This window comes from Diadema setosum, chromosome 17 (genome assembly GCF_964275005.1).
Source record: "Diadema setosum chromosome 17, eeDiaSeto1, whole genome shotgun sequence".
NCBI classification, from domain to species: Eukaryota; Metazoa; Echinodermata; class Echinoidea; order Diadematoida; family Diadematidae; genus Diadema; species Diadema setosum.
In genome coordinates, this window is record NC_092701.1 from 36341088 (window position 1) to 36629445 (window position 288358).

The following is a 288358-nucleotide window of genomic DNA, read 5'->3' on the forward strand; positions in this document are numbered from 1 at the left end:
CAAGATTCCGATGAGATGCCGGCTCATGTGAGCACTTGTTACCATGGATCCAGAGATCTTCATCCAGAGGTATTATGTTGGTATGAGCATCTTTAGCAGGTCTTATCTGAAATCAAGGGAACGGCATTACAGTGGATATAATGGGAATATTACAATGGGTTTGTTACAGATGATGTTGACTGCATTGTTGCCATCATTTTTCACATCAAAGAAGATATAGAGATATGGACTCACTAAATACATTGTATACATGAACAATAAAGCAGGATAAATCTGTTCCAAAAATTGTTTCAGATAGCCACAGCAAAGTTTGTCATGTAATTTGCAATGAGCTTGTTTTATTGGATGAAAAAAAAAATGTTGGAATAGCCATTCATATGATCCCCCTCCCTCGAAATAACATAACAGTGAGCAATGTCTTGATTTCAGTGACAAATGTTCCCACAACACTGCATGTTCAGATACTCACTAGAGTTGTTCTAAAAAGGCATAGGGTTATACTTCTTTTTGTTCACATCTTTTTGACTTCACTACAGTACATACTGTATGATCTTCAAGTGACAGTGATTAAACTGCCTTGTATTATCTTTATCAATAACTTTGATATGAATTGAACAGTGCAACTAGTAAAAGTATTCAATTTTAAGCTGATCCATAGGGTTGATTTGTTGAGTAAGTAAACACTAAATTGAATACTAAAATTCATATGTTGTGACAGGCATAGTTCAAGGACATACATGTACAATTGCCTGTCAAGAGGGGTAGTTACAGGCATACATTGTACCCTGTAATATACTCTCTATCTACACATTTTGTAAGACAGAATTCTCTTTTAGACCTTGTTTAAGCACTTTTCTAGCAACAATGAAATGATAAGTATTGTCCAATTATGGGTGCAGCTATTGATAAAGAGTTTGTCATTCACTAGATGGATGAAGAATACTCCAGTCATTCCTAGTAGAGGTGTGGTGTATGAACATATCTAGAGAAAGATGGACTATTTCATGCTGTTCAAACCACTGTATGTGGACTTTGAGCGTGAGATAAACAGCGCCCCCTCTTGTCCATTCACTGTACAATCCAAACTTTCTCTATTTGGGGCTTGGTCTCTATTCGAGAGTGTGTGCGGAGGCCTGTAAACCCACATGCATACCAACATCTTCTGAGGAAGTTCACAGGAGATAGGTACTTGCCTGTGAAACATTTCAGTGACTAGGACACTTTAGCCAAACTAACCGGCAGAAATTTTCTGCGGGGCTGCAGAAGGATTTGGATCCACTCCTCACTGGCAGCCACCAACTGTGGAGACCAGGTGAGTGTCAGTCTTTTTGCAAGGAAAATATCATCTGGTCTCCCAAGCACCAAGCACTCTGCTATGGGCTGGTAGGAGTAGAAGGGACTGGCAAGGGAAGATATGTTTCTCTTTCCTCGCGGCACACACTGTGGTTTATAGTAGCACAGCGTGTCGGATGGCTTAGCCTTGTTTACAGTCTTAGAGCGATTTTTGTTTTTCCTCCATTGTGAGTACTGTAAGAGTGGAAATTTTCGCGGTGTTGAAATTTTCGTGCATTTCGCGCAACCAGAAACTACTGCAAAAATAAAAGCACGGGAATATTTTTGCGTGCCATATGTTCCTGTGCGTGATGTCTTGATTCCGCAGAATTAAAAACACGCGAAACTCTTCTTACTTGGCCAAGCGCGAAAAATTAGTCGCGCGAAAATATCCACTTTTACAGTACTTGTCAAACACATACATACATGTAGATGACTAGGATAAATGATTTAGGTTTCAGAGGATTAAATTTCTCGAATATTTGTCATCATCTTGTATTTCTTGGTTAAGATTATGCTTATTATTGTCACAATTTCAATTATTGTCAAATACCGTATTTCAGTTGTTATTGTAATAATCATTGGTAAATGTAGCAATAAAGTTGTCATTGATTTGATTGAGTGTATATATGTCATTTGTAATATCAATGATAATAGCACAAAATTTGATACACAAAAGATTGATATAACACTGTTCTCAGTGTCATGGGTGTGTGTGAGCTTTTTGACAACAACACAATGTAGGCCTATACAGTGTACGCTGCTTGTTAATGCCCTGTAGCTTTTTTTCTTTATCATTAGCTTGTATCAGCAAAAGGTCACTTTCCATATTTCATTGTTATTCTGTGTGGATCGCTTCCTCATTAACATTATGGATCCAATACAGGAGAGGTCACGTTTGCACTGTTTAAGTCTATCATGGCCATTGGCAGCCAGGCTGTGCACAATGTTAAATAGCATTTTGAGGTAAAGATACTGCGAGGGGTAAAGCGTCGTGGTATCAGGTGCATGGGTCAAGAATAAAGTAAAAAGTGTATTGTTCTCTCTGTAAGCATGTATCTAATATGTACATACTAGCAAAGAAACTACTCTGTGTGTTATTTTCTATCCCTGTCATTTTCTTGCATTTGTTTCCTGGTATTACTTTTAGCCAACACTGCAGTAACCCGACATGCTTACACTATTGTCGTGCAGTCATATAGACCACTGTATTACAGCCATAAACTTTGCAGGATTTTAATTGTGAATCTCAGGAGTTGGGTGCCATTTGCAGATTTAACAACACAGGAAAATGTCAACTCTGATCAAGACATGAATGCGTTGTGCAGGAGTTCATTTCTCCATTAATTACTGTACGCTGCAATCACAAAATTGTAGGAAAATTCTGATTCACAAAACATAAAGACTCACTATAAAATGTATGGCATATACAGTATCTCATTCCTGAAACTGCTGAATCAATTTGATAAAGCTTTTTATCTGTGTTCTCAATGAATGTTGTACTACAAGTCCTGCTTTTAACACTAAGACAAGATTTTAATATCAATTTCTAAAATGCAATGCAAAAAAAAAATCATTTTTGGGTGTGGACATAAAAGAGAATTTAACTGTACCCTATAGCAATATGCATCACGATGAGTCTTTATTTGGAAAAAAAAATGGTGGGGGAAAAAAAAACAACTCTTTATGCCCATAACACCTCAGTGAAAGTTCTTGGGATATTCATATCTTGTTTATTTTGCTGTTTGTACACTGTAGTTTATCTTCTTAATATTCACAAAAAATGATGTCTGTGGCACTTAAAACAGCACTACCACTATCACCACTCCCCCCCCCCCTCCCCCGGAAAAAAAAAGAAAAAGAAAGGCTGATTAGTAGTTCAGGTCTGAGTGACATTCTATTTTGAGCAATATATCTTCAAAGTGCCCTCGTGGTAGTTAATGCCATAGCCAACCCCTTGCTCTCCATCCACCTTCGAAATTAGGATTTTAATGAAAATTCATCTGACAAGGATTCTGATTTAGTTACGAGTTCTGGGTAAAGGGATACACCAGGCACAGGGCTCCATCTGCCTTCACTCTCTGTACACACTATGGTCCTTCATTTTTTTCCTCCTTCACTCTGTGTGTTCACACCACAGTCCCTTGTCTCCTCCTCATTCAATGTGTGTTCACACCACAGTCCCTTTTCTCCTCTCATTCAGTGTGTGTTCACACCACAGTCCCTTGTCTCCTCTTCATTCAATGTGTGTTCACACCACAGTCCCTTGTGTCCTCCTCATTCAATGTGTGTTCACACCACTGTCCCTTTTCTCCTGTCATTCAATGTGTGTTCACACCACAGTCCCTTTTCTCCTCTCATTCAGTGTGTGTTCACACCACAGTCCCTTGTCTCCTCCTCATTCAATGTGTGTTCACACCACAGTCCCTTTTCTCCTCTCATTCAGTGTGTGTTCACACCACAGTCCCTTGTCTCCTCTTCATTCAATGTGTGTTCACACCACAGTCCCTTGTGTCCTCATTCAATGTGTGTTCACACCACTGTCCCTTTTCTCCTGTCATTCAATGTGTGTTCACACCACAGTCCCTTGTCTCCTCTTCAATGTGTGTTCACACCATTGTCCCTTTTCTCCTCTCATTTAATGTGTGTTCACACCACTCTCCCTTTTCTCCTCTCATTCAATGTAACGTGTTCACACCACAGTCCCTCTCCTCTTCCTCCTTCACTCTGTGTTCACACTTCTATCCTTGGTCTCTTCTTCCTCCTCTGCAGACATCTCCCTCATCTTGTCAATCTCATCTCTTAAGATATCTTTTTTTTTTTTTTTTTGGAAGATTGCATGTCGTTGTTCAGCAGATGACTGCATGTGGAAATTTTAAACTCTTGCTATTTCTCACTACTGCCTTTTTGAGAAAGCGCAGAGGAGAAATTTGTAATTCCTTGCATGCATGATTCATTCTACACCTAGGAAATTGAGAGTTAGGGTCTTGATGATGGAGCAGGAGTTCTGCGAAGGAACTCAGCCAAGTCAGAAAGCTGAAGCACGTGAGACTGTTTGTTGAGTAGTTTTGTCTATAAAGTGTGTACCGACGAGCAAAATCATGCCAAAAGACTGCTCTACACACTGTAGGCTTTTGCCAAGCACTGACTAAATTTGTCCCTACTCTCCCCCACCCCCCCCCCTCCAAAAAAATAATGAAAGCTGTGAATGGTGCACATTCGTTTTACATCAACACTTTAATGCTTAGAGGAAGTTCTAGAGATATTGGTCCTACATAATGTACAAACAAAAATTTTCATGGGTGGTGGTTTGAGGGTCACAGCAGGGTTCGAAATTGGCGATGGTCCGCTGGCCATTGGCCACCCAAAATCACGTCGGACTAGCTAAAAATCATAAAATTCTGTAGTAACTAGTCCGTTTGGCTAGCCAAAATATTGCTTCAGTGTCAAAATTGATTCTATCTAAGTAGTTCGCCTGGCTAGTTTAAAAAAAAGTTAAGTGCGACCCCTGCTTTTACAGAGTAACTCTCCATCACCTAGTGGTCTCAGTGAAGAATTCCCACTCCCTTCAACCCCCCCCCCCCCATCCCTTTCCATCAACTCAGCTCAGATGCTTTTGTAATTAGCCATGGCAATGACGGTCCATTGCAGAAGGTCAGAGGTGAGAAGGAAAAATGAGAAGGGAACCAAGATATGATCAGCTGGGCACCGTGCCTAAAGACATCTAACATCCTAGTGTTGATCAGTTTTTTTTTTCATATGAATCACTGTTGGGCAACAGCATGTGTTGCATGAAGGAGCCTCATGAGTCGTCTAAAATTAAAATGTCAAGGTTATGAAAAAAATCAGAGTCGCATTGCTCATGTTTCAGTAATGTCATCTTTTACTGCTTTTGGGGGAAAAAAGTTACTTGATGCTGGTGCTGGACTGAGGGAGAATGTTGCCTTGTGTTCTCTATGTGGCTTGTATTGAATTGAACATTGAGTGACAGAATATGCAAAAAAGGAAGGAAAAATTAAGATGGGTTTATGCAAGAGTTTGGATACTGTGATGACTGCAAATTAAAGAGTAAAAGAAAGAAAGAAAGAAAGAAAATTGATTTCGTTGATCGGAGCCCTCCCGAGTGCCCTGGTCTCGCTCTCCAGTCAAAACTTGAGATGGATGTTTTTGACAGGCATCATCGTAACTCAAGGTAGTGATGGCATACCGACTCTTCTGGGAGCTATAGTCTGTAGCATTTTATTAGCAGACTCAAGGGGGAGACCGCATTGCCCATGCTCTTGTTTACCTCCCCCCCCCCCCCCTCAAAATGATGTCTGATTTCATTGTGATGTATTCATGCACCCTGAGGAAGACATAGAGGGAGATGAGGGAGATGCATTTAAAAAGGTCCAGAAATAAGAACTCTTTGATTGGTCCAAAAACTCATAGGATAGGCTCACCTTTTTTCTCTTTTCTTGGTTCAGTTAGAAGGAGGTATTTTCCACCCAGTTGTTCAATCATAAAACAGCCTCAAAACGGTAATCTTATAAATTCTACTGGACTGACAGATTATGGCATTCTAGTCATACTTGTTATCAGTTATGTATTCTTCTCCTGTTTGACATTATGTTTTGGCATTTCCATTTGTGCACATTAATTCTTTGGCAGTAATCTTTGTCAAATGCTTGGAATTGATATGACTGCCTTGGGACAAGACTTGCATCAAGTCTACAGAAGCAAGAGTCAAGCAAGGGCCTCCCCCCCCCCCCCCCAACGCATGCAGATGGTTTCTGCATCATAAACTGAAATTCATAAAAGTGCCGTCACGTTTCCCGAGCAGAAGTGTGTGATGAAATTCAGCAAAGCAGTTTCACATAGTCCATGCAGTACACAGTTGTGCAGTCTGTGACAAACTCATATACAGAACATGTTTTCCTGTATTTCAGGTACAAATAGCTTTGACACCCTTATACCTTATAGTGGTAAAATGTTACTATAGGGCAGGAAGCTTTCAAAGGTACTGCTTACCATTGAGAACAGTCATTTTAAAAATGTTTGAGTTATCACATTTGATGCATATACGTAGGTCAGTTGTATCACCAAACATCCTACCATATGAAAGTTTTGCAATAAAGCCTGAGATGAAACGAGATGTAAGTCACTATTTTTCTCACTAAACCATAACTGTAGAAGGTTTAGTCTAGAGACAATTTTATCATAGCTATTGTACACATTCTGTATATTAAAAAATACTCAACATTGATTATACTGATTATTTTTTTTTTTTACACTGGTTGTTTCTATGGCCATAACCTATGTGTTAGAACTATTTTAAATCACTAAAGCTGGGTTTTTGTTTCATCTGCTAATGGTAAATAATGCTTTTAACATGTTTTTCCTGACTTGGAATGTGGAAATGAACTTAAAGGAGAAACTCTGGACAAGACAAAGATAGTCTAAAAAGAAAGATTAAATCATACGAGCACAATGGTGACAGTTTGAGCAGAATCAGATGAAAATTAAAGAAATCTTTGACATTTCATAACTTTACACTTTGAATCCAATTTTAATCAAATTTGCACTGTTGTGCTTGTCATATTTTAATCTTTCTTTTCAGACTCACTTTCAACTGGTCTGAAATACAATCAACAGGCAAGTAGCCATGTGGATTGTCACTTGCCTGACAGTGAGTTTTACTTGCCCTAGGCAACTAGTGGTAATGACAGAAGGAAAAACAATGACAAAACAAGTCTAGGAAAACTTACCACAGTCCATTTACTTAGCAAAAACCTCTTAACTACAATGAATGAATTTACATTTAGTTCTGAGGAAATGACTGGAGTCAGTCAAAGGGGAAGTCCTCCATCAGTTTTTAATTTTGCCTCATCATATTACCCGCAATAAACTTTGCCCTAATTCTATACATGAAAACGTATTGCTTTAGATGTTACCCAGAAATGCAGATTTTCACGTGAAACATTTTTGAACACTCAGTGAAGATCAAGTTCATGAAACTTTCCACACTTGTGGATATGCCACATTTACAATACATGAAAAATAGCTCTCACTGCAGCTGCAGACAATGAAATGTCATTTTGCTATAATTGTAGAAGAAGCACAATGTGTTAATTTATTATTATTATTTTTTTTTTTTTTGGGGGGGGGTTGAATTGTCAAAGTGGCCAATTTGATAGAGGCAGACCCGACGAGAAGTGATTCATTACAGCTCAGTGTCGTCATCGTGCATAACTTAACTCCATATCTTGCTGACTCACAAAACGACGAAGTTTAGTTGGGAGACGGTGCCACCTGCAAAAAATGATGTGTCAAAACTGAGGTGGATAATGCTGGGACTATCTGCCTAAAATACCATCACAACACTCGGCTGACAGAGGTTACAATACGCAGGTTATATGTTCAGTTGACAACCCACATGGATGCATGCACAATGCTGTACCTGTCATTCCAAGGACGGAAGTAACTCTCACTTCCTGAACTGGTCAAACTGATTGAACGAACTATGACACTTTTTATATATACACACACATCACATACACACGCACACACACATACACACATACACAGACAGACAGACACACTGACAGACACACACACATACAGTATGTATATACACCATACCTGAAACCTTTTTGCAAAAAAAAAAAAAAAAAAAAGGGGGCATAAAAAATGTGTCAATTGAAGCCAAGACCCATGGGTAAAAGAATAACTTCAGGAGCAACAGACATGTGTTACCCACTGAATATCTAGTTTTTATAATGTATGCCTATCATCAGAATAAAGAAAAATGAAGTAGGCCTGAAACAAAGCTAAACAGGTTCAAAAAATGTATCAAAACAAATGTTACTCACATGCATATTTAAACTGTTTGTATTATCTGAATATTAAACTGTAGACTGTTTTTCTTCAAAGATTATCGCTTGAAGATATCTTTATACAAAGGCAGTCCTCAAATTCACAGCACTCCCAAAATTATTAGGGGACTGATGGTAAAGAGCGTGTGAATAAAGCAATCATAAACTTAGATGAAGATTTCTCTTCTGGGAAGAAGTGAATGTAACGAGTCTAAGCAGAACTGAAACGAAAACGACGAGTCTGTTACCACTGCGTCTGGTTTCAAAGTTAAAGTGTAGATCAATGACAAAATAAATTATTCACCTGTTCAGTGATTCAAAAAAAGAAAGGAAAGAAATCATAACATCAGTACAGCAATCAGCCATAAATTTGGACAGAGATTTCTCTTCTAGGAAGTAGTGAATGTATGGAAGATAGGCAAATTTAAGATTAAAATGACTAGTCTATCACCACCAAGCACAATTTCGAAGTACAGTTGAACCTCTCGTATCCGGACAAGTCGGGACCGGGGCTCATTGGGATAAGGGATTTGGCCGGATACAGGAGACTCAATGCTTTATACATGTACATATACATACACATGTACTGATGTAGCCCATTGTAGTACCACATGTAGTAATGTGTATACTGCAACCTTTTCATTGTTACATTTGGGGATGTTTGGGGATGTTGAAATGTCTGGAGGTAAGCAATTTGGAAGGAAATTTGATGTAATGTATGTTAATCATGTTGGAAGTAATATGTAATTCATGTGTGTTTGGGTAGGAGTTGTTAAGGAGTTGGGAATCCCCCTTTCCTCCCGTAATAAGTTATTAAAAAAAAAAATCACGGCGAGATTGCGTCCGTATAATAGAGAGATCCGGATAAAGGGAGGCCGGATAAGAGAGGTTCAACTGTAACTCAAGTATGGATAATAGCAATGTTCTATCCACTGTTCAAGCAATTTTCCTGTGGGAGAAAAGGAGAGAGAGAGAGTCTGAGTACTGTCGTGCTAGTGAGTGAAGTATTTCCTGATAAATGGGAATGAGATCAGGAAATCGGAAGTGTGATCTTTTTTTGTTTCGACACCAATCAGGAAACGAGAAAGAACCAAAAGCAGTTTAGGGAGGTAAGGAGAAAAGTGAAAGTTATGTCCAATGCAATGGAAGTTGTGAATTAAAGCTCCTAGTGCTCTGTGAACTTTAAAAGTTCTTACTGTCATATTGCACGTAGGGAGGGGAGATTTTGAAGAAAACAAAGAATTTATGAGACATGGACTCATTGAAGGTAAACTGATGAATTCTCTCTTATTTATACAAACACATCACCGCTCTTCATGAATATGTTTGTAGGCATCTAGGCAATGCTGGATGTATTTGAAGGAAATCGCAAGGTTGATAAAGAAAGGATTTTAATTTGATATGAAGAGCACTTTCAGCTGCAATGTCATGTCATTATATATAGTGCATGAGGCTGAATGCACTATAACAATATAAGCACCGACAAATTCTGAATTTGCCCCGAAGGCCAGTTATATTCAATGAGGCCGCAGGCCGAATTGAATATAATTGCCTGAGGGCAAATTCAGAATTTGGAGGTGCTTGGTACTTGTTATAGTGCAATAAGATGTCATGCACTATGTGTTATATAAAATAGCATACATACCCAGGCAAGATAAATTGAAAAAATACGAAAGCCAAGCTAGATCATTTAAGACTCTACACGTGTCTAGACAAGCAATAATACCAGTTTCTTTGAACCTGTGTAGACAAAATCCTGAAGATCCAAATTCAACTATAGAGTCTAGGGTCTACGTGGTTATATCTAACGATTTCTAGGCCCTACGACAGAATTAGGTCTAGGGGCCCTGGCCTAACGTTATACTACTAGACCTACGTCACTTACGAGCGACAGAGCTAACGTTAGTTAACACTTGACCCTACAATACAGTAGGTCTACCATGGATCTAGCACTAGCAGTAACACGTTAGACGCCCTAAGTTTACTTACTGCACTGTGGGTCCAGGACCAGGACTAGATGATGTTTTGTAGGATTAGGGATCTACTGGATTTAAACACAAGGCTCGTGCCAGGCATCATTGAAGTCACCATTGCTGCACAAGTGGATTCCGAGAGTGTGTTGTGAATGTCGTAGTAAAAGTTCATAGCGTAGCGTGATCAAAGGGCGCTTAGCGTATAGTCTACCGTACACACGCTGCCCATTTCCACGGCGCACTTCCGCGTAGAATGTACGGAGAAAGCGGCACAAATCTTGGGTTGACTTGCTCAATATCCGTCGGATTGATTCCTTTTTCAGAACAGTAGGAGTCCAAAATTCGTAGGGCGTATTTGATGGCATCCTTTATGTCCTTATTGTCTGAGATACTGTTTATATAGATCAGTCTTTGTAAAAATAGCGAACCTGTTCATTTCAGCTTCCATGTTTAAATCTACCGCTGAAAGTCCAGTCCCACACAGATAAGTTGCTGGCATAGCCAGCGAGAATCGAGAATAACGATAATATCGAGCATATCGCGGTTGTGGCGCAATCACGTCAATGAGGTGCGGGATTCAGTACTCGATGATTAAAATGAGGGAACAAAAACCGATATCAAATCGATAGTGGGTTATCGTCTGCAATCGTTATATTTTGCGTGCACTATAACTTTTGTCATGCACTGCCGGCCTGTATCATAAGTATGTATGCTATTTTATATACTTGGATAGGTATCTTTGGGAAATGCATGTTATAACAAATCAGCTCGTCTTCAACAGGTTAAAGGCAATGGTTGTAGATCACAGAAACTGTGAAAGTCTATTCAAGATGTAATTTGGCATTATGGATTCAGCTCGTCTTCAACAGGTTAAAGGCAATGGTTGTAGATCACAGAAACTGTGAAAGTCCATTCAAGATGTAATTTGGCATTATGGATTCAGCTCGTCTTCAACAGGTTAAAGGCAATGGTTGTAGATCACAGAAACTGTGAAAGTCCATTCAAGATGTAATTTGGCATTAAGGATAAGTGAACAAACTGGGAAATAATCTATTTTCTTTGTTTAGTTGGCAAGATCAATGAACTTCATCAGAGCATATGTGAAGAGTTCATATGATAGTGATTGTTGGAGAAGGCAGAAATTCCAGTCAACAGTGCATTGCAATTGATTGCATCACTGTTATTTTTGTTGCTATTTTTTTTTTTACACAGTATTAGAGTACTTTCAAGAGAGAACGAGTACCCTCAAATTGGCAGAAAGCAAAACTTGGGAGAAATATGTGGATACGAGGAAGTACCAGTAAAGAGTTGATTTGTGGGAGTGTTGACGTCAACTGGCCATGATATACCTAGAAACAATAATTCAAAGAGGGATGGTTCTTAGTAGAGATGGCTGTACGTGTAACTTAGCATGATTATTTAACCCTTGATGTGGGTTGAATGCCAGGTTGCACTCTCCTAAGACACATGTGATTATGAGATTTTGAGAAAATGATGTGACTTAATTATTAGATTGTGGCCATGACGCCCATGTCTTGGAACCACGCTGGTTTCCAAGATGCGCTGAGTGTCTTTCTTGTGGAATCACTGAAGAATGATATCAGGGGATATATGGAGCTTTGTTGGATTCATGCATGCTGGACTGTTTTCTTTGCCCATTAAAGGTACAATTTACCTTTGGGAGCAGTGATTTAAAAAATTTTCAAGATATGACATTTAATGCATATGTGTAGGTCTGTTGTACCACAAAACATCCTATCATATACAATATTCGCGAAAAAGCCTAATATATAAGGAGATATCTGTATTTTTCTCAATAAACCGTAACTGTAGACGGTTTAGTCTGGAAACATTTTCATTATAACTATTGTTCACGTTTTGTATATTAAACAATACTTCACATAGATTTTACCGATTCAAATTTTTACAGTGGTTGTTTCTGTCCCTAACTTACATTTTAGAAACATTTTAAAGCACTAATGCTGGGTTTTTGTTTCATCTGCAAATGGTAAATTATGCCTTTAACACAGATGTCTGAAAACTAATTGGCAATAAATAGATATTATCTAATCTCCCTAATCCATATAGAGCCACCATGGCATTCTACTTCTACGGTGCTTCTCAGCAAAGCCTGTTCAGCAACAGGATGAGGGTTTGTGGTGTGGTGTTTCTGATTGTTTCTAGTTCGACAAAAAGGCATGTTGTGACACTGAGTGCACTTGCAAACTTAACAATTAGGTCAAGTTTGCATGGATTACGGAATGCTAATGAAAACAAATATAGTTTGATATAAACTCAAGTAGAATCCTTGGCATATCTAAAGGGTTATCCTGGTATGATGACTTTAGACTGTGTTCTCACCTACCAGTCATTCATCTTCTCTCTCTTCACTACTGGGAACTCATTCCACTTTCCTCTTCTCAGATTGTTCAACTCCAGGACAACAAGTTTCAGGGATAAGTAATCTACTTCAGACTTACATGGTAGCTCCATACTAAAGGCCTTGTTCACACACACCCTAAAATAATGGTTTTCAACATGTATTTTTGAAGTGTGATGCAAAAAGTTATAATTCTTGTGTGAGGACACCAAAAAGTCATTGACCATCATGATCTGCGTGATGATGCATGGCAATACAGATTGGTCTATTTTACATTATTATTTTTTTTTTTTATTAACTCTCACACCAATGTGCCTTGTGCAGTATGTTTGTGTAAACAGCATACGGAAATAGGAGTGATTCTTTTCATCCAATGGTGCAACTTACTCCACAAAGCTGTGAGAGAGTGACTGAGGTCAATCACACGTCAATGCTGTGGTCAATGTGAAGTATTCACACGTAGCAGATTTTAAAGGAATCGTATAGTTTGGGTTGAGACCTAATTTCAGGTTTCTAACATTTTTGATGGGATAATGAGAAACCTCTTATGAAATATGAAAGAGCATGTAATTCCATGAGGAATTCAATGTTTATTTGATGAAAATTGGTTTTGAAATGGCTGAAATAGCCAAAACAGAGCGATTCTAACAAAGCGTGGGATCCACCTTTTATTACGATCGCTTTGTTTTACTTTGTTTTTGGATGTTTCAGTCATTCCAAACCCAATTTTCATCAAATAAATTTTGAATTCCTCTTAAAATGGTATGCTCTGTACTATTTCATAAGTGTTTTCTTGGTATCTCGCAAAAAGTTAAAGCCCAATTCTCATCTCCACCAATACTGCACCATCCCTTTACTGTAGGTGCTTCCCTTGTAGCCGAATGACTTTTCTGCCAGTGTACTAATGATTATGAATAAAGTAAATATCTGCAGAGCAATAAAAAAAAAAGAAACCATGTAATTCTTTATGTGTAAATTGGCCTGAAGTCTGTGAAGTGAATGGAAAGGAGATGTGAAGTTAGTATAGTTGTCTGAATAAAATTTTTACTTGGACAGGATCTACCAGGTATAAGAGTCTTATGTAAAGCCCTATATCTACTCAACTTTAAGAGGTTTTTTTTTTATTTTATTCATTTCATTTGTTCGTCCTCCACTCATGAAAAGGATTGCCCTTTCAGCCATAACTCGGGCTGATTTTCAGAGAGGTCTTTATATCAGTGTTTGCAGGCTGACAAAATTGTCCCCTCCAAACATGCTCCTTTCGTAGACGCTGTGCAAGAGGGACCACCTCTAACTCTCTTTTTCTTGCTGCTGAGGAGTTCCCCCAGTCTGCAGGAAGTTTCCCATATCTCGTTCGTCTGCGGTAAGCTTATTCTTCCCCTCCTTCAGCGGCGCTGAAAAAACGGGGTCATTTCGCTTTACCGTCGCTAGTACTACACCTCCCCAACTTTACGTTGTTTTATTTCTGGCTCCACGGGTTCCTGGTGATCGCTGTGCGTCACAGCGGCGAGAAAGTGTTGCTGTGTCTATACAGGATGTGCCGAGTGCTGTATAGACTACTATAAAGTCCTGCTGGACAGTGCATAAGTGTGTAATTGGATAATACTTTGGAAAGAAGTGACAAACTTGCCCTGGTTATTGATATATCTGAAATCTGTATAGAGACAACACTTTTGCACGTACTAGTAACATGTTGGAATCAACATTCACTTGACTGCTACGGAATATACTTTGCCTTTGGGCACTGGAAAATCAGGTATGTGATTATGAGATGTGTGTAAACTTTAGGGCAATCATTTGCCACATGAAAGGCACATAATGATGTATTTTTGCTGTGCTTCATAACCAACCTTTTAGGAAGAGTGTATGTTTTATATTTCCATGCACAATCATATTTGCCTCTTTTTCTTGTTTTTGCTTGTATGGTATGTTTGTGTGGGAAATGAAGGAGCATTTCCTGTCCGCAATCTTGTGAGTTTGTTGTTTGTTTAACGAAGTCCTGGCACATGACAGGAGGCGACTGCTTCTTGCTGACAGGTATGATGTGTAGCCTACCTATTGATGTCTTCATTCTGCCATGCTGATGTGGTATGATAGAACTTACATCCCTCGTGGTGACAACATATTTCAGGTTCCCAGGACTTACGTGGTCAGATCTTGTAATTCCAGCAAGGAAAAATAAAATGCAACGTTTACAGGCTAAGTTTTTGTTAGCAAGACGTGTCCTCAAGCAAAATGCTCCATGAATAAACAGTAAAAGAAGTTTGTTTGTGTTGGAATCTGTGTGATTTTTTTTTTTGTTAATTATCAGAGAAAAATTATGCAGATAATTGCATTTATGTCACCAATGAACAGCTACACTTATCATGGCATATGTAATCTATATATTGAGTCATTGACAGACAAAAAGAGGACTTTGTTGATGTAACATAGCCTTTGTCAGTGATGTACAGATGAACATAACATTAACCCGTTGAGGACGAGTCCCGAGTATACTCGAGCAAGTGTCTATGGAAAATGTGTGTTGTAGCAAAATCAGCCCGTCCTTAATGGGGTAAGATGTGATTTACTGTAAGATTCAGGGTTACTTATAATATCAGGCATTCAGAATATCCTTACTCAATTTTATGTTGTGCCACACTCCGTTATGGATTACCATGGACAGCTAGTCCCCAGTGTCAAACAGACAGAAAGAAAATTTGCAATGAATCATCAGTTTCATCATTTTCGTTTCTGGTTAGCCAATTAGGAGGCCTGCCAAATGAACATGATGCTCTAATTCTATTGTCAGCTGTCATGTACATGTATGGATGAATTATGAACTAAACTATGTTAAAGGAAGAATCACAGAATGAGGCTGGTGTCTGTTTGGGGAGGAAGGAGGTGGGAGGCTACCAGCTGAAGAGTGTTGTCCGACTGGATTCAAGGTTGCCTCCCATTGTCAGAACTATTCCTGACCATTGTTAGCATGCAGTATAGGAGTGTTTGCACTCTAGCGAACAGTTATTTTGCATTGGCCTCATGCAATGCCATAGCAAATGGCTTCACGATCCATTGAAAGCATGAACGCAGAGTTCAAGGGTAGGATTTGTTTCGTGGTGGAAGAGGTCATGTTTGACGGCAGAATTTAGGGAAGCTGGCAAGATTGATGAAAACTTGGGTGTCAAAGTTCAGTTGACTGTTTCTGAACCAAGACTCCCGTGATGTTATTCATTGGGTGGCATTGGCAGTGGAATAGCTAATACAGGAGAAAAGTGTTCCATGGGTGAAAGGTGATGGAAATTGCCTTTATACTTATTGACTTTAAGGATAGTTAAAGGTGTTGTCTTGTTAATGTGGTAAGAGAGTATGTAGAATTCAGGCCACAAAAGAGCCAATTTATTTGTAATTATATATAATCGTCTGAAGCTAAAGTAGTAAAAAATTGAACAAAGATAGTCATGTACAATGAACATGACAATCATCTGGTTTCCACAGGATTGATGAACATAGTCTGTAAGTTTTGAGCATGTCTAATCACCAGCTTCAATTGCAAGATATGGCCATGTTTATATAGCTATTCAGAAAGCAAATAAAACTTTACTGCAGCAATTTTATTGCAGCATGTGGGTAACTACTATGGCTTTTTGAAGAACTCGTAAAATACATTGCTGCAGTTGTCGATACTTGGCGATGAAAACAACTGAATGATGCGAAAAAATAGAAATAAAACAGAACTGAAAGTTTTAAAACCATCTATGATGGTCAGGTTTTGTTTAGCTCAAGTTTCATCAATTTGGTTGTTGTATAATTGAACAAATGTATAATCAGACCTATACCTTTAGGCACATCCCCTTCCCCCTCCCCCCACCCCCAAGGAAAAAAAAAAATCTGAGTGTTACATTATTAAAAAAAGTCTCGTCACATGTATAGTTCAGTATTAAGCAGGAAACAATACTTCTTTAAATTAACCTGTTCCATACAGGAACCTGGTGGCCTGTGTATTAAGTCTATGGGGATTTCAGAATTTAGAATGGAACGGGTTAAGGTGAGCTTGTGGTGGAAGTTTATGTTTTCATTCAGCCATACTTGGGCTATTGGTGCAATAAAGAGTGTATCTGTGTGGGGTATAAATATCCTTGACTGTAGTTTACCATAATATCTGTGCCATAATTCCATAGCTGTACTTTGCCCCTGAATTGGTGTTGACACATAATGAGCATACATCATTGTCGACTTTGTCAACCACCATGGTCCACGGAGCTGCATGAACGTAATATATTGGTATGGCGCATGATATTTGACGCATCTCACATCTGCAGAATAGCTTTTGAAGTGCAGTGCATTTATAAATGAGCTTATGTTGGTGTTACCATTTCTTTTATAGCAGTTGTACCGTCTCATTTAAGAGACTGCCATACACAGATTAAAGGAATTATATCGCAGGGAGAGAACTACAATTTTGTACACTGAGTGAAAGATATGTAGCAATGTATAATATTCATTATATTCATAATTTAGTATAAGTTGTATGAAGTTCAGAAAGTTGAATGGGAACTGCAATCGACCATGAACCCTTCTTGGTTATAAAGTGTGGCTGTTTGACTTACTTTGTCTTGTAATATGTAAAGTAAATATGTAAACAAAAATAAAATAAACTTGAAAGTAAATCTGCAACAGATTTATGGAACATGGTTATTCAACACAGAAGAAGTAAAGTTCTTTATAGTTCTTTAAACAGGATGTAAAAAAATATATATTTTTGGTGTCATTTCATAGTGCAACATGAGTTAAGTAGATAAGCACAAATGCAGTGGGATATCAGAATGAAAGATTTCAGACATCCAAACCGTGATGATTTCATATTTCATTCTTCAGGAGAAAAACAAACATTCATGTGTGTATACAATATGAACAAAGAGGACAACATTAAAGAGCTGTATTTAGTTACATTGTGTATAAGCAACCAATACAGAAAGAGTGTGCATTATAATTGAGAGGGATGAAATGTTGGTAGCTTTCTTATACATTTGTCCCATTCCGCTGCTGACTAGCTTTGATGTTCTCTTTCTCAGTATTGATTCAAAATAAATTTGTTTCAGAAGGAAGCTATTAATATTGCAGTCTGTCAACAGTGAATAACAATGACAACCTGAAGTGTTCTTGAGCAGTGTGTTTTGATTCTTGTGTTGAGAAGTTGTTGACATGCTTGAATCAGCTCAAGCATGTCTTTCACATCATGTTCATTGCAGGTCTATTCTTACATTGATCTTTAGGCAAAAATAGATAATGCGTCAATTGTCGATGCAATGTCATTCATTTTGTCATTCATCAGTTACCATCACTTCACTGCCGCTCCATTTACATTCCATGGATATGAATGATTTTGTCACCCTTTCAGTGGTAGTCTAAGTGTTTCATACTTTGTAAACAATCCTACCCAGTTGTAATGGCTCTGTCGTGCTACAAAAGACTTCAGCTGGTGAGAGAGTACTTGATAAAAGCATGTGTCGAAGGCAAGGGGAGTGACCGGGATGATATGAATAGAATCATTGATTCCTCTGAACGTTTGTCTATGCACAAGGCTACAATGTACCTTGCCCTCAATAGTAGGTCTAGGGTTGCTCTTGATAAACAGTGTGCTTGCCTATCCAGTGCATGTTTTGTCAGTAAAAGAGGATGTTGGCATGCGTAGATTGTGTTGTGGTAGGAAAGGAGTGCGTGCGCCCACTCCGTCTGCCCCCGTTCACCGTTCACCGGTCCAAGCCGCCTGGTCCATCCACTCCGTGCCGGTGTGGATCGTCACTCTCGGCATTCCAGTAGGAAGTTCTGAACGAGAGTAGAGCATCGAGTCTCTCTCTCTCTCACTCACTGCCTGTCAGTTGTTCAGTCCATTATTGGAGACGCAGTGTGGATGCACCCAATGTACGCAGGCATGCGTGTATTTTGTGGGATACAGCTGATGACGTCTGTTTGTGTGAATGCCGGTTTGTGGATTTGTATGACAGGAGATTAAAGGGACATATCACTCGACAAGCAGGGATCAGTCTGGTGGGTACACAGTATAGTAACATTGCAGCTTTAGGTCTAAATGGATGAGAGCAGTGTAATCTATTTTGATGGGCCTGACTGATACACGCTGTTCTGTAAATGTGTCCATACCATTTCATACTGTATGATAGCATTATTTAGAAATTGTGCAGAGAATCACAAGACATGTATGTGCTCTTTTGTGTCATTGTTATTGTCATTATTATTATTTTGAGATTTAGCTGTCGAACAGTCTTCAAGGAAAGATGTAGGCCTATCATTAGTTCAGGTGTTGTGAGTAGGTTGATTTCCTGCAAATGTAGAGGTTTCTTTTTCTACAGCAGCATATGTCCTAATTCTGTTCCGTGTGGATAATTAAAAAAAGGTTGTAACTCTTGCAACAAAGTTCAATACAGGTTGAAAACCTTCTTGCTCACTGTAGCAAATCAGATTTGCGCTTTTGTTTTTGATCTCTGGAGGTGCCATTATTCTGCCTCTCTATAAACTGGATCTGTGGTTAGTAAGGAATACCGTGGGTGTCTAGATGTGGTGCTATTTTGTGCAGGAGATGAAAATGATATTACACTGAGTCAGTCTCTATCTGGAGTTCTGTAAACATGGCATGCGTGACAGATCGGTAGTTTGATTAGATGGCAGTTAATTTGCATTGCTGACATGGTATCGGAAGTGTAGCAGGGATTTTGTAGTTTGTTGATACCAAAGCTCAGTGAGGACTACTTTGTGGAGAAACTGTGAATTGTTAAAGGACAAGTTCCCCTTCATAAACATAAGGATTGAGAGAATGCAGCTATATTAGTAGAACACATCAGTGAAAATTTGAGGAAAATTGGACAATCGATGCAAAAGTTATGAATTTTTAAAATTTTTGTGTTGGAACCGCTGGATGAGGAGACTACTAAGGCTTGTGATGTCATATGAGTACAACAGTATAAAGAAAATATAGAGAAAATTCAACATATTTTCACTTTTTTCGCATAATAAAAGAGCACTTAACTTGCCTCTTTCTAAAGGCAATGGGAATAATATTACCCATAACATACTGTATGTCAGTAACGAGTCGAGGGAATGTGTACTTTTTTCAAAAGATGAAATTTTGTGAAATTCTCTTTATATTTTCCTTATGTTGTTGTACGCATGTGACATCATACACTGCACTAGTCTTCTCATCCAGTGGTGACTGCACAAAAACTTCAAAAATTCATAACTTTTGAACAGATTGTCCGATTTTCCTCAAACTTTCAATGATGTGTTCTACTATTATTGAATATTGCTACATTCTCTCAATCCTTATGTTAATGAAGGTGAACTTGTCCTTTAAGTGAAAAATCTATGGAAATTATTTCTCTTCACAGAAACAGTAATTTCATAGAGATAGTATCAGTGTGACATAAGGTGCATTACTAATACAAATGTATTTATTTTTAGGATGCCAAATAACACATTGCATCAGTTATAGAAAGTTCAAATTAAAACAACAACAGTGTACTGGTACCGTACATGGAAGTTCTTGAAGAGGATAGCCACAAAGTCGTTTAAAGATGTTTTGTTGTGCTCTGTTGTAATTATAAAGATGAGAAGTGTGCAGGATCACACCATCGAGAGGGAAGGGTTGAAACTACAATGTACCTCCCTGATCACATTCAGCACTATTCCAGTGTCCTGTCCAGTATAGTATTGCCAGCACTTAGGTGGCCTCCCAACAGTGATGAATTAGCCAAAAATCTGACAGTCAGCTTGTGAGAGTTGGTCTATTCACTACTGTGGTGGCCATTGTGGAAACAGGTTTCCTGTCATTCAAACCAAATCAAATCATACGAAGTAACTGGTGTCAACAACTAGGGACAGTTGCTGAGCCTGCCAATGCTTTTGTTTTTCTTTGTTTATTTATTTTTAAACAGTAGAACACTAGTACTTGTAATCTGAAGTTTGACACAAGTTTTCATGCCATCTGATTCACAAGCTTTTATCTCTCGTCCTATTGAAACAATGAATCTATACACTGCCACAAAATGATCCTCATTGTTATGTTTATGTCTATACCATGTGTATTACATGTTGTACAGGAAGTTTCCTTGTCTTTAATAGCACTGTTTGTTGTGAAAAGGGAAGCCTTGCAATATTTTTTGTGTCTGTTTGTTTGTTTTTTGCCAACACGCACGTCAAAGGGAAATCGCAGTCCTATCTTCGTTCCTAATCAGGCCTCTCTCTTCCTCTCTTCCTCTCTGCTCACACAGACAAGTACAAATTCAACACCCTTCCGTTGCCGCGGAAACACCGAAATAAGCACCGGAACAGTGGGTCGTCTGAGGCGCCCACCACCGAGCGTGTGACCCGTAAGAAGAGCTTCGTGGACATGGCCAAACGGAAGATCAGCCGAGGGAACAAGGAATCGCCTCCTGTGAACACAGAAACACCCAAGAAGGCTGGGGTGGATAAGGTATAGTAAACATATACCCAACTCTGATACTGTGCTTACTTCCTCTTTCACTTGAGTTTGTCTACTGTTTGTGAGAGCCAAGGATCGTGAAAGAAATTAAAAGCCATCTTGATATTCTCTTGTTTAAAGTTTGACACTGAGGGATTTTTATTGTAACATTAGCCAAGGTTTCTGTTTATCTCCTGATTACTTAGTCTTCAAAGAGATTTTGCTGACATTTGTCAGCAGAACTACCATGTTTTCCCTCAAGAGAGTGTAAGAACATATTTCTTTTTTTTAATGTAAATAGGGAAACATTAAGATTCTTGAAGCAATAGATGCAATTATAATGCCTGCAAATGAACTCATTTTATTACTTATTTTTGGATTTCTGCTGTGGGCATGATTATTTCATAATACGTAAATATCATGTCACTATTGGGCATCATCGTCTTTTTCTCTTGGAATACCATGCATGATATCCATGAATGAATTACAATCCTGTAGTCATAAAAGTGTGACAAAACTATCAAGTAACCTTTAAAGGAAGAGGGTCTGCAGGTAGATTTCCCAGATTAATAGTTAGTAGTCCCCCAAATGAAACTTAATGATATTGTAATTGCCATTTTGATCAGATATTGGGCTGAACTTAAATGGCAGCTTGTCTTGTACAATTCACAGTAAACACACTTTGCACCTTCAGGGTATGTACAAATAGTGTACGTAGATTAAATGCTTTCCTACTTCAAGAGGGATTAATCTTTATTTTTGGCTGTTATATGCAACTTAAATCATGATTAATCAACTGTAAAGAATAATTCACATTTCAGTGGTCAGGTACTCATGCCAATGCTGCGCAACCCCTTTAAATTCCTCACAGTGCTCATTTAGTTCAGGTCATATGAACAACAATGCTCTTGAAGGCAAGTGCTCTACATTCCTCTTGGCATACATGTGACACCTTGTGTACATCTTTGAATATCAGCACACATAACAACTTTTCCTTTTGTAAATCATTCACTCCAATAATCCATTGTGCTCGATCAGTGGATAATATTGTTTTGTTGTTGTTGTTTTTTGGTGAAAAAAACAACCACAAACAAACAAACAAATAAAGTGCAAATACGCTAGGAGTGATTAGGCAGAGAGTTATATCCACCAAGTGTCAAGATATATGCAGATTATTTTCGGTGTGGTTCTGTAATTGTATCTGGACGGATCACATTACCCACAGTGTGAGGGAGAAGATAGTGGAGGATTGACTTGCAAGTGTTCCAATGGTACGCAAGTGACCCATAAAGAATCTTGTGCTTGGGTAGTGATACGTGGTTACATTTCACGCACACTGATCGGCTAATGCTTGCTGCAGACATGTATTGCGTTCATGATCAGGGCCGTACATGATTTTAATGTGGATGGACCCATAGCTGTTACTTTGATGCGTGAGTAATGCTGATTAGGTAGGCATAGGATATGACAGTAAAGGGCTTGAAAACTTGAACTGCAGAAAACTATCATGGCTTTCACATTAATTATGATGTCAGCACAGTCATAATTATAATTACTTCCATCAGTATTATTTCATTATAACCATCATAAATATTAATCACTTCATTAGTAAGTAAAGGAGACAATATAAGTCTTAAGTAGATGCTGCGATGAAAATTAAGTGTTTTATTACTTCAGTCTCCTACGTCTTTTTGTGTGTTTGCTTCCTGCAAATACATGTACAGTATGTCACTGGACGCAAAGGAAATGTAACCTAGTCAGTTAAGGATGTGCGACATAATGTGTAGGCACTGTATAGTCAGCTAGTTTTTACTGGTTTCCTGGAAGACATGTTGCTCGTTGTTGATCATGTATGGACTTTGGGTCTGTGGGTAATGATCGCCATGGCTGTGTTGGATACCTCAAATTCCTATCAGTGAGTAATTTTCAGACATGGTGGATACCTGCTTGGTGATAGGCTTTTTGATATGTGTTTCTATGTTCTTTAAAGGGGAATGATAACCAAATATGTATGTTGGTTGAGTGAATGCAGCAATATTAGTAGAACACATCAGTGAAGTTTGAGGAAAATCAACGATCCATTCCAAAGTTATGAATTTTTAAAGCTTTGGTGCTGCCATCACTGGATGAGAAGACTGAAACAGTTTTTGACATCACTGCAGGACAAAAATGAAAATGTAACTTTTCATTCAACATATTTACATTTTTCTGACATACTGAAAGAGCACTTAACTTAACCTCTAATACCCCTTTCAGGTAATCGCGGTTCAATTATCCGCATCCAAATAATGCGGATGAAGTATTCAAAATCGCGTTCATATATCCCATGAAGTGCGCACTACTTTTACGAGCGCCCGTTCATATAACGGTGCGAAAGACAGGAGTATTTGTCATGGTTACTGTGCACGCCTCTATAATGACGTAATGTTTCCGGTGCTATATACTCACGTGTATGCACTGCTCTCGCTCAAGCTCAGCAATCAGCGGTTGTGCGGGAAATCGTGTGACCTTTGATTGAACTGTGGAATGTTAGTGCGCATAAGTCGTAAAACGCGTTCATGTATTCTCGATCTACTCCTCATGCTGCAATAATGCGGATAATAGCAGCATCAAAATAATGCGCACTTTTCTACTCCTCTCCCGTTCATGTAATCAAAATTTTACGACTTATTGCTCCTATTATCCGCATCCACGATTACCTGAAAGGGGTATTAGAAAGCAGGGGGAATGATATTACCCTCAACATATGTCAGTATAAAGAGTTGAGGGAATGTCATACTTCACTGACATGAGCTTTATCAAACTGTTAAATTTAGACATGTTTCTTGAACTATTATTTTCTGTTTCAATCAAAGTATTATCCAACAACGTGTACAAAGATCTTGTTTAGTAAAGTATTTGGCTCCAGTGTAAAGTGTGAATCCTTTTTATAAGGATAGATTTTGAAGTGCCTAATTTCAATTTAATTCAATTCAAATCAAATTTCATTTCCCGTATCCCAATTTTTTTTTTTTTTACAGACAATTATTCCCACCAATTAATATAATACAAAATATCTAAACATGTATTTGAAAGCAGAAAAAGAAAATGAGCAAGATGTGCTATTCATAATCTATGTGAAACGATTTGTTCAAAATCTTTGTGTAATTGGAAAAGAGAAACCCATGTAAAAGACGAGGTCGTAGAGATGTGGGCCACTCGATAAAGTGGACTTATAAAAGAAAAACAAGTGAAAGAATGTAAGCACATACATACAAACACACACACACACACACACAGGGGCATACAAATGATTGGGAAAGAAAGACATTGTAAGGACAAACAGCAAGAGACATTGGGAAGGGACTCTTGGATAAAATAAGGAAGGAGATACTGTATGATCGATTTTTTAATACCGGTAATCCCCATTGAAAGAATATATGTAAACTATATGTCTTTGCCCATGCCACCAGCTCTACATTTCCTCATAGCTTATTGTGATCTATATGAGCTCCGGTGTAAAGGAAGAAAAACTACATCTGAAATCACACAAAGACCACTATTGGCACTGTGCATATAGGCCTAGAGAGTTGTGGCACTTAAAAACTCTAGTGACTGATGTATGCAATTTGTACATTGTATAGGAATGGTGTTGTAATATGAACTTGAAGCAAGCCTAATTGCAGTGTGTGCCTTCTATCCCATGCAAAGATATGGCATAGTGTATTCAGTGTGCAAACTGTGCCATAATAACAATACTTTTAGAATTAAGTTATTTTCTGGCCAGTGTGTCATTCATTGCAAAGTTTTACACATAATATAATACTGCCAAACAATTTTATAGATTCACTTTTTTGTTCACAGGCAGCCAAAAGAGATATGATACTGCACACACACAAAAGAAAGTTTCTAGTGTGATTTTCAGTGTTATTGTTATGGTTTCAATAACAATACTTCCTTGATGCCTGTGTGTATATTGGGGGGGGGGGGGAGTAAAGTAGCAGTTTAATGTATACAAGGTCTATGCTGCCAATCAGGAAAAGTCCATACATTTATCGAGTGAGCTTCTCCATTGATATCACACACAATATTGTTTTTACTGACCTAGGACCCACAATGCACTGGCTGATAGTAGTGTCTTTGTATGTCACCATTTTCTGAGCTATTAACGGAACTATAAAGACTATTCCCCAATATACTCAAGCAGGTGTCTATGGCAAATGTGTATTATAGCAAAATGAGCTCGTTTTCAATGATTGATCTACATTTGTCAGGCAATGTCTATGCTAGGATCATATCAATAGGAAAAGTTTGATGTCAATGATGATTATTAGCTTTCTCAATGTGATGTCATAAGGACTTTGGCCTGGAAGTGGATAACTTAAAGGGATGGTACAGTATTGGTGGATATGAGAATTGGGCTTTTAACTTTTTGCGAGATACCAAGAAAACACTTATTATATAGTACAGAACATACCATTTTAAGAGGAATTCAAAGTTTATTTGATGAAAATCAGGTTTGAAATGACTGAAACATTCAAAATAAAGTAAAACAAAGCGATCGTAATAAAGTGTGGGTCCCACACGTCCCACACTTTGTTAGAATTGCTCTTTTTGGATATCTCAGCCATTTCAAAACCAATTTTAATCAAATAAACGTTGAATTCCTCATAGAATTACATGCTTTTTCATATTTCATAAGAGGTTTCTCATTATCTCACCAAAAAAATGTTAGAAACCTGAAATTAGGTCTCAACCAAAACTATACCATCCCTTTAAAGGCATTGTTTACCATTTGCAGATGAAACAAAAACCCAGCATTAGTGCTTCAAAATAGTTCTAAAATGTGAGTTAGGGATAGAAACAACCACTGTAAAAAATTGAATCCGTATAATCGATGTTAAGTGTTGTTAAATACACAAAATGTGAACAATAGTTATAATAAGAATGCGTCCAGATTAAACCGTCTACAGTTACGGTTTATTGAGAAAATTCGTATCTCCATATATTTTAGGCTTTATTGCAAAAATTTTATATGGTAGGATGTTTTGTGATACAACAGACCTGCACATATGCATCAAATGTGATAACATTTTTAAAATCACTGCTCCCAAAGGTAAACTGGACCTTTAAGCTGTACATAGCATATATGATCATGAAATATGATTTATATGTAATACAGTAATATGTAATCTATAGCATGCTTATAAAGTACATATCCCTGCTCATAGGCACATCAACAGTCATATGCTTGACAAAAAGACTGCAACAATTTCTAGTCAGGCAGTGATATAAGAACATTTATATAAAATGAACTCAACAGTTTTCCACTTTTCTACTATATAATGAAAGAGCATTTTACTCATCTCTTTCATATGTTGGGGGAATAATATTACTCTCAATATATCGTCTGTTGAGAATAAGAAGGGCGGTAAGTTGTCCCGAACACTATGGGTTAAGAGGCAACTTAACGTCCTTATCATTCTCAACCGACGATATGTCAGTTAACAAATAGGAGGAATATAGTGTTTAAGAAAATGACATTTTTGTAGAATATTTCTTTATATTGTTGCCCTTCTGTTACATGATGAATTGTTGATACTTTTCTCATCAAGGGCAGACAGCACATATGGATATGATCAAAATTTTCATTACTTTTCCATTACATGTCTGATTTTTGTCAAACTTTTCTCAAGCATACTACTAATATTTTTGAAATTTAACTGAATCCACATATTAATATTTTGGGCAGATTCCCCTTTGATGGTAGGTGAGTAGCCTCATTTTAATGTTTGAACACCCAGTAACAAGCATTTCATCATGGGGGCAGGGGGGAAGTGACAAGACCTTGTATCTAAAAAATCATTACTTTTCAGGAGAGTGAAAAAAATATGTTTGACTTTCACAACCTTTTTTTTTTGGGGGGGGGGGCAAAATAATATCAGTGTTGATGTCAAATGATGTAGAAACATTCTTTTTGATTGCATTAATAATTGCGATGTTTAAAAACTCAAATCAATATTTCTGATGTTGAATATTAAGGTAGGAAGGTTTTTGAGTATATGCCAACGAAGATGCAAGGTCTTGGCACCCCAGGGAAGATTTTGAAGAATGCACTTCAGAGAACATGATTACAATCAAGTTCACTTCAATCTCTGAAACCACTTGAAAAAAAAAAAATCTCTTTCCATCCATCATTATAGGTCTCCGTCTGTAACCTTGAACCCCTTGTACCTGCAAAAGAAACAAAAATCTGACAATAAGTGGGTTGGAAAATTCTTGCTGTCTAGACCTGGAGTGGCTGCTACCAGTAGCAAAATAGTGACCTCATAGAATTACATGTATGTACGGATGGTCATTCTGATCAAGACATACAGTGTACATTGTATAGTACACTACATACAAATATATCGGTAGCCAAAAGTGTTATATTTAGGTGAACTCTATGAAACCCAGTGAAGGATCTGAACTAACTTCCCAGGGTCTCATTGGGACCACACCCTTCCTTCCGAATAAAGCCAAATATAAACCCCTCAGTCCTAAAAAGCACTGAATGTAACCCCCATCTCTTGAGGAATGGGTACCTAGACCCATTGGGAGCTTGGGCTGAGCCCTGTCTGTGGGTGTGTGTAGCTGTAGTCTAAGGCCTAAATGCAGGGGGGCTTCCATTCCACCTCAGTCTGTCATACCAAACACACTGATTCCATGGCTCCCGAAGTCATCCCACAGTATTAAAAACCGGTAGGTGAGCTTGCAAAGTTAGATACTAATTGGTATTTCTTAGGGTGTATACCAGAGATAAGGAGGGATGTTAAAGCAGATCATTAAAGATGTTAAGATTTGTAGGTACACATGTTCGTAGGTTGATAAAGGGATAGCTGAATAGCAAGGAGAGAGAAAGGGGGTGGGGGTAAAAAGGGAAAGAAAGACGGAGTGAAAGATGCAAATGTAGGATGACAAACACAAAGAGCTCTGCAAAGTGTTTTTTTTTTTTTTCATCTTTCCCTCCATTTTCATCTTTCCTTGACATGTTGATATTTTTTGACATAATTTATATTTAGAATGTGATTTTTTTAAGCATGGTATGTTGTGTACATCTATATTTTTGTTTGAAATGAAAGTGAAAATTAATTGATGAAATGAAATAAATGAATGAAATGAAACTTGGCATGATTAGGATATTTCTGCAGAGTTAACATTTGACCGAAGTCCAGAAAGTCTCCTGCTATTACCCCCTCAATCCATCCAGGGCACCGTTTTCTTCAGGATTTCCTCACGGATAATCTCTCCTCAGCCAACCTGGGGGATGATTAGGGTATAATATCAGGGCATGCAGGCGATACGTGGGCATACCCATGCACTAACTAACAGACACATCTACATACAAGTTTCTGCACTAGCTTTATTGAACTTTCTCTCTGTGCTACTTTTCCCAGGAACTGATAATTGATCTTATCCTATATGAAACTCCACTTACAGAACTCTTTGTAAAACAAACATACATACTTGGTTGAGAGCCAAAAAGGGTCTTTGTACTTTAAATCTATCTTCAGCATGAATAACAATTTATTTCTAATGAGAAGTGTGAATGCAGACAATTTTACACATACTTGTAACTACATCGCTTATTCTCCTATAATCATCATAGTTTGATCGATTTTTATTCAACTTAGCTCCTACAGATCCGCTTTGGTTCCATAGTTGTTACTCCATGGTCACTCTAGTTCCCTGAAGTGACTGGCATTCAGTGCGTTGTGTAAACAAAACTTTTGTGTGCATTTTACTTTCATAAATCTTGGCTCCTCGCAAAATTTGCCAAAGTTTCATGCACGCTAAAATTTCTTGTTTTTCAGTATTCAACATAGAACAAAAAAGTAATGGGATGTTAAATTTTTTGTTCATTAACCACTTTTGCAAAAGTCATGCATGAATGTCAATTGGTATGTACATGATACATGTCTATGCACTGTAAAATAAGATTTCAACTGTCAAAAAAGAATAATAATAATGGGAGGATGTTATTTTCTCATTTCATTTATTTCAAGAGGAAACCTAGGCAGTAGTTGTGTGGGTTTGGGGGCATTTCACACTATGCCTACAATCACCTGCTGTGAATTAACTGCCCTTTCCTGGTTCACACTCTCCATGGTGCCAGCATATGGCACAATGTTTCAAGAAAGACAATCGTGGGAACTTATCCAACTCAATCATTTCGCAGACCTCCACTTCTTTACCCGTTGAGGACGAGTCCAGAGTATACTCGGGCAGGTGTCTGTGGGAAATGTAGCAAAATCAAACCGTCCTCAATGGGTTAATAATCTATACCCATGAACTAGGGATCTATTTCTTGCCCCAGTTGTTCGATCAACCCCTCTGCACACACACTCACACACCTCACAAAGTTAAAATTGTGGGCTATAGAATTAAAATTAATAACCCCTGCTGGGATTTCAGGATGCTCTACTGGGATGGTAGACTTCCTGAGATTGTTTCATCTCTGTTTGACATGAAAAAAGAAGAACTGTCATTTTTTCCATTGGTTTTGGAACACATTCATTAAATGAGGCCTAGGAAAGTATGATAAATAATTTATTTGAGAAGACAAATAGCAGTGGATGTTGGAGAAAAACTTTTGGTTACCATGGCAACCATGGCTCTTTCCCTGTGCCAGGTGTTTTAGCCTATGCTGTTGTTTTTATTTTTGTTATTTATGAATTCATGCTAGATTAATTTTAGGGCCTCAAATGCAAGGTCCTGTTTTTCTTGACTTACTGGGACAAGAGAAAATCAGAAAGTCAGACAAACAAACAATTAATATTTTGGTATTTTTTAGGCTCATAAGTAAAGTGAATTCTTACACTTTGATTATATGAAAGTGTATCAAAACATTTACTGAAGTTTACATCAGTCAGGGATTGCGGATTGCTATTTTGACATACTAAGATGCTGCAGTAGATGTTTCTTTCCCCTGCTCTATATCTTAACATCAATTTTTAACAGTATGCAAACTTTAAAGCATTCATATCAAAATCTAGTCTACATCTGACAAGATTGTCACAGAAAGCTGTCTCAGCATGCAGTCATTGCAGAAGAAAAAGTTAAAAGCTAATACTTGACTAAAATGGAAGACTGTGGGCTAGTTTTTGAATCATCATTCCAATACAGTATAGGGGAGAGTTGTTTATATTATGTGTTACAGATTATTCATCTACTTTTAATCACTTCCCATGTGCGGTAAGGGATGCGTAGGCACAACAATTTAGTGGGGGATCAACTAGGATATCCAGATTGGGAAATACATCAGACGAAGGCGAAACGCCTAATGGTTTCCCCATTCACCGTCTGACGTGGCCGTGTCGGTCTGCCTGATCTGTCCTTCAACCGCAAATGCAGAGAATATAGCTCGAATTCACACGCAGGAGTTATCGCGTTTTGCATCGCGATGTGAAAATGGCTTTTTATTTGCCTTTGATGGTTTCTTTACGTGCTCTTCACACACGCTCAGCTGGGCAATCTATTGCGTAAGTTTAAAAAAAAGGTAGACCAATTTTTGCATTGCAATGCATATCTGAAAGATCAAACATTTTTTATGTTTGCGTGTGTTCACACACAAAAACTGATTTTTTGTACATTGCAAGGCAAAAGATATTTGTAGAAAATTGTTAATTTTGAGTGAGTGTGAACAGTACTTATGATAGGATGTTCTTCCTTCACCCTCCCCCACACTGTTCTCACCGACAATTAGAAAATAGGAGAGACGACAGACGAAATAATTACTGCTAAGACAGGAGGAAGGGAGCCAAGGAGAAAGCACTTCTCCTCTTGATGCTGATTACTCTACCCAGAGGTTTGGGGTGACTAACTCCTCTGACTCACCCTACACAGGAGTCAATGAGGAGCCCTTCCCAAATTGTTTTCTTTTGCCCGTGGCCAGGAGATCCAAGATGGCACTCGGCATAAAGCTGCACTAAAGCTTACATGACATTGACAGAAAACATTCACAAGCTGTTTTGACATTTTTGCTTTAATGCAAATACTTTATGCCTAGATATATAAAAGGTTCAAAGTGTATGTAAGTATAAGATTTTAACAGTTATGTATTTAGTTATCACATAACTTCAGCAGTGTTATAGTGATCATCTTTTAGTTAAATATATGTACAATTAGAAAAGCACTCGGAGATTCCAGACCTCCTCCAAGCAGCTCATTTCCACCCATATACGCATGCTGAAAATCGCCCAATTTCCCAATAAAGAAGCCATCTGCGTACGTCGTCAGCTTCCAGCTGCGCAGTGCCTTGCCCGAGCAGAGCACAGGCTCTAGTGTGCACATGCAAACCTCAAATACACATAGCTTAAACTCAAAAGTTCATTGATCCTATCTGCCAAAAGGTGGAAAATCCTTCAAAAATTCATCAAAACTCCCCGATCATTACCAGAATTTTAATATGGGGTAATCATCTGTTTCTTGTGTCACTATCAACTGTTCCTGCAAGTTTCATCCAAATCTATTCAGAACCTTTTGATGGTGGTATGATATATATGTTATGATGGTATTCAAATATTCAAAGAAAAACTGCAGAAAACAAATTTTGAGGATCATTGTACTGTCCCTGTGGAGAGATATATGAATGTATATCTTTATGCTGATTAAAAAAAAAAATGCCTACTAAATCATAATTATACTGTCTGCAGGAAATAATGAGTAGAGTAAATTACGCCTCTCACAGACTTTCACTTTCTCTAACCAATGAGCATTTCTTTCAACCGTTAGTTTTTCTCAGGTTCATATCTACATGATGTCAGAGCATGTAGGACCATGATGCAGCTCAAATTTTTCAACTTGAAAACAGCAATCCATTCTTTAATCCTGCAGAAGACCATCACTTCAAAACAGTATGGATGTCGTTCTTGAACAGGTTGCTGGTGGTAGTAATGGGGTTAATTGATTGCTGCACTCAGTTCAATAAAATTGTGAATAACTTTTGTAGTGCATCTCATTAATGTTTTCTTCCTGTTTTGTTTCTTCAACCCCTAGGATGTTGACAAGTTGAAGGGATCAGAGAAGGCAGTTCTGACAGCACTGAAATGGTTTCTTGGTAAGTTGGATGATTTGAAATTCTTCCGTCGAGATGTTTTCATTGCAACTGATTGACAAATTGCCCTACATCGACGTAAATAAGCACTGAATTGATCAGTGTTTTAGTAGTAGCCGTGATTATTTACGTCGATGTAGGGCAATTTGTCAATCAGTTACAAAGTTGGATGATTGTTGAATATTATGATATAATCATCTTAACAAGATGAAACAGGACATTTTCTACGTAGAATTTGTAATAGGGGTTTTTCTGAAGCAGAAATTGCTGAGGGTATACATGTGTCTAAAATGCAATATATACAATGTTTTGATAGAGAGCCCATTATTTTTGACAAGCAACATTGCACACTTAGTTCTAAAAAGGTATTGCACATTTGTCTATTGTGACATAACAAACACATGTAGGTTTGTTATTGATGGTCTTTTAATGTGGCCAGATCATTACTTGGAAGCCTGACATGTTTACCTTGTTTTGTGTGTCATGAATGAAAGTGAACCTGGTTTCATCAATTCATGGATGATATGTCACACAGATACAGTACATATCAGTATGCAAACTTTTGAATGTATCGATGCGTCAGGTTCTATATAAACTTGCAGCTCCTTGTTTGGGAGTCTTAGGTTGTTTCCTGGTGTCCTTTCATATTGCCTGAGCACTTGGAGTAATCCTTGTCAACATAAACATTTAAAGCCACTGCATGTCCATGCCATTTGAGGCAAGCTTGATGATTTACCTGTTTTTTAGTTTCAGAAAAACTTTGTGCTAGAATGTGACTTCTATGCGATACGTCTTCTGTTTCGATTTTATTTTTGTAATGCACTGAATGCCAGTGGCAATTTGCGCAAGTTTCATGCCACAAAAAAGGCTCCACTTAATGAGAGTTTCATGGCGAGAGTGTTTCTGGTTGTACAGTATATGCCATGCTGGCCACCTCTTTACCAATACCAAGTGAGGAAGTATCACCTTTATAACAAGTTCATATTTGGAAGAAACCCGGTGATTAGCTAGCAAAATGAAAGTGACTCTGTAGGCTATGAAGTGCATATATAGAGATGTATGTGATTATGTGATCATGTTTATCAATCTCCCCCTCCCCTCCCCCCTCATTAATGAATGTTTGACAGAAGGTATACTCTTCTATTTTTCACTGTCAAGATAGGGAAATGGTCACACACGTTCTCTTTGTGGTTAACCAGGAAATGATTACTCATTCACCAGGATAATTTATTAGAGAGTCCCTGAAAACGTCAGCTACCCACTGCCATCCGATGCCAGACCAAACGCAACCAGATATCAGTGATTAATGTCATTATAATCAGTAGAAGAGGTTACATCATAGCTTGGCTTTCACACTTTGTTTTCAACTCATTCTCTTGAAATAACGAAGCTTGCTGTATGACACTGTGACAGATGATCTACATCAGGCTTATAGAAAGACTGTCCAGTGCAAATGAGATTTGAGGCAGAAATAATGGAAGAAAATTAAACCAGGTGTAGATTTTTGAAGTACAACCCCTTCCCAAAAGTATACAAAACAAATATTTTGTGTATATGTCTAGTAGAAAGAGGAAATTGTTGTCACTAGATGAAGGCAGCCCCTCTAAAAACATCCTGTTTGATGATGTTAGAAATAGCTCTCAATCAATGACACCTAGATGAATCAGTCTGTTGGTATCCTTGTGGTGATTAAGGTTTTATCCCACGACATCTGTTATGGTGTAAACGCAAACTCCCAATCAAATGCTATGAGAGTGATATTTGAAACACTTTGAATTGCAAGAACCCTGAAAAACTGATAAAATATCAGGAAAATTTCTACACTAACAACACTGTGACAGTGTCTTTGTGACAGTGGGAGGAGGGGGTTGACTTTAAACATGCATTTCTCATGAATTGACCCAAAGTAACATGATCGTTTTTTCACTGTAGTCATTATCACCTTTCTCGTTATCATCATCATCATGGTTGTCAATGTCAGTGCTCTCACAACACGACATTGAATGATGAAAAGAAAATAATGAGGTATCCTCTACTCTGGCTGCCCTCTTCAATGGGGTGTGGCATCCCTCTTCCACTGGGCCCTGCTACTATTATTACCCCTCTTCACTGGGGTGTAGCACTGCTCTCCCACGGGCCCTGCCGCTGTTGTTGAATTGAATTGAATTGAATTGATAAGGTTTATTATTCCTGAAATTGGCAGCCCAAAGGCTGAAATACATTCAGTTTACAGAGTACATGTACAGTGTGTATATAGATAAAAATCACAGTGCTTCACAAATAACATTTGAAGGTGTTTACAATAAACATATTGAGAAATTATACATAAAAATCACACAACTGTTAATCTAAAACAATAAAAACTTACATACATGTATACAGTACAACAACGGAGAAAAAAAATACTCAATACAATCACTTTCTTTTAAAACTCTGGATTATGAATATTTATAAAAAAAAAACCCTTAATCTAAGCAACAACAACAAAAATACATATGCAGGGGTGTACAAAAATGAGGAGACGTTATTACACAGCAATTACAAAACTTTTCACCAACCCTCGAGCTAAAATCACCAAAATATTGAGAAAAAAAAAATCAATGACATTATTAACCACCAAAAGCACCTAATATAATATAATTCATCAAATGTTGCATTTATATTTTACTATATTATATCATAATCACTTGCCAGGCATCCATTTTCACACCTTGATCAAGGGGGAGGGCTATTGTAGGTGATATTTCATCTAAGGATGCTCACATTAGGATTGATTCAAACCCAGAAGATCCCATTTGAGAACCTTACCCTAATTGTTCATCATCATCATCTTCATTTAATAGCTGTGGTCACACTGGCAAAAGATCGCAAAGTCATTGCGATCTTTGGTCGTCTCCACACTTACAGCCAAGCTCCTCAGTGTTTCAATTCGTGAAGTTTGGGCCACTGGTGTGTGTGCGGAAGAAATAAGAAACAGCACGCCATCTTACAGCAGGTGATTGTGATGTAACAATGCACACCTGTACATCACAATGGCCACACACTTTGGAGGCAGCACCCACAATCAGATAGTGGACTCGTCACATGACAAACTTTGCGAAGTTTCAGTTGCTAGCATTCACGCTACTTTGACGGATCAAGAAGATTGGCAGGGGTCCAGGAAATATCCATAGTTTGATTGGGAATTTTTGCGGAAAGCTTCGCGAGAAGTATGTGGGCACACTGGCAAAACATTAAGATCTTTATAAAGATCGCGATCGTAAACTTCGCAATCTTTTTCCAGTGTGACCAGGGCCACTGCAAGTGTATCTCATTTTCGTGTAATGCTCTGAATGATATTGATATCATTCTACTACACGTTTTCATGCTTCCAGTGAAGTAGGATGTTTGTCCTGTAAAATTGCAGTTAGTTTTACTACCCTATATAACAAGTGTTTTGCCACAGTTACGTGCATGTTTTCATTTTTCTGCTGTAACAGGGTTGAGGAAAAATAGCATGGCAGGGTGTCATGTTGGCTGGTAGTGTGAGATAGTGGTGTAAGATCTATTAGCGAACATGTTCGCCTCCACAATCTATTTCCTTTTCCTTGTCGTATATGAGTAGCAGTAACAGCAAGCAGTGGTTTAGACCACACTCACATACAGCTTGATGTCCACCCCCACCCCACCCCACTGCTCGCCAAAGTACAATATTTTGGATATTTTTGCAGCATGAACTAGGCTTACTCCTAGCTGTGGATACCTGCTGTTTGTTGCGCTGAGATCCATAGAGGCGTAAGGTCTGCTGAAAGTGATCACGTATGATCTTTTCTGTGTGTTTGTGTGTGGGATTGAATATACTGGCTGCCAAATAGACATCCTGATCTCCCCACCCCCTCGATTTTGCCATCTTCAAAAATCTTTTTCTTTTTTTTTTAATGCAAATGATGAAAAGGCTAATGTTTTATGGACCTAGTAAAACTGAAACTGAGCAGTGTAAAATTGGGCAAAGTCTGACTGTAAAAAAGGAAGTTATAAGAATTTATATTTTGATAAGGTGCTTAATTTGACATTTACAGCGTACTGGGTGCTTCAAGAGATTTATTCCTGTCACCTGACTGTTACTATGTTGCCTATGTTTTTGGTTTATTGACTGTCATGAAATAAACCCATTATATGGGTAATCGGCTTTAATATAACATCGTAGTAGTAGTAGTAATAGTAGTAGTAGTAGTAGTAGTAATAGTAATAGTAGTAGTAGTGGTAGTAATAGTAGTAGTAGTAGTAGTAGTAGTAGTAGTAGTAGTAGTAGTAGTAGTAGTAGTAGTAGTAGTAGTAGTAGTAGTAGTAGTAGTAGTAGTAGTAGTAGTAGTAGTAGTAGTAGGAGGAGGAGGAGGAGGAGGAATAGTAGTAGAAGTAGTAACAGGATGCATGCTAAAATACAAGTGCATCAGTGCAGTTCAGGAAACAAAAGTGAGCGTACAACAGTTCGAAATTTGTATTGCTATATTTATAAACCCCTCCTACTTCTGCACCCTCCCCCCCCCCCCCAAAAAGGAGAACTTTATACCCATGATACCTTACCCCATTCATTAACATCACTGTTGGCTATTTACTGCGGGTGTCATCTTAGCTAAAGCCTTCTCCATTTTCTGATGATTATGATATTGCTGTTTGATGTTTCGGAGAATGATAGAAAATCTAGGCTAATATTGATAAATCCCTCTTAAAATAATTGAACATGAAACATTTTTGGGAGGGGGAGGTGTACTTATAGTGCATTTAAAGGCAAACCATGGTTGAGTTAATCTACCATAAAGATTGCTGACCATCATGTCTGATCTGTGGTAATGCCAATGGATGTCAGTAATCGGAGTCTTTGTTAATTGTTGTGTTGATAGTTTTTTGATCTGCGTGGTGAATAGTTTGCTTGAGCAGTTGTGTGATCATTGTCTATGATATTGTGTTGTCATTCATGACACAAATCTGATTTAATAGATGTGGTCAAAGCCCACAATAGTTTGTAATTCATCTGGCAATGCTAGAAGGGGCGGGGGGGGGGGGGGGGGGAAGCGCTGCAATATGATGTACATCTTGTGTCGTGATTGCAGCAAAGGCAAATTTCATGGAGATTTATTGTGAATCAGTTCCCAGTAATCAACATCATGCATATCTCTGGATTTGAAAGTTCCTGTTTACCTTTGGGAGCAGTGATTTTAAAGTGTTCACGATATCACATTTGATGCATATGTGTATGTAGGTCACTTGTATCACAAACATCCTGTCATATAAAATTTTTGCAATAAAGCCTAAAATATGAGGAGATATCACAATATATCTCATTAAACCATAACCGTAGACAGTTTAGTCCGGAAACATTTTTATTTTGACTATTGTTCACATTTTGTATAATTAATACTAAACATAGATTATACTTTTTCAAATTTTTACATTGGTTGTTTCTATCCCTAACTCAAATTTTAGAACTATTTTGAAGCTCTAATGCAGGGTTTTTTTCATCTGCAAATGGTAAATTATGCCTTTAAGAAGAACATTGCAGGCTGTAATCTTTAGGGGTTGGCATGGAAAAGTTGTCATGACACTGAACAGGATGCAGGACTCAATTTATTTTTTCCCCCTGAGGTGCACATTTTCTCTTGATTGTGGCTGACGGTTTGCAGTAGCATGCCTGCCTGGAAAGGAGATAATTAGAAAATTGGCTTCTCTCAATTGATTGTTTAAAAGGAGTTTTTAAAAGAAAATCTTCTCGAGACATTCATCAGCTCATTCTGTCCATCGTATCATCAGTGACATAATTTATTAGGAAGCTGCAGGGGAAAGTATCATATTGCTTTATTATGACTCACTTCAGGTATCCTTGCGCATCTTTCCTACGCCAGAAATGGCCGAAGTTAGCACAATTAATTTTCTTGTCATGTGACTTGCGAAGAAGACATGACAAGTGAATCACATACTTACAGACATCAAAGTTCCCAGGCTTACTTTAAATTGACGGAAAGGTGACACCCATAGTGTGTCTGTGCATGTCATGTCAGTGTGTGTGTGTCCATGTGTGGGTCTGTTGATCTGTTCATGTGCATACAAATTTGTAAGTACTTTCAAGAACAACTCCTGTCAAAATAAACCACTTGAAAAGACAATAAGGAGAATGTACTCAGAGAAGAAATGTATGTTTCAGTGAGAACAGTGCAGGATTAAAGGAAAAGATCAGAGAAATTTAGACTGAAACCTGCAGTGAATCTACACCTGTGACTACAGTAGTTAAATGTTCATGATGATGAAGTTGTAGTGGACATTGCTTGCAGGATGAAGCTTATAATTGCCAGCATGCTTTCGATGCACTGTGTAGACACAAATTTTGGCATGCATGTTACAGTACTTTAGCACATCTTGCCTTCCGGCTTCCTGGGAAATTTGTGAAAGTTTCATGCACACAGACATTTCTGGTTTTACAGTTTAATGTTCTCTTTAAACGAAGAAGGAACTTGAAATATCTCAGGGTCACCAGCTGACTACTTCCCCTTTCATTTTACATCCAAATCATGATGTCCAGCTGCTTTGATTTCTCAGAATTCATTCTAAACAAGGAAAAGTTACTAACATTTTCCTGATGTAGGTATTTACGTAAGTCTTTGCTTGTCGTGTGTTGAAAGCTGAGCGATACATCCCACTTGCAGTATGTAAGATATCCTCTCTATGTGTTGCATTAATTTTTTTTTGTAGACTACTTGTAGCATTATCAGAATGTCTAGATCCAGACAAATTATTATTTGCTTAATGCATACCTTCACTTTTGTACACCTTAGTTATGATTATTCCAACAATTAACATCATTATGATTGTCATCATCATATCATCATCACCACCGTCGTCATCATCATCATCACCACCGTCATCATCATCTTCATCATCATCATCATCATCATCATCATCATCATCATCATCATCATCATCGTCGTCATCGACAGCAATGTTGTCATTACCACATCACATCACCATCATTATCATCGTCAATATCACAACCATGAAACACCCTCATAGGTCCATCATGTGAATTGAGGAATCTGTGAACACATATGTGCTCATTGTACATTTCCTGGATGCTCTGCACAGCACAATCTACAACAGACATCAGTTTTCCCACTTGTATCTGCATTGCATTGTAATCTGAAACGTTCGTGTGATGAGGGGCTTCAAGTGGATAGTGATGGTCTGTTTATAGTGCGGGAGAGAAAAAACATGTTGGTAATGAGATGAAAGAAAGCTTAACAAAGTGGAAAAAGAATTGTAATAGAGAAGTCATCATAATGATAATGCTGAGAAGAAAAAAAAACACAAAGAGAAGAAATGAAAATGAGAGTTTTGATACGAGTACATCAAATAGATCAAACATGAGATCTAGAGAGAGCTAGAATTTAGAAGAGAAAGAAATAGATAACAAGGGAGAATGGAAATAGTATTAAAGAGGATGTGAAAGTTGGACTAAAAGAAAAAATATGAAGAAAAATAAGCCTCTTGGAAAAGTGGCTACAGGGCTCAAGAGTCAAGGTATACAGGCGTGTAGTTAGGTTTAATGCTCTCAACAGTTTAAGTTGAATTTAGCTTGACCATGATGAAAGTATCACAAGCTCCCAGTAAGCTAAGATTGAAGTTTGTAACTGTTAAGAAACTCTATTACTTGTAGCTTGCTAACTCCAGGTCTCTATTGGCCCTCCTAACTGCAAGAGTTTTTTTTGGTGAGATCCTGGATAGCTGGATAAAAAGAGAATTGAAAGAGAACTGATATTGGGTGATTTTTTGTGAAAGCTCACCAGTTCTTTACACTAATCTCATGTTCCTCCTCTTGTCTCTCCTCTATTCAACTTTACATTCCAGATGTTGTCCAGAAGGAAACCCTGATTATGCTCCCAGGGAGCACAACCAAGGTGCTGCAGGAGATCATGGAGCTGAACACCACCCTGAGCTCCTGCCTCAAACAGGAGGAGAGGTGAGCCACACCCAGGCTTCCTAGGCCCCTTTCACACTGAATCAAAGAACTCGTTCTGTTGAGCACATTTCAGTGGAGACATGACTTACAGAAGTATGACTCATAGAAACACGATTGGAAACATTCAGTGGAAATATGACGCTTTTGAGCATCTGAAAGCACACTAGGTCCATGTTTCACAATTCATGTTTGGTCAGACGTGGTATGGAAGTATCTTCCAGCTGAGTGTTGCGTAGCTCTGGTGCATAATGTCTGAACAGTTTGACTCACAAAATATGCTAAGGTCCGGTAAGAAGGTAAAGTTTTTTTGATAGCTAGGCCTTCATGCGCTTCCTGATATAAACATTGCACTCTTCAGACTTGCCTACATGTGTATTGAGACCTGCAAATTTGATTGGCAGATCAAGACTAATAGTGACACATGTATTGTGTTGAATTATGTGGTTTACAGCCAGCAAGCAGCTTGTAGACATTGGCGCCTCTGAGGATAATGAAATACATGCATGATAAAAAAAACCAAAACATATATATATGTTTGTGTGTGTGTGTGTATCACAAATATAAATGAGTTCTTATCTGTGACTTGAAAGGACACTTAGCCTTCATGTTATCTAATAAAGAGGATCTGCATTTTATTATCACAGCAGCACTGCCAGGTACCCATTTATATGTAGACTGTCATAAGAAAACAAAGTTGGTGAAAAATTATGCCTGAAAACTGAAAACATGACATCTGGAGCCTTGTCATCTGCGCCTTACTTCTCCCTCAGATTTAATTTTTCTATTTTTTTGAAATTAATTCTTACATAATTCAAGACATTGTTTACTGATAAGTGTATTTATAAAGCTGGACATCCTATTATTTTTATAACAAAAAAAGCCTTTTATTCAACTGTGAAAAGAAAATATGTCCTTGAGAGTAAGTTTACTTTCGATATCACCCATGGTATAAAAAGCTGCAGTTTTCCTGTTATTCCCTGACTATGTATATCCATCAAACTGTAAGAATCTTGACCAATATACATCAAGAGCAAAAGTCAAATCCTGAGTGTAATGTGAAAGCTGTTTGATTCTATTTTACAAACATGGCTCATCATACTATAACAATTAACCATCATATGCTTTACATCTTAATGTCAAATCAGCAAATATGCATTTCTCTTTTGATATTTACTTGCCGTGTTGGTGCAGCCATAATTTTCAAGTTTGTCAAAAGTCAAAGATAAAGTTAAGCCCTGCAAGAATCTGTCCAGTTTGTTATCAGTGTGCTCCAGCATTTGAAACAAAGGTTCAACAGCTATTAGTATATCATAACAAGCATTTATGGTGAAAGTAGATCAGTGTTTTTTATGGTTCTAGTTGACGAGCGCAGTGCATCAAAACATTATCTTTATCAAAGGCTGAAATGATACATATGTTATGTTTTCTCTTCATCTCTGCTTTCCAGCTCCGCCCTAAGCTCCAGACACAACCAGGTTTACCAGAGTCTGGCTAATCTGATTCACTGGGCTGACAAGATTGTTCTCTATGGTCAGTCAGCTATGGACAAGAGTCAAGGGAGTGAGGTCAGTTCCCCCCCCCCCCCACATTTCCCCCCCCCCTCCATCTTTCTCCACCACCTCTCTTTATGACTCCCTTCCTAATTTGATTTTGTACGCATTTATTTATGATGTACTCTATCATGTTTCTGACGTTTTTATCTCAACACCATCATTCATGTATTTAAAAATCTCTCACTGAATTTCCTGCGATATTTTTTATTGGATGATTCACCTCACCAATTCCGTCCTCCCCCAATTTAGCTGCTTCTTCTTCCTTCAGGAAACATTGTTTCAGTCTGCTCTGTATTGTCGTGTCAGAATCAACCTACATCAATTTAAGATTCTCATGATGAAACTAAATGGACTACAATCATAGCATCAGCAACAAACTGAGACAAAAACAAATGCACCCTGACTTTTACTATCATATTCTGACTGTCTGCTTAGGAAATAAAGTGTATAGGGAAGAATTAATCAGACACACCTCATTCTTTCCCCCTCTTCTTTTCTTTGAAATACAGTGCTCTATTTCAGCCAGTAGGAAGTGACTCTTCCATATATATGTTCTACAACTTGGACTATGAAAGTTAATGATTCAAATGCAGATCACTCTGTGATGATATATTATACTGTAAGAGGAACAATGGTGATTTATTGCAAGCATTTGTGAGTATGCCCATATGTGATTAATGACAGTGATGCATACAAGTCACGTTTATAGAAGTACGTGTAGACATGCATGTTGTGTATTTACAAGTGTAAATGTAGTCTTTATGAGTGGCGTAACTGAAATTCAAAGAAACTACCGGTATTTTTTTGATAGTATTTGATGGCCGCATATACTCACTGTATGTAAGTCTTCCTCAACTTTCTTTCCCTTTTGGTATTTTATGGCATTCAAAGGTCACCAATGCAGTGCAGAATGGGATTCGTGAGTTAGTCAAGCTATCTATTGAAAAGCTGCAGCTACAGGACAGGAACCGGAACGAGCTGGGCGGGGGAGGCATTGGAGCTGGTGGCCGTCAGTCACCGGCGCCCTCGCTGGACTCATCTCAGAAAGGCCAGGGGTCATTATCGTCGTCCTCCTCATCACCGGTCAGCCCACACGGGTCACCAAAGGCGCTCAATAACTGCAACGCCAACCGGCGGCCGTCAGACTCTTCTGAGTTAGTATTGTGTGCATTCTGGTTGGTGAGGTAGTCATAATTAATAGTCCCTTCTTGTGACATCTCTGTATAGTCAGTCATACAGTCCTGATTGTATAGCAAGCACAAGGTGTGTTACTGCCTGAGCACAGAGCTAGTCATTGAGTTTTAGTATACATTTCAAAGTTATTACCATTCATTCATATTTTTTAAGTCCATATTCAATGTAGGATGTCTTCCAGTTGTTTTTGGCTCATTGTGAAAAAGATAAGATTCTTCCTTTGCATTAAACCTGTTTCTTGTGGAATGAATACAAGTAGCCTCTCTTGTCTGTATTCTTGCATTTTTATGTTTGCAACAGTGTTTCTAATACAACATTTTCCTCTTGTATATCTTTCTGTCAAAGGTCTACAATATCTGAACAGCGCCCTCTCAGCCCACATGAGCAGGAGGTTCTGCAGAAGTCCCCTATAACTCCATTCAGCAATGTGGATTTTGGGCAGCACATAGCGGACCCATCCAGTGCACCCCCTAAACCGCCCCTCCCTCCACAGAGAACTTATTTGACAAGGTGAGTGACCGTATGTCAGAAGTCATCTTTGACAAGCAATCAAAGTACAGCATGATCCTTTGAAAAGGGTTTAAAGTCTTCTGAGGGAGGTCTTATACTGTGTATGCCATGTATATATCGTCGGGGTTGTTTTATTTTTGTGAATTTTACAAGTCAAGGGTTATTTGCGAATTCAACAACACGTGAAAGTATTAACTCTGATCCCAACATAGATGCAACATGCACTCAAACATTCTTCTGTTCATCACTGTACTCCACGATAACAAATCTAACCACTTAGAAATTGTCAGGAAGTCCTGATTTGTGAAAAATAATAGAAAAAAATATAGAAAAGTATATGGGGCATACATTATTTAGGATGACAAGTGTCATCATCTGTTCTGATTTACATGGGTCAGTCAAAGTGCTGTGAGAATGATTTCCCGTCATCTTGACTTTTCAACAGTAGCTGTTCTTGCTGCATCACTGCCAGAGCCAACAGCATACTTTTTTCGTCTTGTTCCCATCTTTGACACCTTGATCAATGCAGTGTATTCCCAGTTTCATCACAATACTGGTTTCCTGATTGCGTTCCTGTTTGCACATTATCATTCTGCTTTTTAGCATTCAGTAGAATACTGTCATTTTTGCTATCGATTGCACCGAAAATGTTATTGTTCAGTCATTTGTTATCTGTTGCCATCGGTTAACATGTAAATGCTTTCCAGTGATATATTATTGAATATTTTACGCTAAGACAACATTATAAGTGATCATCAGAAAACATTACCAATGATTATTGTTGTGATCATGCTTCAATCCCAGACTGATGATTTATCAACTTATATAACAGGGAAAATGTGTGTATTTACAGAGTGACTAATTTAGCAATATTGGCCATCTAAAAAACAGTGACCAAATTTTCATCAGTTTTGAAAGTCATGGCAATTTTAGAATATACATACTATAAATAAGTTACGGATTTGAATATCTAGATAACAACACAAAATGATTTCCTCTGGTAATATTTGTTGGTTGGCCAGGAGTGGTGGTGTCACTCTGGCTCTGGTGTTTGGTTGATGATGTCAGTTTTTGTTTACTTCAAAAAACAGTGATTCTGCATTTTATAGGAAATTCCATTATGATATTATTTTGCTGTGTACGAAAACATAACAAATCTGAGAATCAGTTTCTCTTTAATTGCATATTGCCTTTATCTCTTAAATGTCCTAAAGCTCAAGCATGTCATCTAGATATTTTATTTTCTAATTCTTAATAGCTAGCCATTCAAAAGCCTGAGATTAAACAATTGGTTAACATATCCAGAATACACCCTATTTTTCATGACTACCAGTTCCCTCTTAAAGTAGTGTTTCAAGCCAAAACTACTGGATACTCTGGTCTCAAGACCCAGTTGCATAAGCCAAATAATGCACAGGTTTGAGTCTGTGATGTTAGCAGAGATGCAGCTCACTCTCAGGTTTCTCAAAGTTGTACAACATGCACTTATGACCGACTGCACCTCATGCATGTTGCATCAGAGTAAATACCCGCCCTCGAGTGCGCTGCATCTCAACCAATGCACTCTCACCTGTGCATCATTTGCCATGTGACAAGTATATCAATGTCTTCCATATGCAAAATTTGTTGCAGACAAAAAACAACAACAAAAAAGGAAAATAGATATATACAGTGTAATTTCCTGTGAATTTGGGTAGCTTCCAGTCAGCCAAACTAGAGAGTTTCTGGTGTTCAGTCAAAAAGGATAACAAAGTGGTTTCCCTTTCCTCTTTGAGGGGATTACGGCGGGTTTGCTTTCTGATCTTGACTCAATGAAAAGACCGCAGTGCCATTTGTGGCTGAGTCGCCCTTGAGATCTGTCGGTGTGCGGAACATGCCGTGTGTGTGTGGGTGGTGGAAGATTATGCATCAGTGATAACTACAAATTGAGCGGCTGTGCATGACGCGTGGAGACAGCTGGAGAATAGTTCACAGCAGCTGTGCCAAAAAATGATGAATCTTTTCAAACTTTGTGTGCTCTTGAGCTGTTCAAGTAGGTGTGGAGTTATATATATTGTGAGTGTTTTTGTTCAGGATTCTTAATTTGTCATAATCTGAACAAGAAATAGACAAAATGATGGACAGCTGCCAAAGTTAAATTAAGCTCCATGCTAAGTGATTTTTTTTCTTAACAGCTTTAAGAGATCGTGTTACTGTGACAATGTTGCTAAGTTGCCTTATTTGGATATATTGTACAGATGAATAACTTTATTTTAATGATATCAGCTGTGACTAGTGTAAAATATTTGGTATAGGAGGCCAATAGGGTCCATAATACTGATTAGGTGGAACAGACTATGTACATTAACATCTTAACAGCAGTGTTTAGCAATATGGACATTTTTAGGTAGAGATATCACTACCATAAAAAAGTGTTTATGGTTATTATTCAGAATAAGATAGATATGCATGAAAAACTTGTTTGTCATTCTTTCTTTCTGTATGGTTAAGTTGGTTACCTTACTGTGTGGTAATTGTAATCACAGTGTGTACACCTGGCTTCGGGCAGTGCATGGATGTGAATATCAGCTTAACACAATATATGTACTGTATATACAAATTGTAAAATACCATACTGTTGGTGGTTGTTTTTTTTTCACAGTGATTTGTCAGTACCACCACTGCCACGCAAGGAAAGGGAAAAACCCAAACGTAGCTCTCTGTATGACAATGCATCGGATGATGGGTCGTACCCCGTGACCATTGTTAACAACAACACCCACCTAAGTCGGTCATTCTCGGGCAGTTCGATGTCAGTCACGAGTGGTCACTCCGACCTCAGCAACACCAGCTCTCAGAGCCGGCCGGATTCCATGCACAGCACCCAGCTGTCCAGCGCGACAGCGGACGACTGGAGCTCGACGACCACGGGGGAGAGCTTCGACATGTCACGCCTCTCCATCATATCGGGAATCTCGGGCCACTCCGACGGTGTGCTGATCAGCCCCGCCCATCATGGTCAGCGGGGATACTCGTACATGGCCACCGAGATTTACCACACGCATACACAAGAGACACGGCTGGTCAATGGCAGCCTTGCGGCCGGTAGAAGAGCGAGCAGCGGTAGTGAGGGTATGCCCCCTCCGCCCCTTCCCATGAAACAAAAGCCCAGGACTGTTCGCCAGCTCTCGGCCTACGAGAATCTGGCACCAGAAGATGCCGACGCCCTCTCGCGGAAGCTTCAGGAAGAGGTGTTTGTCTCGGATGCGCCTCCACCAGATGTGGTGGCATGTGCCACCTCTAAGGGAATTGCCAAATTTACATCAAGCGGGGACATTGACCTAAGGCAGGACAGTGACGGTCCACCTCCACTGCCCCCTAAAACCAACAAACACAGTAAGTGATCATAAGGAAAGCGAGTACCTATTCAAATATGAAGGGTGTAGTACTTACAGGAATCTCTCAAATGAATACGACCACAGTACTTTATTAGTTATTATGTACATGTTTGTATATGGAAATTAAATGTTTATTCCTAGTAGTACAATAGATAAGGAATATAAAGTTACATGTAAGGAATATTATATTCAGTGTTGAAGGAAGTAAAAAAAGAAATATAACAACTTTATATGTGCATAATTTTTTAGGATTCCTTGAATTCGAGGATTCCCTTTTTTGAGGATTCCCTTGAAGAATGTAAATAAAACCTACCTAATGCAATTCATTAACCACCACTTTGTTTTTTTTTCTCTTCACCCTCACAACTCTTCTCTACTTTAATCTCCCGCAACTTTCTTAAAACCAACCAACCAACAAACAACCAACCAACCACCTAAACAGTAAACACCTACCTGGACCTGGTGGGTGGCTACAACACAGATGGGATGGAGCTCTCTTTCCAGCAATCATCCATCTCTACCAACATGCTGAGTTACGCCGGCTGCACCTCCCAGCAGGAGTACCTCCGCACCAGGGAGGAATTCTTCCAGGCCTCCTACCGCCTGGAGGCACCGTGCGCACGGGAGCCCACCTCACCCTGCCACGCCTGCAGCATGGCCCAGGGTTACGTGCATCAGGAGCGCATCGAGGTCCGCTCGGGAGGCGTCGGCGTCAGCAGCGGGGGGATGGTGGGAGCGACCGGCCATGGACAGGCCATCGACAAGGGCTACGAGACGGCGTCACTCGGCTACGAAACCATGTCACAGGGTAGTCATGACAGTGATGAGTTGCCTCCGGCGATCCCACCAAAGAGGAAAGATTCTGCTCAACAAGTAAGTTTGTGTCTTGAGGGCTTGCACATTTTGACTACACAATGTGTTTCCTTGAATGTGACACTCCTATGAATGCTCTACAGGTGACAAAGTTTATTGTGTCTCTGAAGAAAAACAACCTAACAGCTGTAATGTAAGTTACTGTGAAGATGAAGTAAATGTTGATGTACCTCCATTTTATTCAAACTTATATGAAACTGAGATAATCGAGAAAAACATAAGTAGACTCGACTGAGATATTGATATTTTAAGCCCTACAAATTTCCCATTTCACCTAGTATATGGTATAAAGTTTGTTTGTCTTAATGTTATACCCTTCAGCTTTATTTCTGTGATGGTAATTTTAGAAAGTATGATACTTTAAAATTGGTTTTCCATAGATGGTGTTATATGTCTGGTTCACTGCTCTCTTTTTTTTTCTTTCATCACAGTGGGGTGAACTAGTAAACAATCTTTACAGTTATTAAACAGCAATGGTGAAGCATATTCAAACAATTCAGAATTTCATGTGGACTAATGTCTTACAAATATCTTATTTTCTCTTATTTCTCTTATTTTGTATATTTTCACATGGATAATGATGATTGACACATGTTTATACCTTGAATTGTATTTTTATATTGTTTTCTGATTGAAATGAAAACATAGCCTCCTTCCTTGGCAGAGGTAATGAACTGAACAGAACAAAAATGAGCTACTGTCAAAGAATTAAGTTCGCATGCAATATCATACAGTTCATGTAAGATTATATGTGCACATATTATTCACCCCATGTTCTTGTTTCTGTGTATCTTGTTACCACAGAGTTCAGACGTTCACAGATCACGGCACTACACCAACCCTGAGAGGCCGCTCTCTCCCATGTATGACCTGAAGAAGAAGTCTGAGAGTATGATCGAGAACAGCAACCAGGAGCGAACACACAAGTAAGTCCTTTACCCTGCTGCCAGCAGAGGTCTCGAAGAATTTCATTACGTGCTTCATTTGGCAGTTGTAAAGCAGAAAGATGTATACATATGATTAATGTCATACTGAGTCTCAACTGATCTTATGCTGCCATGAAGCAGTGTGATGTATTATGATTGTAGTGTACTTTAGAAAAGCTTGTAATGTAGACCTTGAATATGCCACTCTGGAGCATGAATATTGGAATGCTTTTGTGTTATCCTGATGAATATTTGTTGATTTCATACAATTATTGGCCATATTTCTAAGGCAATAAAAGAAAATATGTGTTGGAAATTTGTGCCATAGAAGTCATGTACATGTACTTATTAGTAATCATAATTTGAGCAAAGGAAACTCAAACGAATGAATAAAGAAAAAAAAAAAGAGAGCAAATCAAATGGACATGAATTTGTCGTATTTGGTTGAGCAATTACTAATGGACTTGGGCACAATGAAAATCTTAATGAAACTTAGCTGTACCATGAAACTTTCTGAAGGAGAGTGATAAGCCGATGTATACTCGCTGTGTGTCTGTACTACATTCCTTCTCTCCGTTGCTTCACCCAATACAGCATCTCACAGCTCCCAGCGTTGGCACGGAAACCGTCGGAGGCGGAATCAGAGGTGGAAGAGAGCTTCAGTGAGAGTGGTATCCTGGACATGCTGGATGTGACAGAGCTGCTCTCGTACAGCACAGAGGTACTGAGAAACGGTCTCCTTGGCTTATTAACCCTTTTGGTACACACACAGACAGTGGGGCTTTTTCAATGTGTGCCATGTCCAAATTGAGCTAGTTGTCAAATAAATTTTATGTGTACTAAGCATTTAAAGGGTTAAGAGAGCAGCCAACTTTCTCCCCTCTCTCTCAGGAGACTCCCTGAATATTCTCTGATCTCCTAAACTCAAGTTAGAATCTTTTGGGTGATGATCTTTTCCCTCTTAGTCTTGTCAATTTGACGGTTAAGTCTTAGGTATTATGATAAAAATGATGGTGGTGGTGGTGGTGATGATGGTGGTAATGGTGTGATGATTGTGGTGGTGGTGGTGATGATGGTGATAATGATGGTTGTGATGGTGATGATGATGGTGATGATGATGGTGGTGATGATGATGGTGATGGTGATGGTTGTGATGGTGGTGATGGTGTTGATGGCGATGGTGGTGATGGTGGTGATGATGATGATGATGGTGGTGGTGATGGTGGTGGTGATGGTGATGGTGATGGTGATGGTGATGATGATGATGGTGGTAGGGCTGGTGATGGTGGTGATTATGATGATAATGGTGCAGATAGTAATAATCATGGTAAAGAGTTAGATGGTGGCACTGCTGCTGATGACAGTGACATTGACAATGATAATGATTATCTCCCACACAGGAGGAAGGGAACCCCATCAAAGGAGGACCAGTTGATGCACTCTTGGTCTACGCAGCTGATGCAGACAGAAAAGGTATGCCAAGAGAGGAGTCCTGTATACAGTAAAAGGTTTAGCTGATTGGGAAGAATCCATCTGAGAAATTAATGACAACATAGACTGTAGCTCCCTGTGATAGAGGCTACAGGCGGAATAATGAATGTTGATGTAGAAAGGTGTGAACAGAGAGAGATATCAAAGATGAATATATTGAATGGGCAAGAAAGATGGAGAAATGAATGGATTGGTGAATGAATAGATGTCCAGACAAAATAGATCAAGTAGATAGATAGAAAGATAACCAGATAGATAAGTAGATAGAAAAGTAAATAGATGAATGGATAAAGAGATAGAAGAAAGGGGAAGTACACTGTACAATAGCACAGGTCGAACTGAAATCTTATGTAGGAACAAATGTGTGACTTATTATCAAAACAGTATACTGATCAGTACTGTGTGTTTTTCTTTCACAGATTTGGTGTACTATGAGGCTTTCTTAACAACATACAGGATGTTCATTAGCTCCAGGGATCTCCTCAACAAACTGCTCTACCGATATCCTTTTACAACTGACTGTAACATTATCTGCTACATTGTTTTTAATGTATGATTATTTCTGCTGCTTATCCATAGCATAATCTCTCTGTCCACCATGTCTTTGACCTTAACTGAGGCTTACGTATAAGAAATTCAGGCACAAGACGGACATGAAGTCACGGCGAGCCAATAGAAACGCATTCTTCTTACTTCTCAGAGTAGCAGGGGATCTGATGTAAGTATGCACAGCTCTGACATTAAAGCATACCTTGTGCTCTCAATGTAAATACTAAAAAAATGCAGGTCCTCCAAGGACATAATTCAGGAGTAGTGAAAACCATACCCACTAGCTTGTCAGATAACCATTGACACAAACCATGGGTAGAACTGTAAGAGACAAGGTATGTGAACAAAAATGAAAATATCATCATCTTCAAACAGTTTGTCGTAGAGGGGTCATAGATTATAATGTTGGCAATTTTTCTTTTTACATACTACTATCTAGTTGTACTCACTCCAAATGTCAAATGTACCAAAGGTAGTGATCTGACATAGTTGTAATCTTTATGGCAGAATGATTAAAGAAGGTCATCTTGTCCTTTTCCTCACTCTCCTCTTCATCATCATCTTCTTCATTTTCCTCATCATCCTAATCCACTTCTTCATATTTTCTTCATCCCTATCCTCATCCTTGGTATCTTCCTCTTAACTCTCCCCTCCTCTCTCTTCTCTCTAATATCTCCTCTTTCTGTCTTCCCCTCTATCCTCCTACTTCTCTTCCTCCTCTTACTCATCTGCCTCCTCCTCTCTTCTTTCTATCCCCTCTAATGCCTCCTCATCGTCATCTTCTTCCCAGTGGCCAGACAGAGGATGACATCCTCAAGATGCTCATGGACCTGGTCTTCCAGCTGCTGTGTGATGGTGAGCTCATGCTGGCTAAAATCTTGCGGGACAAGGTTCTGACCAAGATTGAGAACAATAAGAAGGCGCAGCGGTCCAATGGCAAACTGCTCTGGGATGTCGGCATCTCCATTGTGTGAGTCTAGATCCTCTTTCTGTGTTTGAGGTTAACGATGTTAATTTCTCTCATTGGCTCGTCCATTATATCTCTTCGTTCATTGTTATTGCAATTTAGTTTTCATTTGGTGTTCAGCCAAAAAGAAAAGTGCCTTTGGAGGGACTCTTCAACAAAATACAGTGTCCAATTCAATCCTTCAAGTGAATGAATTCACACAAAGCAGAGATGATGACAGTTTGGAGATTTGAATGTGGTGCTGCCTACCCTTCCCTAACATCGCAAACCCTTCTTGAAATTAATGAGAGTTTAGTTTACTTATCTGACAGAAATATCCCTGCATGTTATCCTCTTTAGATACTGAACTTCCTCTCTAATCATTGTATCTGTGAGAAATAACATATGAGATTATTGTCCATTATCCCGTAGGCGGCCATCAATCAATGACATCACAAGCCAAGAGATTGCTGAGCAGATGACCATCCAGGACTCGGATCTCTTCCAGAAAATAGAGGTTGGTGTGGCCCACTGAACTTAAAGTGTGTGATGGGAAGAATGAGAATTCAAAGCTATATTGCCATGACCTGCTTATGTTTGAGTTGTTTGGGTTTCTCCCTTCAAATTGTTGGGTTGTTTTTCATAATCTAACTTGGTTTCTGTTTCCTTCTTGTTTTGCTTTGTCTGTTCCTGGGGCTGGTTAATGCACTGGAGTACTAAACAAGATAGAGATATCATTGGGTATGCTTTGAACAGGGAAAGTGAGAAAGAATAACCCATATGAAATGACCAAGTACATAATGTGCTTTGATGAATCTGTCGTGTTTAGAATCCTTTGTCTTTTGATGTGTAATGTATCTGAGGTTTCCAATTCTCTGCTCTCCCCATGTGACCCAGATCCCAGAGGTTTTAATGTGGGCCAAGGAGCAGTCGGAGGAGCTGAGTCCAAACCTGACCATCTTCACAGAGCACTTCAACAAGATGTCCTACTGGTGAGTCTCGTCTTTCAAATGCTAATCTGATGATAAAGTAATTATCGTAATGGTGATGTGATGCTGATATTGTTTACGATCACTTACCTGCCAATTATTCCCATTCATTTGGAACATTCCATTTTTCATGAACACTCAGTAATAATAATGTATGGGAGATGGGTAAAAATACTTGTATATATGTGTTCTTTGGTGATATTTTCTTCTATTACTGAAATTATTTGTATTTGTTGAATGTTCTTGTTGAATTTATTCCTATTTGTTGAATTTTAGGGTTAGCTGGTATGCAACTGTAATGTTGTATCGGGCTATGATAGTGATGTAGTAATGATGATATTCATGTGATGTTGATGATAGCGATAATGATGATGGCATTGATGATGATGATGGTGATGATGATGATGGTAATGATGATGATGTGATCAACAATGAAACTCATAGCGATGCGGTGATGGTGATTCTAGTGATGATGATGATTATTAAAGATAGTGGTCATAATGATGATGATGATGATGTGATCACCATGGTAGTAAAGTTAATAGATAAGAAATATTAAGGATAATTTCCTGTTACTATTCCTTGTGATCAGGGTGCGGTCTCTCATCCTTCAAGAGCCCAAAGCCCAGGACAGGGAGAAGCTCCTCATCAAGTTCATCAAAGTCATGAAGGTAAATATGTTATACCACTCCACATCAGAATAGTTAATCCTCCCAGGGAAATCCTCCCATGTCTATCATAATGTTATCATGGTATCATGAACTGTATCAGTAAATCTAGTCAACTAACTTACTTGTATTTTTGAGTAGCGACAATTCACGTCCTCTGCGGGACGCTTCATCAGGCCGACTGATCTTTGACGGTAATTGGTTGAAGCCTATAACCCAGCAGTTTGGAAAATTTCTTGGCGCTTTCCAAAATTCCCTGACCCTGTCATGGGCTGCAACCAATTGCTGCCAAAGATCAGTCGGCCTGACGAAGCGTCTTGGAGAGGACGTGAAACGTCGCTACTCGAAATTACAAGTAAGTCCAGTTGACTAGATTTACTGATATAGTTCATGATCTGTTTTACCTGGATGACTGAGAACATTCACAGACAGGGTATCGTGTGATAAATTTCAACTCAAACTGATCTTGCATTTAGCAGAAATGAATGGATGTATGCTATACACTAGTTTTCATCTTTGACTTGAAAGTACTATCCATCAATAATTCAAAAATAGTCCCTAATTACTCAAATCAATGTAATTTTTTTTTTTATATATATATATGGTGTATATATAGAAACCCAACTAATGACATATGCAGAAGTTAGTATTTTGAAGTTTTCCTTTCATTGTTTTCAAACAGCATTTACGAAAGCTGAACAACTTCAACTCATACCTTGCCGTCCTGTCAGCCCTGGACTCAGCCCCTGTCAGAAGACTGGAGTGGCAGCGACAAACTGTGGAGGTGGGTGTGGTCTGTTGGGTGTGGTCTGTTGGGTGTGGTCCGTTGGGTGATTCAGATCCTAGCCATACTTGCCTCTCTCTCTTATCATTGTAGAAACGAACCTCGATTATTCAGCAATCTCTGATCTGGACATGTTCATGCAATGAAGATGAAAAAAAAAAGGGATTTCAAACTCAATTTAAACTCTTACAAAACTCACACAATTTACCTTTAGTATTCCCAACAGAAATATGTTAGGAATTTTACATCATAGTGATTCAATTACTGTAAAAAAAAAAAAAAAAAAAAAAGTTATAATTTTAAGTAGGCTAGAGCCTAGATTATGCCACTGTTGCATTTTTCACTACCAACTTAGCAACCACTGGGTCGGCATCTACAAGTACATGTGCATAAACATTGTTTCTCCCATATTCGGCCAAATTGCATATATCTGAATGTGCTCTGGTCTCAACATGGCCAGAAACAGAGGTACTGCAATGTTGAAGACAGTTGTGTGTTGTTTATCATTTTAACATGTTTTTCCTTCTGATTCAATAACTTTCTAATTTTCCTCCACCTGTACCTCTGGTCATCTCTCTCAGGGCCTGAAGGAATATTGTACCCTCATAGACAGCTCCTCATCATTCCGATGCTACAGGGCAGCTCTGGCGGAGGCGGAGCCTCCTTGCATCCCTTACCTGTAAGTAGAGTGGATGTTTACCATATCACGTTTGCTACCTATAGTATCGCTTATTACCACCCCTAAAATTGCTGAATCAAAATGACTGAATTATCTGTGCAATTTTGTCCATGCATCTCCCGATTGGACTGTCTTGGTTGAGTGTTATGTGACATACAACTTGTAGAAACAAGCCCCAAATCTCTTCACAGTGGCTCCAGATGGAATGAAATCACTCCATCCACAGCCAAGTGTAGGATGTTATCCTTAACATTCCAAGAGTTTGTGTCAACTAGCAGGACTTCAACTTCTTTGAGTGGTACTCACAAAATTGATTGCTCTTGAGATGAGCTGATGTTGGCAGCATAGCTGTGTTTACATAGTCATGTAATCAGTTTTATAGAGGCAACTGAATGTTGACTGAAGTATTTGCCATGTCTTAGATGTCCAGGAAAGAGCTAGGCACATGGCAGTAGAAAGATTTCACAGAATTTCTTCTCAGATAATTCATTGACATGTAGCTTCACATCTGTGAAATGTTCTTTCCACAAACTGTGAATATCTGTTTAATGTTCTTTTGGAAAATTCCGTAGCTATCACATCTAACCTCAAAGCCTTTACCTGGGACTTCCTGCCATATAACTGTAGCTGATTAAATATTCATGCACAAGCACACAAGGAAATGAACATTCATATTGCTATGAAGGTAGCTGCAGCTTCTTGTGCTTAAGATACTTTCATACCATGGTCTCTCGCATGCTCTTATGATTTTCATGTTGCAAACTTGTTTCTCTGCAGGGGCCTGATACTCCAAGACATCACCTTTGTTCACATCGGCAACCCTGAGGAACTGCCGGACAACGGAGGCGTGAACTTTGTCAAGTGTTGGCAGTACTTCAGCATCCTGGACAGCATGCGCAGATTCAAACAACAGTGAGTTTGACTCTCTATTAAAAGCAGTCATTCTTTCTTGAATCTTCATGAAATGAAAAAAAGGGGAAAAAAATGAGGGAAATGGCATGAAGTGTACCCTGTATATCATCAGAATTTTTTAGAATCAAAACATAAGAATTGAGTTTGACCCCATCAATAAACCTCAGGTTGACTGAAATGACAACAGAAGTCTGGATTTTTATGGTAAAACTTCATTGTGACCTACGGTAGTGACATAATATGAGTGGATGTACAGCTACATTGTAGTAGAAAAGTTACTGTTTTAAGTTGTTAGAAGTGGCTGAGGAAAGGAAGTCTTATTTTCCTGTCAATGTCAAAATATGTAGGATCTGTCTCATCGTACAGAAGCGTTAATTGTCTGAGCACAATATGGACGGAATCTTTTTGAGTTTACATGTGCAAGAATTACCATTCAAAATCTCCATTGCTATTGTTGGTGAATCCACATCAAGTTTCTTGAAATTCAAAACGTGCTGTTGTTTGTTTTTCCATTGTCATTGTCCAGTCACTACGACACCCTGAAGAAGGACGAGAGAGTTCTGGCTGTCTTCAACGACTTCTCGGAGTACCTGGACGAGGAAGCCATGTGGCAGCTATCCAAGGTCATCAAACCCTGAGTGAGGGCGCTGTATCGTCTCCATGGGACGTCCATTTTGATTCAGACTCTATGAGGCTGGCTACACCAAACCCCCCTCCTCACCCCTTCTCCAAATCTCTCTCTGTTAGTTAAAGGTCATCACACGATATCCCTTCCTGAAAATTCTTGCAGAAAACAATGATGGGATGTGACGAGAGAAGGGAGAGGGTTTGGTTAAACATGCTAATTTACTCGGCGGATTTGTACTTATCAGTATTATCAGCATCCACTTATATTGTGGAGAGCAAGTCAGCAACTTTGTTGTTGTTGTTAACAGAGGAGCACCCCAGACATTATGTTGCAATACAATTTTGGCTCGAGACAGACTGAGACAAGCGCAAGGAATGCCTCGGGGAAGTGTGTGTCTCCAGAGGGGCAGCCATAGGAAAGACATCGTGGCTTCTGCATCCAGATCTCTATGGGTTACCACTCTGTTGCAAGCTCATGCAGTATCCAAGCATACAAACACTTGCACAATATCTTTCAGAGGGTACCACTGTCTAATCTACCGGCTATGGGAAAGGGAGTCGTCAGCCTGAATGTTTGCTTTCACAAGATGTTGGTGACAAGTGGCTGACAACGGTCTCAGTCTTTATGAAGCTGTGTACTTCCTACGGGAATACTGAGGGCTTTTTATCAATATAGGTTCTTCTTTCTTCGAATTTGACTGAATTTTATCGAAATATGACACAAGTTTGTAAATGTCAGTGATATTTTCCAATGGATACACTGTTTGTGTCATGTATTTTACCCCTATTTATTACACTTTCATTGATATCATTATTGTTGATTATGGTGTCGTCTTCAAACACAATTATTTAATCTCAGATTTATATCAATGATACACCACATGATATGTGAGAGGGTGTATTCTGTAAACTAAAACAAATCTTCATTTCTAATGTTATGGACAAGCACACAAGCTCACAACTTGCTGATATCCAATGAAGTCATTTCATTGAAATAACAAACTTGCTTGCATATGTTCAACTTGCTTTGCAAGCCATAATTCTGCAAATAGACCATATACCGCATCTTGTTAGGTTTTTGTTTCATTCAAGCATATCATATGATGATCAGCATGGCATAACTATCCGGGGAAAATGTATGCTTTGTAGTGGACACCTCTAAATGACTTGAATATGTTCATTATCGAGGAAACTCTTTTTTCAACTCTTCCTGATAAACCTGAATCTTTGAATATTTGATCTCACTTTGTAGACATCATTCAAATTTAGACTGGAATTGCATTCATTGTTCTCAGTGAGAATATTGCAGTAGTATCTGAATGACTGGTAGGTTTTCTGTTAGTGCTCGAGATATTGACCATAACATTGAGCAGATAGTTTCTTCCCTACCAAGCTCGGACCGCCATAGGAACAAGCGTTCCATCACGTCCACCAAGGCTAGATTAAAGTCATGATCAGTTGGAAACAACGCTTATCATGGCACACAATGCATTACTTTTACAGAGGCAAATTCCATGATTTTGTCAGTAAGATTCTTTCTTTTCCTTGTAGTGTCCACATTCATGACTTTGGGCGGATCTTACACATTTGTTGTTGTTGTGTTTTTTTTTTTTGTTTCTTTACAAATGGTCACATCTTGACTGCAGTCAGGCGATGGTACTTACGTTACAGAATTTACTGATTTGGTTATCAATTAAGCCAACACTTTTGTATCATAGCAGGAATGGAAAATAATGTAATACTCATGGTAACAGAGCTGCCAAATCTTTCTGAGAAAGCAACATCTTGTGTTTTGTGTCGACAAGCAAGTAATAAAAGCCTCCCTGGTTTTGGATTTTGGAATTATTTACACCTACTTAGATGAATGTTGTGTGCATTTCACCCTGATTGTTCTTTGAAGTCCTCCCTAATTTTAAGTGTAAATGTTGGTGGCTCCATCAGTCGGAAATTTGGGCTTTTACACCATCTAGATTCTCCTTGGTGAGAGAGTCACCTAGAGTTAACCATTTGCACTTTTGGTTACATCCAGTCTGGACATCAAGGAGGGGTAAAATTGTCTTGTCATTAGCTGCTTGTAATTCCTGATTGATAATATATGATTTATCATAATGCAACTCTGTATTGAACACACAAAGTGTGGTTATGTACTTACCCATTGGTCAAAATCTTGCTTTCAGAAACTGTAAAGAATACTGAGACAAAAGAAAAAGAGAAGCAAGCTTTTTTTTTTTTTTCTTTCTTTTTTACAAAGCTCTGCAGAGACTTTGCTGCCCTTTCTGCTAGTTTCAATGCACGTGTGTGCTGAAAATTTCAGTGAATGTACTATTTAGGGATCTCCATGCAAATCAATGTTTTAAACTCCTTATGACATTTCACTTTTATCTGAAGAGCTTCTGGTATTCTTCCTCTACAATAGATCGGTTGCAAGAGTGTATTACTGCTACTTGTATTTCTGTGAGTGCTCCAGAATCTGAAGGAGACCTCTTTAAATGGCTGTTACTTACGAAGCTGATGCCATGTGTGTGTGAAAGTGTGTGTGTTTGTGTCAAACAGATGTTGAAACACATGTAAAGTTGAAGGGGGCATGTTCATATAAAGCTTTTACATACCTTGCATGAAACCAAGAGGATGAATTTTCGGAAAGAAAGAAAACTGAGATGTTCCCTTTAGCCACCTTGCCACATTGCATGTAACAGTCCTGGCTGCTTTGCGCAGAGGGATCTAGGGGAGAGCGGTGGTGAGACTTTGAATGTCGACATACCGATGGTTTAATCTCGATGTGTCATGGAGAGTGATACTGATGAATGAGACCAGCAGCTCCAGTGTAGCCACTGCAGGGTAACATTGCGGAGGTGACTTCATTGTCCTGTTTAGATATTCGTGAGGATTCGGTTCTTGCCAAAAAAACAGGTTGTCGGTCATCACCTTTGCCCGTATCTTCGCGCAAGAATTACAACTCCGTTTTTGTTGGGAAGAATGACGACTGACTCGGTGTGTGTTTGTCTCCCCCAGTTTGTGAATTCCTTCCATGAAATCATTGACTTTGTCCTCCTCTTCCTCATTCTTCTTCATCATGAGCCTCTTCTCTGTCATATTTGTCTTCTTCATCATCACCTCCTTCATTGTTTCTTCCATCTCTCAATCTTCTCTCACCATCTCTCTTCTCTTCCTTCTACTTCTGTAGCATAATTTTAAAAAAATTGTATATTCATACATTAATTGTGGTCAAAGTTGTGGGACAGTGGTGTCACATACATGAATGCCATTTTTAATGATGTCAATTATTGATGATGCATTTGATCAGAAAAACTTGTACAGACTATCATAAAGAGAATGTGTGTCTGCATGTTCTTGTCAATAATATTTATTTTTTATATGCAAAACAAGTATTATGTAAGCATGGAAATGAAATATATATGTGGTAGAAATTATGTTTGTTTTGATTATTTTTTTTTAAAGATTACCTGGCCATAACTCCCATACCCTGTGAAAAGAGTCAGAAGAGGAACCATGGGAGTATTTCTATGCTCAAAATTTGGCTGACTTATTTGAATGTATCAATGTTTCTTGCAAAGGTTCATCTTTGATTTCTGTTTCCCCCAACAGTATGATTCCTCAAGAGCAATCTAGACCCAGAACTGTCCTTTTTCATTTAAGAGTGCAATTTAGACAAGACAGGGGGAAAAAAGTACTTAAGAATTGAATCATGCAACATTGTAAAGCTACATTTTGACTTCACAGAGTTGACATCATGGTTTGCATATGAATTTGAAGACATTGGTTTTATAAATATGTAAAACAATATGGTACTCCAGCATTGGTATTACTTTGCAGTTATATGATTGCCAGTCACTATATATTTCCCCGAGTTTCCTGATTTCTGAAAAAGGAAGAATTTTTACTTTTTTTAAAAATCATATTTTCAGCTCTCTGTCAATGAGATGCAACTGATAAGTGAGTAAATCAGAGATAAAGGACATTGCAGGGTTTTGGAACTTATGTAGTATTCCAACCAGTCTGATTAGCACATCAACCTGCACCCCTTTGGCTATGTTTATAATACATCTCATTTCCTAGGGTAGACGTATGTGTAGGTCTTTTACTCAGTGTCGTAAGATGGAAAACAATAGCACCCCTGCTCAGTCTTCTTTATTGATATATAGGTCAAAGATTTCTTGTGTAACACCAATGTCTTCTTCTTCTTTCTCTCCATCTCATGTTATGAGAGTTTTGATATTTTCTGAGCTTCATTTCCGTTGTGCTTTCAAAGCGTTTCCTTTCAAACGAATATCAATGACAATCGCATTGCAGGTGGTAAGGTGAAGTTTTTGTTTTTTTTTTTCTACAAGAGCAACAGTATACATAGGAACCTTTTTCCGTAGAAAGAATCTGTAGTGCTATTTTGTGTCCACTGAGTCTCATGGAATCTTAGAATAATGGCTGATTCAGTAATCTCTATCTGAATTGACCCTTCTTGTTTGAAATGACAGAAGTTTTACTGGTGATCTATATACATGTATCCTGTACATTGATCGCTTAATCTGTAGAAAGTGATAGGAATTGTATATTACAAGGCATATATTTATTACTTCACTAAATTTTGAAATGTTATGAATATTTATGTGACTCCTTTTATGTCATACAAATGACAGCAGCCAAGTAAACAGGATGAGATTTTCTTTTTTGGAAACAAAAAAAAAGTTTTCTTGTCTGCAAATTTTTTCTTTCACTGAAATGCATTGTGAAAAACCTTCGCTTTATCCAGTCTTATGGTAACAGGAAGAGTTTATGTCTGTTTTATGACTGGGCTTGGTCAATATATCAATTCAATAATCTCTGCGGAAGAGATACTCTACAAGGGTATATCTGCTGGATTGAACATATGCAAGCAACAGATCTGTGTATCTATAGAAGACTGTATATTATAAGCCATTGATGTTATTGTAAAAGCTGTATTGGTCAATATGCAGCGGTGCGCTGTGTTGCTCATTTGCTGGCGACTTTAACTTGAACAAATTAAAAGAAAAAAAAAAGATCTATCTGCTTTCAGTCTATCAAACTCCACAGACTCAAGCTTAGTATCCTTTCTCTGTGTTCTTTGTTCTCATATGCAGCAGTATGAAAATACACACACACACACACACGCACACAAAGACATGTAAATGAATGATATGCATACAACTGTATACACATTACACATGTCATACATAATTATATGTGTGTGTGTATATATATATAGTACAATATACAGTAGGATGTACTATATGAGCTCCTATATAGTTGAGCACTGTCAGCCATATTGCAGTACACACTCTACTTACAGTGTACGTATATATATATATATATATATATATATATATATATATATATATATATATATATATATATAAAACACTGTAAATACACATGAAGAGTTTCATCACAAAACAGATCAACTCTATTCTTGTCAATTTGGGATATTTGCTCACAAAGAAAATAATAAAATGTGGAATAATTTCAATAACTTCAAGAATATTCCTTATTATGCAACAACTGAGGTATCACTGGAAAGGTTTAATTTTGCTCTTTCTGATGATGGACTTATTTTAAAATGTTTTAGAAATTGTACATTTTCTGATCAAACCATTCACGCATGTTTCTTTGTCATGCACATTTATGCACAGCCTTTCAGTATGCACAGCCTTTCACACATACATACACACACCTACACTTTTGTAGCACGAGTGCCACGAGGTAGGGGGAGCACATCTCTCCTTGAGTTATATACTTCAGTGACAAGTATTGTGTGTGAATATGCGAGTGGTTATGTCCTTGTGCATTAAAACTGGCTGAAAGGTCTGACCATTTTACTGGTCCTGCATTAGAAAATCTCTAACAGGCTGGCTTTGATAGAATTGGGGAAAACATTTCAACATGAATAATTCTTCAATACCAACACTTCAAAAATTTGCAGCACTAATTTTATTCATCAAGTTTATACAACAATCACACTGCACTTGCGATCACGTAACAGTGCATACAAGTTATGGTTGTCTCGTCATTGTTCATGTTTACTAATAATGTCCTTATTTTGTCTAGAAGGGAACTCACAACTTCATGAAATTGGACACTGCACATATAATTCCACTTGCCTAAGCTTTACCTGCAAGGCTCCTTAATTTCTGACAAATTGTCATGACTTAAATATGCACAAGAGATATGCATTTGTAGTCTTTGTTACAACTGACTTTACACATCCACTCCCCTTCCATTTTTGTGGCAACAAAATTGAAATTACCCTTTGAGGGCAATGTAGCATGGCATATAGTAATCAAAACACAGATAAATCAAACGACAACAGTGTTGTTATTTCTAATTTCCCCATGTGTCTGTGTTCGGTGCACGTCCACGTATGTACTACTGTAGTCCAGATACTGGACGATTTTTATCATCCGCAGTCCCCACACACTCGGCACCCACCCAATGCGCCCAACCGCTGATTGCGACACTCCACCAATTGGTACTCCCGAAAAAAATCGTCCAGACTACCCTGCCAGAGCGAGCACGATAATGTAGTATGACATCATCTATTTGATATGCAGACGTAGCCATTCTTAATGAATATGCATTACGAGTGACGGCCACTCGTACGTAATCGTATTTTACGAGACACAGCTGATCGCATCAGGGAGGTCACCTCCCTGGGCCATCGTTTGCAATGTTCTCTGTGCAAAAGACACCCACCACGTGCAACGCGCGGGGGGAAGGTTTTCTCATCAGGGCCAGTATGTTATTCACTTACAAAGCAGTCAAATTTTCACAACCCTTCCATGTCTGTGCAACTTCGGTACCGGTATTGCCAGTGTGAAAACTTGCCGGCAAATTATTTGTGTGGATCTACTCAGTTCAATTCAATTCAATTCAAACTTTAATTCATTTTCGAAAAAAAAAGAAGAACATAAACATTTCACTTTCTTTGGTAACAGAGAATAAGGTTACATATACATGTAATCAAAACAGAGTAAATTCAGAAAACATAATTGTAGAACCTCGGGGTAACAAATAATGTTGTAATGAAAATTGACTGAAGTGATATAGACAATATAACATTTCACAAAATATCGAAAATGGAGGGACCCACTAAAAAGGCAATGCTTGTAGAATTTGGACCCCTCAGGTACAGAATGTCAATAAAAAACGAACTAATGCAAAAAAGAAAAAATGGGAATAAAGACAGATAGAAAAAAAAAGTCTGGAAGCCCAATAAGAAGACAGAGTAACACACAGACACACATGCACAACGAGACTGAGACGAAGACAGAACGAGACAAGTCTGTCAGAATAGGAAAACAATGCAACGGACAGAAAGGCAAAACAGATCCAGCGATCCTCGACAGAACTACTGTATATCGAAAAAATAATGGGATGCGTGGAAAGGATACGGAAATATGAAAAAATAGAGAGAAATAGAGTCGGAAGTAATACAAGTGGGATGGAATCTACGCTGTAAGTGTCTCAGGACAACAGGGACGAGAAATATGTGACAGTATATCATTGGTAATCCAAATTCTTCGAAAAGAAATTAAAATGAGCCAACAGGCTGGTTCAATTCTGTAGGAACATAACATTGCAATAAGAAAGACTTTAATCTCCTCTTAAATGAAAATATAGAGGGTGCAATTTTTATGTCATTATGCAGAAAATTCCAATAAGTTGGGCCAGTATAGGTAAGAGTGTGCTTAGCAAGAATTGTTCGTAAAAGAGGTCAGTGAAATTCATTGGAACGTCGAGTGGGATAGTCATGGAATGATTGATTTCTTTGAAACATAGAATCGAAAATGGAGGGGAGTGAGTTGTTGCTGTTAGTATACATATTGCCCCAAATTAGATAAATACCAATCTTTAATTTTTAGCAGCTTATTAGCGGCAAATAACATATTTGAGTGGGAGGGTATGAAAGGATAACTGATGACACGGAGAGCTTTCTTTTGAAGAAGGAACACTCTATCCAGTAGGTTCTGGTGAGTGTTGCCCCAAACTAAAACACCATAATTTAGATAAGGCAATATCAATGACGAATATAGCATAAGTAATGATTTTTGTAGAATATACAATTTCATTCTATTTATGACACTTATATTACTCGAAACAATGTAGCTCTGCAATTTTTCAAACCACCTGGTATATACATGCATTTGCTTTTGTCTTTTTACTGAGCTTCATCAGAGGAATTATTATTTTTTTTTAATGTTCACTGTACATCACAGTCAAGACAGACTGTTCCTACTCACGTTCCTATTCACAAGACCACCGACAGCTGTACCTTTCATAGATCTCTCTGTGACTTGGCCGGAGACTGAGACCAAGACCACAACAAATAAATGAATGAAAATAGATAAATGAATAAATAAATACATACATAAATAAATCAATAAATAAATAGATAAATAAATGAATGAATAAAAGGATGAATGAATGAATAAATAAATATATAAAATAAAATAATCTAATCCGCACTTGACTATGTAAAACCAAGGAGCTCAATTACACACGCTCCTTGGTAAAACTGTAAACAGAATGCGTACAGCTCTATACTTTTGGTAACGTACATATTTTTGTCATGTGTGTGATACATTGCCATGAAGATCGATGGATACCTTGAAATTAAACTTCAATGTAGTTCTTTCAACACCTATACATGTAATAAATATGTGGAGATGTATATGGTGAGAATTTTGAACGATGTACAATTGCCAGTTTTCGCACCTTCGGACATTCGTTCCCTTAGAACACGCCAAGATGATCTAAGAAACCAGATTATTTCATGTCTCAAAGCCTGGTAAATTTCCTTGCAGGAAATGTATGGATTGGTTGACTTTTGACAAGGAAAAATACGGTAAAAACGCTATTTTCATAATAATTTTTGTTTGTCAAACTAATAATGTGTCTTTTTTATGGTACGTGGCATCTAATAATCTGACCATGTTCTGGATCTAACATATCATGGGTATGTACCACAAAATTATAAGAACTTTATGAGTATAAAATTACAGAGAACAACTGAAATATCACAGCCCTATCAAACGGGGAACGTCCGTGATGCTTTTATCTCTATCGCTGCTGCAAATTATACTTTGTTGTCCCAACTGTATAATGTATACAAAAATTTGGTATTCCAGCTCATGAACATATCCTGCAAAAACTGTACGTCTGCTAGCTGGATGGGACGTAACATTTTTGTTTTAAATATTCAAAATTTTACTCAGTTTACGTCACGGACGTGCTTCCGCTATATTCACTAATAAAGATCGTAGCCCATTAAACGTTATTGACGATATTGTTCTGATTCCAAATCGACTAAGATCTAGCCGCACGATAATGTTTGTTTTGAGCTTCTGTCCATCCCTTGTCAAATGGGAACCGAAATTACATTTTTAGACGAGAGAGAGAAAAAAAAAGAACGTCCGTAATTATTGAAACGTTATCGAGTAGGACACCATCTTGCTTTGATGGCGAAGGTATACATGTTACTTTTGGCTTTAGCCTTTAGCCGAGGAGCTGCACGTCAAGTTTGGAGCGGATTGAGGCTTGTTCGCAGTTTTTGGACCATGCAATTAGATTAAAAAAAAAAAAAACCAAACAAGCAAATAATTAATATTTTCTCTGAAAATTCACCTCCTAATTCCCCTCTGAGCAATTCATATGTTGTAAGGATGTCAAATTTCTTATAATTTGCAATGACAATCTTTTTCAAATTTTTGATAGAGGTAGGAAGGCTATAATAGGTACTCTCTGCCGATTAGTTACCCGTCCTTCATGGAACATGACCCAAGTAGTAGAACGATGTCCGTGACGTATGCAATCCGACCGATAGGGATAACTTTTCCCGAGTGTCCTGTATTCTGTATTTTGAGTATGGTATAGCTGCCATCTCAAACAGAATGCATCCTTTTTTCTTTTTTATTTTTTTGGTCTCCATCACGAACGTTCGATGCATAACCATGATATTTAATACCTTGGTACATTCTCTCTCTCTCTCTCTCTCTCTCTCTCTCTCTCTCTTCACGACGATTTTTCTCTCAACGAATCTGCTGCGAGCAAACAGAAAAACAAAACAAAACAAAACAAATCCAAAAAGTGCTCCGCAGTAACAATATTGAAACAAAAGGGATGAATTAATGACGGAAGAAGTCCGTAATGAGCATGTGTTGAAGAAGAATCGGAAAAGTTTCTGAAGGACGTGGAAGCAGTTGAATGAAAATGAAAAGAAACAGAGAAGGGATCGAGCTCCAAAACACAGAGAAAAAGAATTGCCAGTGCACTCCCGTTATACCGAATGCCTCTGGGGAAGTTTTTTTTTTAAATATTTTTATTCCTCGAAATGTCGTCACAAGCGAACGAAACTAATGCAGTATAATACAATATTATTGTCTGATGAAAAAACGCAAATCCTCCGCTTTTCATGACATGTTTTTATTTTTATACCCATCCATGAAAACCAATGTTAATTTGTAATTCTCTCCCAGATGTTTTTTTTTTTTTTTCATTTTACATTTAAGAGACAGAGAGATCGTCAAATTGTTTGTGCTTTTGTGCTTATTTGAAAACAAATATAAAAGTAATGATTTAGATTAAGGTTGCGCTTTGATACGTTCGCTCTTCCAAAGATTCGTTACTCCGAAAGTCCGAAGGTTTATAATTCCGAAAATGGAAAAAAAAAGAATGTTCGTAGTTAATTCAGGAGGTTTCTTATTAAAAGTGTTCTTATTCCGAAAGTTTGTTAATCCGAAAATTAGATATTAATGTACACTCTTTTTTAAGATCCGTTCTCTCTCTCTAAAAAAAAAAATAAAAATAAAAAAAAATCGAGTGAAAATATTCACTCTAAAAAGAGTGAATACAAAAGAAGAGTGAATTTCGAGTGAAATTGGAGTAAATTTTGGAGTGACGTCAGGGATCACTCAAAGATTTTGGAGTGATCCCTGAGGTCACTCTCAAACGAGTGAAAATGAGGATTTTCACTCAAAATTCACTCCAATTTCATTCGAAACTCACTCTTTTTTGTATTCACTCTTTTAAGAGTAAATATTTTCACTCGATTTTTTTTCAGAGAGTTCTTCAAAAAGTGGAATGGGCCTGATATATAGGTGAAATCGATTATCATGAGGTTTTGAAAAATCTGGAGGATTTGGTTATTTAATTATTTGTTTCTCCACATTAAGATAAACGAACCTGATTTTTCATGTTCCAATTAATAAACCTTTCAATTGAACTTCGGAGATTCCTCATTTATCGAATAAAAAGCTTCATGATTATATGAACTCTATCAAATTTAAGATTGACAAACTGTATGAATAATGAGCCTCGGAAATGACCCGCTATACAAAATGTTTGTTAAAGAAACCATATTGTATAATATCGAAGTCACAACATCCATCCAAGTTATATGGACTTATTGTGTCTTGTTATGACGAAACTGACTAATATAATCACACAAACTCTCCTCGATATACAGTGTGTACCACAAGGAGCAAACGCAGAGGAATTTCTTCCTATAAAGTATTCGTTTGCCCTTACCCAGCTAAACTTCTTATTTCTATAACGGAGCATATTTCTTTTGTGTTTCTATGTCAATTCTTTGTCATATTTAGCTGTGGCCTTGTTCGTCATAAGCAAATTTTGCATTGTAGACTTTAGATAACAAATGTAGGAACCGAATCTTTACTTCGTGATAACGAAGTTTTGATAAATATATTCGTTCTCAAGGATGGACAACGTCACTGAGATTACACGTACGTTTGTACGTTCATTTACGAGAGATGGGAAAAAAAAAAATGTTTTCTCTGATTCCTCGGCATAACAAGATAAACAAACTTTTAAATTGAGAAATGGTAATATCTATTCATGATTTTGCAGAGGAGTTTGTTCTCGACATGAAATCGCTGTTTGTTGTGAATAGAATGCGTTTACAACTCAAGAGAGCTGAATTGTTCAATATATTTTTTGTTCCGAACGTCCGTGAGCTATACGCGAACCTCCGTAATGAAAAATATGTTATGTTTGTTAGATTATAGAGACTGCTTAGATCAGATATATCTTAAAAAGATATGTTATTATTTTGGAGTAAGGATTGAAGTATGGGATAGTGAAATAAGAGGTCAAAATATTGAGTTTCTGTAAAATGGGCGTATAGTGGAGAAAAATGTTCAGCGGAAGAGCAATATTTCAACAGAAATGCATGACGAATTTGGTTAAATCATCAGTTGTCTACAATTACGTACAGGTTAAGAGTACAAGCTTAATATTCTGCCAACACATACACATGTTTAATATATTTAAGATTTTGAGCTGAATCAGCATGTGCAGTACTATTCCTCACGGACGTTCGCTGCTCTGGACATGGCAAATTTCCGCGGTTGATAAAAACTTGTTCCTCTGGGAAAATCATAGCATGTAATTGGGTTCATATTATTAAAGCTTGAGTATACACTTTCAGGTAAGATAAATAATTGGGAGAATATCCTACTTTTTAAATTTTGGCTCAATTGTACATCTTACGGACATCTCTACATTCTGACCCATATACATTTATAAAGGAAAAACAACTTGTCGATTGTGCTCCTTCCTCTGTCGTTGTTAATGAGAAAAAATATTTTACTGTGAATGAGTGTTAGTCATGTGCAATAATGTATGTTCTTTGCCTAGTTAGGTATATAGGCCTGTAGTACGGTAAAAGAGAGAATAGGCACAATGGCCTCCAAATGTAGTGAAGTCCTTGCAAGCATTCTTCATTCGTTATACGATCAAAATGTTATTGTAATAGAGGAAAAAACAGAGTGGATAATGTTGTAAGCGGAATTTCGATATAATGTTGAAAACTGTGGTTCACTTTAACGGGAGTGAACGGTAAAACTAGTGGTTATAGTATAATTATTTGAGTGGATGCTTGGATGCTTTGAATTGAGAGAGAGTGTTCTGAATGATTGATGGCAGAATGGAACTATAATCAGACAGCATTTCTAGTAGACGAAATCAGAAGGTTAGACAAAAGCAAACCAAATTAACATATTTTGATTTATAAGAACAAGAAAAGACATAATCGAAGAAAGAGAGGAAGAGGGAGAGATGTCCACCAATTAGAAGCAGTAGACTATTCTAATGACAGACACAAGTATACAGCTAGACGCTCACATCTGACCATGTCGAGTATATCGTGCCGAGAAAAAAAAAAGGAATGACATCCCTTTGATTTCATCTGGCTGCTGAACCATCTCGAAATCATAACATTACACCTTAGTTCTCTTTTACATGATATAATTTTCGTTGGCACCTGAGATGAAAAAGAAGACTTTTAGGAGAATTTCACAAGAATATCTGTACCTATGATTCCCGTAACATCGGCAATTGTGTTATTAGCCACGAATTTGATGATCTTTCATGTCGTTCTTGGAGAAATTAGCAAGATTGCATCCAAGTTTTAGCCTCTACCTATCAAATAAAAGAAAAATCAGGTAAGGGACCAAGAGCATTTCAAAACGACCCTGCAATCTCGCTCTCATGACCTACGGGGCCGCGGGGTCACACTCGAAGTCACGCGTGCGAGGACAGATTCTGCACCTTTTGTTTTTTTCCGGGCTTGCCGACTGTGCGCGCTGACCGATAGAGCCCACACAGAAATAAATAGATTAGTCTGACTTCAATGTCATGTTATATTTGTTTCGTTTTTAATGTCGACAATGTCGTAAGCAATTTCATTCTAAACAAGAATATTTCATAATAATAATACATTTCTATGCATTTTACGGTATTTTTATTCGACAAAATTGAATTTCTGACAACCTAACTTATGTAGGAAAACCTTGTTACTGATCCTATTGTCTAGAATAACAGACTACGACTTCGTTTTGCATACAGCCTGATTGGCATGTCGATAAGCTAATCAGCGGAGGAGTTGGCAAATTAGGTGGAGCCTGGAGTTTACGAGTTCCCCCTGAAATGAGGGGAAAGTGGCAGGTTTGACTGGACTGTATTCAGGAGGGGTGAATTGTGTAATACAGTGTACATACAGACACCATCAACGTACGTCCGTACACACGCGGGCACACTACGAATACAGTCCAGGAAGTGGACTAGTACTACTGTAGCATACAGACTGATGTTCAGGCATTTCAGTTGCTGTGACCACAGAAATCGTAGGAATTATTTTTCACATAGCTACTGTATTTTTAAAAATCCTGCTTAATAGGGATACAGTGCCGCTGGAATCAGGACAGATGTCTCAACATTTCTTATGCTACGATATTTATGCATTCATTAACCCGTTGAGGACGGTTTGATTTTCTATCATCATGGAGATTTCTTGCACCTTGGCTTATCAAGACATTGACATACGATACAGTACAGCTCTAGTTCCTCAGACTCAAACTCTGAAACACTCCATTTCTAGGATCAAAGTGTCTGCACGGTTCATTAACTGCTCAGTACGCATGAAATGACAAACCACTAAAAACTTATCCCATTTTCTTTTTCCCCACAAACCCTACTAGTGGCCTTCATCATGATACCATGGGCAATAGCTAGAGAAAGAGTCTTACTGTACGATGATCATCAGAACATGCTTAGTTCTTAAATCTATAAACTGCACTCATTTCACAAACATTTAGGACTTACAGTTGTACTTCAGTTGACACAAAGTTGCTGTTTTATTTAACTCCATGCAAATGGAAACCTAAAAAACATGATTCTAAGAAGACATAATTTTTTAGTAAAACGACAAGTCAGGTGAAATCTAGTTGCATTACAATGTGACAAAATATCTGGCAGGACAAAGAAAACTTCTCAGTCAAAGGGCCGCTATGCGCTAAATTTCCACCATGTCAATACCTCAGCTTCATATCCTCTATAATTTATTAAAGCTCAAATATGTGGAACAATGTTAGGGTCTCATAGAGAAAGAATCTCATTGTAGCTTGACAGGACGGCTTACCTGGATTACTTCTCATAAAGCACTTCGTACACATGTCACATTTATGCTAGAAAAGGTGCAAGAAATCTCCACATTAATGATAATAGGAAATACAGACAATAGGTGAAAAGAAAGGCAGAGCGACAGCAACATTACCTGATATTCACAGAAAATCTTCATTCAGAATCTTAGGATAAGAATGTTTTTCTCAGCTATTTTAGGTAGCACCCATCTGACTACATATTGAACATTTGAGGACATGCATTGCACATCTACAATCTTTGTCAAGTTTATTCTCTAGAAGCATATATTTTTTTTGTGTGTGACATATTTTGCATCCTTTCAATGGGGAGGTTAGCATGTGGGGCTACTATGGTACGTTGGAGCCCAGCTATGATGATCTAAACAAGTCTGAGCGATCGATCACCAGAACAGGGCAAAACACCTTCAGCTTGTGACACAGAGTCTAAACAGATTATCAGGTACTACAGTACTGTGCAATCTGTTTCAGCTTTCCTGGGAGGATGAAATCCAAAAGCACTTTTCACCACAGAACACTGTCATCACAGGTTGGCATCACCTTCAACGTTTTCTCGTCATATCTCCATTCAGCTCTGCTCTAGCAAATCTATAGTGAGGATGGCGATTTAGTCAATCTCCTCCTAGGTTGCTTGTGCCATGGCTGGATGGTACAGTACATGTAGTTCCAAAAGTCAATGTCCACAAACATGGCACAGCGATATCCGCAGTAAATGGTGTTCATTGTGTCTCTCCTCTCATGGGTTCTTGTCGATGAGAGTTCCTTTGGCCCGTGCCCTCTTTGCCATCTCTTCCTGTAATATCTGCAACAAGAAAGAACACACACAAAAAGGGACATAGATATACACTAAGCTGGCATCTAATCTCCTTTGAATAAATTGACATGTAAATTATATGCTTACAATCATTTTACTGCAGCAAATAAATCTTATTCTTTGTTCAACACAGGTGATGTGTAAAGATAGATAATTCAATACGTGGCAATTATAGACCATCTTCATGTGACAAAAAACAAAAACTTTGAAAAGGAAGGTATCCTAAGCTTTAAAAAAAAACGCAAAGGAAAGCAAAAATCAAGGAATGATTATCCCTTCAAACAAACAGAAGTGTAGTGGTTGCGACGGGGGCAAGCAGGGCAAACGATATATAGCTCCACGTTACATCAATTTCTTTAAGTGATGTATCATTAACCCTAACTAGGCTGGGGGGGGGGGGCCTCCGAGGCCCCCCCCCTCGATGTTTCGCGCGATGTATCGCTATCGCAAGAAGCTATCGCCGCGACGTTTCATGACTTTTTTCTTTTGAGTCTCCCGCATCTTTTGACACCAAATTTGCGATGCCCGGGCGCGCGGTTCCGATGTTGCGCATAAATATGCACGTGCATGTCAGACCAAAAATTGCTCAAAAACGTGAATTTGTGTACAATTTCTATGCAAACTGTGTTTACAGGCAAATTTCATAAAAGCATGATTATTTTGGGGTTTTATTGATTAAAATCAATTAATAACATATTTTCTTGTTCGGAACTGTGTCGCGGACAAATTTCATCGAAAAAACAATGAAAAACATAAAGTCGAAAAAACAAAGAAATACATAAGAAATTCAAAAAACAATAAAATATTTACGAAATTTTTTCTGATTGCGCAATTTTTTTCTCTTACATTTGCTAAGGACACTAAAAAGAATAATTACATAAAAAATGTGCCTGTTTTGAGCTTTATTTAGTGATTTATGCCAAATTGTCTGATTTCATGCATCATTATGCATAAATTAGCATAATTTAGTGTAAATGATAATTTTTTACAAAATTAACTTCATGGTACTTTAGATTACATCATTGGCAATGTGTGTGCCAATTTTCGTCGCGATCGCGCGGTCGACGGCCAAGATCTGGAGGGGGGGGGGGGCCTGGGAGGCCGCCCCCCCCCCCCCCCCCCCCCCCCCCCCCTAAATAGCCCAGCCTAGTTAGGGTTAAAGAGCACCAGCTTGGCAAAAGATGCACAAATGTTGTCATTTTGAAGAGTTGGTAGAAATGTTTTTGGATAAAAATAGTTGTGATATTTATATTCATGGGTGGTGTATCAGTCACACAGATCAAAGTCCTTGTTCTGCAGTACCCTTTAGATACAATGCTTGCTTTCCTACACAGATAAAATGTAATGGCTATGAGGCTTGCTAAGATGGCTACAACCTTCACAAAGTTCCCGAGGCGGACTGAGCAAGGCTTATCCTCCTTACCTCTTCTGGTTTCCTCTTTGCCATGCCCTTCTTGAGGAATTCCTTCTCGATGACGCGAGCGTTGCTGGCGTAGGAGTCTGCGATCTCTCTCTGAGGGAGAGAACACAGTGACACAGTGACGTGAGAATGCTGGTCATTTGTATACACTAGACAGCAGCAAGAAGATCTTTATTACTAGGGTCCCGGGGAAACTAAGAATAGTGCATGGTTGTACAGTTTTTTGTCTCAAAATATACATAATTCAAATGGGCTGGCCACTGTTTTAATTAATTGCACTCGACTGTGATGTGGATCTAGATTAAGAACAACAACAATAAAGAAAAGTACACTAAAAATCATGCACAACTGCTAACAATTGTTGGCTTGCAGGCTTATAGGAAGGATAAGGGAGTTCTGACTACAGGGTGCTCCATGTTAGAAATCACTGTGTATGCTAAGGTCAATGAAATTGTTGGCAGGGCCCTCTGGTAGAGTACTGAAAACACTGAAGTGGTTACTGTGATAAAAAAAAGGCCATATTATTATCATCATTATCATTAACGACCGGTACACTCTCAAAGGGTGTTATGTTGAATGCGAGTAAAAGACAAACTTACCGCCTCAATCTCATCCTCTTCCTCGTCGATGGTGGAAACGGTTACCGTGGAATACTTGCCCATCGACTTGGTGTTCTTGCTGAGTATCACCTGAATGTCAAACATGAATTTTGTGTTGTTATAAGGGTGAAATTGATGACATTTTCACTTTTTTAAATCCTTATTTATCATTTGACAGATGATCACTGAAATGTGTACAGTACATACATATACAATGGTGTACACATGCTCATACATTGTATATTCAGAGTATGCGTCAGTAGGGCAATAGCAATGATTTTGTAAAGTTGGAGATTACTGGGAATGCATATTGGTGGTAAGCCAAAGGAAAGAATGCCACAAGAAGGGAATACATACTCTTCTATACTTTAGATCTAACAATTCATATGACATTACCTCTGAGCATTAAAAAAAATGGTACATGACACAAATATACATACACTGCACTCCAATATATTCACAGTACAATAAAGTTGATGAAGTAATACATCAAGATTTCCAGTACACCATCACAAATTGGTGTAGGGCTTGTACCGGTAACAAAGAATCCCATGAGGATTCATACTCTTTTTCATGAATTAAATTCCACGACTTTCCATGACCTTTCCATGACATGTACACATTCTCTTTTTTTTTTTTTTTTTTTTTTTTTTTTTTACAAGATAGACTAAAAATTTGATCTCACATCAAAGTGAAGCAAAGGATGTTATTTACACATCTCACAAAAGCAACAGATAAACTTCTATAATTTTTGAAATTCCATGACTTTCCAGGTTTTCCATGACCTGTAGGAATCCTGAAGAAAAAAATAGAAAGTGAGAGATACTCTTATTATTCTTTAAATCTGTATCAAATGATGTCATGGAGCGACAACTACATGTAAAAGCTTTTCTTCGTTTTTTTTTTTTGTGTCAATACCTTCTTGCTGGCAACATTCTGTATAACGAGCGGTTCCTTGAGAGGCCCCTTGTCAGGCTCAAACACTGCATTGTCCACAATGAATGTCACCGTTGTGTCTTTCTCCTTGTGCCGATAGAACAGGAACAGCCCACATCTTTTCACACAAACAAGAGAAGAATGCATTGAAAGCACAGGTCATACACACCAACAAACTAACAAATCATAGGACACTATCTGCAGGTATGATACTGGCGACGCTTGACTATATTTGCCTGCTGTCAGTGTCAGCGTTCCAATCTCTTGATTCAGAATGATGCTCAAAAACATGCTTTATATGACCAAAGACAATTATTACAAGTTTCCTGGGTAAACAAAATTGCATGCACTCTGGCCCGACTGATATAGCAGTTTAAGAAACTGGATATACCAAAAACACTAGTATGACAGTATATGAATGAATGCATACATACATGAATTCAATGAATAAATGCATGAATGATACTCCCAATTAAAAAAAAAAAAATCCTTTGGGCATGAGTTACTAAAATATGTAGAATCTAAAAGTACACATTGATGTTGTCACACTGATGTTGAAGTTTGTGGTGATAAACTCTGATTGAAATTTGTGGCTTACTCACTGCCAACCCATGGTTCAAGAATGAACTATCAAACTGTCTTGCACTGCATACCAATTATGATGCAGTTGCACTGTATTCTGCAAAAGCTATAAATTATGAGTAATGCATCATGTACCGGTACATGTGACTCATCAATTAACCTACAAACATCAAGAGAAGGTGCAGAGCTTTTAAATTCTCATTTCCCTTTCTTATAATTGTTAACTAATCTTTCACCGAAGAGCTCATGTTTATTATAATATAAGAGACTCATCAGTAAACTTATTGTACATTATTTCTATAATGAGATAAACAAGTACAAGTTTGTTTCTTAGATTATGTGAAACACATGGAAAATATTTCCACTTTAGGTTATCACTAATATCAGAATGCTCTGGTATATCAAAAATGTGCAGAGTTCCATTTTTTTTTTTTGGACAAACAAACATAATCAAACACAACCACAATGCTCATCAAATGAAAATTCAATACACACTCACTTTTTGCATTTCTGCCTGAACTGCTTTTCAATTCCTTCAGGTCTGTGAGAGAAAGACAGATGAACACCAAATATTCACTGTTAAAATCCTGCTGCTAATGGGCATGAATTTTATGTCCCTACAGTACAACACTGTGACACATTGATACACAATGCAATTGTGACTTCAGCAATGTAGACAGAAACAGTTGAAGTATGCTTGCATGGTTACACATACTGCATATTAGAGATTATACAACGTCCAAGTAGATCCTTGTAATTTGATTGGAGGATTGTTGGTGACATGATATTCAATAAGTACTCCATTCAACGTGCCGTGCAATTTTGGTTCTATTTTTGCATGCAATTTGGTTCGATTTTTTCGTTCTATTCCACGGTTCGAGAAATTGTACGGTACTGCATGCACTGTGTGTTGCATATTGAGGATCGCATGCAGCTAGCGCAGGTACGTGTGCGGTACATGCATGCGTGTGCGTATGTAGGCCTACATGTACGTAGTGCTAGTGTACGTGTATGAGCGCTAGCTGTGACCTGGATCTACAGTGTACACTGATTGCACAAGCCAGAAAGAGAATCGCAGTGGATCCACATGTAAGTATGGCTATATTTTTCATACATATATAGACTTCTAGGCCTACTTAGACCTACATTGCTGTACCCAACAATCCTCCAACCAAGTAACAAAGATCTACTTGGACGTTGTATAAAACAAATTGTGTATGGTCTTTACTCGTGCAATGGAACGAGATTTCGCACTCGGTGAAAGATGAGGCGCACTATTCAACTCGGCTTCGCCTCGTTGAATAGAGCGCCTCTATCTTTCACCTCATGCGAAATCTCGTACCATTGCACTCGTGACCATTATGCATTCACTATTTGTATATGTGCATTTGCACTACAAACCAGTACATGTGAATTTACAGATTATTTGCACAGTTTAGGCTAGAGAATCTACTGTAATTCTTTTACTGCTTTTCTATGAGGAGGTTCCCACAGTTTTGTTACTTTTTAATAACAAACTGTAATACTGACAGTAAAGCCCTTTTGAGCAATCAGAATTGCACACTATCGCTTCTTTATTCTTTGAAAGCTTGGCCACAGCTACAACGTACAATGTACGTGTGTGACTGAGTCACTTGCTCCTGTTTTCACAAACCTTTTCAGATACACAGTCTCTCCTTGCTGGCATGTCAGCTTGTGAACATGCTTGTTGGCATCAATGACACGTGCCTTGTCACGTCTCCTCAAAGGCAGCTTATCCAGGGCGCAATCTACCACAAGGAGAAACAGAGAGGGATGGAAAAAGGGGGAGAAAAGATTTACCCAATGATGATGACACTGGATTTAAACAATCAGGCACAGGCTTCATGTACCTGGTATAGATCTATGTCTAGCGTTCGTCATTCAGCACTAGATGGCGCTCTCGCGCATGTACATCGTTTTCTACGCACACAGTGTGCTCAGTTTCTGAGCCCATTCGCGACGATCGCTAGCTGTAGCAGTTATGACAGAGGTGCATTGATATTGATCATTCTTTTCAAAAGTAATACGGCCGTACTGCAAACAACATGTTCGAATCACAAACCTGAACTACTTTTGCCATCCTGTATGTGGGTTTGCGTCTGCTACATACCGCTAGTAGCCCGAGGAGGACGATCTGTTCGGCATGCTAAGTCGAAATTTTTGCACTTATTTGTAGTGACCTTGGGTGTATTTTTGTACTTAATCCACATTGCGCAAAATATGGCAGTATCGAAACTTCACTTTTTTCAAAATTGAAGTGTTTTCTGATTTTTTTAACGGAAAATTTATCGACCTCACTTAGGCTCAGTATGTTACAACGGTACACGAAATGGACCTTGCAATGCCTGTTTCAGTGAAATTGGCTGGCCTGATCGGAGCCCGTGAAGAGCTTTGCGGTTGCTGCCGCGGGAGTCGCTATTGGTGTTGTGTGATTTACTACTGCCTGCGGACGCTGCGTGTTGGCTCAGCTCTCTACTTACAATGATTGGCAAATCAAAGCCGCTAGGGCCGCTAGCGGCCGCTCGGGCGCTCACTACTATAATGGGAAAATTATAAACGTGAAAAGTTATTAAAATGCAAGATTTTTACAAGAAAACAAAAAAATCGGCTGATAATTGATATCATTTCATGGCTTGGTGTACATCCGATTTTTATATGAAAACCGCTACTAACGTTATGTCTTCAGTTTTTCTCAGCTTTTTTTTTTCTTTTTTTTTCACCCATTTCTTTAAATTCTTGTTCTTCTGGATCCAGAACTCGATCTCTAGGCCTAGATCTACAATGTAACTCTACATTGTAGCACTAGCATTGCCACTTCACTTCCACCCCTTTTATTTATCTTCTAATCAGATTTGTTTTATTCACTGTTTCTGAGTAGGCCCTAGCGCCTAGGGCCTAACTGTTACATGTATCTAACGCATAACGTAGTGACTGCCGAGCCCGAGCCATGTCACTCACCTCGCACATCCATATGTTACGATATCATTCCTCTCCACTAACTCCAGGATACCGAGTTCCTTAATGTAAGATTGAAGTAAAACTGAGGTACTAATACTCTCGAGTACTAGACTCTCTAGTGGTACTGACATAAGCTACGTCAAGATAGATGTCACTGCTTTCTACATTGTCCGGGTCGGATTTTGTCTCTACTAACATAACATAAACCTCAAGGAACGGGACTAGCCTGCATATCACGCAAAAGCGACTGGGTGACATCGACCGTGTAAAATACGTAGTTGGAATATTACTCTCACCGATAATCAACACCATTTGCCCACAAAGACAGAAGTATGTCATCAAGGGTTTGTCACGATCATATTCCTCTTTTTCCCTGTTGTCCGAGACAACAATACTCCGTGAAACAACTTTCGGCATTTTGACTCTAGCTCGGCCGTCTCTTCGTACACAAACGTACGCGCTACTAGATTTGCTGCCCTCTACGGTTGATGTCAGTGGCATGCAGCTTCCGCGAAATCGGCTGCTGCTGAAACACATGCATTAATACGTGTGATAGAAGTCTTAGGGGGTGTTGCAAGCCCAATATCTATTGCAAAGTGAGCAATACATTGTATATTTACTCGACTTTCTTGCAACAACCGTAAGACTAGTACATTACATTACTCATTCATTTTACTGATTTGACATCATCAGCAGGGTACCGTTTCATGAAAGTTGTCAGCGCTGACAAGTTGTCAGTCTCTGACAATCACCATGGTAACAGTCAGTGACCAGAGCATCTCAGCCAATCAAAACCAAGGATTTTGCTGAAATTGTCAGAGACTGACAACTTGTCAGCGCTGACTAAATTGATGAAACACCCCCCAGATCTATTGTACTATTTTGAACAAGTTCAACATCCATCTATCAAGACGGGCAGATACAAAGTGCATGCACAATGTTGCATCTTATATTAAGATTATGGGTATTATCCTCATGGTATGCCTACATAAACGTTTCTCATATAAGACAGAGTCATGCAAACACATGGATTAGGAAATACTTCTTACTTTCCTCCTCACTTATCAATGCTTCAACTCATCTCCTCTTCTTCAAAAACATTTATTAGCAAAAGACAGAACAAGAGCATTTGACCTTGACCTTTTGACCTTTGACATTGAGCATGTGCACCTAAAAGTTGATAGGCACAACTTCGCCCACTCATACATATACATGCCAAGTTTCATTAGGATACCTCAAATGTTTTTTTAGTTATGCTGTCCACAAAATTGATTACGGACGGAAGGACGGACGGACGGACGGACAACCCGAAAACATAATGCCTTCGGCACCACTTTGTGGCGGAGGCATAAAAATACACTCATCAAATATGTGGTGTATACAGTATATCCCAAAAAGACACCCTTATTAATACTGATAGCATTCTGGATACAACACCAAATAAGGCAGACGCAACTCCACAAGTCCGTTGAGATGCATATAGACCATATATTTATTTTGATAGATATATATATTATTGTACCCACCAAATACAAGCACATTTCAAGCAATATAACATACTTCATTTACACTTCTTCTTGCTACACCAATGGAACACTCCATGCCACAGCATATTCTTTGACTACTGTATATTTATGTGGCCAACTAAGTAAGGAATAGAGTAATTTGTATATTGTTTAATTTGGTATGCACACAACACACGTTGGCAGAGGAAGAATATCATATATATGAGTATATATAGATTTTTTCTTTTTTATTTGCACATTGCTACTTATTGTCGACCATGACTGATCATTGCCAGGAAGAACTGTAAAAAGTAATCTTGAAAGCAGTGTTTAGACCAAGTGACTCTGATCATATAGCAGTTACAGTTTCCACTGTAACCTTTTCTCAACTGCTTTCGTCTCACACAATTTTTAATATTGTCATGTAATCATAACTTCTATAGATTTTGTTCCGTCTCTTCAGAGAGATCTAGAGCACAGGTACACAGGTAGTTAATTACTTTATCTTGTTATACAATATTCCTTTTTAAAATCAGACTATAGCTTGAATGGTACATTAAGGTGTTGAGTGAGAATACTGTGCAGATGTACATTATGACGTTTTGGCAAAGACTTTGATGAACACAATGACCTTGACTACTAAGTGCTAGATGTTTTGTGCATGGTGCAAATCACAATGCCGTCCCATTTCTCTCTTCCACACTTGTCTCTGATTTGAGAAAACAGTCCGGAAAGGATCTCGGCTTGGCTGGCAGAACTGCCACACATGTCCTTCTCTTCCAAAAGTGATTATGGGAGAGAATTCACACATGACTAGTTTACAGGTGACCACCATAGGAAGGTCAGTTCACACTTGAACACATTATAGAAGTCATTCTTGCACTCAATTATCATGATAAACTCTCACAAGATTACCCTGATAAAGTCATGAACATTTCAGCTTTAGAAAGCTATGAAAACAAAATCTGCTTTCAGTTCAGCAATGAAAAGTTTGATTATTCTGGCTACCTTCTGTCTGAATTTCACAGTTTGAGAAAGTTTTAGAGTTCACAAGGTTTGATTTTGGTTTTCCCAAAGCTTGTCAGTATGGTGTTTTGATCTGACAGAGTACTCTTATCTTGGAGAGAACAGAGATTGAGGAGAAAAAGTTTTCATCACAGACTTTTCTCCTAGACTCAGAGACAAGTGTGAATACAGGATTAAAGAACAGAGGAAACATTCTGACAGGTTGCAACGGGGTCAGTTTCACATGAATACTAGGAATTGTTTGAAAAGATAAGAACACAAGATGCTTGTAATCTAGATGAATCAGATGCACGAAACAATAAACCATCAAATCTAAGATAACTGAATACAGAGATATTCATTCAAAGAGGAATGCAAAAGTAGAAGATAAAAAAAAAGAAAAAAAAAAGGAATACAAGCTGCGACAATCAAGTAGGGAATTTGCAACCTTTGACTCCTTCCCCATCTCAATCCAAAGTAGGATCTTATAGATTTGAGAAGCAGCAAAACATCAGTGGCATACAGATTAGCCTGATTAGAAGCCACTGTTAATTCAAGTTTTGAATTCATCAATACATTCCATCTGATGTCGGGTAAAATATCAACAGAGAAAGCAAACAATTCATAAAATCTGTGCACATTTCTACAGCATGGGAGGGAAGCATTTTTATCTGATATGATAGACAAGCAAATATTCTGAGCTACCAATGCTGGTTTCAACTATTATGAAGCCTTAGAATTGACAATATCTTTTTTTAAAAAAACATTTTAGTATCGTCATAGCTATCACCAAGTCAAACTATACATCTAGTTAGCTGTCATGGCAAACTTTTTTTGTATGACTTGGATATGATTGGGGGGGGGGGGGGGGGGATACTACAGCCAAGGTAAAGGATGAGGGAAACTGACAAACACATAAACATGTACCAATTTTTTAAGACCAGAATATAAATACATATACAAAAGTAAATAATGACACAATATTTTGACATCTATTCACAATGCGTCACAGCCTCTAACTTTCTTTTTCCAATCCACATGAAATACAGCTATGGAGAAGAGTATGAATACATTGTGTATATGGTATACTTCCATCAAGCATTATGACATAAACTGAGACTTAGCAGACCATAAGTATCTCAGACTAATTCAACTTTGACTCTTGATCTAATATTTGTCAAGTCCCAAATCCACGTACATATTACCATTGGCTCAGAGACAATACTAAATCCTGGCTTTCCAAAAATCAACAATAACTAGAAACACAAGGACAATTTCTCTTCAATCTTCACCAACTTTAGAATCACTATGATTTCAACATCTGGTAATGTCTGCATATGATATAAAATCCTTGTACAACAAATAGCTGAGGACAATACATACATTCTGGCAAGGGAGCAATACACTGTTGTATAACATTGCATAAAACCTACTAGTAAACAATTCATATCAATATTTTCTGAGACAAATGTTACTGTGCATACGTTCCATATTACTGTAATATCAATTACTGAATGCTATTTAATCTTCAAGAAAATGTCCACTTGACTCTTATTTTTTATTCATCTATTTTTTTTTTTATTTTGCATGAGTGGGTATTGGGTTGTCTTACTTTTCTTCAGATAGTATTTCAGAACTGTAGGTCATCTTGGCACAATTCTTTTCTAGACAGGCCCCATGACTTGGTTCCATATCACATGTTGCGCACTTCCTACATCCATGATTGAATTCCTCATGGAAACGAGGGCGAAGGTTTGACCTCTAAGAGCAACATCTCCAGATATCCAAGGAGAATTTTGGTTTGATAATTTCAACACAAAATAACACTGGCAAAAGTCATCACCATTGTACGTGTGTTACAAAGAAGATGCACATTGTGCTCATCCTATCCTTTGATATTGTGTGGTGATTTATCTCAGTGAATATCTAATGAGCCAAATTATTTTTTTTTCCTTACATATGATTCTGTGAAAGCAAAGTCAATGAAAAATATTCTTAAAAATTGTACCAAACAAGCACCAGCCAAACATAATTATATGCGTATTTCATAAACACATTCATGTCAGCTATGTATGTGTTTGAGTTTGTCACATACAACTACAAATTGCACATGTTAGTTTCCTTGAAGCAAACCCTTTAGTTCCAGCCACACTGATCACAACTTCTTCAGTTAGTTCCAACTCCCCTTAACTCCCCTTAACATACAAGTATGTACAAGTATGACAATATTGAAACCTATGTCGTTGTAAACAGAACACAAAATACTATTACCTAAAACCATCTGCTATTCATAAATCTATTTGTAAGATTATCATTAAACCCTGTACGTTATAATGCTGAAAAATAGCCAATTTCATTTCTGCGATGAAATCATATTATTTCTACAACCCCATAATGTTTAACAGCATGGAAAGCATCTGGCTGACAGATGCAGAATCCCTATAAAAGTTGAATTATTCCATTCAACTATAATTATGCGAAGGTTTATATCAAAGGTGCAAGAGAGCAGTATGGGAAGGGATTTTCTTCACTTGCATGTTTTTTAATAGACATACAAATATCAAATCAAATACCAAGCGTAGACTCTGAGGGAAAGCATAGAGTTGGCTATGAAACTCTACTCTGTGCAGCATTAGGGAGAAATTATCGTGAGACCAGAAATGCCATAACACAATTTTTCCTCCATTACACCAACAAAACGAGTAAACATAATTTTCAAAACGTGAGTTTGGTTCTGCACATGAAACTGTAGCTGTGGAGTGCATCAATGGTTAAACCTGCTGCTCAATACATGTCCAACAACTCTACAGCAAAATGTGTGAAAGGTAGCTTTAACTACCTTACTTGTTTCTTGATTTACAAAGAAAATTACGAATAAACTGTCACAGCTTCCTTGAGTATGAATTTCGTGCCTCGAGAACACTATTTTTTTCTCTCTCTCTTTCTTTTTCTTTCCTTTGTCAACTTAGCGTGCGTAAAATTTAAGGGGCATTGTTGTGCTTGATGTGTTCAGGAAATGATTTCAAAAATAATGCTTTTGCAAACAGCTACTAAAATACAAAGACCTATATATTGTATCATAACAAGCAAACCAATTCAAACCAGTTAATAATTGGGGGTGGGGAAACTAACGACACAGTCTTACTTTCACTTTTGGTTACAGACCCATATGACAGCTACACTTCACTTACAACAAAGATAGATTACAACAATGACAATGCCTTTAATACACTGCCGCAATTCTTAAATCATAATGGAGATATAATGCTTGGCACTCAAAACGTAGAGTTGTGATGCTATGCCTGGCACTCAAAACGTGGAGTTGTGATGCTGAGCCATGATACATGTGAGTTGGGGTCCAGCGGGGGCAGTAACTCTCTCAGAGACATAATGTGCACCATCTTCTACTCTTCTTTGCCCTCCAGGATGGCTTGGAAGGCAAAAGGCATGAAGGGGTGACCCTCGCCATGGTAGAACTTGCTCTGAAACTCAATCCTGTATGAAGGAGGGATGATAATAAAAACTTTCATTACAGCATGAACAAAAGACATCAGGACCATTCATTCCTGTGTCTTCACATCTATGACTTTGCATTTCAAAACTTTAAAGGACAAGTTCACCTTCATAAACATAAGGATTGAGAGAATGTAGCAATATTAGTAGAACACATCATTGAAAGTTTGAGGAAAATCGGACAATCCGTTCAAAAATTATGAATTTTTGAAGTTTTTGTGCAGTCACCGCTGGATGAGAAGACTACTGCAGTTGATGATGTCACATGTGTACAACAATATAAGGAAAATATAAAGAGATTTTCACAAAATTTCAGCTTTTGAAAAAAGTACACATTCCCTTGACTCGTTACCGACATATGTTATGGGTAATATTATTACCCCTGCCTTTAGAAAGAGGCAAGTCATGTGCTCTTTTATTATGCGAAAAATGTGAAAATATGTTGAATTTTCTTTACATTTTCTTTATACTGTTGTACTCATATGACATCACAAGCTGTAGTAGTCTCCTCATTCAGCGGTTCAAACACAAAAATTTTTAAAATTCATAACTTTTTCATCGATTGTCCAATTTTTCTAAAACTTTCACTGATGTGTTCTACTAATATTGCTCTGCATTCTCTCAATCCTTATGTTTATAAAGGTGAACTTGTCCTTCAACCAACAAGAAGTTTCCCAATCAGATTTTTGAGCTAAGGGTTGATTAAAAAAAAAAAAAAAAGGGTTCTGAGCATAAAAGTGATATCCAACTCATCGAAATTGGATGTTCTGACCGAATAAACCTTGTGAAATTATTCTGATACTGAAATGGCCAATATTTGTATGTCACAAGTCTCGGTGGCAGAGTGTTATGTGTGAGAGTATTGTAGTAGAGTGGTTATGGCTGAGGACTTTCAACAATGGAGGTCCTGAGTCCATATATTGCTTGAAGCTTAGCCCTTTATGTGCCCATGGTTTCAGCTTCAACTTGTCAACCTGTTTCACCAGCATCCAGCCATCCATCCCAACTTGAAAATGTGTAGATTAGCAAAGCTCATTCAAGTGTAGCAATGGGCCTCAGTCCATTAGGATGGTCATGGTGACACAATAGGGCTTAAGGGGATTAGGTAATCTCTTTCAATTTCCAGACATCTGTGCCAATCAATAAATACCCCTCAACCATGTGTGTAAATTACCACACAGAGCACATGCTGGTGTTAAAACTCTTTGTGTGCCAAGTTTGCATTCCTACTCAGTTGATGGCTTGCCAACTTCACATATGCACCCAAATTGATTGATGAATGGCCAGATGTCACAGAACCATGAAAGCATCACTCGCCATTTCATTTCTCACTCAGATAGCTTCATCCTGGTATGGTGATTGAATAGCGATGTTCTGTAGGAGTTTTTCGAGTCAATCTTGTGAATGAGTGTGTAATGATGACCAAGAATACAAATTTGCAGTCTGTTTGGGGGTTATGTTTTGACTACTGGTCATTTGGGGGGGGGGGGGTACTTAATAATCAGACCCATAATCATACAATTTACATCACAGCAAAGCTTGGAATGTTCTCTACATCTTTGTTGTACTACATTTCTGGCATAAACATTAATTCTATGATAAGTTACGTGACTTTGAAAAAAAGAATGTCTTCCAAAGGCCCCCATGTGTTGAGGTCTCAGAATAATGTGGCACACAGGGGGTTTACATTATGGCACACAAAGAGTTTATGGATATTGTAAAAGTGGAAGTTTTCACAGTGTGGAAATTTTTGCGCATTTCACGCAACCAGAAGCTAGTGTAAAAATAAAAGCATGCAAATAATTTTGCATGCCATATGTTCCAGTAATGGAATTAAAAAACACACAAAATTCATCTTACCCAGCCAAGCCCCTAAAAATTACTCGTGTGAAAATATCCACTTTTACAGTACTTGGCAATGTTGGGTGATAGTAATGACAGGGCCCTCTGGATGAGCAGTGAGGAGGCAACCAAAGAGGGGATAAAACCATCCCAATCATCATCACATCTATACCAGGTCTTACCAGTGAAGTCTGAGAGTGTGGAGGAAAGCTGAGAGACTCTCCATGAAGAGAAGGATGCCCATGGTGAGGATGGCCCACGCCCCCCAGGTGACAAAGATGCCTACCACACCCAAGTAGCCGTCCAGCCTCGTGCCAATGGCCAGTACCATGCTCCACAGCACTTCAGACAATTCTAGGATGGACACACAGTGAGATGAGGGAATGAAGGCATTCTGTTTGGACTGGGGGGGGGGGGGGTCATGCCCTCCCTTCCCATCCCCTCCGCCCCAGTTAGCGAGTTCAATCTCACAAGTCAGCTCTAATAGCATAAAGATAACGACACATCGGGTAAAATAGATATTGGTTGCTATGATTTGAATATGTGGGCATACTCAATGGATCATTCGTCGCAGTAGTGACTAGACGTTGTATCTCTTTTTTTCCCTTTTTTTTTTGGTGAAAACCATCTTTTTTTTTCTTTTAACTGATTGTCAGATAATTAGTTAAGCAATGTCCTGTCCAAATCCTAGCTGTCTTAGCCCAGAAATGAAGCCACCACAGCATGTCAAAGAAAAGAAGATCCACTTTGTTATAGTGCTTTGGCCGCCATGTTTTTTGGCTCTCCTGAACATTTGACATTTCTGAGATACAAGGCTTTGTCGCCCAAACTACAAAATGCCATATCATCTATAAATGGCTCCACCTTACTTATCATAGACACAGACAATCCTGACCTTTGGCACAGTGGCTGTGATGTCAGAACGAACTAAACACAACCTTAGCTGCCTCATGTAGAAGAAGTAGTTGATTACAACACAATTTTATGTCCTTTCACATCATTATTCATAAACAGAAAATGATATACACATGTTGAGTAGATGAGAAGAAGAAGAAGATAAAAATAAACAATAAACGAGAATGATACAAGTAACTATCAAGAATAGATATCAAGGGCTTTTCCTGAACCATATAAACAAAACTGGGGCATACAGTTATGTCGCAAATGGCCCCAAAGACATAGTTTTACAACCACTACTCCTACTACTTGGTGGAAATGTCCAAGACAGAGTAGACCATGCAATAGCGTGTATCTATGGCAAATATCATTAGTTCATGTGTGTCTGTTATATCATGCCTAATATCCTTGCAATACAGACAATGAAGCTCAGTGGAAAACAAGATTAAATGTAGACATACTATCTACTTTTATCTCAAATCATAATACTTTCTCCAATATATTGATCTAAAAATCTTACCAGCATGAGCCAAGCTGAGAGCCCAGAGTCGTAGGTAGGAAGCAGTGTGGGAGATGCAGCCCAGACAGTACTCTATGGTGTGGATAGCCTGGTAGACACACAGTTCTCCTATATCCAGCTGGTTTAAAAGGAGGGAGAAAAAGTTGTGATGGACAAAATATACTGGTGAATATAAATGTAGCTTGCAAATGTTTCCTCTCCTTTAACAGACAAAATAACAATATAATGCATGAACTATAAATGTCTGAAAAATATTTTTTACTCTCTCTCTCTCTTCAAGATATATTCATATATATTTTTATATTAATGCAAGCATCCTCAAAACTTTTATTCAGTTTAGTTGTTTGTTTTTTCTAAAACTGGTATGGCTTGTGTGTTGTGAACTTTTGAGCAATTTGTTATCTGAGTTTAAGACAAGTTCAGTGAAGTTCATATGTTTTATAAGTTTGTTGAAAGCTTTTCTGTACATATTTTAACCCATTCCATACTGAATTTTGATATGCCTATAGACTTAATACACAGGCCACCAGGTTCCCGTACAGAACAGGTTAATATGTTAAAGAAATATTCACCCGTTGCTTCTACTATACCTATTAACCTACAAAATGTCCATATCATGAAATACTGCATGTTCATAGCTCTTTGTGACTTTTGTCTACTAATCTGGAGAAAAAAACAAACAAATACACACCATCTTGCCGTAGGCTGAAACAAAATATGTATTTACTATTGTGGGCTATTTTGGTTAAACTCTTGTTGAAACCACTTCACGCACATATCATTTTACAATGGGAAAACAACTATTCTTTCCATAACACTCATGGATTTTTCTGCACAACAAATTTGACTGCAAAGGCAGCACAGTCATATGTGATGGGGTTGGATGGATTATGCCAATACAACAATTTTATTTGGGAGGGGAAGAGGAGAGGGCCTTAGGCTGAGACTGACCTCCTCTTCTGCGACGGCCATCTCCTCCTGTTTGGGTAGTTCTGGTTCCTCGGGGTCACTATTATTTATCGCTAGCTCATCCTGGTTGATGACCGCTGTCGTGTCAGAGGTCATTAGTCCACTGCTGTCCACAGCGCCTGGGTCATGGCGCATCTGTATTACAGGGTGGATATAAAAGAGCACAGAAATAGTCTGCAAAATTTCTAACAAACAAATGAACCCTTTCTGTGCCAGGAGCTCTTGACAATGTGTAGAACCCTGTGGGATTTCCTGAGTCAATCAGCACCTCCAAGGTTTAATAATCTCTTTCTCTCACTGACATAAAGACGGTGAGCATAGAAGGAAAGGAGCCTCGTACAAGCTCACCAGGGAGTCTTCATAGTATTGGATACTCTACTAAACTGATCTTAAATCTCACATAAACAGCTCATATATAGTGGACTTGTTTAATGCACATTCAATGAGTCCAATTTAGTTTAAATGGATGCATGGCGAGAATTTTTTTTCACTAGTGTGTATTCCGTTCTCACAGGTGATAGAAATATTCAAATTCACAAAATTCTTCCGTCGATAGTGCAACTGAATGACAAATTGCCGTACATCGACGTAAATAAGCACTGAATTGATCATTGTTTTAGTAGTAGCCATGATAAAAGAAATCATGGGCGGACATACTCGAACAGGATTCGAACCTATGAACTCCTGATCACCGGCGTCATCTCCACTAGACCATTGAGTTACCGGCGTCATCTCCACTAGACCATTGAGTTTCCGCCTAAAAGCATGTGTTATGAATTTGAATAATGATGCAGTACCAGCTGCGCGCTTTAGATTAGAACCTACACTTGCTGTCGGGCAAAAGCTTGGTGGTCTAGTTGAGATGATGCCTGTCCAGAGATCAGGAGGTCATAGGTTCGAATCCTGCTTGAGTATGACCACCCATGATTTCTTTTATCATGGCTACTACTAAAACAATGATCAATTCAGTGTTTATTTACGTCGATGTACGGCAATTTGTAAATCAGTTACAACGATAGAAATATTGTTATCAGGGAAATCTTAGTAGCACCACCATGAAAAATGGAACAATAAAACTTAATAGACGTAGAAATCACAAGAATAAGAAAAGGAATTATAGTGTTTGGTCTGCAGTAATAGGAAAGTAACATCCTGGAACAGATACAAAGCCTTCAATCATGTTTACCATTTTTTTTTTCTGTTTTTTCCCCCTTGGTATCTTTCTACACATAGCGAGCGAAACCCCAAATGTGACGAGCACTCGAGTGATACAATTAAAGGACATTCACACAATAAGCTATAATAGATTACACTATAGACAGTTCATTGAAATCTATTGCAAAGAGCGTCAGTATCAGAGTATCAGTTTTCACTCTGTGCTAGACAGCTGTGGAAAAAAATACAAAGAAGTTTGCACTTCTCAACTTTTTGGGTGCCAAGTTCCCATGCCTGACTAAGTTGACAGTTTGCCAAAACTGCATATTTTGCTTGAACTCTTAACCTGACTGAAAGCGACCAGTGTTTTGAATAACGATTATTTGCAAGAAAAAAAAAAAGCTGTAGCTTGGTCATAATAAACTGAATAATAGAAATGAAAACTGCTCAGGGCTGGGCTTGCAATGTACTCCACATTTTGCTCTACTACATTCCTAGCAGAAATATGCTTACAAACAGCTCTCCTGCATTGTGCTCTCAAAATAACATGGCATATGGTGGGGGGGGGGGGGGGGTGGTGGAGTTGCACTATTTCACAAAAAGCGTTAAAGGGGATGGCTAGTAACTGATCAGTGGGAATCAGTGAGATCGTTTAAACGGCCTGTTAAGATCGCCCTGTCACTGTACAGGCAAGCTTACCTAATACATTGAACTGCACATTACTTGAATATGAGACCATTCTGAAGCAAATAATTTTCACACAACAATAGATATATAATGTACTCTTAAATGAATCCCACAAGGATTGGAACAAGCATCCCCCAGCATTCCCACTGATTCCCACTTATCAGTTACTAGCCATCCCCTTTAATGCAGACCTACAAATGTACATCAAGGAGAAAGCTAAGGACTTCTCATTAACAGGGATTAAATGTCCTTCCCACACTACACATACAGCAAACAGAAAACCTTTGAAGGTCCTGTTTACCTTTGGGCACAGTGATTTAAAACATGTTCCAGATATCACATTTGATGCATATGTGTAAGTCTGTTGTATCACAAAACATCCTACCATATAACATTTTTGCAATAAAGCCTAAAATGAAAGGAGATATCAGTATTTTCCTCATTAACCCTATTGTAACTGGGCTATTTGAGACCAAGTTTTTACTGGGGGGGTCAATTTGACCCCCCCTTCAGATCTCGGCCACCGATCGCGCGATCGCCGTAAAATTTTGCTTAAACATAAAGCCGGATGTCAACTACAAGATTACATGGTCATACAAAAGAAAAATTTTGATTTTCTATTTTTAGTAAATTAATTATGCAAATTTAGGCATGAAATAATATTTTCACCTATAACTCCATTAAAACGACTGAATGATTGCTAAATTTTTGTGCAAGAGTTCCTCAAGACACATTGAACAATTTTCTTGTAAAAAATAGCACAATCAAAATCAGTTTCTTTTGTTTTTTATTGTTTTGTTAATTTCTTATGTATGTCATTGTTTTTTTGACCTTTTGTTTTCAATTTTTTTTTTGCCAAAATTTGTTGCAGGCACTTTTTCAAGCTCATCTACATTAAAATTGATTAATTTCAATGTTTAAAGTTGAAATAATCTAATTTATATCAATCTAACCAAAAAACACAATTTGCATTGGATTTGCACACAATATCATGAATTTGAGCTATTTTCGGGTTGACATGCATATGCAAAACATTATGTAACTTCAGAACGGTGTACCCGGACATCGCAAATTTGGTCTCAAAATATGCGGGAGACTTCAATGAAAAAAGTCATGAAACGACGCGGCAAAATCTTTGCGCGTTGCGGAATCGCGACGCAAAATGTCGAGGGGGGGTCAAATTGAACCCCCCCCCCTATTTTCATTATAACTATTGTTCACATTTTGTGTATTTAACAGTACTTAACATCGATAATACGGATTCAAATCTTTACAGTGGTTGTTTCTATCCCTATCTCACATTTTAGAACTATTTTAAAGCACTAATGATGGGATTTTGCTTCTTCTGCAAATGTTGAATTATGCCTTTAAGTGAATGGCAGACCATTATTAGTAACTATTGTTTCTAGCATTTTGTCCGTTCAAGACACTTACCACCATGTATTTGTTTTTGCGCTGGAAGTAAATGATGGCAGGTTTGATGGCCAGCATCCATGGTATACAGGATATTGCTACCAACACCAGGAAGATCTGTAGCTGGGCCTGTGGGTATGAGAACATTGTCAGGAGCCAAGGTACAGATACATTGAACATCAGTTAAATAGCACATATCACTGCCATTGCATCTCAACGTGCTTTAAGGAGGAAAAACAGAAGGACAGAGAAATGCTATCAAATGCAAACCTAACTCATTCAAAATGCTTTCCGAATAGATACCTACACAGACAATTTTTAACTTGGGTATTGTGGGGAAGTCCTCCATATAAGATGGGATGGTATTCCAAAGTGAAAAGGCTGCATGAGTAAAAGACCACTCTCCATAAAACTGGGGGTTAATTGCAGTGATGGGGTAAAGTACTGATCCTTCTAAGAAACAAATTCAAACACTCCTTCAAACTAGTTGAGGGGTTTCCATATTTATTCAGTTTGTAAAAATGATAAAATAAGCGTACAAAACGTTCTACAAGTAAAATGACCGTTCTTCGGATACATGTCTGTTCACAGTACTATAATGATCACTGACAGGCAGTCAAATATTGAAAAATTCACTGATGTGTCTTCAATCAACTCTTCTTCTTCTTCTTTTCAAACTAAAAGGAAGGTTCTTAATTTTTTGTGATAGTAATTATTTGGTATGACAAGTAAGACATCCCACTGCTGCATAACAATTCCACAGTTTCTCTCAAATGTCATGAAGATATGACAATGGTTCAGGAGCTTAAATATTTTGTTTTGTTTTGTTTTGTTTTGTTTTTTTTTTTTTTTGCTACTGAGAGATAGTTTCATAAAGGAAGCCAGGAGACAAGCTGAGTAGTACCAGCTAGAACAAGTTCAATACCACATTGTGAAAAAAGAAAAGAAAAAAAAGACACCTCCCCCTGGAAAAAACCCCTCCACACCAAACATAACAACAATACCCCCAAGAGACACCTTTGATTTTAACCCGCTGAAGCTGAGTCCAGAGAATACTCAGGCAAGTGTCTATGGGAAATGCATGTTATAGCAAAAGCTGTCCGTCCTCAACGGATTAAAATATTGGCCTCATGGGGGCGGTGTTACACCCACCTGTCCAGCAAACATGGCCGGAGCTGGAGCGACAAAGAGACCCATGTTAATGAGGGTGAGGATGAGACTTGGGGCGTCGCCAGAGTTGGAGGCGTTGTACACCAGCCACTTGACAAAGATGAGGATAACCAGGTAGCCGAAGATAGAGACCATGAATATCATCTGGGGCACAAACTCGCACCACACATTCAGCGGCTTCTTGAAATACCTGTACAAAGACAAACATACTAATCATTAATTCATTCATTTGAGACCATGAATATCATCTGGGGTAAAAACTTACACCACATGTTCAGTGGCTTCTTGAAGTACCTGCACAAGGACAAACATACTACCATTAATTCATTCATTTACAGATTAATTTCTCATATCAGGTAAAGAGGCACTGAGGAAATCATTACCACGAATTACTTTCTAAACAGGTTACAAGCAATTAACATCGTATCATTGAGACATTTTAGGGGGCATAAACAGTTGATATTTGAAATGAATTGATTTGCTTTTTATGTGACTGCCATGAAGGCAAGGGATGTTGTAAACAATGCAAACCATATGCAAATGTAAAGCTACATCTGTAGGCAATGTTTTCAATGATCTGGTGGGTACAGCATTAACTTTTTCTACATGTGACAATCCATGTCTTCTTCTTCTTCTGCTCATAAAGCCTCACACGCCTGGTTGATGCCATATGCTGTCGACTGCTAGTAGTCGCCTCAGGCAAACCATGAGGGACCGGCATCTCTCATCCGTTTCTTGTGTGTATGTGCAAAAGACCATTTCACTGTGTTAGCCTCCACCTCTCTGCTGAGAGTGAAGTGGGAGAGAATTGTCAGCCTCTTTCTTAAGAGCATGGCATGATAACATCTTTCAATCAGACTCACTAGCCATCTGATCGCAAGACACATGCTACCAACTAAGCCACCTCACAGACTTTTAATTCCTGTACGAGGCATATGGAATGAGAAGTAACATGCAATGACAAGGGTCAAGCTTGAGCTGACCTGTGGTTGAAGAGGCTGAGGACAACGCCAAAGGTCATCTGACTGATGCCCAGGATAACCGACAGCTTCATCTTGTAGGAGTTGAGAAAGTTGATCTGGTTGGCTGCCAGCTGCCAGATCTGTGTGGGAATGACCAATGAGTATGGGGATATGGCAAGAAAGAAATTCAGATTCAGATTCAGATTCAGATTCATTTATTGTCCATATAGGAAATTCTTCTTGTTGGCATATGGGTGTACACGTAGAAATATCTTCACACATACATACTACGTACATTCATGTACATGTACACATAATACAATTTTCAATATATACACAATTGTACAAGCATAATTTATACTCACAATACAGTAAACACATACATCATTACACATTTATATTTCATCACAATTAATTATAATTACCGATCATCGACAAAGCAAGAGTTTAGAAAACATAAAGCCCGTCCTTTCCAAGGGAGTGCATAATTTACGTAACCTTTGCACACCCACACATACACACACTTGCACGTTCTCCGATGGATAACACTTCGCGTCACGCCCTGTATGACACATGTACATCACTGAATACATACAGGCGAAGGCAGACAAACGCATGCGCGCACTCACAAATACAATACACACACACACGTTCGCACACACACACGCACACACACACATACTCCGTTGGCTCAGTCATATCATACACATAAGAATGTCAGGAGAATTTACGTGTTCTACATCATGCTCGTTATCTGAAGGACCATTGAGCATATACGCACCCAAACGCAGGCACACCATTGCACATGCGCTAGTCAAAGCACCCGCGAATGTATACAGACATGTACATTCAGCGGTGCGCACACTTTGACTCTAAACACACACAGACACATACACACACACACACAGACATACACACACACACACACACACACACACACACACACAAGCACACAAACACACACACACACAAACACACACACACGCACATATACACACAGTCGCTCCATCTATTATACTTGCATAGAAACTCAGGGGACAGTGCATCCAATCATGACCTATAATAGCATACATAGGCCTACATAAACGTACACATATCCCTTCAAACATTCACAATTATATACCCTAGAGCAGATACAAAAAAGGAACCCAGAAGAGTGAAAGTTACAGTTCACATGAACGTAAAACAATTGGGGAAATATGATAAATCAGAAACTTTGGATTTACAGAGTTAGCCCCGGGCCTGCAGAAGCATCCCCAGGAATGGCTTATCATGGCTCATGTGAAAGCAAAGCAACTCATTAGGCACTCACTGGTACTGTTGAGTGCTCTCTATTACAGATTGAAGCTAAATTCATATGACTTCAGATACCCATCTCATTAAGAGCTTTGCAGTTAATATAAGTTGTAATAATTGTTACTGCAGACTCAACTAAAACTCATCTTCTCTTTAATTCTTTCCTGGCTGCTGCCCCTCACATGTTCATCTTTTCTAGTAGAGGACACACATTGAGCACACAAGATTCATTTGACAATGCACAATCTACCCAGTCACTTGGTAGCTTTATTTCAAGCTAGCAATGAAAACTGCCATAAAGCTGGTGCACCTTTGCCTTTATATGTAGAAGAGAAGAGAAAAGTTTTACCACCCAAATCCTTCAGAGGAACTTTTTTCCTGCCAGATGTGACTATTACATCAGCACAGTACAAAATATGATGATGATGATCCATAATATTTGTATTGTGCCAGATATCTGTTATAGAAACATTCAAAGGCGCAAACTCCTCCAAGAGAGTTAGCAATTGAATGCCTGGTGAAAAGTGTGAGTTTTGAGTGAGTCTTTGAAGTGATCCAGTTTGTCAATTTCACATACTTTTGTATTTTGGAAAGAAAAGAATGTTGACTCACAGGATCGATTCCGAATGGATATACACCAGTTTGAGTGTAGACAGGGTTGATCTGGAGCGAGGTGTCTTGATTCAACAGGCTAGAGCTGAGGAGAGGAAGACAGTATTGTTTTTTCAGATATTTTAGTCAAAGAAAAGTCAAAGAGAAGTGTACTTATATTTGTTTTCTTCAAAACCACCAGAAGCACAAAATCAAACATGGGAAGTATTTCACATTATGCTTTACACTACTGTATTTCATGAATTAAATCTCTTCAAAGAATACTTTATAAGATACATTGTTTTGTTGCAAACGGTTAGCCCACAACATAACAATGCATGACTTTTTATAAGTAGGGTAATTAAAAGCATGAAATTGATAAACGTTGTGATAAAAATGATTTTTTTTCTTAAATCTACAAACATAATATAAGTAGGTATTTTCATTCCTAGTTAAGTGTCACTATTCCTTTTAGTCTACAACAATAATCATATTATGATAATGTGCGTTTACAGAGCACGATACCCATCATGTACAATACTCTGCTGTAAGAGTGCCTGCGGAAGGCGCAGCATGTATATCTGTACTTATATAGAAAATATACAGTCAAAAATTCACATCAATATATCATTTCTATTATTAAGTACATATACGAATGCAAACTTTCTATTCAAATAATGACACTTTTACTAAGCCTGTGCATAGAAACTTTTGCCCACTTGAACTGAAAGAGAGAAATCTTGTTTTCCCTTTAAGAACAGCCAATCAAAGTCTTTCCAGTTGAACCTGTTAGAAATGAAAGTATATATTTTTTTCATAAAAGTCTTTACTCAAGTAGTTCTCTTAATTCCATGACCATGTACATATAATCTTTGTGAACTGAAGAACACAATGACCAAACTGCTTATGCATACATTTGCAAATTATACATATGCTAAAACATACTACGAAAGTTTGCAGAACTCTTTCTTCAAATTTTCCCACATACAAAGAGTGAAAGCTATTGATGTACCATTGCTTTGTTTAAACTTTCCATGGCCCAAATTCACAAAGGTGGTACAATTGAAACCATGGACAAAGACCATAGTTTTTTATGGGGTGCCAAGTATCGCATGGCCTATTTTGTTACGAAATGGCCATGCTACACTTGGCGCCCCCACACAATACTACGGTCTTTGTCCATGGTTTAAACCATGGTTTCAATTGTACCACCTTCATGAATTCGGGCCTCTATGTTTATCATACCTGTAATTCATGTTGGACACATTCCAAGTGGAACTAAAGATCTTGATAGACTTGGAGAGACAGTCGTTGTAGATGAGTCCCGTGTAGACAGAGAAGATCCCCATCATCATGATCACATATCGTCCGCTGTACAGCATCCCAAACATCTGGTAGTCATGGTCAGGAAGGATTGGGTCAAAGGTCAAGTTAACCAGCAGACAGAGACTTCTAGAGACAAGTCTGTGTTTTTGGGGGGCGGATCCAGGAATTCTTTAAGGGGGGGGGGGGGGGGGGCACCTTTACAAAAACTAAAGGGGGGGGGGGCGCGCATGCACCCCCAATTGTTTTCTCTTTATTTCTTTTGTTTTAACAAAATGGGGGGGGGGGGGGCATGCCTAGTGCACCCCCGCCTGGATCCGCCACTATTTTTAAGCAGTATCTTTAAAACTAGCCCCAAGTAAAGTGCATGCATATTGATGTCTGCTTGATTGGCATGGAACTAAATGTGACAGAATCTGTTAATTTTTCCATATGAAAAGGCGACATTAAAGTGCCAGTTCTCCTTTGGTATGATTTCGTTTTAGGGCTTAAGATAGTTCCAGGGTGTGTGTTGAGGATTAAAATCACCAATATGAAAGTCTTAATCAGTATAATTAACGTTAAGTAATTTAAAACACGCAAAATGTAGCCATACCATTTACCGAGTTCAGGAGTTTTTTTAGACCGATCCATGACCGATCTAACGGTCAATCCACACATTTTGAAATACTGAAGAGCGCCATCGTATGGCAGCTACTGCTACACTCACTCTGCCATCCGCACAATCCACCGCGGAAGAACGTAACCTAACGGCGCACACCGAACCAGCTTTTCACCCTCCCATCCTCCCCACACCCTGGCTAGTACGTGTACAGTACAGTCAGTGTACGGCCACACGAAGCACAGAAACACACACGTGCGCGCAAGCCTACCATCCATGTACACGAGTACACGGACCATCGCGAAGCCAATAACAATGCACGATGATGCGATGAATGCATGCGCAGCGGTAAAGAGCGCTGTTCAGGTTCTGTTGTTACTGTGATATCACAACCACGGCCACCACCATCAATCGCAGCAGTAGCTGCAACTGGGAGTGATGTAGGAATAGGATGGGTCTCTCTTCTTACTTCCTTGGTTCTTTTTATCAGCAGTGAAACTAATCTAACCACGATCACGATGCATACACTGCCTGCGTAGAATGGGCATGTTTACAGGCTAGTTGGAGCACGCGAGTAGTTCCTGGCCGGCTGGTTGCTTGCGTTTCGTCTATCCATCGTGACATTGCACGCAGGCAGTATACTGCGCTGCACAGCCGACAGTACAGACAGAGAGTGCGTGACAGATTGTACTGTATGTGTTTACATGGGTGTGTTTGTTTTCTAAGTACATGTACTGTAATGTGCTGGCATGTTCCGGCATCAAACAATGTTGATGTGCTGTTCATGTCATTCATTCATTCTATCTTTCTTTCTTCTTCTTCTTCCTTTGCTTCCATTTTTTGGGCTAAAACTATACCAATTTTTTAATAGATTATCGGTTTCTTACCCAGCACTGATCATCGTGAATAATAATAAATACTGAAGTCCCGTGCGTGCAATTATACGTGTACCAACGTCAGAGCGATGCCAGTGGGATCTGACCTGTGATATGACCGTTTGTAAATGACCTACTGTTTCAAAATGGGATCGGGAACTAAGGGCTGTGTAAATAACTTTCCCATCCCTGATGTAAAAAAAAAAAAAAGAAAAAAAGAAAAAAAGAAGTAATTATATTATAATAATAAAAAAAAAATAATAAAAACATCTTCAGGGCCTCCTACATCTTGGAAAGCTGTTGACGAGAGTGAGTGAACGACATTGACTGCGAAGGCCCTACAGTAAATCTGTTGTACAGTATACAGAGTGTACTATGTACAGTCTAGGTATCCGAAACTGGTGATACACTATGTAAAATGTTCAAGTATTCATGTCCTTTTTTTTTTTCACGTACATGCAGTCATTTTTTTAAAATACGTCTCCTTTCGAACTTTTTCACTGTTGCCCAAAGACTGGTAGGGTGAAATCACAATGTATGCGTTATTGTGCGTGTGTTTGTGAGTTCAATAAATGGCTGGATTTTTTTCGTGTAAATTATTATCATACTATACATTACATGAGTACTGTATATGCACGGTATCATCTTCACAAAAAGATGGATGGTTCGTCGCAATGTCTCGCAGATGGCCACATCACAGGTTGAAAGTATGTGTTATGATAAGTTACTCTGTAAAAGTGGAAATTTCCGCGGTGTTGAAATTTTCGCGCATTTCGCGCAACCAGAAACTAGCGCAAAAAAAAAAAAAAAAAAAAAAAAACGCAAATATTTTTGCTTGTCATATGTTTTTGTGTGTCATGTCTCGATTCCGCGGAATTAAAAACTCCACGCAAAACTCTTCTTACCTGGCCAAGCGCGAAAAATTAATCGCGCGAAATATCCACTTTTACAGCTGTAAAACTGGAAATTTTCACGGTGCATTTTTTCGCGAATTTCGCGCAACCAGGACCTAGCGCGAATATAAAAGACACGCGAATATTTTTGCTTGCCATTTATACGTTCCTGTGCGTGATGTCTTGATTCCGCGCGGATAAAAACACGCGGAACTTTTCTGACCCGGCAAAAGTTAGTCGCGCGAAAATATCCAGTTTTACAGGAAGTAGTTGATTTTGATTTGCGATATTGCTATAAGATATGTACATTCTAGGCCTATAATGCTGCATCTTGTTATGCGAAGTACTTGTGACTGTACACAGAATGTGAGGATAGAAATGGAGGGTCCCGCTAAAAAGCAATTCAAGCTTGTACGATATGGGACCCTCATACGATACATTCATGTACTTCGGAATAATGAACTACAGATGTCATCTGGCATGAGATCAAATTTGGAAGAAAATGAAATATTTTAGCATATCCGGAGCTGAGTGGTATTGATGTTTACTTTCAAACGTATAGAACAAAAGCAACACCCGGCATTTATCAATTTTTATTGAAGTTGAATATTCATTTCGAACCTATCATCGAACGCATCTAAATGCTACAGCTATTATTCATTTCGAAATTTAAAAGTAAACTTTCGACAGTTATTTTAGCATCATATGGAGCAGAATATTACTGCTATTCACGTCCAAACTTATAAAAGCAATTGTCTGACATTTATTTCAGCATCTTCCAGAGCCGAATGTTATTGCTATTTACAATCGAAAGTAAAAGTAAGCATCCGACATAATCATCGTACGGAGTTGCTGTTATTCATCTCCGAACGTCAAAGCGATCATTCGACTTTTACTTTAGCATCTTCCGGAGCTAAATGTTACTTTTATGTACTTTCGAACGTAGAAGCAAACACCCGGCATTTATTTTGTCGTCAATTATACGGATGAATATCATTATCATTATTCATTTCCAAAGTATGAGCGAAGATCCGACATTCATTTTAGTATCACGGAGTCGAATGATATATAGTCATTCATTTCCAAAATTTCAAGCAAATTGACATTTATTTTAGCATCGATTGTTACCGCTGTTCATTTCCAAAAGTAAAGGCAAACATCCGATTTTTTTATTTTATTTTTTTTTTTTATCTTTTTCAATTTTTTTTTTTTTTTTGTGGCCCTGCGGGCGTTTTGGATGTCCCCGGGTCATCGTTAGTGTCGAACCCTTGCGATACAATAAAAGGAACATTTAAAGATCTAAGGACTTCTATTCGACATATCATTTTATCTAAAAAATGATTTAGGCCTATGATGAAACGAATATAATTCGGTTGTAAGATCTCAATAGGAATAATTTTCATTTATTCTTAGAAGAATTCAAAGTCTCAGCTGTTACCATTGTTTGGGATCGAGTTTCAATATTTTTGGCCTTGTAAATGATGGTGTTCCGAGTCAGCAAAGTTCTCAAATGATAGCAAATGGAATGATTTCTTCGAAACATTGTTTCAAATAAATTTAAAAGATTATTTTTCATCATGCTTACACATAAATATCGTAAATTACAAACATACAAATCTAGGAATGATAGATCCTTGAATTCTGGAAAGAGGGGGAGGGGGATGGATGCATTGAGAAAGGGCCGCTCCCGTTTCTTTCTTTTATTTTCTCTGATCTCAACAACAACAAAAACAACAATAACAACAATAAAAGAAGGGTACCTCCCCCCCCCCCCCCACTTTCCCACACACACACACATCCGGCAGTGTGATCAAGAGGGTTCGAAAAATGGAGTCACAACAGTCTTATTCGCTTTGAAACCATGCTCGAAGCCGCCACTCAAAAATACTTGAAGTATTTAGTCCATGGGCCAGGCCAGATATTGGTACCACGTGAGGTGGCAAAACCTTGTTGGTGTCATTTTGTTTGTCGGGCATAGATATGCTTATCAAGCTATGATAATATTTCCAAATGAGTAGCTTAGTCATAATAAATGAATTTTTAACCAATTTGGTCTCGTTGTTATATCCCTATACTTCTGAATCGAGACCAACCGCTATACAAAGAAGAGCACTGTCTTCTGTATGTTCACAGGTGTTCTGTTGTAAACGTGATGCGCTTAGTCTTTATTCAAGGCAGCGAAGGTAATATCCAAAGGTTATGATGTCCACAGCGCTTTGTCTTTATTCAAGACGGCGAAGGGAATATCCAAAGCTTATAATACAGTGTATATCCCTTTATCTAAAAACAGCAACAACAATAAATCTATTCCTCGTGAATTTTACCGTATATTTAAATCATTTATCATTTTCCAGTGAAAACGCTACGGTGAAAACACTAATACCACTCCAATGTCGCTTTATTTCCATGCATCCAACAATGAAAGATAGTGCAACAACAATGTACCGGTACACTACAATACATTTTAATAAATAATATTGTAAATGAACAGAGTGATTTTCTTTTTTTAACTGATGTATTTGTTGAGAAGGTAGTATATATAAAAACGGTGTAGATAATCCCTTTTATTAGAAACTTTAGATATGATAACGGTACATTGTTCTAGATAAAGAATGTGGACATCATAAGCCTTTGGATATTCTCTTCGCTGCCTCGAATAAAGACTAAAGACCGCGTTTACAACAAAACACATTATGTGAACATACAGAAGACAGTGCTCTTCTTTGTATAGTGGTTAGTTTCGATTCAGGAGTAGGGATATAAAATCGAGACCAAATTGGTTAAAAATTCATTTAATATGACTAAGTTGTACTCATTTGGAAATGCCATCATTTATAGCTTGATAAGCATATATATCCGACAAACAAAATAACACCAAAAAGTTTTTGCCACCTCAGGTGGTACCAATAACCCATTTTTCAGGTCCTGGCCCATGGACTATATTGTGTCAAACTGGATCTGCCGCTCAGATGCGAAGAAAATTGACTCGTGTCTCATTGCATAATCACCAGCCACACTTTCAAAGGAAGATTATGTCTTTGTGATGGTAATTACTTTTCGCTGTCCCTACTAGGTTACAAACGATGGGCGGTAGACAATATTATGGTAAAGGCACGGGGGTGCGTGAATAGAAATTGCTCAAATATTGCTGAAATAGATAATCTATGGTATATCAAAATTACTCGAATGTCCGTGATTGTACGCTAATCTGACATATTAATGTATGAAGAACTATACTTGAAGATGGTATCATATTCTGTAGTTTCATTTTGTGGAAATATGGAGAAAAGTGATAAAACCGGCTTTCCATGAGGGTAAAATTTTAAACACTTTCACAAAATACAGCTCAGATTTACACTTTTGCACATAAAATTATTTTCGAACGGAATTAACTTTTGTTTTATATACTTTATCATTAGGTGAAATTTCATTGCATTTGATGTATAAACGAGCAGCATTATACCCGATATTATGTTAGCGTTAAAAATGAATCTTCAGATTGATCAGAAAGGTAGCGGCTTCGAGCATCGAACATCAAAGGCACAAATGCACCTGTGGAATTCTTTTGAGCATCCATAGAAAACTGACAGCAGATTGAATAATTATAGCCAGTTGTAACTCAGTCCATCTCTCGGCCCTCCTTATGATACGAAGTACTTAGAAATGGACATGTCGGCATGTAGAACTAGAGTTCTGTGGTCGGCATCCGGTAAAAGAAGACGAACTGGTAAAGTGGGAGATTTCAAGAGCGCTGCGGTCATTAGACGAACTGGTCGTCGACGACACAACTAAACTGTAATAATTATGATAATACATGATAAAGGTCGGAATCTATAGACGAAGCGATACGCACTTGCATGCAGATAGGACTCATAATAGCATACCCAACAATGTAATTCAATACAGTAACTGTACCTTTCAATATTCGAGCATGTATGCACGTTCAAGCTATATATATACCCGATATAATCATGTCATGTTGCAAGGCATGCACGAAGGTTATACCCCCCTCCAACAGTAGGCCTATACTGTGGATTTTGTTTGTTTGTTTGTTTGTTTTTGCTGTTTGTTTGTTTGTTTGTTTGTTTTATCATTTTTACAACTGAAATGCACTGACGCACTCTGGGGAAATATCTGCTAGTGTTGTCAATAAAAATTAATCACAACGGCATAATCAGAGACAACGTGAATGACTACAACAAATGGCATTTTCACATCTCGATCCGTGTACGCATGATGGAAATGGACCGAATGGAGTGGATGTCCAGCGGGTTTGCATATCAAAAGAGCTTCGGCATTTACTGAGTTGAAATCAAGCGATTTAGTGTAGTGCACAATTTTGTGGGATATGCAAATTTACCAGTCCTAAAAATAAGAAAAATGCATTTATACTTCTTCAAAATAATCAGACTGGTAAATGGTGCTCATGATATTTGGCATTTGATCAGCCTTTGCTCTATCTCTCTCTCTATGCGTCCTTTCAATAAAAGGGACTGTAACTTTATGGAGGTTGACCTATGGGGAGGGGACTGGGGGAACATCCCTCCCATGCGAAGAATTATTTATACGTCTTGAGAATCGAAATTACTTATGTGGAAAATGTGGAATTTTCATGTGGAAAAATAAATGTTTTCATGCAAAAAAAAACAAAAAAAACATCAAGGTATATGTCAGAGCTTGATCGCACATGCAGTGATGGAAATAAGAAGAAGACTACATCCTCGTACGCGAGGAAGCTTCTGTTTTTCAGAATATACCCAGGAAGGTGGGATCGAAGCCCACCTCCCTGATATCAACTCAGCAATGCGCGGGCTTTTGAAAACTGAGGATTATAATAATTATGAGCGCAATCCATAATGTTCATAAAAATAGTCTTTTTAACTTTTAATCTGGTGTTTGCTATTTGTTATTTTTCTCATCTTTTAGACGTTGTATCAAAGAGGAATAGGAACGTTACAGTGTCATCATATTTTTAATCACATTTTTGAGCGCCAAGAGCGCAGAAATCCGGAACTGTGCGCTGTAAAACAAATAGCCACAGGATGTTATTACATTTTCGTTATTCATATCTAAAATTTTGATGTTAGCTGATATGAAATACTTATAAAGATGCAAGGGAAAATGAGAAAACAAGAACATTAACTAGACTGTAAAAAATCATGGAATGGGTGAGCGGACCCCACCCCCTCCCCGACCATAGGAGATATGGGGGGGGGGGGGGGGGCTCAAGATGAGGTCAATGGACAAGTGGTGGACTAAGTGCATTTTCATCGAATATATTTGGAATCGTGCATAATAAATTATGCGTGATTGTACGATCTTTTTTCAAAGGTGCATGGACATTTCAGTTTTGGAAAAAAAATTGTTAATCGGAATAGAAGTTTTCAAGGTTGTGATCATCTCGGTTTTTTTTTTTGTGTGTGTGTGTTTATCTTTTTTTTCGTCTGCGTCTTCACAGCCATTACGCTCTATAGGTCCAAGATGCAATAGAGATGTACACAAGGGGGTCAGTGCAGTGACGGCTCTCGTACAAAGTGCAAAAGGAGCTTTTGCATTTAGTAGGCCCCCTACCAAAATTCAAGATTATGGCGCACATGCTCTTGGAGAATGTTGTCATGAACATTGTCATTCAGAAAGTAAAATAAAGAATACATTTTTCGCGACATAGCTAGAGGATCAGTATGGATGGTATCAGTGTGTCATCTAGTTTTTGCGTATCCCCTGTGGAAATGACCAAGCATGCCATTGCCATAATAATTATTAACATTGTTTTGTGGGTACTTTCCTCTTTTTTTTTTTTTTTTAATGACGGATGATCATCTGGGCTATCTTTGCATAATTCAAAAGAGAAAAAGAAAGGGAAGACCCTACCGGGCTTTGAAGAAATTTTCTCACCCATTTGAGCGAATTACAGGTACACACACACACACACACACACACATATCAAGATCTTGATAACTCTAGTCATAGAAATACAGCCTAGTCAAGTACATTTGTACATGAAACAAGCCCAATTTCAGCGGTTGGCAGAGAATAGCCTACATCTATACCCGTCTCCCGTCTCCCTACTCCATGTGAACTCTGTCCTTTCTTTCTTCATTCATAATTGCACATGACCTAGAAGCAAATGTCTGTTTAGTATACGTGTAAAGCTGTTCTTCCTTGCTCATGTGCTGATAATGCCAAGGAGGTAAATTTTTTGTAGAGTACAATGTACTAGTCAGGGAGGTGAGACCCCTGGTAGTATCATGGACCTAATTTCTGTGTTAGTATACAGTCGGCGAACCCGCATGGGCGGGCCGCCTGGTTTGGACATGACACTCATTTTGTCAAAACTATCCATCCATCTTGCGTGCTATGCACTACAAAATATATACCAGGGAGGTGGCATGGACCTTGCTCCCCGGCGCTACAGGAGACGGGGTGACCGCACACACACACACACATACACACACGATACGAGAAGGCACAGACAGCCCAACCACCGAAATCGTTTTGTGCGCCTCGCTACACGCCGATGATGGACTTTCACGACCACCTCGCTATTAGAACACACGTACGTACTAAGTATACACACACACACACAAGCCACAAACACGAGCGCAACGAGAGTGAATGGAGGCGTTATCGCAAAGACAGAAGTTCATTGACCTGCCACGTTCCTGCAGCGCAGGTACTAATACGCGTACGTACGTGCTGCATGCAGTATTTTCAAGATCTTTTTAGGAGAGACCCTGGTATCTGCACTGACTGCTGAACAGGCCTCGATCCCTCGAGAATTGTGGTGTCAAGGAGGAGGAAAGCTATAAATATGCACATAAATTCCAGTTTCACAAGCCACGGTAACAAAAGAAACTACTTTCCTGGTTACTAGAATGAATATTCGTTTATTTCCACCGACACGCACAAAAAGTCAACCTTTTTTAGGGCCTATGCATATACATAATACAAGCAACATTATTACGGGCATAAATCAGTTTACAAATTGCACCATTGCCCCATTTCATAAAGAGTTTGTTTGATGACAACTCTTTGCTGGAATTACTATTGTCATGGTAACGATAAGAATACAGCGTCGCTGATTGGCTGTATTTGCTATTGAAAGTTGTCATTCCAGCAAGAGTTGTCATCCTAACATCTTTCATGAAATCGGGCCCAGGTTTTGTGCATACGAAGTTATGGAGAGAGCTAAGAAAAATCAAACCTTGCTGAATCCAGAACCCGAATTGGGGGAGGGGAGAAAAGGGGTTAGGAGATGACCGATTGATTGGTCGAGAGTAGTCGATTAGCACGGGCAAGCGATACTGGAGATGGCCGACCCTGAACATGACCTGTGAATGTTGTACAGCGTACAAGCTAACACGTCATTCCTCGTTTTTTTTTTTTCTTCTTCTTTTTTCTTTTTTTTTTTTAAAGCATTTCCCAGCAAGGGAATTAGTAGGCTGAGTCCCTATACAACACATCCGCCCAAAAAATAAATAAAATGCATGCTCATCTGTCGTACCATTCAATGGCAATCATATTGCCTGCAGAAATAAATGCATTATAATTTTTCAAGTATTAGTAAAGGACCCGAAGATATTTTCATACGTCATGACCAACATACACCAATACATGTACAAGTTATTTTTATTTGTGTGTGTGTGTGTGTGTGTGTGTGTGTGTGTGTATGATTACTATTTTCATTGCTAAAGCTTGGGCGTTAGACCTACAGTTCAGCCAGCGATGTATGCTGAGGTCCATATCTTGTAGGTATGTAATACACATACTTTGCTGTTGCTGCGCATATTGCAGCTGCAGTCAAATTTCCTCAAAACAATACCCCCAAATTATATACAGTATTTTATATCTTACACTGTGGAATTTTATGGCCATGACTCAACACATATCGCAAAGGACATTTGTAATGATTTCTTAGAATTTTACTTTATTTGAAAAATATTTTCAGGATGTACACGGCTGCACAGTGTCAACTACTCTCAAGTTTTGAGCGATGATGACAAAGGAAATAAATGACAGTGGGCAACAAGAAAATTTCACAAATATCGAGCTGAATTTGAAGCAATCAGTGCAGGAAAAGTTCCCCTTATACAATACATGGAATGAGAGGGGCATAGAATATACGATGAGAAGGAACAAAAAAAAAATGCATGTATAAATCAACATTCATGTATAATTGCAATATTTGAATATGTAGACCTCTTATGGATCTAAACATGCATCAGGGTGGTCCACAACTTGACATTCTAGCATGTTGCAGAGAAAAAAGAAAAAAGAAAAAAGGTGATCTTGCGCGTGAAAGTATGTGTGCGCGAAGTCCCTGGCGGCCGGGGTCCAGCTCTAGGGTTCGAGATGCTCTCTGGTGCTATCTAAGCCTTATTTTGAACACTTTGATCACCATGATCACTCTGCAATGCCAGGATAAAAATCATTAATGTATTTGAAAAAAATATATTATGTTTGATGATGGCATATGATTTTAAATTGTTCTTGAAATGTTAATATAAATCGTCCTTACTCCTAAGGCTTTTGAATATTATTATTTTTAATATGATAATAAAACTCCTCAAGGAGATGCTAGGAGAAATGACAAGGGCATCTTGAACTTGCAATATTTCTTAGGACAGTACACTGACTGTTTCAGGGCTGCAAACTCTCACTCATTGAAAGTGAGACTCACTCATTTTGGTCCTTTCTCACTCTAAAATTTTATTTCATTTGCATGTACATTATTTCTATTGATCCGTCACTCATTTTGACTCCTAATTTACAGAATTGGCCGATGGGAGTCTCATTCTCAACTAGTTTCCGATGTTGGCAGCCCTGCTGTTTTTTAAACCTCATTCTGCTGTCCAGAATAAGCCATATTTTAACATCCAATGCCACCCGTCTCCCTGTTTTCTTTTTTTTTTAAATCATAGTCGGAATAACGGGGGTGTCCGGAGAAATTTATGACTGAGAGTGACCACCACGGCCCTGTTTCATAAAGTTGTTCGTAAAGTTACAACAACTTACGAGCGACTGGTGATCAGTTCTGTTACAACTTTTTACTAGTACAGTATATTTATCAGAATTTCAATAATTCAGCACAAGAACTGATCACCAGTCGCTCGTAAGTTGTTGTAACTTTACGAACAACTTTATGAAACAGGGCCGTGGTGGTCACTCTCAGTCATAAATTTCTCCGGACACCCCCGTTATTCCGACTATGATTTAAAAAAAAAAACACTTTTCGAACAGCTTTATGAAACAGGGCCCTGGTTGTGTTCAGCGAGTATTATGATGGGGTGAATGGTGTGGTGAATGGTGAATGGTGTGGTAAAAAAAAAAAGAAAATAAGAAAAAGAAAATAAGAAAAGGAAAATGAGGAAAAAAAAAAAAGGAGTGCTAATGTGTCTCGTGTTCATGAGGGTGATTGAGAGGAATGTCGCACGTTTTGAAGGATGCCGTGCAAAAACTTAGCATTTCGCAGCGACATGGAAAAAACCCTAGTGTGGAACACCCTGGATTGCATACAAATACTGTAAATAATGCGTGACATTGACCTTCAAGTCTTGTCTTTACGGGATGCGTGCGTCAACTGAAACTGCTTTCCACAACGAAACACTAATTGGATTAGGAGCGCATCACCAAAAAAACAATAGGGCCTTCTTCAGTAAACTAATCCAGGACGTGTGTGGAAAAGCAAAGGTTCAAAAGATTCTGTGCACGCCAACAGCTAAGACCATTTTCTCCTGACGAAGATTTTTGAAGGACGGAAAGCTTGAAATTCCTTTAGTGCTTCGTAGATTCTAATTGTTTTTTTTTTTCTACAATCATCATCACATAATGTTTCAACATCCGTCATTTATGGACAGCTCCAGTGACGACGAAATACCCGTGCTGCCGTATTACCTTCGTGATGAAGGAGATGAACATCAATCGGTAGGTAACAATCCGCTTTGTACATACGATACTATCTAGGATGCGTGATTACTCGATCAATTTGTGAGCACAATGCTTATTGCACTTTTGCCTCCGCCAAGGGAGGAGGTTATTTTCGCTACCGTTGGTTTGTTTGTCAGTTTGTCCGTATGCAAAATAACTCAAAAAGTAGTTAACGGATTGGAATGAAACTTGCAGGAAAGCAAACAAGTACAGTGTAACAAATTATTAACTTTTGGTAGTGATCCAAGAATGGGGGGGGGGGGGATTCATGAAGGATTTTTGATATTTTGACTGGTTAGTGGTAGTCTAGCCTATAACGTTAGGCCAATGAACTTGGGAGTTCAGGCTGAGCGTATTTGGGTTGAGGTTTGCACGCGCGCACTATAAGTGGTGTTCTCTAGCCCTAGTAGTAGTACCTGTACCTCTGAGCGTTTATGACGCAAAAAAAAAAAAGAAAAAAAAAAGCTTCTATATTAGGAAATCGGGCAATTTTTCAGCATGTAGACTTATCGATGGAAATCACTGATCTCTATGGAAGAGCCCAAAGAGCTTTTCCCCAGTGGTGGTAGAGAGGAGAAAAATCTCTTTGGGAAGAGCAAGATCATGGGTGGAAAGTAACTGCTTGGGCTTGGCAGAGGTTTGCACTCTCCAGTGCATTCTCAGCTTTTCTAGTTGGCTACCATTTGATCTTGAAGAGTATATGTTGACTCGACATAAGGATACTAGTACCTAACGTTTAAGATCTAATCACGATTGCATCTATTAGTATTATTGTCAAATAATGCTTCCGACAAATATCTTATTATTTGATGAACAACATCAGAAAAAAAAGCACTAAGCAAAGTGAAAAAAATTCAAAAAAAATATTAATGAATAATTATATCAACTCGCATCTACACTACGTCTTTTGACAAAGGCGTACAGTAATTGTATGACTTTTTACTGAAAGACAACTTCGATAGTTCGAAAATTCTTTGATCAGCCAAAAAACAACAAACAATGTGGGTAAACCTGCAGCAATAAAAAGTGATACGATGTACCTGCTGTTACTTCAAGCGTAACGCAACAAATTGAATGTTGTGCCCCTTTCCCATCATTATGTTTAGCCTCAAGACATTCCGTCGACGAGTACGTGTACAGGGGATGCGGCCTCGAAGCCGGGCTCAAAGAGGGGCTCAAAGAAGGGCTCAAAGCCAGATTCAAAGTCAGGCTCGAAACGAGGCTCGAAGACAGGCTCGAAACAAGGCTCGAAGAAAGGCTCGAAGAAAGGCTCGAAACAAGGCTCGAAACAAGGCTCGAAGAAAGGCTCGAAACAAGGCTCGAAGAAAGGCTCGAAACAAGGCTCGAAGAAAGGCTCTAAGCGAGGCTCTAAGCAAGACTCGAAGCGAGGCTCGAAGCGAGCAGCAACGGAGGAAGCTGGAGGCGGTCCACGTAAAAGGACGCGACCAACTGCCCGGGAGGGAGGCATCTTAGGGCGGCAACTGCAAACACACGTCGCAGAACGCCGTGAAGAGCGACTGGAGGAGCTTCGGGTGAGAGCGCTACACACTGTAGATGTTTTTCTCAGAGTTTGCAATCTGGATTTATTGTTATCCTGACACACATACTAATTTGAAGCAAGCTTACATCACTAAACTTCTCGTTTTGTTCTCAAATATGTTTCCTTTTTCCTGTTTTTTTTTTTTCTGTTTACACATGAAATGCAGTATTCATCTCCATGTAAAATAGGTATAATAAACAGATGAAGAGAAGTGAAATAATTTTGAAATCATTCTTTGTACTATACAAGGTGTAGATTTCTAAAGCCAGGAAATGTACTCTACGGCCTCAAACTGCTACAAAATTCTACTTGTTTGTAGTTATCAATATCTATCTGTTCTTATACCTTCTCATATCCACCAACTGTACAGTCTTCAAATTGTGTACATGCTACAAGTTGTAAGCAGTTGTGCAAACGTGTTATGGGAAATAATTGCATGACTGAATTTTTATGAATCTTATCTTGTAAGAAACAGTCTAGAAGTAATTAGCATACTTATGCAGCCTTCTACATGGAAAACAAATACATGTACAGTGTGTGTGTATGGTACATGTAGGTGTATTTGAGCTAGCATTGCTTCCTTTACTTCTGCAGGAGCTCATTCTCGGTATGGATCTTCAGGAAGTCCAGCAGCTACTTCTGAGTGTAGCTGAGAGGCACAGTGGTATGCTGCTGGACCTCTTGAAAGCTCCTCCTCAGCCTGACCCAGAGCCAGACAACCAGTCGCCTGCATGGTGCATATGCCATCACTGTCGACCCATGCCCAGGGACATTGAAATGGTGTGTTGTGGGCTACCACCTAACAAGTGTATTTCCAGAAGTGAGGTGAGTCATAAATTAATACAAGTATCTGGGATTTCTACACAAGAAGTTATCTCCCAACAGCACAAGATTACAATACAATTGATTGTTTTGATGAAAAATCACATATATGTACACTTTTTATTCCAATGAACTTTTGATACTCTTTTTAATTCATAATATCAACCATCGACAAAGTAAAGCAATGACATGCACTGCTAATCAAAAAATAACTTCACCTTGTGCACCAATGTTTTCTGGCCATTAGCACATAATGTTTGATGCAAAATCAGGTCGAAATGTACTAAATTTTCTGATGAAAAATGCTTCATTGTAACTGAATGAAAATCTATGGGATTCACTTGTTTTTTCATATTCAAAGAAGTAATACAACGAGTGTACATCAACTAAGTACATGAACTGTTTGGAAAAATAAAGAACATTTTTGTATGCTTTAATACTGCGCAGTTCCTTCATCGATCAGCATGGGACTTTGTGTTGTACTATTTCTTTTTAAAGCACTTCATAAAACAGAATACGTAGTAGTTTATGGTTTTGCAGAAAGCAGAGAAATGTAAACATGCAATAGTAAACTACCATGTAGACGATTCACCTTTTCTCTGATGACACACTACACAAGGTGTGACTTTAGAAGAACCACTGTATTTCTTGGTGTACAAAATACCGAAGACATTACTGCCCAGTATTATATAATATTTGAAAAGTCATACCATCAACAGACATTTCATCCAGTAAAATTGCAACATAAAACTGAGCTAGTAGAAATGTACATTCTGCAACTTTCCACTCACATATGACAAACTAAAGCAAGGAAATAACAAAGAAAGATTAACACTACACAAACACTTGTTGCATTATCTATGAATTCTCAATCAATCAGACAAATATTGACAACATTGCAATCGCAGCAATGTTTCTAATCTTATCATGATCATCTCATCTTGTTGTTTTTCAGCACTTCCGAGCCATTTTAGATCCGTTTCTGCTCCACCTCATGCGCCGCCTCTGGAGGGACGTGCGCAACAGGGAGGATGACAATCAGGCTCCAGGGGCGGAACACAACCGCATGAGGTGGACAGCATACAGAGCCTATGTTTTATGGCAGCATGGCCACCTTGGCGCCAAAAACAGGGTAGTGATTCCCAGTTGCGTAGTGACGAAAACACGACAACGATACCCCGACCCAAACAGCCACTACATTGGATTTCTTGAGGCATTCTTGTGTAAGCATATGACCTTCCTTACTTGCATGAAATAATACAAATGGTACTCCAATATATTGACAATTTTAACATGATCTGGTGACTGTTTATATTTCATGGTTGTTGTAAAATTCCAATACTTTTGGTACCTGGTATTCTACGCAAAATATTCATGCATAGTGCATAAATAGTACATACATACTGTTGTAACTCTGGGCATCATTAGAGGTGCTGAGCTTCAGAAAAATATTTCTTACATTTTTACAATTTGCAACAGATCAATTAAAATCAATTGATTTTCTTCATGAATTATGGTACTAGATTAGATACACAATGCTCTAGCAAGAAAAAAAAAAAACAGTTGCCATTGGTGCAACATTACTTCCACTTACAAAACAATATATTTAAATGAAATTCCAGACTCTATTCACGTGTGTACCACAGCATAATAATACCTTCAGTACTCTACCATGTAGGAACCATGGAAGTACAATTGTAGTTTCTTACGTCCATTCAAATCACTGAAAGCAGGGTGCTACACAAGCTCTTGCCTATGGCCCTGGGGCAATGGTTTTGGAGAAAATGAGAAGTCAATGTTGGGCGTTTTGTCAACCTGTTGCAACAAAAACAGTTTGAGGCAAAATATTCATGAATTTGAATAATATGCTGCATGCTACGAGGATCAGAATCAACTCTGACTGCTAGGAGGCAGCTCATCGATCAATGGTCTACTGGATAAGATGGCTGTTTAGAGATATCGTAGCTTCGAATTCTATGTCGTTCTATTCTGTCCGTGATGGCTACAACTACAATACTTATCAATTTAGTGCTTATTTATTTTGATGTAGGGCAATGTTTCAGTCAGGTGCAATAACAAGTAAAATTAATGATCAAGCAAGTTTTGAGCAACAATTTGACAATCTAGATGCCTGACTAGGTAAACGGTGACAAGAAATGTCATTGTGTCAACTGGTATTACCCCAGTGCAGTGCATCGTTTCTCTCAATAGGTCTAGAGTATATGTCTTGGCAATGTGAAACAGCAGTTTCACAACACTGGCAACAAATTATGACAATGTACACTCCTGACTAGGCGAGTGGTAGCTAGAAATGCAACTACAGCTGTCTGTCAGCGGGTATGCCTCCACAATAAAACATGGTTTATCCCAGTAGGTTTGGAGTATGACTTGACAATGTGACACAACACCTAACTGGCAAAAACAACACAAATAAAAAAAGATAACATGTTTGCCACAAATAAGTTGAAGGCTTACTTTCCTTCAACTAGGTGTGAATAGGATGGATGGCTACATTGGTAAAGAGAGAAGTCATTGAGGTATCTGACCATTTTCACTTGATCATTGACCCTTGCCCTCTGATTGCATGACCTGCATTTCTTCAAATCACCTTCAACTAGGAACATCAATAGTCATTGCAATATTTTGAGGTTTCTTTGTCAATATGGGAAAATTGTGCCATTTCAACATTTTTCCTTTATCTTTGACCCCATGACCACAATCTTTCCTTACAGAATCAATGTGTTGGAATGCATATATATCTAAATTCATTACCGTCAGCAGATAAAACAGATCAATTTAAAAACAAACAACCCATGTGAAATGAAACAAAACAGAACAAAAAAAAAGTTTGAAACCTCTTTGTTCCAAAGTAAGACCTTATTTCTACTGCGCAGCTAGTTGATGACATGGAAAGTTTGAAGTCACTGTTGTTTGTTCGTTTTGCTCTTTTCCCTTTAATTGTTTTGTTCAGGTAATATTTTTGCTTCTCTGTATTGTCTTGAAATAGTTGAAATGCTTTGAACCTGTATCATGCTATTCATATATTGGTATTATAAGTTATAATTACTGTTTATCACTCAATTCATGCATTGAGTAATACCTGCTGTGGAGAAAAAAGGTTCATTATCAGCAATGAGTTGTAGAATTGTAGACCTTTGACTCCATGACCCCAACATTTCTAAGAGCATTACTATCAGACAGAATATGCCCCAGAACTTCCCATGGGAATCTTTATTTAGTAAAGGTTCAAGAAAATATACACACACTGCATAGATGTGGGAAATAGTGACCTTTTGAGGATTGGACCCTGATCCCGAGTATGAGCAACCAAAATTTGACAGGCACAACTCTGTCCATTCATACATACTGTACATTGTACAAATGCTAATTTTCACGTAGATACCTCAGATGGTTCTAAAGTTACTCTGTTCATAAAATCGATTATGAACGGAGAGATAGACAGACATATGGACAGAAGGACAAATTGGACGGACAACACAAAGTGTAATGCCTGTTGAAACTCTGTTATTGAGCATCCTGCTGACAGACAAGATTCTTCACGTAAACCGACTTTTTCTTTTCTGCAGGAGTTCTTCCATAGATGGTTGTGGATGCCTGGCAAGACTCTCCCTGATTTTCCGCGGATCTGTTGGGAGAGGATCTGCAGCACGGTGAACTGGCTTGCTGTCACTTAGTCTTCTCTGCAGAATTCGGGTCATGAGACCTGGAAGGTAGTTGTAATTCTTCGGAGCCCGAACTTTGAAGAGCACCCAGTCTCCAGCATGTTTTGACCATTTGGCCCTCACCCTTTTTGTTTTAATAAAAAACATAAACAAGTAGTAAGTTGACAAATGGTAGAGTTGTAGATGTAAATCCAAGCAGATTGGCATAGTATTTGACAATTACTTTTCTGTATGGTGTTGTTTTTTTCTTTATACTTCAGTTTTGAATGCAAAATGTTTTCTTCAACACCATTTTCCATTGCCAGTGCACAAAACAGAAAGTAAATCCAGACACCAACCATGTAAAATGTTCCATGAGTTTACCATGCTGATATCAAAGCTTGCTATTGAAAACATTTTTGAACTGCATTTCAGGTACATAACATAACCATTTAAACAAGCATACTGGCTATGTTTACAAAACTATAAGCAAACTTGTCTCCTTGAGGTATGATTTGTGACCACCCAGCATAAAAATCAACAGAAAATTGTAGATTAGGATTTTGTGTATTGGACCAAATTAGTCATTTTGGCAGACAGACTCAGATTGTCAATGTTTGTCCCATCTGTGACAGTAAATCTGCAGACAGAAATTAGGTGGCTTATAAAAATGATCAACACTGACAAATGAGCAGTGTTTTCTAGGTATTTTCTTTTGACAAATTCTTCTTTGGCTGTAATTCTGATTGCCAATTCTACACACAACATGTGAGTGACCATATACTTTTTTTCACGCTTATGAAACTGCTCATATAACTCTCTTTTATTTTAATCAATATTTGAATGGGTTCTAGAAAGTTTCTGGTTATTAACGAAAGCTATATATCATTTTAAAACATATGTTAAAATTCATTTTGGTTAACTTTTGTGAGTTGTGAGCCTATTTTCCAGAGAAAAGTGAAACAATAAAAGATGTCGCTGTCAGACTTGTTTTAAAAAGGACAGAACTGACTATAGAATGTGTTTACATTTTGTTTATTTATGATATAATCAAATTTTTTTGAGTTTCCTGTTTATGTGATGTCAGACCTGTGGATAACATAACCAAGTAGGTGTAAACCTGAGACACTGCAGAGCAAACCTTGTGGGATATTTAAATTGATGTCTCCATTTTTACACAGTGTCCATTTGATACAATCTGCAATGGATATTCCAACATATCATATTATCTTCGATACTTATACAGATACCAAATATCAAGATCTTTGATTTTAACACAATACGGCATGTGCACAGTGAGAGAGAGGATACTGTAATGATGGTGGGTTGATTTTCGGCTTCAACTGGGCTTTACCACAATACGACCAATTATAACATTTCAATAAGTGATAACTTTGCTTCACAGTTTCTATATACACTCTATGAGAATTCATGCATATGACGCTGGACTTATATCTTTATGTTTATGTACACCCTAAAGGCCAAATAATGAAATATCAATGATATTTTGTTTGTTTATCAAAAGAATAGCCTGATATTTACCAGAACATAAAATCATAGTCCCAGAATTTGATTAATCAATCTGCTTAAAATCATATTTAGGCTTGCAGTAGACGTATGCTATTCTTAATTGCCAACATTTGTAGCATACTCAAGTCTACCTATAACTATCACTGAAGGTGATTAATGCGACTGTACAGTACTGGTTGAGCTGACGATTCAGGTTCATCACTGTTTTTTTTTTTTTGGGGGGGGGACGATATAATGAGAAATATCTTACAAACTGTAAAAGAGCATGTCATTTCAAGAAGCATTCAACATTTGGTTGATAAAAATCGGCCTTTAAATGGCTGATATATATATAAAAAAGACAATTCCTAATAAAATTGCCATGCCACATCATTTTTTAGACATCTCAATTATATCAAAACTGATTTTCATCAAATGATGTTTTGAATCCCTTTGAATTGTATGCTCTTTAACAGTTCAAAGATGTTTCTGAATATCTCACAAAACATAAGCTGAATCCTAACCTCAGCCAGTACTGTACAGTCCCTTTAATACCCTCACTCCAGATGGTCGGCTTCTATGAAAAAATATTTAATCAGTGCCTGTGTGTATGTGAGTATGTGTATGCATGCATGCATGTAATTGTTTAATTTGTTTAATTTTTCAAATGTTCAATTGTTGAAGTAGTTCATTCCACAATAAATATGCAGGTACCATGGTAAGGCCTTGTCGGGTACGAACAGGGAGGGTGTCTTGCATAACTGAACAATAGTTGAGTATACATACCTAATTTGAAATAAATTGCTTAAATACTGAAGAAGCACTTCTCTCCACGATGTTTTGGGAAAATTGCAGATACTATAGCAAGGCTTCATGCTATAAACACACACACACACACACACACACACACACACACAAAAATGTCTTAAACATCTACATGTACACTTCAATGTCATCATGTACCCCCAAGTTACCCTTAAATTGCTTCAAAACTGTAGGAGGTTGTGATGCAAGATTTGCAACAGACCACCCATTCTACCACATGCCGATTCCTAAATACTATACCCCTTATACATTTCATGTTTTATGCAGGAGTGCAGTGTTCAATCTTATTTAGGGACTATCATTACCTTTTCAAATGAATATAAGAGTTTCAGTTGAATAACAAATTTTCTATTTACATTTCATACTTGACCTTTATACTTATGTTAACAGTAAACACATATAAATCTGATGATTGTTACACATGTTCTCATGTAGCAATACATCTTGGAAACAATATCAAAAATGTAAAAAAAGCAACATCATGGAATACACTGTAATACCCTTTAATTGTGGAAATACGAAGTAGCTTACTTTGGCGCTCCCTCCTTGTCAAGAGCCATAGGTCTGTCCTTGTGTTCTTGATAATCAATCATGGCCAACAGATTACGGGCTCTGTAAGCAGCGTACCTGCACATCAATGAAATGTTTAACATCTAAATGTTTTACACAAGTGTACTTACTCCTGGATATTTAGTGAGTGCTATTTTTTTTTTCCGCACAGCTGCCATCCACCTTCATGCAAACAAGCACAAAGAAGTGCATGAGCAGAAAATGATTAGGAGGTCATGACCCCTTGGGCAAATGTGCATGCCTCATGTTGATGTAGTGATATCTTGATATCAATTTTGATTCATATTAATATACCGGTAGTCAAATCAATATTCATAAACCCTAATCCCACAAGGTTTTTCTTGGGACTTGAAACCATCGGGGGCTTTTTGGCCCCCCTTCTTCGGATCTCTGTCGTGGATCGCGTGAGGTAGAGGTCAATGTCATCTAACAGATTATATAGTTATATTTTTCAAATTCTAATCCATGTATTTTATATTACTTGATTCATGCTAATTTATACAAGAATAATTGTTCGCCTAGAAGTCTAACACTACAGCTCCAAGACTTCTAATTTTTGGTAAACATATTTTTTTTTTTTCAATTTCCTCAACAATAATATTGAACAAAAATTTCGGCTTCATACTTTTTTAATGTATTGTAATGTGTATTGAATTTCTTATGTATTTCGCTTTGTTTTTTAGCGTCAAAATTTGCCGCAGAAACTTTATAGAACATTATCAAGCTAAAATAAATCATCAGCCATTGAAAGTAAATGTATCTATTTTTACATGAATTGATTGAAAAAACAAAATTTACATTGGATTTGTCCACAAAATCATGTTTTTGAGCAATTTTGGGGGTCAACAAATTTTTTTCAAAGGGGCGTGGCTTCAAAACGGTATGGCCGGGAGCAACAAATTTGGTCTCAAAGGTTCCGTGATACTTGAAAGAATAAAGTCCTAAAATGTGGTGGCAAGACCATTGCTCGTTGCGAAATAATCATGCGAAATGTCGGGGTTGGGGGCAAATTGCCCCCCCCCCCCCCCCTCCCCCCAAGTGGAAATAGGGTTAATTACATTGCTCCATAGTCTAATTTCATGAATAAATATACATCAAAACTTTACATAATGGCTATCATCAATAAATTGAGGATAATTCAACATATTTCCTCACACAGATTGTGGCCTGCAATTGAGAAAACTTTCATTTTGAATATTTCTCAGCATTGATTATGTGTCTAATTCTTCATAATCATTAACATGAAAATAATGACATACAACTGTAAAGCTAATTGAGCCAAATTTTGCTTTATTACGGAGAAATCAGTTTTAAGAGCTATAGAGTAGAGTTTTGTTACAAAGCATTTTTTTCATCTATCCAAAGATAAAACAACAACAAAACCAAAATAAAACATACAAACAAACATAAAACTCGTTTGTAAATGCTGGCAAATTATCCTTACCCAAAGGAGTACCTCTTCGCACAGTACATCAATATGTGGTTATGCAGTGATTCCAGTTCACCAGTGTGCCTGAAATGCACGAGAGGTAAAAAAACAAACAAACCAAAAGTCAAAAAATGCCAGATAAATTGACATTTCCTTGGCACTAAACAGCATTATGCTAATACTAGGTTATGCAGGAGGTACTTATCATTTTTATTTTTTACTCAGTACGACCATCTGAATCTCTTCTACAATTGCTGTTTTGTGCCAGATGCTGTCGTTGAGTGTGCCTTACAACTGAGACACATCATTTCATAAAGGTGAATAGAAAGAAAGCACACAACAACCTCTCTGTTTATTTACATATCTATGTACATGCACTTACTAACAATGGAACATAAATACAAGACGTGAAGGCATGCACAAATGTCTACATGAAAATGACAAAATACATGCAGGATAACTAAATATCTCAATGACTCTTCCCAGACCACCATCAAAAGAAGGGAAGCCATTGGAACTATGCATCATATTCGGTAGACTAAACGAAGGATGGCTATATTATGAAGAGGGAACATTTACCTGAAGTTCACAAACTTCACGAGGGTGTTGATGAACTTTTTGTCTAACACAATGCGAACAAGTGCATCGTGGGGTGGCGTCCCAGGTGACAGCCATTCCTGCCTCTCCGGCAAATCCCCGTGTTCACACCGTGGCTGGCCCCCGTATCCCCCTGTCAGCAACCATTCATGCGTGTTGCACACATGATGCACAATTCCTCTCCACTTGTTCTGGAAATCACATTATAAGACACACAAAAGAAGCTCTTACTTTATAAATGTAACCAAGAAAGTGCCAAGGACTTGTCGTATGTCCCAAAGCTACATTTTGTGTCTTCACATTACTGTGAACATGTAACGAGGTAAAAACATACATGTATGCAATTTAATTCAGACAAATTTCAATTAATCGAACTGATGCAGGGAGGAAAAAAATAGTTTCACAGTTACAAATAATTTCTAAATATGTTTTTTTTTTTTTTTTTTGGCAAAAAGTACCACTGGAAGATCATTATGTGGGGTTGCACCAGGGAGGTGCTAAAGAAGGAGAGACAACTACTGCAAATAATCGGGACTATAGCGCTCTTACATCAAGAAATACTTGCCCCTACTGGAATTCGCTCTCTTTAAATGTGATGTCTACAATGAATTTGTGTACCATCAATTAGAGCAGCAAATCAAAATGCAGTGTAAAACTGATAATTCTAACAGCAACAAGTTTAAAAGCAGGCTGGAACATGCTTTAGCGAAGTACTTTATTTGAAAGATCAAAATATACCGAATTAAATGGAAGAAACCTAACATGCAGAAATAAGTGCATTATAGACTAGAAATGTCGCTATGGCGACTGGTATGCCTCCGCCATAATGCATGATTCTTGTAATAGGTCTAGATAATACATGTGGACAATGTGTGATTACATTTTCACAAAATTGGCAACATATTAAAATGACAAGTTTGTCACAAATGTGTTGAATGTTCACCTTCCTTGACCTAGGTTTAATTGGATGAATAGGAGAGCATGTATTCAGGATTTAAGGACTTCATCTTGACTTTGACCCATTCATACGTTTATGCACTGAGTAATTTTTAAGGTATAGAGAAAAAGCGCAATTTCTGTATTGAAAAGTACATTGTTACCATCTGAAATTCATAAGATAATTACTATCAGTAAGAACATGCATAAATATGAAGTACGTTTCAAGATAACTTGAGAAATTTCCAAGATATGGAGGAAAAAGTTAGTTCAGCACTTTCGATCTTTGACGTTTTGACCTTCGAGGCAAAAACAAAAGACACAGAAAAAAACTTTCCAGTGAATCTCTATTAGGTTATACATGCATACATAAAGTGAAAAAAATAATAATCCTGCTGGCATTGCATAAACATGAGGGAAATAGTAAAAGTATGAAGTGTTGCCCTTGACATTTGACCCCTGACCTTTGACCCCATGAACCCTAAATTCTCTAGATAATCACTAACAGTCAGTACATGTATCATATATATACTATGCTCCATGAAGATACCTTGAACGATTTCAAAGGTACACAGAAAAAAGGTGAAGTTTTAATATCTTTACTTGACCTTCAGACCTTTTGACCTCATGACCCAAACTTTCACCAGAGAATCTTAATCGGGTAATACATGTATACACTAAGTTTCAAGCAATTATCCTCAGGCACTGCACAGATATGATGGAAATAGTGAAATTTTATGTATTTGACCTTGACCTTTGACCTTGAGCATGTGCATGCCCACCAAAAAGTTGGTAGGCACAACTTCAATCCCTAATACACATACATGCCAAGTTTCATCAGGATACCTCAAAATGTGCTGATAGTTACCTCGTCCACAAAACTCATTACGGACGGACAGAAGGGCGGACGGCCGACAACCCGAAAACATAATGCCTCCGGCACCACTTCGTGGCGGAGGCATAAAAAAATATTTGGTTTTAAAGAGGGCCTATCATTTCATTTCAATTTGCGCATTCCAAAGATACTAGAAATACATATTAATTATATTGAACTCTTTCTTGAAGTAGTCTACATCAATTCGCATATTTCATTTAAAATTTTAGGTTGAAATAAAGCTTGTAATTCAACAAAAGGTGAAATGCACTCTTCATCTCCAAACTTTGCCTTGCAACTAGAGCAGTGCAGCGCATGACTTCAAAGTGTAGTGGAATGAATGCTAGACATCCCATTGTAACGCCTTGAACCCATACATATGTTTGCATGAACTACGAAGAGTTGCCACCCCATCTCTGTAACATCTCCTTGCTTGCACATAAATATGATACATTGATGACATGATTCACAGCAAAGCTAATATATCAGCAGCGAACAAAGATTTATACACACAAAATTTAATGTCATGGTTACCTAAGATATCACTTGACCTAACTGAAAAAAAAAAGGAATAAAAGTTTAATTTCACCTTTTCCCTCTAAAAATTAACATTTTCAAGATCAAAATGGTGTTTGGCATTCAGTAGTGTAGTGAAAGATGAAATTAATCAAAAGGTAAGTATCACTGACTTTTGCAGACTATCGTCTTTAAAATGTACTGTAAATACATAATGTGAAGTCAAATACATGAATAGATAATAATACATGAAATAATGATAATTAATAAACTAATGATTAATAAATTCATAGATAAATATTCCATACATACAAAAAAGAGGTCAATGTCGCCGCCACATGTCTCTGCACAAAACCAGAAATGATTGGTGATGTGCTTCACCCAGTACTTCAAAGCTTGATTTCTCACAGTGCTAGATGCCTGATGAAAATAAAAGAAAGAAAAAAAAAAGGAACAAAAAATCACAAATATTTCAAATCTACAACTATAATGCAGAAACATGAATTTATACTTCAAAACTGATATCATAATAAGCATCACTGGTAGAAATTTGTGAACATAACTGGAAGACATACATTTGGATGGATCAAGACTACAATAAAAAAAGACTGTGTGCTAAGGAAAGATTTGGAAACACAAACAAACCATGTTATTCATCTTTCTTCTTTCAATTTTCAACTTTTCATGCAGCAATATACAGATAAATATACAGATTTTGAGGCCCGGCAATGCAGACTTCAATACCAAAATCTGTAACAGTGATTATACTAAACTGCCAAAAAAAATGTTGATCAGATACCTTGGCCACTTTCTTCCCGATGTTTTTGGCCCCGTGCCAAACATCCCAGCTGTGAAGGATCTCTGGGTATTCCCTCTCTGTCAAGAAAAAAAGGTGAGATGAAAACAACAATTGAAATCTGTGAAGTCTTGTGATAGAATTGTCCTGCTGATCAACTGTGTCTTTTTTCTACGGACACAAATGTGCAGAACATTATTACATTACAAGGCAAACACTGGGACACAAAGTCGGATGCATGCAACATCCAGGCAGAATCCACTTTTCAACCTGTAAATTAATTTTCTTCCTTCAATTACATGTAAAGTAATAACTTTTGCTCCAAAATTGATTTCTAATGTAAAATGCAGTCAAAGGCATCACATACATCATGTTTGTCTTTTCCCCTCATTCTACATTACTTGGGGGGGGGGGGGGGGGTCAATGAATTCTGCAACCATTCCGGCGCAAAATGTTTTTGACCGCGCCGTTCACTGACTTTTTACTTTCAAGTTTCGCGCAACTTTTGAGACCAAATTTGTTGCGCCCAGGCATACCGTTCCGAAGCCACACCCCTTTAAAAAATTTTCGTCAACCCCAAACTTGCTCGAAAACGTGATTTTGTATACAAAGTCAATACAAATTGTTTTTTCAATTAATTCATATAAAGATTCATGTTTTAATTCTAATGGCTGAAATCAATTTATTTTAGAATAATTATGCTTCAAAAAATGTGTGTGACATTTTCTGCTGAAAAAATAACACAAATAAAAGTTTTTAAAAACAAAGAAATACATTAAAAACTTGACAAAACAATAAAAAACGTAAGAAATTAATTATGATACTGAAATTCTTTTTCTCACAAAGTTTGGAATGTCACTAAAAATATTTACCCCAAAAATCAGCATTCCATAAGCTTTTATAAGCCAATTACAGACGAAATTAGTTTTTTTGCATATATTTGCATAAATTAATTGATTTAAAATAAAAAATGCACATTTTTTTGAAAATTTAACTAAGCAGTCTTGTAGATTACATCTGGCTTTATGTTCATGCAAAATTTTGCGGCGATCACGGATTCAACGGCCGAGATCTGAAGGCCCCCCCCCCCCCCCCAGGAATTCAAGCTCGCTAAATAGCCCAGGTAAGTTAAAGACTTTCATAACCAAAACACACAAACATAAAATAATTGGCTATGTACATCATCTTTTCAAGTCCCATTCTCATGTATTGTATTGATTAAATTAACATTGCACAAATTTATTTTTCTCTAAGTCAAAGCTATTTCTCCACTCCAATCAACTTACAACTAGGCAGGGTTGACTGTATGCAAATATGCACTATCTATGCATTCCATGTTGTAACATTTAAATAAGGTAATGCAAGGCTGCTTCTGAAAACTTCAAAAGCCAGCTTTACTTCATTTTTAAACAGAATATGCTTACTAAGCAGTGCTGTGATCACTGGATGGGCGTCAGTGATCACTTCTGCGATCTTCACGCCCTTGCCGGATACTGTTTCGATTGCTCGAACAAGGGCCAGAGTTTCCATGTTGGGGGATTTATCCCCTGTTTCCCGTTTATCCACAAACTGGACATCTAGGATGCTTTTCGTAGAATGGTCGAGAGTAGTGTAAGTGCAGTACTGGGCACTGAATCCCGGCGAGTCATTCCTCGCATCACCTGCAGTCAAAAGAGTATATTAAGCAAAGAAGGTCTTGAGGTTTAGCTGGACTGTGTGAGATATTTGAATTTTGCTGTTAAACTTTGCCAGGTGCCTTTTCATAGTATTCACTAAAGCGACCTAAACCTACATGCATGTTTATATTTCAAGGGCCTCATATACAAGGAAGTGAAATAAAGATTATATTTCATTTACCAGTGTTACACATGCAAAAACACTATTGAAAACAAACTAGAAATGTCACTAAAGTGGCTAATATGCCTCAGCTATACTACATGGCTCTCCTACCGGGTCAACAGATAATGTGAGACAACAGTTTCACATGAATGGCAGAAAAATTTAAAAATTACAAAAATTACAAAAATGACACCAGGCATGATTGAAAGTTTAACATAACCACAAATGTATGAAGTGCTTTTATTCCTTTAACCAGTTTTCATTGTGGATGGTTAAATTGTTCTGAGAGCAAGTACATGCTCTTGGGCTCGGAGCCTTTTTCTCTCCACCTTTGACCCATTTTATTATGACACACATACTGGCTTATGTTACTTTATCAACATCGATGTGAATCAGTTCACATAAAAGCTATCATCTGATAATTGAAAAGCATTTGTGAAAAGTGCACCAGCAATAACATCATGCATATCCTTACCGCACACCACAACTTCCTGGCCTTGCACATCATGAATATTCTTCTGCAACATCCCCCCAAAAGTGGACTCAACTTCAGGGCATATGTAGTGATGCTGGATGGCATAGAACACTCTTCGGCTAAGGATGTGCCATCCCAGGATGTCGGCCATGAATTTAACTTTCTGGTAGTTATTTCCAGAAAGCAGGATGGCAGCCCCCAACTTCAGGTCTCCGACGTGAGTTCTATTTAATGTCTCTTGTAGACAATATTTGTCGATGTGGCCATGTCTACAAGCCTGCATCAAGTAGAATTAAAGACCAAACATTTATTCACACACACAGTATCAAAAAAATATAAATATTTTTTTTTCTTTTGCTATTCTCATATATAGACATTAAATGTGTTTAAGGATACTATAATGCCAACAGTAAAATCTGTCTACAATTGCCACCAAAGGAAGTCAACGTGGTGTTAGACAGTCTGATGCTTTAGAATAGTTCTCCAATATCTATTTGTGTGTGAGTGTGTGTCTGTGTCTGTATATCACATACATGAACATACTTATCATTTTTACATATATGAATAATTATCACCTATCTGCAATTTTTAAAAGGCAACCAACTGCACAATTTATTCCCGGAAGTGACAAAGGTCATTACCCCCATTTTCTTTATTGTTTTGCAATATGCATTCATTTAATGCACATTATGACAACATTCCTTCAGTGCTCATATACAAATGTGGTAGCATATACACTGATAAATTCTTTGCAAATGCCTGACATGGCTAAAATGAAGGGATTTCACCATATGACCACAGCACACTGATACCTTCAATATTTATCTAGGGTGTTGATCTTGATGTACAGTCTGGTCTTGACACTACGTGATATCATAGTTTTTTTATGAAGCCCTTTTTTAAAAATGTGTCAAGAGAAGGTGCTGTTAGGTTGAACTTTAAACTAATAAAAGTACTTGTATAAAAAAAAATGAGTTTTTGTTTTGCACAATATACCCATTCGATATGACCCGATGTGCCGACAGGATGAACTGTGACATCTGTTCTGCCACCGCAGACTTTGCACGCTGGCCTTGCTGCAGCTGCCAGCTCTTTGATGATGGAGGCTGTCACCAAGTACATCTGACATTGCTGCGCTTCCTCAGCGGAATCCAACTTTTTGTGCATTCCAGATCTTGTTGCCTCCGCTTCTTTTTCCTCCTCTTCCTCATCTTCCTCATCTTCTCCCCCATCATCTGCATCGCCAAAGACTTCTTCCACAATGCCCATGCAGTCTGCTTGGGCTGGTGGTCTAGTAGAATGATGTGAAAGCCAAATATACCAATTCTCATGATAACATCCATTCTTAATAAAGTGAGTATTCTGCAATCTCCAATTATCAACACAAGACACTTTAATACATACTGCATGCTGTTAAACAGTCGATTATAACACTTTGTAACATTTGAACTGTTTTATGAAGACATGTCTTGGTTTATGATGAAAAAGCAACCTTGCATCTTTGCTTGTAAGATGAACATCCACTTGCTGAATATTGTCCACTGTAAACTGTCCCTACAGTTTGTGCATTACACCTTGAGTGATGTGCACCAAAAGTAGGGTTTATAATGGCTAAATACATCTTCAGTGTTTACACAGACAGACATATAAAACTGGCAGATGAACACACAACTTCTGAATAAGACTTATGTGAGCTATTAGAGAAATATTTGAAATAGAATTACATGTCATGAAAGTCTTCTGGAAGCCATGAAGATGTGCTGTCATGGTCCGAGATCTGTTCTTGGGGATATAAGTAGTCCCCAATTTCCAGTGCTTCCACACTTATGCTATGAAAAAAAGAGAAAAAAATAAATAGTTGATTCCGCATATAGTATGGTAAATTTCAAATCAATTCAAACTTTTAGTCAACTTACAAAACCACTTGCAATAATTGACTTGACTTGACTCTGTATCACAAAATATCACAAATACTTTCATGCACCAATTTATTAGATCATGCCAGGGCTTGCCTCTTTTGTTGTTTGTTTTTCAAGTGGCCTGCCAGGACATCTGAGAAGAAATTTCAGGTTGACAAATGGATTTTGAGGCCAGGAATGAGACTGAATATGTCAAATCAGCAAATTAAAGTTTATTATGTGCATAAACATAGTCGTCTTCAAATATGTAATAAGGCCTGTTCGATTAATGATGTAATACATTGTATGGTGGTACATTGTTCATTGCATGAAATTTCAAGGGGAGGTATCCTTTTTTAAAAGTGTTTCTGAACATAACAGGAAAAAAATAAACAAATTCCAATCTAAAAATAAATATGATAATAACAAGTCTAACATTTTGTGAGATCATAAGACCACCTTCCATTTGTCTCCTGACCCTACATAAATTTCCACATTTTTTTTTTTTGGTTGTTGTTGTTGTTAAAGAAATATGTGTCTATTGAGAATGGAATATACTTTGTTCAAGAAGTGGTATGCAAAGAATTATCCAGGTTACCATATAACGGAAAGGGCATTCATGTTCTTGTGCAATCTATTACAAATATACTTGAGGAAGAATGGACATTTCTTTGGGCTCTTTTTTTTTTTTTTTTGCTAAAACAGAAACAAAAACTGAAAACAAAAATAGGTGAGCTCGAGTGTGACATTTAACTGGATTGTCACTTTGTGTTTGGATGATTAAAGATGAATTAGTCCAAATAAAAATCAGAGTACGAGCTTCCGCCTTCAATGGTAAAAATGTGCCATCAAACAAAGAAGGAAAAATAAAGAACGATACATTCAAACAGTACATCCAAAACCTTACTTGGCTTGTTCTTGAGCTTCCTTTCCAGTTGATTGTGTTAAATCACGGTTCTCTGAGCTGATAGTGTAAACGATGTAATGAAGAGAGAGAAATTAAAAGATATCACAAAATAACAGGTGATTTAAACTGAGAACATGTTTGAATGCGTCGATAGTGAATAAATCAATGGCTTGAAGAGATCAAGGAGATCAGTCAAAACGGCAAAATTACAAAATTTAATTGTATTTGAATTCATTATGTGTATTATCTCATCTATGTCACAGATGAAATGTCACAGTATACAAATAATGACTGCTATGAGGGGCACAGTTAAAATCATGGGCCCCAAGTGACGTGAAAACCGTAACCCTGCCTGAAGCGAAGCTGAGGTACATATACTAGGTACTAGTAGACAGCAATTAAACAACTGAACAAACTTAAATTCTCAAACAATATAAAATACTGATGATAACACTACTGGTATTTGAAGAAATACTTTTCAAATGATTGCAAAAGTAGTCACCAGCAAGGTCACTTCATTGGAGAACAAGTATTTTTGAAATCAACATGTGAAGGCACTTTCATTCAGTGTAAACATAGCCGTTACGGTGATGTCTGCAACATAAAATAGATGTACATACCCAATGTCAGGTTCCAATGACTGTGTTGGTGGTGTCGTGCTGCTCACAAAAAAAAAGACAAAAGGGCGGGTAAGTTGTAGGTACCTGGCTGAAATGACTGAATGTACTAAGCTTATTGGATGTAATTAACATTCAGTTACTAGTATCATATGTTATTATTATACTATCTTCCACAAGAGGACTACATTGCGAGGCAGTTATGTTGCTATGGATGCTAGATTATACCATTATTTAGTCTAAACTGTGGGTACCATACCAAAAGCACTGAAATTATACCATAATATAAAATTATATAATTCTTTCAAGAACTTCTTGTTGAAATGTTTGAGACTGGTGTCGCATTTTCACATTTATTATGTCCATTTTCTTTTTGTTATAAATATGATTTGTATAAATACAACCGTAAGTGTGCAGTGACAAGTGTAAATTTTGACTACCTGTACTTACCTATTTGCAGTCTCGGGTTCAATGTCCATGCCAGTCAATTCCTCCACTCCAGACATGCTACAACCACAATTAGATCATAATTAGAGTAATGCCATAGTTATGGGTGATGGGGAAGATGACATATATATGTTACATTAAAATACTAATTCATTGGAAGAAGTAAGAAATAAACAATGGTATGCCTCCGTCATAATAATTAATTCTCCCAAACAGTGTATACAGTTGCAGTACAATGTCTTCACAATGTGTGACGACAGTTTCACATAGCTGGCAAAATAATGAAATGGCAGGTTTGTCAGAAATGTCTTGAATGTTCACTTTCCTTGAACTAGGTTTGCTATAATTTTCTTAGAATGCATGTACACTCCTATTTGTATTTGGGGAATTGAGGATTTTTACTTGACTTTTGACTGACCCTTATATAGAGTTTATGCACCAAGTAATTTCTAAGGCATGATGAAAAAGTATACTTACATTACAAAATAAATATTGAAATTTTGAGGAGTTGACCTTGACCTTTGACCCCCTGATTATTGACCCATGACCCCTAAATTCCATAGATAATACCTACCAGTCAGTGCATGCATGTGTACCACGTTCAATGAAGACACATTGAACCATTAGCAAGAAAAGTGAAATATTAACATTTTCACCTGACCTGACCTGACCTTTGACCTTATGACAGGAAACTCTCTGGAGAATCTTTACACAGTAGTACACTTGTACATGTCTACACTACGTTTCAAGAATATACCTTTGGGCATTGCATACAGTGTAGATATGGAGAAACAGCACCAAAATCGACCTGAAGCAGTAAGTTCAAAGATGTGTGATTGTTACATGTGTCTGATTGATGATGATATCAGCTACATCTGCGATGTAGATTTGGAACACACCAAAGCTCACACATGTTCCCTATTACAAATCTGATTTCCATGCAAAATACTATATAAGCTGTTATTTTCGTGAATCTCAGGTGGACTGCAAATTTAACAACATGCAAAAATGTCACCATACGCTAAGGTAGTACAAGATTTGTAGTGCGCATTTTGTAGGCCTCTGTGAAAGTTTGCGAAATCATTTTTGTGAATATGGCCATAGGGTTCCTTTGCTCTTTGTATCAGTCAAATCCTTGTTTGCAGAAAGAAATACTGTATAAGCTGTTATTTTTGCAAGGATTTCATTTTCGCGATTTTCGCAAATCACAGTTGGATCACAGATTTAACAACATGCAAATATGTCACCAGAAGCTGGAGGAATAGTAATTTTAAACAACATTTTTAGCATTTGACCTTGACCTTTTGACCTCTGCCATTTTCACTAAAAAATACTTAACTAATTGCCCCATCATACTTTATACTTGGACCAAGTTTGGTAAAATTCCATTGAAACATTACTCAAGTTATCGCATAAATGAATGGGGACGGACAACCCAAAAACAAAATGCCTCCGGCACCACTTTTAGTGGAGGTAGAAAAATAAATCCTATGGCCAACAGTTCCTTTCTAAAAACTGCAACATCGAAATTGGAAAGTATGTCAAGTTAAAAGAAAAGAAAGGGGAAGAAAATGAGACGATAATGAGTATCTGTTCATGAAAATGATAAATATGCTCTAAAAGTGCACTGCTGTTATAACGGACACAATCACGACGACATTCTGGTTACAACAAAGTAACTCCAGGTCGCAAAATTATCAGCTCTTTGTTCCTTACTGTTCATTTGTCCGCTTATAACAAAATTTCAATATAATGAAAGAAAAAATTTGGTACCAAGGACTTTGTTATAACAGGAGTCCACTGTACGTGGTTATGTGTGTGCATGATGCGTTTTTATCTATTCATTCATTTATTCCATTTCATTTTCACAAAAGTCTCCAATTTGTTTATCATCCTGATTATTCAAATTCAGAAATTCACTTTGCTCTATTTCAAACAAAAAAGGAGCTGTATTTTCATTTATGTTGGTATTTTCACATATGTACATCTTAGCAGCCTGTTATCAAGTATTTGATAAAAACCTGACATTGATGACAAAGAATTATTCAAATTTTTTACAATGTGTTCCATGCACTAATGATATGACAATATATTAAAAAGAAAATACATTACCTGTCCCAGTCTGGCTCTTCAGTGTCAGGTAGTTTACTAGAGTGGGGGAAAGGGGAAAAAATAAACCCTCAACATACATGTACCATACATACATTGCCATAGATCTGTAGCATCAACAAATTTTTCAAATGTCAGTAATATGAATGTAGAAGAACATGTAGCACAGTAAATGCCCAACCATCATTGCAAATTACATCAGGAGCAGGTATCGAAAGAACAAAACAAAGAAAATGATGTACCGTATTGCAAACTGGCCTAACTGAACACCTTATGGCATGATAATACACAGCAATCTTTTCTATAAAGGCACTTACCTGAAACGCTTGATGCCGGGCACGAAGGGAGAACTGAAAAAGGGCAAGCTGTTAATGGAAACAAAATAGAACATACATGGGAAATTACTGACTTCAGCCATATGAAATGTTTGTCACAAGAAATTCATGTTTGCAAACTACACATATCAAATCAAAATAATATTGAAAAAAAAAAAAACTCTCTGACAGGAACAGAATATCCATACTCGTGGCATGATTAAAACTGCAGTTATTCACAGATCTGAATACCATGCACTTCACAAAATGTACTATGAGCCTTTTGCCCCTTCTTCCAAGTCTACAGCTCTCAGAGCGCCCTCCCCCCCCCCCCCCACTCCCCCTTCAAAGCTACGGAACCACTAAACCCTACCACAGATTGCATTTAAAGGAGGGAAATGCAAACCCATTGCTACCTAAGTGTGATTTCATATTGGGCATACCAGAGTACTGTTTAGAATTAAAATTGCTACCCATGTATTCAATCTACAAATACACTTTGCATGCAGACAAGTCATGTGTTTCCATGATAACAAGAATTGTACATCACCAAAATTGACCTGAAACAGTAAGTTGAATGATGTGTGATTGTTACATGGGTCTGACTCATGAGATTACCATCTACATCTGTGATGCAGACTTGACACACAATAAAGCTCACACATGTTCCCTATTACAAATCTGATTTCCATTCTAAATACTGAGCTGTTATTTTTTGCAAGGGTTGAATTTTCGCGAATCTCAGGTGGACTGCAAATTTAATAAAACGCAAAAATGACACCATAGTAGTGCGTATTTGTGGGCCTCTGTGCCAATTTGCAAAAACATCTTGTGAAAATGTCTGTGACCTCCTCATTTGCGAAAATATCTGTACGCGAAAGAAAAAGTATATACATAATAAGAAATGTTCTGATTTACGTTCTTGATGACATAATTTTCTCCAGCATAAGTCTGATTTATTGGTGACATGACTGAAAGAATTATCAGTAATGTGTCAATTACCCCACATGAAACCAGTGAGGTAGCAAACATACCACAAATCATTATTATTATCAATTCAGCCAAATGAAAATGGCAATAACAGTAACATACAATTTTGTACAGTACAACATGCAATCACACAAAATGACAAAATTGACATGCAACACAGGGAACAAGGAAAAAGTACATGGGCTAGGGCTCACAAAAGTAATTATTCTACTGTTGCCCTTCTAAAATCCATGTGAGCCTTCACGTTTACGGGGGCAAAAACTGTTTCTTCCCCAAGTGTGAATTTTCAAATCCATACAAACAATACACACACAAACACACGTAAACACAAATTCACTTGAAAAGAGGCTAATCAATCTATACCTTTCAAGGCATTTTTTGCACATGGAAAAGAGACAAATGGTATCATGTATTCAAGGACAGGCCTTTATCTGGAAATAAATTGTGCTGCTGCATTACTCACACAACACATAACTGTCTGCAACGTTCCATAGGCTCATGTTTACAGAGGTGGTTTAAATTTAAACTGTGGCTAGAAATGCAAATTTCTTTTGCATAAATATGATTTACAGATTGTATGTGCCAACAGACATCCAGCTGTTGATATGCACATAAAATAGGTCAAAAGTTAATCATTTTTGTGAAGATGGCCCTATGGTTCCTTTGCTCTTTGTTTCAGTCAAAATCTTGTTTGCAGAAAGAAATACTGTATAAGCTGTTATTTTTGGAAGGGTTTCATTTTCAAGATTTTCGCGAATCACAGTTGGATCACGGATTTAACAACATGCAAAAATGTCGCCAGAAGCTAGAGTAATAGTATTTTTAAATTGCCGTAGGTAGCAATTCGCGAAACAACATCTCGCAAAAAAGTATGTGACCTCCCAAAAAAATCTGTACGCGAAAATTACAACATATTCAGTAATGGAGTTGAACATGCAAACCCACCTCTTGGCAGATGATGGAGTGCCCTTAGCTCCTTTTGGAGTAGATGTCTGAGGATACCTGCAAGAAACATGTTTGCAATTTCAAGACCTTTTCAGAAAGGCAAGGAGCTTCATTGAATGATGGTGAGAATATCCACAAACACTCTGCATGACCCCATTTTGTGCGAGTTTACTCTTCATGAATTGTAGGAATCAATGTTTGACAAGTTAAAGGAAAAATCCAGTCCAATTATAAGTTAGTCTGATTAAAAAAAAAAAAGTTTCATCTTACAAGATCAATGGTAAAAATTTTAACTGTAAGTGTAATCAGATGAAAAATCATGAAGTTATGACATTTTAAAGTTTGCAATTATGTGTGTGTGTGTGTTGGGGTGGGGAACATCAGGAAGTCTTGCAAATAGTATGTAAACAGAAGAAAAAGAGAAACATACAGTATCTGTAAGAGAAACTACATGTACAACAACTTGAAAAACACCTTTTAGCCTTTCTATATAACATGTGACAATGAAGTAGTGCTCACTTATTCTGGTACTGTGCCTCTCCTGGGCCTGGTGAGGATGACATTTGTTGGTATCTAAAATGAAAAGAAAAATAAGATGTGTCCTAATGGATCCATGACATTCTAAAAATGGCATAGTAAACTAGAAAAGCACTCAAAGAGCACAGACCTCTGCCAAAGCAGCAGCTAGTTTCCACCCACATGCATGCTTGCAATTTCCCATTATAGGGTCAACTGTTTGCATCATCAGCTTCCAGCCATATGGTGCATTGCCCGAGCACAGCACAAATAGTGCGCTCGTGTAAGTATTCATTGACTGTATACTGCAAGCCTTCAAATATCCATAAAAAGTCCTGCATCACAAGCAAAACTGAATCATCTGGTCTGTGTGTCATTATCCATTTTTCCTGAAAGCTTCATCTCAATCTATCCAAAATATTGTGAGTTATGCTCACACAGAAACAAACAAGCACTGAAGAAATATTACCTCTTTCTTTGCCGGGGAAATTAAAACAAAACAATTACAGTTATAGGTCTAAATGCAGATTCTCTGTGTAGAGTCCAGCTTACCTTGAAAGTTGAATGTCTTGTGTATGACAAGTCATGTCATGTGAATTCATGAGGACATTAGATTATAGCGTTACATAACCTCTGTAAATTTGATTTTTATAAAACTACAGCTAGGTCTAGATCTATTCTTATAAAAAGACCAGCTGCACGTTTTGTTACCATTACCTACCGTAGAGAATGTAGCATCACTCAACTTCTGAACTTTCTTGGATAGAAGGCACTATAAGACTATAAAGAGCAAGACGAGAAGCATACAAATTGTAGAGGCAGATGGACATTCCTATCTTCAGTTCAATCTACCATCATCCAGACTAGAAGTCCACAGAAATTAATTCTTTCCTTGTACAATCAAAGCATGGAAAGAAACTCACCCCTACGTAATCACATAAACTGATCCAGCAAGATTTAAACAGATCTTGCTCAATAAACATATATTTGTTTTAACGTCCATCTGTAGCTGCTCCGGTTCAAACCCAAGTGGAAGTACAATCTACTGTAGGCCTACGTAGTAGTTTATACGTTGCTATTTTTGTGAATGATGTCACAGACTTTTTCACCAAGTAACAGTGCTACACTCAACAGCGTAGCGCAGCAGGTACGGTACATTGGCCCAGTTGTCAATTTGTTGTCAGATTTACGTAGAATCCAAATGTAGAACCTCTAAAAAAATATGTAGGGCTATGGGTGTAACAGAGTTAGATATCTAATGTTAGCTGTCAACCTGCCTGGCCCGACTGCAATTTCTATGTTTCATTTACCAAAATATGGGGTCTTGGTCGGATTTGGATGCAATACTGCCACGCCTACACAAGCGATATAGGCCCGGCCTGGTATTATGGTAGCAATCTCGGCCTATCATACACTACAGGCTGAAATATTATGTAAAATTTATTAGATTAATGGTAGGCCCCAAGTAATATGGAAAAGTTAGTTATGGCTTTTATAGGCAGGTAGGTACATACCAACTAACAGTAACACTAGTAACAATGTTAGATTCTATGCTACTGTAGGACTGGATACTAAACTGTTACATTTTCTAACGTTAGAATCAAAATGACAATAGATAGTAAATTTTACTGCACACCGTCACTGAGAACAAAAATGACTGCAAATATCCGCCTGCCTGTAACCTTTATAACTTGTGTATCTAATCTACAGAGGGTCGGAGCTGTATTTGCACAGTGGATCTATAACCTTGTTACTTTCACAGTTCTCTAAAAGTTGGTTGTTGTTTATAATAGTTAGCATGGTTCATATAGGTGTCTAACGTTAGAGAAACATGATAGAAATTAGCGATGCGATGCATGGCATCGATGTCTTGTAGTACTTACAGTAAGCTACATCATCAAATCATACATGTCATTAGTGTGCAATAAATAATGACTTGACAAATACAGTACTGTGAGAATGTTAGAGTTTTTAGTGTAAACTTTACGTGACAGTGTCCATCCATGATCCAGCTAGTCTACTAGATACTAGAGGCTCTAGTAGAGCCTACGTAAAAATTACTACTGCACTGATACCACTACCAGTCACGTCACCAGACGGGGTAGATCACAGACACTAATTAGGGCCCGGGCTTATTACTAGTAAAGGTTACTCACCTCAAAATAAGAAGGGATATGACCCCGTGCAGGCTCCGTACTGCATTCTCTTTTCCGATCGCCCGTAGCGTGTTGGCAGTGTTTGATGAAACTGATATGACATTGCTGTGTTGTCTATACCTTCTTTGCCTTTCTTTAGACTTTCTTTTTTTTTCTAACGAGGAGACACGAGGTCTCTTCGTCGTCGTCTTTTTTCCGTCCATATTTGAGTACAGTGCGTGTCCAGCAGCTGTTATGTTGTAGGGAAAAACCGCGCGATCAAAACATCCGGTGAAACCATCGACGCAGCAGCTCAGCAGTCGCGAAACGGACAGCTAGCTAGGTAGCGATCAGTGAAACACCACAGCAGTCCGTACGCGCTATGCATAGTACGTACACTGTACATTACATACAGTGTACGTACTGGTCAGGAATGACCGTGCGGGGAGGGATGAGTTGCACTCATCACGAGATCAACGGGAACGTTCGTGTGGAACCGTGGGTTAGGAACTCACGGCGGCTGATCACCCTCGCATCTCGCCGAGCGTAGCCCACTGCGCAACAGAGCAACGGCCGATGGAAATATTCATGCGTCGGGCTCGAAAACCGTGTACCGTTACGCGACAGCCTGATCGACCAGAAACATCGTGATTATTTCAAATTTTGATGGTTTTACGGCGCAATTTTTGCATGATAGTGTGTTTTGTGACATAATGATACAATACATGCACATCAGATGTCGTAATTCAAATCGTGATTGAATCATCGTCCCCAAAGGTAAACTGGCACTTTAAATAGTGCTGTGTGACAAACTAAAATAAGAAGGGAAAGAAAATTAAAGAAGTGTCATTCTGATGAAAAACAAGAAAAATCATCAGAGCTAACTGTTAAAAAATTATATTTGGTGGAATAACAAACCAGTGCAATGCAAGGCCTATGCCCTAATCAGGGTCACTAGATGTATTGCATCGTAGTGTAATAGAGTCTTCCTGAGGTAGGTTTTAAAGTTACCTATCCAAACTTGCTGCCCCAAATTGAAATACAATTCTATCAAACTGACCAGGCAGTGGGCACAAAACTTGTGTCCAGCTGTTTGCACTGACCTCATGGTTGGCCAGAGCGGCGTAGAGTTGTTTCTCTCTGACCACCAGCCAGAGACCGAAGAGGAAGAGGAGCAGACCGTGGCCACAGTCACCGTACATGACGGCAAACAGGAAGGGGTACGTGATGAAGGTGAAGGGGGCTGGTTGGAGAGGGAAAGGGGGACACAGTTACATAATCATGCACATTGAAAGCAGGGTCCATGGTCTTTTCCATCAATATGGAAATTTCACATACAGGTAATCAATACCACAAATTACAAAATCTGATACCAATACTGACAAAGGCTCACAATTACAGATCATCTGTAATGCAAATTGTAATGTATCTTGAATGTAATGAGTGGAAGCTTCTTTTATTTTGGGTGAATCATTACTATCAATCCCCAAAGAAAAGACTTTCCCTTATACAAAAGCTCTGCCACTGAAAAAAAGAAGAAGAACAAATACTCTTGTCAAGGAAAAAAGGTAGCTCACTCCATCCTTTGTGTACCAGCTGTTGCTAAAAGTACAAACACCAACATGCTGAGTATACTGAGCTTACCAGAGATGAGATTATAGGCTGAAGTGTTACTACACTGTTAGGCAAGTTTGAGGCATGAAACATCATCATCCTATCAACTTGGCAATTACTGTTTCATAAAAGCATGTTAAAGTTTGAAATCATATAACTTTCTCATTTATGTTTAATCATTCAAAAACTTCCAACATTCACCTGTTTCATCATATTCTGATGATCAAAGTCAAGTTTAACCCATACTGTTCTGTGTTTGCAGATTGGCACACACACTGGAATGCTATCATTGCTGACTGGTACAGATGTATAAAAATTGTTAATGCATTGAGATTACTTAATCGCCCACCCTTATTGTGCCACCTCCGCCTTCCTGTTTACTGAGGCATATTGCTACACCAAAGTGGAATTGCAAATCTACAAATTGTACAACCAGGTCAAGTTGGATGGACTACTAAGTGCCAATAAAAACAAAACTTACCATGTTACAGGCTGCGTGCTTGGGAATGTAAAGGAATAAAATGGAATGGACCTTCCATTTCATTTTAATGGTATTTACCTGGATTAACCTCCCTGTAGTTGGCCACCCCATACGCATCCACCAGACTCTGAAAGACCTTGGTGAAGCGGTTGGTCTTGTTATAGGTAGGCGGCTCCTCATCCGTGTCAATGCGATTCAGAATGGATGGCACACTGGACCCACTAGCCTCCTGTCAAGTCAATACAGATTGAACACAAACAGTGAAAGTTGACATGTCGCACACCAAGCTTCAAGAGTGTGCTGAACCGGTGCACACCACACCTAGAAGACAGCATCAACAGTGAGGACATACTACTGACAGGGTTCCAGGACAATCAACCCCTGGACAATTACCCCAGCCCCCTTCCCCTTCCCCTAACTCTAATCCTAATTCTGAGCCTAATCCTAATCCTAACCAAGATTCTAACCCTTAACCTTAAACTAACCCTAATCTTTACTAACAGTATCAACTGGTGGGGGGGGGGGGGGGGGGAGAGGTAATTGTCCTTGGGGGTAATTGTCCTGATACACACTGGCAGATTAGAATTTATAAAAAGCTCAAATGAACATCAAGACCAGCCCATGTGAAAAGTGTGTCCCATCAATTCACACATATTTTTTATTTGAAAGAGTCCATTCTGAAATATGCTACACTTAATCCCTTCTTTTTACACTGAGAGTGAAGAGTAAAAGTAAGGGAAATCAGCCTTCCTTTTCAAGATTAAATGATATTCTACCACAAAAGGCTCCTCTGTCACAAGTCTTCACACAGTTGTTCAGATGTGGAGCACACCACTTGATGTTCTTTGTGTCCACACACAGAGTATGGTATACAGAAAAACCAGAAACATTCATGGCATGGAACTTTCACGAATTAGAGCCGATGACCTTTTTAACATCATGAAACTTTTGAGAATTGCTACTGGCACTCAATGTATTGCCTAGACAAGAACTTTCGTGTGCATTTTACTTTGTGAATCTTGCCTTTTTGCGAAATTCATGAAAGTTTCATGCATGCAAAAATCTATGGGTATACAGTATTCCATTTCCTGAAAAAGTGTTCGTCTATCACAAACTCACAGTTCCTCTGCGTAGGGCCAACTTGATGGAGTCTAGGTCGGTGACGGGGCACCAGCACTCAGCAATCAGACACCTCTGGGTGACGTCCAGGTTGAAGAGGTTCAGGGTGTGGTAGATGGCCTTCAGCTTGCGCACCTTGATCAGCCACACCCGTAGGCTCTTGGCTGCCAGGGTCAGCAGGCGTTGGCGATGCTCCTCCGTCTGGCTCAAGACCTGGCAGGGTAGAGTGTTTAGGGCGAGAATTGACACTAAAGCTGCCAATATTCACCTACACCAGCACACACTAGACTGAATGAGTCCATGATATTACACTGTCATCTACATTACAAGAGCATACACAATTGCTGTAAAGTCAAAAATAAGGGCATACACCAGGTTGCCAGATTATGTTAACTAGCAAACACCATACTACAAGTAACATACACAAATCTACACCAGACAACAAGGTTATGTACACAATCACACACCACACTGCAAAACAACGAAAGGGCACATATTGTGGTACAACTTACAAATTTGTGTACAGTGTACAATTTGCTAACATGTATTGTAGCAAGTTAGCACAGAATGAAAGACTGAGTAATTCCCAACATTTTGGACTCCTGCTATTCTCTCCTCATGAACCGTAAACGTGTAGATGCTAGAAACTATGACATCATTCATACATATGCATATGAATATGCAAATTCTTTTGCCATATGTAGGAAGGAGAGGTGAGGAAAGAGTGATCAATGGTGTAATACCTTCTGCAGGTCTTCAAGCCTGGTGAGGACAGCAATGGATGTTTCATTTCTCTCAGCTGCTGTCTCGTTACAAGGGTAAAGGGTGGCACGGAATCTGTGGGAAGACCACAGAAAAACTCAAAGGTATGAAAAGGAAAAGATAACAAACATAATGTAGTGGTTTGATATATGATGACAGCAACACAAAACATGACAAAAAGAAACATAAAAACAAGTAAAACAGGTTTGAAATGAAAAGTTACTACTAAAACAAAACAAGACAATACATATATCTTTGTTGAGTAGTGATGTCTTTTATATCTCAAGAATATACTGTTGTGTGAGAGCTCCCAGGTACTGTTACAAAGTTCTCATTGTATGTTTCAACATCTTATTCTCTACAAAATAGAGATTGACAATTTTGACACATGTAACACGAACTGCTTTGGCTGTAGAGGTTATTATTCAGTTACGATCTTTGCTACATATATTGTATGAATTTCTTCTTAGAGTGTACAGTGTACAACTAAAAGGCAAACATACAATTTCAGGATATGAAAGATCTCGTGTGCGCATTGCATCCTGTAAGTGGATGTGATTTCCTTTTGTTTCTTTCAATTGCCTGTATTCTCTTTGTTTGACTTCAACAAACACAATACAACAAGGCAAATATATCACAACAGAGGGCAACTATACGTAAATCTGTATCATACTTGGGCACAAGAAATGTCCTTATGTCAAGTTTTGCATGCTTTGCACACAAATATTGATTCCATTATATGGAGGAGTATCTCATTCAAAGTCTATTGACACATTACTAAAACCTGTTGCAAAGTCAACATGTAAACTGCATACTGCACTCATATTTCTATCTAACATCCAATAGACAAGACTGAAACATTAAATATTGACACCTACATATGCACTCTAGTGAACTTGTGGAAACCAATCTATCATATTATTCCTATAAAACAGTTTATAATCACTTTTTGCTTGCACCATACATGTAGTCTTTAAAACAATTTTACAGGAATGAAGACGACACACTGTATCATTTGTTTTCATACACATAAACACACAGACAAACAAACATGTTCAATTTTGGGGTACCCTAATGCCAAGGCATAATGAGGCTCTATGATGACATATCTAATATAATCAATCTTGATTTTTCAGCAGTCATTTGACTGTCATTATACCTTTTGTTTTTGTCTTGAATGGCGTGCATTATCACCTTTGAAGAAAAATCAACTGCAAATATCTGCACGACATTTACAGGTAATTGTTATATTCATGATTAGGACAAAATACATTATGTTGTCATCAATCTTTCAATAGGAATCTAATTACTTAGAGCACAGAATCAGACAGCCAAAATGCTCTTCTTTCACAGGACTACATCCTATTCAAAGCACTCACCCCTCACAGATCTTCTTGACACGTATCTTGAGTTGGTCTCCCTGGAAGAAGATGATGAAGACTGACTTCCACACCTCTTCTCCCTGAAGAACAAAAACAACATAAAACATCAATTCAAGCCTGTGCAGTGCCTGTGGTTATGATGAAAATACCCTACACTCACCTGCAAACAAAAGTGCCTTTACACAAATATTTTTTTTTTCTGTTTTCTTAAATGCTACCGTAACCATTGCAACAGACAATTAACTGACCCAACATGAAGCATTCACTGAAAACCTTCAACTTTCCTCTGGTACAATTGTACTAAATATTACAAATGCATATGTATTACACTGTATTTTACATCTCTAATAATGATTAAATACAAAAATATATCATTATATGCCAGTTTTTAGAGGGCAGAGAAATGAAAAGCAAATAGTTCTTTTTTTTCTGAGGGGGTTGTCTTAAAATAACTGTGAATTATTAAAGCTGTCCCTTTTTAATCTTCACTGACAGCAGAAGCCACACCACTAACAACATTCCCTTTGTCACATTACAGTGGTGAGATTTTAGTTAATTCTAATTAATGGTGTTAATTCTTGACCTTATGTAACTAGCAAAATACTGATATTCAAACATCAAACTGATAGTATGTGCATAACGTTGCGAGGAGTTGACAAGCAATGGAATGGAAAAAAAAAAAAGGTTCAAGGATAAAAAATACGAACAGTTCTGTACTGGCAAGTGATCAGTGACAACTTCAACCAACTAAGACTTCACATCTAAATTATCCCACCGTTAAAGTACACATCCCTACAGTAGCTCAACATGAAATGCAGACAGTGAATACTATTAAAAACACATGATTCAAAAGAATTATGACAACACACTTATGTCAATACGTGACTCTCTGCACCTTGTCTTCACATTCATGAGTCTGTAAACATGGCAGAAAATGACAATCACCCATTAACTCTTCACACAATAGAGAATGCACATATGGTGGAAATACAATAAGATAACGTGATTGGACAATGTACTGTATCCACAGATTATTCATTAATTAGGTGATTATCATTGAGTACACAATCTGGGTGGCAGCATAAGTTTGCCACTGTCAATGAAAATCTCATTGGGTACTGATATGGCTGTGTGCAAACTTTGACATCAGTTAGCAGCAATGTAACCTTACAACAGTACCTCGTACAGAATTCTACCAGACTACATTAAATTGATAGTAATAGTATTTAATCATTTCATAGCGCCTTTTCCAATGGACACAAAGCGCTAAAAATTGCAATCAAAGTCATACATAATCAAATACTGCATTATGCCATATATTTTGTGATGTTTCTTTTTTTTTTTCTTCAGATATCATGGGTCGGGTGCAATTCATCAATTTAACTTTAAAAACGCAAAATTATCTAAACTCTAATTTCAACACAAATGCGCCGTGCATGCACCCATTTTTTCTCTGAGCCTGTGGAGTGCTCTTTTTTTTAAGTCATCATGCCAGAATAATCAAAGTCTGAGGTAAACAGACTACAAGTATCAGTGAGTTACCCCTGACTAAACTTTTAAGCGAGCAGGTATAAGTACCACAAACACACCTGAGAAAAAAAGTTCAATCAGAATCAAATGTCCCTCAGAACAACAATGGACAATACATTTATTTTATCAAATCTTTTGGTACCAAGGACTTCGGACAATGTGTTCAATGCCATGGGGTTTACACTTGTACGTGACACTCGGCACTCAAAGTAGACAAAGGGTTAAGGGGTGAGAGGTGATTAACACAAGCTAGTTTTAGACCTCTTTTTGAAACTCAGGAAGTCTGAAAGCCACACAATAGTTGATTGATACCTGAGAGACAAGTGCAAAAATCCTGAGTACTTTTCATTAAAATCACAACACATGTGACAATAAAGAGATAATCATACAGTCTTATTGATTGTTAACTGATCTAAAATTTATAACGATCATCTTGGATGACTCACAGTGCTTGGATCCTTGAGAGACTCCTGAATCTCAGCCTGACGGAGGAACACGTTGCCACGGCAAACCCGCCACAGCATCTGCTCAAAGGCCGGGATTCGCTCACGTCGAATCACGCCGGTAACAAACCTAATCAACAAACAGACATATAATTTCAGAAGTTATGCAAGAGTTTCTTGAAGAAAATGACTGATAAGGCGAAACAGAGACTCTAAGTATTATTGGTGTGTACTGTACAGTCTGCATAAATTCGCAGGTGACGCTTATGTCTCCATGCCCCTCAATGGGCACTCCTGAATCAGGAAGATTGTGAGATTCTTTTGTCAGGACTCGAAGAGATAGTAACATTTTCAGGAAACCTCCTGCTGAATCAAGGGAGACTTGGCAGCTCTACTTGATGTTTATGTTCTTTTTTTCAATTTGTCTCTGATACACAAAATAACTTTTTTGGCATGATGTCCAGCCAACTTACCCAAGCTGCATATCTGAGAAGCCAAATCCCTCCTCAGGTCTGTTTCCCTACAAGGTGAAACACAAATTTGTGACACAATGCATTTAAAGGGATCGTATAGTTTTGGTTGAGAGTGAACTTCAGGTTTTTATCATTTTTTGGTGAGATAGTGAGAAACCTCTTATGAAATATGAAAGAGCATGTAATTCCACGAGGATTTCAACGTTTATTTGATGAAAACTTGATTTTGAAATGGCTGAGATATTCAAAACAGAGTGATCCTAATAAAGTGTGGGACCCACATTTTATTATGATCGTTTTGTTTTACTTTGTTTTTGGATGTTTTAGCTATTCCAAACCCGATTGTCATCAAATAAACTTTAAATTCCTCTTAAAATGGTATGCTCTGTACTATTTCATAAGTGTTTTTTTGGTATCTCGCAAAAAAGTTAAAGCCCAATTTTCATCTCCGCCAATACTGTACCATCCCTTTAATGATCAACAAATCACAAAATAAAACAGCAACAAAACAAACATGGCTCTCTGAGTCAAGAACAAGAAGGCTGTGTGGCACACTTATGACCTTATATGCACTGATGCTGTGATTTGATACTGAAAGTGATACTTGTGACCAAATCCATCATTACCAGCTTTGACTGGACTTCCTCGTCTCTTGCTTCATAGATGCCAGTAGGCCATGTTGCCATCAGGAAAGCTTGCCTGCTTGCTAAGGCAACTCAAACTTACTGTTGGGCAAGTAAATGAATGGTCACTTGACCATTCAAAATAGTGGACCTTCACCCCCAAGCATATTCTGACCAGTAGAAGTAGTTTTCATATTCACTGCAGGTGTACAATTTTAAGGGTACAAAACATATTCATTGTCTCATCAAATGTGTAATGGTATTTCTTTTTTCTTTTTCTTTTTACAGGGTTCGAGTCTGACTTATGACCCTTTATACCTCTTGGAAGAATGTCTGTGTGTTCTTCAGGATGTGTTTGAGCTCCGTCAGCTCCAGGAAATTTCTCATCAGGGCCTCCTGATTGGTGTTCACCTCCTTCAGTTCGTTCTCCAGCTTCTCAAAACATGCCTGGAGAATGGGTGGATGGGGGAGGACGGGGTGGGAATGAGTACATCAAGCAAGTTTCCACTATTACCTCTTTATGTGCCATGGTGTAAACCTCCTGTGTGCCACATTATTGTGAGACAGCAATGTAGTCATGCACTGGGAAAATATTCTGTTTTTCAAATCTATGTAACTTTTTAAAACTTTCTTACCTTTGACATGAAATGAGCAAAGTTATAGAGAAAATGTCAGGCTTTGCTTTGATGTAAATCGTATGACAAAGATATGATTTTTTTTTTTTTTTTTTCAAATGACCAGTAGCTACATCGTTGTAGAGGCATCACTTTTGCACAACAAGTAGTGATAGAAAGTTAGAATTTACTTGCAAATCCAGTAAGGACCACCGCTAGATATTCAATCACCACATAAAATGCGAACTACGTGTGACAGAAATGGAACGGCGAGAAATGCTTTCACTGTACGGTGGCATTTGGCGATTTATCGATCGGTTTGGGCGGGTTTGTGCGTTTGAGCAGAATATACGAACTTGGCATGCTGTCGACTGAGTCGGGCGTGCGAACATGGCACATAAAGAGTTAAACACCTTAAGGGCATCAAAAAATGAGGCTGAAAATGAGGACAATGACCAGGAAATCCTCCAACACTATGCCTTTCTGCCAGAAAGGTATGATTTGTCATTGGCTATTACACAGAATCATCCTGACCACTGGACACTAGTGGACAGACAGGTGGGGCTCTATCACAAGCTTCAAGAATGCATTGCTGCAAAGGGAAGATGAACTGTTTACAAGGCACAATAACAATCCACATCATGCTACATTTCACTTTGGCATACCGTACATATTGTACATGTGCAACATACAGCAGACTTTCATTTGAGAGCAAGAAAAACACTAAATCCCAAAAGCACTGACTTGTGGTGATTTACACCCTTCTGACAACCTAAACTGGTATTAGAAAAGGCTGCAAGAAGTTTGTGTTAATCAATTGTTTATTCTTGAGAATCATACTAATTCATAAACATAAAGTTTCATCATCCTGAAAGTTTTGTGCATTTCTTTTCAAAGCAAAGAGTAATATGAAGAGAATAATGTATTTGCTAAATTTACCTAATGAAACCAAATGGTGGCGTTTTTACACTGCACATGTACAAAAGAATAAATGCATAGCCCTGTTGTGTTACCCCTGGAGGGCCTTTAATTGTTACTCATTTTCTAAGAAGACACAACATTTGATGTCAATGAGTTATTTTGAAGATGTTGGCTACATGCACTAGATCAAAGTCACTATTCAATGTCTGATTCAATTGATATTTCTTTCATTGCAGTGCCTATAAAATGGGTAGGTATCATATTCATTCATTCAAGGAGAAATATAGGGTGCACTGTGCCCCTGAAGGAAAACTGGGTGAGGTATGGTAACAAAGTCCAAATGCTATCAGATGGCCAGGGCATCTTAAAGGTGACTGAGAAAAATCTAGCATTCTCTCTGGAAAGTAAACTCCAATCTATAGATTCATATTTGCCAGACTTAAATCAAGTAATCACACAGCATGTCACACTTGTTGTACCTCTGAAAGACTTTGTCCTGTAATACATAATATCAAGGGATTGAGCCTGTGGTGTTATTTTTTTTAATTTTTTCCCTTTAAAAGGCACTTACACGTACTTCAGTTTATATGACACACAAATTTCAGCAGACTGCTATTCAACTCAACTTTCTCTTTACTTTCGCAACCACACATAATGAATACATCCTCCTTGCATAATATCATGTGAGAAAACATGTAACATGGAATTATTAAAAACTGTCTCTAGGAGTGCAAGGTAAACTCTCCTTCTTACCTCGAGATCAATCATTTCCCTCGGAGCAGGTGCATTAGGGTTTTCCCCTGTGTTCAGGATGGAGATCCCACTGGTAGTCACTTCTTTCTCAAAGAAACCTGAGGAGACCAATGAAGGAATAATGATGTCATGGTAATGGTGTTATACTATAAGACGTGAGGGCACACTGTTGAGAACATTGCAGTCATCTCCCATAATGTTGAGCATCTCATATGGCAAGCTTATTATGACATCTTTTGTTACATTATCAAAGTATGTGATCTATATCAAAATCATGATCCATTTCTACTATCTTCTTCTGTCACTTTTGTACAGAGGTCGGCAGTTCACTTTGCAGAAATTTTTAATAATTAACTTTAATGACAGTTGATAATTGCAAATAAAGAACACAATTTCACTATTAAAACTTGGAAAAAAGTAACAATGTAGTACTATCAATACAGCACACACATTTCAAAGGAATTCTAAAAGCCACACAAGATAATGGCCTAGACTAATAAATGCATGTCTACTCAAAATCTACAAAATATCTTAACTGTGACAATATCATGTTTATTCTAATACAGCATCAAATCAATGTGCACTATCTTTACACATATGAACTGATTGTTAGAGCTATTCTCCACATGACAAAAGCTAATGTGAGGAACAATTCCATACATTCAGTTATTGATCATCAGAAAGTTGGGTGGTATTGGAAAACCAACAGAACTTTAAGGGTAATCCTAGCTGTGAAGACATTGATCAGTATCTCACAGGGTGTGCTTCTCTTCTGACACAGAATTACTGTCTGGGTCATGTGACTGTGATGGGAGGCAAAAAAAAAAAAACAATTCAGTGATCATGTGACATAGTAAATGTCACATGACACCAGAATGGTAGATAATCAAAGTATCTCATGGCATTATCATTTACAAGAGTTCAACTGAAACACTCTTTTAGCACTTCCGTGAACTAAGCAAACAGTTAATTATTTCTACGAACATTTCTGTTTTTAGATATATGCCTAATTGCTTGTTTGTTAAATGGATGTGTTACAAACAATGTAGTCTCTATAAAAAGTATGTTCTAAATCACTGAGAAAGGTTTCACATCTACCTACAAGTCACTGAATATAAACTGAGTGAAGAGCTGAGTGTTAATGGTCATAGCTGGGGTCAGGAATCTGTTGTCTAGATGACTAATACTTGGACTTTTACCATTTGAACAGAGCTTTCAATTTGCATTCAGCCATTCTTTTTTTAATAGCACTCATTGTACACTACAATAGAGGCATATCTATGACACTAGCTGTAACCCAGTTGTCATTTATAAGGTTTTCTGACTTGTATGCAAGGTGATATTCAATGCGCTGCTGGAGACTTTTATGACAGGTAACTGAAGCCAGGTCAGGGTACCAGCTAGTCTTTGCCAACAGCCCTCCCGAGGAATACTAATTGCAAAAGAAGCACCGGGATGGTCCTCACATGAGAGGGAGGCAGGCCACCAGTGAGAGGCAAGTCCGAGGAAGAGTGCGATTGGATTATCCCTGCTTATATTATCATTATTATTATTTTTATAACTGAATTCACTGCCAGCAGTCTGTAACTAAAAACAACAACAACAGCAATCAGCAGAATACTATCCACAGAGGCTGAAATGCATACATGTGGATTCTTATTGATGAAGAATTGATAGATGTTGCAATTCCATCGATTATTGGTTTAGTGTCTGAGTGAATCATTCATGAGGAAAGATGTGCCAGTATATTTCTCCTGGTTCACAAATAATGCCCACACTCCTAGATCTTTAAATATCCCAGTGCAGTATTGAGTGACATGCTTTCAGTAGCTTCAACTTATGTCACTCACAGTCAGCCAGTTTGGAGTTCCTCTTTGCGCATCATGAGTGGAAAAAGGTCACTTGTACCAACAGGCAAGTCAGTTTTTAAATTCACTAAGATAAGCATCTGTGATACGATTATTCACGGAATCCCATTATATCAAAATGACTCGTGCTTACCAGCACATTCACTTGACAACAAGGAAGTGTTCATTGAATCTGAGTATCCCGCAATAATGAATAGAAAAAGCTTGTTAATGTTTTCAGGGTAGAGCAATGAAACGGAGGCATACCCCCAAGATGGGCCTTTCAAATTCTAGTCACCAGGGGGGCATTTCATGAAGCATTTTGTCAGACAAAGTTGTCGCACAAATTTGCTCTCAGCCAATCAGATGCAAGAAATTCAGTAGCTTGTAACAGTTTGTCAGAAAAATACCTGACCAAAATGCTTCATAAAATGCCCCCTGATCTTCGCAAGTTTGTTTCATATGAACCACAAAAATATTACATTGGGCAAGATGATTAATGCACTATCAATTCGAAAACAAGGGAAGTACTCAAAACAGGCATACATGTACAATCAACTGAGAAAAAAGAAATAAAATTTTCTGAAATGTACACATGAGCTAATTACTGTATGAGGTTATGTCTCATTTGATTGGTGGTGAAAACAGCGTGAAGGTCTTTGAAAGAGACTAGGTACCTGCATATTATGTTAAATGAGACAAAGCTCCTGTTCCCACTATACAACACACACACTGTACGTACACATACAGTGTATGCTGTACCAAGTAGTGGCTTTACACATAGACTGGCAGTGTGATTTTACAGCTCTAGGTACATTATTTACATGGTTTTGTAACACTTAAGTTGCACACTTTGATTTAACAGCTAATGACAGGTTGCAACTGATTGACAAATTTGTCAAATTTTGTCAATCAGTTGCAATGAAAACATCTCGTCAGAAGAATTTCATGAATTTGAATAATGACAGGTTGTTTCAAAGCCTAAAACTGCCCAGATGTCAACGCTAAGCGTGACACTCTGCATTTTCTATTGGAATGGAGGAAACGAGGCATCTAAAAGAGAAGTATCATCTGTCAAACCGGTCATCATTTAGACAGGAAGCACCGTTTCTGGGATCATATCAAGAATCTTTCAAGGAAACCTACTTCCCTATAAAACAACCCCATCATTCTAATACAGCCTGCATAAATTAGACATTTTAAAAGTGCATTAAAATGTCCATTGCTAACCAATGATTCTTTACTAGAGGAACATCAAAGACCAAAGTCTTGGATTGATTTTTGAGATGGGAAAATCATGTTCAGATATGACACCTACATTTTAACTAATCATAATTAAACATAGTACTTACTGGCTATCAGCCTAGATCAATCAACTGGGTTTACAAAGTGATTAGCAAAGCCGACTATCACAGAAAAATGTATTATCTAGAGCTAAACCACAAACATGCTTTTTATGATATATTTGTGTACAAACCTATATGAATGGCAGAGTTGTGACATAATGACAATGTTGTGTGATTGCAAGCAGTTCCACTATTCAAAGAAACCATGAAAAACTTTACAAATTCCTTAAAAATTCTTCAATTTTAATAAAACCTCAACTTTTCAGTTGATCTGAACTGCATACACTAAGTTCAACTAAACATGGTGAGCAAAATAAACTTATAGGGTTCACTAATACTCTGATATATTTAATATCGTCTTACAATATGAAAGAGGATGTAGCAACACTGTGGTATTAAAAAACAATCAAGGTGTGGGTTGCTCATATTACACATAATGGCCATTTTTACAATCAGTGGTGTAAAACACGGTTTTGACACTAATTGGTGTATAACTTTCTTATACACTGACAGATATGCATTATTTTTTCTCATAAACTTACCACCCACAGTGTCTACCTTGGGTACCTTAATGAACTTTCCTCTCTTTTTCTTTCAGATGTGGCATGCACTTACATGCTTGAAATCCAACACTTTTGGTGTATGCACTCTGACATGGTTTTTTTGTCAGACCTAGCATATTAAATTGTTTATTCCTTTTCATTATTTTTGTTGTTGTGGTGATAGACAGGTATCCAAACTTAAGAACTATTATGTTTACCAGGTTCTGCTTTGTCTTCTTTAAAGACTGAAATTGTCCAAACTTTATGTTTCGGAGGTGACATTTTCCGTTAACAATTAACCCCTCTTTTGAGTTAGCTCTTGCTCACAATTATAAAATTCAACTTTGCTAATTTCCATCAAAACAGAATAGTAATCAATCTGACTTAACTTCGATCCAAAGATTATTTGATTCAAATAGCTTATCATTTTTTGGTGAGTGTTTATAAATTTATGCAACTTTTCCGTTAACTTTTCTGTCACCTCCGAGACAACAGATTTATGTATTTGATTTTTTTATTCTTGACATCAGTTATACATTACATTTACAAAAATGTAACATATCCCCTCACATTATCTCTGAAGGAAGGTAGTAGAAATATAGCCTGTTGTTTTCATTTCGGAGCAATTTACAATTTTCCGTTAACACTTGTCACCTCCGAAACAATTGTCACCTCCGAAACAACAAGCGTATTATATTTGATAATTTCTCGAAGACAAAGCAATTTTGTTTGATTTTGTCCAATTGACAGGAATCTCTTTTGGATGAAAATAGTAATATGGCAACAGGAAGTGAGAATTTTCTAGAGATTAATAAAAGATCTAATAAAAACTAAGAATTACTGTTTCGGAGGTGACAAAACACTGTTAACAAGAGTTTTTGCTCATTTCTATTGAAGAGAAACCATATCATGTACACTAATGGTTTCATTTATTTTAGTAACATAAGTCTCAAAGTGGAGAAATCAACTAACACACTCTCACTCTTATTTTTATTACTATACTGTACGTTTTAGGGCAAATTTACATTTTTTTCACTTTTTTAACAAAGAGAATGCACAAAATACACCCATCTGTTGTATATATAATATTGTAATCAAGATCAATTCTCCTGCTTTAATTACGTAGTGTAAGTAAACATATAGATGCTTTCATCTTAGAAGCTTGATTTCCAATTTAAGCAATTTAGTTGTGAAGATTTACCACTCACATCTTTCCATGTAGGTTGCTTTTTCTTGTGTTTCGGAGGTGACATTGTTTGTTAACACCATATTGTTAATATGTGATAGTGAAAGGCAAGACTTCAGTTCCTTTTCACTATCTATTAACATTTTCAAATACATTTAATATCTACAAAATCATCACAATAGAAGTAACTTTTGTATACCTAGCTCACCAGAATTCCCTTGATACCAAAGTGATACATGTGGCAGTTCATGCATGCCCTAGTCCACAATCTTAAAAAAATCATAAAATAATCAAACTCCACAAAAAGTCCACATGCCTATAGCTGGTGCACAACTTGTTCTTGAATTCTTAGTTGTTGTTTTTCCATGTACAACGTGGTAATCATAAACAAAATTATGTGATTTTTTTTTTTAATATGACAATAATTATTACATTTTCCAAGTTGAACCAACTGTTTATGACATTGTATTTTTTAAGATTATTGAAGTTATCTGACAACTAAAGTGAACAGAGGAACAAGTCCCCAGGACTGGAAAGGGAAGGATCCAAAAACAAGATTTGTAGTTCTATCTCAATATAATTTTGATGACGTGTTTACCTTGTTTTGTTATTATGTTTTATCTTAGAATTTGGCTTTAAGTACTGGAATTTCAAGGAAAAGAAAATGGTTTCTTGAAGGACAAGTCCACCTTCATATATACATGTGGATTGAGTGAATGCAACAACATTAGTAAAACACATCATTGAAAGTTTGGGGAAATTGGACAATCCATTCAAAAGTTATGTTTTTTTTTAAATATCTATGCAATCACTGCTGGATGAGACGACTACGACAATGTATGATGTCACATGCATACAACGATATAAAGAAAATATAAGTGAATTTCACAAAACTTTACTTTTTGAAAAAAGTGCACATTTCTTCAACTTGCTACTGGTGTATGTTAGGGCAATATTATTCACCCTGCCTTCCAAAAGAGAGAAGTCAAGTGCTCTTTTGTTATGCAAGAAAAGTGAAAATACGTTGAATTTTCTTAATACTTTCTCTATATCCTTGTACATGTGTGACACCACAAGCTATAGAAGTCTTCTCATTCAGCTTTGACTGAGCAGAAACTTCAAAAATTCATAACTCTGGAACGGATTGCCTTATTTTTCCTTAAACTCTCACTGATGTGTTTTACTAATATTGCTGTATTTACTCAACCCTCGTGTCTATTGAGGTGAAATTGTCCTTTTTTGGTCCCTTATAGGGTTATTTGAGACCAGTTTGTGTCCGGGACCTTCTGTGAAGTTGATGGGTAAAATTACTGAACTAAAAAAAATTTTCCCCATAAGTTCACACGAAAGCATTATGCTGCTCTCTTCAGCTCCGAAACACAAACTGTTGTCTTAACCAAACTGTAAAAACTTGCTAAAGATTAGTATGAATTACAATCCAAAACAAAATATGAGCTGGTATCCACTATCATGAAAGAGAATAACTAAACAAAATAACAAGTAAGAACTGAAAGAAAGAGCTTATATTTGAAAATTAAAGCCATGAGGAAAGACATGAATGTTCACAATTGTATTAGTTAACACCTGAGAAGTTGGGTTGTCTCTGTGTTGTGTCACCTCCAAAACAATAAAATGATTTTTTCTTATCTTATACTTTTTACTCTCAAAAGTGACTATGATTTGCTGGTAATTTTCAAGCAATTCAGAAAGATACATAAAATATACTTTAGTAATGTCAACAGTTTAAATGAATCTGGTATATAGAAAATTTATCCCAGATGAACCAAACACCTTTCACCAGTATCAAGAATGATGAAGAATTCATGAACATCCTTGAATTAATCTATTTATAATACTATGTGCAAACAAAAACATAATACAAGTCAAATAAGAATTTTTGCTTTTGGCATTCATAACCTATGTCCCCACCAAAAAATTACAATGGTACCCTCCGCAATGATAACTTTAAAGATAGTGAATCAATCTAAAATACAATTTAAGGGATTGAAACTATAACTCATTGCCCACACCTTACAGAAAACCCCATTCAATTTGCTTCAGAGGTCAAAGACAAATGAGGATTTTTGTAGAGCATGTCAGGAATCCCTTCCCTCCAAGTTCTGTATATTGTGTTTACACATTAATGTGCAGTTCCAAGAGCATCCAAGTGCTAAACTTGGAAGAATCAGACTCCTGACATCCTTTATAACAATCCACATTTCTTTGAGACCACTTAACCAAATTGACTGGGGCTTTCTGCAAAATAGAGCTAAGATGTAATAATTTAAGACCCCAAAGTAGATTTTAGCTGATTTAATCATATTGGGTGCTATCAATGCAAAAGTCCAATTGTAATTTTTTTTTTTTTTTTTTTTTTGGGGGGGGGGGGGGGACATACTATATGAATACTTGAACACAATGTTAACATTGAATGTCACCTCCGAAACAAAGTTATTCTTCCCTGGTGTTGTGAAAAAAAATGTTCTGAGAGCAAAGAAACATTACTAAAATGATCTTACACACTCATTTCAATTTAAGGTAGAAAATAGAATGCCGTGTTTCTTCAGATTACAATATCTAGCTTTAAATATGTTCGTCATATTCTTACTGTAAATGAATATTTCAACACAATGTTAACATTGAATGTCACCTCCGAAACGAAGTGATTCTTCCCTGGTGTTGTGGAATAAAATGTTCTGAGAGCACAGAAACATTACTAAAATGATCTCACACCCTCATCTCAATTTAAGGTAGAAAATGGAATGCCACGTTTCTTCAGATTACAATATTTAGCTTACAACCTTCGTCCAAATGGAAGGCAAACTACCGGTGCCCATGCTAATTAATGAAGCGTAAAAAAAACACTTGTTCTGTGTAGTTTATCTGCTTGAAACAGGAGTTAATTTCTTGTTCTCGAGTTATAATTACTAAAAACATTGATAAAAAGAAGAAGTTTTGTGTTATTGTCACTTATTCTCAAAAAAACTGAGTGTCAATATTAATGTCACCTCCGAAACATTCTATTATGTTAACTGTCACCTCCGAAACATCCATGTGTGAAAAATCCAAGATTTAAAGAAATGATTGGAATTTCATTTAACCTACATAGGAAGGTAGCCCTTCTTAAAGACTTGTTATAATATAGAGTTTGACCTGGCTTGCCCTCAATTAAATAGTTAAAATCTTAAAAATTGCATGTCAATTGGTATTTTTACCAAAAATTTATAAATCTCATGTATTTTTTTTTAATTCCTTTATATTCAACCCCCAAATAGTTTTGATTCACAAACTATATATTGTTGTTAACCATATAAACTTTGCATGGTGAAGTTTGACTACAGAGTTTTGTCATTATGGTGCAATTCATGAAAACAAAATTTTGCTTAAATTTACTCCAGGTGCCAGGGTTTTCCTTAAATTACACCAATAACTCTTCAGCTTTAAGGTCTGAAATGTTATTTTTTCAAAAATTTGAATACTTTCCAACAGGAATCAAACAGAATAATGAAAAAATATTTTGTTTGAAATTTTGACCCTCTGAGTACAAAAGTTACACCACTGATCGTAAAAAAGGCGGGTTGTTGGCTCTCAACTTGTTGTCTTTGACTTGTTGTAAGTCATAGTAGAGTTTATACATTCATACCACATTCCTTCCTTTAGAAATAGATGACTTTTTATTATACTAGATTATCCTGACCTTTTCAATCCATTCATAGTAAGACATAAATAAAAAAAAACTATGTAATGCCTCCTGATGTTGTCGTTCAAATGTTTCAACAGAAGAATGACGGCTCAGTGGTTGTCTTCTATGAACCAAATTTTCTAAACATTGTACATTCAAAGCACAACACCATTACTTCACTCTACAATCAATCATATCAGTGATCAAATATTTACACTGCACACAGTGTATTTGACTTCCTCAGGTCTTAATGGATCCAGACTGATTATGAGGAGCCCTACCCATACCAATTGGATTCTCTAGGGGCAATGGTACAATTATCATACCGATGTCTTTGATATGAAATATGCAATGCCTTTTTGTGTCCACTACATTTTATCTTTCACAACCTTCATATTGTTTATCATTCTTCACAGATCTGTTTCTAAGATCTGCAGGCCTTTCAAGCACACTCTTTCTACTGTGTAATCACCTATTGTCTTCCAAGATCTGTACTGTTTATCATTCTTCACGTCTGTTTCTGTGATTTGCAGGCTTTTGAAGCACACTCTCACCACCTTTCATACACGTATCTAGCACTCACTCAACATTTCAAAATCACTATTTAATCCTTTCTATGCCAAGGACTTTGGACAGTCTGTACAATGCTATGGGGTTTTCTGTGTCAACCAGCATTCACAGCACATAAGGGGTTAACAATGCTTGTTCAGTAAATTTAGCGCTTCTCTTTAATATCCCTATCACTTCTTATTCATGAGGAGCTCCTTAGCAGACATTTTTCTCACAGTGCACAAATATTGATTGCTTTCAGAGTTCACAGCATGTCAGGAATAGAATTTAATGCAATTCAAGGATTTGCGCTATGACCTGTATGAGCAAGCAATTGATTTCCATTTCATATACTGAACAATTATATTTTGTCATAAAAGGACTGAAATCAAGATCTGACTTCAGATAGCCTACAGGTAAAGGATGCTCACAGGCACAGAGCCACTGAATACATGCTTTTTTTTTTCTGCATGTGGAGCTGCCTTGCACTGTATCAAAGTCACATGGTGGTGTACTTTGTAGTTACTCCTAGAACTATGATGCAACAATACAACTTTCTCTGTCATTGGTCAAAGAGGTTTGTTGGTTTTCATTTCATTTTTGCCTGACATGTTTCTGCAACTTATTTCAGGAGTCATTTGCACTAACTGTATTAGAAGTTTCAACTTAGCTTAGGATATAGTACATGTACAAACGTTGTATACAAATGAACCACATAAATGACATTAATGCTGAGTCTACATCTAGGTGAAACAGGGAGATCGCTAGAGACCAGACTGAAAGAACACAAAACATGCTACAAACGTTCGGAATGGGAAAAGTCAGCCATCGTGAAACACGCTCAACAGTCGGAACATCGCATCAACTGGGAAGACAGCAAACTCATCACATCCATCAAAAACTGGAACACACGACGCATCAGAGAAGCCATAGAAATTCACACACACGACACTGTTACACAGGATACTGGACTCCACATCAACAACATCTGGCTTCCTCTCATCAACAAACCATCGAACAGCAACAATGACATCAACAACACACTCTCTCCACAGCACATCCTCCCCTCCACTTCATCCTCTCATATCTCTTCCCCCACCTCTTCACAACAGCACCCAAGACGTCAACCGTGCCTCCAACTCACGACCACTCCTATCGCTGGTTCCAGATGACGCCCTCACCGACACAAGTCATCCACACCAGCGGCGTCCACCCCATCTACTAACCCGGACTCCAATCTCCGGCCACGACCTACTAACAGCCAAGTTAGCCCTCACAGATGTACATACTCCGCCATCAACACACTCCGAGAACAATAGAACACATCAACGACCGCAACACTCCACCAACAGCCGACGCTCAGCCCGCCTGCGAGCCCGCCCCAACCAACCACTTCCATCTAGGTCCGCATTCTCCATATGTAGCCCGCCTCTTCTCAGATCATGCTTCACTTCTGACGAAGGACAGTCAACCTGCCCGAAATGTCAAGTTCCTCCGTTCTCCTAGTTATTCTTATAACTAGACATCTTGCTCTACTTTCACTAGAACCTTTACTCATTGTTTCATTTCTCTTTCCCCTCTCTCTCTCTTACACTTTTGTCTGTTTCTACGCTACTTATCTTTTTCTTTTCTTTTCTTTTCTGTTCTGTTCTCTTTCTTATTTTTCTTTTTATTTCTTCCTTCCATATAACCCAACAGTCCTTTTCAGGACCACTAGTATTGATTTACACATTTATTTACAGGTTATTTCTCTTGTCTTCTCTCCTCAGGTCTACACTTCAACCTATTTTAATTTCTCATTTTTGCATTTCTCCCACAGGAACCTTTTCAGGATTTAACTTTCATCAATTTTCCTCCCCATTTTTTTTTCTCCTCCCCAGCATTTATTTCTAGGATCCACAGTAGCTCCCTCTAATTTACGTCTTGAATTTCAATTTGTTCTTTTCTTCTTCTTTTCTTTGTTCCCCCCCCCCCTCTCTGTCTCTCTCCCTTCTCTCAACATATTCTCATCTCTCCTCTACTTACCCTTCCTTCGAAGGATTATTCGTCCTTTCTCCACTGATTCCGCTTTCCATAGCCACACTGTTCGCCGACTTTGTTCTTCTCTTGATTTCAAGAATCTTAACTGCTCTCCCCTATCTCCATGATTCTCCAACATTCAACTCCTTCCTCTTCCTCTTCCCTTCTATTTCATCTTTCCCCTTCTAACGATGTCCGAACATCTTACTTGATTCTCACACTATTCTTCCTTGCCACTCTCTGTGTTCCTTTCTCTACCGTCTCCACTAGTGCAACTTCAACTTCCAGCCCATTACTGTCTCCCACTCTTCACTTTTTGCCCTCCTCACAACCCCCATATGTCGCTTCCCTCTTCATTTCTCCTCTTTCTAGGCTCTTCTGCCAAACAACGATCCGGTTAAGGACTACATACACATGGTGTCACCGCAAATCTTTCTCCCTCATTTACTTCACCATGCAAACCTTCAAACAACACATAAGACATTATTGCAGTTTTGATTGCTACAGCACAACATGTAAACAAATTCACCTACAACAGTGTAGCAATCATTCCGTGGACATTATATTTGGCTTTTGTGCAGCTAAACAACAGTCATGGGTGGATTGCTATAATCATATGGACTTTGATATTGTATGCTGGTGGACTGATCCTGTGATATAACATAAAAGCAAAAATGCGTTTGCACTGTAATATCATGGGAAATTCCCCTTTTTCTCGTCTGCACTGCAAACATGGTTACCAACCCAAGTTGTTTTCTGAACAAACTCATACAAATGTTTGTTTGTTTTTTCAATGCTTAATTCATATAAGCAATATATGTGCACTTACGTAATCTCCTCTCCATTTCATCACATCGCCGGACCTCGTTAACAAACTTGCGCTGGAAGGCATTCACATCTGGATTCAACTGTAAAAAGAAAACGGACAAGAAATCATAGAAAGAGAATCCATGTTATCATGGCCTTGTCTTTGTTACACTCAACTTTTCACTTCTATGAGCTAACTTTTATGTTTGAGCTGAGATTATCTGTGCACATTTTGAAATCTGTATCAGTTTTTGGAATCTCCTCACATTATTTGTCACCACTAATCTTTGCATCATAGGTTTTGCCAGATAAAATTCCTTCAGATAATTCTGGTGTTGTCCTATTGCAAATTTGACACAAATTTGACTTGTTGGCACGTGGAAAATCAGGTGCATATATTTATTTCAGTGTGATGACTCTGTCACAGTATGGATATCCTATTTGATTAAAGGGGATGGCTATACTGATCAGTAGGAATCGGTGGGAATGCTGGGGGATAATTTTTCCAATCCTTGTGGGATTCATTAAAGAGTACTTTATATCTAATGTTGTGTGAAAATTATTTGCTTCTGAATGGTCTCATTTACATATAAATGTGCAGTTCAATCGCCCGTCACTGTACAGGCATGCTAACCTGCAAGCATTAAAATGCACATTACTTGAATGTGAGACCATTCTGATGCAAATAATTTTCACACAACAATAGATACATAATGTATTCTTAAATGAATCCCACAAGGATTGGAACAAATCATCCCCCAGCATTCCCACTGATTCCCACTGATCAGTTACTAGCCATCCCCTTTAAATATTGTTAGAGTTGTGTCATTAAATACATACACTGAAGTCCTATCATAGTTGCTCCTGAATTTAAGACTGCACGACTTTCATCCCATTTCTGCTATAAATGTCATTCCAGTTGTTATTAAATATTCATACCAAGTTTGATTATGTTTCACCAAGTTTTCATTTGAAAACCAGAGGGATAACAATTACTCCATTTTGTACTTAGCATTTGATGTAAAAACATTTCCAAAGCAGATAAAATGTCCTCAACATTTTGCCATGATGTTGAACTCAGTTTTGATGATATAAGATGCCAGAATGGCAATGGACACAAGCACATTTACATGTATCAGTCGAGTATAAGTGATAATTGTGACATCATAATCACTTCCAACTTACATCTCTGAACTGAACCAGTCCCAGCTCTCCCAGCTCTGCCACGCATGCATAGGCCGCCTCAGACTGCAAGAACAGCTGGGCCAGGCACATCTCCTCGCTGCGATACAACGACCCCATGGTGGTGGGGTGTGGTTACCTCCGGTGGAGAAGGAGAGGAGTAAAAGGTAGAGGTGTGGCTTTGGTCTAGACGAGTGTGACACAGCTCAGAACTCTAGAGTGCTTCAGGATTCAGAAGGAAGATTTCACTTTGTACACACAAAAAAAGATGAGTCTGCAGAGAAGAGAATAATATTAAACAATTGTATCAAATGTTTAATACTGAAAAGATAGGGTGCATGGTATACACATGTACATTCAAAAACAAACACAAAAAATGATAACTAGTTAGTAACCCTAAACAGACAATTCCTTGGATGTAGTACTGATTTTTTTACTTTTTTTTTTAGTAGATGCTGGTGGAACAGTGAATGGTGACTGTGAATTATTTTGTTTTCTCATTTCCTGCTTTCATGGTATACAGTAAAAACAGCAGAGTAGAGAAGTACATGTCAGCACAGCACATGAAGAAAAAAAAAACAATGAAGTAAAACACATGTTTATTAGCTGCATGTTTGAAGAGTTCAACTGTTTGTTTTTCAGCTTTAGCAACAACAGCGTTACAACAGCAGACAATAATCTATTCATGTCTACTACAGAAGAAAATTTTAGTGCAAATCTGCCCACCAGGAAGAGGAACACTGATGTAACCCTGCACACCCCACATGTACTATCCAACAGGGAAAGGCATGTACCTAAAATCTGCCAAAATGTAGTAATGTATTGCGAAAGAAAGTGAGATAAAGGCTGGAACACAACTGTTAATGAATTTATGATAACTATTTTGTGCCTTTATGATAGTGACTCATTGCTCTCCCACACATACACACAAAATTATCATCATCTGCATACTGCACATATATTTTACAAAGTGGGAATTGTACATGTATAAGATAGTTTCAAAAGTTTTTGAATTGGAGATTGAGAACCACGGCAAGGGATAAATCTTATTTCATTAGAAATAAGATCATGAATCCCTTTTCAGGAAAAAAGCTGTGATTTCCAACCTTGGAGACAATAAACAGCACATCTGTGTTATGAGAGATAATATTTAACTCTGTAAGTTGTTAATTTCACACATATCAATTGATTTGCAATATGCCTAAAATATAAAGACACTATGAAATACATCAAGTGTACAGAAGGAAGGCAGTACGTACACATTGTAGATACCCATCCGCCCCCCCCCCCCAAAAAAAAGGCACACACACACACAATTTTTTGCAGTACAGCTGCAACACTGACATTAATTGAATACATGTCAATCAGTTGTAAGTGTGCTTTTTTATCCTGTTGAGGACAAGCTGATGTTGTTATAACACACACTCCCCTCAGACACCTGGCTGAGTATATTTAAACTCAGGACTAGTCTTCAACGGGTTAACCAAGGAGATACACAATTGTACAGTTCTAGGCGAGCGTTCATCTCCTTGCACGACAGTCCAATGTGCATCCATGGTGTGACTGCACACTAGCTGGATCAGCAGCTTGGAAGATGGGTGAATAGATGGTGTGCATCTAATTAGGATAGCAGGGCACACTGCCTGCTTCAGTGCATATTGTACAACTTTGTACGCTGCTACCCAACCCACACGACACACGGTTTGGGATGACATCACTCGGCCATATGGCTGCATTCTGTGTGTGTGTGTGTGTGTTGGGGGGGGGGGTATTATTGATTCCATTCAACCAGGGTATTGCACTTAAATGCATTTAATAAGACTCATTTACATAATTCAGTCATGCGATGTATGGTGATATTTGAACCCTGGTGCAATACAAAAGCATATAATTCTGTAATCTCTTACAATGATGCACAAGAATAGCTGCATTTAATATCTCACTGGGTACAAATGTACCTGTATTAGACAATATTACGGTACAATTTTTTGGAAATCTCTATTGGGCTGGCATTGTGACACACTGCCATTCAGAATTGCAGTCACTTTCTAATACAATTAGATCTGAAGTTTCCAAATGTTTGTGCATGTACTTTAATTCTCTTGGTGATAGATTAATCTTATACCATAATCTATAATTTCTCACTGTGTTACATCATCTTTACATTTCTATGATTTTGACGTGTACTGTATAGGTATGCCATATATTTCGCGAGTCTAAATTTTTATGAATCGGAACTTCCTGACAATTTCTCGAGGGGTTAAATTCGCAATCGTGGAGTCCTGTACTGAACGGGGAAATGTATATGCGTGCACGTCACATTCATATCGGCATAAAGAGTCAATATTTTCGAGTGTTTTTAATTTCGCGAATAGCAGCTGACTCGCGAAATTCACAAAAATGAAAACCTTGCGAAATATTCGGCGTATACAATAATTCTTTCTTGAAAAAAAAAAATGTTCCTCCATTACAATCCTTTCCCCTCAACATAAAATACAAACATACATAGTTATACGTAGGGCCTTCTTTGCCTGTATCACATAACACTAGCATAATTGATATTCAGAGAATAACCTCTGTATTTGCTCAACAAAGAACCCTACATTGTAATATTCTCTTTGCAGGATTCATTACACACTGAAACTGCCTTTCAAACCCAAGGCAAAAAAAAAAAAAAAAAAAAGAGACAAAGGCAGAGTACATGTACTTTCAATCCTGATGCTTCCATATGGCGGAATATATTTTGACATGGAATTCAGATTTATAATGGGCAATAAATGCCTTTAGGTTTGTGACTTCCTAGGGACATGTATTGGAAGCACAATATCCCACCGCTGCTTAACTCTTTGTGGGTTAAGATAGGTGCCAAGTTAAAGGTACATGTACTGTTTACCACTGGGAGCAGTGATTCAAAAAATGTTTGAGTTATCACATTTGTTGCTTATGTGTTGGCCAGTTGTGTCACAAAACATCGTACCATAAAATTTTTTTTTATAAAAACTTTGCAATAAAACCTAAAATACAAGGATGTTTTTCTCACTAAACCATAACTGTAGATGGTTTACATTGTAGTATTGTACATATAATCTGGAAACATTTTTATTACAACTATTGTTCACATTTTGTATATATTTAACAATACTTAACGTTGATTTTACCAATCAAAACTTTTACAGTGGTTGTTTATCCCTAACTCATATTTCAAAACTATCTAAAAGCACAAATGCTGAGTTTTTGTTTCATCTGCAATTAACTCTGTGTGGGGTATAATAGGTGCCAAGTTGAGGACACACTAGTACATACATTGCCAGTCACATGCTCTCTCAATTGCTGACTAAGTGAGACAATGCATTTGCTCGAACAATAAAAGTCATGGATCTACTGTCATTGCCAAGTGTAATTTTGTGAGGTCAGTACAGAAGTTTTGCAGTGAGCAAACACAATATCTGCATTACTGTAAATGTCAATATTTTTCACATGATTCACTTTTTACATTATTGAGAGGCTCAAAAACAAAGTGTCAGGCTCTTGAAATTGCTCTGCACATTGTCAATCTGTTCAAAATGTGCCACAAAAAAAAGTTTTAGAATTTGGCTGGGCAAAAGTAGTGTGAAATACGTGAAAAAATAGTGTACCCTGAAAATGTCCACATTTACAGTACTTTAATAGCAACTTGTTTGTCAATGTCATAATGTAGGCTCTGTCATTCCTTGGTTGTGTAGGAGGCTCCCTAAAAGTCTTACTAAGTATTGTATTTCTTCATGTCCTGAAAAGAGTTCTAATATCAACATCCCCCTGACATGAGAATTATTTTGGTTTATATATCTCTAACCCTCTCCAAGCATGACATAAAGTCATATTATGTACCCTCTTTGCCCAACTGCACTACCTGGATTTCTTAACATACCATAGCTTGGATTGAACATGCATACATGTACAATAATATCTTGGAAGTGGACATAAAGTTAAACCAAACTTAGGCTGCGTTTATCTAACTTCAGAGAGAGAATCACGTTTCAAAACGCATTTGGAACAGTGTTTGCAAACGTGATTTGAAATGCGATTCTCCGGGTGCCGCGTTTATCTACAACTTTGTACATGTAACCATCATACAATCGCGATTCGGGTGTTGTCACTGCGCAGCTGCTTTGCGCCGTTTGACCCGGGAAGTAAAGGTCAACTGCATACCACCAAACATGCCTCATCAGTCACACACAAATAGTGGGTAGAGAGCACAACCGGAAACAGCTGGGATTTGACCTTGAGATATAAATGCGTTTCAAAACGGCATTGCATTTATCTACTCACAGAACGGCGATCATGGTCTCAAACGGGTTTCAAAACGCCCTTTGAAAGGCGTTTCAAAACGGCATTTCTAAACGTGTTTGAAAACACGGTTACATTTATCTAACCCCTGAAAATGCCTCAAATGCGTTTAGGATTGTGATTCTGCCTCAGAAAATTTTTAGAGAAACGCAGCCTTATTTGCCCCTCAGTGTCATCAAAGTATGAAAAAAAAAAAAAAGACACTGTGCAGAAAACATATCACACAGACAGAAAAATATCTCTTCGGGGTTGTATTTTTTTTTTCTTGTTCAGACACCAGAATATAGAAATTAGAATTTAAACAGTTCACTTCATGTTCAAGAAAATATTGCCTACAGTCCAAGGTTGTCAATGGCCCAAACATAAATTCAGTCATAGTTACACATGTATTTTGCCAGCAGCTTTCAAGATACAGACGGTACATGTTACATTTTGCCTCAGATATATGTGAGTAGGCATTCAGGTCATCTCTCTAAAAACGATACTCTCAGTAAATCATACAATGTATGTAATCTATTGTGCCTTTGCCTTACCTGAAATAATGGTTGCCAAGCCATAAACGCTTAATATTTCCTCTGTAAAGGAAGGAGGTTGTTTGTTTGTTTGCGAATGTCTGTGTGCAAAATTAGTCAAAAAGTTGTGAACAGATTTGGAAGAAACTTGCAAGAAAAGTTTATAATGACACAAGGAACAGATGATTAAATTTTGGTACCGTAGTGATCTGATAATTTCTATGGCTTTTTGAAAGACTTTTTATCGTTTTGCTGACTGGGTCAATGAACTAGAGAGGTAAAACATGCTCTGCTAGGGCAAGGCGCGATGCAGCTGGAAGCTGATGATGTAAACAATTTTAAGGCTTAGAAATAGATCATGTAGATATTGGGAAATTGTCCGGATTTTCAGCATGTGTGTATATGGGTGGAAATTAGTTTCCTTGACGGAGGTCTGCACTCTCAGAGTGCTTTTCTAGTTGCAAATTAAACTCAAACTTAATACTTTCCTTGATCTTGATGTCACTGATGTACAAACGCCTTACATTTCGGCAGCAATGCATGAGTCAGACAAATGATTGACATTAAAATGTGTGTTGAACAAGTTAATAATGATATCAATTGATGCATAAAGTATACACTTACTTAATAAAAAGACATGTGTTTCATTTCAAACTGTTTTAATACCTTCAAACTGTTTAATAGGCCTTAATAGGCCTACCTACATGTATCTAGGCCTAAAATTAAGCCCGTATCACACTGTGAAATTTTCTTGCGATGTCACATCGCAGATAGTCGACCGAAAGATTAGTTTGTATCTTGTCATCGGGGATATGTTCTGCAAAACTCCTCTGGACAGATAAGACTGCCAGAATGTGCCAAGTGTGAGGAGGTATCTGTGTTGCAACAGCTAGCAATTCGTTTCATTTCATTTTATTGTTTCTGCATGGTATAGTAAGGGTACTAGGTCTCGCGCAGGGACTTAATGGTCGCGCATAGCGTAACTGCGTATAGCAAGCAATTCATTACGCGTAGGACTAAGCGCAAACTTTGCCGATACACCCATGGAATAAACATACCTGACAACCGCTAAACATGAGAAGGAAGCAGGTAAGAAATTTTGATTTCGAACAAATTTTCCACTAAATTTCCAATTTTTTCGAACAAATTTTTCACTAAATTTCCAATTTTTTACCTTGTAATTTTAATACCTACCTTAGCTTAAAATCTTTTTAAAGGATGTTGTAGCCTAGACGTGTCGTTTCGCTTGTCTCGTTCGTATGATCGTAGCCGATAGAATTGGTAATTTGTTCGATCGATCATTTATAATATTCTATGAAAGCCGAAGCACGTTACAGCCACAGAGAGGGGCAGACACTTTCACACATGAAACTACAACTGTACATAGGGCAGCTGCGCGACCTTTACATACCCCGAGAAATTGAACGCATAAAATTAAGTCCGACATACAAACGGCGACAGCGCACTACTCCGACATCGTATCATCAGGAGATTCTGGGAGGTGATTTTTCTGCATTTTTGTGATATTTATTGAGAAATTCAGGTACGATTGTGGAATAATTTCTATATATATAAATTATAAGAGCATCATAAATTTTCGTGCGCGATATCTAGACCCCTCAACCATACAGAGTAACAGCGGGCTAGAATCTATACAAAGTGACAGTCACAGTACACAATCAGTAACTTCTACCCACTTCTCTAGATCTATTTAACTTAAGTACTTCTTCTTTTACACGACAGGATAGATCACTGTCATCACTCTCTGTCTGAATGTAGCGTCAACAGTGTAGTCAAAGGATCAGGGGCCGGGGACAGTGAGTGTCCCGTGCGCGCGTCCCGTGCAGTGCAGGCAGACTGTGCTTAAAGGGAAGGTAAACCCAAAGAGCAATGTGGATTGAGTGAAAGCAGCAACATTAGTGGAACACATCAGTGAAAGTTTGAGAAAAATCGGACAATCGATGCAAAAGTTATGAATTTTTAAAGTTTTGGTGTTGGAACCGCTGGATGAGGAGACTACTAGAGGATATGACGTATGAGTGGACAACAATACAAAGAAAATATAAAGGATATTCAACAAAAATTCACTTTTCTAGAATTATGAAAGAGCAGTGGACCAACCGCTTTCAGAAAGCAGGGGGAATAATTGCTACCCTTAACATATGTCAATATCAAGTTGATGGAATTTGTAATTTTCATGAAAAATTGATTTTTGTAGTATTTTCTTTATATTTTCTTGATATTGTAGTCCACTCATACGTCATAACCTCTAGTAGTCTCCTCATCCAGCGGTTCCAACACCAAAACTTTAAAAATTCATAACTTTTGCATCGACTGTCCGATTTTCTTCAAACTTTCACTGATGTGTTCTAGTAATATTGCTGCTTTCACTCAATCCACATTGTTTTGGGGGTTTATCTTCCCTTTAAATAATTAACGTTAGGAGATACATAGGGGGTCTAGAAGATAATTTCACTTTTACCAAAATTAAATACACCTAGAAATCACTACAGTAGGACCTACCAGGGTACCATGATCTCACATTTCACTATCACATTTACCAGTGCAGTAGACTCTCTATAGGACAACCTACTATAACTAGATAAGTCATAACGTTAACAAACATCATATTATTACTCACCTGGACAAGGCTGATTTGACACTGATAATGAACAGCCGAGGAAGTGTTCGCAGAGGATGTAACGTAATAGGAATCTACAATCTTTCTTTTTTAGACGACTAAAATCCAGCGCATTACCACATCCATACTCATATAGCAAGTCTCTGCTGAATTCTAGTGATGGAAAATGCAAAGATAAGTGTGCGAAATTCCAATGACCGGTCTGTTGAATCGATTTCCAAGACGTAGTTTTGCCTGCAGGAGCCGCCCAGCCCCGTACCATCTCTCAGCTATCTAGCTCGGGCTCCTCCTCCTCGGCCTCGGCAAGCAAGTCGTAGAACCTCGTTCCACGGTGCCTGCCTGCTCCGAAAAGTGTGATGCATACACGGCCCTGTGTAAAACGGCGCAGCACACGTTCTACACATCTACTAAAAGTGAAATGATCACGAAATGGTATAGGGAAACACACACACACACGAATTCAATATTATGACAAAGAACACATACACACACAGGTACATACATTCCCTACAGTGCGAGTGTGCATTAGTCGAGTCATGTAATCAACTTGTATACAATGTTGAGCACGCAGGCTGGTTGACTGCCCTCTATTGTCAGAGTTGATGAGGAGCTAGTCTCCGTTTTCTCTTGACCATCAACTCCACAAATCCGAAACTTTCGGATCTGATTCGTTTACCAAGCTCCCTAGTAAACCTGAACTGAGCAGGACGCGACGTCCAAACTTCTGCAAATACCATGAAAATAGAATGTCTTTTTACTCATTATTTCGTTTCTAGGTCCAACTAGCAGATGTGTGCCCGGGGAAAGATTCAGCCATATCACTGCATGGACGGCGGAAGGGGGGGGGGGGGGGGGCGCTGCCCCCCTCCCTTTTACTTTTTTTTTTTTGCACCCGTACATAGGAATACATAGGATGTCACCACTTTGGGCACCCATTTTTTTTCTTCTCTTTTTTTACCCCGGAAGTGGCCGTAGAAAAAGAAAAGAAAATAGAATGAAACTTTAAGCTTTGAGCCCGGTAATGCGCTACTAGAGACCGAAAGTGGAATGAGAAAGATGAGCTGAAGACATTTTTTTTTTTTTTGTTTTTGTTAGCTCATGAAACCCGGAAGTGTCCCCACCCACTTTTGAAAACTGGCAGTGCACTGCAAGAAGGTTCTCTTTTATTGTTTGCGCCGTACGACAGGTTAGACAGCTCCCACTTACTCTACGTGAGAGTAATTCAAAATAGTTATTATGCCTATTTGCATAATGTCAAAAAAAAGAAGAAACTAACAGACAGATGAAAGTAGATCAAAGCCGACCCAAATCTTTACTTATTATTTTCCTCTTTCGAACAGATGATGGCTCGGAAATGAATACCAGTAGTTCTCTGTTCGGCGGGCATTCACGCTGTGTTTTGTGGCCTACTACATCACACGCCCCATTGGTCTGCGACCGAGGTCACGCTCACCCGCCCAGAAATCGTTTTATTTTTCTCACGCCTCCCAGGAGGTTGGCTATAGAGGATACATTATAGCTATTTACCTATTCTATATTTAAAAAAAAAATCCAGATGCCTCTAAAAATTTGCCAACTATTAAATCATGTCAGTTATACATTCTTCAAAATATTAAGAGAAGAAAATTTTTAGGGAAATGCTCAATATAATGTCTTTCAGAACCATCTTCCAAGTCACAAACAGATCATGAGAATTGTGCAAGTAAAATTGCATTATAGATACATGTATTCACCAAATTGCACAATAATTTCTAATCCCTAAAGGAAAACGCTCCCCATACCGTCGTAGGGGAACACCCCTCTCCCCCTCAGTTCGCTTAGCACTCGCGAGATCGCATCAGTTGCTCACTCCGGCCTGTATCTCTGCGATTCATGGAGATGGAATAACCTTTCACTTCTTCATGATAATTAACGTGCTGTCATTGGTAATACCTACACATAGTCCATTCCACTTCGCCGTTTCACGGTGGCAGGAGGGTTATTTGTCCCTATTGTGAATGTACAGATGAGTTCGGTCTTCATCCCTGTGAAACAAGCTGTTAAATGTCTTCAGCCCTGTGAAACGAGCTGTTAATGTCTTCAGCCCTGTGAAACGAGCTGTTAGATTTACAGTGTACCTTGGTATCTAGTATAGCTACTCCACTAGATTTCACTAGAGTGTATGCATCACTTGTCATGAGGGTCAGGGACTTGCAGTCGTATATTTTCCTAAGATGAATACAGTCAAGCCTGTCTACAGTGGCCCAAGGGAAATGAAAAAGGTGACCGCTATTGACAGGTGGCTGCAGTAGGATCGCTTTGTTTTATTTTGCTTTTTTGATATCTTAACAATTTCAACAATAATTATCTTTGAATTCCTCTTAAAGATGTATGCTCTTTTCATAAAGTGGTTTCTAAGTATCTCTTGCTGGAATGGCAACTTCCCATATCAACAGCCAATCAGAAAGCTGGATTCTTGTCGTTATCATGACAATGGTCATTCCAGCAAGAGTTGATATCATATCAACTTTTCATGAAATGGGGCCCTGGTATTTTGACTGTGCTAAAAACAATATATATATATATATATATATATATATATATATATATATATATATATATATATATATATATATACATATATATTATGATTGTATTCAAATATCTCGTATGTCTGTATTGCTATGATTTTTGCGATGATACTTATTTGATAATAGGTATCATCGCAAAAATCATAGCCATACAGACATACGAGATATTTGATTCATTACACATAATTACACATAATATACACATTATATATCATTACACATAATATATCGTGCTGTTTGCACTTGCAGATCATTATACTCTCTCTTTCCAATACGTCCACTCACACACCCACGCGCTAGCACATACATCCACGCACACACACACATATACACACACATCCCAGTAAACAGGGGATCAATGCTGCAGTTATACTTTGTTGTTTGACTTTTCATGTACAATTCATACTTTATTCAGGGCTGCTAAAAACAAAATTGATGAAAAAGCAGGTGCAAGAGACTAGAGTAAATGAGCGCAGATTTCAAGGTCATAAGATGATTGAAGACATCAAAATACGTTACTCTGTCCAAGATAATTATGTTACACCTATTTCCCATGACACAAAATATGCAAACAAAACAATGAAATAGTCGAAATTTCCCGGAGTCATTGTCAATTTATCTCATGAAAAATTTCAGCTTGAACTACCAGCTGCAATGATAGGGGAAAGTGATTTGTGATTTTTTTTTTTTTTTTACTTGATTCTTTTTTAGTGTTTCAACTGCCTGTTCATGAAGCAAATATTCTGTAAAGTTTAAGAAGTCTCCACGCGCTTACCGCTCAAGTTGCCAATCGAAAGTGCAATAAACCCATTTACTAAATACAAAGGACAACGCATGAAATGTATATGAGATACATGTATATAAATGCATTGTCTTTTACACCGGAGAGAAAACAAGTTCATCACGCAGCATTTCACGAAGCGGTTTGTCAGATTTTTTTTTTTCTGGCAAACTGTTATAAGCTACCGAAATCCTTGCATCTGATTGGCTGAGAGCAAATTTGTCCGACCAAAAATGTGTCGGACAAAACACTTCATGAAATGCCCCCCCCCCCCCCAAGAACGAAGACTAGAAACAATTCTGGTCTTCCTTATTGCACATTCTTTGTTCATTCTTTGTTCATGTATCCTAATCAAGGAACACTTCTTTCAGATGATTTTAGTAAACTGAAATTTCCTTCATCTGCTTTACAGTTTACGTTTATCTGCTGTTTAAACTATTCGTTAGATTTTACCTGTATAGACCAAGGTTTGAAAGATTTCTGGTTGCTCAGATAATGTCGATTATCCACTCCGAAACTCCCTTATCAAACTGAGTGCACTAAACATATTAACCAACGCAACATTAGTAGACTGCTTAAATATGTATGCAAATATAGGCCATTCTTAACGATATGAGATAGTGACTTTAAAAATAATGAATGCATCTAACACTCAATAATTATTTTACGTGAAACAAAGTATCACACAGCGCGGAAGTATACGTCTTTATGACTTAGTCATGAACAATAATGGGGCTAAAAACATTTTTTCTTCAGCAGCCAGTATTCCTGGTTTACATGATCTCCATTAAGTGCCGATGATATGAAGATGAACATAAGCATTACCATTTCTAAGGAAAACGTACACTACTAAAGTACTGTATTGCCGAAGTAGATGATTAGCCATGATAGATCCTTTTAAGAATGCTCATAAATTTTTGCAGGAATGTATTAAAGATAACAGAGAATGAAGAACTTCTGCAGCAGAGTCGACAGATTGAAGTCATGGAGTCAAGAGACCAACTCAGGGACCGTCTGTCGCAGACTGTGATCCTCGTCCCATTGTGGTCACGTGATTTCGGCTATCTCCACGTCACTCCTTGGTATCGCAGTCGTGGCGCACAGGGCGATAACCACGTGACTCGGGTCGAGCGCGCACACGCATCAGCAAGAGGGTGACGGCGACAATGATGGCGATCACGGCTCCGACGATTCCGATGATGACCGGCGCCATTGAATGGGGCGAAAGAACTACCGAATAATTTGCAATAAAATTATAACACTTAAAAAGAGTGTCGGGGAGACCTGTATCAGGTGAAAATCCCATGTGAATATGTACATCTAACGCGGTTAAAACAAATATCGTTCCCGGGGCCCGTTTCATAAAACTTGTCATCAGTGACAACTGCCACATTTCTATGACAAATTTGCTCTCAGCCAATCAGATGCAAGGATTTCAGTAGCTTGTCACATCTATGACAACTTGTCACTGATGACAAGTTCTATTAAACAGGCTCCAGGTCGTTTTGTTTCACTAATGTTGTGTTTAAACATAGCAATTCTCTGTATTCGTCTTTCTTTCTTCTTAAAACTCTGTATACATTTAAATAACCTACTTTCTTTCTTCCCGTTTTCCCTCTCACATATTATTTTTGTATGGATTACTTTCATTCAAATATACAAGCAACTCAAAGGCGATTGATAAGCATAAGAGTGATGGAACCAACATTTTAATTTGCCTCGAACTACACAAGCTCAGAGAAGAGAAAAAGGCTATATCTAATGATATCGTACAGAGAAAGTGAGTGAGAGAGAAAAAAGACAAAACTAAACAAAAGAGAGCAAGAGAAGAAAGAGAAAGAGAAGGAGATCATGCAAAAATACTCAGCCCCTTACTCAAGTATGAAATCAAGCTTAAAGGGATGGTACAGTATTGGTGGAGATAAGAATTGGGCTTTTAACTTTTTGCAAGATACCAAGAAAACACTTATGATATAGTACAGAGCATACCATTTTAACAGGAATTCAAAGTTTATTTGATGAAAATTGGGTTTGGAATGACTGAAACATCCAAAGACAAAGTAAAACAAAGCGAATTAGAATCACTCTTTTTTGGATATCTCATCCATTTCAAAACCAATTTTTATCAAATAAACGTTTAATTTTTCATTTCTCATTATCTCACCAAAATGTTAGAAACCTGAAATTAGGTCTCAACCAAATCTGTACGATCCCTCTAAAGAGGTGACTGATTATTGTCGAAAACCTTTCACAGCTAACAAATGAAATGAAATTGAACATAAAGTTGCTTTTGACTGTATTTTTTTTTTAAATATAAGTTAAATCACTTCACCTTCGTTGTTCTTGTTCGAGCGCTCGTGACGATGTGCCGACAACGGCCCGATTGTGACGGTGTGGGGCTGTGATCGCGATCCGGACGGTGGACCAAGGTCTCGACGGGATCGCCTTACGCAGCCCTGGGCGCAGCGAGAACCCAGGTCGGCGTTGTCGCAGACGAGAACGTCACAGTGAACGTACACCTGAACGAATCGAACAAGTATGGAAACTGATTGATGATGATTGTCCCATCTCACTCGGTTCACTCTAGATCATGTAAAATACCAGGATATATTCATTTTAATTCAGATTAAATGAATTTATTGGGATTTTCCTGCATTGAATATATTACAAATGAAATACAGTCTTTTCTTTTTACTTTCGAGACAACAGAACATACAGTGTGTACATCCGAACATAATTGAGATATACGTGTCCAGATCGAAGAAAAGAATAAGAGAACACGTCAATTGGGAACCACTCGGGATATAATGAATAAAATGATCTGACTGAATTATGACGCATGCGGGAGTATGAATGCAGAAGTCTGTCGTCAAAATAAGCATATAGCTGAAAGATACAACAAATATTATCATGATAGATATATCATGACTGAAAAAAAAAGAAATTTTCAAGCCAGATTCAAATTTACGTTCCATTAGCAAAAAGAAAATAAGAAAATTCTGATCCAATGCTCTTTAAAACTGCAGGGATGACTCGATTAAATCATATACAAAGGTCTTTACTTCTGAAGCATAAAGGATTTTCTCAATACCTCATTATAATCGCCGATGAATGTGAATGCGTCAACTTGGAAAGCTGTGAAAGTAGGCCCAAAGTAGTTCCTAAACTGGAGCGTTGAATCAATAGCACACCTGCGAGACGCAGAAAAAGAGACCAACACAAAAGGGTTATGTAGTCCATATGAGTCAAATTTATTACTAATGTCTATCAAATATACGTCAAATCATCCCTCTAAGTAAATTCGAGATGAAAGAAAGTCTATTAGACTGCAGAATCTCGCTGGAAACGTGTGAAGTCATTAGCATCAGTATTTTGGTATGTCAGCACACCATGTCGACTTTAGGCCCTAAAATGATGGTTAAAATGAATTGATCACATTATGAGCCAACATTTCTCAGTAGTATCCATTTATTTATCTTTTGATCTTTGATGAGGGAAAAGTTATAGAGAAGCTCATCATAGCAGCTGACTGATTGAATTGATGCAAAACTTCAAATTCGATTTTTTTTTTTTTTTTTTTTTTTAGTCGAGGAAAGAATTGATACGTTGATACACGCACTTTTTTCCTTTTGTTTTGGAGAAAATCATCATGCAGAGAAACAATAAATCAAATTGAAATTGAAAAGAGGGTATTGACTGGAATCATTTTCGAGCGAATCTTTATAGCAGAATCGTCCTACCCGTCGTCGAGTACGAAGTACTTGGGCTGGCTCGATGGGTGTGGATAGGGCGTGGCCCAGCAAGATTCCATGAAAACGGTGAGATCGGTAAGAGTAGTCAGGTTGACACCAAAGTAGAGCGGTTCGCCGAGGGACACCAGCTCCGAATCGTCGGCCTCTTGGCGGAACATATAGTCGGTGTACCTCTCCAACGAGATTACGAATTCTCCGTATCCTTCCTAAATTCGATAGTAAGTGATTTCATTAATGATAACGACGATTTTACTGTTAAAAGTTTTGGCCTAACGAAAACAAGAACAGAAATACAAAAACCAGGTATTGCATTACGGGACTTTGTTGCGCTTACTCACTTTCAAGTTGCTTGAGGGATACCTTTTCATCTGATCATCTCAAGCAGTTCAAGTCTATATCAAAGTGGTTTGCCGTGTTAAGCTTAAACATGTTAAAGGGTTCTCGCACCAAAACTGAACCTGTGTTTACAATTACTTTAACTCATGGTACCCCCAAGTACTTATAAAAAAGTGCTTGAATTTATTTTGAAAGACAAATCTCCAAACCAACAATAACATAATATGTATTCTGATATACGGAGATGCATCAATTCAAAATCAAATCTCTGTTTGGTTTTCGAAACCACGAATGCTTTTCTTTTCTTTTCCTTTGTACCTTGCAATATATGAGGTCTTTGACAGTTTGAGGAATGTCAGGTGTGGTAATCCGTGCCCGTTTCACAAAGAAATTTGCAATAAGGATATTGGCAATAATGATGTTGCAGTTTGAAGTTCCCATGACAACAACCAGGAGACATGCAATCAGTCACGAGCAATCAGTCGCTAGTAAGTAAGGTGTTACCATAGTAACTGCAATTATTGGAACCTTAGAGTAATCACAAAACTCTTTATAAAAGGGTCACAGATGAAGACTGTCCGACAATCGGTATAGGACTTTAGAGTAGGGTCCCATGAGACCAGCTCGTCTTTTCTGCTTTTGGATAAGAGAAGTCGAAATCAAGATCTGACTCACGCCTTTTTTGACCTGAAAAGTCAAGAAGACGAGATCTCACAAATCGACTTGTCGCCTTCTCCGACCCGTTACTGAGTATGTCGAGCAGACGAGACTCTCCTTTTCCTGTCTTCACTGTGGCTCTCGAATGCTCAGAGAATAAATTTTGTAACAACCAATGGAAACTAACCTCCTCCGCAACCACCAGATTGGTCTCCACCGCGAACGTTTCGTCCAGGAGCTGTTCGCGTTCGAGTCTGCACGTGACGTTGATATGGAGAATGTGCTCCCTGGTGATCACCTGACCGGATGTACGGGGGCGTGGCTTATAGTACGTCACGCGATTTGTGAACACGATGCTGTCGTCCTCTTGCTACACGGAACAAAACATATCCATAAATAATGATAAAGGTAATTCATTGTACTGTCTTCAGTGCTGCCACGCAAACAAAGCACGTCATTGGTTGCAACTTTGAACCAATCAGCTGTCGTCATTTCAGTCAATTTAGGAAATGATAGCTGACTGTATGTTTTACCGTTAAGTTCACAATACGTAAACCTTAATGCCTTAATGTAAGAGAACTCTGAAACCGTTTACTCATGAAAGACTTTTCTTTTTAACGTATAGGCTACTTGTACAACAGGGTTATAAGCATTATATTTATCATAATTGAACTTGATTTTTCTCTTTGAATTGTAACAATATTAAGACAAGTTAAGGATTTCAATGATATGGACTTGCATTGGCGCAACTATGTGGCTCAAAAAATATATCTGGAAAATAACAAGGCATTGGGTGTATGCCATCACATCACCGAACGGCTATGGGACAAACTGCTTGCGCTTTAATCATGACTTTTCAAAATATAGAATAAAAAGTGAATATGAAGAAAAACATGATATAAAAAACACTGAATAGGAAGTAAATAACTGTGAGTAATTGAATAAGTGATAGTTGATTGGCCTGCCTTATATTGGCATCGATGAATTCTAGAAATAATGAGCAAGAATGAGACAGTCGACGTTTGAAAAAAAGAGAAGAAAAGAAGACACATTTTATACCGTTTGCTTTGTGCCACACCGATCGTAGCGAGTAGTAACTGCGACGTGGTTGCTGTCGTGATCGTAACCAACACACTGCTCGTCTATGAAATGGACATCGCTTGCGTCATCGTCAACGTCGATGAGTGTCCGGTCGATGAGAAGTGTCATCGACGTACTTTCGCAGATGATTTCTAATTCTAGAACATGAAATGAATTAGTGAAATTTTATACAAATTGCACATTCTCCAATGTAATACACTATATAGAATATGATCACACTCGACAAAATACTAACTAATCTATATGCAGTCTCGTTTAAATAGTGAAAAGAGAATTGCAGGAGGTCTAACGTTCGGAGCGTATGCCTAGGGCTAGTTAGGTTTTTATTCGTAGTTTGTGTAATTCATTTTGTAAATTTAATTTCGTGCACAAAGTAGAAGATCAATGATATAACATGTATAATTGTTTTATTATGTTTGGGGGAATGCACCTTACAAGCACTGCTTCTTCAGCATTCCTCCCCATCTCCTGCATTTTCTAAACTTCAGAATGTTTTTTTTTTTTTTTGGTGCTTTTTTTTCCTCACCCTATCATTTGTTTATCCATAAATATCATTTACTATTATTTGTAATGTTGACAAATACAAGTACTTATGTTTTGCGTGAAAAAAAAAGTATTTTTACAAGTTCTGTTGGAGATGGAAAAAATGAATGAATGAATATAATATAGAACAGTGCATGATGAAGGTAATCATTACTCCGCAAAGTAAGGTTATTATTTTGTGAACATCCTTTCCAGAGCAAGAATTATTATAGAGCAAATAAGGCCAAAAACAAGAAATTAAAGCGATTACCTGGTGGCGGTGGCACGTAAATACATTGAGGAACATCGCCCCCGCTCCACGATCCGTCAGCTTGGCAGGTCAAGGTGACCACGTGACTCAGCTCGTAGCCTTGGTCACAGCTAAAGGTAGCCATACCGCCCACGCTGTACCGCGACACGAGGACGGCCCCGTTCTCGGGTGGATCCACCGTTGGGCAGGTCACTTTTGGAAATGTGAAAACGAACACCTTTATGTATATAATGTATGTTCACTTTTGTATAGTCTTAGATTGACGAGAATTAACGTCTCCTTGAGAGGAGAATAAGAGGAGTGATTTGAGTTAGTTGAGTGACGTCATCAAAGGGTTCGGGAAAAATTACTACATTGAATGATGAATGAATTTATTGGTTTTTCTGATATCCTTAGTGTATGGAATTTATCTGACGACACGAAAAGGAAGTTAGGGTTGTAAGGTATAATGTGAAAGATAAACTTCCTTTGATTTTATTTCTGATAGTTTGGTACTTTAAAGGGGCCCTGAAATCCAAATGCATGTTGATTAGTGTTGATTTATGATACCCTCAACATCACTTTTGCGGTAAAACAAATAATAATAATAATAATAATAAGGTCTTATTTACCCAGGGTAGCCTCTTCAGTGTTGCCACTGCTCTACCAGAGGGCCCTGCCATTATTATTACCCCAGCGTTGCTAGGTACCCATTTATACACCTGGGTCGAGAGGGACATGGTGGGTAAAACATCTTGTCCAAGGACGTAAGCGCTGGGCGGGATTCGAACTCGGGTCCTCCGAGCGGGAGTCGGGAATCTTATCCACTATGCCACAAATATCTAGAAACATTTCTGTACTATACCATAAGTGTTTTCTTGGTATCTCGCAAAAAGTTAAAAGCCCAATTCTCCTCTCCACCAATACTGTACCATCCCTTTAATATTGATTGGTTTGGAAGGATTTTTTGTGGGCGTTCCCAAGTAATCTGAAGAAAAATAGAAGAAAAAAATCGTTAAAAATATATGGAATGTTTCTAGATATTCGTTTCACCGCAAAAGTGATGTTGAGGGTATCATAAATCAACACAAATCAACATGCATTTGGATTTCAGGGCCCCTTTAAATCGAATATGCTCTGGAACTGACGTTTAAAACACAGCAATATATCTGCTGTAACATTGATAGTAGATATCATCGCTGCCCTGAAACTTTGTTGAGTGTGTCTCACTGTCTCTGGCATGTGAAACAGAGTATCAACCAATCCTATCACCGTACAATAGGAATATTTGACATATTGCACCTATGTGAAAATTGTAGATACGCCCTCTTCATATTTTTGAGATCTGAATGATCAATATAGAGATAGGAGATACATTGCACTCTCGTTACAACGAACACGGTTGTAAAAAAAAAAATTCGGATACAAGGAAGTGAAATTCAGGTCCAAAAAAAATTATCACCTATGCATCTTTAACCACTTTATATTTGTTCGGTTAAATCGAAATCTTTATATAAGAAAGAAAACTGCCGGTCCCTAGGACTTCGATATAACGGCAGTAGACTGTATTTCAACTACTGGAGGCTTTTTTTAATTTTTTTTTTTTAATAATCAAATCGATCTGACATCGTGGAAAATGTAAGGTAGTCGCAAGGAGGTATAGTAATGCATATGTACCGTAATTATAATCCTGACGAATCGCTTGTAGCTGCTCGACGGCAGCGGCGGTTGCACGAGCTATCTCCTCCGAGCCCGTCGTGTGGTAGTCAAAGTAACAGAATCCGTTGTGACCGCACACCTCGTCCACGCGACTCTGATTGACAGTCGGGTTGATGACGATTTCGAATGCGGGTAGGAAGGAACGATCCGTGTGCGACTCGTGATCAGCGCCCACATCGTAGAAGAAGAGGGACTCGGTCGAGGATATCTCCCCTGTAAAAACAAGATGGATACACTTCATAGCAAACTATTACTGGTATTATATTCCTTCATTGTAATATTGCATTCTAATATTGTCATTGCATTATCATTTTTTTACTTCTTTCTTCTGTGTAGGCCTATAGAAGCTCCATATAAATGCAATCATTATTATTATTATTATTATTATTATTATTATTATTATTTGCATATTTGCGTATACCTCTTGCATCGATTTTTGTAGGGCTTTGCAGTGTGAGAACCCATTTAAGGACAGTTATAGGACATTCATTTTGATAATATTTTATGGCAGAAAAACCAGAAATCACTTTCTTAGAAAAAGTCGAAACATATTTCTAAACGCATATCCTCTACAGTATTCTCTCATTATATATTTGGAAACAGCTTTTAATGATTGATATTGATTGATTCTATTGCAATGCATTACTATCAATTAGTTATTTCATGGATGCAAACTTACACTCCAAACCGAAATTGTAGTGTATCTCTTCTGTGGTTAGATTTGTCGGGAGGACACGGCCGTCCGGCGTGAGGAAATCATCGCTGGTGCGATTGTTCCACGTTCCCATCAGGCCCTCCGTGTTACCGTTGAATGTTTCCGGCACCGAGAGAAGAATGCTCATGGCGCCCTCTGTCGCCCACAGTTCTATGCCAACCCCACGGTCAAGGAAGGCGACAAGAATCCCTTCCGACGAGATATCCTCTCCCGTAACTGATACATCTGCAAATTGGTTTCATAAGATTTGATTGCTTTCGACATCACCATGATGAGCTGGAGGGGATGGTAATGATACTATCACTGCGTCACTTCTCCTTTTTCATTTCCTTACATCTATCTAAACTTTTCGACGGTAAAACTTCAATAAATACTTTTGAAAGATCAATATTATACTCGTACATGAAACATATTTTGATACTTAAAGTGGAAATCTAGTCCAAATATAAGTTAATCTGATAAGAAAGAGAAAAATACTATACGAGTTAAACTGTATAATTTTGATAGAAATCGGATGAAAAATAGGAAGTTATGACATTTTAAAGTTTTGCTAATTTTTCGGGAAACAGTTCTTGGACGGACAATATTAATATGCAAATGGCAAAGTGAGCATATCATCCCCTCACAGCTTGCCATATAGTTTGTACACAAAATTTTGAAATTTTCAGTTTTATATTCAAACGCAGTTATGCCCGAGGCTCAAATCCAGATATATCTAACTGATCACTATTTTGAAGTTATTCAACCAGGAACATCATGTTTCAGACTTCAATGACAGAAAATTGAATCTTCGTCATTTTTGTTTGTACACGATCAATGGAAAATTGTGAGGTTATGACATAGTTAGCTCACTCATTTGCATATATATCCACTGTACAAGAACTGTTTTTTTTTTGCAGAAATTAGCATAAAATCAAAATAGTCATAACTTCCTTATTTTTCATCCAATTTCAGTCAAATTCTTACCGTTGAACTCGTAAAATGTTATTCTTTTTTATCACTTACTTGCATTTGGACTGGATTTCCCTTTTAACTGTTAGTCATATAAGTTGGACTACACTGAACTTTGTAGAGATGACTCCGAAAACCTGTAACGATAACTCAATGCCATCTTTAAGTTTGCACAATGTAAGTCAGCGTATCATTTTGCACACAACGTGTGCAGGAATTACAGCTTTAGTCCATTGGGGACGGTGTTAAGAAATTAATGAATTGAAGTAACAAAGGGATACATCTGAGAAATGTTTTCACGACTCGAGGACAAAGTAAAAAAGATTCGCACATTCCGGGTGAGCCTGTTTTGATGCAGTGACCCAAGTAAAAACAAATAAATCTAATTAATCTTATAGATAAAATTATCAATGCCGTCTCCTTGTGTACCTGTAGAGAACTTTGCTTGGTAACCATGAGACATCTTGATTAGAGTCATTGAAAATCATTATTTTTTATTAAGAAATATGGATGTTAGTAATTCAGAGAGATAAACATCCCCGCCCCGAATGACTCCCTACCAGTGAATGTCCACGTCGCAGCGACTTCGAAATCTAGGCGCCTGAAACTCGACTCGCCGCGGGGCTTGATGTAAGCATCCATAACTCTGCGCTCATTGGTCTGAACATGAATGACGTCACCATCACCGTAGCGCGCTGCTATGGCAACAATGACGGAAGCATCGGTCCCTGCGTGAGGAAAAAGAAAATTAACAGGAAATAGATAAAACACGAGGATTCATACTTCTAATGAATTCTCCAAATAATTTGTATCTATGTCTGCCAGTCTGTCAAGTCCAACAAAAATACGTGATTGTATTCCACGTGAATCTGCTCTCTGCCGAAAACATTTTAAATTTCCCTCGCGACTTTAAAATAAATCAATAGTTCGCATGATGTCCTATAGAAAAAGGTATGAAGACGTTTTCTAACTAAGTTCTTCATCTGACTGAGGTCCTAGATGTTGGATTTGAAAAGGCTGATCTTCAAATTTGACGTATTCAATGTTCAATTTGATAGAAATATTTTCGAAACCAAGAGGAATTTATAAGGATTTGCTTTGCTAGTGAGTACATAGTTATTCAAATAAATAGACACCGAATTAAATTCTTAAAGAATGCAAGGAAACGACTGAAGAAGAAAGAGATATTTGACACGACAGCATGGCAGAGCGAGTAGCGATGAAGTTGAGACACTTAAAACTTATTTTTATTATATTTATATTGATATTCTTTGATTATACATTCATATCATTACATTTTTAGCATGTTCATATTATATTATATTCTTCTTTCATTTCTTACTCTTAACACTCCCATCCAGAGAAGAGGGAGAGAGAAAAAGAAAAATAAGACATTAAACTGTGGTTAATTCATCATATATCATTCTCACCTGAAAACGGTGCTGTTCTCACTTGCAGAACGAACTCCCCTTGCAGCGCCTCTAGCAGTGTGAACTCACCGTAGCCATTGAATGTGTACGACAATCCGTCGAATGTTGTGAAATGCGGATCCCCAGTTCCCCCCGCTGCTCGCACATCACAAAGAATTCAAAATAACAAAATAACAATAATCATAGTGATGGTTACAATTAAGATATCAATGTTACGATGACGATGTTGTATATGATGATGATATCAATGCTAGTAATGAAAACAAGAAAATTAATAATGACAATATTGACGATAAAACTGTAGGTAGTATTAGTACTAATAATACTTAGTAGGTATAATAGGTATCATGATAATAATAATAATAATCATTAGTAGTAGTAATGGCTGTGACTGTCTGGAATACTCCCCAGGGAGTGGAGAGTAAGCAATGTTAGTGCTGGTTGGAAATAATGTATCCAGTGACCTGGGTAATAATAGTCTGCAAAACTCATTGAGATACTTAACAAGTGTGAAATGCGCTATATAAAAACTAGCTATTATTATTATTATTAGTAGTAATATCGATAATAGTAAGAGTAGCAATGATAATAATGATAATGAAAATAATAATGGCAGGTGACCCTTTGAATTACGACACCGGGAAAGGATATGATATTCGATTTTCATTCTCTTATCACGAGAACAAATTTCAAAAAGCTAGTTTGATTGAGGATTAAAATCCTTGTCATGGCATAGTATACCGACCCGGCCTTTCTTGAACTAGTCGAAAGCAGAACTTGTTTCCTGAAACTTTGATTTGATTTGATTTGATTTGATTTGATTTCTACATTTTTCCAAACACACATGAAAACACGCATTTTTTGATACATGATGAAAAAGGACTATTACAAATGTAGAATCCTACAGCACATATCAATTAATTAAAAAAAAACTTACAATTTCATAATCTTAAGAGAAAAAAAGTAAAGTTGATGTAATTGTAAATAGAGAAAAGAGGAAAATTACACAATCTTTATCATAATGTAGTTATCATATGCATGGACTATAAGCCAGATAAGACATTTCCATTTGTTTGAAAAGTGAAAGTTGGAAGTATAGAAATGACTAATCCCCCTCCTCCTCCCCTTCGTCCTCCCCTCCCGTAAAGAGAGAGAGAGAGAGAGAGAGAGAGAGAGCAAGAAACATGAATGAAACAAATTGTGGAGATTGAACGTATTCTTATTGTACTGCTTAGTACCTGGCATAGGTACTTCGTAGTCGTTACACACTTGGGATGGTCTACGCAGGCCGAACAGTATGCAGGGCTCTTGGGGAGATAAAAGGCAACAGTACGTCCACGGGAGTGCGTCGGCCAAGAAATGAGACAGGTATGGTACCTGATTTCCAGGGAGCAAAAATGGTGAAAGAGAGAGATGGAAAGGAGAAGCTAATTACATTTCTTTTGACTAGTATCTTTGTGCTGGTTATGTGGTGGGCTATGAATGAAAGATTTTTTTTTTTGTCGGTTGACATTCAATGCAAAGAAAAAAAATCATTAAGAATGCATAAATTGGCAACGTAGAATATGAGCGAGCATACGTATCCATGCACTTTTAACAGTGTTTTATGAAATCAAATCAAATCAAATCAAATCAAAATCGAAATCAAAGAAGCCGATTTGTTAGAAACTTGAGAATATTTTTTTTTTCAGCACCTGAACAAAAAGTGCATAGATTAGAGTCACATAAACCATTTTTTCCCAATAAAGTATTAACACCGAGAACATTATGAAAATTTTTAAAATGAAAATAACGCATTTCTATTGACAATGAGCTTTTAAAGGGAATGATAATATCAGAAAAACCAATCTATATTATAAATTTTGTTCCAGTCAGTAACTAGTTCTGATAAAATTAGATTCCATTTCTGCTGTGACTGTATAACCTGACAAATTTTATCAACACATATTTTATGAATATATCTACATACTTGAGTAACTTTATTGATATTAAAAAGAAGCTCTTTCTTGGTAATTTCATCCCTGACTTTGTGCATTTCTGACACTTATTTTCCATCGGAGAGGGAGTGCAGATATAATAGAAAAATAATCTAAATATCACACTGAATTTTGTATTTATTTGTAAATTGAGAATGTGTTCATTTAACAAATGATGTTCATTTAACAAATGATGAATTGAGAATAATAATTAGTTCAGCATTGCTCAGTAGTGTTGAAAACTTATCTTGGGACACTAGGATCAAAGACTACGATGAGAAGAAGAAAAGACAGAAGAAGAAGAAGATGACAAAGAAGAAGAAAAAGAAGAAGAAGAAGAAGAAAAGAAAGAGAAGAACATGGAAGAAACACTGACAGACAACGGACAAGTAAAAGGTTACCATTCCAGGATATTCGTAGGGTGATACTCCGCCGTGGTGGTAGCGATGCGAAAAACCTCCGCTTGGATTTATTTCAACGTTGAGTATGTCGCCTGCCGCGTTGTAGCAACACTGTTGTCCTTCTCCGTCGTCGCTATGGCATGAGAACAAGTAGGTCCATCATTTTGGTTGTTTCTTAGAGCAACGTTTGCTTCTAATACAAGACGAACAAAAAACCATGGATTTTACACCTTCATATTGAAGAATTAAAGTAGCGTACACTTTATCTATTCGCCTCTATAAACCCCGCACTCAATTGTGTTTACATTCACCTTTACCTTTCGGTCAAGTCTATCATAATATAAGCTGCAGAGTTGTCATGTACAACATTAGTCGATGAAACGATTTCCATAATCTTACATCATGTAGTATACATAAATCGACAACTCCAATTTAATTGTGGTCCTTGAGCAGAGAAACCAATACTCTGAAAAACCCAAAAGAAATTGTACTGAACAAGGATGATGAAATAAGGGCCTCACGTATTTCAGAAATATAGAAATGTAATTTCATTACAATACCTCTTGCTTCAAGTTTACTTCTGTAAAATTTATCCATGTTTTCGTCTTTGTTTCTGCTCCCTTGAGCCCCACTCCTGCATTTTTATGGTGAAGCTGCCATGTCATCATCCTTGTTCATTGCAATTTGTTATTAATTTTGAAAACATTCTCATTCCTCATCCCAATCACTATATAGACCTAGTTGTTCAAATGTTTAAAAAAAGTCTGAAAATCATCCGGAGGTCTCCTTTCAAACACTGGCGTAGCCAGGGGGGGGCGATGGGGGCGGTCGCCCCCCCTAAGATTTGGACCGAGGAGTTGGGAGGCGGAAAAAAAAAAATGCGTGTATACTGTATGCATGCACATGAAGCGGGTCTCCTTTGCAACCTTTCATCAAATAAGATATATTTGTTTGAATATTTCACTCAAAGTGTGCACCAGATCGTTGAATTTCAATTCAAAATATGCAAAATCTCTCGTGCTTGGGAGGGGGATACCCCCTCCCAAACCCTCCCCCTCTTTGCCGCTTTCTCTAGCTAAGTACACTTTTTACATTAAAAAAAATTCTGAATAATTCTGAGTGCACAAGACTTTTCACTAATATTCCGAAAACTGAAGGTTCCCTCATGTATAAGGGGAATTTCCCCTTTTAATCGACCCTTTCCTCCCTCAGCCCCCCCCCCATCATTTTTTTTTTTGATTACCCAAATGTTGATTCCATAATAATGCTTATTATGCGTATACGAGATATCTCAATTTCAGCCTTAAAAAGATACAAGCTCCATCGGAAGGGAAGAGTGGAGATAACACTCGCCAACGCCTTCTTCCTGTCCCCCCCCCCCCCCCGCCATGCAAAGAAGTAGACTGTGGCTATACCAAGATCGCTTTATTTCAATTCTAAAAACGCAAAAGCTCCGCGAGCGGGAGGGGGAATCCCCCTTCCCCTAAGTTCTACCTCACTAGACTTTATACATACGCACAGATGGTGCACATTCGGAATAAGAGCTAAATTCCGTGATTTTAACACTTCGATGAAAAAGTGTTGCACCAAAAATTTGCACCAGATCGCTGAATTTCAGGTCTGAAAACGCAAAATCACCTTCGTGTGGGAGGGGATATGCCCCTATCTACACCCTCGTGTGCATGCTTTTTCTGTTTGATTGCTGAACAGACAGCGTTCATGATATTCAGTGTAAGAATTAATACAAGGAGACTAGTGTGTTTGAATTATACTGTTTTATAGGCAAATTGTTCAATAATAATCTACAATAAAATATACGGCAACCTTAAACAAGTGGGACTGTTTCAACTCGTTAAAACACGCAAAAACGTGCATCAAATTGCACCATTTGCAACATCAAAATGCAAAAAGTTCTCACCGTAGGAGGGGGCCCCCCCCCCTTCCACACCCTCCTCTACCCCCTCGCTCGCTCCGCTCGCTCGGGTTCAGTCGAGTTCGTGATATACAGTGAAAAGAATTAATACAAGAAGTGTATCTAAATTATACCATTTTATAGGCAAATTGTTCAATAATAATCTACACTAAAATATACTGCTACCTTAAACAAGTGGGACTGTTTCACGTCGATAAAACGCGCAAAAACATGCATCAAATTGCACCATTTGCAAAACCAAAATGTAAAAACTTCTCACCGTGGGAGGGGGGAACCCCCCTCCCACACCCTCCCCTACCCCCTCGCTCGCTCCGCTCGCTCGGGTTCAGTCGCGTTCATGATATTCAGTGAAAAGAATTAATACAAGAAATGTATTGGAATTATACCATTTTATAGGCAAATTGTTCAATAATAATCTACACTAAAATATACTGCAATCTTAAACAAGTGGGACTATTTCACGTCGTTAAAACACGCAAATACATGCATCACATTGCACCATTTGCAAAATCAAAATGTAAAAAGTTCTCACCGTGGGAGGGGGGTTCCCCTCTCACCCTCCCCTACCCCCTCGCTCGCTCCGCTCGCTCCGCTCGCTCGGGTTCAGTCGCGTTCATGATATTCAGTGAAAAGAATTAATACAAGAAGTGTATTTGAATTATACCATTTTATAGGCAAATTGTTCAATAATAATCTACACTAAAATGTACTGCTACCTTAAACAAGAGGGACTGTTTCACGTCAATAAAACGCGCAAAAACATGCATCAAATTGCACCATTTGCAACATCAAAATGCAAAAAGTTCTTATCGTGGGAGGGGGGACACCCCCCTCCCACACCCTCCCCTCCCCCTCGCTCGCTCCGCTCGCTCGGGTTCAGTCGCGTTCATGATATAAAAACTTTAATATACTGCAATCTTAAACAAGTGGGACTGTTTCACGTCGTTAAAACATGCATCAAATTGCACCATTTGCAAAATCAAAATGTAAAAAGTTCTCACCGTGGGAGGGGGGAAACCCCCCTCCCACACCCTCCCCTACCCCCTCGCTCCCTCCGCTCGCTCGGGTTCAGTCGCGTTCATGATATTCAGTGAAAAGAATATTTGAATTATACCATTTTATAGGCAAATTGTTCAATAATAGTGTACACTAAAATATACTGCTATCTTAAGCAAGTGGGACTGTTTCACGTCGATAAAACGCGCAAAAACATGCATCAAATTGCACCATTTGCAACATCAAAATGCAAAAAGTTCTTATCGTGGGAGGGGGGACACCCCCCTCCCACACCCTCCCCTCCCCCTCGCTCGCTCCGCTCGCTCGGGTTCAGTCGCGTTCATGATATTCAGTGAAAAGAATTAATACAAGAAGTGTATCTAAATTATACCCTTTTATAGGCAAATTGTTCAATAATAATCTACATCAAAATAAACTGCTACCATAAACAAGTGGGACTGTTTCACGTCGATAAAACGCGCAAAAACATGCATCAAATTGCACCATTTACAACATCCAAATGCAAAAAAGTTCTTACCGTGGGAGGGGGGACACCCCCCTCCCACACCCTCCCCCCCTCGCTCGCTCCGCTCGCTCGGGCTCGGTCGCTTCGCTCCCTCGCAGACTAACCGCCCCCCCTAAGATGAAATCCTGGCTACGCCGTTGCTTTCAAAAGATATTAGGGAGCTTTAGATTTTCGCGACGGTGACGTTCAGATTGAAAACACAACAACAAACAAACAAATTACATTGCTACAATTCTGAGCACGCGCAGAAACGCGTGTCAAAGTCTATTTACATCTATTTACTATTTACTATTTATTTAGATATATTTACAGCTCGCGTCGTCTGAGTTTCATTACGCGTTCTGGGCTATTTTAACGTCCGCTCAATTCACGACGTAGAGAGCTACTTCATGCACCGATCATAATAATGGGGCGCCATCTTATTTTTTATAAGTTGCGTCCTAGCGTAATCTGAAACCACTTTTCAACACGTCGCGACGCAGAGAAGAGGAGAACGTCCAGCTCAAGCGTCGTCTCAAACGTCCGCGCAGCAAATCTAAAGCTCCCTATTATTTGCTACAGAGAGCAAATTGACCTTTTGTTCGAAATGGCTTACCTTGGTGTGATGGCTCGAACGCAGTGCTGAGCATCTGGCTTGTGGGCGCAATTTTCCGGGGAGGTGGAGTCGATGTTGCAATATGGGTCGGGTCTAAACCTTGAGATGTCAATCACAGCTTGATCGGTCGTGCAGGGACATGGTATGTCACGTTCTAAATCACCAGCAGGAAGGTCCACCACGGAAGGCCATGATAAACACCAGTCAATGGGATTATAGCCTCTAAGCCACTGCAAGACATGGACCTCGCTCCACAGCGCAGCTCCCAACGAACTATACATGGAAGAAATGAAAAACTACAATAATAGTCCTACAATGGAAGAATGGCTAGGGTCAGAATATATCATAATCATTGGATCTTTGTCTTTTCATTGTCGTGATGACGCTGTCACCATGGATACAAGATGGCCATCCACGAGACTAGAACCAGACTTGTATAGCCTCATCTTTACCCATCATCACTATTATAGACAATCATCTCAGACACCGCTTACACCATCAACATTTGGTTGACTAACCTTATGATATCCTGTTGAAAAGGTACATGGGGCAGGGCGGCAAAAATAGAGGAGTAGGATGAGGAAAGAGAGGGACCTAAGAAGATGGGTAAAGAAGAAGAAGAAGCGAGCAGTAGAAACGAGGGAGAAAAACAAAATGGTCGGGAAAAATGGGGATGATGAAGAGTAAGAAATAAATGGAAGATAGAGATTGAAGGAAGAAATGTTATGAAATGGAGGGGGTTAATCCTTTCTGTGCTGGGGCTTTGGACAGTGCGTATACAACACTATCGGGTTTTCGGTGCCAATCGATACTCAGAGCACACGAAGAGTTAAAGAAAGAGAATTAGAAAGAGAAGAGAGGGATGAGGAGACCACTGTCTCACCCGCCTGTCGTCGCTGAATCGATCACAGCAATGACACCGACATCGAAGTCGACAGCAATGTCAGGTATCGTACTCGTCACGGTCCCACTTTCGTATTGAACGCCTTGAACGAGATAAAGAATCGGCTCAAACTCAATGTCGCCGCCCACTTCATTGTAGCCGTATATGACGACGTCGACACTGGAGACGTCGATGAGCGAGTCCGTGTTCCAGCTGACAGTCATGGACGTTTCACTGCTGGAGCTTCCGATTACATTCGACGTCACATCAGTGGGCACGTCCTCAATGTTCACTAGATTGTTTAACAGTTTGATGGATAGAAAAGCAATTTGCTTTACGGAATACTTTTTGTGAGGCGAGTACATTTTTTTTTTCTTTTTTTTTCTTTTTTCGTAAGAAGATGATGAGGACTATTTTACTCAATAATTTTACCCGGGAGGAACATTCAAACCTCCAACACTAAACGAGACTGTTTTCAATTCAGTTGAATGTCATGTATTTCCATTACACGATACATATAACTACAACTACCTATGCAATCAATTTGAGCATGTTGGGGTCACATCTCTAGAAGAAGAGAACAATATCCCAAAGTGTACCCTAACTGTAGCGCGCAGAGTATGATCATTATACATCTTGCGGCCACGAGAGACGTACAAATTGAAAAGGTGCCGTGAAATCGGTACGAAGCGCCCCCATCCACCGAGACATCGAGAGGGACGTGGCCCGTCTTGAAGAAGGTCGGCGAGACGCAGAGAGCCGTCGTGTTAGATTGCATGACGCCATTCACCAGGATGCCGTCGAACTTGCAGACGATTTCGCTCGAATCATTGAAGCAGGGTCCACTGATGAGGACCTGAGTACCCCCGAGCATGGTACCGACTAGTGGAAATAATGAAATGTCACCTGCGAGGATGGAAAAAAAATAATGTTATATCTTGTTGTCTCGCCAAACTGATATGACTGCTATCACTCTGAAAGACGCTCCCGTCTTTAGCTGTTCGAACTGAGCCTCCTCTAGTTGTGTTATCGTAGTATGAGACTGTTTTGAAATAGAGCAAAAGTGTTTGAATAGTAAGCAATGTCTAAGGGAACTCATTATCATGACCACGTGACAACGTGTATTCTAGAATTGTTAGTGAACATGGGACTACGACTTTTTTCCTTTTCTATTACTTGCCTGTCTTTTTCTAATTAGTCATGATGCTTTGGTGTATGAAATGTTCATGTAGACATCTGTTTAAATACGACCTTCAATTTTCAATCTCGCTGGAATACAGTATAAGATTTGTCATTTTCGTCTCAACATGTTCCTTCTTTTCACTTATGTCTGCCAGTGCTTACATCTTTTAGTCCAATACCAAGAAACAACAATTCTGTGGTTTAGTTTGGCATCTTTCTATCAGAATTTTCAATATTCATTATTAATTTTTTGTAAGGTGTCTTAAATATTCCTACGTCAGTAGAGCAATTTGGGTTCATTTATGAAGTTTCCTTTGCTTGCAGAATTTTCAAAAGTTTTTTAAATTATAAATCTCTAATAGATTCGTAAATTGGCAAACAAACTTCGAACTTCAAAATATTAGACTTCCTCTCTCTCTCTCTCTCTCAGACACACACACACACACACATACATACATCCACACACACACGCGTTTGTAAATTTGAGTTAATTTCTTTCTGATTTGTGCGAAAAACCCGCTCCTGTAATCTTTTTTCCAATACATTAAGATGTACGGTGAAATTAAAAGGTGCCAATTTAGAAAAGTTTATTACAAGTTATTTTGCAAGATAATGCAACAAATTCTACCAGGACTTGAAGGGAAAACATCAGGACTAAACCACAAAGGTGCTAGAGATCTGGCACTGTTTCTTGAAAATTGTCAGCCCTGATAAGTTGTCATTGTCTGACAATTTCAGTAAAATCCTTGGTTTTGATTGGCTGAGATGCTTTGGTCACTGACTGTTACCATGGTGATTGTCAGAGATTGAAAGCTTGTCAGGGCTGACAACTTTCAGGAAACGGTGCCTGGAGATTACCCGAGGATGTGCATCCGATGCCGCTGATTTCGGAGCTATCGGTGCGGAAGACGTATCTCCCAGTCACCCCGACATTGGACGCCTCTTCCACGTCTACGATGTCGTTTGTTCTGGATCCAGGGACGCTGTAATACTTGATACCGTCCCCGGCATTGAAGCCGACCTAAATGAGGTAAGAATAATCTTCATTTATTGTGGTATTTATCTCAGGAATTTTAGAACTAGGTTGAGTATTGGAGGATAGTGGTTTTTGCGTTTTATGTTTCAAGAAAATATGATATAGGTTGCAACCAGTAAATCTACATGGTAGAAAACTATAGAAGGCGATATATATAAGTCAATGCAAGACTTGATAGGCAATAACATTATTTCCTTTCTAGTTACTAGTACATGGCACTACGCAATTGTGACCAATATCACTATTTCGTTTAACATTCAACGTTACTTTCAAGAAATCACTTGATAACAAGATAATGTTTGTCTACACAAGTACGTTGCAATAAGTATTAGAGTGCAGAGGTTAGGTTGAATAATGATAAGAAAATGAAAACAATAATATCACTCCAAATGATGTGTGCGAAAAAAAGTTAAATTCATTGTGACTCATTTGTGATATTCTGCGGTTTCTGTGAAATGCTTACGCTATCATTATCACCAACAACTGTCAAATGACGCTCTGAATCACACATCGGCAAAACCACTTTAAACAGAAAAATTACCGCGTATAATTCTTCCATTTTCATCTTTTTTAATAATGCCGTGCAGGTTGAAATTTGTGCGTGTGTGTGGGGGGAGGGGGACTAGTAGTTCCCTTTTGTTGACATTGTGACAAACGACCAGAATACGTCCATTGTCGTTGTCGTCATCATTCTCATCATCATCAGAAACAGATTTGTCACAATCGTCGCTATCCTTACCTGAGCCGGAGTTCCACCGAGTCCCGTGTCTGCGTTGCCGCCGCTAGCCGTTCCCGTCGTCCAGTTGATGTCGTCGTAGTTGAAAATGGCGAATGAATAACGACCGTCGGTCACGAGAACTGCCTGGAAGGTGTTGGTCTGTTTGGTGGATCAGATGAAAAGTTGGACAGCCATTTTTATTGTACCCCACCATAAATAGGAGTTACTCCGATGCTTTGGCATCGAATGTGCTAAGACAACTACCCATCCCTATCTTAATACATTGAAGACATTTATCCTTAAGCCTCAAATTCGGAAAGATTGCGTGAGGTATTCATGGACTTGCAAGGATATTCTTTTCAATTCTTTCAACAGTCCATTCTCCATCAGAACATCTTGTCCTGGACTATAATGAAGTATGGAGGGCCTAAAAACCCTCAGTGATGTAAGAAAATCACTTAAGGAGATAATGTTTCTTGAAATATATTTGATAGCAGTGATAACCAATTATATCACTTCAATGAGTGGGCATCATGACTTCACTTTGACAACTAGGAAATTTATGAAAGTATGTAATGTCAGTAAGTATGAATACCTATATGCTAACATAGAGTCGAAAAATTCATCGAAATCAGTTGAGCTCTTTCAAAACGACAGTAACAATCGTTAAGAAAGTTGACAGCCCTACTTTTTCCTCCAAGGATGAATTACACTTGTCCATGACAGTTAGTTGAGAACTACGTAGTTATTAAAGGATGAATATTTTCCTCGGAAATCAGGTAAACTTCAGTAGAAACGGAATAGCATGTTACAGTAGACTCACAATAGAAGGGTTGGAAGTCCCGAAGAAAGCCACCCTGTCCCACGTTGCGATGTAAAGCCAGGAAGACGTGAATTGCCGCATGTCGACGAAGACGCTGCGAATTATGTTGTCGGCCTCTTCGAACATGGCTTCGTTCTGACCCAGGCGTAGAACTTCGCGAAACGACAGCGTGCCACCTTCCCTAGTGTCCACGTCACCCCAGAATGGAGTGATCAGTCTTCGGCCATCATCTAGGGGAAATGGGTCTGGGGTATACTGTCCGACAGTGATCAGGAACGACAGCACGCCGTTGTTATTAACCTACCAAAATCAGAACACAAAATCACACTTTTTATGACTGCTTACCTTCACTCAGCTGAATTTGATCTATCACCTTAATTGGTTGCCTTATGATCCATCATTGATTATAGGATTTGAACTAAACGAGAGTTCATTTAAAAATCGAATTCACAGGCGGTAATTATTGCAATTATGATTTCCCGATGAACATTGCAATTTATCGGTAGGCCTACTTCACAAACTAGAACAAATATCAAAATAATGTAAATATCTGAATCAAGTCAGTGGTGAAATAAAGTTTCAATACAATCATGTATCTCAGAATATGTATGTCTGTGTTGGACATCGTGAATCTGAGTGCATTCCAGATTCTTTTCCTGTGTGACGTCGACTACATTTAGGGTCCGTGTAAGTTTGAAGACAGAATTTGAAGCTCGTCACCACAAAAACCTTAAAACATCAAATATCGACACGTTACTTTTGTATGCTCATATTTTTGACCCCTTTGACCTTTGCCCCTGACTTCTGAGACTAGATGGGTTAACTTGGGGCAATCCTTGCCCATATCACGCCAGATCACCAATCAGCTCAAACCCCAAGGCCTAATGCCATCTTCAAATGAACTTTGATGAAAAGTGGAAAACTTGACCAACCCTTCAGAAAAAAAAAATCACTTCAACTGATAAGAAAGAAAGATACTATGTAGTTTACAACATGTGGAAAATTGCACTTGCTTTATAGCAACTGAAAACTTTTACAAAGCTCTGTGAAATATCATCTATCAAAAGAACTCTTACGAAAAGACTATCGTGGTCGTGGTCGAAGAAGGGGAAGACCACGGATATGGGTAGCTCGGGTGTGGAACCGTCATCATTGGCCGCCAAGAAGGTGTCACCTTCACTGGCACCGAACGGAAAGAAGATGTCTGCGAAAAAGATAGAAGAGTGAAAAAAAGGCGAAGGCTAGAGTTCCGATCGCAGAAGGTGGCAGATTTCTTCGGCTGGGGTAGTTATATATCGATTATGATAGTTTAGATAATGGTTTCATAGCCGAACAACTCTCCTGCGGGAATGTACAAAAGCATCATTTGGATTGATAATTTTGTCAGCCTCAAATTCTCCCTCTTCAAATCTGTTAGTGATGAAATATATTTCATCTCTACAATCATGCGATTAAAAGGGTATGATTAAACAGTTTCTATGTTAGTTCAAAATCAACTATCCGTGAAGTTTCGGGTGCAGGTCAGTAGAAGAGTTATGAGACCATAAGATCAGCACCCTATTGGCAGTATGTTGATGTTGAACATTAAGGCTATCATCACCCTTTCGTGGAGACGTACAAACTTTACTAACTCTGTCAAGACGCGCATTAAATATTATAGCGTACCATAGTCAACCTAAATGTGACGATAACCAAACACTCGGAATAACTTCTGGAAGTAGATTTGTGGTATGCGTTCGTTTCTGACGGCATCCGCCCCCCCCCCCCCCCCGTTTTTGTGTGTTTAATACATAACGTAAAATTCAATATTGATTGCAATATCGAAAAGAAATTTGTTTGAATTCGAAACAGTTGCAAAAATAAAGCACTATCTTTGAGATTAAAATTGCAAATTATCTTGCATTGATTGGGCATTGACATGCGGTGACGAATAAAACATACAAATCAATCTAAATTTGATATTGATATGAATTTTTGTTACTCATACTGATGCTGATGAAACACATACCATCATCACGCGTTTTCATAATCGTCAATATTAATAGCGAAATAATATGCAAATTAAATAAAGTGATAACGTAATGGCCCCACAAGTCTCGCACTCTCCCACAAATCATAACAAAGCTTCCTTTTTGACAAGGAATTTAAAAGCAAAACATGTAGTCCTATTTTCTGTATCAAATGTTTGTTATGTTGCATTGAATTGAAGGGAGAAATACTTTTTACAATATATTTGTTCACAATAAAAAAGGAGAATTTTGAAATTAGGACTTCAACACCTCAGAAAATTAGCAAATGTGACAGCACATTATTTGTTGCAAAAATATCCTTTATTCCACTGAAGACTTTTATCATTATTATAACTTTATTTGGCAGAAGACAATCAATATGAAATCAAATACAAAGCTGAAAATGATTGATTATCGCAATAATATAAAAATACTTAAACACTAGATGCACCTGGCAGGTCTCAAGCCAGGCATTGGGCAAAGTTAACTGAATAAGGACTCCGCGCTATGGCATTTTTTTTTTCTAGTGGCTGTTTGGGTCACTAAGAATCTTTAAATCTGAAATTTTGGTGGTCTGCATGAAGAGCAAGCGTAACACTTCATTTTGAATCCTAAGTTGCCCGATCGGGCCACCAACAGATAACCGTTTTCGAGATTTGGTGGCCCGACATCAAGGGCTTTTCGAGTGGACGTGAAGTTTCCCAAATTGAAGGAAACAACAACAACAGCAACAACAACAACAACAACAACAAGAACAAGAACAACAACAACAACAACAACAACAACAACAACAACAACAACAACAACAACCCAACCAACCAACCAACCAACCAACCAACCAACCAAACAAAACAAGAACAACAAACAAACTAACTAACTAACTAACTAATTTACTAACTTAGTTACTTACTAACAAAACTTTCACGGGGAAATGTTGAAGCAGGACAGTATAGATAAACTCATGTTATCCGTATCTGGAGTATTACTAAATGGTAAAGATTATGTTCATAAGGGGCTATGTCTGGTCAGTATTGCTAAACTATAATCTATATTACAAAAAAAAATATGTATTCACCTTACATACATGTATAGGCCTACTTGAAATCAGGAAATGTGAAACGAAATATCTTAAATCGATCGATCGTCATCATGTCACATACAACACTGGTATCATATCTTGCTTAACGTGTTTAAAAGGAAGTGAAAAACCCCAATTATTTCTAGGTCATACCTTGGGCCGCTGAAACTCCGCGCGCAGCGAGCACAAGGAGAAGGAGAGAGAGGCGGCGGTGGTTGGGGAGGGGCGGTGAGACTCGAGACGAACTCATCATCATGGAGGATTCGAACCCCTGTCGGCGTGTCTTCAAACTGTGGTCCGCCTCTCTCAGGTATATTTTTGCCGCGCTTTCGATGGACAACTTTTGAGGAAGAGTGAGGATCCGATTCGGTACTCACACTCAATGCTGCTCACAAAACTGTGATTGATCATCGACTACGAATCGCCACCAGAAGCATGCAGACCGACAATATCAAAATTAATATCTCTGATATTACAAGTTGAGTATTCAAGGAAATCGGCAATTCATTGCGCTAACAAACAATCCAGCTGAATATCGTGCAATTGCTTCGATAAAGTCGAGACGATTGTTTGCGCCGGGTAACTGTGGTTATCAAACCCGGAATCACAACATCTGGCTAGTTCTCAAGAGGCGGGGAAGTTTCCGGACTGCCGCAACTTGTCGTGACGTATATGTTCAATGAATTGTGAACATTATGATGCAAACAAATGTAATCGCTTTTCTTGTTAATGATTAAGAAGTATGAGAACAATTGGTATAACCTTGAGAGCTTGTAGGAGTCGCACTTTTAGATATTCCGAGAGTAGTGCATTAAAATCACATCTTCATTTTGAAACAAATTCTGTTCTATTTCGTGCTTATGATTCCCCTGACCATAAAAACTATGAAAATCAAACCATCCATCCCTAGCTCCTCTTCTTTCTCCTCTTCCTTCCTTCCATCCATCTGTCACTCCTTCCTCATCTATATACCCATCTCTCAGTCTACTCTCTCTTCTGTCACCTCAGCTCACTTCTGCCTCATATTCCTTCTCCCTCACAACCACAGGTCGATGAGTTAGCTCAACCGGTAGCGCGTCTGCCTCACTATCCTAAGGACCTCGGTTCGATTCCCGGGTCCCACTGAGCAATGTCGTTTGTAATCATACCACAAGAGGCAAAATACTCTGTCCCTCGGATAGGGCATAAAATGGAGGTTCAGTTAGTGAGAGAGTCACAACTCATGCACGTAGAAGATCCTGCTTCATGGCAAAGAGCAGGGTGTTTAACCCGGTGCAGTGGTCCCACCTTGCATCCAACTGGACCCCATGGAAGATCAGCTTAGCGTAGCTGAATATGGGCTATCCAGCTATCTTCTCAGATGGGAATGAAATAAACAAACAAACCCTCTTCCTCCAACTTCTCTTCTCATTCCCCCTCCCCTCTCCTCGTCCTCCTCCTCCTCCTCCTCCTCCTCGTCAACAGAATCCCTCTCCTCCTCATCTCCACCTCTCTCCATCCTTTCACTTTCACTTTCCCTTTCCTTCACTTGATTCTTTCTTTCTTCTTTTTTTGTTTGTTGCGTAATATTGATTGGGAGCCATGAAAAGTCAGAGACTTTACCGGAAAATATCTAAACGCTGTCTTTTGAGTTTTGATGAGCAACAGAATCATCGCAATAAGTTGCTCTAACATTTACTGGCTGTGTATGTCTTTAGGTTTTGTCTCATCTTCAATGTTCATCAAATCTTAGGGTGTACCTCTTGCGGCAGATCGTTTCCGTAATGTATTCACATTCTGCGCATGGTTTGTTCACAAAAGATTGACTTAACAACCACAAAGTTTGCCGGCGGCCTACCCTACTTAGCAACGACTGATGAATGCTAGGTGAATTCGTTCCTAATTACTTATAGGACCTTCTTGGAGAGAGCAGGTGAATAAAATCGCTCGGCACCTAGGCTGATAGGAAACGAAATATCCGTGAATTCGATACATTACAGAAATTATCTATTGCACCCACACACGCACACACACACACACACACACGCACACACCCCCCACACACACACGCACACACTCACCCACACACTCGTGAATCAGCAGTTTCATTAAACTCCTCCCTCTCCCCTTACCCTTACCTCTCCCTTCTGATTCAGCCAAAGTCCTTCGGTCTTTCCAAATCATCCGTCATATTTAGTCACAGCTTTCTCCAGCCAATGAAAAATGTGTAAACGAACGAAGAGCACATTCTTCTACAGCTCAGGGATATTCAAAATAGCCACTTTAGATAATTGGCAGAATAAGGGAATAATTATGTTCCCATTTTCCCTGACCCGCCCCTTTCTCGTTAACCAGAAGGGATGCAAAGATAATTGACGTTGGTGATGAGCACTATTAAAAATGCAATTTCTTTTGAAATTGCATGTCAGAATTAACCTTTTGGCTGTGAGGTGTTTTAATTCATCACAGGGTTACTACCTTGTACATGACACCTCGAGTTGCCGTTAGCAATTTGTGCATTCTCAGATGAAGAAATCCTCATTTTTGGAAGCCGTATGAATGTTCTCTTCATCCTTGGCAAAACTGGCATTGGTATCATAAATGTGTCTGATGCGAACATTTGGCAGAAGGCTCTGATTGGTTGGAGCAGGTCCATGGTAGGAGGGAGACATACTAATGGAGCAATTTCATTGGTCCGTTGGTTATTGGCTCTTCTTGGATATCTTCCGAGGGTGACCAAGATCCTACCGTGCGTAAGTTGAATCTAACTCTATACCACCTGTTTGGCACACAGTCAGTCTCAATGACATTGATAAAATGATGGTGCTAAGAGCGGTGAATATGTCACGTTTTTTAAAAACTAATGACGTGTGCATGTGAACGGCAACTTATTACTCGCCTGAATCAACATTGGGATAGAGATAGTGAGAGAAAATGAGTAATAATGTTACCATTGCCTTGTCTGGAAAAATAACAATGGAAGGATACGAAACCTGCATCTTCGGAGCACGTAGGTACCTCAAAGATTGAGAAATTTTTGTATTACCACAACTGACAACAAAGTTTACAGACTATGGAGATCACACTTGGCTCCACGTTCACATAATAATTATCATGACCAGCACAGAATGAATAGCCCCGAATTCCTTGCAGTACCAATCTAAAGGCAAATGGTTGGAACATTGATGGTCTAAAATGAAAGATACACATCAAATCGAACATCACAAAAACATACCATATTGAAGAAAAAAGCAACAAAAAATTTAAAGGAACTTTTTGCATGTTGCCATTCAATCGCAAATTATTACAAACATAAACTCCTCTCTTAAAATAAAAGATTCGTGCGCGATGTCTTATTACTGATGGTATTATCCACCTTTCTTTTGCTTATCTACAAGGTAACGGCACAAGGTTCCATTTACTGGTTTTAGCAAATACAGCTTCTTCTTTTTATCATAGCACTCGCAGAATAAGCTGCATTTCAAAACGAAGGGTCTTTAGCAGCTCCAATATGACGCTTTTATTCATATATTATTGCCTGACTTATCAATCTGTTTCAACCAATCTGCTGTATATTTTACATATTATAAGCGTACATTATGTGCGATACATATACATGGTGTTCCTAAAAAAGTTAACAGAAGTTCAAAAGTCAGCTATGTCAAGAATACATGGTTTATTCTTGTGATATGTTTACTAAAATACAAAGTGGTTCATCAGCTTTAATTTGACAACTTATATATATATGTAAAAATAAATAAAACACCTCACCTTAGCAGGCCTAACTCCAACCACCACCACAAATGCTTCGGTTCCCCACCGACAACCGGCTGCCAATTGCCTCCCGGTATGTAACTGGGCCAAATGTGAAGTGAGCATCTCACATCTCATGACAAAGGGCAGAAAGCCCGAAAGCTTAAAGTAAAATCACTTGTGAGGATTCAAAAGCAACGTCTACCGCCTCCTTACTCTCGTTATACACACTCCTAAAAGATGCGACGGCCCAGGGGTTTATTAGCTGAAGATATACAACTCACACTATATATACATATATACATATGTATATATATATATATATATATATATATATATATATATATATATACATATATGAGATTAAAACCTAAAATGGCATTAAAACGCTTTATCCTGGCGAGGAAAGCGCATGTTTTTGAAAAAAAAAAAGCGTTTTAATGCCATTTTAGGTTTTAATCTCATATATATATATATATATATATATATATATATATATGAGATATATATATATATATATATATATATATATATATATATATACATATATATATATATATATATATATATATATATATATATATATATATATATATATACAGTATATATACATATATATATACACATTCTGCTTCTTCGCTTTTATGTGTTTGATTTGCTTTATGATGCATCATCTAATATTATGATCTACGTCTTTCCCTGTAAGTTCCCATGTTAAGAGAGTTGTATTTCATTTTCATCCTTCGGATTCAATGTGATTTCTGCGTCTGTCTTTAAAGGTGCCTCCTGTGCTCGTAATAAAGTGTATGATTCGCCCATCCATTGACCACTAAAGCCAAATATGATAGGACAACATTATGATAATGACCTCCATCGAAGTCACGCCTACGCAATTTAATTGGCTTGAAATTTAAAAATCGGCAAGAGAATGACCCCTATTTCTCACCTCTCCCACCTTTTTTCAGTCATCTGTCCTGTTAATCATTTATTAGTTTCTCTCGGAACTAATTTTACCTGTTCAGGTTGGCTGCTTTTTTTCTATGTCAATGTCTATTTAAGACACAAGCGGGAGGGGCTTCAGTATGCCCAACACTGTTGATTCATGCCCTGACATAGCAATGCAGCTGACTCATTACATAACCCACTGAATCATCTTTTCTTCTTATTTGGAAGCTCTTCTCCCCTTTTGGTCGACATAACATACACTGCAAATCTTCAAACCGAATTTGCAAGGTGTGTATTTCAGTTACTTAACATTGGCGGACGGTGTACATGATTGTGTGCCGTGTACTTTCAGAATATGGTTGCAACCATAATACATCGTTGGAGTTGTGTGCAAGTAAATGTTTTCAGTCGATTTACACTGCAGTTAGCTAGTGGCTTTACCTTCTCTTTGAGTGTCCTATTTATGTTTCCTGCAATTAAGGAGGTCTTGAGACATTAAAGAGAATATGTTTTGTTGTTTAGAAATTAAAGAAGACTTTCGGATGGTTTTGAGACATTTGCCATTGAACAGCTATAAATTGTTTCAGAATTTATAATGTTTGGGATAAGAAATAAGAATATTTTCAAAATTGATAACACACCGAAATGAACGCGGATGATGGCATAGCAGCAGCACATATTAAGGATGCATGATTGGGCGCTCAAGGAAGCAGAACAAAAGAAGAAAATACGCGTACATTCTACACAGGTGAATCGACCGGTGAACAAGTGAGGTAATGGAATTACAATACAGAAATACTCTACAGAGTGAATTTGGCGCAGTATAAGTTATATATGTTATATATACGTCTATTATGTGCAAGTTTTGCTGCCAATTACATTAACTTAATAAAGTTGAATATTTGAATAATATTTGAAACTGTCCCGCCCCGCCATGTTGCGGTTAAGTCCTTTGCTGTCACTATATATATATATATATATATATATATATATATATATATATATATATATATATATATATATATATATGTATATGTATATATATATATATATATATATATATATATATATATATATATATATATGTACATGACTGGAATATGTGAGCCTCCTTCATATGTCACAATCCTTGCGCATGGTGTGTATTGGGTTTTTAGTGTATTGGCTTATCTGCTTAAGGACAACAATAAATTCCACAAATCTATATATGATGCTACTTATATTTATGTCTAATGTGGAATTGCACAAATCGTCTGGAGTGTACCTTATTTTCATATGCCGGTTCGATCCGCATTCTTAGCAATTTCACTTGTGTAGAAAAGAATATACTTTCAACATGCGGATTGGGTGAATGCAGCAATAAAGAACACATCAGGAGAGTTTTGAGAAAAATCGGACAATCTGTTGTAAAGTTAGGGATTTTTTAAGTTTCAGCTGCTGCAGCCTTCGCTCACGGATGAGTAGACTAATACATGTACAGCTAGTGCTGTACAACAATAGAAAACATGAAGAGAATTTCACAAAATGTCATAATATGAAAAGTACACATTCCCTCTTTTTTTTTTAATACTGACTTTGTGTTCAGCTTCTGTACATCACGAGTTCGACATCCACGCAGGCCCCTGTCCATGGGAACATTTTTTTTCCCACATGGGTGCCGAAGCCCCGAGTCACCGTGTAGGTTGTCGGACCATTTTAGCAGTGTTTCAGTATGAGTGGGGGAGGGTGCATAGGTCATACACGCAGGGGCAACGATTTCATGTAACCAAGGGGAGGGGGGGGGGGACGCAAACATCAAAGGCAGATAATAGGATCTACCCTCCCGCTGAAAGATAGAAATAGCGCCCGCACATTAAAGCTTATAAGTGTATGACAGCAATGTATGCATGAATCTTTCTGAGGGGGAGAAAGGGGAGGGGAGCACTCAAGCAAGTGCGAGCGCGCTCCCTGCCACACTAGGAATTTTTGCATTTTTACTGAAATTAAATGATCTGGTGCGCTTTTTATGGAATATTTGTAAATTCTTCAGTAAAAAGTAAGGGAAATGAGAATTCAGGGACAATATTCTAATGGCTAAAACGTGATATCTGTAACCTCTTGATCCGTGTGTGGGTTTTCACTGTGTACCGTATGTCAAAAAAAAAAAATACAATGGTACCCTCCTCAACGATGACGCAGACTTTAAAAGATTCGTCTTGTATTCGTAACTATGGCTAATTTTTTGAATGCTCCATTTTATTCCTTATCGAACGATGATTTTTTTGAATTGTTTAGGGACACAGGCTTAGACTCTGACCCAGTGACTGGGTCAACCAGTATACGAACCACCCCTTACGATAATTTTGTTACCGATAGCCTGAACACTGCTGCAAATGAATTGCCTTTTGATTTTAGTAATGATAATATCACCCAAAATAAGTTGTGCAATTATATTACAATGAATCAATACAAAAATATAATTCATAATTTTTCTGAGGATACATTTTCTTTTTTGCATTTAAATATAAGGAGTTTGAATAAACATTTTGATGATTTAAAATTCTTATTAGAATCTGATGCAAGTCAGTCGCTATCCGTTATCGGATTAAGTGAGACATGGTTAGCTTCCAATGCAGAAAATTATTTCGCAATCGAGGGTTATAATTTATTTGTTAACAATAGGTCTGATAAGATTGGAGGGGGGGTTGCATTGTATGTAGCACGTTCCTATGATACTATTATTCATGAAGATATCTCTATAATAGAATGGACAATATTGTTGAATCTTTGTTTATAGAAATTTTTATCCCAGGATGTAGAAATTCATATGGTAGGCGTTATATACAGACCCCCTAATTCAAATTCTAATGATTTTTTAGATTATTTTTCAGATCTGGCTAATTCACACGTTTTTCAAAATAAGGATTGCTTCCTACTCGGCGATTTTAATATTGATTTGCTGAAGTCTGAGCATGATAGTATCTCTAGTGAGTTTCTCCACACACTTTTGTCCTCGTCTTTTCTTCCGCTTATTTCTAAACCCACACGTGTTACAGATCGCTCTGCCACCCTCATTGACAACTTGTTTTGTAATATTTTACCCCTCCCCGATTCTTTTATAATTCTTTCAGATATGACCGATCATTTTCCAATAATGACTTGTTTTACACCTAAAACACCAGCTAATACTAAACCTGTTTCATCTTTTTTGTTCAGACGTAGAGTTTCACCTGAAAAGTTAGCTAGTTTTGATGCGGCTCTCGAGAATGCTGACTGGTCAGGAGTATTTGGCAGCGATGACGTTAATATATCTTTTCATAATTTTATGGAAATTTTCAATCATCATTTAGATGATGTAATTCCAAAACAAAGAAATAGAACAGAGTATAAAAAAACACCCAGGTTACCTTGGATTTCAAGATCAATTCTTCGTTCAATTAATAGGAAAAATCGTTTGTATTATAAGTACAAAATGGAAAAAACTGAGCGATCGAAGAATAGATATACATCATACAAAAATACTTTGACAATGATTTTACGTTCTGAAAAGAAAAGATATTATTCTAAGCAATTATCGAGATATAAGTTTGATATGAAAAATACCTGGAAAGTTTTAAAACAGGCCATGAATGTTCCGAGTAAAAACTCTGACATTGATAGAGTTAAAGTGAATGATGAATTGATTAATGATCCCCTTTATATTGCAAATATTTTTAATACTTATTTTTCAAAAATAGGCGAAAATTATGCTTATAACATTCCTGCAACAGAGACTCATTTTACTGAATTTTTAGGTCAGCGTAACTCCGATTCCATATTTTTCACACCAACTAACAGATTTGAAATTATTGATATAGTTTCCTCTTTTGAAAATAAACGTAGTTCTGGTTATGATGAGATAGATAATTTTGTACTTAAGGGTGTTATTTCCTCGGTTGCTGATCCACTTGCTCATATATTCAATTTGTCAATTTTTAACGGTGTGTTTCCCGATAAAATGAAATTAGCTAAAGTAATCCCAATATTTAAGGCAGGTGATAAGTTTGAAATCAGCAATTATCGCCCAATTTCATTATTATCGTCATTGTCCAAGGTCTTAGAAAAACTCATTTATAAAAGAATGATTAATTTTTTGAAGGCACATGAGGTTATTACGAATTATCAGTTTGGTTTTCGCGAGAAACATAGTACTACGCATGCTCTTTTGCATTTTGTTAATAGAGTTGTTCATGCAATTGATAACCATTCTCATTTAGTTAGTATTTTCCTGGACTTCTCCAAGGCCTTCGACACTATCAATCATGATATTTTACTTTATAAGTTATCGCATTATGGAATACGTGGGAAGGCCTTGGAGTGGTTCAGGAGTTATTTAGTTGATAGAAAACAATTTGTAACAATTAAAAACTATGATTCAGTTGTCAGAGAAGTCAAATGCGGCGTCCCACAGGGAAGTCTTTTAGGGCCGTTATTGTTCATTATTTATATCAATGATTTTTGTCGCGTATCCGACAGCCTCTCTTTTATTCATTTTGCAGATGACACAAACGTATTTTTTGCCCATAATGATATTGATTTTCTTGTTCATAAAATCAACATTGAGTTGAAGAAAGTGACAAATTGGGTCAGGGCCAATAGGCTATCACTCAATGCTCAAAAAACGAAATATATGCTTTTTAGTAACACTGTTGATAGTTTAAGTATGAATATAGTATTAGATGACTCTCATCTGCAAAGAGTCTCACATACCAAATTTTTGGGTGTCATTGTGGACGACAAACTTTCCTGGAAATCACATGTTGATAATGTTTGTAATATAGTATCACGCAATATAGGTATAATAAACAGATTGAAATTTCATATTTCACACAAATCATTACTTATATTATATTCATCGTTAATATTGCCTCATCTTAATTATGGAATATTAGTTTGGGGCAACACCCATCAGAATTTATTAGACAAAGTGTTCCTTTTACAAAAGAAAGCTCTTCGTGTTATCTGTAATTCCTCTGTATGTTCTCATACAAATATGTTGTTTGCCTCCAACAAGCTCTTAAAAATGACAGATTTGTTTTTGTTCAATTTAGGGCAATTTATGTACAAGTATTGTAATAACTTGCTTCCATCTATTTTTGATTCTATGTTCCTCAAAAATCAGTCATTTCATAAATATCCCACTAGGCGATCTGGTGAATTTCATTTACCTCTTTTAAGAACGATTTTTGCTAAAAACTCACTTATTTATGTAGGCCCAAGTTATTGGAATTCTTTGAATCATGACTTAAAAGATGCCCCATCCATATACTCTTTCAAGAGGAGACTGAAGTCTTTTTTATTGCAATCGTATGACCCTACAATACTGAATTAACCTCTTGGCCTTTTTTTATACTAACCTGTTTACTTTGTCCCCTACTTAAAGAATTAATGGTATTTTTCCCCTGGATGTTTGCAATGTTGTCATCTATGCCATTTTTTACCCAAAGAGTCTAGTAGCTGACTCTCCGTGTGCTACTTCGGCTCATATATCCCTCTATTTTCTATTTTCTTGTCTTTCTTCAAGGCGTCAAAATTTCGCTTTCCCCAGTAACTATCTTCTGTTTCTCTCGGCATGCTTCTGCCGAAGATCGCTGTTTATGTTTATGTTTATGTTTATGTTGTTTCTGTTGTTCTGTTACTGTTTCTGTCTCTTCTTTGAGTTCTTGTCTGCTATTTTGTCTTCAGTTCGTCAGTCTTGTCCATCCCGTTTTGTCCTTTACAACCTTTTCTTTAGTAGTTGTCTTGCTGTCTAGTCTTGTTTTATGTTAGTTCGCGTCTATATAAATGTATTTATCTGTTAATCTAATTTCTAGTGGGCTTCCAGACTTCTTGCACTTTGTTATCTTTTTGTATATACGACGGTTCAATTTATCTTTTCGTTGATGTTTCTCTCCAGAGGGACCCACATACTACAAGCTCTGTCTTTTTAGTGGGTCCCTCCATTTTTCGCATTTAAAACAATGGTATACATGTATTTCGCTTTGATCACTTATGTTTCTTTCTTGCAATACAATGTATGATTACTTTACGTCCTCAATTGTTATACTCTTTTTATTACACTATGTTCTACTTACCTTATTTTCTGTTACTAAATGAAGTGAAACATATGTTTTTGTGAAAAATGAAATAAACTTTGAACTTTGAACTTTGAACGATAACCTCAAAAATAGTGTATCAATCGAAATACAATTTCAGGGTATGAAACTATAACTCATTGCCCACATCTTACAGAAAACCACATTCGATTTGCTTCAGTGGTCAAAGAGAAATGAGGATCTTTGTAGAGCATGCTGTCACGATTCCCTTCCGTCCAAGTTCTGTCCATTTTGTTCACACATTAATGTGCAGTTCCAAGACCATCCATATTAGAGTGCTAAACTTGGGAGAAACAGACCCATGACATGTTTTACAAAGGTTCACATTTCTCTGTGACCACTTAACCAAATTGAATGGGGTTTTCTGCAAAATATAGGTAAGATGTTATATTTTTAGACCCTGCAATGACATTCATAAAGTTTAATCACATTAAAAGTTATCAATACGGAAATCCGTTGTATTTTTTTTTTTTTTTGGGGGGGGGGGAAATACTGTATAAGTCCAAGGTGTGGATCAGAAAGGGAGGGTGTATACCCTTTCCCACTCGAGGGAACTTTTGCTAATCTACACTTGAAATTCTGCAGTCTATAGAGCACACTTTAGGTGGCATATTCATTATTTGGAAAATTCTAAATCCAAAAGTAAGAAAATAAATAAACATCACTAAAAAGCTATATCGTGCTGTCTTTCACTTGACGTTCTGCGTATTATGCGTCTTTTCACTGTGTCCCAAAGTCAACTGAAATAGATCGAAGGTTGAGGGTGCAACCACCCCCCGAACACCATCGCCACCACACGAGGGAACTTATGCATTATTTTTCAGAACTGAAATTCAGCGTTGTAGTGCGCACTGTATGTTGCATATTAGGAACATTTTCAATCAAAAAGGTAAGAAAAGTGAATAATATCGATACCCTGTCCAAACACACACATACCACCACAACCACAACTTTTGGATTCTTAGAACTGAAATTCAGCCGTCAGCGAAAATAATGTGCAGGCAATGACACTGTACACACACACACACACACACACACACACACACACACACACACACACACACACACTCACACATACACACCATCTTTCAATGGACTTAGTTAATGTTCTGTAGACCCTCCTTGTTATTGTATTCGACAAAATGTGGGATATAAGGCCTATACATCTTCTTTTAGAGACTACAATAAGCATTGCATAATGATCATAGTTATATCATGTATAGTCAACTACGTGTATTCCGTCCATATGTCTATTTCTAGTACATGTATTGTGTCAAGCATTGTAAATGTCATCATCAAAAGCTAGGAGAATGATTATTTACGACAGAACATAGTGCGATTCTTTACTTAATGTTGAAAGAATGGCGAGATCTCTTTCTTACGTCATAATATTGACGATTCCATCATACACTCGGAGAGAAATATTGCTTATAGCAAATTGAAATAACGAGGCGTGAAACACAAGATCCATTTCTTTATCATAATTACTTTAATCAAGAAGCAGCAGCACTTAACAGAACATGCAAAAAGCAAAGCAAAGCAAAACAAAGCAAAATACGCCCTTTTAAAAAAAAAAAGAGAAATTACATATCCATGAATTAAACAAAAGACCAGATAGGGCCTACACATATTGTAATAAATCACTATTATGTAATGCACATTTTACTCTATCACACATAAGCTTTGAAGATCGCAAGCGCGTCATTAGCAGCTAGTGGGCACACCTTACTAAAATCTAGATATATGAACTTTACTCTTCGACAAGTACCACCTAAAGAAATTGCTTCAACTTTTTTTTATAGTTATATCAAATTCTAGTCTGAAGAGTACTTTATCATGATTAACTTCTCTATAATGTCTTAATCATAGTGAAGGCCAAGTAATCTCAATTTCATTTAAGCATACATGCACTCCATATTCATCATGTTGGCGAATTCGAATAAAGTCAGCAAAGCAAAGCGAAGCGCAGCAAATCTGAGTATTTAAAGCAATGAAAGGAGAGAATAAGACACACGGGGGGGGGGGGAGCTGAAGAATGCTTCATGGTGGTTTGCTTTTCTTTGTTTTTCTTTACCGTATATATGTTTTCTATTTTTTGGAATAATGAGGAAGGAGGGGTTAGAAAGTGGCCAAGAAGCTCAATCCCAACTTATAGACCAACAGGTGTAGTGTTCCTCTGGCAGTTGATGCCGGGAAATTTAATGTAATAACGTATTGTCGGAAAGTGATGGGATATACGATTATTATATCTTCCTTTTTACGTTCTGTCTCTGTCTGGAGTAACATATTATGGCTTGTTTATATTTGATGTTCTATTATTAATGAATAGATACGCCCTTGAAATAACACACCTTTCTGATAAGTAGCGAAGACCTCAGAAAAAAAAATGATTTCCTTTTTTCAATCTACAACATTATGGTGTCTTCCATCAGGATGTGCGCCAGCGTAAATAAGCTTATTCCAAAGCAAAACCTTTGCTATGAAATTAAGAGAAATTCCAATTTGGAATGTTGAACTCTTGGTAGAGATTTCATGTCAAAATCCTATTCAGTATCGCGCATGAAACATTCTGCTCTCTTGGCTGTATTGTACGAGAGGGAATACAATTTGTCGACATTGTATATCATCTACTATTGCACCAATAGAAATTGAAATCAAGATTGAAAATTCAAAGAATATCAAATGACTCAAATCAATCAATCAATCAATCAATCAATCAATCAATCAATCAATCAATCAATCAATCAATCAATCAATCGATCAATTGATCAATCGATCAATTAATCACACCATACTTTGAAGAAATCAATGTTATTTTTAAAAAGGTGATTCTGCATTTCATGAATCCATAATGTACATGATATAAGCGACTTATTTGTTTTCAAAGCGGGACATTTTTGCAATGTCTACTGACGTAGGTTGAGTCTAATACACAGCAAAGCAAATATAAGTATTTTTTAACCCCTGAAACAGAATACACATCCAAAACTATGCTTACCCTGGGGTAAACAATTTCAAAGCGTTTGTAACGAACTAGGAAGATAAGCATGTAAACTAGTGGGTTAAGTTCCAAAATGTCCTTCCCAAATCTTACCATTTCAGTAATACAGAAAAAAGAAGCTTAGTTTATTGCAGTCTGATGTGCAGATGATATATTTTAGCACTACATATCATTTTTTTTTTTGTATTCGTTTGAACTTGACAATAATTTAGTTTTCCATTCATTGCTGATCTGCTGGAAGAAAAACGTGGTTCATTATCGTCGTCGTGGTTGCTGGTCAAGTAGGAGGAGAAAGTTAGGCTTGGTCAGGGACGGACATATCGACCTGGCTGTACCCTCGCGACTGTGGTCGAGCACGCATACGCTTTACCACCACCAAAGCAATGAGGGCGACTAGGGCGACGAATCCGACTGCAGCGATCACCAGAGCGTTCAGTGTGGAGACAGAGGAGTCTGAAAAAAAAATAACCATCATTGAATATCACTCAAAAAAGATATCGTCATTAAAAAACAACTACTAAAACAATCAAAGAAAAAGCAAGAAAATAAAAACAAACAATAATAACACAACAACAACAACAGCAACAAAAACAACAGAGTAGACCCAGACTTCATATTTCAAGATTATTTGGTGTTTGAAGAAATAACCATCACTGAATATAACTCAAACAAGATCTTGTCATTACAAAGCAACAATTTAAACAAAAGAAAAAAATTAACATAAAAACAGCAATAGCACAATTCCTACAAAAAACAAACAAACAATAAGACCCAGTCTTTATATTTCAAGATATATTTCAAGATATTTCAAGATAATTTGATGTACCCCTACTCCCCAAACACCCATGATGTGTATAGTTTTATTGGTTGAAGCGGTAGTTTGACGGTTGAGGTTGAACTCTACATCAGTTCAGTGTATTCTCCTTAATACTCATTTCGTCTGAAATACTTGAAATGAAACCTATACAAAATTTATGAACATAAACCAAAGAAAAACAATCAATGCTGCTGCCCTGTATATCATATCATCATCATCATCACCACCACCACCATCGCCACCACCACCATCATCATCATCATGCACTGTGCATTTATCAAGTACCTTCTGCATTCTCCGCGCTCAGTGCTTGCGGCTTGGAGGCTGAGAGGGGACCGAGCGAGAGGGTGTGCGGGTTGGACTGGGAGCCCCTGGATTCCAGGTCACGCCTTGCCCTCGTCACGCAGCCCCTGCTACAGCGCGAGTTGGAGTCGCCATTGTCACACACGAGGATGTCACAATGGATGAATACCTAGAGCAGACGAGACAGCCAATCAAATGTCAGAAGATCCAGCCACGTCATATCCAGATTCACAAACGGTCTTTGTTGACCGTTCAATATAACGTCTGTGATGCAGCAGTCTACTTGGGACATGTAGGTCAAAACGACTTTGACCGTATAGTCTGCATTGAAGCGAAGTTTTCTTTCGATGTCGTAAACAATGACACAACTATACAGGTGGAAATCTATTTCCTTTGTATTGGCTTTAAATCTCTCTTCTAAGGTGACATATATTGCTACAAAGTTCCTTCTAGACAGGGAAGCTCACTGTATCACGACAAAAACCTACAAAGTGCTTACATTTGAAAGGACTGTCCCATTTATCTGAAAGGTTAATAGGGGCATTCCAGACGATTTTCACAATTTCACATCATGTAGTACATAAACCAACAGCTCCATATATATATATATATATATATGTGGAATTTATCGTGGTTCTTGAGCAAAGAAACAATACTTTATAAAAATCTTCAACAGTTTACACTGAACAAGGACGATGACATAGGAGGCTCACATATTTCAGAAACGTAGCAGTGTAATTCCATAACAATACCGCGTGCTTGCGAGTTCACCTGTGTATAATCTATGCATGCCTTCTTCTTTTTGTTCTGCTTCCTTCAGTCCCAACTCATACATTCTAATGGTGACCCTGCTATCTCATCATCCTTGTTCATTGCAATTTGTTATAAATTTCGAAAATATTCTTATTCTTCATCCCAATTATCATAAATTCTGAAACTCTGTCCTCAGTATAACTAATTTATAGTTGTTCAAATGTACAAATCTGAAAAACATTCGGAGATCTCCTTTAACTGCATAAATTTCACTAATCTTTATGTATAATCTGAATCCACGTGTTTCTTTGGAGGAGAACCTCACCTTTGATAACTCAGGAAGTCTAAGAATCAACATTTCTGTATAGTTTTCTGTAGTAATTATTATTTTTTTTGTAAGTTTTACAAGTCATTTCAATTTTTGTGAGTCTTTGTAATTCACATGGACTTTTTTGAGCTCAGTTGCACAAGTTTCCAAAGAATCTACCTTGCTGATTTTTTTTTTTAAATCAATCTTAAATTGGCAATACGTTAAAAGAAGATTGTAGTTATTATTTCTCTCTCAATTGTTAATTATGTGTATTATTATATGCGATTTTGTGCAGACTTAGTGACTTTAACAGGTTAATTGTATTCTTTTTCAAATAATTATATTCAGTTCAAATTCAAATCATATTTTATTTCCAAATAACATTTTCCCAAAACAGTGACCAAAAATATACTACACAAGATTATATCAACATGCATAAATATGAAACTACTTTCGTTCAAAATTATTGCATTTTTGAAAACAAGGCTCACGTGAAAATCAAGCTTGTAGAGAGGTGGGCCACTCATTATGTCAATATAAGACATGCATCAAAAGTCATAGTTGCCAATTTGATGATAACTTCCGCAGTAAGAAAAACATCCCAGGATCTGATGGGTTAGACCCCAATCCATCATGATGAGTATAAGGACAACTACTAGTTCTCAGCACTGCAGTAAAAGCTGTTATTTTCCCGAGGTTTAATTTTTGCGAACTTCGCGAATCACTACATGGTGGCGTATTCAACAACAAGCGAAAATATCGCCACACGCTAGGGTATACGCCCACGAGTATCTTTGTGCACCTCGTTGTCACATCGCCAATACATTAATATGTCGCGAAAATGTCTGTGACTTCATCGCGAAAATAACTGTTCGCGAAAATAACTACTTTTACAGTAGAACATGAATGAGTGTGGTAGATACCTGTTCGTAATCTCCGATGAAGGTAAATGCATCGACAGCGAAGCCTTTGAATAGCACACCTAAGTTGTAGGAGATCACTGTGGAATCTACGCCACACCTGTTTAATTCCAACAGGTCCAGGATATAAAATTACATTCTAATGAATATAAATATAGATTCTGTTATAAGTACATCATTCAGTTCATTCTTTTCCCCAGTATACCTACGTGATTCTATTCCCAAATACAATCCGACACGAAGTCTACAATGTACGTTCATCATCAGATGCATTATTACTCCAAACACCCAAGGTAAAACATGGATGGGGTGATCGTGCTTTCTCCGTTATGGGACCAACATTGTGGAATCAGTTACCTATTCAGTTAAGGAAACTGTCATCTACAGAAACATTCAAATCAAAACTTAAAACATATCTGTTCCTCTCACACTGAGGAGTATGATTGCAATCTATAATGTTCAGAACAATTGTGTTCTTTATCTGCTATGTGTTTGTTGTTGTTTGCCATTTTCTTCTCTGTTGTTAAGTTTGAACATGTATATACTAGGTGTTACAAAAAACACTTCCCATTTTTGATCCTTAATAGTTCAAAAACTATATCAGATAACATTGACATTGATATGAGCGATAGCTGAAAAGTGTACAATTTTGTTGGAGGTAATTTAAGAATGATAGCATAAATCAGTTTCATTAAATTCAAGATTTATTTTCAAGTTATGTTTCAGATTTTGCTCTGTTTTCAACCCTCTGTACAAAATTTTAATTTTGCACAGGGGTCAATTGGTGTGTATGGCAGTGTGTGGTTAACACCCTGACAATGGTCCTGAACAATGGCCAGGATTGGAATGTTCTATTACATATTCATGAGAAATTCCACTGCCACAGCTGGTCTATATTCATCCTGAAATGTAGTGTATGCAATTACATGAAAACATGTGCTTATTTTTTTTTCTTTTCATGTGCATGCATTTTACCCCTTACCGTGAATTCAGACTAGCAGTGCCCAGGGCAGCCCATCATGAATTATTAATAAAGCATTCATGTGCCTTAGAGCAAGAATCCAGAAGCCCAGTCAGCAGAGCTCTGAAAAGGTGTTATTCTTGGTATTCATGTCTATTGTTCAGGGTCATTGCGAGCACACACTCACATACACATCACTGGTTCTTGCGTGAAGTTCAATTTTGTACAGAGGGTTCAAATTTGACCAAAATTATTGAACTTAACATTAAAATTAATCATGAATTTAACGAAACTGATTCATGCTCTCATATTTAAATCACCACCAACTAAATTGTACACTACACAGCTATTACTCATATCAATGACAGTGTAATTTGATGTATAGTTTTCGAACTATTAAGGATCAAAAGTGGAAAATGTTTTTGGTAACACCTGGTATATATATCTATCTTTTCATTCTGTGCAGCGCCATGAGCACCGAAAGCATGGAAAGGTGGACCTGTGCGCAATACAAGTAGCCACTATTATTATTATTATTATTATTATTATTATTATTATTATTATTATTATTATTATTATTATTATTATTATTATTATCATTATTATTATTTTTATTATTATTATTATTATTATTATTATTATCATTATTATTATTATTATTATTATTATTATTATTATTATTATTATTATCATTATTATTATTATCATTATTATTATTATTATCATTATTAGTGGTAGTAGTAGTAGTAGTAGTATCACTATCATTATTATCATTATTATTGTTATATACAACATTGAATAATGCACGAATAAAAATTGATCGTACAAGCATATCTTCGATAATGTATAAACTAACTAGTACTGATAGATCTATAAGACCATCATATTAAATGAAAACGGGATGCAGAAATAGAACTGAACGGAACTGAACACCGTGTCGCCTGTGGTACACACGTTCGTTCAAGCACAGACTACACAATACCCGTTAGCCTTGCCATGTATACGGGAGAAAACATTTATAAGATTACGGAGTTACATTTTTACGTTATTAGTACGTGCGATTGCTAAAGTTGAAGGCAAGGACTTATGGAACACAGGAGGTCAAAGTGACAAAAACTTCTCAAATTATAAGTATCTGTAATGCTCAAGATTCTTTCAGATGCATGTAATTTTATGTTTTTACATACGTGTAGCATTAAACCTGTCTATCCTTAACATCAATAAGTGGACGCTTCCTTAGATGAATTTGTAGATTTCAAGATGAAATTTTGTATTATCTACCTTTTCTACGGCATGTCGTATGACTTTAAAAAGTGTATTAGATGTCTGTTCAGAGATGAGAAACAGAATGTACTACGTATATTTTTCATTGTCATTTTAGGATGACAGTTTAAGAGTGATGCACTTTGAAGTTCACGAAGAATTCGACAACCTGCAGGTGTACTTCAGCCCCCATATCAAGTGTATTTTCTAATTCACTCCACCACCCCCCCCCACCCCGCCCCAACCCATCGTACTGCTGTTGGATTATATTTGTGGGGGCATAGTTAAATCATATATTGGGGGGTCTTTGTTATATATTCGTTAATTTCAGCAGACAATATGTTTATCCAATTTGAAAAATGATGTTACTCAATGCTTAAATTGCTTTTTCTTCATCGATATGATATACGATAGCGTTAGAAGTAAATATTCTATTTTGGGAACAAGCAGAATATCAGGTAGAAACTATTACAGACGCTTTGAATTCTTATTCAGCAGCCAACATGCAGGGTGGATTTGGCGTGATATGGCACTGCTATGCAGCTAGGATTGTGCATGCGCGAAATTATCTTTCTATGAGTAAAAAATAAAACAACAGAACAAAAAACACACCCATCCTCGATAACGGAGTATCTTATGGCGTGAAGCGGGTTCGCGGTGGGCGTGGCCCAGCAGGAGTCTATGAAGAGTGTCAGATCGCTGTAGGCCACCAGCTTCACGCCGAAGTATAGCGGTAGGCCTAACTGGACCAGCTCATAATCATTGGCCACGTAGTTGAACGACGAACTTGTGTACCGCTCCATGGTTATGGTAAACTCGCCGTATCCAGTCTAGGTGGGAAGATAATAATAATAATATTAATAATAATGATAATAATAATAATGATAATAATACTAATAATAATAATACTACTACTACTACTACTACTACTACTACTAATAATAATAATAATAATACTAATAACAATAATAATAATAATAATAATAATGTTAATAATGATAATAATAATAATAATAATAATAATAATAATAATAATAATAATAATAATAATAATAATAATAATAATGATAATAATAATAATGTCTTATTCACCCAGGGTAACCTCATCAGTGTTGCCACTGCTCTACCAGAGGGCCCTGTCATTGTTATTACCCTAGCGTTACCAGGTACCCATTTATACACCTGGGTCGAGAGGGACATGGTGGGTAAAAGCATCTTGTCCAAGGACGTAAGCACTGGGCGGGATTCGAACTCGAGTCCTCCGATCGGGAGTCGGGAGTCTTATCCACTATGCCACAGCGCCCCCACACGATACGCAAGAGACTAACAATGTGAATGAGACACATACATAAACGTTATAGAGATGGTCAAATTAGTGAATAAATTAATAAATAAATGGGTATAGAGAGAGAGAAAAAAAAAAGATGTAGGCAATATATGTATATGACATATATATATATATATATATATATATATATATATATATATATATATATATATACATATATTTATATGCTACCCTACTGATCCTTCCTCCTCAATATAAGCCAACGTGGCTGATGTAGCAGCAACACTGCGTTTATACACTTTACCTTCTTTGCTCTCTCTCTCTCTCTCTCTCTCATACTATATATGCAAGAATATATATATATATATATATATATATATATATATAATGTATGTATGTATATGAAGATATCCATATTTCTTTTTTATTTCGTGTTAATACCAAACTCCGGAATGTCAGAATAAGATTAAGATTAAGATAAATTGGCTGACAATTTGGCAATTTTCTTTGTGTGTGTGTGTGTGTGTGTGTGTGTGTCTTTGACAATGTATCATTTAGATGCTCAGCATGACACCTGCCATTCCAAAAATCCAGGGTTTAAATTTGTGTCATGCCAAAGATTCAAAATTAGTAAAATAAATTGATATCAAAAAAATAAGTAATATCTTATATCAAGAGAGTAATAATTTCCAAAAGCCTTGTAGCTGGCAGAAAACTAGAGTGATGGCTATGTGCTCTCATTTCGTAACATATTGATAAAGCTATTATTTCTGCTTACAGTTTTCTTTGTTTTCTATATCAGGTAAATGAAGAACCCCAAACAGGGAAATATTACAAACCTCGCTGTACACGATACTGTGTCTGATCGGATAGAAGCTCTCGCTCAACGTCTCCTCGCGTTCCAATTTGCACGTGACGTTGATATGCAAAATATGTTCACGTGTAATGATCTGATTGGTCCCACTTCGATCGCGGGGCGTGTAGTACGTAACTTTGTTGTAGAACGTGATGTAGTCTGCTTCTTGCTGCATAGATGGAAGAATGTAATGGAAATAATGAGCATTCTCGGTTTATACAATGATTGTCATGATTGTATCCCGCAATGTTTCAGCACATGTTGAAAACATGCATTCATGCCCTTTTATTTTGATCAGAAAGGAATGTTTATGCCGTGGCGACAAATATGATTTCATTTCATTCAGATATCGGTTGATCGCTTGATGAGATCGTTTCATCAATAATAAGCATGAAAAACAACAAGTACATTCACGAGTTAGTGTTTGGTGGAAATCCTTTCGAGAAACATTCTACACTTGTCAATACACTAACTTGTCAATCAGTTGCAATGCTACATCCGCTGGTGTTTTCACTTCATCAACAGCGTTGAGAATCATCTAATCTGCGTGCTATAAGAGTATCGTGTGTCATTTTCAAGAAGCACACACAAGGTTTTGGAAAGAATATGCAAATGATTCATCACCTGATCATTCAGACTGTTTTTGTCCGTGTTGCTTTGTACTTGCGTTATACAAACTGTACGTAAAGATAATGTGTACTTTGTGAGTTTTGACTCCGTTAAGTGCACAAGTATCATAAATGCGTTATTCAATCGACACAATTCCTCACTTACAATTTGAATGGTGCCGCACTGATCGTATCGAGTGGAGATGGCAACGTGATCGAGGTCGTGGTAGTAGCCAACGCAGTTGTCGTCAATGAAGTGGATGTCGCCGGGAACGTCCTGACTATCGATAAGCGCCCTGTCTACATACACCGTCATCGATGTGCTGCCGCAATTAACGTCGTTATCTAAAAATCGAAAAATGACAATAGATCGGGAGTTTTCAGTTTTAACCTTTTGACATCTATTCGCAAGAGCATGGAAACCATTTAACTTCTTGTGCCACTCATGACAGGTGGTCAAAATAGAATAAGATAAGATCTTTGTCCAAAAAAAGATCGAAAATGTTTCGCGTGTCTGGTCTAAAATACTTAGGTGTATATTTTGACGAAAACCTTAACTGGTCACCACATATTTCCCAAATCATAAGCAAAATCTCTCGAGCTATATCATGTATAAGGAGGATCCGAAAATTCTTACCCAAATATATGTTGATACAGTTATATTATTCCCTGATCTTATCTCACATAGATTACTGTGCAGTGGTATGGGGGAATTGCACGAAAGGTAATATATCAAAGTTACAAAGGCTTCAAAACAAATACGCAAGACTAATTCTGAAAGCTGATTATACTACTCCAAAAGCTGTTTTACTAAACTCATTGAAATGGCAGTCTGTATATGGGAGATTAAAATACCAGTATTGTGTTGCAGTTTTTAAAATCTTGAACGATTTAGCCCCTCCGTACTTAAACCCTTTAGTCGAAAGACGCCCTGTGTTGTATTATACCAGACACGCCCTCAATAGTCCACTATTCATTCCGCACCCGCGTACTGACTATAAGAAACGCTCCTTTTCGTACATAGCATGCTCTTTATACAACAATCTACCAAGTACTGTACAAACGTGTCCATCACTGTCAACATTCAAAAGGCAGATTAGATCGATGTTTTAGTAAGCTTATTTGGCAGTAGTGTACACTGTAACATGTTAATGAAACGCATTATTTGTTATCATGGATCTTCTAAAGACAGATGTGTCTGTGTCCGTATGCATGTGTGTGTGTGTGTGCGTCTGCGTGTCTGTGTGTCTGCGTGTGTGCATGATGTGCATGCGCGCATGAGTATATGCGCTTGTGTGTATATGTAAGGTTTTGACTATGTCTATTTCCTTAATCTTTTGTATTTTGAATTGTCATTTGTTGTATTATCTTCTATTTCCCTGTATAATTTTTATCATAATGTGCAAAATGAATCTGTACAATTACAGGGCTCTCTTGAAAAGCAGGCCTCTGGCTTGAATGAGACTTACCCTGTATTTTTAAAGAAAACGTGAATAATAATAATAATAAATAATCTTCGCTCACTTATTCCCTGCCTCTCTAAGGAGGTGAAAGTGATATTGTCCATGAATGATGAAGAGTTTCTATATCCGTGGTCACACTAGCAGAAGACTTCCCGATCTTTTGCAAGTGTGACCGCGGCTTTTGATATTCAGATAGACAGCAGTTGAATATATAAACAGGCAACAGATTGAAACTTTCACACGTTAGACATTACTCGTTACTTGTTTTGTTGTCCTCATTCAGGCACTATGCGGATATTAACGGTGTATGATACTGCGCCCTCATTTGCGGTCCGTGGAACAATATACAGTGTATTGCCCTCGTCTCTGAGTTGTGGGATAGTGTTCCCTCTCCTTGCAATCAACTTCCTTAAACACTCCATCAAGGCTAGCCAAAACTATACTGAATATAATCATCTGCATTTCCGCTCTTTGTAGATTTATATCTGTGGTAACGTGTTTGTATACTATCGTTACATACCTGGATTTTTATAGCCATGTACACATCTTTATGATCACTAGTCGGTTGACTCATTGCAACGAAAAACTAAAGCCCTGTACAAAGTGTGCAAGGGAATTAATTAAGACTGAGACGGCTAGAAAACCCTATGGGTTAAAGACTTTGTTTTCCTCAAAATCTATGTGTATCCTAGGACAAACATCATTTGGATTAGGTTAGTGAAGAAAAAATAATCGGGAAGTAATATAAGTATGTTTTATTTCCAAAGTTGACTGTTAAATTAAAAAGAGTCTACGATGTTCGGCACATGCAAAGCAAACACTGAAGAAAAGACACTTACCAATTGGTCCATCCGTGACCCAATAAGGCGGCGTGGGTGCTGTGATTGAGGAAAACAGCAACAATTAAAATGCAAGACACTTAACATTCGTGCTAGAGACAACATCATTGCTCTGCAAACATTGGGCAAGAAGTGCGTATACACTGCAGGGACGTAGGCCTACACACTTAAATCTTCTGTAGGGGCTTAAAGGTTTTATGACATCCAAATGCATGTTGATTTGTGTTGATTCATCATATCCTCAACACCACTTTTGGGGTGAAACTCTTTATGACATGTTTCTAGATATTCGTTTCACCGCAAAAGTGGTGTTGAGGACATGATGAATCAACACAAATCAACATGCATTTGGATGTCATAAAACCTTTAAGGAGTAACCATGCCCACGTGCCCCTAAGTATTTGCAATTCACATAATCTACAGTTTAGTGGGACCCTCATTTCCATTCCCATCCTTAATTTGCTTGTACTATAAGCATATTATGTAGGCCCTATATATTTGAAAAAAAATACAATTGCGTTTTCTTCATTGTTACTCATTTTCACATGTATTTTGTCAATTTACGTTTTTGCAATTATTACAAATTTGTTCTGCTTATACATTGTATAGAATTTCTCTGTTTATCTTATGGAAATGAAAATAAATCTGAATCTTAAATCTTGAATCTTGAACCTTTTTTTCTTAATCTTAATTTCACGCATACTGCTTCTCTTTTGAATTTAAGACTATTTAAGGTAACCTTTCTCACATTCCCTATTTATATGAAGAAGGTTATATTGTTTTCATAAAAGAGCATACTGAGAGAATTTGGGGAAATGAGAGAACTTCTCCTGCCCCCCCCCCTTTTCTGGGCAAGACGAGGACTGTCGGTGATGAAATGTGGCCCGATGACGGCCCTGGGACAGACCATGGTTATATAGGTGTAAGCAGCCAACACAATCGTCAGCTTACAGCCGGCTCTACGGCTTTGTGTAAACGGTTTCTTCATGAAGAGACAGACTGATATGAAAGAGAAACATTTATTTTCTTGTACATGGAGAGGCGTCGATCAACAACAAAAGCAACACAACTAAGCTTAAAAAACAAACAAAATACCCAACAGAAACCTGACAACCCCTCAAAACAAAAACAAAACCAAAATAAAAGTTGACTATTTAACTGGAAAGAGTTTAAGATGTTAGGCCTATCCGCAAGCCGACACTGAAGCAAAGACACTTACGATTTCGTGGATTCGTGAAAGGTCCCTGCGTGTTCATGTAGCCCGTCGCTGTGATTGAGCAAAAAACAACAATTATTAAACTGTAAGAAATTCAAACATTAGTGCAAGAGACAAAATCATCGCTTTGTAAACACTGAATAAATTGAATACGTCTGAGAAAGAGACTGTGATGTATAAAGAAATACACAAGTGATATACAGAATTTAAATATTTTGTAGTGATAGCTACGTCTTGATTACGTGCACCATAGCATAGAGTTCACGGCCCAACAGTGTTTTTCTACGTTTAAGACAATAGCTATAGGTACACTGCATGTTTGCCAATTAATCCCACGAACACGAATATAATATGTGTATTATGTAGATAGGTTTCCTGGGCTGCCACGTGTTCAAGCATTTGCTTATAGTGGCAGTCCTTCTTCGACATAATTTCTCAGGTAGTTATTTGGAAATTTGGTAATACGATATATATTTTGTTAATGGAATGAATTTACAAAGCTCATTTTAAAAATGAGGCCGCTTGTTAGTTCGCGAGCGCCTCACAGGCGGCCTCAGGTTGTCCACGACAAGCAGACCTCAAGGCTGTAGCATTTCAGGTGAAACAAGGGCCTGAGTGACTGACGTTTTAGTTCGTTAAATATGCCGCAATAAACATGACTGAAAATGTAGAAAGGCGCAATGCGAAAATCTAACTAGAATTCATACGCCAAAAGAAGCTTCGGAACCTCTTCCTCGAAGCCCTTTTGCAACCCTGACAATTAAGTTCCTTCCATAAGCTGGTATATTGTCGAGGTAGGCAATTCAGAATAACGGATGTAGATTTCAAGTTATTTTATTCGGATCCCGAAAAAAAAAATCAAAACGTTATTCAGGGTAGAAAAGGGAAGCATATTCTCGAGTTATATGGGGTTAATTTTTTCATTTCTTAAAAAAGAAAAAAAAAAACCAAGTCTGAGGTGTATTATCATAAAATTTCATATACGATGTTAGGACACATTATTTAACCATGCAAAAATTTGTGACGTTTGCTAAAGGGATATACGACCTTTGAATTATCATGATTGTATTCAAGCAAGGTCGTGTCTGAACTAATATGAAATGAAATATAAAAAATCAATAAGTGAAATGAAATACTCATGGTAACCGTTAATGTGTAACGATTTCCCGATTTAATTCTTTACGAGAGATGACGTCTGAGAGAGGAGAGAAAAGTCAATATTTGTTCCATCATCATAAAACAAAAATCATGATCAAAAGCCATTATACCTCCGAGTAAAGTTGGGTTACGTTCTTAATTCACCCCCCCCCCCCCTCGCAACCATGCTCAACCCCCGAAAACAGAGAGAATAGATATTCAAGCACATAAAAAAGGAACCACACAAATCCCCCCCAAAAAACAAACAAACAAACAAACAAACAAACAAACAAACAGAGAGAGAAATACATCAGGGACCAAACTACTCAACTGCAATAAACCAAATACAAATCTAATAGAAAAAGATGACCCTCACAAACAAACATCAGAATAACAGATACACATTGAACAACACACTTATATCAAGAAATAATGTGGAAAGACATTAAAATCCAAATATATGGAGGATATGAAGAAATGTTCTCGTTTTGACAACACCAACCCAGTGTACACTCAAGGAGGCTATTCTCGGACGGGTACCAGTAGTCCGGGGAACCGGAATAACACCAGCTGTAGTCATATCCAGTCAAGTATTCGTAACCAGAGGAGCAATTCAACTGAAGTAGAGACCATGTCGGATAGGAGGACTGGTCGGGGTAGAGGTCCACGGAGGAATCCACAGCAGGCCGTGAGCAGTCTGGGAAAGGAATTGAGGAACGCTGCTATGGCTACGTTTCCTATATTTATCGGCCACAATATCATATGAAACTGGTCCGACATAGTTTGCCAAATTGTTACTACTTGTTTGTTTGTTTGTTTGTTTGTTTGTTTGTTTGTTTTTATAGTACTGTCAATAATATATCCGTCAAGTTGTTAATGGAGTATGAATTGCTGTATGGTTTAGCAACTACCAATTGACTACATTCATAGGAATTGACACGGAATATGTGTGAATTACTTCAGATTACTAAATATTGATATACACGTATAAACAAATTACTAGCAGTTACTGCATATTACATGAATTCTGGAAAATGGTATTATTATATGGTGCTTATGCTACAACCACATTCGTTTGCTGCTCGAGGTTGAAAAGCAGGAACCCAGACTTACCACCACCTTATACATTATATATTTCAATTCAATTCATTTCATCGTCGATCTAACACATAAAGAGTTTGCGATGCAACATAAAGCAATTATTTACAATTGCATAAAGTGTGCGTAAATATGAATCCTACATAATATCGTTCTTTGCTTACACTTGGTTTTATGATTGCTCCTGAGTCTTCTGGATATTCGAAAACCTCAAAAAATATCCACAATGTATTCAATGACGATGTATGTTTATTTCCTCCGTACATAATAACATTTATTGTAATTCTTCTCTCGTTTTATCAATCTAGCATGTTTTTGAGTGACAGACGCTCAATTTAAACCAGGGATGCGGCAAAACAAATAACAAACATATGTTTCTTGACGAGCTGTAACATTTGATATTAATAAACCTTTACTGATCAAGCAAGAGCCAGTTTGGAAGAGCATACTATAGAAATTTCAGGTTACAGTGTATTCAGATTTTATCAAAGTACCTTTGAAGCGTTCGCCGCTTAACAAAGCTTTTTGCGATGATAATAGAGTAAGGTTTGTGTAACAGAATTTAGGGAAGGTTGAGTGTTATTTTTTCCTAATCTTTTGGCAGGTCTGGCGTTTAAATCTGATACTTTTATCACTCCAATTTTCATCCCTTACGATCAATCCTTGAAATTTTGTACCTTTGACACTGTAGGATTGATGTTTTTGGTCTTACCTTAGGTTTAACCTCCCATATCTCTACTTCCAACGTTTTTATTTCTAGCATTTACCCCGCTGATAACTTCCAATCTGAAATGCTTAACTCTTTACTGTGCTTTGTTTGCGACTGTCATGCACGCTGGAATACTTTCTTCGCCGGTTGACACAGATGTCTGCAAACTAATTGTCACTACGTAGAGCTTTATAACCAGGTCAAATTCAAAGGGATTAATAATTTCTGATGAAAAATCTTTCTCAAGAAAAGCTAGGGCATCGGCACGAAAAGTTAACTCTGACATTACTACATTTGTGAAATTTTGCCGGTGACAATTTTACATCTGTGAACATTTTTGTGTCTCTGATATATTTTTTTCTGACATTTTACTTCCCACAATTTTACAAAGCGAAACAGGGTTCAGTTTCATGAAAGTCTTATGAGAGAGTTTGTCTCTCATAAGACATACTTAAACGCAGTGGCGTATCTAGGGGGGGGGGGGGCAAGGGGGGCACGTGCCCCGGGCGCCACTCCTTGGGGGCGCAAAAAAAACGAAAAAAAAAACGAAGAAGAAGAAAAAAAACGGAAAAAATGAAGAAGAAGAAGAAGAAAAAAAGAAAAGAAGAAGAAGAAGAAGAAGGAAAAAAAAAAAAAAAAAAAACTCGCCCGGAAGGGGGAGGAAGAATGGTGGGGGGGGGGCAGAAAACCAAACCAAACAAGATAAAAACTAAACGTGATGATGACGCGGACAAAAATGACAATGTTTATTGTGTTCACACAAGAATTCCATGTTCTGTGAGCTGAAATACAAAAATTTTCGGCTCGCTCGCTGCGCTCGCTCGCCAAAATTTATACAAAAAAGAAGGTAAGAACAAAACATGATGATTACAAAATGACAGTGTCTATTGTGTTCACACATGTAATTTTATATTTAGCAGGCAAAATGTTTCACGGAGCAGCGGCTGCAATTTCTTTCGTTCTGAAGCGATCGCCAATTGGATCAAAAGAAGGCGCCAACGGTTTCGAACATACGGGGGGGGGGGGGGGGCGCAAAAAACCCCGAATCAAACAAGATAATTACAAGACGTAATGATGACGCGGAAATGTTAGGCTCACTCGCTCGTACTAATTTAGAGTATTTTTTCAAGTCCTCGGTTTGTTGGTATAAATCGTTAACTATAAGGCCGGTACTATATCTTGATTAGAATTGTAAGACTTAATAAGCAAAAAATGACAAGAGTTTCATGATTTGTAAGCTGAAATACAAACATTTTCGGCTCGCTCGCTGCGCTCGCTCGCCAAAATTTGTATAAAAAAAGAGAAGAAGATAAGAACAAAACGTGACGATGACGCGGACAAAATGATAATGTCTATTGTGTTCACTCATGTCATTTTATATTTAGCAGGAAAAATGTTACACGGAGCAGCGACTGCAATTTCATTCGTTCTGAAGCGATCGTCGATTTTATTAAAAGAGGACGCCAACAGTTTCGAACATACGGGGGAGGGGGGCGCAAAAAAAAAATAAAAAAAGATAAGAAAAAAACGTAATGATGACGCAGAAATATACAAATTTCGGCTCATTCGCTCGTACTAATTTAGAGTATTTTTTCAGGTCCTCACTTTGTTGGTATAAATCGTTATCATTAAGGTCGTCACTATAATTGTGAGATTTAATAAGCAAAAAATGACATGAATTCCATGTTTTGTAAGCTGAAATACAAAAAATTTCGGCTCGCTCGCTGCGCTCGCTCGCCAAAATTTATATAAAAAAGACAAGAACAATACGTGATGATGACGAGGACATATACAAATTTCAGCTCACTCGCGCGTACTAATTTAGAGTATTTTTTAAAGTCCTCACTTTTTTGGTATAAATCGTTATCTATAAGGCCGTCACTATATCTTGATTAGAATTGTAAGATTTGGTAAGCAAAAAATGACAAGAATTCCATGTTTTGTAAGCTGAAATACAAAAATTTTCGGCTCGCTCGCCAAAATTTATATTAAAAAAGATAAGAACAATACGTGATGATGACGAGGGCATATACAAATTACAGCTCACTCGCGCGTACTAATTTAGAGTATTTTTTAAAGTCCTCACTTTTTTTAAATCGTTATCTATAAGGCCGTCACTATATCTTGATTAGAATTGTAAGATTTGGTAAGCAAAAAATGACAAGAATTCCATGTTTTGTAAGCTGAAATACAAAAATTTTCGGCTCGCTCGCTGCGCTCGCTCGCCAAAATCTATCAAAATTCATTACATTTAAATCACCCTCAAAAGATCCCTTTTAAGTGCTTGAAAAGCATCATGTGGACTTTGTTTAAAGTCCCTACCGGGATGGGGTTGGGGTTGAACACTTTTTCAGAAATTAGGGGCGCAATTTTCGTGCTTGCCCCGGGCGCCGTTTTCCCTAGATACGCCACTGCTTAAACGGATTGGCTTTGGCATTTCTGAGATTTATGTAAAGACTTTTATGTGATAGCTTCATGGAACGGACCCGGCCTTTACCGAGATCTAAGCCAGTGTGTGCTTTGAGTGCTGATTCGCACAGAAAGCACCTAAGCGAAATACAGAATACGAAGTACGAAATGAGCCGCTCAGTATAACCTCCAGTTTAAGCTGCTAATTCTGGATTTTTTTTTCTATAGATTTTTCTTTAAAAGCAGAAAAGATAATTAATCAGAAAATTTTATTGGTGTTACTACCCCTCGTCACTTTTAACGATTAATGGTTACAAAGACAAAAAACAAACAAACAAAAGACAAACAAACAAGAGAGAAGAGAAAAAAAAATAGAGGGAGGTGAACGCTGACCTGTACGATGCATTTGTTTCTTTTTGCACCCACCCACCCACACACCCACACACACACACACATACACACACACAAACTGAAGTTAAAAGAAAATAAGGCATCACTGAATAGTGCATCTCAAGAGAGCGCGCCCATTATTTCTTTACAATATTGATGCGATGAGTTTTATTTTCTTCTTTTTTTTTGCAGGGGGTTACAAAGCGAAAGAGGTAATGGCAAACGTGTGTTGCAGATAGACAGTTGCCTCAATTAGGATGAAGAAATATATCTTATGTACTGCTAGTAGATTATCCCCATCAAATCTCTCATTAAGTAATAGTAGAATCCTTAGGTTGAGTGATTTGTTTCATTTTCATATCGGAACGCTTATGTATTCGTTACCCAGACAGGAACTTCTAGCATCATTGTTAGTTAAAATGACAGTTTTGATGATTTCCCCACCAGGCAGTCATCATCCTTTTATTCATCTTTGTTGAGAACCCCATTTAATATGCAAAGAACATTAGTTTACCCTGGTCCATTATTTTGGAGCTCTTTACCATCTAATGTAAAACAATCAGCAAACATTTTCTCATTAAAGAGCAAATTGAAAGACTAGCTTATAGAAGCAAATATTGATCCTTCTCTCTCTCCCCTCTTCTCTAGTTACTTTTCATGTCTCCCACTGTGATTCTTGGCACTCAATACTACGAGCGGTAGCTATCATCTTCATGAATATTTTGTGGTAGTCAGCTACAGTTTATTTCAGCGTTCAGTGTATGAAGAATTCTACAGTCATAAGAGGTAGAATATTGTAGTAATGTATATACATTTTCCGTACCTCTGTGGCCATTTCATAAATTTTCGGTAACCTATGCTTTACAAGGCAAGCCTCTTTAATTTTTCCCTCAAAAAAATATTGTGTCTTTTCTGCTAGTTCTAGAAGAATTCTTCTAACATGTATCATTCACATAATTTTGGTAATGTTTTGTAATGTTGTTTCATTTTTAAATAATTTTTCATTATAATGGAACAATACGTAAAATCATAGAACATACAGAAAATTAACTATGATAAACAACAAAAGGATCCTTTATCAATGAAAAAAAAATGCAGCTGACTGGCACTATAAAATATTACATTCATTAAACAAAAATTACATTGACAGTCAACCTGCACAACTGATGCTAATGCATGACTGTACAAACATGCTTCCTGAAATTTATAGAAATGGTGCTTGGCGAAGACTATGTGAAAAAAAAATGAAAAAGAGTGGAGATGAATGATGAAAGAGAAAAAAAATGTGGTAACCTAAAGCATCAAGATTTGAATAACGAATGTAACTTACCTTCCATTTAATTGTGGCCATAACGCAGGTTAAGTAATATTGCCGTTTGTAATACCAAAATGTTCGTTCTATCGTAATAAATAAATTGCAGTCATTTTGAATACTATTTAGAATCAAACTTCAGGAGAGAGATCAGTGATTTCTTCTACCTCTGAAATCAAAAAGAAATAAACGCTGAAATAATTCAATGAACACTATGTATTGTTATGTTATTGTTAAGTGAGACATTAACATCTAAGTAAGATGTGTGGTCTCACAGCATTTTACGCTACTTGGTACCAATCATAGTAGAAGAGATTTGGAAATAAAATTGAAGGGGTCGGTGCAATATAGTGCTGACCCACACAATAGCCATTTTGAGATAATTGCTGTTGAATGTTTGGAAAGTCCATACATTGTACATTAATAAAACATGAATGCATGCATTTTTTTTTACCATCTTATAGGTTGAATTCAAATATGATATTTTCACGGAGGTTAGAGTGAAGGCTAAGGATTATGAAAATGCATGTAACTCAATTTTGACAAAAGTGTGGATTAGCACTATATTGCACCGACCCCTTCAATTATGCTTTGCAAGGATCACGTATTCTTTATCCCTCAAAACTTCTGCTCCGAATTTTCCAGGCGTGTTGATTGGTTCCTGTTAGCTGAAGATTCTAAACGAATGACTCAAAATGTTGTTTCGAAGTTGGCTTTCGTCTTACCTTGCAATGACGGAGCGACGCATGCCAGGAATACCAACGCAGATATCATTTGGGGAATCATGTTGGATCTCGATATTTTCTTCTCTTCACAAGATATGTAATCGATGTCTGCAGGAAAAAAAAAGTCAGAAAAAAGAAGTCAGACATTTGTAGAAATGGCCATTTTCCACACAAATTTAGGGAAACAACGTAAAGATATCTTTACTTAGTATTCCTGCTGTTCTGAATCTATTTTTTTTTTCACCGCACAGTAAATGCGTGCCATAAAGGTTTCTCAAGTGGGGGAGAGTATTAAATGATCTCACTAACTTTATAAAATGAAGGGATACCCGATACTCCAATTTTGAATACTGTGTCATAGTAATTTACGTAGAGGTTTATTGGTACGTTGAAGTGAATCAAAACCAGGTTCTGAAGATGGACAACATTCATATCGGGTATAGCACTTCTGTTTCCTCTTGAGGTGATCCGTTTCTTTATCGAACAAACTTAATTCTGGGATATTATGCCATGTGCTGCCGTGAAAGTTTTGGTTCAATGTCAAACTGAATATAACTAATCTATTAATGCCTCCTAACTTGGAAGTGGTGTTGACTCTCAGGCTTAAAGCAGAAGTCCCTTCCTCCCAAGGTGTAGAGAAATTGTCGGACACTATTTCAAAGGTCTAAACCTACCTCTTCTCCGAGCCTTTTCTTGGTTCCTTTCAAGCACCCTCCTCTGATGCTAAATGAGACAAACTCGCAAAACTCACACTAATGTATTCCTCAGATTCATGATTCGTGCCAAACTATTCCTCACGTTTAGCAGTGTAGCGCGTAGATAAGAATACGCCCAACAAGCTTCCCGTCGCCATTAGCGCGATTTTTCATGTTCCTGAAGAGATTAGACAATGTAAAGTAAACTAGCTTTTGTAAACGTTAGACGCAACATGCGTGAAATTTCACACGCATTATCAAGTTTTGAATTACTATCAAGCTAGAACAATAGCAAAGGCCACCCACTGAAACATTTATCACCATGAACTTCCAGGATATGTTACACGCCATTTCTTAGTACATCACTTTACCGCTGGTAACATTATGTTATTTTTTTTTCTTTTTAGAGGGCTCATTGTCATGTCGTAACATATTCAGTGTTAATCATTGATGTTACCAGTTGATAATAACTGAAAGGCTGAGGTAATATTGACTTGCAGCCTTGGAAATAATGATATCGGAGAACAGGTGCATCACAATTTGTGAAACTAAGTTATTCAAATGAGACATGAATGACGGCTCTTACGTCAATGAAGCATGGAGTTCAGATTCTGTTTCACGACGAACTTTGATGGTAGAATATTGATGAGTTATCACCGAGCATGTTATACAATCTGTAAGTATGCTTGACCAAGACGTAAAACACACTGATTAAATTCTTATTTTCAATCTCTTTTCTTTTGTATCTCTGAACACCATGAGTACGTCACGAGTTCGACACCCACGAATCATACAGCCCACGAGTCATACAGTCCATCTGAGTCACACAGTCCATGAGTTAAACAACGAGACACACAACCCATGAGTTCGACTATGCAAAGCGAACAAGGCCCACAAGACGGACACACCACCCGTGTTGTGATGTCGTACTCGTGGGCTGTTTTTACCTAGTGTCGAACCCATGGGTCTTATTTCCCTACATCGAACTTATGGGCTGTTTGACTCATGGGCTGTCCAACTCACTGGCTGTATGACTCGTAGGTGTCGGTCTCGTAGGATGACCCCTGAACACCTGGGGGAGGATTGTCAGTAACACACATAACTGAATAAAACATCAATTATGGAAAGGTGGTCAGTATGCTTTTTAGTAAATGACCAATGTCCAAAGTCAATCAAAGCCAATGATTTTAACTGCACTGCCGTTTATGTTGCTGTAATGTTACAGTTTTGATATAAGTTAACCTATTGGCAGGGAAAGAAAAATCATCTAATAATTTGTTTTTCTCCAATATTTGTTTTGATATAATGATATAATTTGGAATGTTACTGGTAAATCACATTTTAGACTCCTCAGAAGTTTTAAAACAAAACAGATAGAGCCATTCAGAATAATTTTTTGAACTCCACAGGAAGAATAAAACAAAACAGTAAGATGAAGCATTCGTTATTCACGTCTTTCCACTCAAAAACTTCTTAACTCTTTCAATATAACCAAACAAATCCGGTATAACGATTCATATCAATGTGTTGGAGTAATAACCACGTTATCAGCATAATGTCTCAATTTCTAATTAATTTGTCTTCCGATCAAAAGAAAACATCAAGAGTCTACCCAATGAGAGTTATATCACACTAGGCAGGCTCTTGGTATTCAGGTAAACTATGGTTTGCCCAATCCTTGAACAAACAGCGGCAAAACAAACATTCATTTAAATATGAGTATAACTGTGTTCTTCTTGAAAGCGCCCTCTATTCACGCATTTAGTTATGGTTGTAGTACTGTTGGATTTATTCTCCCAGGTAACTCTATAAATCTTCACATTAAAGTAAAATCTTTCTCCTCTTGAGCTGTCAGTTTAAGTTCAGAGCTTGTAGATTTTGTTCCCACCCCTCTCTCCCTCTCCCTCTCTCTTGCAGCCTGTCCGGACCCCTAGAAAGTCCAGCATCATAGATTTCTTACAAAAAGTAAAGCTTAAATATGGCTGTCTACTTGGTTTTGTCTTTGTTTCTACTTTTGAGATTTTACTCACTACTTCACCTTGTCACTTTAAGATATTGACATATCTATGACACAAGAATTTATCCTCTCAGTCTGTCTGTGCGTCTGCTTGCAAAAGTCAGCTATTTTTTTCCCACCACTTCGTAACACGACAGCTATTTCACCCACAAATATGATTGGGTGCACGTCACGAGACCGACACCCACGAGTCATACAGCCCACAAGTTATACAGCTCACAAGTCATACAGCCCACGAGTCATACAGCTCACAAGTCATACAGCCCACCAGTTATACAGCCCACGAGTTCGACACTGAGTAAATAAAGCCCACGAGTTCGACATCAAGTAAAATAAGCCCAGGAGTTATACGGCTCACGAGACCGACACTACGCACAAAAGGCTCATGAGACCGACAGTAAGCAAACAAAGCCCACGAGACCGACACTACACTTAAAAGGTCCACGAGACCGACGCTACACATACAAGGCTCACGAGACCGACATTACGCAAAAGAGGTTCACGAGACCGACACTAAGCAAAGAAGGCCCACGAGACCGACAGGATGAACAGCGCCACCTATAGGCCTATAAATTGCATAGGGTGTCCTGATAATAGCATAGGAAGATATGAGAGATGGAAAAGAAGAGTTGCCATCTCCGGCAGGGTGTTACCCCATCAGTCCCCCCCCCCCCCCCCCCCCCCGAAATGATCAGGATCTTTAATTGTGTTTGCATGGGTGTGTGTTTGTGAAAAAAAAATGAACAAAGTACAGTAAAAGTGTGTAACAGATCTTTCTACAATAAACCTGCGAGGGTGTTGATTTAATATCAATTAAAAATAAAAAAATAACGTAATCGCCTATTAAGGTAGCGTTAGGGATTCGGAAAAAAACCAGATGCATGCATGAAAACAGCTATAAAATGTACTGTTCGGAGGAGAATAACACAAGCCACAAAATTGAGGTGAATCCCTGCGACATAAAACGTTTTAATCAGTAGAATTACATCATAGTTACAGAGAAAATTACAAATAGATCTTACTGTAAAACGTCAAAGCAGAGGGTAGAATATCTAAAATAGAATAAGCAACTAGTGAATCGGGAAAGAGAAGAGGTAAAATTTATATCTTGTCCATTTTCTAGCTAAAAACTGGGAAAGCCTATTAAAAATAGCACGATGGCATTATCAATGCTCTAAAATCAATTCATACATCGTTATTGTCCTCTGTTAAATTCATTTGTGTTTTTGTCTCTCTCTTTTTTTTGGGGGGGGGGATGAAGAATACTAATTCTTCTATTTTTTTTTTTGGGGGGGGGGGGAAGCGGGGGCATGAAGACTACAATTCAATTTTTCTACTTGATAGCAATGTCGCTCCCTGACACACTTGCCTCCCCAGAAGTATGTAGAAATACATATTTGACGACGTTCATAATTATGTAGATGGTCACCATCTTTCAAATGATAGCGTTACGAAATTACACCCGCCAGTATGTTATTTTTCCGTTCATGGAACACCCTGTACAGGTGATTAACATGTAGATGGCGCTGTTATCCTGTCGGTCTCGTGGGCCTTCTTTGCCTACTGTCGGTCTCGTGGGCTTTCTTTGCTTAGTGTCGGTCTCGTGAGCCTTTTTAGCTTATTGTCGGTCTCGTGGGCCTTTTTTGCCTACTGTCGGTCTCGTGGGCTTTCTTTGCTTAGTGTCGGTCTCATGAGCCTTTATTGCTTAGTGTCGGTCTCGTGGGCTATGTTTGCTTAGTGTCGGTCTCATGAGCCTTTTGTGCGTAGTGTCGAACTCATGGGCTGTATGACTCCTGAGCCGTATAACTCGTGGGCTGTATGACTCATGGACCTATTATTGATGTCGGTCTCGTGGACCGTATGACTCGTGGGTGTCGGTCTCGTGGGATGCCCCCATATGATTATGTAATGATTAAGTAAATCGGAGAAAAAGAGGCATCCAGTGACCATTCAGCCAATCAGATGGATAAGAAAATTACCTCCTTTGATTGTAAGTACACGATCAACCATGACACTTGCGTTATGCTGATATTTGCATACTCATATACACTGAGACACTTCACATTGGCCTAGTTAGCCCTTTTTATGTGAGCCACCAAGTCAACTCAAACAAACATCAAAGTACACACCTGTACTCAAACACGAGCGACATACACAGACACAGACACACACTCACACACAGACACACAGACACACACACACACACAGACAAACCCTGTCCTTTCTCAGATATATGTGGATATATCAAGCCCTTGCGTGATGAAATGCAAATATCCGAGGCAGTATGAAAGTCGAGAGATGTTCGGTCAGAGAAAATAAAAAAACATATTTTAAGTAGATGTAGCTAAAATTTCCTTTTGCATGATTTAGAATAAATCATATTTAATTCATAAATATCACTATATAGGTCTCAAACTTTACGCGGGATTGTACATAACCCTCCAAAATAGAAACAAACAAAATAGACAAGCATTGTTATTGCAACTGATTGATAAATTGCCCTACATCGAAGTAAATAAGCACTGAATTGATCAGTGCTTTGGTAGTAGCCATGATAAAAGAAATCATGGGCGTAATGGGAGCATAATCGAGCAGGATTAGAACCTACGACCTCCTGATCTCCGCACAGGCGGTGGGTACTCGTAATTCTTCAAATTATGAATTTGAATAATTACGCAGTACCCGCTGCATGCTATAAGGATTAGAACCAACACTTGCTGTCGGGCGGAAGCTCGGTGGTCTATAGTAGTGATAACGCCTGTCTGGAGATCAGGAGGTCGTAGGTTCGAATCCTGCTCAATTATGTCGGCCCATGATATCTTTTATCATGGCTACTACTAAAACACTGATCAATTCAGTGCTCATTTACCTCGATGTAGGGCAATTTGTCAAACAGTCGCAATGACAATGTTTGTCTATTTGCATTTCATCACACAAGGGATTGATGTATCCACGTATATCTAAAAAATGGCAGGGTTTGTCTGAGTGTGTGTGTGTGTGTGTGTGTGTGTGTGTGTGTGTGTGTGTGTGTGTGTTACCTTCTTAATACCTTCACGTACACTCAGTTAAGCCTAATGATGTACATGAACATCACACAAGGCTAATAGACAGAGGAAGTCTACGTGTGCCAAGATTTCGCTCTGACTGTCATAGGTGTATCCCAATCATAATATTTATCTTTTTCACTTGAATGGAACAAGCTAGATTATTCAATCAGATCAGCTTCTCCCATATACTCATTTAAGGGAGTGTTTATCCAAAGTTGTTATTTGTAAGTAACACACCAAATTTATTTTGTACCAGCTAATTATTCCTGCACAATAGCGGTTTAATTGATACATTGGCATTCTGGTGAACTCTTGTTGTGGCATAATCAATATACACTGTATTTTACTGTATGTATGTTACTTTGCAATGCACAGTATATACATCTTTGCAGAGTATACATATCTATGTAATCTTCTGTATATACGTTTTACTGTTAATGTACATACATGTTCATCAAAATTATTCAGGGCTCCATGGAAGACCACAACTTATTGGTGAATGGGCTACCCTGACAAAAGACTAGAAATAGATAGATAGATAGATAGATAGATAGATAGATAGATAGATAGATAGATAGATAGATAGATAGATAGATAACACATAACACCAATTCTCGCTGAGCTTCATTGGCTCCCTATTCAACACCGGATCCAGTACAAAATAAGTTTGTTTGTTCACAAGGCTATACACAATATGTCACCCGACTATATATCTGAACTGGTCACTCCATACGTCCCTACAAGAACTCTCCGATCTGCCTCTCAGCACCTGCTTCAAATTAACACAAGAAGGACCAAGAGATACGGTGAAAGGACTTTTGCCCATGCAGGTCCAGTCCTCTGGAACTCCCTTCCTCAGCTAATCCGATCCCAAGAAAACTCTGAACTGTTCAAAAAACAATTGAAAACTCACTTATTTCGTTCAGCATACAATGTTCAGTAACTTTCCAGTAGTGTTAGAATTATACTGTTATGCTATGTGGTTTGCCACTTTTCAGTTGTGACTTTGTTTCATTATGTATGTATGTAAAGCGCTTTGAGAACCTATTTTGTGTTGAATTGCGCTATATAAGAACATTATATTATTATTATTATTAGATAGATAGATAGATAGATAGATAAATAAATAAATATATAAATAAATAAATAAAACCTCTCATAATTATAAACTATACTTTACAGTGCCTAGTTACCAGCTAGGCAGACGAGTGTGTCGCTTGGGTTGTGTCGTGCCTCTTTGTGGCGGGATGAGGGGGAACTATGTAACATGGGAAGCAGGTAGCTATTCACTACAAAGTGTAGTTATAATATGTTTGTCTATTTTGATGATTGTTTATTATCTGTTATATGATATGTCCGTATCTAATACATGCCCATTATGTTTATCTATAGTAACTATATATTGAGTAAAATATTTGTAATTGCCAGATATGTTGCTAAGTATGTCCTGGACCATGTTTCATCAAGCTGTTCGTAAAGTTACGAACGACTTACGAACAACTAGTGATCAGTTCTGATGTGCTATACTTACCAGAATTTCAATAAACAAAGCTTTGTTTTGATACCGTCATTGTCAAGACTCCTGAAGAAGGCGGAGGCCGCTGAAAATTTGAGTCGAATAAACTCATTCTTTATTGGCAAAAAAAAAAAATGCATTACCAGTTTATTTCTTCATCATATATATATATATATATATATATACATGTATATATGTATATATAATATATATATTATATAATGTATATATAATATGTATTTATATATCAATCAGTAGTGTATGTATTTGTACACACACACAAACACACATATATATATATATATATATATATATATATATATATATATATATATATATATGTATACCCTGTCAGTGCTGATTCAATTTCATTACAAACACACATATTGAGCCAAACAAACTTCAAGTGCACTCAAAACACGCAATCGTTCAAGACAAAAATGCAGCCTGTATTTCTCTGGGTTGATTCATTTATTCCATAGCAAGAGCAAAAAGTGATGTCAATTTTGATAACAGTATCTCTTCTTTACCGGACTCATTTTTTTTTTTTTTTTTTGTAAATAGCGATGAAGAAAGAAGATGTGAAAGCGCTCAAGAGCAAGACAGCACACATTAGTCTGTTGTATTTAAAATACTTCAGTGAATGTAAGAGTGAAAGAGCAATTAGCACCATTTTCCTGGAGATGAAAGTTTAGCAAAATGACAAATACTTTTGAAGCAAAAAAATATGCAGCTTTTTTTATACCCATGCAAAAACTAAAGTCATGAAAGAAAAGGTAAGAATATTAATTGGAATCACAACGTCACGCAATGAGTGACACTTTGATGAATAAACTCAAGATAAAATATCTAACGAAGAAAAAAACAATATGCAAACTATTCGGTGGATTATGTCTCAGACAATAATTCACAAATTAATTACGTACTCTGATGACGACATAACTGGTTGAAATAAAGATGCAGTCCATCACATTATCCTTTAGCCATTGTTGTTTATAGCTAGAATAAATTCATATTTGACTGAAGTAACAAACATTCCTTTGAGTAATGATGTGAAATGATTCTTATTTCAATTTTTTTTCTTAATTTCGAAATGAGTTTTTAGGAGAAAAATAACGCAAAACAGGAGGCAGGGTATTTACTGCAAAACAGATCTGTAACTGGCAAGAAATTATTGTCACACTGTTAGGATATAACACTACACAATCATCTCTCCTACTCTCTATTCCTTAAATGAAATATCGCATTTCACACCACTTTCTACCTAACTTTGCAGAATTAAGCAACCAAAAACAAACTGAGTAACATAAGTTGCCATAAAATCGGACATGAATTCGATTTGATTCTGATAAATTTCTCTTTGACCTGTCTCCCCTCAAATATATATATATATATATATATATATATATATATATATATATATATTATTTATCAGAATGAAATCGAAAGGAGGAAACAGTCGAATATAAATACAATAATGAAAAGTCATATGAAGAACCAGGATGTAGATGCTCAATCATGAAAGAAAAAAAGGTGATTTCCTTAACATATTATTCATATACAAATCAATGGGATAATCATTACGCCATGACCATGATGACTTTTCATGGTTGCCAGGCATGTAACAAATTCATGGAAACAAGAGAGTCCTTACATTTTCATTACTTAGTTACTCCATATCCTATTGTAATGAAGCCAAATTTTGCTTATTTGATTTCATTCTGTGAAGAGTCAGGTAACATGCTTGGTTGGTGGCATGTCAGTGATATATTGTAACAGAATTCTGTTAAATGAAGGAAAAAGATGCTGGCATTCAATGTTTGAATTTCCTAGGCTAATTCGTGGAAATGTATCTGTGCTACACCCACATTGAATCAAACATTGCTTATACAATCTATAGATGTGATACATCATTTCGATTATAGATCTATGGGCTCGGCTTAACATAATTATGATACTTCAAGCAAAAAGAGAAGTGCAGAAAAGTGCGGGAAACGAAAAAAAAAAATGGACTGTCGCTGTAGCCTGATTAAAGCCCACCTACTCCTCCCCATGTAAGGCAACGCCAACTCGACGATATCCAAGCGACTCGGGTCTAGCGCTCCTGCGCTTCCTTACCACGAGACCAAGAACAACGATCAAGGCGATAAAGATACCGACAGAACCGATAGTCGCGATCACCAGGTAATTAAACGACGAAGCCGATGTGTCTGTTAGGAAGGAAGAATGACGCAAACAATCTAAAACGTTCTTTAAATCCACCTATACTTGTATAGAACCAACAAGGTCTAGTCATAGGCAATGGGTTAACACGTGCTACCAATAAGAAATAACTGAAAATGTCTCATATTGGAAATGTAAATAACACTTTTTATCCTCATCACGTAACTATGACAATTAAAAAAAAAAAAGAAGAGCAAATCCATAGATTTTTTGTTCACGCTTTTGACCATTTACATTTTTGTATGCAAATACTGTTCTCAACTACAGGCCCTACCTAGCTTAATGGTATGAAAGGAGAGAGGTAATGACTTGAACTTATTACAAACAAATACACATTACTAGTATCATCTCCTGGGCGAAAATCAGACAGGCAGCACATCAGTAATGCCAAGGCAGGTTTTTACAGTTTTCTCTTTTTTTCACACAAGTATTACATTTTACAGTTCGCAGTTTGTATCAAATCATTAGACGAATTATATATATATGCAACTCGACTGCCTGATTGTTGTTGCTATTTTTGTTTTCGCTTTATTTCTAAAATTTCTTAAACTTCTTTCCATTTTTTTTTTCACGATGACTCTCTTATTCTTTTTTTATTCCCGCAAAAGTGTGGTTCTTCATTCCCCAAAGTGTGTACGTACCCGCTGCTCCGCGTGAATTCCCTCCTTCCACGTTGGCTGCAGAGAGAGGTCCGAGTGAGACGGTGTGCGGGTTGGACTGGGAGCCCGTGGACTGGACGTCTCGTTTGGCCCTCGACACACAGCCCCGGGAGCAGCGTGAGTTCCACTCACCGTTGTCACACACTAGGATGTCGCAGTGAACATACACCTAGCGGAGAAGAAAAAGAACCTCATTATACGTTCGCAAGACCATTGAGATTGTTTGAGATGAAGTAAAGGAATACACAGTCATGTATGTGTCATGTGCCACATTATACAGTTATTCGTAAACTTATCAATATGGTCTATAACCGATGGTTTGGGACAAGTTGTGCAATTATCAAACCTGAGTGACAGTAAATTCATGTGACAGTAAATACAATGTTGTATCATTCATTTCATTTCATTTCATTTCGATTCATTTCATTTCATTTCGTTTCATTTCATTTCATTTCATTTCATTTCATTTCATTTCATTTCATTTCATTTCATTTCATTTCATTTCATTTCATTTCATTTCATTTCAAGAATGGACGCTCACACGGCGCGCGCATTCAACAAAATGTATGCAATTTCCATTGACATTATACATGTAAAAGTAGAAAAATTAATTATTGGACACTAATCAATGTGTTTTAGGGCTACTATACCTTCGTGCATTTTTTCAATATGATCATCTCGCCCTTTGCATAATCCTCAAATTGTAATTGTCTCTTATATTAAATACATCCATGAACATTTAATCATTTTGCTTATCACCACATTACTTTGTCATTTATACCGCATTACTGTTCTGAATATCTAGTTGTGATGAAAAAAAATGCAGGAAATTATCTACAAAACAAGACCAACAAACAGATAATGATACTAAGCTAATGGCAACTAAAGTGACCTCGGAAACGACACACAGGGCACAGGGTGACGTACATAAAACAAAATTTAAAAAATCCGCGTAATTATTCCGAAATGAATTGTGCTAATATGCAAAAGTGTTTCTGCTGGAACCTTCGAAAAAAAAAAAGACAAAGTTGTTACAAACCTGTTCGTAATCTCCGATGAATGCAAATGCATCAACCGTGAAACCTTTGAACAGCTGACCCAAGTTACGGAAGGTCACCGTCGAGTCTTCGGCACACCTACACGAGGCCAGACAAAATTAAGATTAAAAAAGGCTCCAAAAACTTTCAATATCTGCACGCTGCTTTTATGGTTTTATGGTTTTTATGGTTTTATATGTTAAGTGCTCATGCAGAATGTTCTGGCTCTGTTTAATATTCTTTATTAAGATACGGTACAATCCATGTCTCTGATACGCTGTTTTCTCTTCTTTGCGTTCTTCTTCTGCATGTGCACAATGAATTTTCAATGAGCAAAATTCAGTGGTAGTAACATTAATGCATTTCTCTCCTCTCATATATAAAAGAACGATGAAAATGATTCATAGACAATGCCTTGACACAGATGAGAACAAAATCGACAGTTGGACATTAACACATTTTTAAAGAATTAAAAATTTCAAATTAATAAAAACTTTCAAATTATTCTCCACTGTCTTTGACACATATTACTTATTCAGCTTTACAGTACAACCTCCGATTGGACTTACACACTAGCTTAATGGGATCGTATAGTTATGGTTGAGACTTTAACTTCAGGTTTGTATCACTCTTTGGTGAGATAGTGAGAAACCTCTTATGAAATATGAAAGAGCCTGTGATCCCAAGAAGAATTCAATGTTTATTTGGATGAAATTATTGGTTTTGAAATGGCCGAGATATTCAAAACAGAGCGATCCTAATAAAGTGTGGGACTCACCATTTATTACGATCGCTTTGTTTTACTTTGTTTTTGGATGTTTCAGCTATTCCAAACCCGATTTTTATCAAATAAACTTTGAATTCCTCTTAAAATGGTATGTTCTGTACTACTCATAAGTGTTTCTTACTATCTCGCAAAAAATAAGTTAAAGCCCAACTGTCATCTCCTCCAATACTGTACCATCCCTTTAATCAAAACATATATTTCGATAATTCCTCATAGGTTTATGATGAATTTATTCTCAAACGGCCTAACATTGTTTTCTATTTAAAGTGATTCCATGTTAACTTGTAAACTGTTAACTGCCTATATGAACCCGAAAAGTACAGAACGTTTGCTTCATGGTGTCATTCGTTTCTAAACTGCAATATACACACCACGCACCAATCGTGGAAGTGATAAGCTTTTGTGGCTTTTCCTATTAGAAATACGAACATAAACGAATGTATTAATAAATGACTTCGTCAAAGAGCCTTTATAAACTCCTACCCATTCTCGATGAGAGAGTATCTTATGGCGTCCAGTGGGTTCGGGGTTCGAGTAGCCCAGCAGGATTCGATGAAGAGTGTCAGATCGCTGTAGGCTACCAGCTTCACGCCGAAGTAGAGCTCTTGGCCTAACTCTACCAGGGCTGAATCAGCGGCCTCCCAGTTGAACGTCCAATCGGTGTACCGCTCCATAGTGATGGTGAACTCGCCGTATCCAAGCTGAAACCAATTACCACGGTGTTATTTGTAAGTAGGATGGTGAGGCGGGGTTTGAGGTTCAATTAGAAGTACAGTAAACCTCGCATGAGTCGAAGCTCTCGGGACTGACAAAAATGCGTCGACTTAAGTGAAATTCGACTCTCGCGAGAGTCGATTTTTTTTCGACTCACAGTTATGAATATGTACATGTATTATAGTACATTTGCATGCATGTGTGTGTGTGTGTGTGCGTGCGTGTGTGTGTTTGCATTCAAATTTGTCTGTTCTTGAAGATAATGTTCTTATTTTGTTCTAAATTGAACATGGAATTTGTATCAATACTAGTAGTTAAACGTAGTTCTGAGAATGTCTGCGCTAATGTGGCAATGTGCATGTGCTATGTCTATGGTGCAACATAGGTAGCCATCTCTGTCAACCTACCCTGAGACAAACACTCTCCCAGGCCCATCCCACCTCCATTGAACAAAAGTATACAGCAAGCCGGGCACGCACAAACAAGCTCCGCCCACTTGGCCTGTCACTAAAATATTAAAGCAGCGATTGGTTGACCAAGGAGTTCTGGCTTGACATGGATAAAGTATGGATGTGCTGTGTGTATGGATAAAGTATATGGATCGATGTGCTGTGTGTATACATGTATACATGTGTATGTATTCGACATGCGTGCAGAGCGGTACGGTGAGTGTGCATGCTTTCCTGCAGCAGGCCAGGGACGGGGTTCTGCGACATGCCGATTTTTTTGTTCTCCTCTAAATGTAATGAGAATGCCAGACAAATCTTCTTCGGCTCAAGTGATGTAAACTACGTGTATTTCGTACAAAAGGGACTGAATGTTTTACTTCGACACAGCCGAAATTCGACTCTCGTACTTCGGCTTATCTAAATATTTCTTAGAGAAAATACATAGGGAAAAATCGGGACTTTTTATTTTGCTTCGAGTTAAGTGATTTTCGACTCACTCGACGTCGACTTATCCGAGGTTTACTGTACATGGAATCACTATAATAGTACTAGCAGTGATAAGTTAGGAATTTTAAAATGGGCTTTAGAACCTCTGCAATCTGATTGGTCAATTATTGCCATGCATTGATTTTTACTGATCTACACTGAGCCATGCGTCCGGTAAAATCCGAACGCATGGCTCAAGTCTTGTTTAGTGTCGTACGTGTACCGGACGCATGGTGGGGAAAATGGTTGTACATGTATTTCATGAATTTACAGCCCATTTTATAACACAAATTATGCACAGGCCTGTTTCGTGGATCAGTGACAATATTGGCTGCTCTCGTTTAACTTTGGAACAGTCTAAAACCCACTCGCTGCGCTCGTGGGTTTAAACAGTTCCTAAACTCGCTCATCCAATTCTCATCGATCCACTCTGTCCTGTGCATCACTAACGGTAGGTAACAGTAATTTTGCTTGCATACTCATTTATATCGTGCTCACCTTGCTTTACAAATGCTGCATTATTGACGAATATTGATGTTAATGTAACTGACAATATTGATCCCTATAACAGTTCATCTAATGACATGTCATAATGATAACAGTCTCAGCAATCAAAATATGATATAACAAACATAAAGATGATTGAATTTGATGTCCTTTGTTGCTGACGTATTACCTGCTGGTTAGGCTTCCTCTTTATAGGTCTTCAGTGACGTCTTTTGCAGTGTTTCCCTCAGAGAGTCAGAGTACTCTTGTACAACTATTACCTTCCTTATTATGACGTAATCATCATGTGACTATTAAGATCTCAGAATTATTTGCTAGTATACATCTACATTTATACACTCCACATATTCACTCTAATGAATCATCCTCATAACAAAATTCGTCATAAAAACAAAACAGTTTGAAAACACTGTTGGTGAAAAGTTGTTCGAAAGTTCGTTATACTCTGATGTCTGAATGAGATGAAGTCCATTTTCACAACAAACGCTGTAATTGGTTACCTCTGATGCTGTAACGGAGTCTCTGATTGGATAGAAGATCTCGCTCAACGTCTCCTCACGCTCCAATCTGCACGTGACGTTGATTTGCAAAATATGTTCACGTGTAATGATCTGATTGGTCCCACTACGATCGCGGGGCGTGTAGTACGTAACTTTGTTGTAAAACTTGATGTAGTCTGCTTCTTGCTGCAAGCGAGATAAAACAATATGACCAACAACTTTAATCAAGATATATGGATTTAAACTCTGATTTGAGTTAAAGTAAACAACACATCCCAGAAACTACCCTAAATTACTGGTAGAGTAAGGGAGAGAAATCATGCAAATGTTGAGAAAGTAGGCCCTACTGTCTTCCAAGTGACAGTTAATCATTTCGTGCATAACATGATCCACGAAGATCGTATTTTTGCGAGGATTAATTTGATGCATTAATTTTGTTTCCATTTGTTTCCATTTGTTTCCATTTAGGACTGTGCATAATAGAAACCCACCAATCTCGCTTGCGTCCATTTTTAAGTATGTAGTAGACCTTAAAACACACTTCCGTTCAACAGTGGTAATTGGGGGTGGTCACAGCATGTTCTGACGAAATTACCATTTAGGCTTACATATTTTTTAAAAATCCAGATTGAAAGCTATGAGAAGTGCATTAAGATGAGTATGGGAAGTCCCCTAACAGCTTTATAGATGTAGGTTACCATTGTATGATGTGGATTATTTTTTGTTGCATTTTACTAGTTTTTGTTAATTTCCACTTACACGACACATGTGAATGTACATCCCCCTCCCTCCCCTTAGAAACTTGCGAAAAAAGGAAAACTGTTTGTGACAGCATTACTACCTTGTGGGAATCGTCAATAGAAGGTGCTCCATGAGCGTGCCGGGATGCATTATGCTAACTATGGAAATTTGAATCCCCTTTGTTCAACATGCAGTACTGAATCACGTCATCTTAAATTTTATCTTGATTTTTTTTTTGTTTTTTGTTTTGTTTTGGGATATCAGGAACACATTGTTACCCCCTTATACCCACCTCCTGGATCGTTCCACATCGATCGTATCGAGTGGTGATGGCAACGTGATCGAAGTCGTGATAGTAGCCAACGCAGTTGTCATCGATGAAGTGGATGTCGCCGGGGCCGTCCTGGCTATCAAGAAGCGATCTGTCAACATACAGCGTCATCGATGTGCTGCCGCAGACGATATCATTGTCTAAAAAAAGCAAGGCGGGAAATTTAGCGACATAAACTGCATCGATGCTTGACTGCTGAAATGACTCTGTTTGATAATGACGATGAAGTGATATTTACCCCAGCCCCACTCACTGTTATTTAGGGTACGCATAATATGCTCGTTCCCGTCCTTTGAACCCCCCCCCCCCCCCATCTCAGAACTGCCAACATTTCTGAATCCCCATTTTTGCGGGCTTTTTGCAGGCTTTTCCAGCATGGGAGACCCCTTAAAACCGGAACAATGCTCAATGCACTCCCTACTTCAGGTCAGCTCTAAGTTCCAACCCCCAACCTCAAGAGACAGACACCTCAATCTCATCTCAGGTAGGCTGTCATTTCAAGACATTTTATAGGAAAGATTCTTTTGTGTTCAAGATGTAATATCAGAACTCATAAGAAAAAAATAAAAATCTCATGACGTAAATGTTTGTTAAATTTTGCTATAGAAATAAGGCATCTTTTGTCATGGTTGTAAATGAAATCTCCGGGTGAAAGTTCTCGCGCCGGAATTCGTCGCACGAAGAACACCCCGTGACCAGAGATTTAGAGTCTCTCCGATCCCGGACGGGCGGGGAGATAATTACGGTCTACTTAAGGAAGCCATTTCGGTGTTAGCGTTGCTCTCACACAGAACGTTGCTTTATTACCTAAATATTGCTCGGTACCCCTATCTACACTTGGGCAAAAAGGGACATGGTGTTTAGGCAAAACATCTTTCTTACAAGAGTGTCCAAACACAGCAAGATTCGAATCCGGGACCTATTCTTTAGGAGTTCGAGGTCTCATCCACTAAACCAATTCAGCCCAACCCAATAATGGGAATGTGCATGGTGGCCGTTTTCTGAGCAAACAGTCTGTGCCCAAGTGTAAAAGAACAAATATTATCACTCGGGTGCTTGAAAATAGAACCAAAAAAAAAAAAGAAAAAAAAAAAAACACCCTCCAGTATCACAATTGCTCGTTTTGAAATAACAATGGCGCTTGTGTGCACACATGGTTTTAAACGAACTCTGTAAAATGTCTGTAGATATGTCGTGAATCGGACTACATGTCGCTTGATTACCACACCTGGATATTCCGTCACTGTGACGTCAGTGTACACTTCGCGTGGAGTTGTGTCTGATAATTTTGAAACAAAACAAACAATATTGTAAACAAGCGCAGGTCACATTATTCATTGTATTAACCATCATAAGAAAAAAAATCATAAATTCCCCTGTAAACAAACAAAGAAACAATTTTCTTACATCTACTAAGAGAGCTGACCAAACGTAAGTAAGATTTTTCTGTCCTTTCTTTCATTTATTTCCATCGAGAGTGTTTGGAGAATACGGATTTATTTTGTTTTACTTTTTTTTTTTTGCTGCCTAAATTCTTATGCGCTGTCCAAATATCATTTTCAACAAACAAAATGTAATGGAAGACCAGTGAATACTCCAATATTTATATGATCGAAGTAATCCAGCTTGAGTAATACCTCACTTTAAGAATAACCCATGAGGAAATTGGTAAATGACAAATATCTGTATGCATCAAAGCGATGTAAAATATGAACTTTAGATATTCATCACCATGAGAGTTTAACTACAATAGCTGGTCAAATGACCAATATTTCTTAACATGAAAATGACGTATATATTTGAGCAATTCCTCACCATAAGAATAAACTGCGGGAGAGGGTGGGTAATATTGACAATGTCTATCTACATCACGATGACGTGTATACTTGATTAAATCCTCACCACAAAAATAAAACAAACACAAAAATACAAACAACAACTGTAGGAGGTGATCAAATGGCCGAGACTCTACGCATGCACTTAAGTAATTCCTCACCATCATAAGAATAACATCGCACTCCGGCATCTTCATGGTGCCCGCAGTTGTGGTTTCCTATGCCATTATGAGGGCAGTCAAAGATACTGTCTTCATTTCCATAACAAGCGACGTTATCGAGATAGATTGGACCAGTTCCCCCGCCAAACATCTGGATGGCTTCCGAGGCTCCATCAAAGCCAAGACTTCGGCAGACAACCAGGGCGTCGTTATAGCCCCATCCATCATCGCAGACAGTGCCCCAAACTCCAGCATAGTAGACCTCTACTCGCCCGTGCCGAGAGCTGGAACCGTCCACCAGCCTCACTGTGGACCCTGGAAATATGTAGCACTCATTTTGACAACTTCAGAGTCGATTTTTTTTTCTCCCCTTCCAACAAAAAGGAAGACAGTATCAATACAATTCGATTCAAATTCATTTTCACTTTTCGCCAGGCGCGCGCCCCCTATTTATTTCTTCTAAAAACAAAAGAAATACAAAAAATGGGGGTGGGGTGCGCGCGCCCCCCTTTAATTTTGCAAAGGTGCCTCCCCTTTACGGAATTCCTGGATTCGCCCCTCCTCATTTGTCTGTGCTCCTTTCAAAACATTTCAAAGGGGCATTCCAGACGATTTTCATAATTTCACATCATGTAATTCATAAATCGACAACTACAACTTTAGAATCTATTGTGGTGAGTAGAGAAACCAATACTGTGAAAAATCTTAAACAAATTATAGTGAACAATAGCTGTGTTCAGACGGGGACAGTTTTGGTCGGAGTACCTTCGGAGGAAGGGTCGGAGGAAGCTTGGTCGGAGCAACTTCGGAGGAAAGGTCGGAGTAGTGCCCGTCTGAACAAGGTCGTGGTAACTCCCTCCGCTCGGAGGAACTTACCACGACCTCTTCCTCCGACCAAGATACTCCTGAGTTTTCTCAGGAGTATCTCGCTACCACGACTAGCCGATCGGAGTAAATTGCCCGTGTGGACAAGCCCTCGGAGTATCTATGAACTTACATACCTTACGACCTAGGTAAAACTTCCTGGGTCAAATTGCAATGTTGACTTTTTTTTTTTATTTATATGATTTATTTCGAAATCACATGAAATCACAATATTTACAAATAATCATCAATCAGCAAAAACGAGAAAAAGAAAAAAAGAAGAAAAAAAGTGACAAGAGCAATTCTGAGATAATATAAAAAGAGAACCACCATGATTCATCAATAAGTAGTAAGGCAAAGCTTCCTCAAAGACCCCCGTCTCATAGCACACCCAGGGAGAGTGGCTCCCCCAGTGGGGTCCCCAGGTCTGAAAGAGGACCATACCCTCTTACTCAACGACAAAAGTCACACCTTATCCTACACAATCAAAATTTACTCACCTAATCATCCCTCAAAACTACACATTCTCAACTCATCTCGAAACATCTTTAGCATTGTAATTCAAACCACTACATAAAGCCTAAATCAGACTGCAATGTTGACATTTTGCGAGTAGGGCCTACACGTGCGCGTGCAGTACAATTTTAACCTAGCCGATTGCGACGAAGAAGCCATGGAATATTATAGCGCTCAGAAATTCTCATGGACAAGCATGGAGAAGACAAAATAATGCCGCTGGTAAAAAACAATCGTATGGTCGACGTACGCGGCACTACATCTTCCGGAAGGTACACCGACCCTCCACGGTGATCCCCTCGAAGGCCGTGGTAAATTGGTCGGAGTTTCTTCCCACGACCGTCGTGTGGACACAGGGTCGTGGTAAGATAAGTATAAATTTTAATTTTAATTGCCGCGCCATAAAATTTTACTCCGACTAGAAATACGTCTGAACATGGCAGTAGCTGTGTTCAGACGGAGGCAGTTTTGGTCGGAGTAACTTCGGAGGAAGGGTCGGAGGAAGCTTGGTCGGAGTAACTTCGGAGGATGGGTCGGAGTAGTGCCCGTCTGAACAAGGTCGTGGTAACTTCCTCCGATCGGAGGAACTTACCACGACCTCTTCCTCCGAACGAGATACTCCTGAGTTTTCTCAGGAGTATCTCGCTACCACGACTAGCCGGTCGGAGTAATTGCCCGTGCGGACAAGCCCTCGGAGTATCTATTAACTATACATACCTTACGACCTAGGTAAAACTTCCTGGGTCAAATTGCAATGTTGACATTTTGCGAGTACACGTGCAATTCTAACCTAGTCGATCGCGACGAAGAAGCTAGCGCTCATGCAGAAATTTCCATCAACCAGAATGGAGGAGACAAATGCCACTGGTAAAAAAACAATCGCATGGTCGACGTGCGCGGCGCTATCACTTCCAGAAGTTACACCGACCCTCGCACATAGATTAGTCGGAGTTTCTTCCCACGACCGTCGTGTGGACACAAGGGTCGTGGTAGGATATGCATTAATTTGAATTTTAATTGCCGTGCCATAAATTTTACTCCGACTAGAAATACGTCTGAACATGGCTTAGGCTGCTTTCACATAGAAGTATACTATTCGGGTATTCGGGCTCGTTTTTCGAGGGCACGCGAATAGCTTGAATCGAACGATAGGATTTCCTCACACCGGTTCACATAAGAGGGCACTATTCGAAAGTACCGAATACCTGCGAAAAGTATAGCAAAGTGGGAATCGAGCTTGTTCGATTTTCTTGCAGCGTATACCGTCTCTCGTTTATGAAATAATGACACTTTTGGTCTGGATTTGCCCGTTAGCAAATATAAGCATGTAGACCGACATTCTGACGCAGTTTAGAAATTGTTAATAAGATTTGCTGCGATGTAGGAGGAAGAAATCCTCACTACATGGGATGGTGAGTTGACGGTGCGGGTGATGGTGTATTCGGTGCTCGAATAGCGAATAGCGAATAGCGAATACCGAATACTTCTATGTGAAAGCAGCCTTAGAGTTGATGACATGGGAGGCTCACATATTATTTCAGAAATGTAGCTATGTAATTGCATTAAAATACCGCTTGCTTAACAAGCCCACCTGTGTAGAATCTATGCATACCTTCTTCTTTTGTTCTGCTTTCTTGAGCCCCAGCTCATGCATTCTTATGGTGAGGCTGCCATGTCATCATCCTTGTTCATTGCAATTTGCTATAAATTTTGAAAATGTTCTTATTCCTCATTCCAATCACTATGAATTCTGAACCACTGTACTCAGTATAATTAATTTACAATTGTTCAAATGCAAAAGTCTGAATATCATCCGGAGGTGTCCTTTAAGCTTCTTTATTGTTTGTCGCTTTAAGATACATGCACATGATCCTGCAGTATGACTGCCTAGTTTCAGTTGGCGCCTTGATTTAAACGCTGCCATATAGTACTTGACAGGTTTCTCGGTTGAGCAGTTATTTGCCAATTTCCACTAGAGACCCCATGATGTTCCGCGATTGAACACTGCTCATTGTTCCTGAATTCTGTCTATAATCAGTGCACAAAATACACAGAAACGAAATTGAAAAATCCCCCAAAATACTTTTGAACAAAAACAGTCCCAAGAAAAGTATCTTTTTAGACAGAAATTCTTCGGAAGAGGGTAAGAGGCAAAAGGAGATTTTGACACATTATTTTTTCCTTGCTGTCGATCTTCCTGTTTTGATGCAGAAGAGGCACTGTCTATCCAGAACACTTGGAACATTTCAGTGTCTCTGCATGCAATGTAAAGCTATTATGATTGTCACCTTGGCCATAATTTATACAGATAACTATACTGTGCAATTCTTACTGTACAATTGTAAATGTTCCAAAAGTCACAATTACTAGAACAGCACTTATGATAAAAATTTCAAAGGGTATTGAAAAAAAAATTGAATACGTATTCCCTTCAAAATAAAATTAAAAATAGCTATTTCAATGAGACATACAGTTTTATTCATTATTATTGTTGTTCGTATTCTTGTTTTGTTTTAGTAACTTCAGTAGATCAAATACCTGGGTCTCCAATAGTGATAATCTCCGGGGTCGTGGGAAGCCGGTCCGTTGTACCTGGCATGCATGAAGGAACAACAAAAGTACGATTTTAATCAAAACTTACTCATAACTGTGTTAGAATCTTCGCGAAAATGTTTTTCACGAAATATTCCCCGTATCAGATAACTGCATAGTAAGTTTATCGCTTCCTCCAGTGTGCGGAAATCAAATTTGTAAGCATTAGCCTTTTCATTTGTTGATTTTTTTTTTTTAAACTAAAGTGGTACAGCTTGCGTATCTGGATGCTCACTTGTAAAGTCGTTCTGGTTCACAATACTAATCTCAGTCTATCCATAGGAATAAAAGGGGGTGCTGTGGCAAATTGGATAAGACTCCCGACTCCCGCCCAATGCTTACGTTCGCGATCCTGTTATGGAAAACATGTTTTACCCACCATGTCCCTCTTGAGCCAGGTGTACTGGCAACGCTAGGATAATAATAATGGCAGGGCCCTCTGGTAGAGCAGTGGCAACACTGAAGAGGCTACCCTGGATAAATAAGATATTATTGTTATTATCATCATTATTATTATTATTATTATTATTATTATTATTATTATTATTATTATTAATATCATTATTATTACTATTACTATTATTATTACTATTATTACAACTTTTATTAGAGATTTAGACTTGACTGAAAGTACAATCAAAGGGATAAAATCCCGTCGAGCAAGTCTTGCTGAATGATGACAGTGGAAGTTTTCTCTTTTTTTTTTGTAAGCAAAATGATATCTCATGTCTATAATAATATCTATAATTCTATGCGGCCTCTCTACTTCGGAAACAAATATCTTCGCATACCTTAGAATCACTCCCATCATTGATAATCATTTCTTGTTTACTGTAAAGTATTTTACAGTTAACAGAAGTAGAAATTCCCAGATAATCCCTGTTGTTCTGCCCTAGATGTGTAGTGATTAGTATTAGCTGTCATGTGATTATACCTTACCTGGGGATTCCGTCTCTGTGATGATAGGGTCAGTGACCACTTCTTGTGGAGTTGTGTCTGAACTTTTCAAAACAAAACATGTACAACTAATCCCTTCCGTGTTGTTAAATGTAAAGAAAAAAATCATAATAAAATCTCGTATATAAAAAAAATGCTTTCATATTTCCACCAAGAGAGCCGACCATGTAAATCGGTTTCTCCCTTCCTTCACGTGTTACCATCGAAAGTGTTTGAGGAGAGAGGATTCATTTTCTTTTTTGCTTGATTATTTTCTGTCCATATACAACCATACACCACCACCCCCCCCCCAAAAAAAAAAAAAAATTAAAAAATGAAGATAGCATACGTTGATATCTAAATGATCAATCAACACATCTTGAGCAACACCTCAGCATTAGGATGACCTTTGAAGGAGATTAAAAGGTATATAATTGTTAATATCTATATAATTGACGCATGTGTTTATCACAGGAATTAAACCGTAATAAATGGTCAAATGAGCACCATTGCTAAACATCAGTATGACGTACGTACTTGAGCAATTCCTCACCATAGGAATAAACTGTGGGAGGAGAGGGGTCAAAGTAGCTACATCACAATGACGAAGGCCTGTCATACTTGACTATAATAGTCCTCGGCACAGAAATGATAGGAGCTGGTCAAATGGCAAAGATTTATGTGCATCAAAACAACATAATCTATTTAAAGGGGATTGAGTGAATGCATCAATACCGGTAGAACACATCAGTGAAGCTTGAGGAAAACCTGACAATATGTTGAAAAGTTATGAGTTTTTGAAGTTTTGATGCCGCCCAAGCTGGACGAGAAGAGTACTACGGTCCTTGATGTCACCGCAGAACAACGATATAAAGAAAATATAACGAGAATTCAACATTTTCTTTTAGTGAAAAGTGTACATTTTTTTTTTTGTACTTGTCGATGACATATGTTAAGTGCAGTACAAATTCTCCTGCATTTTGAAAAAAAGTACGCCAATTTCTCTTCGATTATGCTGAATTTTTTTTTTACCTTTTTGAATTCTCTTAAGAATTTCTTTATAATCATTGTTCAGCTGTGACATCACTGACTGTTATAGTCTCGTCATCCAGCGTTTGCGGCACCAAAACTTTAAAAATTCATAACTTTTCAAAGGATTGTCCGATTTTCCTCAAACTTTCACGAATGTAATCTATTAATATTCCTGCATTCACTCAAATCACGAGTATTTATTTATTTATTTATTTATTTTTTTTGGGGGGGGATCCTCCTCTTTAAGTAATTCCTCACCATAATAAGAGTAGCATCGCACGCCGATATCTTCATAGTGCCCGCAGTCGTGGTTTCCTATGCCATTGTGAGGGCAGTCAAAGATACTGTCTTCATATCCATTACAACCCACGTCATCGAGATAGATTGGACCAGTTCCCCAGCCAAAATATTGTTGGGATTGCGCGACTCCATCAAAGCCAAGACTCCGGCAGACAACACGGGCGTCGTTATAGCCCCAATAATCGTCGCATACAGTGCCCCAAACTCCAGCGTAGTAGACCTCCACTCGCCCTTCAAGAGAGTTGGAACCATTCACCAGCCTCACAGTGGATCCTGTAAATATCAGTGCCCATTTTATTAGCACATTAGAGACGTTTTTTTCTCTTCCCTCCCAATACACACAATAGAAAGGGAGAAAATTGCAAATACAATACAAATCAATTCAAATTCATTTTCACCATTTGCTAGAACGAAGTAACATTCACGTCACTCTTTTTAAACACAGAAATAATGTAAGCGGTACAATGTGAAAGGAACAGAGTACAGAACAAGAGCGAAACATTATAATACATCATTTTATAACAACAAAAGTTGCAATAAATGACTATAAGGAGAAAAATATGCAAGGTTCGAAAAATAGAGGAATCCACTGAAAGTACGAGGCTTGTTATATTATATGGGCCTCTTTGAAGAAGAAAATCAATACAAAAAATAGTTTAGATATGTAGTCGTTAAATTGTAAATAAACAAGAAAACCGAAGAGATGAATAAATACAACCTCCCTGCCCAAACTATGACACATTATAGCTCTATGTAACTCGTCATTTTATCTGTGCTGCTTTTTAAACGTTTTTAGCGTTTTTGTTTGCCGCCTTCAGATACATGTACATGATCTTGCAGTTATGACTGCCGAGTTTCAATTGACGCCTTGATTTAAACGCTGCGACACACGAGGCACAGCAGGTGATAGGTTGCTCAGTTGAGCAGTTATTTGCCAATTTCCACTAGAGACCCTATGATGTTCCCCGATAGAACATTGCTCATTGTTCCTGGACTCCGTCTATATTCAGTCCGCAAAATACACAGAAAAGAAATTTAAAGCCGAAAAACAATTTATTTTTCTAACAAAAAGAAGTTTCAAGAAAAGTATCTTGTTAGACACAATTTTTTTCCAAAGGAAAGAAGCACATAGATAGTTTCACACATTATTTTTCCTTTGCTGTCCGCCTTCCTTTTTTGATGCAGACAAGAGGCACTGTCTATGCAGATCACTTCGTACATTTCAGTGTCATTGCATGCAATGTAAAGCTTTTACGGCCGTCATCTAGACCATTATTTACAAATAAATATAATGAGTAATTCTATGCTATCGTTAGAACTGTACAATTACAAATAATTCAAAATTAACAATTACTTGGACAGCACTTATAATAAAAATTTCAAAGGATATTGAAAACTGCTGAATACGTATTCCTTTCAAAATAAACGCAAAAATAGCTGTTTCAATTAGACATACAGTTTTATTCATTATTATTGTTGTTCGTATTCTTGTTTTGTTTTAGTAACTTCAGTAGATCAAATACCTGGGTCTCCAATAGTGATAATCTCCGGGGTTGTGGGAAGCCGGTCCGTTGTATCTGGCATGCATGCAGGAACAACATAAAAACGTACTCATGCGTTGGAATCCACTTGATATGAAAATGTTTTTCATGAAGTGTTCCGCGTATCAAATAACTGCATAATAAGTTTACCGCTTCCTCCAGTATGCGGAAAACAAATTTGTTAGCATACGCCTTTTCATTTGTTGACTTTTTACTAACTGGCACAGCTTGTGTGTATGGATGATCACTTGACTTGTAAAGTCGTTTTGGCTCACAATACTAGTCTCAGTCTATGCACAGGAATAAAAGAGATTTAGTCTTGACTAAAAGTACAATCAAAGTAATAAGATTATGTCGAGCAAGTGTTGCTGAATGACGACAGTGGAAGTTTCTTTTCTTATAAGCAAAATGATATCTCATATCTATAATGATATTCATAATTCTACATGACCTCTCTACATGAGAACAAATATCTTCGCATACATTAAAATCACTCCTATTATTGATCATTTTCTTATTTACTGTAAAATATTTTACAGCCAACAGCAGTAGAAATTAAAACATGAATGAATGAATGAATAAATAAATAAATGAATCAATCAATAATGAATGAATGAATGAATGAATGAATGAATAAATAAATGAATGAATAAATGAATGAATGAATGAATGAATGAACTTCAAGTGCAGCTGCTTCTCTTCGTCGGGTGTCCATTTTATTGTACAAATAAATCATTACGATGATCTTACTCAATAAAATTAGATCAAAAACTAATCAAGAATACACTGCGAATACATTCACGAGGAGAAACCCAACAGCGGCCAGAGCAATAGCTCATGAACGTTGATAAAACATGCTCTAGTCGCCAACATTTTAGTTTATATGACAGTTAAGGATGACAGTTAAGTCTTTACGTTTACACGAAATCAAAGTTTAATAATGATTTATGAACCAAAGGGACTTTCATTATTTTGAATGAAGTCACGTGAACGAGTCGTCATGTCAGGTGCTCATAGAACGTCTCGATTAAATACCGGTCGACATTCAGTGACTTGTGACATGTTCATCACTTTTCTGCACATCTCTCAAATTCTCCCCTATGTGTTGTTGACATTTCATTGCTTCTTTTCAAACAGTTTTTTTTTTTTTTTTTTTTTACAATTATTATCATTTCGACGAAAAATTCCCTCTTATAAGACATGGAAATATCTTGAAAGTGTGGGCGGAACATAGAGCAGGTAAAATTGAAGGGGGAAAAGAGAATTATAAAAAGAGAAAACGGAAAATGGTAGGAAGCAGTAAAGAGGGAGAGAAAGAGAGAGAGAGGTCTGCAGTATTACCGTCTTCAGTTATGACGTCATCATCTGTCGATGGTGGCGCTACTGTTGAAGACATGTCTGGGAAAAGAAACAGGCTAATATTGGCAAGGCGCAGAAACGTACGACTGGAGAATGCACTTCGTTAAAAAAAAACTTTTCTCAATAAAAAAGGAAAAGGAATGACTGTGACTCTCGACAGCTTATGGTTTGCTTATTCTCTCTACGTGAATTAAAATTTCGGTATCATAAATCCACTATATTGTTCTACTTGCCAAAGGAAAGCGGCTTATCCTTATCGCGGGGTGGGGGGGGGGGGACGGAGGGTTTCAAAGCAATCTCGGGGCTTAAATCTGGTAAGACTTGAATAGTGTAAAATTTGCACTACATCGTTGTTGTTCCTGTTGATGATAAAAGAATGAAATTTTGTGGAGTTCTCTTTACATCTTCCTAATATCGTTGTTGAACTGTGACATCACAGACTGTTGTAGTCTCAACATCCAGCGTTGACGGCACCAAAACTTTAAGAATCTATAACTTTTTAACGGATTGTCTGATATTTTTCAAACTTTCACGAATGTGATCTCTTAATATTCTTGCATTCATTAAAATCACATTTATTTGTGAAGGAAACGTCCCCTTCAAGTAATTCCTCACCATCATAAGAATAACATCGCACTCCAGCATCTTCACTGTGCCCGCAGTTGTGGTTTCCTATGCCATTGTGAGGGCAGTCAAAGATGCTGCTTTCATTTCCATTACAACCCACATTATCGAGATAGATTGGACCAGTTCCCCCGCCAAAATTTCGGATGGCTTCCGAGGCTCCGTCAAAGCCAAGACTCCGGCAGACTACTCGGGCGTCGTTATAGTCCCAATAATCGTCGCATACAGTGCCCCAAACTCCAGCGTAGTAGACCTCCACTCGCCCGTGGCGAGAACTTGAGCCATCCACCAGCCTCACTGTGGACCCTGGAAATATCAGCGCTCATTTTATTAGCACACTTTAGTCGCTTTTTCTCTTCCCTCCCAGTACACACAATAGAAAGGGAGAAAATTGCAAATACAATGCAAATCAATTCGAAATTCATTTTTTACCATTTGCCAGAACGAGGTAACATTCACGTCACTCATTTTAAACAAAGAAATAATGTAAGCGATACATTGTGAAAAGAACAGAGTACAGAACAATAGCGAATCATTATAACATATCATTTTATAATAACAAAAGTTGCAATAAATCACTATAAGGAGAAAAATATGCAAGGTTCGAAAAACGGAGGAATCCACTGAAAGTACAATGCTTGTTATATTATATGGGCCCCTCTGAAGAAGAAAATCAATACACAAAAAAAAAAATAGTGTAGAAATGTAGTCGTTAGATAGTAAATAAATTTAAAAAAAACCAAAAAAACGGAAGAGATATATAAATACAACCTCCCTGCCCAAACTATGACACATTATAGCTCTATGTAACTTGTCATTTTGTCTGTGCTGGTTTCTAAACGTTTTAAGCTTTTTTTGTTTGTCGCCTTAAGATACATGTACATGATCCTGCAGTATGACTGCCAAGTTTCAGTTGGCGCCTTCATTTAAACGCTGTGACTCACAAAACACATTAAGTGATAGGTTCCTCAGTCAGTCAGTTGAGCAGTTATTTGCCAATTTTCCACTAGAGACCCCCACGATCATGACGATGTTCCGCGTTTGAATATTGCTCATTGTTCCTGCACTCTGGCTATAATCAGTCCACAAAATACACAGAAACGAAATTGAAAAATCCCCCCCCCCAAAAAAAAAAAAAAAATGGTTTTGACCTTTTGGATAGTCCCAGAAAAAGTATTTTAGACAGGATTTCTTCGAAAGGGTAAGAAGCACAAGGAGAGTTGCATATATTTTTTTTTTTCTGGCTGTCCGCCTTTGATGCAGAAGAGACACTGTCTATCCAGAACACTTTGAACATTTCAGCGTCATTGCATGCAATGTCAAGCTATTATAATTGTCATCTTCACCATTATATACAGATACCTATACTTTGCAAGTCTTTGCTATCACTAAACATGTACGATTATTTAAAAAAAAAATCCATAATTACCAATTACTGGACAACACTGATAATAAGATTTTAAAAGAAATTGCAGAATTTTGAATACATATTCCCTTGAAACTAAACTTATAGATAGCTATTTCAATTAGACATACAGTTTTATCCATTATTATTCTTCTTGTTTTGTTTTAGTAACTTCAGTAGATCAAATACCTGGGTCTCCAATAGTGATAATCTCCGGGGTCGTGGGAAGCCGGTCCGTTGTATCTGGCATGCATGCAGGAACAACAAACATACGATTTTAATCAAAACTTGCTCATGATTGTGTTAGAATCCACTTGATATGAACATGTTTTCACGAAGTGTAATTCTCCGCATCAGATAACTGCATAATGAGTTTACCGCTTTCTCTAGTATGTGGAAATCAACTTTGTTAGCATAAGCCTTTTCAGTTTGTTGATTTTCTTTTACTAAGTGGTACAGCTTGCGTGTCTGGATGCTCACTTGTAATGTCGTTCTGGTTCACAATACTAATCTAAGTCTATGTATAGGAATAAGAGAGATTTAGACTTGACTGAAAGTACAATCAAAGTAATAAAATCCTGTGGAGCAAGTGTTGCTGAATGACGACAGTGGAAGTTTTCTTCTTTTTTTCGGTAAGCAAAATGATATCTCATATTTATAATTTGTTTATACTTCTATGCGGCCTCTCTACATCGGAGACAAATATCTTCGCACACAATAAAAACACTCCCACCATTTGATAATTTTTTTTTTCTGTAAAATATTTTACAGTTAACAGCAGTAGAAATTCCCAACGCAGCATCGGCCAGCCAGGGGAAGGCATGTCCAGTACTTAAATGGCCGAAACACTGGCGATTCCTGGTGTGTTGCTGATGACCCATTGGCATGGCGTAATTAACACCTTTCCGTTATTTATCCTCTACCCAGTGCAGCTGCTTCTCTTCGTTGGATATCCATATTATTGTACAAATAAATCATTACAATGATCTTACTCAAACAAGATTAGATCAAAAACTAATAAAGAATACACTGAGAATACATTCATAAGGAGAAAATTAATAGCGGCCAGAGCAAAATAGCTCAGGAACGTTGATAAAAACATGCTCTAGTCGCCAACGATTTAGTTCATATGACAATTGTATAAAGAAAAAGTCATTACGTTTATACGAAATCAAAGTTTAATAATGATTTATGAATCAAAGAGACTTTCATTATTTTGAATTAAGTCACGTGAACAAGTCGTCATGTCAGGTGCTCATAAAATGTCTTGATGAAATATTGATCGGCATTCATGATGCCTCATGACGTGTTCATCACTTTTCTGCACCTCTCTCATTTATTTCTTTATCTGTTGTTGCCATTTCATTGCATCTTTTTAACCAGTTTTCATATTTTTATTACTTTGATGGAAAAGTCCCTCTTGCAGAGACGGCAGGGGGTTATCTTGAACACAGAACAGGTAAGAATGAAGGAAAGAAAAAAAGACAATAATAAAAGGAGAGAACGGAAAATGGTAGGAAGCAGGGAGAGCGAGAGAGAGAGGTCTGCCCATTACCCATACCTGTCAATGGTGGCTCTTCTGTTGAAGACACGTCTGAGAAAGAAACAAGACAATAATGGCAAGGCGCAGAAAGGTATATGCAAAGTACGACTGAACAATGCACTTCCTGAAAAAAAAAAAATCCTCTCAATAATAACACGAAAAGGAATTACGGTGACTCTCGACAACTTTTGATATGAACTGAAATGCCAGTATCACGAATCCAATTGTTCTACTTGCCAATGGAAAACGGCATGTCTTATCACTCAAGAGGGGCGAGGGACGGAGGTGTTCAAAACAATCTCGGGGATTAAAGGGATGGTATAGTTATATTGGTTGAGGTGAGGATTCAGCGTTTAACGTTTTGCGAGATACTTTATGACTTTATGAAATGTTAAAGAGCATACAATTCTAAGAGGAATTCAAAGTTTATTGATGAAAATCGGTTTTGGAATGGCTGAGATATCCCAAAACAAAGTAAAACAAAGCGATCCTAATAAAAGGTGGGTTCCACCTTTTATTAGGATCGCTTTGTTTTGGAAATCTCGGCCATTTCAAAACCGATTCTCATCAAATAATCTTTGAATTCCTCATAGAATTCTATGCTCTTTCATATTTTATAAAAGGTTTCTCATTATCTAAAAAAATTATCATCAAAAGGCTGTATAGGAAACCTGAAGCTCCATATCAATCAAATCTGTACGATCCTTTAAATCTGATCACACTCAAATAGTGTAAAGTTTGCATTACTGCAAGGCATGCGTATAATACAATTTTGATAGAGCTAAGTTCAGTAAAATATAAGGAATTTTTTTTCGGTCGATTTCCTTTGTCTTTATCACGTGGTTTTCCCACAATTATCACTGTCAATCTACGAACAGAAGTATATATTATTCAAATTTCCATTCGTTTTTATAGTTCCTTCATGATCATTAAAGACCAAATTTTAAATACATTCGATTTTAATGGTTAATTTCAGAAGTCACATTTTTGTCTGATATCTTATTCAATCGAGGTATTGTATAAGCAAATAATAGATTGAGGAGTGCTTTGAAATATAGTGAAAAAAAAAATCCCTGAAAGTGGAATATACATAAAATCACGCATTTAATCGAAGAGACATGGTTTATCGCATAAGACGTGTAAAAGCAATGCTGCCGTGTCCATCATCATAATGTTAACACGTGATAATCTCACCATGATATGCCACCATGCCATATGGTCTGGTAAAGACGCTCTGATAGTAGTATCCAAATGTTCCGTTGTTTCTCTCGATCCCGAGGGCGTCGTTATTCCAATCAGACCACATAATGACGTCATTGACGACAACGAGATCGAACGAATGAGCGCCGGGCATCGACAAAACCACCGTTCTGTCCCCACCCCAGAAGTCGCTCGATTCAATCCTGTCGTAGGAGGCGTCGCACCAGTACAACCGAGAGCCTGCAATAATAGAATCATTGCACATTGCCAGCGTGTATAATCAGTGGTAATAATGATAGAGAAAATCATCATAAGTAGCCTTTTCCATGTAATCATTACCTTCCACGAGTTCGTCGCCTTCATATTTTACCCAGCAAACTCTAAATGATCAGTAGAATGCCTCTGACAAGAGGGACATTTAGGGTAAAACATCTTGTCCAAAAAGGATGTATGAATAAGCCAGTTCAAGGTTCCAGTTTGAGCATGAGCAGAAAAAGGTCATTTGTACCGAGAGGCAAGTTGGTTTTTATTTCACTGAGATAAGCATCTGTAATGTTATGATTATTCATGTAATCCTTATAAATAATATCTGCCAGTACATCCTCCTGACAGCAAGCCTGGTATTTAGTCCATGGGCCATGAGCCGAAAAATGGGTTGTTGGTACCACCCGAGGTGGCAAAACCTTTTTGGTGTCATTTTGTTTGTCGGACATAGATACGCTTATCAAGCTATGATAGCATTTCCAAATGAGTAGCTTATTCATAATAAATGAATTTTTAACCAATTTGGTCTCGTTTTTATATCCCTATACTTCTGAATCGAAACTAACCGCTATACAAATACGAGCACTGCCTTCTGTATGTCCATAGGTGTTCTGTTGTAAACGCGGTGCGCTTAGTCTTCATTCAAGGCAGGGAAGGGAATATCCAAAGGGTTATGATGTCCACAGCTCTCAAGCGGTGCGCTTAGTCTTTATCTAGAACAATGTACCGTTATCATATCTAAAGTTCCTAATAAAAGGGATTATCTATAGTGTTTTTATACCACCCTCTCAACAAATACATCAGTTTTAAACAAAAATCACTCTGTTCATTTACAACATTATTAATTATAATGTATTGTTAGTGTACCGGTACATTGTTTTTGCATAACCTTTCATTGTTGGATGGAAATAAAGCGACAGTGGCGTGGTATTAGCGTTTTCAACCCAGCGTTTTCACCGGAAAATGATAAATAATTGAAAAAGACGCTAAAATTCACGAGAAATTGCTTTTTTTGTTGTTGTTGTTGTTTTTAGATAAAGGGATATACACTGTATCATAAGATTTGGATATTCCCTTCGCCGTCTTGAATATTAGACTAAGCGCTGTGGACATCATAACCCTTGGATATTCCCTTCGCTGCCTTGAATAAAGACTAAGCGCACCGCGTTTACAACAGAACACCTGTGAACATACAGAAGACAGTGCTCTTCTTTGTATAGCGGTTGGTCTTGATTCAGAAGTACAGGGATATAACACCGAAACCAAATTGGTTTAAAATTCATTTACTATGACTAAGCTACTCATTTGGAAATGCTATCATAGCTTGATAAGCATATCTATGCCCGACAAACAAAATGACACCAAAAAGGTATTGCCACCTCAGATGGTACCAATATCTGGCCTGGCCCATGGACTAATTTGGCAATGTTAACAGAAAAAGTTTCTTAATGTATTCAAAACAGCACAATGAAATGGATGCTTCCCAAAGTGTTGATTGACGAACCATTCTGATCACTTCATCTACACAGGTTCATCCTTTGTTAGAATACGAATTCCATAAATTGCTATGTTGGGCAAGCTGCTGTCGCTTTGAATTGAGTGAAGTGCCTAACCAACTGAGAAAAGTGAAAGGTCATTTGTACCCATGTGCACATGAGCTATCTCCGAACTGGCTCATTACATGCAATGATAGATATGGGGCAATAATTGAACCAAGGGTCTCCCTTTTAAGAGCTCTAATCCACACTTTATATACCAGAGCTCCCTCGGCACTGCTTTAGTATATTGTTGCTACAGAATTATTCTATTATTATCACGAGTATTTCATCATTATTGCCTTTACTCCTGATTAGTAATAATCTGACCTTAATGGGGATGTTATGCTCTTGATATAAAAATGCAATGCCAATACTAATGGCGGTGATAACGATGATGGTGATGATGATAATGATGATAATGATCCTTGTTTGTTTGTTTCATTTTCCATTTCTGAATATGATTGAATAGCCCATATTCAGCTGTACCAGCTGGTCTTCCATGGGTTCAGGTTGGATGACGAGGCGGTCCACTTCATCGGGTTATGTACCCTACTCTTTGCGATGAATGAATGAAGTGGGATTTTTTTCGTGCATGAGTTGTGACTCTCTCACACGCGGGACCTCCACTTTATGTCCTATCAAAGGGACAGAGACCCAGTTTACAGTGCGGGGCCGGGCTCGGCTGAGCCCGGCCTCAATTGAGCGGCCGAGCCTCGCAATTTTGTCCGTTTACACTGCTGGGCTCGGCCGCGCTTTTAATTCAAACCTTTCAATATTTTGTCGTAGTGGCGCTCTGCTTGTAAGCAAACGCAATTTGGTATAGTCTGGTTTTCAGACCCTTTGCCAACTGAATTTTGTGGCGACGAAGTCGCCGTTCGGGCAAAGGCCTTTGCAGAAGGAAAAATCCTTTGCAGGACAAAACTACCTTAAACTATACTAGTTTTCAACGTTAAGGGGGTTAATATCCTGAATAGCGAAATAGTACGGGCAGAGGGTTTGGAAGCCAGACTAAAATTGGCCGCGCATTTGGCCCAGTTTGCGTCTACACTGAGAAAAAGCGGGGCTCACCACCTCCTGAGCACCTCCAGAGCGAGGCCAAATGCGCGGCCAATTTTGGCCCCGCATTTGGCCTTTTGCGCGTTTACACCGAAATGAAGGCGGGCACTGTAAACGGGGTCTATGTTTACACAGGGCGGTGAGTTGGCTCAGTCGTTAGCGCGTCTGCCTCACAATCCAAAGGACCCCGGTTCGATTCCCGGGTCCCACGGAGCAATGTTGTTTGTGATCATACCTCCCGTGTAGTAATAGGCAAAACACTCTGTCCCTCGGATAGGACATCAAATGGAGGTCCCGTGTGCGAGAGAGTCCCATCTCATGCACGTAAAAGACCCCCCCCCCCTTCATTTATTCATCGCAAAGAGCAGGGTGTTTAACCGGGGTCATCCCACGAGACCGGCACCCACGAGTCATACGGTCCACGAGACCGACATCAAAAATAGGTCCATGAGTCATACATCCCATGAGTTATACGGCTCACGAGTCATTCAGCCCATGAGTTCGACACTACACACAAAATGCTCACGAAACCTACACTAAGCAAAGAAAGCCCACGAGAGCGACACTACACAATAAATGCTCACGAGACCGACACTAGGCAAAGAAAGCCCACGAGACCGACACTAGGCAAAGAAGGCTCACGAGACCGACAGAATGAACAGCGCCATCTACATGTAAATTACACATATGTACCTGTACAGGGTGTTCCATCAAAAATTACATACTGGCGGGTGCAATTTCGTCACGCTGTCGAGCGAGAGATTGTAACTAATTGAACAGCACCATCTACATATCAACGACATTAAGTATGTACTTCTATACGTGTGGCTTTTAGGGGGCAGTTCTGTCACGCTACGGGGAGCGACATTGTTACCCATTTTTCTTTCTTTGATAAAATTGTCCTCTTCATGGGACCCCCCCCCCAAAAAAAAAAGAAAAAAATTATGAAAAAAATAATAGAGGACAAGAACGATGTATGCTTTAATTTTAGATGCCATCGTGCTATTTTTTAAATGGCTTTCCTAATTTCTAGCTAGACTGTGGACAGGATCTAAGTTCTTTTTTTCGCCCTTTTCTTTCTCGCTTCACTAGTTAAGTAGGCCTTATCAGATATCATATCTGCTTATACCCGCCTGCTTAGAGTAATACATTTGTGATTTTCTCTGTAACTATAATGTATGAAATTTAACGGATGAAAATGTTTGTATCGCAGTGATTCACCCCGATTTGTGGCTTGTCTTTGTAAAATTATTCTCAAAACGGTACATTTTTCATGAGACAGAATAGTTGTTTTCATGGATGAATCTTCTTTTTCCGAATTCTGAACGCTACCATAATAGACGATTACATTATTTTCTGTGAATTTATACTAAATCAACACCTTTGCAGGTGACTACCCCCCCCCCCCTTACCATGTAAAGCAGGTGTGCAATGCAACATTGACCATTTTGTGAATAATTTTCTTGTAGTGAACTTCATTTCATACCTGGGTATTTTTCTAGTTGGTTGATCTGAATGTCCACATCAATTCATTTTTTTTTCTAAGTAGGTGTATACCGGTATGGGCTTTGCGGAAAGGGAAACAAAGGTGTTTTGGCATTTTCGAACTTAACGTTGAAACATCTTATGCACTTTTACTGAATTTTGTTTATTTTTTTCACAAACACCCACATACGCAAACACAAACAAAGATCTTGAACAGTCCAGGGGTGAAGGAGGGCAATTGATGAGGTAATACCATAGCAACTCTCCTTTTCCATCTCTTATATCTTCCTTATGCCATTATCTGGACACCCTGTACAATTAATTGGTCTATAGGTGGCGCTGTTCATCCTGTCAGTCTCATGGGCCTTCTTTGCTTAGTGTCGGTCTCATGGGTCTCTTTAGCCTAGTGTCGGTCTCGTGAGCCTCTTTCGCCTAGTGTCGGTCTCGTGAGCCTTTTAAGCGTAGTGTCGGTCTCGTGAGCCTTTTGTGCGTAGTGTCGAACTCATGGGCTGTATAACTCGTGGGCTTGTTTTACTTGACGTCGAACTCGTGGGCTTTGCTCAGTGTCGAACTCGTGGGCTGTATAACTAGTGGGCTGTATGACTTGTGAGCTGTATGACTCGTGGGCTGTATGACTCGTGGGTGTCGGTCTCGTGACGTGCACCCGTTTAACCCGGTAAAGTGGTCCCACCTTACATCCAGCTGGACCCCATGGAAGACGAGCTATTGCAGCTGAATATGGGCTATCCTAGCCACCTTCTCAGATGGAATGAAACAAACAAACAAACAAACAAACAAAACACACAACATTAGTCATTCAGACTCGGGAATAGAACCCGGGTCAAATGGACTGGGAGACAGACGCGCTACCGACTCAGCCAAATCATAATATAATCACAATGATTATCACCATCATTTCGATTATCAGTGTGATCATACGTCATCTTTAATATTAATTCCATGACGAGGTCAACCACGAGAGACCAGTGATTGTAAAATGAAAATTGGTTGTGATACTTAAATTCACTGTCTACCTGATTCTTTATATGGACGTAGACCCTATCGTCTCACAGCCGGTTCCCTTGCGCAATGGGTTATCAGTATATTGATATAATTCTAATGTCGCTGAAGGCACGCTGGTCAGTGGAGTACAAGAGTATACAAAACTTACTTACCACTGAGAGTTAAACCGTTGTTATAAAGCAGAGAGGAGTTGACTATGACCATCCTGTCCGACCCGTCCAGGTTAGCCCTTTCGATCGTCGCGCCGTCGCTCCAGTCAGTCCAGAACATGATTCTCAAAACATGAAGAAAACGAACACTGAATGCACTACACTGATCCACCCTCAAATAAATTTCAGGGTATGAAACTATAACTTATTACCTACATCTTACAGAAAACCCCATCCGATTCGCTAGGTCAAAGAGAAATGAGGATCTTTGTAGAACATGTCAGGAATTCCTTCCCTCCAAGCTCTGTAAGATTTGTAAGATTTGTAAGATTTTATTGACTCTATCGACCCCCTCTCGGGGTATGAGAGTACAAACATATTTACAATATATGAATACAAAAATATAAGTGATAATGTACATGTACGTGTGAAAATAACAGATATAAATAAATATGTTTACAAAACAAGGCGTAAAGGACGTTTAACTACTCTACCACTACGTGTACAAACATTCACATCTACTTTACTTTCTACAAAAATACTGTCTTTCTTCTTTGGTATTGAAGAGAACTGAAACATAATAATTCTGACAAATTTGGCTAGTTTTTTCAAATGGCAAGCATTAGTTGAATTGAATAATTTGGCCATATGTAATGCACTTGGTCTACTGGCCGTCAAGCTACTTGGTAAATACAATAATCTCTCTTTGTTGAAAAAGGGACAAACAAAAATATAATGAAATTCATCCCCTATATCATTGTGTTGACACATTAATGTGCAGTTCCAAGAGCATCCAAGTGTTGAACTTGGAAGAAACAGACCCATGACATGCTTTTCAACGATCCACATTTGTATGTGACCACTTGGCCAAATTAAATGGGGTTTTCTGCAAAATATAAGTAAGATGTTGTATTTTTAGACCTTGAAATAGTATTCAGACATTTAAAACATATTGAAAGTTTTCAATGCAGAAATCCGATGGTAATTTTTGGGGGACATACTGTACATTGAAGAGATCATGCAACGAGTCAGAGAGACGGAGGGAGTTCGACTTGGTGGAGGGATCATCACTGTGGTGTTGTTTGCTTGGTCGGACGACAAACTGAGCACGGCATCATGGATGTCAATGTTGATGAAAATGAAAGTGTATAAAGGAGTGGACATAATTGTGAAACATCATAAGTAAGTTTGGTTTTATTCAAACAGACATCCTTGGGACGGCTCAAGATCACTCCTCTGTAAGAGGGAAGGTGTTCAAGCAAGTGAATGAGTTCCAGTATGTCGGTGGTGGGGTTGCATCAGATGGCAAATCATGAAAGGCAAATAAACACCAGACTGCAACCATGACAAAGACAGACTCCAGCGTACAGGAAAAGTTCCTAGTATCATGGAGCGTTATATTCGTCGACTGAAATGTTAGGTGCTGTTTGTACTATTGTAATTAAGCTGCACTGAGAACAATCAGTAGGACCATGCTGGAAACATCGGGAAGCAAGTGAGATGTGATTCTTCAGAACGATGCTCAGGATACCTTGGATGGACAATGTTACAAATAAACATGTCTCAAGTCGAGTTGATGGAATATGAGTTGATGGAATATGAAGTTTGACAGGCATTCGCGCCGCATCGCCATATGAAGCAGAGGAGTACAACCATGTCCCTTAACTTTGGTGCATATGAAGAAGTATACGTCCGTTTTCTCTGGTCGTGTTCCCGTTAAGGTGCAACGTCAGGATTATCCCGCTGAATGAACGGTTTGACGGGAAATGGCTGAGACTAATCTAATGCTTGACACTGGCCGCTAAAATGTTGCCCCTTTGAAATGATGATTTGTCAGAAGAGGGAACAGGACCTTATCATCACAAAATAGGTTACAAGGCAACATGCTACATCAATTACAAGCAGACGAACATTTGTGGTTATTCTTCATCAAATTTGAAATACGAATAGCTGACTGCGTATCTTGGTGTAAGTTTCGATTTATATAATTATGTGCATTATAAAAAAAGGAAATGTGATTGTTTATTCTTCCAGTTTACGGCTCTTGGTAATAGGATGGTGCGAGGTGAAGGGAAGAGGAGATGGAATAATATGAAGTTTGACAGGCATTCGCGTCGCATCGCAATATGAAGCAGAGGAGTACAACCATGTCCCTTAACTTTGGGGCGCACACACTGTTTCAAGTTAAACTGTAGATACCTTTCTTCTTGATGTATAACAATAGCCCGTGGGTTGTTCAAAGTCGTGTTGATAATTGCTTCCTGCGCTGTTCCATCCAAATTTGCGCGAAAAATCGCGTCCAAGAATTGATCTGTCCAGTACAATTTGTCAGTTGCTAGGTCAATTGCAAGTCCCTCGGCTCCTGATTGAACAACAAAAACAATTAACAGAAACTCATATACAAAGATTATAAATAAAACAATTACGTTAATGTTAGATTTGCAAAAAAAGAATGTTCTTTCAGGGCTTCAATTTCATAGTTTCACGTCTAAATCGTCTACTTTGGCTTACATGATCATGAAACTTACGAAAGTCAAAATAGATAATGTGTTCCAAAATATTTCAAAAGGTTGTCTTAAAGTTGAAATCGTGCTTTATGCATTGTGATTCATAAGACAGGTGCATGATATGAAAAACATATTTCACCTCGTAATTTTGTCTTCCATCAGTAGATGCAAGTGAATACATGAAGGCTTATGAATACGTACTGCCAGTATGTCCCCGTATCGAAATAGGGTTAGATCCGTCGATGCCGGCCCGTTTGATTGCGCCGTTGATCTCCGTCCAAAACACCATGCGATATGCCGGGTGGTAGGCAAGCGCTATCACATAACTTTCGGTGAAGGAAGAAATGGGTAATTCGTTGAATACCAATGAGTAGAGATTGGAGTTTGCGAGATTCGCAGAGACTATCCTGGTGTAGTCAGCTACAAGTAGAATGTCATCACCTTTCGAAACGGGACAAAGAATTCAAGTGAACGGTGAAATGATACAAAGTTATCTGTTAATTCAATAGTCCCTTGCTTTTAGCATGTGTAGCGGGTATATGTGTCTGTACATTCTGAAACTGAATCTTCTTCTTTCCTTTTCTCTTTCTGCTCAGCGCTTAGAGACATTTTAATGTGACAAGTGCTTTATAAATATTGTGAATTATTTTCATTATTATCATTTTTTGCCGCATAGCAAATATCTTTCAATTTTTTTTTTTTGGGTCGTGAAACCAGAAAATACTTGACGCAGTTTTTGTAAATAACAATCTACCTAAATGTACATTATGTGTTTGCTACGTATAAGTGAATTCTATGTTCTCGAAATTTGTGTGACTTTTGACATACAAATGTAAATCCTGATTATGGTGAATTGAATAAAAAAAAAAAAATTGTCATATACATGTAGTAGTGAGAGAGTGAAATATCCTGAGCAAATCTCCTATTAGAGTCATAATTGATATTTGATTTGATTTGATTTGATTTGATTTTATTGGTTCCTGCATTATATCATTGCTCATGCAGATACATAAACATATATGATATACATTAATGGTATCATACAGATAAATGGATATACATGAACATTAGTTGCTAACAAAATGATTTTTTTCAGCCGTACCTTTAGAATAAACAGCAATACATTTCTTCATTGCCTGTACATAAATGTCCAACAGAACAGTGATGCAATGAATAACGCAGAAGGGCTACAGCTTAAGCATTGCTTGATTTACATGCAGCCCTCGTACATAATACATAACATATAGGAAAATAGGGAAGGGATGACTTGCATAGAGATAGGGATAGGAGAAAGGAGAGAGTAGAGGTCTGTCTGCTTTCATTATTACACAAAGTTAGAACACCTGGATCTCTGAATAGCAAAGCATGGCAAAGTATTTTCTCACCGAGGTTCAGGTGAACAGTTACAGGTCATGGTCGGTTACATAACATTACGCAATAATTCAAAACAACGATAATTCCACGAGGGAATTTCATATACAGTACAATTGCAATGATATTATAAGATCACTGATATCCAGAGAGCAGCATTGTCTTTACAGCTTTCTTGAAAGAATACATAGACTTTAAAGTTCGAATTTCTGAAGGAAGAGAGTTCCAAATATCAGGTCCAGTGTGTCTGATAGATTTCAGAGCCATCACCGTTTTAGGATTTTGTAGATGAAATTTATCAGATTGCCTTGTGGGATAAGAATGTATATCCTTGTTTAAATGAAATAATGAGAAAAAAGAAGATGGCAACTGACCGTTATACAAACGAAACATAAAAAGTGAATTTTGCAAAAAATTAATATCATTTACCTTTAGTGTTTTTAATTCTACGAACAAAGGATCTGAATGGTCCCGATAACCTGAATTGGTGCATATACGAATTGCTTTCTTTTGCAGAAGCAATATACTGTCAATGTGACTTTTCGCAGTTGCCCAAACCAAATCAAATCAAATCAAATCAAATCAAATCAAATCAAATCAAATCAAATCAAATCAAAGCAAAAAATTAATATAACCCGTTCCATACGGGAACCTGGTGGCCTGTGTATTAAGTCTATGGGAATTTCAGAATTCAGTATGGAACACGATAATAGGAGCATGTTTATTTCATACAATTTTCTAATTCTGTATGATTAATCATAACACAGTATAACATTTGAACCTTCTCCAACTTCAATAAACTCTAATAAATTTCATCTTGCGCCTAGTACTCGAAGATGAATCAATCTAAAATAAAAGAAAAGTAAAACAAATAACTGGTCAATTATTTCTCCTTACCAGCATTCTATTCCAATATAATCATTCCGTAATCATGTCTGCCATCATTTTCCCCTTCCGTTGTATAAATTCATCGCTTTAAAAGAAAATGTTGCAAATGGTGAGAAAACTAAGAAACGATACAGTTTATTGAAATGAACCTAATAGTTACCTTCAATGGGCGCTACTTCCGTAGTGCCTGGATAGTAGAAGAAGAGGAAGAAGAACAACAAAGAATATTTATTACATACCTAATTCACGTTCAAGTACAAGGCCTTTTTAAGTTGATATAGCAACAGAACATGAACAAAGAAAACGTTTATTTCAGAAGTTTAAACTGTTGAGGAGCTGTTTAAGCCCAGAGGAAAAGACCGAGGACTTTATACATTCCTTGTCCCGTGTTTGCGGTGGCTTATCGCCCTGGGGCCTGTTTCATAAAACTTGTCATCAGTGACAACTGCCACATTTCTATGACAAATTTGTTCTCAGCCAATCAGATGCAAGGATTTCAGTAGCTTGTCACATCTATGACAACTTGTCACTGATGACAATTTTATGAAACAGGCCCCACTGGGCTAGACACTGTGTCTTCATTGTCTGGTCATGCGGTCCAGTGGTTTGGTTGCTTACAGGTATTCATAGCTCCCTAGCGGCCACGTCATACTATCATAATTCAACTCAAACAAGAATAAATCCAAGAATGTACAGTCAAAAGACACAAAAAGTAGCAGGATAAATTTGTTAATTTATGGCAGAACTTTGAGGCAGAGATTTTTAGGTTTAACTCTTTTAAATTTGGGAATCTTGACCAGATTTAAAGGGCAATTAATACAGGGATAAAGGGCTAAACTGCATGTGTATAAGGCTGACAGGCAATCAACTTGAAAATAGAGTACAGTCAATATTTGACGAGGAAACACAATCACTGTAATTGCATAAAAACAATCATTAAGCATGCACAGCTACTCATTTCTGAAGGCTGAGGCATATTCAAAATTGTTTTTATTCATCTGGGTCACCGATTTCATCTGCAGCGATGTGGTTCATCTCAAAAGTCTGAATTGTCAATTTTGACAAGCAAGTACTACGTATCTGCTTTACTTGGAGATAGGGTGGATAAGACTGTTGTATTTGTGCCAAGAAAAGCTGTTATGTTAAATCTAGTTGAACAATACATGCTATTGCTCAAATCCGTATAAACACTCCATATTTTTAAACACCTGAACCTGACCTTCAGTGTAAAGAATTAAAAAACACAATAAAGAAACAATTCTTTAGGATATTCATGAGGGCAATAGAGTCTGTTAGGTAAGGGTAAGCATTAGGATGTGAGAGAAGAGTAATGTGACAAAATAAAGAAGACAGAGCACTTATAGAAGTCTTATTCTTTTTAAACAAAAGCATTATGTAGGAAAGAGGAATGACGAATGAATTGTGATACCTTGCTCAGTTACGACATCCGTTGACATCACTTATGTGATGAGAAGGCGAAGCCAGGTAGAGCAGCACAAACAGTAAATTAAACAGATATATAATTAAAATTACAATTTTCAACACGGATACTTGTCCCCAAATGGCCAAAACGTTCATTCCGACACTAGGCAAACAAGGCCCACAAGTCCGACACTCATTAGGCCCTACATCACGGGGCTTAAATGTACGCAGTTCCGGTCTCGTGGACCTTGTTTTCCTTTCGTCGGACTCGTAGGCCCTTTTTCGCCGAGCGTCTGACAGTAGGCTTTATTAACCTTTTTTTTTTTCTCAATGTCGCACTCGTGGGCCGTATGACTCTTGGGTGTTACAATCGTAGGGTGACTCCAAGGCTGTAGATGTTTGCCTCCAAGGAGTGAATTTGAATTTCTTAACGGTCATGAGGGCCAATGCTCACACACATGACATCCATTAAATTCTTTTTTCCATCTTACTAGAGGGTACGGCATAATTACATACACTAATTTTCAGTTAGACTCAGAAGGAATCGAACCCGAGTCAGTTGATTGCGAGGCAGACGCGCTAACCACCGGGCCACATTGCTGCCCTGTTGCTAAAAGTGAACTGACTTAAAGAAGGTGATGATGTCATCAGCTGTAATTTGCATAAGTGGTTGTGAAGTAGATCACTATCTCGTAAAAACACATCATATAGCTCTGAAACTCTGTGACTTGATAATTTAGGTCCGACTTTGATGAAAAATGTATCACCTTGTTCGGCTGAATTTACTCTATTCGTAAAAAGCCAATAGAACTTGAACATGGCGTTGAATTGTGCTTATGTTCTGGTAACCTTTACGTTCTATATCATCATTTAATTCCATTCCATTAAGCACACACACACACACACACACAAACACAGAAGAGATAATGACAAATATTACTGCTTATTTCTTGTGTTAGAAATAGAAATCTTACAAATGATACAAACAACAAAGGATAACTTCATTCATAGTTAACCCGTTGAGGATGAGCCCCGAGTATACTCGAGCAAGTGTCTATGGGAAAGAGATGTTTTTTACGTCGATGCAGGGCAATTTGTCAATCAGTTGCAATGAAAACATCTCGACGGAAGAATTTCATGAATTTGAATAACAAAGCAGTACCCGCTGCATACTGTAAGGATTAGAACCAACACTTGCTGTCGGGCGAAAGCTCGGTGGTCTAGTGGAGATGACGCCTGTCCGGTGATGAGGAGGTCGTGGGTTCGAATCCTGCTCGAGTATGTACGCCCATGATTTTTTATCATGGCTACTACTAAAACACTGATCAATTCAGTGCTTATTTACGTCGATGTAGGACAATTTGTCAATCAGTTGCAAAGATTCAGATTCATTTTATTGTCCATATAGGACATATAGGATATAAAATCAGCCCGTCCTCAATGGATTACTATGAACGCAGTTATTGTGACAGAGGACAGAAGAATATTTGAAAGGATATGGGATTTTTTTTTTCAACTTTCTTCTCAGACTCATTAATTAGATAGATCTTTTCCTCAAATTGAAATGATTCCAGAGATTAAAATAATGCTGTGAGTATATGGACTCACCTGGAACGCATGAGAGCATGTCGGCTTCGGTGGGGTACCAGTAATAAGTTGACGAGGAGTAACAATAGCTGTAGGTCTGACCACCGTCTGATGTGTAACCAGGTGCACAGGAGAGTGAGACCATGGTCCATGCAGGATACGTCAGACTGTCAGGACTCAAGATCACGTGATCACCGACAGAGGGACGAGTGCAGCCTGGTGGTTTTCAATTCAATTCAATTCAGATCGATTCAATTCACTTCAATTCAATTCAATTCAATTCAATTCAATTCAATTCAATTCAATTCAATTTGATTCAATTCAATTCAGCTGTCATTTATTTTCATTCCAAACTTTTTTCTAAAATAAGGAAGAAACTAAGGGACATTTGCAAATGAGGATGAGATATGCAAAATACAAAGCATACATTACACAAATTATTATTGTATCATTTTTAAAGAAAAACATTATGATATAGGGTCATAAAATATATGTGCAATTATGTAAAATAACAATGTACACTTTACAAGGTTGACAAAAAAGTAAGTAGAATAGTGGAAACAATGATCCACAGCAAAGCTTGCAAAACGTGAATCACTTAACACGTAACATGTTACTTAATATTATCCAGAATTAATTCATGTACAACAGGTAACAAAGACATCGTCATTATAAACAGCAGTTCCAGTGGTAACTATTCTAAAGTACAAGGAATACAAATTAAGACAAAGCTAACAGTGGTACACACTACAGACACTAAGAATTGAGGGGTTGTGGAAGGGCGAAAGAAGGATGTTTATTAGGTGAGAAGAGATACCCCTGTGGTATCGCACGGGGTGCATACCAGTGAACTCTGGCTACTGCTAAATCAAGTCTTGAAAACAGTTTTTGAAATTCTGCCTGACGTCAAGTAATATACTCTGACACTCCCTCTACATTTTGACATTCACAAAGAGATTGGAGCAGTAAAAACAGCACACGTGAAGTTGCATAAGCATTTGGCATTGAAATTTTGAAGCTTCGTGTATGACTGCAAAACAATGATATTGTTCAGAATTGAGAGTACGAATTGATGAGGTGATTTTGAACAAAACTTAATATATCTTGTATGGGTTGTCATGAAAGTATAATAAAAGTCATTTCTTGGTCGATGACACATTAAAAAAGCACATCCCTTTCCGTATCAAGATTCATAATTCTCAGGTACTTACACAACAAAAGCTTATTGTCAAGGGAACTTGGTCATTTTCCTTGATTTGCTTTCGAAAGAAGGAAAATAATTGGAGGAAGATTCATGAGTATGTTTCTTGACAGATTTAGGAGGAGGGTAGAATGATTCTTTTTTTCCTCATTTTCATTTCAATGCATGTAGCTGCAAGAAATGTCACTTTTTTTTCTGAACACATTCTAAATTATGAAAACCTGTTCCAAACTTCAATCCTCCAAGTCTTTCATCTCAAATTTCAAGCGAGCTCCTAACATTTCGACGCAACTAATATAATGAAAATCCGTTTCAATAAAAACAACTAGACGCAAGAATTTCATCAATTTGGATAACATTTTGATGTTGATCTTACTCTATTCAAGAAAACATAAAGAAAGAAGGTGTAAGTCATAAGTAGAAGGTTGGAAGAAGTGCCTGCACGAAAACACCCAATAGGGCTAGGTATAAAAGTGTTAATGAAGATTCCACAATAGTGTATAAAGGACTTAGGTCCTCACCTGTAGACGCCGCGGCCCCGATAAGTGCGAAGAGACATATCGTTAATGCCAGAAAGTCGTTCATGCTGGCAAGGCGAGACAGTCTCTCTTTCTTCAACGAAATGATGCCTTCCCTGCAGAAAGGGATATCTCAGCTTCTGGAGGTGGAAGTAACAGAATTATCATGAAAAACCCAAACTCATGTTCTATTCTAATGTAAATTCGGACTGGAATATCATAATCGATTGACTGATAAATTGATTGATTGATCGATTGATTGATTGATTGATTGATTGATTGATTAATTGATTGATTGGTTGGTTGATTGATTGATTGATTGATTGATCGATCGATCGATCGATCGATCGATCGATTGATTGATTGATTGATTGATTGATTGATTGATTGATTTATACACACAGAGAAAGAAAGAAGAAGCTTGAAGATAGAAAAGTAGGAGAGGAGAGAAAGATGGAAAATGAGATCAGGGAGACAAGAAGAGAAAGGATAGAGAGAGAGAGAGAGAGAGAGAGAGTTTTGGATGAAATACATGTATATGAAAAGTTTGAATGCAAAAAAAGATAAATGCTATTTATAAACCCTACGTAAAGTCATCATCAAAGCAATAGAGAAAAATAAAATCTTTTCACAATACTACATGCATTTGCTACATAACAGGAAACATTTTAAAGCTATCCTATCCTATCCTATCTATCTATCTATCTATCTATCTATCTTTACACATATAAATTACCACAAAGTTTTCAGCAGTTCTTCAGCAGATTGAATCTCAAATATGTCAAAAATGTCGGCATGTATATCAAATTTATGAAAATAAAATCAGTCCTTTTTTTTCTTACAATTCAAGCTCTTCATAATAATGCAGATGCGAGTAAATTTTCATCGGTCTTGTAAAATGAAAAATAAAAAATACAGTGAGAATACCAACTGCCGATCATTGCCGAGAGTAAGTCGAAGTCAGCGCAATTTTTTTGGGCTATGAACAATTTAGTCGATATTAATAGATGAACTACAAGGGTCATTAATAAAATTGCCAACGTCTTTCATTTCTGAACTATACGCGTGTGTGTGATAATGGTATGATACAAAGTAACCAAGAGAGAAGATTAAGACAAGGGCTTGGAATGAACCAGCCATTGACCAAAAGAGAATACCTTCAATTCGATTTAGACGAGTGAAGCTTCTGTTCCTTCTCCCAAGGAATCCTCCTCTTGAATGCGACTTGGAAATGTTCCCATTATCATTACCTTTCGGTCAAATCATCGATGCAGTACCTCGATTCGTTAAACATTAATGTAGATAAGAACCATGGAACGTTTCACATTATTATCCTAGAGAGGTATGACAATGAACTCATCATGATATCATCCCTCGACAGAAAAATGGCAGATGCAACACAAGTTTGGCTTCTCACATTTTATCATTATCACTTGTTTGCATAGTATTAGAAACAATAACCGGACACAAATGATCCGTGCTTTGGCTGGCATACTCATGACGCTGTTAGAAATTTATGCATAGAACCATATGTCATGCTTCAGATGAATGAATAGTTTAATATCAAAGGAATAATTCTTAGTCTGCAGGGAATCTGCATAATTCCCAATGAATGCCCCAGCTTTAGCTCTTCAGTCTAATTGCTTCATAGTCGTAACGCCAGTAAATATTAGATTCGTAATACAACACTTTGATATAAGTTGTGTACCTAGACGTAAAAACAGCCAAGAATTGAATCTTAATGAAATCGATTTTTGTATATTATTATGAATATGGATGTTTTCTTGTCAAGAGATTTCAGTCTTAATCTCAATTATGTGTTGTCAAATTGCAGATGTGACATAAAATGCCTATTTTACATACAAAGTTTTCAGCTATTTAAACTGTTGAGGACCAGTCACGAGTATACTAGGCAGGACTGGTGTCTATGGGAAATGCATGCTGTGGCAAAATAAGTTCGTTCTCAACGGGTTTATGAAATAACTTTACATGTTTAGCAAGACAGTACATTTTCACAGGGAACATTCTTAAGGGAATGATATATTTTACTGGCTAGCTAGTACTAGACTAAGGTCACCTAGATAAACATAAAGGTTGGTTGAAAATAAAACTTCTGTTGTAACATCATTAGGTTGGTCGTGAATTGATGTTTTATCATAAATTTACAGCTACAATGGTCCTGATGAAAAGGAGAATATACCCTAGGCCATATAGTATCCTCACACATCAGTATCATCCACACCGTATTAGTAATTGTAATTTATTTTAAAGCAAGAATATGATATCACCAGTGTCCGCCATAGGAATGGTTTACTCATCCATCGATTGGCCGCTTGACCTCTTTTTGTCGAAACGCATTCCCTCAAAATAAGCGACGAAAACTCAAAATATGTCCGAGGCAAAGGCCACGAGGTTTGTTTGCAAACAGGTCTATTTGGAGACAGCACTGGGCATTTCCCCCCCCCCCCCCCATGCTGAACAAGATAAGGATATGCAATTATGAGATTGATATTTGCATTTGTAATTCTATGCAAATGGTATGCAATCACAGTAGAGTCGCTCCAAGAAGACATAGTGTACACAAGCTTGTGTACAATTCTGCACGATGTAAAGAGTTCAGGGCCTAGATATTTTTTTTTTTCTTTTCATTTTTTTCACATGCCTAAAAACATTCATCATATGCATTAAACTAGTTATTTAATAGTTAAAATCCAAAAAGTTTCAGGAGATTTGTTAAAACTTCATATGAACTTCATGTTTGATTTCCAAAGCTCCAAAAGTCAAAACACTTTTCTTGCAAACATGGCAAAAGGTCTTTTAACCACAATCTATCTCTTCTGTATCCTGTTCTTTTACTGACCAATCAGAAATCAACCATGTCAAAAATGATGGAGATGATGGTAGTGATGATGATGGTGGTGGTGGTGATGATGATGGTAATGATGATGATCGTAGTGATGATGATCGTAGTGATGATGATGGTGGTAGTGGTGGTGATGATGATGGTAATGACGATGATGATGATGGTAGTGATGATGATCGTAGTGATGATGATAATGATGATGATGGTGGTGGTGTGGTGATATGATGGTGATGGTGATGATGATGGTAGTGATGATGATGGTGATGGTGATGATGATGACGGTAGTGATGATAATGATGGTGGTTGGGGTGGTGGTGGTGATGATGGTTGTTGTTGTTGTTGTTGTTGTTGTTGTTGTTGTTGTTGTTGTTCATTTTTCATCTGTGAAGATGGCTGGATAGCCCATATTCAGCTGGGTTTCCGGGTTTCCCGAAGGGTCAAGGACCCACTGGTACTGCAAGAGACAGGCACATAAAGGCGTCGACTGTCGACCAGCTCCGAGGCAGTAAGGGAGCATAGACTGTCGACTGAACTTCATTCCTGGATGCTGAGGAGACATCGCGAAGACGTCCGTCGGGAGAGCGACCACGCGAACGGCAATCGCGACGAGTTGCTACGACAGACCACGCGACAGTCCTTACCAGCACCAGCGTAACGGGGCCCCGTCATCGACTTACACCGTCATCGTCATATACGTCACCGACCCATCTCGTCATACATCATCGTCATAAGCTATACATCCGTCGACTGCCGTAATCGAGGTGAAATAATTCCACTTCAAGTTAAACATCATAAAATTCTAAGAGCCAAGAAGCCACTGAGCAGGAAGGATTTATGTTCGTTTTTTCCTATTTATAATTTGCTGTAAAACCAGAAGTCATAGTTACAGACAATTAAAATATTTGAGTTAACTGAATGCACATGGTTTCCTCCGTTTTGTCTTGTATGAGCTACAGCCTGCCAACAGTTCTCAGAGGTTGTGAAAATTTCTTTGTTCCGTTATTTCCATATAAAAGGATGATGATGATGATGATGATGGTAGTGATGAGGATGATGGTGGTGGTGGTGGTGGTGGCGGTGGTGATGATGGTGATGGTAGTGATGATGGTGGTGGGGTGGTGGTGGTGATGATGGTGATGGTAGTGATGATGATGGTGATGGTGATGATGATGATGACGATGATGATGGTAGTGATGAGGATGATGATGGTGGTATTGATGATGATGATGGTGGTGGTGGCGGTGGTGGTGGTGATGATGGTGATGGTAGTAATGATAATGATGGTGATGGTGATGACGATGATGATTGTAGTGATGATGATGGTGGTCATGATGACGATCATGATGATGATATCAAAGAATAAAGATGATGGTATTGGAAATGGTAATGGTAATGCCTGTTCAATACATGGTACTTGATAGACTGCTGCTACGTCGGGCAAGCCTGCTTTCTGGTATACGAAAAGGGTGATGAATGTGGATAATGTACTGGCAATAACTACCTCAATAGCATCACTACTAAAGGAATGAATGGCTACAGCGGCTCAAAGTTTAATTGATTTTCAGCTGTTGCTATAACAGGCAAGGCTCCCAGTAACCAAGTTTGTGCAGATCAGAGAACGAAGGAAGGAAAATTGTTATGCAAGGTGTATTTCGTGTTCATGATAAACTTAAAAATATATACACTGTATATAAATGTATAGATATTACCCTTCAAGGCTTTTCTGGCAAAAGGGCCTATCAGGGCGTATCAGACACAAAAAATCAAGACACCTTCAATTCTTTTTTTATTGTCATTTTGTTACCTATATGATGACTCTCAAACATATGCAATAGAAGAGCCTTTTGTATGGACACATAGAAGTCAGTGAGATCTATAACTTCTATCTATAATTCTATATAATATCTATAATTTCGCATATTTGCAAGAAAACTCTTATTTACTGTTCAAGAACTAAAATTACTCCCATTTAACCTATTTTCTGGTTTCCATCTCCTCCCTATTCCTGAATTCTAGTTGCTATGTAGACAATCAATTTCTGAAATTGAATGAATATATAATTTAGGTGTTATTGTTGTCGTTTTTATGGTCTTTTTCTTTTTGTATAACGGAAGTTATGTTGGTTCTAATTCTTAGGATTAAGAAGTAAGGATTAGAACCAACACTTGCTCTCGAGCGAAAGCTCGGTGGTCTAGTGGAGATGACGCCTGTCCGGTGATCAGGAGGTCGTAGGTTCGAATCCTGCTCGAGTATGTACGCCCATGATTTTTTTATCATGGCTACTACTAAAACACTGATCAATTCAGTGCTTATTTACGTCGATGTAGGGCAATTTGTCAATCAGTTGCAATGAAAACATCTCGACGGAAGAAATTCTTGAATTTGAATAACAAAGCAGTACCCGCTGCATGCTATAAGGATTAGAACCAACACTTGCTCTCGAGCGAAAGCTCGGTGGTCTAGTGGAGATGACGCCTGTCCGGTGATCAGGAGGACTGGGTCGTAGGTTCGAATCCTGCTCGAGTATGTACGCCCATGATTTTTTTATCATGGCTTCTACTAAAACAGCTCTCAATTTTTTTTTCTCAACTGAAACATAACCTTGTATTTTTTGAAAGTATGAATGCATATATATAACTTTATTTGTATCATTTAATATCCTTTGTAAAGTTGAATGTATACGTTTGTGACATAATTCCTGATTTATACTATGTTGTGTTCTGTTGGAAAAAAAAAGAGAAGAATGAAAATAAATGAATTGAATTGAATTGAATTGAATGTAAATGCTGATTTATATGTGAATGCTTATGAAATAAATTGAAATAGATTTTCTTTTTAATATCACATTGAAAATGTTTTCCATAAGGTAGCCAGAAAATATGAATCTCACATAATTTGATTTACACTTGTACATTATATGCTCATATACCCGATGAACCTTAAATCTGTTAAGTCCTGTATTTCATTGTATTCCTCAATTCACAAATATGACAGATAAAGAGTGTACTAAGTATATTTCAATTAAACAATCTAATTTCATCATTATAGAAAATAAAAAGTTTAGCACTGATTCCTCAAAGAGTAGGCATTGATTACAAATATTCTTCAGACTTGGTACGAGAACTAAATGAAACGCAGTTTACGAAATTTATTGCTGTTTTACATATTTGCTCTTTATTCGGTGTATCTTTACTTTCACGCATTACATAATATGAATAGCTTTTGCATATCGATTGAATGTGCCTTTTTCCATATTTGCTCTTTATTCGGTGTATCTTTACTTTCACGCATTACATAATATGAATAGCTTTTGCATATCGATTGAATGTGCCTTTTACAAAGGACTATACTGATATGTACATTTACACGTTGCATTAAGTGCATTGTCACAATGATAGCGTCATGAGAGCAGCATTGGTTCTCACACATAGAACAGTTACATTCACAATAGCCCCATTCCATGCCAAACACTATTCGATCCTCGTTTCTTTGTGACGTTAAGTTTCGTCATTTCTCTTCCTCTTAAATAGGTGGTATCTAATATATTCACTTTTTCTTACGACCCTCCCCACACTTTAAAATGCGTATTGTCATGAACACTTTGAATGATGTAAACACGTGCCTTGGAAATGCTTTTCCGTTTGTATAACTTGTTTTGGCTAGAGAGAAGAAAGGTGAATAAGAAGTTACTATATTGGTCGTTACATGAACAGGGAGTAAGAAAAGTTCGAATACAAATAAATGGCTTTCGTAGCCTGGTATTTAGACTATGAAGATTACAATGTACTTGGTTTTGATATTTTATGTCGATATTCTCGGAAATAGAAGAATTAAAAACTGACAATTTTCCAGGATGTAAGTGTGTAGTGTAACCTGAACAGTGTGAAAAGACATTTACTAACATTTCGAAGTTTCTGTACATATTCATTGCAAGGAAACATAAGTAAGTTCCTGACTTTCGTTACAAGACACTAGTGATGCATTCACTCCAGTGTAATCTGTAATACATGTAGCTAGGTCAAGGTAAATCTAGCAGCTCGATTCTCATGGCTGAAGAAGAAGCCACCCCCTAAATTCACAACAGAGATAAATCATCCTCCTGTGAAGCAATGTATAGTAATTCTGGACTTTTGAGTAGAAAAAAACCCCAATGATAGCACGTTAATTATCATTTTGAGAAGTGGAAGGTTATTCCTTGAAGTGGACCACAAACACAGCACGAATGCCAGGGCAAAGAATTGGTGTATATAAAGCTATCTTCCATACCGTCGTCATCTGATTCTCTGCTTTAAGGATTTAAAGAATAACCGAGAGATTTGGGTCGGTTCTGATCGACTTTCATTCGTCTGTTTTGTCTTGCTTTTTCATTGAATACATTCCGACACTAGTGAATTGGCATATTTTGAGGATTCGGGCTCCATTGAGCAAGACAAAGTGTCTCGATTTCCCTGTACCATCCATCACCCCTCCTCCAATGGTGAGAGTTGTTTCATCTGTCGCGCGGCGCAAACAATTAAACAGAATCTTTTTGCGATGATATGGCCGAATTATCTTTCCCATGGCACACATCCGCTAGATGGAAATTAAGCAGGGAAAACCCAGTATAAGATAATGATGAGTAAGAAAACATCCTATTGTAATGGTAGTTACATAACACTGCGACAGCACCACCTGTTGTAGATGTCTATTTGTTAACTGACGTCATGTCTTGCTGGCATCATCGAGTTCAGGTTTACTGAGTCACTACGTGCTATGTCACAAACAGCCAATGACAATGGCCAGTTTTCAAGTTCATTCAAATTTATACCACTGATATCCCCCAGGACCTAGTAATGAGCTCTTCAACTCGCATCTTCACATCAGATTCATTTCCAAATTTTGGAGCTTAGGTTGCATGTAATAATTATTGATATGTCGGGCAAATATCTTAAAAGCTATTAGTTGTCAGGAGTAATATACACTTTATAAAGTCATGACTAGATTTGTTATTAGTCGTTGGTAATCCGGTCTGTACTGCTATGCCAGTGAGAAGACGTGCAGACTGACACGTACAAGAGATAGTATCTTTTGGTTCATTGAGGGGGGGGGGGGGTGCTATATAGGCGGGGAATGGAAGGGGGAGGTCCGAAGAGAGTCGTTCTGCCTCCCCTTCCCTCCCTCCCTTCGCCCCTGATTTCCGATTTAATGGGGAAACTCATGGGCAAATTTAGTTGCTTGGCCTTCCAATAACATTATCAGAGATGTTTGCTAAAAACAGTTATGTTCATAATTACCCAACTAGACAGTCTAATTCACTGCATTTACCTTAATATAGGATGTTGTCTGCCTATAAACTTTCATACCAGTATTCACCTAAGCCAAACTAGCCTAAACTCCGGAATTGATAAGATCCAAGTTTAAAAGACTCATCTGCTTTGACATGTCTGACTAGCTTTAAGAAGCAAGTCAGGAATAAATTACAACAAATTATTCTCTTTGAAATTGTCTATCTCCAAGCTCGGTCTCCTCTTCTCTCTCCATCCCTTTCCTCTTACATCTCAACTTGCCTATCTACTCCCTTTATTTCTTGCTCTCTTTTTTTCACTTTTCTTTCTCATCAGCGAAGCTTCAGCATCAGTTTTATCTAAACCATTTGGTATATGCTTATGTATGTGTCAAATTTTTGGGGCCTAGTACTACAATATTACTGCTACAGGTTATGATTTTAATAGCCCCTCCCCCACTTTTGTTCTTATCACAAATGTGTATTACAATTTGATGCTTAATTGATTGTTCTGAATATCTTTGACGTCATAAAAACAATACTATTGCATTGTTATAATCATTGTAAATCAAGTTTTTTTTTTTTTTTTGTGAACCTAAAGTGGAAATAAATTCAATTCATATCAAATCAAATCAAAATAGGAAAGTCAATGTTTTAATACTTACCCTGGCTATCGTTCTACCGGGACATTGTATATATAAATTAATGAATGTATGTATGTATGTTTGTTATATTATGTACGATTGACGCATATATACAGTCCCATTAGTTAGTATATTTATTTTCTGCCGTCTCTTCCTCTATCATAGTTGTTATTATTTTCACTTTTGTCTTGATCATCATTATTTCTTGTATATGATATCCATGTTCTGTATTTTGTCCGATTTGTCCTCAGTCTTGATAAAGGGCAGAGCCCGAAAGCTCGAAGTAAAATCAATTGTGAGGATTAAAAGCTACGTCTACCGCCTCTTCATTACTCTCGATATATACAGTATATATATTTATATATATCATATATATATATATAAATATAAAGTTTTGGTATTACCTCAAAAGTTTCCCTAAATTTCCTAGTCTTAGTTTGTGTTTCAGGTTAAAGTACCTTTCATATAACTAACACTGTGAGACTAACTCGCCCCAAAGTGCTCTCATGTCTTAGTAATCATGCAATAATGGTTTCGTACCAGAGCCGCCGCCGTACGGCGGCGAGGTAGCACACGTATTGTACGAAACCATTATTGCATGATAACTGCGACCAGCAGCGTGCAGCCCCATACGCATACGGAGTACCAAACTGCGACCAGCAGCCCCATACGCATAGCTACATGCAACATGGGGCTTCGCATTGTAGCTTACAGGATCATGACAGATTTAGTATCGCGGGTAAATATCAACTTAAAATCCAAAAAATTCTTCAATTTGAAGACTTACCAATTAAGTTGAAGTCTTGAAAACAGGCTTCGAGCAACGTTTGATTCTGCCAATAGTCCCTTTCTGTTCGAATTGATGACTGAATGTGACTCGGTCGAGAGGACCTTGGGAGAGCTACACTGAATTGACGGCCAGCGCATGCGCACACAAACATCTTATCCGTTCGTGGATTTGAAATGTGGATTTGTATGTAGTATGTAGCTACAATGCGAAGCCCCATTACGCTATGCGTATGGGGCTGCTGGTCGCAGTTAATTGCATGATTACTAAGAAATGAGAGCACTTTGGGGCGAGTAAGTCTCACAGTGTTAGTTATTTGAAAGGTACTTTAACCTGAAACACGGAAATTCAGGGAAACTTTTGAGGTACCAAAACTTTTTATTATCTTTAAGAAGCAAGTCAGGAATAAATTACAACAAATTATTCTCTTTGAAATTGTCTATCTCCAAGCTCGGTCTCCTCTTCTCTCTCCATCTCTTTCCCCTCACATCTCAACTTATATATATATATATACAGTATATAGAGTGTGAGACGTGTACACTTATCTCTGGCTAAGAACGCTACTTCTTCGTTTGTTTTGTTTTTATGCCTATGTTCCGTTCATTTATGCATACACTCCTTAACTTAATTACTATAATGATTTTATTAATTGCCGTTATTGTTTATATGGTTGCCTGTCTTCATATATGTGAGAAGATTTACAAATGTGTTTGTGTGTACAAATTCGTATCTTTATGTACATGTGTGTGCCCAGATGTTTAGTCATACGTATTTGTAAATGCTTATATGTATGCCTGTTTGTGATTGTATGTATGTATGTATGTTGTATTATGTACGATTGACGTATATATACAGTCCCATTAGTATATTTATTTTCTGCCGTCTCTGCCTCTATCATTGTCATTATTATTTTCATTATTGTCTTTATCATCATTATCTTTTGTATATGATATCCATGTTCTGTATTTTGTCCGATTTGTCCTCAGTCTTGATAAAGGGCAGAGCCCGAAAGCTCGAAGTAAAATCAATTGTGAGGATTTAAAGCTACGTCTACCGCCTCTTCATTACTCTCGATATATACAGTATAAACAGGAGCTACACTGGTTCTGTACACGGTCGGAAGCCCTTCTCGCACTCTCTCTCTCTATATATAGTGTATATACACTGTTGGTCATAAAGGCGGATTTTTTTTTTTCACAATCTTTAAGGGCATATCTATTACAATGTGCTTGGAAAATAATTTGTTTGATGTATATCAATCACTTTACTTTGTTATCATGCCGCTTACACACTTTCACAGTGATTTTTAACAAGTATATGTCCAAATCATTGTAAACTATGGGCATGAAACAACATTGATAATATTACAGAAGAAACTTTAGCAACAGAATATTTGTTTTAAACGTCATTCAATTTTCCAGATAACTTGTTTTGTGATTCCATCGACAAGTTCACATCAAATTTTTTAGTCATTGTTCTTAAGATTTCACACTGGGAGGGAACATTTCGGGTATGTCCACCCCGGGTATATCTACCCCTAGCACGAATCGGAGCTCGTAGACGTTGTGGCATGCTGTCCACCAGGTTGTTGATGACGTCGACAGGTATGGCTTCCCACTCTTCCTTCAACGCAGCTGCCAACTCCTGCAGATTTTGAGGAATGCCCTCTCTGCTGTTGGTGGCTCGGCCTAGGGCATCCCATGCATGTTCTATGGGGTTCATATCTGGCGAACAAGCTGGCCATGGCAACTGCTCAACCCCCTCTTCTTCTAGGAATTATCTATCTACAGCTGTCTTGTGCGGTCTAGCGTTATCATCCTGCAATCGCACATTGTTTGTTCATTTTCCATCTCA

The 288358-nt window shown here is 37.9% G+C and overlaps 7 protein-coding genes across 8 annotated transcripts; 1 reads left to right on the forward strand and 6 right to left on the reverse strand.

The window, feature by feature from the left end:
* The first annotated feature begins 18501 nt into the window (after nucleotides 1–18501).
* Nucleotides 18502–58324, forward strand: LOC140240721 (rap guanine nucleotide exchange factor 1-like). The gene is made up of 22 exons (XM_072320485.1): nucleotides 18502–18569; nucleotides 20804–21006; nucleotides 32011–32071; nucleotides 39944–40055; nucleotides 41503–41620; nucleotides 42500–42762; nucleotides 43148–43312; nucleotides 45954–46687; nucleotides 47132–47562; nucleotides 48367–48488; nucleotides 49083–49209; nucleotides 49889–49961; nucleotides 50399–50480; nucleotides 50605–50697; nucleotides 51319–51498; nucleotides 51907–51991; nucleotides 52372–52466; nucleotides 53056–53134; nucleotides 53814–53915; nucleotides 54497–54594; nucleotides 55372–55506; nucleotides 56033–58324. The coding sequence occupies exons 2-22, from the start codon at nucleotides 20923–20925 to the stop codon at nucleotides 56142–56144; spliced, it is 3351 nt and encodes a 1116-aa protein (XP_072176586.1). The 5' UTR covers nucleotides 18502–18569; nucleotides 20804–20922; the 3' UTR covers nucleotides 56145–58324.
* Nucleotides 58325–69833: 11509 nt separating this feature from the next.
* On the reverse strand, nucleotides 69834–78887 carry LOC140240461 (STING ER exit protein-like). Of its 2 annotated transcripts, none has more exons than XM_072320232.1 (7): nucleotides 78744–78887; nucleotides 77123–77237; nucleotides 75968–76009; nucleotides 74869–75004; nucleotides 73951–74040; nucleotides 73355–73444; nucleotides 69834–71919 (listed from the first exon to the last, which is right to left on the reverse strand). In XM_072320232.1, exons 1-7 carry the CDS (start codon nucleotides 78862–78864, stop codon nucleotides 71854–71856), a joined length of 660 nt encoding a protein of 219 aa, XP_072176333.1. In that variant the 5' UTR covers nucleotides 78865–78887; the 3' UTR covers nucleotides 69834–71853. The 2 variants fall into 2 exon arrangements, with proteins under 2 accessions (XP_072176333.1, XP_072176332.1); XM_072320231.1 differs by having other exon boundaries at nucleotides 78738–78887.
* Nucleotides 78888–84273: 5386 nt separating this feature from the next.
* Nucleotides 84274–160951, reverse strand: LOC140241262 (V-type proton ATPase 116 kDa subunit a 1-like). Its single transcript, XM_072321010.1, has 20 exons — nucleotides 160738–160951; nucleotides 159575–159653; nucleotides 147575–147672; nucleotides 145605–145733; nucleotides 144664–144710; nucleotides 144194–144320; nucleotides 142215–142297; nucleotides 140817–140910; nucleotides 140074–140286; nucleotides 139033–139183; nucleotides 137963–138102; nucleotides 97218–97363; nucleotides 95994–96078; nucleotides 94107–94225; nucleotides 93106–93313; nucleotides 91975–92082; nucleotides 88681–88833; nucleotides 87730–87847; nucleotides 86495–86666; nucleotides 84274–84452 (listed from the first exon to the last, which is right to left on the reverse strand). Exons 1-20 carry the CDS (start codon nucleotides 160852–160854, stop codon nucleotides 84362–84364), a joined length of 2478 nt encoding a protein of 825 aa, XP_072177111.1. The 5' UTR covers nucleotides 160855–160951; the 3' UTR covers nucleotides 84274–84361.
* LOC140241261 (uncharacterized) lies at nucleotides 112114–135870 on the reverse strand. The gene is made up of 18 exons (XM_072321009.1): nucleotides 135446–135870; nucleotides 134728–134781; nucleotides 134209–134265; nucleotides 132277–132324; nucleotides 131963–131998; nucleotides 129854–129910; nucleotides 129407–129445; nucleotides 128787–128843; nucleotides 127706–127810; nucleotides 126978–127272; nucleotides 125982–126258; nucleotides 125092–125328; nucleotides 123671–123747; nucleotides 123184–123291; nucleotides 120528–120736; nucleotides 119964–120032; nucleotides 118481–118576; nucleotides 112114–115760 (listed from the first exon to the last, which is right to left on the reverse strand). The coding sequence occupies exons 1-18, from the start codon at nucleotides 135460–135462 to the stop codon at nucleotides 115511–115513; spliced, it is 2088 nt and encodes a 695-aa protein (XP_072177110.1). The 5' UTR covers nucleotides 135463–135870; the 3' UTR covers nucleotides 112114–115510.
* Nucleotides 160952–172610: 11659 nt separating the features above from the next.
* On the reverse strand, nucleotides 172611–197406 carry LOC140240659 (sushi domain-containing protein 2-like). The gene is made up of 21 exons (XM_072320412.1): nucleotides 197307–197406; nucleotides 195143–195270; nucleotides 194067–194366; nucleotides 193265–193402; nucleotides 192348–192510; nucleotides 190965–191213; nucleotides 190308–190599; nucleotides 189425–189697; nucleotides 185375–185507; nucleotides 184236–184374; nucleotides 182998–183132; nucleotides 182128–182295; nucleotides 180581–180841; nucleotides 179860–180114; nucleotides 178204–178395; nucleotides 177369–177547; nucleotides 176497–176679; nucleotides 175305–175522; nucleotides 174656–174755; nucleotides 173897–174083; nucleotides 172611–172794 (listed from the first exon to the last, which is right to left on the reverse strand). Exons 1-21 carry the CDS (start codon nucleotides 197404–197406, stop codon nucleotides 172637–172639), a joined length of 3951 nt encoding a protein of 1316 aa, XP_072176513.1. The 3' UTR covers nucleotides 172611–172636.
* A 13457-nt stretch (nucleotides 197407–210863) lies between these two features.
* Nucleotides 210864–222577, reverse strand: LOC140240660 (ZP domain-containing protein-like). Its single transcript, XM_072320413.1, has 8 exons — nucleotides 222545–222577; nucleotides 221326–221364; nucleotides 219190–219368; nucleotides 218399–218584; nucleotides 216884–217101; nucleotides 214051–214147; nucleotides 212047–212233; nucleotides 210864–211397 (listed from the first exon to the last, which is right to left on the reverse strand). The coding sequence occupies exons 3-8, from the start codon at nucleotides 219337–219339 to the stop codon at nucleotides 211240–211242; spliced, it is 996 nt and encodes a 331-aa protein (XP_072176514.1). The 5' UTR covers nucleotides 219340–219368; nucleotides 221326–221364; nucleotides 222545–222577; the 3' UTR covers nucleotides 210864–211239.
* A 16755-nt stretch (nucleotides 222578–239332) lies between these two features.
* Nucleotides 239333–267574, reverse strand: LOC140240661 (scavenger receptor cysteine-rich domain-containing protein DMBT1-like). Its single transcript, XM_072320414.1, has 14 exons — nucleotides 267457–267574; nucleotides 261933–262178; nucleotides 260757–260789; nucleotides 255790–255843; nucleotides 254225–254539; nucleotides 251945–251998; nucleotides 248027–248341; nucleotides 247259–247309; nucleotides 245992–246170; nucleotides 244959–245144; nucleotides 242786–243003; nucleotides 241518–241614; nucleotides 240461–240647; nucleotides 239333–239806 (listed from the first exon to the last, which is right to left on the reverse strand). Exons 1-14 carry the CDS (start codon nucleotides 267572–267574, stop codon nucleotides 239637–239639), a joined length of 2223 nt encoding a protein of 740 aa, XP_072176515.1. The 3' UTR covers nucleotides 239333–239636.
* Nucleotides 267575–288358: the final 20784 nt, after the last annotated feature.

Coding starts and splice junctions, on each gene's coding strand:
- LOC140240660 (XM_072320413.1), bottom strand. CDS start 219,339: ATGACGGTGTATGTAGACAGGGCGCTTATCGATAGTCAGGACGTTCCC. Junction 217,102..218,398: donor ACAGTATCGTGTACAGCGAG/GTTTGTAATATT, acceptor CTTCCCACCTAG/ACTGGATACGGCGAGTTTAC. Junction 211,398..212,046: donor GAGCGCGGAGAATGCAGAAG/GTACTTGATAAA, acceptor TTTTTTTTTCAG/ACTCCTCTGTCTCCACACTG.
- LOC140240659 (XM_072320412.1), bottom strand. CDS start 197,406: ATGATGAGTTCGTCTCGAGTCTCACCGCCCCTCCCCAACCACCGCCGC. Junction 184,375..185,374: donor CCTACGAATATCCTGGAATG/GTAACCTTTTAC, acceptor CCTGGAAATCAG/GTACCATACCTGTCTCATTT. Junction 176,680..177,368: donor GGTGTGGCACAAAGCAAACG/GTATAAAATGTG, acceptor TGTTCCGTGTAG/CAAGAGGACGACAGCATCGT.
- LOC140241261 (XM_072321009.1), bottom strand. Junction 128,844..129,406: donor TCATTGGAACCTGACATTGG/GTATGTACATCT, acceptor TTACACTATCAG/CTCAGAGAACCGTGATTTAA. Junction 120,737..123,183: donor GCGACATTGACCTCTTTTTT/GTATGTATGGAA, acceptor TGTGATTTCCAG/AACAAGTGGAGAGGAATTGT.
- LOC140241262 (XM_072321010.1), bottom strand. CDS start 160,854: ATGGGGTCGTTGTATCGCAGCGAGGAGATGTGCCTGGCCCAGCTGTTC. Junction 144,711..145,604: donor CACAGACATTCTTCCAAGAG/GTATAAAGGGTC, acceptor TTCACCTTGTAG/GGAAACAGACCTGAGGAGGG. Junction 142,298..144,193: donor CTCTCAAGGATCCAAGCACT/GTGAGTCATCCA, acceptor TTTGTTCTTCAG/GGAGAAGAGGTGTGGAAGTC.
- LOC140240461 (XM_072320231.1), bottom strand. CDS start 78,864: ATGCCGAAAGTTGTTTCACGGAGTATTGTTGTCTCGGACAACAGGGAA. Junction 77,238..78,737: donor GGTGTTGATTATCGGTGAGA/GTAATATTCCAA, acceptor TCCTTGTGGTAG/ATTGCGCCCTGGATAAGCTG. Junction 73,445..73,950: donor AAGAGGATGAGATTGAGGCG/GTAAGTTTGTCT, acceptor TCTCTCCCTCAG/AGAGAGATCGCAGACTCCTA.
- LOC140240661 (XM_072320414.1), bottom strand. CDS start 267,574: ATGTTCTGGACTGACTGGAGCGACGGCGCGACGATCGAAAGGGCTAAC. Junction 248,342..251,944: donor TATCACTATTGGAGACCCAG/GTATTTGATCTA, acceptor ACATATTTCCAG/GGTCCACAGTGAGGCTGGTG. Junction 245,145..245,991: donor GATGTGGAACGATCCAGGAG/GTGGGTATAAGG, acceptor TCTCGCTTGCAG/CAAGAAGCAGACTACATCAA.
- LOC140240721 (XM_072320485.1), top strand. CDS start 20,923: ATGGCCAAACGGAAGATCAGCCGAGGGAACAAGGAATCGCCTCCTGTG. Junction 21,007..32,010: donor AGAAGGCTGGGGTGGATAAG/GTATAGTAAACA, acceptor TTCAACCCCTAG/GATGTTGACAAGTTGAAGGG. Junction 40,056..41,502: donor TGCCTCAAACAGGAGGAGAG/GTGAGCCACACC, acceptor TCTGCTTTCCAG/CTCCGCCCTAAGCTCCAGAC.